This window comes from Amblyomma mixtum, chromosome 3, assembly GCF_055824585.1.
Source record: "Amblyomma mixtum isolate Tamu chromosome 3, ASM5582458v1, whole genome shotgun sequence".
Classification (NCBI taxonomy): domain Eukaryota; kingdom Metazoa; phylum Arthropoda; class Arachnida; order Ixodida; family Ixodidae; genus Amblyomma; species Amblyomma mixtum.
Window position 1 is genome coordinate 417,869,329 of NC_143014.1, and position 288,358 is coordinate 418,157,686.

At 47.2% G+C, this 288,358-nt stretch overlaps 3 protein-coding genes and 1 long non-coding RNA gene across 15 annotated transcripts; 1 reads left to right on the forward strand and 3 right to left on the reverse strand.

Moving 5' to 3' along the window:
* The first annotated feature begins 15,620 nt into the window (after positions 1 to 15,620).
* Positions 15,621 to 26,908, forward strand: LOC149357807 (uncharacterized). 3 transcript variants are annotated; one of them, XR_016291895.1, is made up of 4 exons: positions 15,621 to 16,126; positions 16,629 to 16,700; positions 20,126 to 20,278; positions 23,997 to 26,908. It is a non-coding gene; the product is annotated as an uncharacterized LOC149357807 (long non-coding RNA). The 3 variants fall into 3 exon arrangements; XR_016291896.1 differs by lacking the exon at positions 16,629 to 16,700 and having other exon boundaries at positions 15,628 to 16,126; positions 23,997 to 24,119; positions 26,380 to 26,900; XR_016291894.1 differs by lacking the exon at positions 16,629 to 16,700 and having other exon boundaries at positions 15,880 to 16,126; positions 23,997 to 26,907.
* Positions 26,909 to 52,946: 26,038 nt separating this feature from the next.
* LOC149357808 (uncharacterized) lies at positions 52,947 to 55,605 on the reverse strand. Its single transcript, XM_089584933.1, has one exon. It carries the CDS (start codon positions 55,453 to 55,455, stop codon positions 54,097 to 54,099), a length of 1,359 nt encoding a protein of 452 aa, XP_089441059.1. The 5' UTR covers positions 55,456 to 55,605; the 3' UTR covers positions 52,947 to 54,096.
* Positions 55,606 to 67,803: 12,198 nt separating this feature from the next.
* LOC149357809 (anaphase-promoting complex subunit 10-like) lies at positions 67,804 to 181,702 on the reverse strand. Of its 10 annotated transcripts, none has more exons than XM_089584946.1 (6): positions 181,039 to 181,691; positions 157,262 to 157,406; positions 138,217 to 138,323; positions 137,981 to 138,143; positions 85,076 to 85,372; positions 67,804 to 69,068 (listed from the first exon to the last, which is right to left on the reverse strand). In XM_089584946.1, the coding sequence occupies exons 3-5, from the start codon at positions 138,317 to 138,319 to the stop codon at positions 85,087 to 85,089; spliced, it is 552 nt and encodes a 183-aa protein (XP_089441072.1). In that variant the 5' UTR covers positions 138,320 to 138,323; positions 157,262 to 157,406; positions 181,039 to 181,691; the 3' UTR covers positions 67,804 to 69,068; positions 85,076 to 85,086. The 10 variants fall into 10 exon arrangements, 8 of the variants coding, with proteins under 8 accessions (XP_089441072.1, XP_089441069.1, XP_089441071.1 ...); XR_016291892.1 differs by lacking the exons at positions 67,804 to 69,068; positions 85,076 to 85,372 and adding exons at positions 99,904 to 100,143; positions 173,798 to 174,496 and having other exon boundaries at positions 138,217 to 138,297; XM_089584945.1 differs by lacking the exon at positions 67,804 to 69,068 and having other exon boundaries at positions 84,999 to 85,372.
* On the reverse strand, positions 70,689 to 74,144 carry LOC149357810 (uncharacterized). The gene is made up of 2 exons (XM_089576670.1): positions 74,112 to 74,144; positions 70,689 to 71,579 (listed from the first exon to the last, which is right to left on the reverse strand). Exons 1-2 carry the CDS (start codon positions 74,142 to 74,144, stop codon positions 70,896 to 70,898), a joined length of 717 nt encoding a protein of 238 aa, XP_089432796.1. The 3' UTR covers positions 70,689 to 70,895.
* Positions 181,703 to 288,358: the final 106,656 nt, after the last annotated feature.

A 288,358-nucleotide genomic window follows, 5' to 3' on the forward strand; every position in this document is an offset into this window, starting at 1 on the left:
TGTTTCCTACTTAGGTCACCGAATTCACCGCGAAGGTTTACATCCTACAGAGCAGCATATCGAAGCAATCATGCAAGCTCATTGTCCGCAAAATGTGCAGGAGCGGCGTGCATTTTTGGGCATGATTACTTTTTACGCAAAGTTCATGCCGAATTTATCATCCGTCCTTTCACCCTTGTACGAGCTGCTAGAGAAGAACACTCGATGAATTTGGGGAACCGAGCAAGAGGCAGCATTTATGCAAGCCAAGGCCTTCGTGAGGAAGAGGTACTTGCCATTTAAATCCGGCTGCAGACCGAAAGCTGGAGTGTGACATGTCGCAACATAGGGTTGGCGAAGTGCTATTCCACGCTTATGGCAAGGTGAACAAGCCTATAAATTTGCGTTCGCGAACCTTAACAAAGGCTGAAAGGAATTACTCTCAACTCGAACACGAACCCCTTGCCCTTGTTTTTGGCGTAACAAGTTCCGAGATTTTCTCGTAGGTCGAGAGCTCACAGTTTTTATCGACCACCAGCCTCTCCTGGAATTGCTGAGGGTAGATCGACCGACCTCATCGCTGGCAGTCGCTCGCATACAACGTTGGTCTCTGTTTTTTGCAGGTTTCCGTTACAAGCTCCAGTACTTGACAGGTAAGCAGCTTCTACATGCCGACGCACCGAGTCGACTGCCACTCCCTACGACAGAGTTGCAATCAGACGATCCCTCTGATTACATTCTTGCTCTGGAAGGATTCGAGGACGGAACAGTGTCAGTTGATGAACTGAAGCAATTAACTGCTATTGACCCGCAACTTAAAAGGGTTGCGCTGTTGACAAAGCATGGCTGGCCATCGACCGCAAGAGGTATATAAGATGGAAGTATTATTTCATTTTTCGATAAAAGGCTAGGTCTCTCGTTGGCCCATGGGCTGGTTTATTGGGGTCACCGAGTAATAGTGACGAAAGAAGCACGACGTCGTGTTTGGCACCTACTGCATGAAACACAGCAGGTGTCGTCAGCTATGAAAGCAGTTGCCAGATCATGCTTTTGGTGGCCAGGATTGGACCGCGACATAGAACGACTAGCAGCAACTCGTCAGAATTATATCCAAAACTTGCCCATGCCAGCCGCAGCACCGCCAAAGAGCCCGCCGACTGCTCGAGAACCGTGGTCAAGGATGCATGTCGATTTCGCAGGGCCATTTGTGGGAAGCATGATTCTCGTTGTAGTGGATGCGCACAGCAAGTGGGTTGAGGCAGTTCCTATGAGGCAAGCTACTACTACAGCTACAGTGAATTGCTTGCTCGAGATATTCAGCAGGTTTGGCATTCCAAGGACTGTAGTCTCTGAGAACGGAATTCAATTCCCCAGTGATGAATTCGCTACCTTCATGAAAAAGAATAATATTCGATCGCCAGTGTATCACCAACAGTCGAATGGGTTCGGCTGAAAGAGCAGTCAGAACGATAAAGGGTGGCCTCTAAAAAAAGATGAAGGGGGGGGGGGGGAGTTTAGATAACCAAATTTCCAGATTTCTTTTTAATTACAGAAGGATACCTAACACCTCGGGCAAGTCTCCTTCAAATGCGCTTCTTGGCTATTGCCTCCGGTCTCGTCTGGACACATGCTTCCCTCCCATCGTTAAAGATTGTCTCGGAGCCAGATGAATGGACACCACTTCTACCTGGAGCTGCAGTGTATGCACGTAACTTTGGCGCAGGTGAAAAATGGCTCCCTGGAACAGTCACGTCTACAGGAGGGTCACGAATGGTCACCGTACAGACACCAGCCGGACCGGTCAGGTGTCATGTCGACCAGGTGCGTGTCGGACACAGAACTCCCCCACGTGCGCAAGATCATAACCCAGCGGAAGGCAATGCTTTGCGAGCGAAGACGCCATCGCCGGTCTCGCAAGACAAAGAAGTCGAGCGCGCGGTCCCTCGAGCAGATACCCCACGTCCAGTGGCTACATCACCGGCGGATTCGTCAGCAGCACAGAAGAAAAAGGCTCTCGGCAGCGGCAGGAAGAAACTGCATCGACACAGCCACCGTGCATGCCGCCACCACAGCGACGTTCCACGCACGGAACACGTGGCGTCTGTTTCGCGCTCTCATCGATGCAATACAAACACGCACGGAAACCCAACGCCCATGCCTTGCACAACTTTACACGAAAGACAACAAAGCTAGCGCACACGCTCAGGGATCGATACCTGTGCACCACTAAGGACGCCCGGCCGGCGTCGTACTCGTATGCAGGCGAGAGAGAACACGGAGCTGGACAAGCCGTTCCAGCTCCAGCACATCCGGGCGGCTTTAAGCAAGATGAAGCGGGCCACTGCACCCGGGCGCGACAAGGTTACGGTCAAGCTCTTTGCCAACCTTCCCGACGCAGCCTACGCCGCGCTCCTCAAATACACCAATAGCATTTGGGTCGGAGAGACTCCTCTCTCTCTCGGTTGGAAATCGGCTGTCATGAGCTTCTCTCCGAAGGTTGGAAAACCTGTTTATGTGGAGAACCTTCGCCCCATCTCCCTCGCGTCTTGTGTCGGCAAGGTCATGGAGACCATGGTGCGCGACAGACTCTCTGATTTTCTCGAAACAGAGCACACTTTCGCGGACACAATGTTCGGTTTTCGCCCTCACAAGTCAGCCCAGCATATACTTCTGCAGCTCCACCACGACATCTTAGATCCTGTCGAATGTCCTCACAACGACAAGGTGATCCTGGCCTTTGACTTTAAAGGCACATTCGACTACGTCAAACACGAAGTAATCCTGGACCACCTCAGTAACACCAACTGTGGCCACAAAATATTCCACTCCATAAGACAATTTCTTACAGACAGTCAAGCCTACATACGCATACAAGATGCGGAACATGGGCCATACACTATCGGCTCGAGGTGAACACCCCAAGGCGCGGTCCTGTCTCCCATGCTCTTCAATTTGGCAATGCTTCATCTTCCCTCCAAATTCTCTTCTTTGCCCGGGATGCATCACGGTCTTTATGCGGATTACATTACGATCTGGGCCACGCAAGGTAAACGGGGCCACATGGAATCCTGCCTGCAAGCAGCGGCGACCCTAGTCGACGACTACGCGACCTACTGCGGACTCCAGTGCGCCCCATCTAAGTCAGAATTTGTGCACATACGTCCCTCCCCTCGGGACACAACCCCGATTCGAATCAGTCTCCCCTCGGGACCGATCCGGGAGTCCAAGGAAATCCGCGTCCTTGGCCTCTTCATACACCATCAACGCAGGGTGGACACTACCCTAGCCAAACTTCGCACGTGAGAGACCAGGTGGGCCGCATGGTCCGCCGGGTCTCCAAAAAGCGGGGCGGATTACGAAGCAAGGATGCACTGCGGCTTGCCCATGTTTTCGTAATGAGTAGAATCCTCTACTCAACCCCCTACTTGCACCTGTGCAAACACGATGGTGAGCAACTGGAGGTCATCCACCGGAAAGTCATTAAGCCGGCTCTTGACCTCCCGGTCGCTACGTCCAACCAGCGACTTCTGGCCTTAGGCGTGGTAAACACATTCAGGGAGCTTCGAGAAGCCCACTTAGCCAACCAATACACGCGGCTTGCACAGATCACCTCCGGTCGCCGGCTCTTGGACCGGCTACACATCAAACATGACTACCATATTGAGGAAAGGGAGAGAGTGCCAGAACCCCGGAGACGCGCCCTCCGGGTCCGACCCTTTCCCCGCAACATGTCCAGAGAAGACAATAGCGGTAGTCGCCAGGCGCGCTCGGAAGCTTTGGCGCGATACTATGGTAACCAACAACAAGTGTATTACGTGGACGTTGCCGGCCCACACCACGGGGGTGGTACACGGCCGCTGTCGTACACAGCACAAACACATTTAACGGGCTCACTATCAAAGCCTAGAGCGCAACACACGCGGAGGAGATTGCCATTGCTCTGGCTCTCACTAATCGCAAGTCGAAACACATCATCACCGACTCGCGAGGGACCTGTCGGAACTATGAGTTGGGCTGGGCTCCCACGCTTGCCTGGCGCATTCTGCAATATAGCTGCCGATGCGAAGATCCTGCTCCGCGTAACCTGATTTTGGCCCCCGGTCACCAGGGACTCCAAGGAAACCAGGCCGATCAGGCCGCCCGCGCACTCTCTCCCCAAGCTATCTCCTTGCTCTTGGAAGCCTACTCCCAATCAGACAATCTGGCCCTTATATTCAAACACATCACCGATTACTACAAGCAGGTGCACCGGCGCTACCCGGCCCCTTGTAAGGGGCTTGGTCGCGCTGACGAGCGCCTCCTCATCAAAATTCTCACTAACATTGTACTGTGCCCGGCGGTGCTGAAACACTTCAACACATCCTTTGATGGCGCGTGCCAGTTCTGTGGGGACTGGGAGAGAGGACTGGGAGGCAGCCCTGCTCGGCTGTCAGGTGCTAAAGAGCCAAAAGGCCTTGGTTCACCGGACGCGGGCGGCGTTGCTTGCCAATGGGGCCCCGGAATAGGGGCTCCACCTAGTATTGTAAACGGAAAGGGCCAATAGGGCCTACCGCAATCATCTCTGTGTAAAAATTTAATACCCGATAAATGTTTTTCACCATCACCACCAAAAGAAGCCAGTAGAGCGACTTTTTTATTAAGGGAAGAGAAATATTGGGAACACTCTCCCTCCACTATGGCGAACGCTCTGCGTTCACAATGGCGAACGCTATGCCTTCACTACGGCGAACGCCAAGCGCATGCTACTCCCGCTTTCCCTCGTCCCGTCCTCCCCTTACCCTCGCCCGGTCACCTATATAAGCTGGTTGATCTATGTGAATAAACGCTCTTTCTATCCAAAGCGTCGCTTTGTGTTCCATGGAAGCACGGCACGCGCAATGCGCGTACTAGCTTTGTAACAATGACGCAATCCCCGTCCAACATGTACAGAGGCCAAAACGCATGTCTAGAACACGCTCTGAGCGTGTTTTTGGCTTAACACGCGATAACTAGCGATAAGATTTAGTTAATAATGGTCTGGATGTAAAGATGTGCAGATAAATTCATAAAATTTTATCGTCATTTTTTGCCTTCTTGGTCGCAGCGGCGTTGGGAGCTCCGGAACAGCCAGTTTGGTTGTTCTAGGCATGTGTTTTGCCCTCTGTACGCCGAAAGGAAGGCACGAACGTCGTTCTGGAATCCGGTGTGACTAATGACACCAAATTTGAGCTTCGCGAAGTGGTTACGAATTTGGCGAAAATAGTGCTTTCAAAACTTTTCGATCGTTAATCATCCTCGTACACTTTCGACCTTTCTAGGGCCTGCCGATCCTAAAGATCTGTGCACAACCCAGGTAGCATATGAACAAATAAGAACAGTGGTTGCTAACGATAGTTTCACCGTTGCAGTTGTTGGTCACCTGAAGGCCTCTTCTCGCTTCGGCGCCGTGGCATTTATCTGAAGTGCTTTCGTATATGCGTAGGTGGAAGAATCAACGGCTGGAATGAAATGCTGCTGGTGTCCAATTGGGGCGACCGAAAAAAATTCGCACTCTCCATTTAGAGGCACAGAGACTCTCCCTTCCATGAAGCCAGGTGCCTGAACGCGGACGGGAAGCCATCTTTTTCGTCATCAGAAAGGTATGCGCAGACTCGCCGTTTCCTTGCGGCCTCGAACGGTAGCGCAAAACACACATTCAAGGAAAGATGTCCAACAACGAAACGGCGCAGCGCGAACGATAAAAGGAAGGAAATCAAGAAAAAACAGCGCACCTAGACAAAAAACACTGCCACAATTTTGAGCGCTTTTCTCTCCCTAATCGGCGACGTCAGAGGCGTGAGGGAATATCCAAAGTGCCTTTCTTGGATTGCACCGCACAGCCACGAGAGATATGGGGTGATATATGCCATACGTGGGGCTTCGATATTCTATTCACTTGACACCAGTAACACCTATCCCGTCATTAGCAATTCTCATGTGCCATGAAAACACCTTATCATTAGTTTGTAAACTATTTTAATGAAATCTCATAGCCCTAATAGTCATACAGCGCGGCGAGGACTTGTCTCGCTTAGTTCGCTTCACAGCTTTCCCTGCGGTGTCGTTTCTAGTTGCCTTAACTAGCAAGGGTGGCCGCCGCCGTCGCAGCGCCACGAGCGCCACGGACGGCGTTATTGCTGCGCGCGCGGAAACTCGATGCCCGTTGAGGTTCGAGAACGCGCGCCGCTCTCAGCTAGCGAGGCGAGGCCTAGTGCGGACACTTTCCCTCTACCTCGTCCCGTCCTGCCTTGTATGTTCTCCCCTGCCCTATCATGCGCGAATGATAGATCGCAACCGTGCTTTCGAGTCGGACGACCTCGATTCCTTAGCGTATTTTTTGTTAGCTGGCGTAATATGTTTTCCGCAATAAACGTCTTGTTTGTGTCATCAGGTGTCGTCGCTTCTTTGTTCCCCCTCAGAGCAAGACTCGCCGTAGTCGGCGGGTCTCGGAAGCCTGCGGCCAATCTACAAGCTAATCTAGCGCGTAGGCACTAACGCGTAGGCGTAGGGGAGAAAATAAAAGCTCAGTGTCTTGAGGAACGTTGACCGATTATGATTACTCACAGACACGATGCTTCGGGACGATCTAAGGAAGATGTTTTCAATTTTGTAACACGAGTTATCGCAAAGCAATGAGACATCATCACCCATAGACCGATGGATTCATATAAGGCGAACACAACCAACACCGAGATTGATGCAGCATAAGAAGCTTACCAACCGCTTGTGTCGGATGCCAATTTACAAAGCACGAAGAGGAAGCACGCGAACTCGCTCATGTCAATATCGGGCGGTAACAGCTAAATATAATATGCGCTGCGACATGAACTTCTACGCTCGCCGGCCGGTACGGAACGCGGCTTCGATGTTTGAGTGCGGACTCGTCTGCCGAAGAGACAAGTCGAAAACAATTTGGCGGCGCTGTTTAACAATATTTTATCCCGCACTCCGCAAAATGGCGTGATAAACGAGAGAAACTGAAAAAAGAACTTATTGAAAAAGAAAGATCAGAGCAGGTTCTGGCTGCGGTCTTAATCCAGTAAAGCTCAACTGAACTTTATGCGGCAGCTCCTCGCCAAAACAGAACGCTTATGCGGTGCGGTTTTCAAATATCACAAAAAACTGCCGAGTACCGTGTTTTTTCAGGATTTGACTAATAGTGTACTACATGCCGTAAAGTCAGGCAAACGTTTTCTAGATGTGCAGTGATTTTTGTTTTCATTTGAAGGACTTCTTTGCGCGGTAACTTGTGGCCAGCATGTCCATTTGATTATTTTGCCCTATTTAGATCCGGAAGATTACATGAATTCGTATTTCTGACAACAAAACCGTGCTGTTGTATTCCCTGTACAGATAAAAATTACTGCAGCTTACTACGATCGCTGGCCCAATTTCTGTCAACTTTTTTCGGGAGATTCCTAAATCAATGTCACCCGGAGGAGCAATGAGATCCCCCTGAAACAAGTTCCTGGCTCTGGGAGCGCCAGAGGCAAAGCCGTCCGAAGCAGAGACAATCCGAAAGCACCACAGGACTGGACTCTAAAAAACGTGTGAACAGCAGCAAAGGTTGAAAAACTTAAGCATTGCGTGTGCTGTTAAAATCAACCCGGTAAGTTACCTGTGAAACTTGAAAGAAATTACCAATGAACACTTCAAATACTCCCAGCTTAAACTGCATCGTCTTCTAGTGCAGTTTTTCCTGTTTGCCCGAAAAACTTCCTCTGCATGTTGTCGTAAATATACGGTAAAAAGAACGACTTCATAGCAGGAAAGACGGTGTGTGTTAGAATGGTAATCACACGCATACGCTGAAAATGACGCTGCAGGACTTTTTTATCTGCAGGTGTAAAACTTCGCACATAGCGCCTGGCTGTGACGCTCCTGGCCGCTGTCGTCAGCGCGCAGTGGCCTGCCTACGAGGCGGCCGCGTACAAGAGCACTGCTTGCGAATGCACACCGGCGATCCACAATCCTGTTCCGCTTCGGTGCTTCAGTGCGCATATCTGTGAACAGGAAAAGAAACGGAGTGAAAGGGAATAAAAGAAGACATTTTAAAAGCGAGTATTTCGACAAATGAGGGAATAGTCATGAATCTGAGCCGGCAGAGCTTCCATATATATTTTTTTGAATTTTTGATATCATTATTATTATTTCTATTCAGACTCCAATACGGCACAACTGTTTGAGACCCTCATCAAGATTATAAAAGTACAGATAGCACACTCCTAAATTCCAGTCTATACTCTGCATACTATAGCTTCTCTCCTTAAATCTCGCGTCTTTCTCTTGTTCATAATATATTTCATCACTCAAATTCACGCTTTGAACTTATACACCTTTGAAATCATGATTTTACGTGTATTTATCAGAGTTTGAAGGACGGTATACCATACCGCAGAACCAGAGCTTTTTTACCGTCGTTTCTGCCACCTATACCCTTTACCAGAGGAAAACGGGCACCAGGTTTTTCCTTCTCAACCGCATAAGGGGGCTGTAGAGAACCTCTCAAGACCGAAAGGAGTCAAAACGTGGGGGCAAGTGTTCAGTTTTCTTTACACAGATTCAGAGCTTAGGCGCAGCCGTAAGTGCTTCGCCACGCGGCTCAGAAACAAACCACCGTTGCCAGTTACTTTTAGAAAACACGGTATGTGAACAGAGTGGAATCGTCTTTCCGCACGTACGATAGCCATTCAAGGTAAGGACTTGTTCAAATATGCCTTAACTAATAGGGCACAATAAATCAACCTTTGTAACAATTGTGTTATTGTTTGTCCCATTATTTTCTTTTCTATTCCTTTTCTATTCCTTTTCTGTACCCGGTCAGAATTGAATTTACTATAAATAATTATATTTATCGTGATAAATCAAAAATTAATCACAAAGGCAACTTCCGTTCTGGTGTTCCACGAGACAGATGTCATAGATATTTAAATAGGTATTGCATTAACTTTTTGCATCAGACTTAAATTATAATATGCCTGATAAGTTTTGTTATTACCTTTTATGATGGAAAATGTTGCACCACAACTAATGATGTATGAAGAACACACAGCAGCATCTTTTTCAAGCACTTCCAGAGTATTTCTTTTCTATTGCATATCCAGTAATCATCCACATAAACTGAGAGAAATTTGCACTTAAACCTCTTGGCTTTTACCTGCTATATATTGCATCCGCATCACCAAATTTATTAGCGAAAAACTGTGCCTATTATAGACAGCCAACAACACTTAGGTTGTCTTTTATTGCCAGTATATGAGCTTGAGCCCGCCGTATAAAACGCTCTAATTAGGTGAATGTAGGTTATCGACGGGGCAGTTTGCTCTGATCATTGCCGTGACTTGCTCTGAACTGTTCCACTTTTAAGGCAACATCTCACATATATCTTTTTTTTTCTAGATATTTACAGTCTGCTTAAGGGGCCGTTAACATAGAAATTTTATCTGGTGTTGAAAAGACGTTAGAAAGAAAATGGCATTCTGGATGTTTCATTTTGAATGCATCACGAAACATACAGAAATGCACCTTAACCTTGTCAGCACAAATTAGTGAGAATCTCTTGAAGGACAAAAAAAAATATAATCCGCAACATGCTAACCAATTTATTCACCTGTGCATAGAAAACTCCACTCAGAAGTCATCAGAAATGCCTGTGAGTATGATACCTAAATCATTATAATTGAAATCAAAAGCTAACCAAACATTTCTATAAGAGATCTCTTAGGTGTCATAACCGTCGACCACACCAGTGACCATTGAGACACTTCGGCAAACGCACACGTCTCATATATGACAACACGCTAATCGAAAGGAACTAAAAACATAAGGTACATATGCATCTCAAGACGACATGTGAGTGTTAATACACTGCGCAGACTCTTACAGGCACAAGCGAGATTATAGACTTAAGTCTTGCTCTCTGTTTGTGCTGGTATTAACCGCCGACATTTCTAGTTTCTTGGACACCTAAAACACGCTCTATACGATGAGCGCGCGAGCCGCGCATCATATCATTAGAATCTGGCGAGGTGCTGTGGGCGCCTACTGCACATGTTAACAAAGAGCCAGCAAGGCCGCCGTAGCGACGACGGCGAATCAACTCGTTTACCGCGGCGAAGCGATGCTAGCGAAAGTCGGTGCGACGTCGCTTGTCCACCGCTGAGTCGTCGTGCTCTATAAAAGACGCCAGGTGGGCATTGAAGACAAGTGCGCCCTCCCGCGGGATGTTTGACGGATAGCCAATCTCGCCCAGGCTTCCTCGGGCGACGCCACTCCGTGCCACAACTCGCCCCGGAGCCCGCTGTTCGAATGGTGCAGGCCTTGCCGTGTCAGGTGGTGCTCCAGGCTGCGCGCACGCGGACGTGGTCAAAGCTACTGATTTATAATTGATAATTATAATTTATAATTATAATATTGATTTATAATTTATAATAAGGAACCCCTGATAAAAATTTGGGGTTTGTATAGATTCTTTCTACAAAGGGCAATTACGAAAGATACACTTTCCGAATTGGTTGGGCAACGAAGGATTTCGTGGCGCAATCGGGGTTCTGTGTAACATGCATGGCAGCGGCCCTTGCATCTTCAAGCATCGACACCTGTGTAATGATCGTAAAATGAGCATTGGCACGAGTTGTGATATACTAACCTCGACACACGTCTTGCCTCACAACGTCGCTGGGATGTGACACTATAAACTCCGTGCATAGCGTCTTCACGGTGCAACTAATAGAAATTTGAAGCCATGGTATTTGCCTGTGTGTATCTTTGACACAATATGTACTCAAACACATCTGTTATGTTTGCTTGTACAAATTATGATAGAAGCGTAAGTTTTCTTTTACATATATATTCCACCGTTTGTCTGTAATCTCCGCTCATCAAAATTAAGCACTGAGTAGGTATTGATTGTTGTAGTTGTCTTTATCTTCACGCATATGTTGTATGTGAATACTGTATAAGCATTTGTTAAGGATTGGGTTTCATGCGAGTGCTGTAGGGTGCCGTATTCACGTCAGGGCTTTCTTGGGCTTTTGTTATACCTCCAGAAAGACTGCGCAAAAACGCCTGAAAAAATTTAGAAAGAAATATACCGAGCGTCAGTATAGACCTGTGCCATGATTTTATAGTGGTCTTCAAGCGAATTCTGCGTGTCCTCCTAATGCGTGTTTTATAAAGCAGAACCTGTCTTGTCGTTGTTCACTTGACAAAACGAAAGACAGCTGACAAGCAATAGCATGACGTTGAGAACGTTGTTCTCGTCTTCGTGATCACCACTGGCGCCATTGTTGGACTGCGTGCAATGAAAAGAAATAAGTTTTTTTGTAAGGTCTGTAAACAACAGCCCTGAAGACGTGATCTGAGAATCTTAGGCTTTTTTGGTATTTCTAGCTCTCGGTTCTGGCTATTTTTTCAGTGCCGCCAACGCCAGTAGTGCTCTACGTACGCATGGTATGAAAACAGCTAGATGTTTTTCCTTTTAGCACTGGTCGTACCGCCGCTGTGAGTACTCGTGAGAATTCATCGGATGCCGCCGAACGCGAAAAGGATAGCAATTGCCTTTCGTGTAGCTGCCGCTGTAAGAACAGGTTAAACAGCTTTCTACGATCGCATCACTGTGAAAGGTGTTTTGTGGTGTGTTTTCTGTGAGTCGTCGTCTCTATCTTGTGCGCTGGGGATTGTTCGATATGCGTAACCAACTAGCCGGCCAGTTCTTCCTGAGCACATCCTTGTGACTAAACAGGACCGCTCGATAAGCAACTCGACGTCTGGTCGCGGGGAATGCTGCTGGAGTCGCTCACGCGATGCTTGTGATAAGGAGGTCGCCTGGAAGGGGAAATCACTGCCATCTGCCGCGGCTTCGAACTTATAACTTCCCCAGCCTGCAGTAATGACGCATTTATTGCAGAGCTGCACGCGATGCATGAAAGTGATTGTGCCGGCGCCATCGGCACTGTCCCTTCGTTGCGCGTAATGAATCCCTCGGCGACAAATGTTAGTTGCGGATTCCCGTGTCTAAGCGCATATATTATTCGCGGGTACTGCAAACCGCTGGCCTATCAAATATACGTCAGATCAGAATATTATGATGGAAATCCCCATACAAGTGCACACTGTACTATCAGTGGCAAAAGCAAATAAACCACTCAATTTGATTACAAAATTTTATACCGTGTAACATGGCACGCCAAAAAGTTCATTCTGTCCCTGCATGGTTACTTTACGTGAGATGAATACAACAGAGAAAAACCTTTTGCACAAATTCGCAGTATTTGTTGTTAATTCAACATTAAATTTGTGTATGATATTTCGATATTGTATGCGAAAAAAGAAGTTATAAAAGTGAAACAACTGCGCTGGATCACTAAAATCAAGTAGGTATCAATAAATGATTCGCTACACTTGTTTCCCTCTCTTATTGATCACGACTTTAGACTTGGTGGAATAGCAAACACTCCATACACTGCAAAAAAATTCCGTGAACGTTACGTACAAACTCTCCATTACAGAACGAACGCTTGCTCTGTTGCATCTGAAATGGAGGGTCCATCCGTAACACATTCGTGAAGGTGGCTGGCCGTATTATGCATTTTCTGAAACGTATTACTCGCCGTAACTGTTGGCCCCCGGATTAGGCACCACATGACGTCCCATTTCCGATCTCTGTGGTTTACTCTTGTTCAACAATGTCCACAAACTAGCATGGCGAAAATGAGATTAACCCCATGTGCAAAGGTGAAGATCCGAGGGGGGGTGATAATCAAATGAGACCCAAGTGACGCATAATGTTGTTTCAACGTTGAGGGATTGCTACAAATTGTAAGCAACATTAAATAACAAAGGACTTACTTTGCTATAACTTTAAAAGAAGAACGTTGACTTCATAAAAAAATATTTTCACCATGTTGCTAACCACATAACAGGGTAACAATTAATAAATGCAATTAATAAATAATTTAGAAATGCAGCTTAATGAGGTCAAGAGATAAAAAAAAAATTAGACACAGACAATGGTTAGACAACTTCTCTAAATTGAAACTGAACACCAGCTGAAAATACATTACAAACATGATGAAAGTGCACAAGGTGAAAGCCGAATTTCCGTCTGCCGTTTGATAAGGAAACGAACCACTGAGAAAGCCCAAAGCATGGGCAAACAAATTTGTGAATGCAGTGCAATGTAGCAGTCACATCTTTGCTACACAACCATCAATCAAAAACGCTAACTCCTTCACGGATAACAAAAGCACAGGCGCAACAAAATATTGCTAATTGCAATGTTCAATTTATTAGGTACCTATAGCCGGCCATTCATGCCTGGTCTTCCTGCGGATAAATGAAACGCTGCAAAAAAGCAGTGAGCAGCCATAATTGCTGCAGTGACAAGGAGGATGTGCACCGTTGGTGCTGTTCCCTCATCCTGACTAGGAAATAATAGCTGTTTTTTCTGGAATGTACTCTGGAAGCATGAGTTTCCTATCCACCTTTATTTAGCTTGCACTGACACGACCCATCATGAACTCTGCAGCTTTGACAAACATGCAGGCCAGTCGACAGTCACAGAAGACTGTAGAACCCTGCTAACTTACAAAATCCAGTGCTCAGAAAGAAAAATTATAAAAAAATGAGGAGTTCCTTACACGCACTATGTTTTATATGGTACTAAGAATGCGGCTAAGACATGGCATGAATATTGTTTTTTTCTGCTCGTTACAAACTTTCTCGCCTGTGCTAACATATTACTGCAATGTAAATAATGAAACATGCCAGCATTGCACAACATGCTGTAAGACTTACAAAATACACCCCCTACAAGGCTACCACATGCCTCTTAGATGTGGCAATGTTTATATCTACCAAACTATCTAGACTAAAATGAGACACCAAGCCTCTGACATCTGGAGATGTGTACCTCCCATGCAATTAGAGTGATTGGAGATGCTCCTCATTGATGGCATTTCAGTTGCTAGGTGTGGAAGGACCAGATATGAAGGTGAACAACTAGACACCCACTTTTTAAGCAACGTCACAATGAGCAATGTGCCTTGGCTTTTCTTCCATCCAAAAAGTTTTATGTTCCATGTTTACGTAACTGCTTGCATGTGCTCATTTTGGATTGCTGAGAGGTTCTTTTCTTTGTTAAACTAGCTTTAACTCTGGCCTCAGTCTTCTGCACCTTCTTAATTTTTTGCTAGTGTTCACCTTAAGTCATGTGTAAGCTCACGCAGATCTCTACTTTTCTACGTTTCCAACTGTCACGTCTTCTCTGCCTTTGTCATGTCCATCACTGCATCCGACGCCTTCAAGTATGCTGTGTATAATCACCTTAACTAATCTGCCTATTACACATGTATTTTTGTTAGCCACCCACTCCTCTATCTGGCGCTGATAGGCCCTGAGAGTAAATAAATGAATTGTAGTCTAAGCTAAGTCTCAGCAAGCATGCATTATGTTCAGTTTATTTTACCATGTTTACCAGTAAAGAGTGGACGGAAAAAAGCTGCTAAGTGGAGCTTGACATGCCTCTCGCCCCTACACTGGAAAGCAGCAGGCAAGGCATACATAACCACTAACGACAACAGAACATGCCAAGTGTGAAGTAAATCAGTAATGTTCCTCGCATTTATCACAGGGCATACTCTCTGCTCAGTAATTTATTACCCCCTTAGACATTCTGCAAGGAGTGTATACAATGATGTGTCACCACAATACAATGAGAATCATTAACCCTGTGCAAATACAACAGCAAAGAAATTTATGCCCAATAAATGCACTGCTTACATGCAACCAAGAGGCAAGAATGGGACAACCTGGCACATTTATGGAAAATAAGCTCAAAATAATAAAGAATGACATTTCAGCAGCCGCTCATTCCCCCCACCCCCTCCCTCAAAAAAATATGAAAAATGGTCCTCTTCACACGGCACGTTTGAAAGATGCGGCTGTAATGTTTGCGACAGTTCCACTACGTGTGAAAATCAGATATAAATAACGCCAACGCATGCGGTTGGAAGCGAGGCGCCAGGGCGCGGGCAAACAGTAATCGTCTTCAGGTGTCGACTGGTTCCACCTCCTGAGGGCCGCTGCTCGACGAATACCACTCATGGCCACGTTCACATCCAACAAGCTTGTAATAAACATTAGACAGGTGTTTATCATGACGCAGCAGCAGCTCATCAGTGCTATTGGCCAGTGCTGAATTTTTTAGCTTGATAAACGAAATCATCCACCGAAACGCGTGTCGACCGTTCCTCGCCAGATTCTTGCAGTCCCACGAGGGTGAGCAGCTTTTCCGCCGGCTTCGTCTCCTCTTTAGTGCAGGGCCACTGTCATTGTGACGCACATTCTGCACGGTCGTTTTACTATGCATCGATGCCGCATGGGACAGCAAGCGGTCGTACACTCCAATGCGGCGTACGGGCCGCACACATACACACACCGTAACGACAATACAGCGCGCAGGACGCACGCAGCGAACACGGAAGAACAAAAACCGTTCTAAAGCACCTGTTCACTCAACACCGGGCCGCACACATACACACACCGTAACGACAATACAGCGCGCAGGACGCACGCAGCGAACACGGAAGAACTAAAACCGTTCTAAAGCACCTGTTCACTCAACACCACACATACTCCGCAATTCCGCGCATGGTTCCGACTGCGGGCTTGGCTAGCGCTTCGACTCGTCATGGCCAAGCTGCATGCCCTGCGCTCTTGTGGTAACAACGCTCATGAAACGAAAAGAAAATTTTAATATGTAAAACCATTCAAGTTGTCAGCTAAAAAAGCTACGGTAAAATTAAATACATCTGATATGTTTTCAAGGTGGTGCGCTTTTGCGGACGCGAATACGCGAATGGGGCTATGAATTTCCCGTGCAGCTCTGCTAGACACCATAGCTCTACAAATGGCATCGTGCTCGGAGTTTTGCGCGGCTGACTTGCCCGCATGAATTTTACTTCCTCCGTGCACACATGCTTGGTGAGGTGAACGGTGGTCGGTGCGAACAGTTCGAAGTTTAATCGACTGAAAATTGCTCAAGGAAAGTCAGCGGCATTGCATTGCATCACGAGTGACTGGCGGCAGCCACACGGCATCGTCTCCGGTTTCGTGAACTTGTGAGAAGGTGAGCAATTTGTTCTCAAATTTTGAAAGCGGTTTTTTGTTTGTATTGTAACCCTGTGTCTCGTCGCATGTTATGTTCACGGTAACATCAGCACAACGTGCATGCGCTTTCTGTCTCTATTTGAAGTAACATTGGTCGGTCAGCGTAAACTTTTCGATTCAATTAAGCACAAGCTGTCCATGTTGGTAGTGCGTGTTGAATGTGCTTGTCCTGTCCGCTCTCCCTGTGTTCTGCGTGTTTTTCTGTGCTCCGTTTTTAGATGGATCGATACCAACTAGCCCAACTTTCTGCTTTACTGAACTCTATTTGAGATCATTCTGCGCTCGAGATGGTCTTCTGGTAATTTATTTATTACCAGGTATAGTCTAGAGATTTGGAACCTTTCATCCCACTGCAACAGTGCTGAAAAGCTGTTTTGTGTTCATGCATCTGCTGTCCTTAAACTTTTCGGTAATCATTCGCATGGTTCCTTTGGATCTGGACTACCGGCTACTGTTGCAAGGGACGCCTCGCAGCAGAGCCCCTGGGGACGCCCAGTTGGTCAGCTGTTTGTCCAGGTGCCAAGTTACCAAAGGTACCATTCCAGACATTTTTTTTTTCTGTTCATCAACCTCATATTCCTTGCAAAAATTACAGTATGTAATTGGGCACTAAAAAAATTGGTAACTTATGCACATTTCAGGACAGTTCAGAGAAATGAAATGAAAATTGGTTTTTGAGGAAAGAAAATGGGGCAGTAACTGTCTCACTTCTCTCGGTGGACTCCTGAACCTAAGGGAAGGAATAAACGAGGGAGTCTAGAGAGAAATGCACATGCAGCATCAGTATTCTCTCTGTAGACTTTTCGAGACCTGGATTCATTCCTTCTAGGACAGTGCCAAGCAGTAGGTGAACTGCACACAAATTTATTTTCCTCAGGTGCAAAGTAAAGAGTGAAAATGTTGTAAGACAAATCTCTACCTTGTTTCATTCTCACTGCATTTTCTCAAAGCATAATATGAAATCCTGTATTTCTTATACCCTGGTTTCCTTTACTTTGAGCAGTAGGTGTTGACAATGAACATCAAGGCAACTCCACTCTCATTGCTTATTGCTGCTTTTAGGTTTCCTCCATGATTTTCTGTTTGCTCAGTCCTGGCCTTAACATATTTTCTTCTGCTGCTTAGCTTCGAACTACTGGTTAGGTTACATGGTTCTGCTACTTCTATGTTCACTGTGAGGTTTGAGAGCTTGTTGCTTTGTTCTTTTTTTATAAGCATCTTTGTCTTCTCGAGGCTGATTGGCAGTCCGGAACAGAGACCACATGCATTGTTTATGTTAAGATGATGACATGATAGCCTAACACATCGTATCGTTGCCATTCGAGCCCCCTGTGTACTTGCTTTGTTGCACTGGGAGCAAAAAAGTTTAGTGGAAGTCGCAATGAGGCGCACTTTTGTTTAGACTAGTGGCAAAGGTTTACTGTTGCTTCGCAGTATAGTGCTCCCACCTGTTGCGCACGAGCATTTAGATGGCTGTTAAATACTACTATCAAGGATTTAGCCATTGTAATGTCGCAGGTCTGTTGTGTAGGATTTCAGATCATTGTCTTGCACTGTCCCTGAAGTCTGTTCTCTGTCAGTCACGCCACTATGCTGTTGTATTTCTGTCCAGTGTAAAAAATATTTTCTGTGATTATGCTACACGCACAGGTTCATGGGGAAGTAAATATTTTGTGTCGCTTCAACCGGGTAATGCTTCAGAATGAACACATGCAAAAACCCATGCTGTTAAAAGCCTTGGCTTGTGTAACCCAAGTGTGAGGAGAATACTATTATGGCAGGGATTCTTGCATTGCAACCTTTTAAATTCCTTTTTTGTAAAAAGAATGACGAGAGGTTTCATGAGTTACTGCTCTCTTTCATTGCTTGCTCAGAGAAAGCGTTTATTGTAAGTAAGCAGTAGTGGCTTTTTTCTATTGTTCAAGCAGCAGCGTCAGCATGCCTCATCATTTTTGTCTTGAATGACTGAAGGTGCTTCCAGAGCATTGCCTTCTTTTTTTCTTGTTGTTTATTCAGCATTCAATATTGTGTCTATAGATTGCTCTTTAGCATTATTTTGCGTTCTCCCAAGCAAATTTTAGGCGACCAAATTCAGAAGCACCTTGTATTGGCCTTACATGCTCGCTATTAATGCAGAAGTAATTATATGCCACACTAAACACCAAATCTACATCCTTCAGAGTGGGTCTAGAAGCTTGTCTCCAGACTCTTGCCTTCAAGGAGTTTTTGCAGGTTTCATGTATCTGCTTGGTGTTGGAAGTGACAGCCTTGACTGATAATGATGAGCATTAGACACACATTATGCATTTACAGTTAGGCCGGAACGATATGCGAACATACATGTGCAGTACTTTTCTACTTTGCAGCGAGGTATACATTTAGAAAGGGTTCATATATGTGTATTAGGTAGATCTCTTAACCAGAAACAGGAATCAGGCTAGCTTCATACTCAAGCTGAAATCACACAGGTGAAATATTTTGTCTTGTTCATAGGCGCTGTTTGCATTTCATTCCAGCCTGATTGTGCACTACTGCCATAGCAGGTACCCTATCTAAACGAGACACTGTCTTGTGGCAAATCATGTGCATATGTTTTAGACACGTGTGTGAAGAAATGTGCAGCTACAAACATTGCATACTTGGTTATTCATAATGCTTTTTTTTCTCATGTGCATAGAACAATGATCAGCTACATTGCTTGCTTTGTTGTTCTATTTTTCTGCTAATATTAAACTACATATTAATCTCAAAGACCCGATGTTCGACTGAATGATCCTTCTGTGTCCCACTAGGAAGGCAAAAGCATCACGCCTAGGGCTCATTCACCGCCCTTCACCCCTGTTTTGGTTTCAGTCGGTCAGTTATGCTATTAATGAATGTAATCACTTTATAGGACAAGTATATATGAAAATATATTTTGGGCTAAATGAGGTTAATTATGCTATTAATGAATGTAATCACTTAATAGGACAAGTATATATGAAAATATATTTTGGGCTAAATGAGGTTAACAAGTTATCCACTGTGCACAATGGTATAGTTGGTCTTGTACATCTTTACTTGGGTGTTAATGTTTCTTTTGTGGTTGCTGTCTAAATAACTTTGCCTGCCTATTGTATCCTAAGTCCTTTTATGCCCGTCTTCCTTCCTACTGGGGCCGCCGCGGTGGCTCAGTGGCTATGGTGCTCGGCTGCTGACCCGAAAGACGCGGGTTCGATCCCGGCCGCGGCGGCTGGAATTTCTTTGGAGGAGAAATTCTAGAGGCCCGTGTACTGTGCGATGTCAGTGCACGTTAAAGAACCCCAGGTGGCCGAAATTTCCGGAGCCCTTCACTACGGCGTCTCTCATAGCCTCAGTCGCTTTGGGACGTTAAACCCCATAAACCAAACCAAACCTTCCTACTGGCTCTCTCCCTTTTCAGTCATTCCTTTTTCCTTTAAACTGGCGATTGGTCACAAGCCTACTGTGGGAATGGCAGCTAGCACTAGGCCCCCTTTTTTTTCATTGAACCTGCACTGCTAATATTAACGCTAATAGTACTGTATCAGTATTTATGTGATACTGCATTTTTTGTTATGCATAAATAGTTGGCTAAGCCAATGGTAGCAGTGTTGAATATCACAATATATCATGCATATATCTTGCATGCAATATCAGTATCAGTTTATTCACTTTGGATGAAGGTTATACAAACAGGGTGATAAAAGCATCTGGGCCCTTAGCAAGCTGCTAGTTCGGGCCCATGCAATAAGTGCACAATATAGTGTACCCAGGCGTCAACATAAGAAAAAAAAGTGTACATTTTATATGAATAGAAGATGTTACACAAAACTATATCAGTATATTCACTATTACGCCACCCTCTATTTCTTTCAGCTCGGCCGTTTGGCTGTCGATATTTTGTGCTGCTTTCCTAGCTTAGTCCACTCAAACTAAAACTTTGCGTTCTGTGTTGCAGGTAGAATCTACAATGAATGCCGCACTGTGTCTTGTAAGCAGGAGGCGGTGTTAATGGAGCCATGAACTTTTCTTGCGGATGACTGGCGTTGGCCTTATTATGCACTGAACCTCAAGTGTGAAGAGGAAAATGTCGTGTTGGATTTCTGCACAGGTGAGACATCATGGTGAATCTACCAGTGCGAAAGACTAGACAAGAGACAAGACAGCCGCTGAGTCGCGGCCATAGTTTATTGAAGTGAATAGGGAATACATGAAGAAGCCAAGCAACACCACAAACCACACAATTACAGATAAGCATACATGACAACATGAGTCAATGCCCCTGAACATTCCCCTGATCGAGATAGTCCAATTCATTGCGTGTTAGTGCGATAGACAACACACTTGCACATTAGTCACCGAGTCGTAAGGTGTGCCTAGCCTCAATAATCTACCATTTAATCTTCTCTGAGTTTACTGCCAAAATGTGTGCTGCCAAAAGAAAAGGGTAGCAGCCTTCACATCCCTTGCAATATACAGAAAAGTTAGAACCCCTACCCTCTTGTGCTCCTGTAATCTTACATTGATACACCTTCCAGTTTGACCTATATAGACCCGACCACAAGATACAGGGTCTGATACCATGTTCATTTTACAAGGTACATATACATTTCACTCCACATGTGTACTTTTCTCTAGCCACATTCACAGAATTATTCTTAACAATTTTACATATTTTAAATAACTTATTAGGGGCCAAGAAAATCGCTTTTCCATCATACCTTCTGGCCGCATTTTTCAATTTGTGCGACAATCTATGTATGTACGGTAACACAACCGGTCTTTTGGCATCTCGCTGGCTGGCCCCGGCCTGATTGCGCCGGTCGCCGTGAAAAGCTTTCGGCTTCCTTAACAATTTATTGTATGCTCTTGCAAATAACATGGTTAGGAAATCCTGCGTTCATTAACCTAAAATGTACTCTTGGAAACTAGTCGTCATGCTAAGAAAGCATGACTTCATCAATTCTGAGTCCAGGCTTGACAGTCCAATGCTATCTTTCACTAGCTTGTAATAGCCAACCTGTGTCCAAGTAGCAGCTTAACACTCCTGGGTGAATATCACCAGCACACATGGTGTGTGCAGATCAACTTATCAAGGTAAGGTCCAGAAACCGCAGCTCCTTTTATGGCGACATTTGCTCCAAGGTAAACCTAAGACAAAGGCCTTGCTCCTTAAACAGATTGAGAATATGTTCACATCCCAAATTATCAGAACATTTGTAAAAGACCAGAAAATCATCAACATAGCAAAAGATTTTTTCCCCCAGTCCATGCAAGTCCTTGACAATCATTCTATACACCCTACTTAAAATATCTCTTAGCACAAGGCCCATCTTCGAACCACTACATATACCAGATTTTTGAACACATACCACACTGCAGTACTCTACAGCCATGCTCTTAAAATAAATGCTATTCACTAGCATGCTCTTCAGATGAATTTCAGAAAAGGGTTCTTGCAAAATTTTGTCTGGTTATTTGCAAAAGCATTTGTCTACTTCGCATCTTGAAGATCTGTTTCTTGTACTCAATTCGCAGCGTGGTTGAGTATCTGAAGAATGGCAATCCAGCAGATTGTCTGGTGGTTAGTGTCGATGTAGAACTATTTTATTCCATCCCGTATGAGGACCTTATGAAAAGCTTGTGAATGTGTATATCGGAGCACAATGATGAGCTTGTGTTTAGGAACAGGTGCGTAGTAGTCTTTTTTGTGGACTTACTTCCTTTTATTTGAAGAGCATGTTTCTGGAGTATGGCTGTGCGGCATATGTTCAAAAGTCTAGTATATGTATCGATTGAATGCCTCTGTGCTAAGTAATATTCTCTTAAGCAGGGTGGATGGAGTGATTGCCAAGAACTTGCATGGGCTGGGGGAAAATCTTTCACTGCGTCTGATTTTCTGGTCTTTTACAAAAGGTTGCGATAGTGTGGGACCTGTGCATATTGTCAAGTTGTTTAAGGAGCAAGGCCTTTCTTTAACTTAGCATTTCCTTAGAGGAAATGTCCCATCAATCAAAAAGAGCTGTGGTTTCTGGGCTTCACCTTGATGTTCTGCACATGCCATGTATGCTGCCGATATTCACCCAGGAGTGTCAAGCAGCTACTTGACTATTGGCCGAACTATTCTAAGCTAGTGAAAGATAGCATTGCGTCATCTAGGCTAGGCTCGGTATTGATGAAGTGATGCTTTCACAGCATGACAAGTGGTCTCCATGAGCAGATTTTAAGGCTTACGAAAGCATTATTCCCCAACCATGCTATTGCAGGAGTGTGTGATAAATTGTTAAAGCTGAGCGTATAAGATTGATCAAGTTGGTCAGACATGCTAAAGGTAAGAATGGCATAGCATCATGTAACGAGGACAGCAGGAGAGCACACACGCATTAGTGCCAACCTTGGAGCAGATACAGAATCCAAGAGCATGTGCTTGACATTCAGCGTTGGCAGTCAAGGGTTGGGCTCATTCAATCTTGAATGTTCAAATCAGTGTTTTCTCATTTCCTTGACTGCCAGTGCTGATTGTCAAGCACGTGCTCTTGGATTCTGTATACACTCCAAGGTTGGCACTTGTGCATGTGCTTGTTGTCCTGCTGTCCTTATTACTTGATGCTGCGCCATTCTTCTCTTTATCATGTTAAAGCTAAAACCCTTTCACAGGGATTGGCAGGATACGGCCAGGGCCAGCCATCGAGATACCAAAAGATCAACTGTGTTACTGTACATACGTAGATTGTCGCACAATTTGAAAAATGTGGTCAGAATGTATGACGCAGAAATGGTGCTTTTGGCCCCTAATAAGTTGTCTACAAACTTGCAAAATTGTTAAGAATAATTTTGTGAATTTGGTCCGGGAAAAGCATATGTGCCTTGTAAAATGTATGTGGTGTATCGGATACTGTTATCTTGGGGTTGGGTTTATGTTGGTCAAACTCGAAGGTGTGTGAATGTAAGACTACGGGAGCACAAGAGATATTTGGATATTGGTAGGGGTTCTAACTTATCTGTACATCGCAAGGAATGCGAAGGCTGCTAGCCATTCCTTTTGGCAACACTCATTTTGGCGATACATTCGGAGCAGATTAACCAGAAAATTATCGAGGCTAGACACATCTTATCACTCGGTGACAAATCTGTGAGTGTGCTTTCCATCGTGTTCATATGCAACGAGTTGGACTATCTAGATGAGAGGAAAGTTAAGAGCGATCTTTTACTCATGTTGTGGTATAGCATATCTGTAACTGTGTGGTTTGTGGTGTTGTTTGGCTTTGCTATGTACTCCCTGTTTACTTCAATAAACTTCAATTGCGAGTCAGCGCCTGCTTTGTCTCCTTTCTTGTCATTGTCTCGTGCTGGTAGGTTCACGTACTTGCAGAGTAGATTCACTGAATTGTATACTTGCAGAGGCTTGTGAAGAAAAACCAGAGGAATTTTCTTTCCTTTGTCTGGAATGGAAGTTAAAAATTTTTTTCGCATTGCTAGATGGTTACAGCATGAAATTCCATTCTGGAAGGGTAAACCCACTAAATTGTACATTTTGTGTGCAAGGGTACTGATGCTTGCATGAAACTGAAAACATTCGTCCAGGCTATCTGGCTAGCTTTCTTCTTCCTTGTGCCCAGATTTTTTTAAACAATACTTTGTCAGATTTATTTTGACCAGAATTTCTAACATGTTAATTATACCACATTTTGTGATCATATACAACAAAATTAAAACATGATGATCACTGGTGTATGGTTTAGTCTGGGGTAGAATGATGAGAAGTACCTAGTATATAGTAAAATTTAATATTACTAGTCTAACATAAACAAAATTGCTCTTTGTTTTAGTGGAAAATTTTGCTACCAGAGAGTCGGAGCGGCATGGCATGATGAAGACTTGGACAATGTGCATTCCAAAGTACCTGTATTCATGTCGGCACGAGAGCTTGCGCACAGTGCTTCAAACAGTTGGTGAGTACCTTGGTGCTGTGCTTCTGCTTAAATAGATAGGTAGATATTTTATTTTAAATGTGCCTGAACAGCCAATTGGCCTAAACGAGTGCACACTAAGTCAATACAAACACCATGACGTGAACAGACATAATACAGAAAAATGGTCACAAATACGATGATAATAATAGTAAAGAAAAACAAGCATAATGAATAAACAATGAAAACAGCAAATTAGGCAAATATTTCTGTGTCATAAAAAGTTGAATTGTGTTATTTGCAAACGAGTCATTGGTGAAATGGCATGCATGTCAGGATAAAATCTATCATAGCATTTGGTGGTTTTTCCCTGAGGCACACGAAATCGCAGTGACATCAATAACGGCTCACAGTCAATAGAGCCGAGCACAACTTTATGTAGAAAATCCATGTCATAAAGAGTAGACATACCAAAGTCTGCTAGAAGAAAGTCGTGGTCTTAGAAACGACAGCGCTCAATATATCTATCACAAAGGATGCATACAATCTTCTGTTGAACATTTTCGATTTCATCGCCAGAGGTAACAGAGGCACTATTCTAAGCTACTGATGCAAACTCAAGACGTGGCATCACGAGAGCACAGTAGCCAAATTATGTTTTTAATCTGAATAAGAGTGTGTATCTGAAAATTTGAGCAAAAATTGAGTAGCATTTAGATATTCTTGCACGAAATACCACTGTTAAAATTGGTTATAAATGATATGTCTCACATGTACACTTATCTGCTGAATATAGTAAGCATGGCTTGCGACCTGAGTGCCTCCGATGTATGAAAAAAATGGCCAGGTTACTGCATGACGCATGGAGCAACCCAGTGTAGCACATTCAGGCTTCATGGAGTGGAGAATGAAGGCAGTAATAACTTTAAGAACAGAAAATACAGGACCAGGAAGCTGACAGAACACACTGACACTCGGTGCATGAAGGGCATTATGGAGTTGCCTGTCGTGTCGTGCAAGATGGAGGTCGCACAGACAGATGTTAAACATGAGTCGATGCAGATACCTTCTGTCATTACGTAGTACTCACTGCAGAACTCAACAAAAAAGAAGCAAAGGTAACAGCTGAGCATGGCCAGACTCTTGTGCTTTCCTCCGCAAGCAATCTGGAAGCGCAACTCTTCGAAGTCTTTTATGCTTTCACTTGACATATACATCATCACTGCATGTGTTGAGGAAAAGTACATACCCTTAATGTCAAATGACAGCACTTACAGGACCCAGTAACAGCTTACTGAGGTGTTCTGATGCATCTACAGGGCACCTCATGAGAGATTCTTAGGCTTCAGAGCACTCAATCTACAGGGCGCCTCATGAGAAATTCTTAGGCTTCAGAACACTCAGCTCTTGCAGAAATTGTTTCAAAGTTTGTTGCCACATGGACCGCTTCGTAATAATGACCCTAAAAGCGAGCCTTCCTTTAGTGTCACAAAAAAAGGCCTAGGACATGGGTCTTTTTTGCTCCTTCATTAGAACCAAAATGTTTGCGAGCGAGATCTTTCACAGATATGGAATGATTTCACGAAATGTCAAAGGGAAGACTGAAGCTGTGCGAAGCAATACCAGCAACAGCCCTGCCGCGGTGGCTCAGTGGTTACGGCGCCCGGCTGCTGACCCGAAAGACGTGGGTTCGATCCCGGCCGCGGCGGCCAAGTTTCGATGGAGGAGAAATTCTAGAGGCCCGTGTGCTGTGCGATGTCAGTGCACGTTAAAAAAACCCCAGGTGGTCGAAATTTCCGGAGCCCTTCAACACGGCGTCCCTCATAGCCTGAGTTGCTTTGGGACGTTAAACCCTAATAACCAAACCAAGCGATACCAGTTACAAACACATCACAGCTGTTGAAGAAGCTGAAAGATTCATGCCTTCATCCTTTTTCTACATCAGACACATGACTACACTTTGTCTTTCTGGGCCATCATTTTGAAAAGGTTAACATGGCAGCGGCCTTCGGTTAAATTTCTGCAAGGAGCCCTTTGTGGAAACTTAAGCATCTGTTCCTCGTGAGGCGCACTGCAGAGATATTTGAATACCTTAGTGAGCTGCAACCAGCACCTGTGGCTGCATTTTCACTGACATCAGAGATTAGTACATTTTCGTGCAGATGCTGAGATAATGGAAACTATGACTGAAAGCATAAGGTTTCGGGGAAGTATGCTTCCTGATTGCTTGTGGGCAAGTGCTGGGTAACCACCAATCCAATGGGTACAAGCTTTCTCCTCACCTGGTGCTCGTCTCCTTTAGGGTGAAATGCCTGCCAAATGGTTCGTTGCCCCACCTTGAGATGAAGAAAATACCTTGTGCCATGGTGCTCTTTGTCCTCAGATTCCCTCGCGCCATCAAAAATCAATCATCATCATGCTTGTGGGCAAGTGTCTGGCCTTTTTCAGATGTTACCAATGTTCCTTGCTCACTAAGTTGTGCATTGGGTACTATGTAATGAAAGGCATCTGCATTGAATTGTATTTGGCACCCATCCTTAGCTACTTTATATTTGCACAAAATTGTAGACAACCGTAAAGACTTTCATTCACACAGTGGTGTCCGAGTAAGCGCATTTTGTCTGCTTCTTCCTGGTCCTGTGGTTTCTGCTGTTTACTGTTATGAGAAATAAATTTTAGGCAATGAATCATGTTGGTTTGGTTCTCAGTAAATGGCTTTTACAAGCTTCTACGAAAGCCGATTGCTCAATAGCGGATGGTTCAAATGTATTTGTGAAATTTATAATAGGTGTTGTGTGGCTACTAAATGAGGATTTTTTTATCTTTTCAGATAGATCCGAAAGCAATTTTTAGAAGTACAATGTGTGCAATTTGTCATGAAAATAAAACGTATGTACTTGTACTCAACCAAACACTTGCCACTCTTTCATTCTAAGTTGCATTCTTTGTACGTGTGCAATACATAAAATGCATGAAAGTCTTGTACATAATACTTATTTCCTCGGCCTCTGGACTGCTATATCTGCAGTGAACGTTCTGGGCAGAAGCTATACACAGATGCATGTGCATGTACTACTGAAAGTATTATCGAGAGCAAAAATAACAGACCCCTGCCAGCGCGGGCCGATCTGTGCCAAACTGAATGCAAGCGCCGCTTGACGAAGCACTCCAGATGCTGAGACGAGCGCAGTGGCACGCAATGCGTAGCGCTCCTCGAGATGGGCGCACGCCACTGCGCTGGTTCGGCACTAGGAGCGCTTCGTCAGGCGGTGCTCACATGCAGTTTGGCGCGGATCGGCACGCGCTGGCAGGGGTCTGTTATTTTTGCTCTCGATAGTACATAATTACAATGCAGATTATTTCCGTTCTAGATCAGATGACTTCCAAGTGAACGGAGGAAGTATGCATACACATTACGGGACCTTTAATAAGAACACAACAGAAGCATTCGTTGCAAAGAAACGATTTCATTCTCGTTCATAGCATAGCGTAACTTTCCGTTACCAAGAATGTGACAACCGTCGGACGGAGTCGCTGTATTCATGTTGCGGAAAACCCTCCGGCAACGCATTACCAGCGGGTTTCTCTGTACTGAGGAGCATTTTTTTTTACAGTGTATAAAGCCATGCAAGTATATGCAAGTTCACCAGAAAAAGAACCTGGTGACCTAGTTGACGAAGAATAAATCCTAGTCTGTGTAACAGGATAGCTCAACATCATCACATGATAATAACGTGATAATTGTAGCGGTACGTAACAAAGAAATGAGTCAGTTTGTCAACTGTAATGAAAATTTCCTCGCCCGAAATCTCCCCATTGTTACTCAGTATGTTGGGCAGGATCGGTTATGGAAGCCTTGATTGATGCGAAGGCCCGCCTCAAAACACAGATGGAAAATGATCTTTTATTCGGTGAAGGTCGCATCGCGGGCATCCCGTCTTGCACCGATGCGTAGCCGCCACATAAAACTTTTTGGGGTGGACTATTCAATGCGCCCATACTCGCACCGTTGGATGTAAGCGCTGCTATTTCAGCTTGGCGGCGCTCTTCTTGTTCGCAGAATTACCGACCAGAAATGAGTCGAAAGACAGCAGCTTCCACCGCTACACGCTCGAAAAGATGGCCGCCGGAAGACTCGCCAGCACACCAGTCGAGCACCCGCGCTCCAATCAACCTCCATGCACCCTCTCTTCCGCAGAACCTTAGAGGTGTGCAGGTATTCCCAGCCTCAGCAGCGCACCGATGTACTCGCGGCTATGATTTAGAAGAAGCCCGCAGTGAGCGCTGCCGGTAGACGCAGGAGCAGGACCAGCAGGGGACACATCAAGAAGTGTGGTACGTTTTTCCTCGTGGCCGCCACCATGACCCTTCCCGCAGGAGAACCCGTCCCCGTACAAGGGACAACCCTCGTATATCGCGCACGAAGAAGCGATTGACCAACAACCTCGACTTACCTCACTTGGCTGGGCCCTTGGGACTGCCTGGTGCAGCAGCAGCTGTCCCACTGTAGCCGAATAGTCCGACACGCGAATGGGGTTCGCAATGGGCTGTGCTTTGGGCGCACGAACTCTCGGGCGACTTTCACCCCGCCTTTCGCCCCGCTGCTCTGTTTCCCGTTGACAGCCGCCTTCGAAGCAGTGGCCAGTCGCCTTCCCCGACAGCGAGGATGGTGCAGAAAGCTGGTCCCAGCACGGCGGCACCAACGTCCCTGAAGCAGACCGCCTGAGTCTGGGTTCATTTGAACGCCGGAGACCTGACTAGCCGCCCCACCCAGGTCGCTGGTGTACCGCACTGGCGCCTTATGTATTCCAACGATAAATAGGCCCTGCGCAATAACGGCACGGCATTAATCAGGTCTTCGAAGGAGCGCTCAGGGGGCTGTCGTTATGTGAAGAAGGCTCACGCTGCTAAACGGCGACCAATTAATTGCAGTGTCATTTTCGGTCCGACCTCTTTGGAATGCTTGATGTCGAAACGTACGCTTTGAGCCAGGCAAGACAGATACGAAAAGCTTCCTGGTCATTCATGAAGTCTCCGGCGATACGGTCGGCTCGCTGGCACAAGACCGAGCTAATTCGAGAGGTATGAGGGATAAATTTAAAGTGCAGTGGGCCTGGTAAGGCTGATGATGATGATGATAGGCAGCCTTAAATTGTACAAAGGAATTTCATGGAATGTTCCGCGGAAGGAGGCGAAAGAAAAGAATGCAATTATTCATCGTCTCACGCCGCTGCCGGGCACCACGCATGTCAAAGCCGTTTCCTAAGCAGATGACGTCACCCTGCTGCAACGCGATACAGACAGCCTCGTGTGGTTCTCGCGCGAGTATGCTGAGTACGCCCTCCTCTCTGGCGGTAAGTTGAACTGTAGTAAAAGTCAGGCGCTGTGTTTGGGACGCTCTGTTGACTCGTTACCGGGAGGCCTTGCTCTCACCGCGCAAGTCACCATTCTTGGCGTGACATTCTGGGCTGGCGGCGTTTCTCCGCGCACTTGGCACCGGATTGTGAGCACCGTGCATCACCAAGTGGCCGCGGTATCTGAGTCTTCCTTGCCGCTGGCGGCGAGGGCGTACTTTGTGTAGAATGTCCTGTGCTTTAAACTCTGGTTTGTGGCACTTGTGGCACTCCCTCCCATTCATGTCGTGCGAGAGCTTAATACCTTGCTTTTCAGCTGGTTTTAAGAAGGCGGCACAAAGCTCGTCGCGCGTACACACCTTCGTTTCGCCCACGAGAGCGGGGTGGAGTATGCCGTGTCTAGTTACCATTTGCCGGGTTCTGTGCGTCAAATGGACAGCACAACTTGTGGGCGAGTAAGACTATGTGGGGCGGCTTTTACTGCTATATTGGCTCAGAAGTAAGCGGCGTGTCTTGGTACCGCGCGGTCTGGGGAACAACGCACCAACGGCGCTAACCCCTATTGCGTTCTACGCCGCCTCGGCACGCATGTATACGCAGTTGAGAGAGATGTTTCCAGATGAGCCATGGCGCGACCTGACTGCATCCAGGCTTTGTGAGACCCTTTGTTTCTCCGAGTTACCGCTGGACATTCGCCACTCGTGCGCGCCTCATCCGAAGTGGGTGGACGTTCATTCTAGCAATCTACCGCACGTGGTGAGGGATTTCCGGTGGCGCGTCGAGACAGGCTCCACTCCTGGGGTGTGGTTCGTGACTGGCGCTGCGTAAACTGTGGCCAGGTTGAGTCAAAAACGCATGTGTTTGATGAGTGTGTTGAGGTTAGGACATTCGGCCCTTTGGCTTCACGCGCTTTTTCCATCCCTGGGTTGCGCGAAGGGAAACTACGCGGGGCGTTCGAGTGACTCTTGACGCAATCCATCGGCCTGATCCTTTGGCAGAATAGGAACGCAGCCGAACACTCGCGACAACCCCGTCGGTTCATGTTCCCGATGCTAGCACGTCTGTCGGTGATTTTGTAGGGCTACCTAGATAGTCAACTCTTAACCCTTGGTGAGCAAAGGATCCTCCGCAGGTGGTCGACCCGCCACATCCAACTCAGAAAGGGTACCGTGGCACTTCTGACAGCATACTAACCTATTCCTTTGCAACACATCAAGCGACTTTTCAGCTGCCCACCCGCAGTGTGTGTTGGAAATTTGGGCCTGTATTGCTCATCTTGTTTTGCTTGTGAAGCCGCAGGCCCACGTCTCTCCTTGTACATGTGAGCCCAAAGGACCACTGACTGCAGAGTACTAAACATGCTGTGTGGCCGGAGCTCCCGCAGAAGTTTATTTCATTTCGTTTGCCTTCTTTTCTTTTTGTATCAATGAACTCCATAAAATGCTATCGCATATATTTGGAATTTTTAATTTCTAGACTTTTCCCCATTGTATCACACTCCCTCAGCACGGCCCGTGCCCTTAGTTGCCTCGACTCATATGTGAGCCTTTGTAAGCTAAGTATTTCTTGTTTTTCAATAAATTTTGTTCTGAGCCTCGTGTGCAATACTGTTCCATGCTTTCTTTCTGATGGATGTATAAGGCGAGAGCGTATGCACGCACGCACGCACGCACGCGCGCGCGCGCGCGCGCACACACACACACACACACACACACACACACACACACACACACACACACACACACACACACACACACACGCACGCACGCACACGCACACACACGCACACACACACGTGTTTGTATGCGTGGAGCACTACACGACTGCGGATGTCAGAATCACGTTAACCAGAAATTGCAGCAATACATGTGAATCTACCGCCAACAATTTCATCGGTAGTCGGTCCATCTGGCGCAATTCGAATGTATTCCAAGGTTTGTTTTTTACCACAGCCGAGATTCAACATGATGTGTTGATCCACCCCAGAAATTTCAACATCAATTCAACATGAAAGCAATGCAGAAAGTTTATTGAGAATGCTCATCTCTAGCATGGTGGCCACTTTTCCAATCAGTTTCAACTGAGCCTCAATAATTCACAAACACTAGGCCATCCTGGCACCAACTCGAATTCAACATTGCATGTTGAGTGTGCTCATGAGAACTTCAACCCTCTCATGAAGCAATTTGCAAGGGTGCGCTGTCTCCGAAGACCAGCATGTAAAATTGAATAGCGTGACCTTTTTCAAGCTGAACGAATAAGTAAGTTCGTATTTTTGAGCATAAAACCGTGCTGTTTTATGCCCTTAACAGAGAAAAATTGTTCCTGCCTTCTACGTTCACTGCCCTAGGTTCTGTCAAAGTATGTGGGGAGATTCCTAAATCAATGTCACCCAAAAGAGGCAGTGAGTCCCCATCGAAACATGTCCCAGGCAGTGGTAGCGCGGGATGCGAAACTGTCCGAAGCGGAGACAAAACACTATGGGACTGGCCTCTAGAAAATCCGTGAACATTAGCAAACATTGAAAAACTAAGGCATTGCATCAGCTGTTAAAATCAGCGAGGTAAGTTGCGTGTGAAACTAGAAAGAAAGTACCTATGAAGACTTCAGAATCTCTCAGTTTGAACTCCATCGTCTTCTAGCGGAGTTTATGCTGTTCGCCAGAAAAAAATTCCTGTGCATGTTGCCGTAAATATGCCGTAAAAAGCACGACTTGATACTGAGAACGACGGTGTATGTTAGGTACGAAATCACACCCAGACGCTGACAATGACACTGCAGGACTTCTTTATCGGCAGGCTTCAAAATTCGCACATAGCGCTTGGTTATGACGCTCCTGGTCGCTGTCGTCAGCGCGCAGTGGGCTCGGTGCCTACGAGGCCTCCACGTACAAGCGCACTGCTGACGAATGCACACCGGCGACCAAAAATCCAGTTCCCGCTTCGGTGCTTCATGCAGTGCGCACATCTGTGAACAGGAAAAGGAGCGGAGCGCACAGCGATAGCAGACTGTTAGCCTCGGAAACGCAGAGACATTGGAAAAGCGAGTAATTCGAGAAATGTGGGAGCACTCATGATTTGGGCTCGGCAGAGCTTCCTCAAAATTACCTGTGGAATTTCTGATATCATTATTGTTATTTCGTTTCAAACACGAATACGGCACATATCTTTGGGACCCTAATCAGTATTACCTCATCCAGTCATTAAAATAGGGCGGAAAAATTAAGTATGTTTCATTCAAATCATAACAGAAAAGGCAGCACACTCATAATGATGTCCAGTCTATAATCTGTCCATCTCGCTGCTTTGTGTTTTTCATACCATATTTTATCGTCCAAATTCACGCCTTCAATATGCACCTTCAGAATCATAACTTTGCGTGTATTTATCATAGTCTGATGGACGGCACACCATACTGCAGACGAAATGTTTTTTTTTTTTTGTCATTTCGGCCACGTATACAATCTACCAAAGAAAACGAGCAGCAGGTTTTTGGATTAAGGGAGGCTTTACGGCACCTCTAAAGACCTAAAGTTATCACAACGCGAAGACAAGGATTCACCTTGCTTTACAAAGATTCAGAGCTTAAGCGCTGCGGTAAGGGCTTCGCCACGGGGCTACGAAACAAACCACCGTTGCCCAGTTACATTAAGCAAACACGGTACGTGAAGGAATCGAATCGCCTTTCCGCATGGACTATAGCCTTAACTGTTACTACACAATCAATCAACCTTTGTAATTATTTTATTATTGTTTGGCCGAATATATTCTTTGAATCCGTTTTTTACCTTGTCACCCTTGAAGTTACTATAAATTGATTTATCGTGAGTAATCGGAATTTGATAACAATGACAACTTCTGTTGTGGTACAGCATGAGACAGGTGGCATGGAATTTGAAGGAGGTTTTGCATTAACTTTTTCCATCAGACTCTCATCCCTAAAATTTTCAGTACTTGCGGCATTAATTTTTCTCATTGAAAATTCTCACCGCAACTTATGATGCAGGAAGACAACAGAGCAGTATCTTTTGGAAGCGCTGCGAATTTTTTTCATTTTTCATGCAGCAATGATCCACACAAACTAAAAGAACTTCGCAGTTAAACCTCCTGGCTTATACCTGCTATTTATTGCATACGTATGACCCAATGTATTTGAGAAAACTGTGCAAGTTAGCAACTCACGACTAACACCTGTTGTTTTTATTTTATTACCATTATATGAGCTACAGACGGCGGTTTAGGCACCGTGCTCCCGCGAGGCGCCTCCACCAGCGGAGCTGCGTGCCGCGCCACCAACGGCCAGTTTGGCGTCCCAAGTGAGATGGCTCAGCGCCGTAGCAGGCGATTTTCCGTGACTACATGACAACACTTGTGCGCTGCTTCGTCTGCCTTTGGGTTGAGAAGCTTGTTTTTTTTTTTTCGAGGAAACAACTTGGCTAACGGCATCAAGCTTTTTGAATCCTTTCACGTACCTGACGTGAAAGAAATTTTGTCGAAAGACAGGCGTGAAGTGCTGGCCCGGTACATCGCGCATGTCTGCGCGATGCACCCTCAAGACAAAAGGAAAACACTGATGGTTCCAAGATACTTTTGTGTGGGCTATATAATTTATGTTTGTTCTTTTTGGGGACTGCAAAGCTGCTGAAGGTGGAATATATGCTCAACCACTTTGTAGGCATTAAATACGGGCAGAATCACCTCTTGCGCGCCGAGGGACTGGGAGAACGCGAAGACCTTCCTACTAGAGAAAACAATCAAGAAGGCACAATTGAACTGCTCGAATGGGACAAGCGAGTGGCCCGAAATCCCCAGCTAAGGTGAGAGTGCCGAACGGCGCGACTTTGATACAGAAAAAACGGCATTTCCCCGCAAGATTTGGTGCTTTGAGTTTCTAGGAGGAATTTGTATTCAAACGCTGATATGCATGAAAATATATCTGGTGAATATGTCTAAGTCCCTGAGATGCAGGAGCAGAAATATATGAAAAACATGTCATAGTAGCCGAGCTCTCTATAAGCACCCAGAAGAACCAAGTTCATTCAAAAGAACAAAGGATTCCACGCATAACTGGAACTAAGGTAGGCAGTCGTAAAATTTGACAGTGGTTACAGCTGCATGACGTTTAATGATGACCAGCAGCATGTCGCCCGACACATAGAAAATGTTGCGCCCACCTTAAGCTTTTATCTCAAAGCCGATAATTTGGGGTGCATTTAAGATGGTATAAGCTGCTGGGAAGAAAAAACGCAAGAAGAGAAATTATTTATTTTTCAGCAGCCGCACGGCAAGGGGCGCATATTGTGCTCTGAAGAAGCGATTGGATATAATTCATTACCGAGTGCAGTAAACAATGTCTGTCTTGTCTTTTTGATACACACAGCGTGCTTTCCTCCCGACCTCAAAATTTAGAAGACAGTACTAGACCTGTTATCTTCGCGAGATATTTCACACGGTCAGCTGTGCTACACGGAATCGCAATGAAAGTAAAAGGTCGACGAGTTCCAGAGTGAAAAGGACGTTACCCTGTCCATTTTCGGTCGGTAAGTTGCGCGTGAGACTTGGTCCTAGGCAAATTCCGGTGAATTCCCAGGCAGCATACAAGAGAACAATTTGTTATTCTCCTAACGAAGTTCAATGGCGTCTGAAATAACATCACAAGCGTACCAAAAAATTCTGCTTAGCTCACTGCCGCTCCGGCGAGTGAGCGTCGCCATCTCACTGAACGCGCGCCGCCTTCTCACTATGGACGCGCGTGCCACCGCTAGTGGCGCGCGTGACGCTCTGGAGTTAGATGAGCACGGTGCCTAAAAACAGCTCGAATTTGGCCAATGCCTCGTAGTGGCATATATCGTCATTTTATAACAGTGCCCAACATTTTCTCGATCTTCTTGTTAAATGCTAGCTTGAGATTATAGAGGGGCGCAGTTTGCTCAAATAATTGATGGGCCTTGCTCTGAACTCTTCCATGTTTCAACCAAAATATTGCATATCTTTTTTTTCCCCCGGGTACTTACAGCCTGTTTAAAAGACCATTAACGCAGAAATTTTATGTAGTGCTGAAAAGGCATTACAAAGAAAACGGCATTCCGGATGTTTCATTTTCTTTAGAGCGCATCCCTTTGGCGCCCGTTCCAGCGTTTCGCGGCGTCACCGTTGCCCCCTGTAACCAGTTCCGGAGCCGGGGCAGCGTGCTGCTCTAGCTGCGCGGGCTCTTGGCGCTATCTCCCGCACGCTCAAGCCGAAACGCAGAGCCGCAGCCGTTAGCCATGGCGTGCTGCACACAGTTCCACGTTTCAACCAAAATCTAACATTTATCTCTTTTTTTTTTCTGAATAGTAACACCCTGTTGAAGGGTCCATTCTATGTGGTGTTGAAAAGACGTTGGAAAGAAGGTGGCTGTCTGGATGTTTAATTTTTCTTTTTCCCAAAACACTGCTTAGCAGTTTGAATGTATTATGAAACATATACAAAGGCACTTTAAGCTTGCAACCACAAATTAGTGAGTCTTTTCAAGCACAAAAAAAAACATATATTAGCGGAAACACAGCACAGCAGCCAATTTCTTCAGCTGTGCATCGCAAGCTCCAATCAGAAATGAGTGCGATGCCTGAAATCATTACACTTGAAATGAAAAAATCAACATGCATTTCTGTAAGAGTTCTGAGCGGTGTAGTAACCGTGGACCACGCCAGTGATCATTGAGACACTTTGCGGAACGCACACGTCTCATATATGACTGCGCGCTAAACGAAAGCAACGAAAAAACAAAGTACATATGCACCTAAAGACAGCATGTGAGTGTTAATTCACTGGACAGACGCTCACCAGCACACGGAGAATATAGGCTTAAGTCTCGCTTTCTGTTTGTACCGGTCTTAACCTCCGGCATTGAGTGTTTCTTGAGCAAATACATCGCGCTCTATGCGCTGAGGGCGCGAGCCGCGCTTCGCGTCAGCATTTGGCGAGGAGCCGTGGGAGTCTAGTGCACACACTAACAAAGCGAATGCAAGGCCAACTTAGCGAGGACGGCGACTCAGCTCGCTTACCGCGGCGGTGCGACGCTAACGAACGTCGGTGAAGTGTGGCTTGTCCACCGCTGCGTCGGTGTCCTCTCTGTCAACGACGCCAGGTGGGCATCGAAGAGTGGCCTCCGGCGGGGTGCTTGACGGGGAGCCAATCTCGCCCACGGCTTCATCGGGTGACGCCACTCCGTGCCACAACTGGCCCCGGAGCCCGCTGTTCCTCGAATGGTCCAGGCCTCGTAGCGCCAGGTGCTCAAGGCTGCATGCCCAGGGACATAGTCAAAGCTACTGGTTTTTAAAGGAAAAGGAACCGCTACTGAAACTTTGGGGTTTGTATAGATACCTCCTTAAAAAAATGTGAAACAATGGAAGTTCCACTTTCCAAATTGGGTAGGGGACCAAGCAATATAAGGCGCACTCACGCTTCTGCGTAACGTGAATGGCAGCGGCTCTTGCATGTTCACCCATCGACATCTATGAAATGGCCGTAAAATGAGCGTTGGCCGTGGTGGTGACACACTAATGTCGATACATGTCATGCCTCACATCTTCGATGAGATTTGATACTGAAACTCAGTCCAAAGCGTCTTCTCGGTGCCACTGATGGAAATTTGAAACAATGGTATTTGCCTTTGTGCGTCTTAGCACAATTTGTACTCAAGCACAACTGTAATGCTTGACTGTAGAAATTATTATAGAAGCGTAACAGTTTTCTTTCATTTCTATAATCCACCGCTGATTTCTAGTATCCGCTCTTGAAAATTAGACACTGTGAATACGTATTCATTGTTGTAGCTGCCTTGACCTCAATGCATGTATTGTGTGCGAATCCTGTAAAACCATTTGTTTGGCATTGCGTTTCTTGCGAGCGCTGTAGGGTGGCATAGTCACGTCAGGGTCTTCTCGGGCGGAACTGCGCACAAACGTTTCAAATAAAGATAGAAACAAATACACCTAGCATCACCAAAAACGTATGCCGTGATTTTATTGCGAAAGCAATAATGCGCTCATGAACGGCGTTTCGCGTAGCGGCGGCCGGTAGCCACTTTTGATCTTTAGAATGACCTCTGACGTCATATCAGGGTGAGATATGGGCTACCAAGTGGAGTCGACGCGGAGCGGCGGCCGTTAGCCACGCGTGACAATTAGAATGACCTATGACGTCATGCCACGCCTAGTGACGTCATAGCGTGACACCAAACAAGGGTGAGAGATGGGCTACCAAGTCGAGTCGTCGCGCAGCGGCGGCCGGTAGCCACGCGTGATCTGTAAACGCGGCGCGCTGCCTTCCTTATTTAGACGCGGCGTGCCGCGTCCTTTCGTTAGAGGCGCTGCGCTCGCTTTCGCAACCTACCAGGCTTAACCAAAGCTAAGCCCCCACCAATCTTTTTAGTTGGCTACAAATTAATTGTGCGGGTCATCTTTGCGTGTTTCGTAAAGCAGAGCTAATGTTCGCGTTGTTCAGCAGAGAAAACGACAGCCACCTGAAAAACAACTAGCATGACTTCGAGAACGTTGTTCTCGTCTTCGTAATGACCACTCGCGCCATGATAGGGCTGCGTGCAATACGAAGAAATCAAAAAAGTTTTTGTTTTTTGTACGATCTGTAAAAGACAGCCCTGACGACGTAATCGGCGAAGATTAGGTATTTTTGATATTTCTCAGCGTTCACAGTAATTTGTCATGGAATTCAACGTCAGGAGTGCTCTGCGTACGGATGACACACAAACAGCTAGATGGTTTTTCTTTTCGCGCTGTTTGTAGCGCGGCTGTGAGTGGTCGGTAGAATTCATCGGATTGCGCCGAATCCCAAAAGTCTCGCAACTGTCTTTCGAGTAGCTGCTGCCGTAAGAAGAGGTTCAACAGCTTTCGACGTTCGCGTCACTGCGACTGGCGCTTTGTGGTGCGTTTTCAGTCAGTGTTCGCCTCTTTCTTGCGCGGCGACATTCATTCGGTATGTGTGACCAACTAGACCACCAGTTCGTCCTGAGCACATCACTGCGACTAAACAGGACAGCTCGATAAGCAATTCAACGTCCGGTCGCGGGGAATCCTGTAGGAGTCGCCCACGCCATGCTTGTGAAAAGGCGCCTGGAAGCGGAAATCTCTACTCTTTTACCGCGACCTAGAAAGTACAACCGTCATATCCTGCAGTAAGAACGCATTTAAAATCCAAACCCAAAGCTGCACTCAGTGCATGAAAGCGATTGTGCCAGTGCTATCAGCACTGTCCCGTTATTGCGCTAATGGATCACTCGGCTACAGATCTTACTTGCGGGTTCCCGTATATAAGCACAAATAATATGCGCAGGTGCTTCAAACCACTTGCGTCGCTTGTTTGTCGAATGTAGGGGCGATAAGAATATTATGACGCAACGAATCCGTTACTTCCAAGGAGAAGACGCCTCCCCTGAGTAACACTAAGTCGACCTATATAAAATAAATGCCTCTACCCCCTTACAAGCCCACCGCGTACTAACAGTGGCAAAAGAAAATGAACCACTGAAACTAATTTAAAAATACTTATGCCGTGGATCACGGCACCCCCAAACGTTCATTCTGTCCGTAGATGATAATCATCACAGACCCCGCTTTGTGTGCTTAATGCTTTGAACTGCGGTCTTCAGCTGTCCTGCAGTAGACCCTACGGGTGACCTGCGTGATCACTGTACGTGAGGTGAATGTGAGAGGGACAAAGGTTTTGGACAAATTCGCAATATTTCTGGTAACTTTAACAACTGGGCTGGTCCACATAATCAAGCAGATGTCTATGAATAAATCCCCAGCCTTATTTCTCTCTCATATTGAGCAGGACTATACATTTCGTCATATTGTATACACTTAATATAAAGCTGCGCAGGTGAGTAGCTGCAGACGAGAGGTTAGAAAAGAACATGGTGGACTAGTTGTGAAACTATAAATCCTAGACAGCGTATAACAGGATAGCGCAACATCATCACAACACGATACCGTGATCATTGTAGCGTAACATAAAAAAATCAGTTAGTACCCTACTCTAAAAAAAATGGCGGTGGCTTAGCTCTGCTATGCCAGCATATACGTAGCTTGAACAGTGACATCACGTGGCTCTGCTCTGGCGAGAGCAGCGTCAGCGGCGAGCGCGCGCGGCGAGGCGCGCCAGCTGTGCGCAGTGACGTCACTCGCTCCTCGCACATGCGCAGTATGGTGGACGCAAGGACCAGGCGATGCGGCGAGACCGGTCACTGTAGGTCACGCCGCAAAATGTCCTGGATAGAAACCTCCAAATCAAATCTCAATTTGCTAGGCAGTTCGGTACTCGAAGCCTTCATTGGCGCAAAGGCTCGCCAGGATAACGCAACATAAGTATAGCGCACCAACATCACAACATGATAATAACGTTATAAATGTAGCGTAAGATCATAAAAAATCAGTTATGCCCCAACTATAAACGAAATTTTGGCAGCCGCCGCGGTGGCTCAGTGGCTATGGTGCTCGGCTACTGACCCGAAAGACGTGGGTTCGATCCCGGCCGCGGCGGCTGGAATTTCTTTGGAGGAGAAATTCTAGAGGCCCGTGTACTGTGCGATGTCAGTGCACGTTAAAGAACCCCAGGTGGTCGAAATTTCCGGAGCCCTTCACTACGGCGTCTCTCATAGCCTTAGTCGCTTTGGGACGTTAAACCCCATAAACCAAACCAAACAAAATTTTCTTGCTAACAAATCTCCCATCGTTGCTGAATTTGCTCTGTAGATCGCTTCTCGAAGCCTTGATCGGTGAAAAGGCCCGCCTCAAAGCATTTCGATGGAAAATGACCTTTTATTCGGTAAAAGTGGCGTCGCAGGCATCCCGCTTTTGTAGCGACGCGTCACCGCCACCTGAAACGTTTTGGAATGGAGGGTGCAATGTGTCCAGGCTCGCACCGCTGGATGCAAGCTCCGCCATTTCAGCTTTGGGGTGTTCTTCTTGGTCGCAGAATTACCGACCGGAAGTGAGTGGAAAGAGGGCCGCTCCTACGCTACACTCTCGACAAGATGTCCGCCGGGAGACTGTCGAGCCACCTGCGCTGCAACTCCCCTCTGCCAAATGTCTCTTCCGCAGAACATTCGAGGTGTCCAGGTCTCCCCGCTCACAGTAGCGCCGCTATACAAGTACTCCCGGCTACGATTTAGAAGAAGCTCGCAGAGAGCGCTGCCGGTAGAAACAGGAGCAGCAGCAGAAAGCGGCAACAGCAAGAAGTGTGGTGCGTTTTCCCCCGCGGCCGCCGCCGCCATGAGCCCTCCCCCCGGAGAATTCCTCCATACCAGGGAGAACCCTCTTATATCGAGCAGTAAGAAGCGATCGACCAGCCACCTCCAAATAACCCTTGTGAATACCTGGTGCCGCAGCAGCAAATCCGCAGTCGCCGACTAGTGCGACACGCGGACGGGGTCCGCCTTGGGCTGCTGTCTTTGAGCGCAGGAACTCTCGGGCGGTTTTCGCCCCGCCTTTCACCCCGCTGCTCCGTTCCCCGTTGACAGCAGCCTTCGAAGCCGAGGGCAGTGACCAGTCGGTTTCCTCGCCAAGGTGGCTGAAGCAGCAAGCTAGGCCCAGCACGGCTGCACCAACGTCGCTGAAGTAGGGTGCTTGAGTCTGGTCCGAGTTCAGTGCCGGAGGCCTGACCATGCGAATGACCCAGCTCGCTGGCGTACACCAGTGGCACGCTTTGGAGTCCAACCCTAAGGAGGCCCTGCGCATTAGTGGCATGGCTTTAAACAGGTCATCGACGGAGAGCTCAGGTGGTTGTTGTTATTTAAACAGCGCTCGCAAGACTATAAAGCGACCCGTTCATTTCAGTGTCATTTCAGGTCTGAGCTCTTGCGAACGCGTGGCGGCCAGACGTACGCTGTAAGCCGAGCAAGAGAGATACGAAGCGCTTTCTCTTTATCCATAGTGCCAGCGATTCTGTGGCCGTGCGGACTATTTTGTCGATAATTCAGGTCAAGGCCGACGCCTTTAGTACAAACAGCACCGCAAAACACCACACTTGTGTGTACAGCATAAAAAGGTCCGTTACGATGGCGTCGTATTTAACATACCCTCGTCCTCTGAAGGACAATACAGCCGTCCAGCAGGACACCGCAGTGACCGGGGACCACAAGAAGATCATTCTGTTCGCTTCTGCCGAACATCCGCGGAAGGAGCTGCGTGACGCTTCACCATGCATCACTGGTTCCCTTCCTTACGTTAACAATCAGCCACCCAATCCCATTAACTAGTTTCCTGCACAGGATTACTTTCTGCTAGTTATAAAGTTTCATAAGACGGCAGTTAGCACAGCCTCGTGGTTGTGTTAAGATCTGTTTCGCAAGGAATGGCTTTAGAAGTCCACAAATGGGTCCAGATATGGTGGCATTGCGTCCAGTGATTGCATATTGCGGGGACGTTCAACGTGCGGAGCTTGTTAATAAGAAGGGCCTTTCAATTTGTCTGCAAGCGCACTCACCCTAAACGCTCGGGCTGGTGCCGTGGCGATGCCATGCCCAACGGTTGGTTCCCGTCCTCGACCGCGAAGGCGTAGGGCTGGGAGATGACCATGGCGTGCTCCGATGCCAGTGCGTCGACCAGAATGACCTGAGCAAGAGGGAAGTATGGAACAGAGCATCCCTTTCTAGATATTGAAACGCCAGAGGAGGAAGAAGAAGCTGGTGCATGTTTTTTGTTTCTTTTGCGCGAAGTCGTACCCGAGACATAAAAGCATTGGGTGCATCGGCGCTTTTCTTTGCTACGAGAAATGAGAAAAGCATTAAAGAAAAGAGCAGAATTTCCTATCATCCACCTCCAAGGGGAAGTTAGTCGCAATTGTCACTGAATAGAGAAAGTGGGTTTGTAAACACAACAAGGCTGCCATTGAAGCAACTGGCGAACCTCGGTTGTCATGGTCATATCGGCATTTTTGTGAACTGTCCTCGCGTTGGCAATTTCTGCCGAGAGGTTCTGTCGAGAATGACATGAGCACACAACACAGGATGGGCAGCTAGGAACGATTTCCTTCTCCAAATAAGCTAATAGTGCTGTGTGTGTAGCAAGAGGCTGTACCTGTACCTAGTGGTACGCTCTCGCGTTTCTGGTGTCACCACGATTATGCCCGGCATGAAAGCACCGTTAAGTAGATTAACACAACGAAGCATTTGCTCGTGGAGCAGGCATCACGTGACGTGTCCCTACGTCTTCTTGGGATTCACGTCTATGCTGCCACGTTGGTTAATGCAGCGCGGCGAAAAAACGCGCGCGTGGCTAGACCGCCTATCTCCACCTGCAAAGGTTAAGGTCTGAGACAAATAAGACAAATGAATGGGCCTGAACACAACCGTATCCCCAGACAGCCTTTTTTACCCCGAAGCTCGCGGTCAAATCGTATTTAGCGCATCGATTTCTGCTCTGGCGGACAGCCCAACTTACGGAAAGCTGTCCGGGGCATTATCAAGCGCCAGTAAACGTTGCGATGATCGCAGTATTGAGCTAGTTGCAGAATGCAAAGAACGCCGGTGTAGTGAATGGGGCTCCGAGCGAGAAACCTTTCGAGAATGCCGGCGCATATTGCGAAGCGCGTGAGGTCCACGCAACCTCTAGCGGAATTCGGCGCTTCTGAAATTTAGGGGGCAAGTGGCTTACCGGACCAATTGCAAGAACTGGGCGAGCGCGAAACTTGAGCTCCCGCTTCCCGGACTTTGGAGGGGTGCTGGCTTTCCAGACTTGAGGGCTCGCGGGCATGGCCGCAGCACATGTTCGGTGCTTCAGACTGCATAAGAGTGTCTGCCTGCGCCCGAAAAGGAAACAGAATAAAAGCTTTGCGGCACTGCGTCTGGTGGCACCTTCAAAGGTCGTCACTGTGGACGCGATGACGGCTGCAAGGATATATACTTACGTGAACTCTGGGTGGAAATGCCTTGCTAGCTGAGGTTGCACAGTAGCCCTGAATAGAGACTAAGAGGCGACGATGGGCAGCACCTAGAGAAGACTCGGCTCTGAAATCGAACCGGGTCAGAACGCTTGCACGCGCACGGGGAATGTGCCAGCCTCGCGAGGTCGCGATTTTAAGCCTCTTCATCGTTTCAGTGACATGATGATTGTAGTGATTCGCAGAAATTCTGTTATGTCCAACGTTCGAGCAACACCGCAGGCTTTCGCCATCTGCGAATTTTGTGCAGAAAACAGACACGAAACAAGCAGTAATAATATCTCTGCCTGCACATCTCACTTCCCTACTCGCGGTATTGACTAATGAAATCCGACCCACATACTCCCTAATGCCGGCGTATTATGATTTAAACGGTGCTGCTTGCGCTGCTGGCTGACCTCGGATAAAAATATGACAGAAGCCAACAGCCACAGAAACCAAGGGGCACAGGGGATTTTTTTATTTTTTTTAAAATTAATTTATTTATATTGTGGTGTTGATCAATTTAGAATATGTCATCGCTTCAAGCTAATTGACTAGAAAAGCAGAAGAAAAAACAACCACATGCCGCCGGTGGGATCCGAACCCACGACCTCCGAATTACGCGTCCGATGCTCTACCTCTGAGCTACGGTGACGGCTGTCAAACCTGCTTTCGGGGGTATTTATGTTTACAAGTAACCTAACCTTGAGAGTATTCATCAGCGCCACCCACGTTCATAAGCGGCGGACGTAGAACGTCCTGAGTTACCGCAGGTGTGACGTAGAACGTCATCGAACGGAGAGGGTGGAAGCTGTGTGAGAACCCTCTTATGCTTCCTATGGCATCAAGGCTGCCAGAATCGAGGCCCTCGCTAAGCAATTAAGCAAATAACAAATAACAAAGAAAACAGCATTCAAGAAAGCTAAATAAGATATCAAGTCAGTGACTTGGATGGCAGCGTAAAACTTCTGGAGGAACGATATATAGTGGATACTCAAAGCGTAATATTTTGTGGCGGGAGAGAAAACTTAAGTATTTACTTGTGCGTAAGTGCTCAGGAAGAGTGGTATAGGGCCACTTAGCGCAATACCTGTCGTACAGTATAGCTGCTCCTGATGCTGCAAATTGTGAAGAAAAGACTGGCGTTGGAAGTAATTCATTCTATCTGGACTCAGGTAAATAAGCCCACCTACCCTGCCAGCCATCTCCTCGGGCCTATATCCCTCGCAGAATTGTTGGTGATGGTTAAGGCGATGAGAAAGTTATGTCCTGAGGAATGCGATGCCATTTCTCCAGCTGATGCAGATGAATTTTTTAAAGGCCTAAAATAATCAAACCGGATATATGTGCGTCTTTTGTTGTTTCCCTGCCTTATTCTTATGAATGAGAGGGCTGATTTTTAGACCGAAATCTCTACTGCTTCTTTTCTTCAAGTTAATATCGCTATGCTAACCGACCTTTGGAGGCAGCCGACAGCAAAATAAAAATGACAAAATAGAAAATGAAAACAATGTAAGAGGGTGTTGTGGTTCAGCAGTACCTTGGTCGTCTTCCAACGTGCAGCAAAGCTCCAGGCAAAGGTTCTGGCTGCGAGCGAGCTTCACGCCTCTGAATCGTCGTCATCTTTCACCCACACAGTTCCCCACAGTGAGAGAGCGCGGCTGCTACACTACGATTACCTCCAGGCGAAAAAGGAGGCATCCTGCCGACTTTGGGAGCACACACGGTAGGAGGATCGTAGTAAGGCTCGAGGCGGTCGACGTGCACTGCTTCACGGCCGCGACGGCGCGCATCTTGGGGCGGCGAAAGCGGTTCAGAGGTCTGGCAGACGACACGGTACGGGCCTTGGTACTTCGAAATCAGTTTCGTGGGGAGACCGGGACTCGTTGAAGGAACCCAAAGCCACAGGAGCGAGTCTAGGGTATAAGATGGAAGCGGACTGGTAGGGGCGCGAAGGTGTTTCTGGCGATTCTGATCCTGCATTGTAAGAAAGCGTGTAAGCTGGCGGTATTCTTCATGATAGGTCGCTGCTTGAGAAAGGGTAAGAGACACGGAGACATCGGGACGATACGGAAGCACGGTATCCATGGTACAGGTAGACTCGCCGCCGTAAAGAAGAACGAAGGGAGAGAAGCCAGTTGTGCTCTGTTTGGCAGTGTTGTAAGCATATATCACAAATGGGAGAATGCGGTTCCAATATGAGTGGTCAGAGGCAACATATATGGCGATCATGTCGCTCAATGTGCGATTGAACCGTTCAGTAATGCCATTCGTTTGAGGGTAGTAGGCCGTTGCAGAGCGGTGAACAATGCGGCGTTGGCAAAGGAGGGCTTCGGCTGCTACACTACAGCTATAATAAAATGAAATAATAAATTGAACATACAAAAATCATAAGCCATAAAATAATAACAATATATATATAAATATATAAACTAAAGAAAACGAAAAATAAAAATAAAATTGAATTACACATAGGTGAGAATAAAAACACAAAAATAAAAACAAAATTTAAAAAGTGAGAAAGAATTCAAGGAAGAAATGTGTAAACAATTGAAGCAAGAAGTGCAGAAAGAAATGTGTCAAGAATTGCAGATGGAATTGCACAAAAGCACGTTTCGCTCTGGATTAAGGTTCTGCAGAACTGCAACGAACTTTCGTCAATTTTGTTTGGCATAGCTTGCCATGAGGGCCCTCTTCTGCACTTCCTTGTTTTTCTTTGTGGGCGACTGCCCGTTTTAAGCAAGCTGTTTTTACTGTTGATGCAATCCTAGGCATCATGCGTGCAAGATACAAATCATATGGGCCATTTCCACTATGAACCTGAGACGCTGAATAATCTCCTCCTATTCTTTCTCCTCCTTCAGCATATCTTTCCTGGAAATTCCTTTGCAGAGCTTGATGCTGCCTATCATCATCATCAGCCTTACTTGGTCCACTGCAGTGCAAGTGCCTGACTCACAACTCTCGAGTTAGCCTGTTCTTGTGCCAGCGGGGCGATCGTATCGCCGAAAACTTCCTAATTTCCTAATTTCACCAACCCAGCTATATTTCTACCGCCCCTGCTGCGCTTGCCTTCTCGTGAAATTCCTTACCCCTTGCAACGATCGGTTATCTTGTCTTCGCATTACATGCCATACCACTGTTCATTCCATCTTCTTGATTTCAACTGGGGTGTAATTACCTCTGTTTTTTTTTTTGAAACACTGTACTCTCTTCCTGTCTCTTACTGCTACTTGCCACATTTTCCTTCCAATGGATCGCAGCGTCGACCTCAGTTTAAGTTCAACCCTATTGGTAACCTTCCACGTTTTTGCTTCACAGGTGAGTACCGGTAAGCTACAGCTGTTTCGTACTTATAAGATACCGCCACATGTGTCAGTACCCCGTTTACGGCCATTTGAGGCTATACAGCAGGGATATAGCCACGGGGGCAGGTCTCTACGTCGTCTACAAGTTATTTTTTTCTTCAGCAAGGCTTCCCAGCTGGGCGGCCCGATCACGCCCTGTTTGTGTTTATTCTTATTTTACTCTTCTGCACCAGTCCTTTTCTACGCCATTCTAAAGTCGGGATAAGATCATTTTCTTTTTTTTTACGTCGAAAGCCGTTATTCGAATACGGGCATAACCTAAAATGGTTTTCCAACACAAGTTCGTAGTTTTGTAGATTTAGAAATCCACAAGCCGTGGCAAGCCAAACCAGGAGCCAATACAAGCCGAGGTAGAACAGAAGATACAAAAAGAAGAAAGAAATTGAAGAGGGCAGAATTGAAGAGAGAGAATCGAAGAAATAAGAAAGAGGTCAACATGACGAAAGAAGAAGAGAAGAACACAAAGAAAAAAATGAAGCCAAGAATTAGATGAGAAGGGTCAGTAAGAAGACAAGAAAGAAGGGAAGGAATAAGTAGAGGAAAGAAAACAGGCGACCAAAAAATGAAAATGCAAATGAGCGAAAGAGAAGGTAATGAAGAAGGAGAGAATAACGCTGAAAGAAAGAAATACAAGACCAAACAAGAGAAGAAGTATGAAGCCAAAGCGACATGAAGCACACCAATAAAGAAGAAGAAGAAAAGAAATAACAAAAAGACAGTAAAGAAGCGCAAGGCGAAGAGGACGAAGAAAGCGGGATAATGTAGGGACATCAGCGCGTTTGTATCAGTTATGCACCCAGGCCAATCCGCCGCCGTGGGTATATGCCATTAAGCCTGAGGACATCATCATCATCCCGGCTGTCGCTGAAACTCGTTACTAAGCCGCTGCCTGAACTGGCCAGATTTTTAAATTATTTTTGGCAATCAAATCGCTGCTCATTTTGTGATTTTTATTTTTCGCTCTGCCTAAGTTTTGTGCTCTATTATCAGGCTTTGATTCTTTTCTTGCCTGTCCAAAAGTTGTCGTGGGTATGTACGATGGTCTGAGGGCGCAACAACAACAATAACAATAAAACCATTCGGCAATCAACAGCGTTGGTGAGTGGCGCAGTCACATTTTTGAAGCTTCACGCGTTAAGGGTCCCTAAACACGTTAGGCCGGCAAAAAAAGTGCAAAGCCTTTGAGTAGTGGGAAGAGCGTGTTGGGCATTGATTAGCAGGTTGAACATTCTTATTTTTAGTGCGACAGCTGTATGAACGGCGAAGTGATGGCACCACCGTTCTCGGCGTCGTCTACACCCGTCACACCCCTTCACCCCTGGCGCCTGGTTTCGAAAAGAGTGAAGATTTGCGGCTGCCTTGAGCTATTGGGCGCCGGCCGCACTAGAGTTCTGTTTGCGGGCGCTCGGCGGTCGGGGCCGCAACAGCCCCGATAAGAGAGAAATACGGCACATTTGAGATACGTGACAAGAAAAGAAGGAATAGGATGATGGCGCGTGTGATTCGTTCGTTTTCTTCCCCACCTCCTGATACTTTCGCATGATGTTTCTCGATGGAACTTTGAGAGAGAATTCATATTCAGAGAACTTCGGCTTAAAATATCGATAATGAGGAGCTAAACTGTAATCCTCCCAACCATAATAGGCACGGGGCTCGAAATTCGGTGCCAAGTGCGTCGTTCCTTTGGTCTCCCTCAGAGCTAGGCCCGCCGTGGTCGGCTTGCGCTCGGTAGCGCGCGCGATCACAGCGTGCGGTTGGCGGATTTGAACTGTTAGCGGCGCTTATATGGCAGTGGAAACGTATATATCCCCCTGATTACAGCCACACAGCGCTTAATTTTTTTGTGGCCCCAGCCGAGATTAAAAATGATGTGTTGATTCACCCCAGTAATTTCAACATGAAACCAATGAATATATTTTATTGAGAATGCTCAACTCCAGCACGACGGCCACTTTTCTAATCAGTTTCAATTCGGCCTCAATAATTCAAAAACACTAGGTCATCCTGGCACCAGCACGAATTCAACATTGCATGTTGAGTGTGTTCATGAGAACTTCAACACCCTCAAGAAGCATTTTTGTAAGGGTACGCCGTCACCGAAGACCAGCATGTCAAGTTGATTAGTATAGTGGCAAAATAAAACATACACTCGCCAAAGATGGTTTTTAAAACATGAAGTTTCGGGACCCCTATGGATCCCTTGTTCACAATGAAAGATGGACGGAATGGGCCGCTTCTTATATGCGCACACAGCGCAGTGAGTGGGCGTAGTTATCCGGGAGATTACCCTTCGCCCTGTTAATGACATGATCCGTGGTCTGTACATAAAAAGATTCTAAAAGCAGTCGTGACGGTAAGGGTTTCATGGTATCTAAGATTGTGGCGTTCTCCCAGTCAATGGTGTGGTTCATTCCTTGAGCATGCTCTGCCAGCGGGTTGGATGAGGTGCGACATTTGTTGACGTCGTTCTTGTGTTCTCTTAATCTTTTTCTTGAAATCGCCTGATTCGCCAATGTATGATGCATCGCAGTTTTTGCACAGGATTTTGTACACCACTCCGGGGAAACGTGGGCGCTCCAGACGGTCTTTTACGTGACAGAGCTGTAGTTTCAGCTTGCTGGACGGCACATGCGCAATGCTCACGTCTTATTTTGAAAATATCCGTGCCAGTTGTCCACCGCCCGTAAGGTACGCTCGCGCACTTCTGTTGTCCGATAAGTCGGGGCTTGGCAGAGCATGTTCAAGGAATGAACCACACCGTTGACTGGGAGAACGCCACAAACTTAGATACCATGAAACCCTTATCGTCACGACTGCTTTTAGAATCTTTTATATACAGATCACGGATCATATCATTAACAGGACAGAGGGTAATCGCCCTGATAACTACGCGCACTCACTGCGCTGTCAAGTGCGCATATAAGAAGCGGCCCATTCCGTCCATCTTTCAGCATTAAAAACAAGGGACCCGCAAGGGTCCCGAAACAACGTCTTAAAAACCATCTTTGGCGAGTGTATGTTTTATTAAGCATGAAATGCTTTTAGCCCCCGTTGTCGGCAGTGTGGTGACGTCACGCCGAGACCGAGAGCCATCATCCGGGCACTGAAATCCACTCATCCGGGCACTGAATTCCAATCATCCGGGCTCTGAATAAAAGGGAAGTTTACTCAACAGTGCAAACAAACAAAACATTGGAAACACACTCATGACTGAGGGCAAAACAAATGTATACAAAGTGGGTGGCCACCCAGAAACACCATGACCTTATTTTAACACACCGTACAAATCACAAATTACAGCCTATAGTGCATAGAACGAACACTGGACAAAGAAGAATCAGCCTCCCGTAGCAACGAAGCACGGGGGGGGGGGGGGGGCAAGGATCTTTCTCAGGGTGATTAGCCCTTTCAAAATTATACACCACCATCCTCGAACAAACCAGCATAGTCGGTAAAGAGAGGGGGGGGGGGGGGGGTCGGCCCGGCTAATACCGCAGCGCCGGCATAACCAGCCGACCTTCGTGCACGACAAAGAAGCGTGTGTGCCACCGTCGCAGAAACCGCGCCTCCCCATCCGCTGCAAGCCTTTCAGACAGGTATTGCCAGATAAGGAGACGCAGGCTCTGCAACGCGGGGTACATAGCCGTCGCCGGTTGACGCCGGGCTTCGGCCAGACAGCGGCGACGCCACAAAACAAACATAGCGGACATAAACACTAGTTTGCCAAAATAATCCCGTGGTTGCCGGATGCCTGGCCCGGCACGAACTGAAAACATCCGATACACCTGCCACCACATTATCCGGGCAACACGGCACTCAAAGAAAGTGTGTCGCGCTGTCTCCCGCGCTCCACATTGCGCGCACTGGGCGTTGGGCACAAGGCCCCATGATAAGAGGCGTTCGCGCGTGGGGAGGACTCTCCATCTCCTCCTCCACTCCACTCAAAGTCGCGGACCTGCGGAGGGAGACGACTTGTGCACCACGTGCGCCACTTGCGTACCGCGGTGCGCCGCTGGTCGTCGGCGCCAAGGCGCACGCACGCGATCATCTCGCTCAGCCGAGACGCGGGCGTCTCAGTCAGGTCGACTCCTGGCAAGTCAGTACAAACAGACTGCTTAAAACCAGCAGCCGCTCTATAGAAGCGCAGAGGCCTCTCGGCCTGTGGACCTATATGGCGCTCAGTGGTGAAGAAGCGCCGCACTGTGCTCATCCAATAAAACATGAGCGAACGCCCAAGGTATGCGTCGCTCTCCACCAGCGTAGTTACGAGCTTGGCGCTGAGCGCACGCGCCATGGTGGCTTCACAGGGCAGCCCGAGTCCTCCTCTAGAAGGCGGCAGCTGGCAAAGGCGTCGAGCGACCTGCGCCGTGCCACCGTCCCAGACAAAGGCGCCCACAAGGGACGCGAGCCGACCCGCCGTACGACGCGGCATCACTGCTACGCGGGCCACATAGTGGGCAAAGGCGCACGCGCGGCCCTTGATGACGCTCACCCTGGCCTCCATGGAGAGGCCGAACTGCGCTGCCATCCTTAGCGCGCTCGTCGTGCGCGCAACAACTTCATCCCATGTCCGGGACGACACACCGCTCTGCTCAAAAAGGACTCCTAGCACTCGGACCCCGTCCACGAAAGGAATGGGCACCGGGAGGGGATCGCTGAAGGTCCCAAAACGAAGCGCCCTGCTCTTGCTGGCGTTGAGCTCGGCACCAGACAGCGCCGCGTAAGTAGTAAATACGGCCAGGAAGGCCTCAAAACTCCGGGTGTCTCGGACGAAGATTGAAATATCGTCGGCATAGGCCGAGACGACGATTGTTTCCTGTCCTGTCAATGGAAAGCCGCGGATGCGTTCGTTGGAGGCGACGCTGCGCAGCAGGGGGTCCGAAGACAGGACGAACAGAGCTGGAGAAAGAGGGCATCCCTGGCGCACGCCACGTGTTACGGGGAAAGGAGCGGTGACTGACCCGTTCACCAAGAGTTCGGCCGTGAGGCCCGAGTACAACGATTTGATGCGCTCAATGAAGCTGGCAGGCAGCCCAAAGCACCGCAAAACGGAGTATAAGTAGCGATGCTTTACTCTATCAAAGGCCTTAGCTTGGTCTAAGGAAACAAAAACCCCGCTAGTCCCTTTCGCGTGTGCGTATGCGTACACATCGCGCGTGAGCGTGAGCGACACAAAGACCGAACGGCCAGGAACAGCGCAAGCCTGGAAGGGGCTAACGAGGTTTGGCAAAAGAAGACGCAAGCGAGCGACGAGAATCGAGGCGACCAGTTTGTAGTCAGTATTGAGCAGGGTTATCGGCCGCCACGCCGCCGGGCATGACGACGTTGTTCCCTGCTTTGGTATCAACACGATTCGGCCCGCACCGAAAGACGGTGGCTTAGCTCCTTCCTCGAGGAAGGCGTTCGCCAAATGCGTGAGGAAGTCCCCGAGCACATCAAAGAAGGTGTAGTAAAACCCGGAGACTAGACCATCTGGTCCGGGTGCGGAGGCGCGATTCATGTCGCTTAAGACTGCGTAGACCTGCTCCCGCGTGGCGCGAGCGCAAAGAGCCGATTCCGCGTCGTCGGGCGCGTGGGGAAGGGCGGCGCAAAAGGCGTCTACAGCAGCCTCAAACCCATCCCACTCGCACAGGCCTTGCGACGCAAAGAGATGGGCAAAGTGATCACGGAAGACGTGCTCGATGTCTTGGACCTGCTCGGAAATCGTGCCATCTGGCATAGTTACGCTTCCAATACGGGCCGGTCGGTCGCTCTTGTGGCGACAGCTGTTCGCGTGAAAGAGGTCAGCGCGTGCGACGGCATGCGGAGATTCGCTGCGGTGCAGGAGGCCTGGGACCCCTCTTCCAGGATGCGGTTGTACCGGACGCGAAGAGTGTCCAGGTACTCTCGCATCGCAAAGGTGAGCTCACCCCCTTGCTTCACGATACGCATGCGGCGTAGCACGTCGTTGAGCGCCGCAGTCTTCCGCGCGTGCTTTGCTCTGCAAGCCCGAATGAGAACTTCTCGCCATCGTGTTTTCAGGGCGTCCCAAATCAAGGGACTGAACTCAAAGAGGGCAACAGAGTCCACCAAATCTGCACGGATGTCGCGAATGCTCTGGTCGTCCACCAAGAGTGAGATGTCCATTCTCCAAGTAGAGAACGTCGCAATTCGGCCCGAAGCGCACCTCAAGGATACCGCGACAGGTAAGTGGTCGCTGAGTGCTCGGGCGCCTGGTGGAAATGGCACTACCTCGCAGGATACTAGTTGCGGCACGAGGGCTGGAGGTAGGTACACCCGGTCGATTCGACTGGCGCTACGGCCCCTAGCACGTGTGGCCACGAAAAGGTTCCCGTGCAGTTCGACCCACGCGTCCGTAAGGTGCAGCTGGCGAACCAGTTTGCCTAGCTCCTTGACGTAATAATTGGACGCACCTTGACCGGGGCCCTGAATGTCACGCCACGAGTCTGGGACGCAATTAAAATCCCCCAGCAGGACATATGACACGGATTCAAGCAGGTGGGATGTAAAAGAGCGGAAAAACTCGCCTGTCAGAGATCGCGTGACGGGCGCGTACAGGTTTACAAAGCGAGTCCTCCGCCCGTCGAGGAAAATGTCCACCACCAGTACTCGACCATCGTAACCAAAGGTACAATGCGCACCTGCGCGGAAAGCCGGCGTGAGGAAAACAACGCCCACACCGCAAGACCGTGAGTCCGTCAAGGAAAAGAAAGCATCGACATGAAAGCGTGAACGGAAAGAAATAACGTCTGCAGGGGTGCGAAAATTACACTCCTGCAAAAACAAAACATCAATTTGGTACGAACGCGCAAGGTGAAGCACCTCCCGTTGCTTATCGGGAGAGCGAAAACCCTGCGCGTTAAAGGAGGCGAAACGAAAAACAGCCATCATGAAAATAAAGGAAGCAATGTAACAAAAATAAACAACGAAACAAGTAAACAAAACAAAACGCTGACGGACTCACAGTACAGTTCTGCGGATAGAGTCTGCGAGTGCGTTGATACACCGGCGCTGGGGGGGGGGGGGGGGCGTCGAGGCGCTTGGGAGGCGTCCCGGGTCCCTGCTGGCGTCCTGGCTGGCGGCCCCGCGGCGGCGGGACGACGATGCCAAGCGGTGCTAATGGTTGCGCGGTGGAAAGGTCCGGCCGATGCGCGCGGCTGCGGTAGCAACACACAGTCACACACGCACCAACACACTCCACCGCGCAAACACCGTCCATCGTTCGCCAAACGCGCCGACGGAGCCAGCGCGCCGAAAAGATAACGGCGCCGTAGAGCGTCGAAAGAACGGCGCTCGGGCGGCCGCCGAGCAGGGAGGGGAGGAGGAAAAGGCCCAGCAGGGCCTGAAGTCCGGCGAGGAGGCGCCATGACGGAAACTATTCGTCTCCCTCGACGCCCATGTGGACGCCGTCGCCGTCGTCGTCTGCCGTCCTCGGTTTCTTCTTCGGCGCCTGGGTGGCCGAAGAGCAGGTCGCGCCGCCGTCCGACGACGAGGAGAGCTGGCGCTTGCGGTCGTCGAGCTCGAGAGCCTTGCGCGCCCGCCGCACCAACTTAGCTGCGCACGGGCCCTGCGGCGGCAGGGCGACCGGGATGTGCGGCGGCTTCGGTCGCGACTCGCTTGAGCCGTCGCTGCTCGGGGCGTCCTTCACGGGTGTGTGCAGGGCGTCACTGGGGGAGGGCGAGCCAGGCGACGTGGTGTCCGTGCCCGTGCCCTCGTGCTGCGCCGCCGTGGGCGCGTCAAGCAGCGAAACCTCCAAACTCGGAGGTTCCACAAAAGAGGACTCGCCCTGCGAGTCGTCAGACTCGGACGAGGTCGATTCCGCGACGTCGGAGTTGCCCGTGGACAGCTCCGTCGCGGATTGGCCGGACGAGGTGCCCGCCGTCTCCGTGCCCGCCTGGTCGTCATCGGGCTTGGTCGCGGCGTCGTCCCGCACGTCAGCCCCCTCGAGAGGGCTCGCCGCCGCCTCCTGTGCCGCGCCGCTCGAACCGGCGCCAGCCCCCTCAGGTCTCGCCTTCGGCCCGGGTTGCACACCAGGCTCCTGGGAAGGTCTGGCTGCCGCAGCAGCCGCGGCCGCCGCGTAGGACCGCGGCACGACGCAGTCGGAGGACGGGTGGTCGCCTCCGCACCTCTTGCATACCGGCTTGCAGTTGGCGCCGATGTGTCCGTACGCGCTGCACCGGCCGCAGCGCACCGCCTTACACGTAGCGCCGAAGTGGCCCTCGGCGCCGCACTGGGAACAGACGCGTTTCATGCCTCGGTATTCAATCACGGCTCGAACACCGGCCACCGTCAGGAAGTTCGGTGGAGCCCGGGTCATCTCGAGCTTCACCAGGCGCGTCCCGTTTCCGATGCGGTTCCTGGACTGGAAGGCGACCTCGGTGATGGCGCGCACCTTCCCGTACGGTTGGAACGCCGCGGCGAGGTCCTCGTCGCTGACGCACGGGGGGAGACGGAAAACCGTCACGTGCACCACTAGAACCCCCATCTGCTCCAGTGGCACCTCCTTTCCGGCGATGAGCAGCGAGCCCAACGCCACCATTTTCGCTGCCTGCGCCATGGAAGCCACGGCCGCCAGGAAACGTAAACCACCAAGGTGCTGCAAATATGTCAGCCCTCCGACTCCGAGCACCTCCTCGAGCAGGTCGATGAGGCGATCGGCCGGAACAGGTTCCGGCACAGTAAACAAAAAGCATTGCGCCTTTGTGGGGCGCACTGCAGGGCAGGGTCTCTCCATCGCGACGGGGCCCGGGTCAGCACGGCAGGAGCGCGGCGCCGGGCAGCAGGACGGCAGGCAGGACCTCCGGGACGCTGGATCCGGGGGCCCGCCTGGACAGGAAAAGCTCGATGATCCGCTGGCTCGACGGGCAGCGTAACGGCATCCGGGCACCGTACGAGACTTAACGAGACTTAACGAGTAGAGTCATGCTTACTCTACTCTCGGTTACGGGAGAAGCAGAGATGTTTTTTACTACTATGCTTCTCCCTCGCCAGACCGGATTCTGTCGAACCCTTGACTAAATTGATTAGTGCGTCCTTTTTCTAGCTCCAAGATTAATTCAGTTCGTATTTTTGAGCATAACACCAGTGCTGTTGTATGCCCTTAACAGCGAGAAGTTGCTCCTGCCTTCTACGTTCGCTGTCCGAGGTTCTGTCAAAGTATATGGGCAGATTCCTAAATCAATGTCACTGAAACGAGGCAGTGAGACCCCATCGAAACATGTCCCAGGCAGTGGCAGCGCGGGATGCGAACCTGTCCGAAGCGGAGACAAGCCGAAAGCGCTATGGGATTGGACTCTAGAAAATGCGTGAACAGCAGCAAAGGATGAACAACCAAGGCATTGCGTCAGCTGTTAAAATGAACGAGGTAAGCTGCCAGTGAAATTTGTAAAGAAAGTGGCAATGAAGACTTCAGAATATCTCAGCTTGAATTGCATCGTCTTCTAGTGGAGTTTATGCTGTTTGCCAGAAAAAAAATTGCTCTGCATGTTGTCGTAAATATCCCGTAAAAAGGCACGACTTCACACCGAGAACGACGGTGTGTGTTAGGTAGGAAATCACACCCAGACGTTGAAAATGACACTGCATGAATTCTTTATTTGCTGGCATAAAACATCGCACATAGCGCTTGGTTATGACGCTCCTGGCCGCTGTCGTCAGCGCGCAGTGGCCTGCCTACGAGGCCTCCACGTATAAGCGCACTGCTGACGAAAGCACAGCGGCGTCCCATAATCCAGTTCCCGCTTCGGTGCTTCACGCACTGCGCACATCTGTGAACAGGAAAAGGAGCGGAGCGCACAGCGACAGCAGTCTGTTAGCATCGGATAGGGGCAGACATTGGAAAAGCGCGGAATACGAGAAATGAGGGAGCAGTCTTGATTTGGGCTCGGCAGAACTTCCTTAAAAATATGGGCGTGGAATTTCTGATATCATTATTGTTATATCGTTTCAAACACGAATACGGCACATCTCTTTGGGTCCTTCATCAGTATTACCTCATCCACTCATTAGAAATTGGGCAAACAAAATTAAGCTTGTGTTATTCTAATCATAACCGCCAGCAGACTCCTAACGAAGTCCAATCTATAATCTGCCCATCTCGCTGCTTTCTATTTTTTATAACATATTTTATCGTCCAAAATCACGCCTTCAAAATATACACATTCGGAATCATAATTATGCGTGTATTTATCATAATTTGATGGACGGCGCACCATACCGGAGACCAAACGCTTTTTTTCTGTCATTTCTGCCACGTATACCGTTTACCCCCTTTACCAAAAGAAAACGAGCAACAGAGTTTTGCTTGAAGGAGGCTTTTCCGAGGACCGAAAGGTGTCAACACGTGAGGACAAGGGTTCACCTTGCTTTACACAGATTCATAGCTCAAATTAAACGATGTCATAAGTGCTTCGCCACGGGGCTAAGAAACCAACCACCGTTGCCCACTTACTTTCAGCAAACAGGTTTGTGAACGGAGTGGAATCGCCATTGCGCATCGACTATAGCCATTCAGGATCCGCACTTGTTCACAAACGCCTTAACTATTGCTACAGAATCAACCAATCTTTGTAATTATTTTATTATCTTTTGGCTGAATATGTTACTTATATCTTTTTTTTTACCCGGTCACCCTTCAAGTTAGTCTAAATAAATGGATCTATCGTGAATAAGAAATTAATAAGAAAGGCAACAGCTTTTGTAGTATCGCATGAGACAGACGTCGTGGATACTTAAAGAGGCTTTGCATTAACTTTTTGCACCAAACTGATATCATAAATTTTTCTTCAGTTGCGGCGTTCCTTTTTCTCGTGGAAAACTTTCTCCGCAATTTATGATGTGTGAAGACAACCCCGCAGTATCTTTTCCAAACACTCTCAATTTTTTTAATTGCTCATGCAGTAACGATCCACATAAACTCAGAGAACTTCGCAGTTAAACCTCCTGGTTTAGACCTTCTATATATTGCATACGTATCACCAAATGTAATTGGGAAAACTGTGCCTATTACCAACTCCCGACTTATATATGTTGGGTGGTCTTTCATTGCCAGTATATGAGCTACTGACCGCGGTTTAGGCACCGTGCGCCCACCAGGCGCCTCCACCAGCGGAGCTGCGTTCCGTGCCACCAACGGTCAGTTTGGCGTCCCGAGTGAGATGGCTCAGCTCCGTACCAGACTATTTTCCATGACTATATGACAACCCGTGAGCGATGCTTCCAGTCCCCCTTTGGGTTGAGATTTTTTTTTTCGAGAATTGAACTTGGCTAACGGCAACAAGCTTTTTAATTCCTGTCATGCTCCTGACGTAAAAGAAATTTCGTCGGAAGAGAGGCGTGAAGTGCTGGCCGGGGTATCGCGTATGTCAGTGTGATGCACCGCCAAGAAAAAAGGAAAACACTGATGGTTCCAAGATACTTTTGTGCGGGCTATATATTTTATGTTTGTTTTTTGGGAATTGCAGAGCTTCTGAAGGTAGAATATGTGCTCAACCACTTTGGAGGCATTAAATACAGCCTGAATGACCTCTTGCAAGCCGAAGAATTGGGAGAATGCGAAGACCTTCCTAATAGGAAAAACAATCAAGAAGGCACAACTGAAATGCTCGAATGGGACAAGAAAGCGGCCCGAAATCCCCAGCTAAGGGAGAGTGCCGAACGGCGCGACTTTGATACAGAAAAAACGGCATTTCCCCGCAAGATTTGGTGCTTTGAGTTTCTAGGAGGAATTGGTATTCGAAGGCTGATATGGAAGAAAACATATCTGGTGAATATGTCTCAGTCTCTCAGATGTAGAAGCAGAAATATATAAAAAAACATGTCTTAGTAGCCGAGCTCTCTATAAGCACCCAGAAGAAGAAAGTTGATTGAAAAGAACAAAAGATCCCGCGCATAACTGCAACTAAGGTAGGTAGTCTTAAACTAATGCAGAGATTACTGCGGCATGACGTTACATAATTACCAGTAGATGTCGCGCGTCAACTACAAAATCCTGCGCCCCCCTTAAGCTTTTTTCTCAAAGCCGAAAATTGAAAGGGAATTTGTGAAGTATGCGGTGCTTAGAAAGAAAACGCAAGAAGAGAAATTATTTCGTTTTCAGCAGCCGCACGGCAAGGGCCGCTTATTGTGCTCGGAAGAAGCGCTTGGATATTATTCATTACCGAGTGCAGTATACAATGTTTATCTTGTTTTTTCATTCACATATCGTACTTTCCCCCCAACTTAAGAAATTAAGAAGACAGAGTAAGACCTGTTATCTTCGCGGCATATTTCACAGGGTGAGCTGTCCGATAAGGAATCGCAATGGAAGTAAAAGGTCGACGCGTTCCAGAATTAAAAGGGCTTACGGTGTCCATTTTAGGTCGGTAAGTTGCGCGTGACACTTAAGCAGGGGACACATGTGCGACAACTTCACCAACGCGCCGCACCGATCGTCGCGTGCGAACTGGCATCCCACTGCAAGCAGGGACACACGGAGCGGTGAGCATCGTTGCGCCGCTCTACCCAAGCTCCGCCCACAACCGCTGTCACACTTCGCCGCCGTGCAGCGGTGCGTCAGCGCTGCTTGTGATCGTGTACAAATATCCCAAGAAAATACAAGATTGCCTTGTTATCAGAAAGTCTGCTCGAGCAGCGACATAGCATGCCTGCTTATGTTGCGAGCTTTCTGCCTCGCGCTCTACGTCATCATGACGCTGCCGCTCTCCGCGCTCGCATTCGCTCCCGCTTGCCGTCGTTGCGTTCGCCGCATGCGGCTCGTCGTTGGCATCGAGCAGGTTGGACGCATGCAACGAGCTGCGTTCGGTCGTTGCGACGACGGTCGCAATGACGCGCCGCAGTGAATCGCACGCACTTTTCGCACATGTGTCCCCGCCTTTAGTCCTAGGTAAATTTCGGTAAAAGCTGTTGCAGCATACCACACAGCAAATTGTTTGTCTGTTTACAAAGTTAACTGGTGGCTGAAATAACCTCACAAGCGCACCGCAAAATTTTGCTTAGCACACTGCCGCTGCTGCGAGTAAGCGTCGCCGTTTCACTGAACGCGCGCCGCCTGCTCACTCTGGACGCGCGTGCCAGCGCTGGTGGCGCGCTTGACGCTCCGGAGTTGGAGGCGGACGGTGCCTATAGAACAGCTCGAATTTGGTCAATGCCTCGGAGTGACATATATATCTTCATTTTATTAGAGTGCCCCGTATTTTCTTGATCTTCTTGTCACATGCTTGATTGAGATTATCGAGGGGCGCAGTTTGCTCAAATCATTGACGGTAATTGCTCTGAACACTTCCATGTTTTAACCAAAATATGACATTTAGCTTTTTTTTTCCCTGGGTACTTACAGCCTGTTGAAGGTACCATTAACGCAGAAATTCTATGTAGAGCTCAAAAAGGCATTAGAAAGGAAATGGCATTTCGGATCTTTCATTTTTTTTTTAGAGCGCAGCTATCTGCCGCCCGTTCCAGCGTTTCGCGGCGTCCCCGTTGCCCCCCGTAACCACCTTCGCAGCCAGGGCAGCGCGCCGCTCTAGCTGCGCGGGCTCCTGGCGCCATCTCCCGCACGTCCAAGCCGAAACACATAGCCGTAGCCGTTCGCCACGGCGTGTTCCACAGAGTTCCACGTTTCAACAAAAATCTGATATGTATATCTTTTTTGTGAAAAGTCACACCCTGTTTAAGGGGCCATTAACGTAGAAATTCCATGTGGTGTTTAAATTACGTTAGGAAGAAGATGGCATTCTGGATGTTTCATTTTTTTTTACCATAACGTTGCTTAGTAGTTTGAATGTATCATGAAACATATATAACTGCACTTTAAGCTTGCGACCTCAAATAGATGAGAATCTTTGCAAGCACAAAAAAAAATTAAAGGAACACAACAAAGTAGCCTATTTCTTCAGCAGTGCATCAAAGCTCCACTCAGAAGTCATCACAAACACTTGATGACTGTGATGCCTACAATCATTACACTTGAAATAAAAAAAATCACCACACATTTCTGTAAGAGTTCTCAGAGGTGTCGGAACTGTTGACCACCCCATTGATCATTGATACAGGTAGGGAAACGCACACGTCCCATATATATGACAAGGATCTAAGGAAAAGCATCCAAAAACAAAGTACATATGCATCTCAAGACAAGATGTAAGTGTTAATGCACTGGACAGACATTCACGCGCACAAGAGAGAATATAGACGTAAGTCTCGCTTTCGGTTTGTGCAGGTATTAACCCGCCGACATTGCTAGTTTCTTGAGCTCGTACTACGTCCTTTATGCGCTGAGGGCGCGAGCCGCGCTTCGCATCAGAATCTGGCGAGGCGCCGTGGGTGCCTAGTGCACGCATTAACAAATCGCCAGCAAGGCCGACTTAGCGAGAACGGCGACTCAGCTCGTTTACCGGGGCGAAGCGATGCTAGCGAACGCCGATTGGGTGCGGCTTCTCCACCGCTGCGTCCTCGTGCTCTATAAACGACGCCAGACTGGCATCGAAGACAAGTACGGCCTCCGGCGGGATGTTTGACGGAGAACCAATCTCGCCCAAGGCTTCCTTGGACGACGCCACTCCGTGCCACAACTCGCCCCGGAGCCCGCTGTCGTTCGAGTCGTCCTGGCCTCGCAGTGCCAGGTGCTCCAGGCTGCGTGCACGGGGACATGGTCAAAGCTACTTCTTTGTAAAGGAAAAAGAACCCCTACTGAAAATTCGGTGTTTGTATAGATACCTCCGAAATAGTACAACTACGGAAGTTGAACTTTCCAAATTGGGTAGGGGACCAAGGAATACGTGGTGCAATCTGTCTTCGGCGTAACGAGCATGGCAGCGGCCCTCGGACCTTCAAGCATCGGCACCTAAGAAATGATTGTAAAATCAGCGTTGGCACGAGCGGTGACATACTAACATCGATACACGTCTTTCTCAGTCCATAGCGTCTTGCGCTTCGACTGATGGAAAATTCAAACGATGCTATTTGTATTCGCGTGTCTTTGACACAATTTGTACTCAAACAAATCTTTTTTGTTTGAATGTTAAAATCAATATAGAAGCGTAACAATTTTCTTTTACTTCCATATTCCACCGTTGATCTCTAGTATACGCTCCTGAAAATTACATACTGTGAATACGTATTCATCGTTCCATTTGTCTTTATTTTCAGGCAAGTGTTTTGTGTGATTGGTGTAAAAATATTTGTTTCGGATAGCATCTGCTGCGACTACTGTAGGGCGGCATAGTCACGTGAGGGTCTTCTCGGGCTTTTGCTATGCCTCCAGAGAGAATTGTGCACAAACGCCTCAAATAAAGATATAAAGAAATATATATAGCATCACTATCTACTTATGTAGTGATTTGTTAGTCGTCTAGAACGGAATCGTGCGGGTAATCATAATGTGTGTTTTATAAAGCAGAACTTATGTTCTCATTGTTCCAGAGAGAAAACTACGCACCTGAAAAGCACTAGCAAGACGCTGGGAACGTTGCCCTCGTCTTCGTAATGACCACTGACATCAGTGCACGGCTGCGTGCAACGCGGAGAAATCATTTTTTTTGTTTTTTGTACCGTCTGTAAAGACAGCCCTTGCGAATTGATCTGAGAATATTAGGCATTTGGTATTTCTAGCTCTGTGTTCTATTTTTTCAGTGCCGCCAACGACAGTGGTGCTCTACCTACGCATGACATAAAAACAGCTAGATGGTTTTCTTTTTCGCGCTGTTTGGAGCGCGGCTTTGAGTGCTAGGAAGAATTCATCGGATGGCGCCAAAAAGCAAAAGGCTCGAAACTGTCCTTCGAGTAGTTGCCGATGTAATTAGAGGTTAAACAGCCTTCGACGTTCTCATCACCATGAAAAGCGCGTTGTGGTGTGTTTTCTGTCAGTCTTCGTCGCTTACTTGTGCTGGGGATCGTTAGGCATGTGCAACCAACTAGCCCACCAGTTCGTACTGAGCACATCATGGTCACTAAACACGACAGCTCGATAAGCAACTCAACGTCTGGGCGCGGGGAATGCAGGTGGAGTCGCCCACGCAATGCTTGTGAAAAGAAGACCGCGTGGACACGGAAATCACCCCTGTTTTACCGCGGCTTCTAACTTATAACTGCCGTAACCTGCAGTAATGACGCATTTATTGCTGAGCTGCACATGGTGCATGAAAGCGATTGTGCCAGTGCCATCGGCACTGTCTCTTTATTGCGCGTAATGGATCCCTCGGCGGCAGATGTTAGTTGCGGGTTCCCGTATGTAAGCACATATATGCGCAAGTACTGCAAACTACTGGCAAGGTCGCTTGATGTAAAGCGCGGAGCGAGGTGCAGCCAGCCACGTCGCGCCGCCGACAATGGGCGAGCGCGTCCTGGCGGAGTTTACAGTCGCGACCACTGTTCTCGGTGAGGGCGCCACTGCTCGGGCACACGCCGCCCGGTTTCCCGGGGGTGGACTTTCGAAGCGCAGCTTCCTACGTCGTGTCCGTGCGCGTTTGCCTCGTGTAAAACCGCGTTTGCCTCACGTTCCTCGTGTCTGCAGTGCTTTCTGTGGATTTTCTGGGGTGCGCGTCAGTGAGCACGTTTGCCTCGCGCCTGCAGCGCTGGACTTTTGAGTTTTTCTGTGCGTGTGAATGAGTGTTTGCTTAGTGCCTGCTGTGCACGCTTTGGGCTTTTTGTGCACGTGTGTGTGGAGATCGGTGACGTGTACGGGGCACCATGCCGCGCATTTGCTCTGTGCCACTGCGTGTCACAAACTCCAGAAAACACCCAACTGTGAGATCTCATGAGTTTCCCTCCAACCTACAGCGTCGAGAAGCGTGGTTGAAAATATTGCTCGCCAAGGACTGTCAGGAAAAGGAAGCAAGTGGGTGCCAAGCGATAGGTCTCAGGAGTGTTCCTTGCATTACAGAGAATGACTACAAAAAGGAAGTTCAAGGAAGTTTCGTCGTCTGTGAATGGTTGCTTCCTTTTTTGTATTACCGTGAAATATAAGCATCAAGCTGCTAGTTGAAATACTTTCTGGTGTTCTTGGCTGCAGTTGCGCTGATAAAGTTCCACAACTTCAGCTATATTGTTTTTCTTTTTTCTAAATTGTGGTACCTTTATATATATATATATATATATATATATATATATATATATATATATATATATATATATGTAGTAAGAATCTAGACCAACGTTTGAAACACTTGACACACTTTATTGACGTTTCGACCGTGGAACAGCCTTCGTCAGAATGTCTGATTTGAAAGGGATCGTACAACATATGTAGGTATGAACAACGCACAGGATAATGAACCGAAAAAAATTCGATAAAAAGCGTTAGGCACATGGCTAGAAAACGAAAATGAGTCACAGTGTGAATCACAGGACGATAAATGAATCACAATGCACAACAGCTACTTTGCGAAATTTAGTCTATCTTCTGTGTTAGCTATATATCAAGAACATCATTATGTACTTTGCTTATAATCAGTCCTAAGATGAAAAGTCACCATCTTGAACAGCGAGAATGAAGAAGCAACAAGTTACACGTGATCAACGAAACACACGGAGGCGGTGAAGAGCATGATCAGTAGAAAGAATATATATATATATATATATATATATATATTAAGCAAACGAGGAAAGGGGAATGAGGGGCTCGTTATAAATATGACAGAAGCCAACAGCCACAGAAACCAAGGGGCACAGGGGATTTTTTTTTTAATCAAATATTTTTATTTTGTGCTGTTGATCAATTTAGAATATTACTGAATATGTTATCGCTTAAAGCTAATTGATAGAAAAGCAGAAGAAAAAACAACCACATGCCGCCGGTGGGATCTTGTAAACATAAATACCCGCGAAAGCAGAAGGTTTGACAGCCGTCGCCGTAGCTCAGAGGTAGAGCACCGGAGGCGTAATTCGGAGGTCGTGGGTTTGGATCCCACCGGCGGCATGTGGTTGTTTTTTCTTCTGCTTTTCTATCAATTAGCTTTAAGCGATAACATATTCAGTAATATTCTAAATTGATCAACACCACAAAATAAAAATATTTGATTAAAAAAAAATCCCCTGTGCCCCTTGGTTTCTGTGGCTCTTGGCTTCTGTCATATATATATATATGCCGCCGCGGTGGCTCAGCGGTTACGGTGCTCGGCTGCTGACCCAAAAGACGCGGGTTCGATCCCGGCCGCGGCGGCTAGAATTTCTTTGGAGGAGAAATTCTAGAGCCCCGTGTACTGTGCGATGTCAGTGCACGTTAAAGAACCCCAGGTGGTCGAAATTTCCGGAGCCCTCCACTACGGCGTCTCTCATAGCCTTAGTCGCTTTGGGACGTTAAACCCCATAAACCAAACCAAACCTATATATATATATATATATATATATATATATATATATATATATATATATATATATATATATATATATATATATATATATCCCAGTTGAAAAATACACCAGGACGGCTTGGTGTTTCCTGGTGTTTCCTAGTGTGTTCTGATGTTAACACCAGACTGGGCTGGCGTGTTGTAGTGTGCGCACCAGATCGGTTTGGTGTGTTGTAGTGTGCACACCAGACTGGGGCGGTGTGTTGTAGTATGCACGCCAGACTGGGTTGGCGTGTTGCAGCGTGCACGCCAGACTGGGCTGGTGTGTTGCTATGTGCACGCCAGACTGGGTTGGCGGGTTTGCAGCGGGCACACCACAATGGGTTGGCATGTTCTATCGTGCACACCAGAAAGCGGTGTGTTGTAGCATGCACACCACATTTGATTGGTGTATTTTGGTGTCCACAGTGTGCAGTATTAGTGTGCTGTACTGCATACACCAGACTGCATGGGTTGTGGTGTGCACACTGTTTTGGTCGTCAATTGCACTTAAGAGTGGGTTGGTTAATTTTGGCATACAAAACACTTTGAATAGGCATTAAGGTTTGGACACCAATACACTACATTCCAGCTGACACACACAGGAAGTTAGTGTGCTGTTGTAAACATATACAACTACACTGCAGTACCTCATTTAGTTTACTTCAGTTTGGGGGCATACATAGCAGAGACAAATATTGGTAGAGTGCATCCATCCTAATCTGAACTTCTTGTCTAACGCGCCTGTCGCCCTGATCACAAAGTGCAGTATAGAACTATACCAACCATTTTTCAGGTAAAGCGAAGGGCAGCAGTGTTTCATGCTTAAGCATGCCTAAACTTGCTTCATTGGATGTTAGGTGCTGATGCAAATGCCTCAACAAACCAATTCAAGCAGAACGTATGCAGCAGAAGGTCGCCCTTCTAGATCTAATCACCTGTGTGAAACAATGTTGAGTAGAATGGTAATGAAGGTAACCTCCTAACATGTTTTCATAAACATATGTGAAAATTAGATATCAACACCATAATTCTTTACACTACAAATCCAGCGTGCTTCTAACAAACCTCAGATAATAAACCCAGACAACAAACCAACACACGGACATTTGAACCTTAGGCCAAATATGGCATATGAAAAATGCGATTACAAGCCACATTCAGCTTCAGTAATTACAATAAAGACTACACACTGGACATTTTCTAGAATGCTTCTATATACAATGACCTATAGCATGTGCAACACAGAGATGCAGAGGTGTTTCACAATAATCGATTACAGCACAAGGAAATAAACTTCAAATGACATATGCAGCAAAAGGTGCACACCTTCCATACAACTGAGGCAAATATTGTCACAGAGTGGTGACTGCAGTCCGGAGAGCGGGAAGACAGCGAAAATGGTTTCTAAACGAAACTCCTTTTGTGCTGACTTGCACAAGCAAAAAATAACTCCGCGGAGGCATAGCAAAAGGTCAACTCTGCGGTCGTTGGACAGAATGCCCGCCGCTCTTGGCCATGCTGAATGTAAAGCTGATAGCAAACTTTCGAGAAAAAGCGTGCAGTTACTAGAGGATTCTGCAACAACGTAGAAGCGGCTCCGCCAAGATGCGATCAATCTAGAAACCTGTTCGCGTCTTGCGTCACAGCCAAAGCGATAAAGCGGCGCACCGGCAACACTGAAGAGTAAACAAACACTAAAAAGGTTTGCGGAATTACTCCCCTCTGAAAGAAGCATCGACCCAATGCTTTAAAACATAAGACTACAAACAAATAAAATGGACTGTGCAAGAAAAAAACACTGAGTGTGGGAACAGTGTCCTTGAGCGTGCATAGTAGTGCTTTAGACGGACGACATGGAAAACTTCTGGCCGTACGCAGCGTCGCACAGATTGGCTATCATCATCATCATCAGCCTGACTACACCCACTGCAGGGCAAATGCCTCTCCCATGTCTCTCCAATTAACCACGTCCTTTGCCAGTTGTGGCCACTGTATCCCCGCAAACTTCTTAATCTCGTCTGCCCACCTAACTTTCTGCCGTCCCCTGCTACGTTTGCCCTCTCTTGGAATCGACTCCGTTACCCTAAAGGCGGTTATCATGCCTTCGCATCGCACGCCCTGCCCAAGCCCGCTTCTTCCGCTTGATTTCAACTAGGATGTCATTAACCTGCGTTTGTTCTCTCACCCACTCCGCCCGCTTCCGATCTCTTAACGTTACACCCATCATTTTTCATTCCATAGCTCGCTGCGTTGTCGTTAACTTAAGCTGAACCCTCTTTGTCAGTCTCCATGTTTCTGCCCCTTAGGTGAGTACCGGTAAGATACAGCTGTTGTATACTTTTCTCTTGGGGGATATTGGTAAACTGCCATTCATGATCTGAAAGAGCCTGCCATATGCGCTCCACCCCATTCTTATTCTTCTAGTTATTTCCCTCTCTTGATCCGGATCAGCTGTCCCTATCTGCCCTAAATAGACATACTCTCTTACTACTTCCAGCACCTGGCTATCAATTACGAACTGCTGTTCCCTTGCTAGGCTGTTGAACATTACTTTAGTTTTCTGCATGTTAATTTTTAGCCCCACCGTTCTGCTCTGCCTGTCAAACTGATTGATCATGCTTTCAGTTCTTGTCCTTGCCATGCCATGTTCTGGATTTGATCACCCGGACCATTGGTGCCGTGCCCAGTATGAGTTTAAATTTGGCTTATAGCCAAATTTAAATTGCCTGTAAGCCAATTTAAATTTGTCCCTGGCATCTGTTCCTAAACTTTCATAGAGATTGGGCACCTTCACAATATATGATTGGTTATTCTGTGCCACAAGCACACAAGGTGAAATAACCTTCTGCTCACATATTAGGCATAACCCAACATCAGTCGGAGGGTGTTCGGCAGTAAACATGAAAGGCATAAAGCTTTCTTCGGTAATTAGTTCTTGGCAGAGTAAGAAGATACTGTTTTCCACCAAAAAGATGTTGATCACTCGCAAGAACTTGCCATCGTTTGTTAGAATGTATTTAGAGCACGTTTTCTCGGTCCTGTTATAATTGGTACTATGTACAGTGATCCCTTTAATACGTGCCCTGAGGTATTCACTCATACTGGGCACAGCGCCAATGGTCTGGGTGATCAAATCCAGAACATGACATTCAAGACTGCCAGGCTGCAATGGTGCACCTAATACTCTTGACTGGAGCTTATTGCCTTGCTTCCCTGAGATCAGCCTTTGCTGCTTGTTCAGGAAGGGTGGCAGTAGTACCAGACGCTTCAGGGACTTCTGCACCTCTCGCATGATGAAGCACTCTGCTATTTGATGTGGCACTCCTTTCGCTGCAGAAACCAGCTTCAGAATGTCGCCATTCCCTCGTTCAAATGGGAAGGTAGAGGTTGCCCACAGTGGCCCAGTCATGCGCACAGATTTTGCTAGGTGCACAAGTTGGTCCACATTGAATGTCAGGGTGTGTTCGCCATACAGAACTGGCATCTGCTCAACAAACTGCACAAGAAGCCTTTCGGCACAAAAAATATCTGTCTCTTCAACACTTGCTTGTAAGAGTAAAAATAAACTCTGTGCAAGAAGGCAGAAATGTGTGAAATATCTGCGGGAGTATATTGAAGAGGCAAGGTGCACTGTAATAAAGAAGCCAATATCTCCATTCTGTAGCCTTCCAAATCGAGCGGTCAGTTACTGGCCTGGGCAGTTTGGTGAAAGAAATTGGCGGCCGAATTTTCAACAGGCGGTCATTCAATTCTCTCACACGATTCCCAATGTGCCAGGCGCTTCCTGGTGAACACAGCCAAAGTTCCATAAGCTGCGATCTGACACCTTCCAGTATGCAGTGCATGTAGTCCGGCGGAAAGCCCCACACCAGGTCCAATGTGCTGAGGGCTGCGACGGCTGACAAGCCCTTTAAGCCGTCCACGGTACGGTCTCGCCTGGCTGCAAGTTTCATTGCACTGTACACCGTGTCGTGGCATCTCTCCACCATATCGCGCCCCTCCATGATATACTTCAGAGTGCCTGAAAAAAGAAATGACAGATAATTTGTTATAGTACTATGCATAATAAACAAGGAAATACATGCTAAAGAACAGACAGGAGGGAAGGACATGGACATGTATGTGATGGTTATGAAATGCTCCAATAATTTAAACTACATGCAACAGTACCATATTTACCTTTAGTCAATGCACAAGCCCATTTTACAAAATTAGGCTTTTCATGTTACACTCAGCATATGTACAAGGGCAATAGGTCAACATGTGGAGCTTGCATACCCTTTTTTTCACTGCAGAACCCAACTTCCAAGAGGTAGACCTAGGATATGGGAGATGCTAATGAAAAGCTCCGATTATTATGATCACCACGGAATCTGACCGGCATAGTCAATCTTTCTGACCTTTTATGTGCACAGCTTATGCAGGAAGAGGAACACAAGTTTACAAGAGTGCTTGTGTAAGAGAGAACTTCCAAGTGACAATTTTTTCCATTCTGAATCCATATATGTGCATCACAGGTGACAACTGTGTTTGTAGTCTTCACACCTCTTAAGTCTTGGATCAGCAGGCAATAAAAATATCACAACAGTTTAAACAGACAGCAAAGACATTCTGCTGACATAATTAACAGCACCCAATCTCCTCGTAGCTAGAAAGAAGTGCCCTGTGCATATCTGCAAATATTTCTTACGGTAAACACAAAGGTAAATGTGACTGCTCACCAACGTGCAAAATGTCCTTCCTTTATTATGCCTGCTAAAAAGCAAACTAAGCATATCACAACAGCCTTTTGTTTCAGAATACTTAGGAGTTTAAGAAGACCCGTGATCCCTAAGGTTGGAAACTGCTATACCCTGGCAGTTTTCAGGCTCCGTCTCTGGAATATGTGAACAAAAATTTCTTTAAAAGACTAAGCACCAGAGTTACAGCTGTCACAATCAAGTAACTTTGCCATCCTTTTCTCTGTCATACCATCTTCAAGTCTCTCTCTCTCCCATATGGGTGATAATTCTTCACAAGTGAAACTTCTTTCACTGCTTTTATGGGGAAGCACAGATTGTCACGTCATCATCATGGCCCTGCATCACCAAGTTGTTGTTATTGCATTAGAACACAACGTGGTTCAAACTGATATGGACCAGTATTTTATACCGGTAACAGTTGATACCAACCCCATGGGATACCAGTAAATAGTCAAACTTGAGAAAGGTATATGCTTGGGCTTGTTGGGTCATATTTGAAAGGTAAAAACGTAGCGCAGAGACAAGAACAGAGAAAGACAGACAACACACGGCGCTACAACACACAGTGCCATGCGTTGTCTGTCTTTCTGTGTTCTTGTCTCGCTGCGCTACGTTTTTACCTAGTCAAAGTTGTTGCATGTGAATGCATTTAAGCAACAAAATTATAGTGGTGTACAGTGTGCAGAAAGCAGATGAGGCAAAGCTTGTAATATGACTGAAACAATTCTTAGCATCAACAAGCGTTCCTTTTTGAAGGCACCAAGAACAGCCATAGTATCCGTTGTACTGCTTAGCATTCAGCAGTGAAGTGCGAGCTGGCGAGTCAACACACAAGCACAACACATTCACTGTTGACTGCACAACTTTGCCAGCAAATGACCATGTGAAGTTGCCCATAGTGTGGAATTTCTCGACAAATGTCTTCAAGTAGAGGTGAGTAGGTGGGTGACCTTTGGCAAACCAAATGGCGCCGATGAGGATGTTCTTCCAACGGTAGGGAAGAGGGAGCTCATTAAGCGCTACTTGAATTGGCCAGACTGACCCTTTGCTCGACTTAAATACTGGCGATCCATCGCTGTTAGCGGTAACAGTCAGGTCACTCCAATTCATGTTCCTTTCATGGCGCACCTTCTGTACAGTTGGCCATCTGTGATATCCTTATAAGCTCCCTGATGAGATTCAGCTGTCAGTTTCTGGAGGTTTGCGCCAACTATATCCCCAAACTTCTTTAAGAGACACTGTAGCTGACGCTTGAGGTCGACAGTTATGAAAAAGCTTCCTTTTTTCACCAGCTGTGCCATAGTCGTCGTGGCTGCACAATTCGTGCAGCGCTGGAAATCTAGGCCGCAGCTTGATGTCAGGCACTCACACGTTGGGCAGTATGTATGGACTTCCGCCATCCTTGATTTGTGCAAATCCCATAACTTCCTAAAGCCATATTTTGTCGATGGGAAGACGCTCTGGCCAAGCAACGCATTCAACAGCTCCAACAAGCTGTCCACTTGTGTCCAAGGAAGACCAGCAGCAACAACAAATGTTAATACAAGCAGCATCGCCTGCAGGTGGGTAGTGCTCTGGTTTGGAAGTCTCGACTCAGAGTTCAGTCTTATAAATTCCGACAAGTCTTCGTCGGGGTCCTCTAGCACATGGTTGTCAAGCCCATCGGTGTCTTCATCAAGCCTTGGCAATTGTGCATCAGAAATGCTGTCATCAAGATGCTGGTTTGAAGGCTCATCATCCAAATTGCGATGACCTGTAGAGGCGTTGTCATGCACCTCATCTTCAGTTTGCTACAAAGACATTGGAAAGGCTTCATCAGCAACAGAAGAAAAAACATCAGTGTTCAAGTGAATGACTGCAACCTGTTCATGTACACCCCGAGTTGGTATCATTCTGCATGAACATCATTCCGATTCCCTCCACATTTTAATATTTTCATCACAGGCTGTAAGTATTTTCTTTATAATGATCCATAAGAGACTAGTATACATGGACCATCATGTGACATCGACCTACAATCACTAAATAATTTATAATCGAATTTCGTATCTCACCTGTTTCAGCTTCAACAGTCAAGTAATGGTTACGACATGAAAGGTCAATATAAGTCTCATGAGACACAAATAAAAAGTGCGACATAATCACTGCTTCGTAATTTTAATTCACTGCGATGCTAAAGTCAGCTTGCCGCAAGAGCTGGAATGGCAATGGGTTTGGTGCATGGTTCATGGGAGTTGTGGTGTCCTAAAGCGACCCCGGCTATAGGGATGCCATAGTGGAGAGCTCCAGATAATTTCACCCACCTGGGGTTCTTAATGTGTACTGACATCGCGCGACACATGAGACTCTAGCATTTCACCTCCACTAAAATGTGATCATAGTGGCTGGGGCTGAACCCCCGCTTTTTAGGTCAACAGTCGAGAACCATAAACACTGAGCCACCACAGCAGCAGAATCACAATGAACGAAGCAGCAGCGATTATACTGCAGCTGTCTTCATGCCTCATGTGACCTATACTGAACTGACATCGTAGCCATCGCTCTGCTTTTGGATGAGGGGATGTTTGTAGCGCGACAAAAAGAGACAAGGGACAGAAGACGAACGGGACAAGAGCTTGTCCCGTTCGTCTTCTGTCCCTCGTCTCTTTTTGTCGCGCTACAAACATCCCCTCAAGCAAAATGAACCAACTCGCCCAGCAAAAAGTTTTATTGAACTGCTTTTGGAACAGAAGCCGAATCAGGTGAGATTAAATTTGATCATTAATTATTTGGCAGCTGTAGCCAAATACCTCATGGTCTTCCATGTATAGTAATGTCTAGCGCACCGTTACAAACAAGAAAACATAGGCAACCAAAATTTGGTCTCTATACTGCTTTAAATGTTATATGGGAAAGTGTCAAAAAGTAGGACCAAGAGAGAAAATACGGCAAGTCGCCTTGCAGTTCAGCATTGTCAGGTTCGTTGAGCATAATTTCACAACAGTCAGTCAAGGCAGACAACAACAAGAGACACTAATATTTTTTAAAATAGAGTTGCTCAACAGCGGCATGAGCCCATGCATCGAACAAGCATAAGCACAACTGAGTGGGCAGGAAACATAGGCAAATAAAATAATACATTTTCTCATAATACCGCATTTGCATGGTTCAAAGGCAGCTAACATTAAACTATCAAAAAGAGCACACAAGAAACCAAACATGCATTTTTGGGCTCAGCTGCCAAGCACCTAACCACTTAGCCACCACAGCAAGTCTAAGTGCCCATATCTATGTGGCTTCGCTTGAATGCAAGAATTGCCTCTGAACACCTCAACACCTACACGAAAATTTAATTCATTCTGGTGCAAAGGGCAGTAGGGTAGTACATCAGAGTGTGCGTGTGGGGGGGGGGGGGGGAGGGGGGGGAGGGGGGGGGGCAAACCATTTGAAATGTGTACTGCTGGGAGATTTTTTTTTCTTCTGAATAATGGGGTAGGCAAAGTTCTCCTACGCAGAATTTCAGGCTTGTGGAGGGGGATAGATTGCCCCCCTTCAGCGGGTGAGGTGCGTTTCCAGAGTCAGCGCAGAGGCTCATGGGAAAGTCGTCTGCTACAGCTACTTCAGGTTCCAAATTTCTCCCCCTGCTTGCTTGCTTCACGGCAGTCACTGTTAATTCGCTTCTAACACTAATTTATTTCCACTGCAACACCGCTGATTGTATTGCATCATCGCAAGACCAACTATACGTCGACTCTGTTCTGCTTCGCAGCGTGTTTTCGTATGAAGTACAACCAAAATAATGTAAACGGTCAGATGCTTTCTATGCGTATGCAGTGCGATGTGTTGAGACGTGCAGCGCGCACGGCAGCATGTAGGGATAGTCTGCTAGCCCACTAGCAGCTTTTACACGCTTTGAGGCAGCTACATCTATCATTTACTAAACTGTGCAAGCTCAGCCTTCGTTGCCTTCGTGATGCAGCAAAAAAAAAAACGAGTATATAACGACCAACACATTAAACTAGTTCCATCGACACACAGCCGACTGCCGTGCATACGCTGAACAGCCAGTCCACGCTGGCAATATTATAACCACGAAAAAACACTCATACCTTTCGTAATTGTCATTTTATGCGCTTAGGATGCGTTCATACACAGCACGCGCTGATCTTACGGTGATGCTGTGCAATACGCAATGTCGCAGCACAAATAGATTAGCAAATAAACGATGCACGAATACAGGACAATAGCTATGCAGAAGGCAGTGCGTGGGAGAAATTTGGAACCGGAAGTAGCTGGCAGACGATTTTTCCATTGTTTGTATTCACTTCGCAAACGGACCTCACCAATTCACCCCTGTCTCTTAAATCCGCCCCCATCCCTCAAATCTGCACTCGCCTCGCTTCGGTGCGGGCCCCAGGACACGCTGTAAACAGGCTTACTTGCCTCTGCTCATCGATTTGTTTTTCTCGTAGAAGCCCAAGATACGGCCATGGTACGGCCCAAGGAGTACGGGGAGAAATTTGGGGATAGCGGGCGTCTTTGGAAACGTGCCATGCAACGGCTCACCTCTGAAACTTCATTCGACGGTTCCCTTTCCCGCTGGCTCTACACGGTTTGCCGCGGAACTTTCGCTGACGACGTACCGGGCTCAAAATAAGCAAGGTACCGTTTTTTAGGAGGCATGCTGCGATAAAGTGCACGACCTGCTGGTAAAAGAAAGCGTTCGAACTGAGTACTGCAGCTAACAAAAACTACAATCGCTTGCTTCCACAAATAGTGCTCGTCCATAAAGGCGACAGAGATCAACAGACGCACTCAACGAAGGCGAGGCGCGAAGGAGAGCACCATGGAAAAATAGACTGCGCTATTGGCGCCCGGTCTCGGCCTCCACAGTTACGTAACCACCACGCCGCCGCTTTGCATCACTAAACTCTCAAAACAATGCTTTTTTTCATTAATACAAGCATAAATGACCGTTCTTCGCAGTAGATATCGTAGATCTGTGAGCAGAGAAGTGTTTTGTCATGCTGTTTCGGTTTCGGTTTCAACTGCCGACCGATGACTGTACCGTCAAAGTGGCTTATAGGTCACGCGCGAGGCATGAAAAAACTACAATATAATCTCTGCTTCTACATTCGTTGTCATTCCGATCTTGAAGCAGACTGAGTGAAGTAAAACGACTAACCAACATATCGCAGTTTTTTCATGTCCCCGTGACCTGCAAATTACAAGCGCAGTGCAGACAACTGACACACACAGCCCATGCACAGAACGGGATCAGCTATCAGTATCAGTAAGCGCGATATCTGTACTATGAAGGACCAGCTATAGGCCCCGCTCTTGCCGTGTTGGCTATAAACACAGACTAGCGTCACAGCCATCGCTATAGGCTGTTGAAACCGAAACATCACGAGAAAGAAATTTTATTATAAAATATTTAGCGCTCGTAAGAGAACACCACGCAATAATCCATGTACAACAATGTCTTGCGCATCATTACAAACAAGACAGCACGCACCCATCAGTTAGATGCACACACTCCTTTAACCACTACAGCGGCTTTCCTTTAACTGTAATCAGCGATCTTCATGCCTTTTCCTTCTGCGACCAGTACCATTTGTTTTGACTTCCTTCACCGAGAGCTTCGTTTCCGTTGCTGTTAACTGGATGGGCGAGGGCTCATTTCACATGTGTACTTCTTGGATATTTTTCGTCGAAAAAAATGGGGTTCGGCATGGTCTTCCTCCGTAATTTTTTCTATTGGCCGGGGGGCGGGGGGGGGGGGGGGGGGAGCACCAAATTTTTACTTAAATCCATACCTGAGTTTCTGGGTTTGTCATACGTACGGTATATAATACTTAGCTGTTCGCATGACATGAACGCAAAGCTTTCTTTTTTTACCAAATAAGCTCTTCTCAGTTCAGAAGGGTAGTTAGAAGGTAGTTAGTTAGAAGGTAGTTAGAAGGTAGTAGTTAGAAGGTAGTAGAAGGTAGAAGGGTAGTTCAGTTAGAAGGGTTACACTTCTCAGTGTAACTGCATTTTTTCGACCAAATTTTGAGTTGGGGCATGATGCGTGCAGTTCCTTTTTATGGGATTTCTATAGCTTCGAATAGGACAGCGAGAACTATATGTGATACATTCTGGTTCATTGCAGCCAATGCGGCTATATTTACTCGATGGTGTGAAGCTTCAGTGAATTTTTTGCAGTGCCCTACACAGCGTCCTATAAATATGGGCGACGTGTTCATTCTGCGACCGCTATTCTCAATATTCGCGCTGGACGTGGCGCTTTGGGCTGCCTGGGATTGAGATTCCGTTATCAGCTGGATTATTCATGTGGAAATCATGCCCACCCACCTGGAAACCGTTCGATTCCAACCGGAATCACATGTATATCCAGCTACAAAATGCCATTCACCGGAAATCATGTTCATCTGGAGTAATTTTTTCTGAAAAATTTACACTTCCAGTTCACCCCATCTCGAACCTCTCCCAATGCCGAGGAGAAAATGTCTCTCCAGCAATAAATTCAACCGAATAAGTGCTTTTCAAGCTGGAATGGGCGCCCGAGACGAAAGTCTGCCCTGTCTCCATTTTCATCACGAAACGCCTACCGGCAAAGAAGCAATCGTCGAATAAGCGTCCAATACATAAATAGCTTATTTTGCGGTTTGTTTTCACCTGAAATCGTGAAGCGGACAAACGGGGAGTTGTTGGCTGACAGGCGCGAGTGAAGAGCTTCTGTATTTCTAGAAATTTCCAGATAATGAAGGGAAATGGTAATGATAATGTCTTACCGTACCTGTTAAACTAAGATCACAGAAAGAATTAGACCGAACATATCGTAATATGCTGTTTTGTGCGCGGATAGAAGTCTTACGGAATTCTTTGCGTATCTGACGAGATTACAGCGCCACCCCTAGCAGCCTAAATAATGAGCTATCCAGCAAGCCTAGGCGACGTGGGCGCATCAAGGAGGCTCGCGCGATGAACTCCGTCGTTTGTTTTGGTTATAGTTTTGGTAGCGTTAATCTCCAGTGGGGACAGCCCAGACAAATCAATGGAGTATTACGTCTACGTGAAATTCTTGGAAGACAGTGTAAAGAAAAACGCGAAATCTGGTCATGTAAAAGGGTTCCGCCCGGCCGATGTCCACGATTTTAGGACCGGGGGAACTTACAGCGTATACTGAGGAGGCGACGAAAAAACCAGTGGAGGGATTTACGACGCCAAAACACTCCACATGTCAGGTAAGCAGAACTGTCCTGAAGACCCTGATGACAGTTTTTTAATATGCCTGTGCCGTGAACTATTGCTGCAAAACATGTCGGCAGGCATATGCCGCCTGTCTGCTCACATGGGTTTGCTCGGGGCACACGATTCAAAACAAAGGGCGCCCCTTCGTGTCCTGAGTCAACGCTGTTTTCTCTTTCATGTTGTCGAATCTGCACCGACTAGCCCAACAACACGTTGTGGGCGTTCTTTCTCGAAAGTTTTTCGCCATATTTCACTTTCTTTTACCCCTTTAGCGCTCCAAGTGTACTGCATGTTTGATGTTCGATGTACCGAAATCCCGTGCCCATTAATTTGCCGTGGTTTCGGGAAGACGGGAGAATGGTTAGACCAGTTTTAATTTTAATTCTGTGTGTTTACATACACTGCAAAGCTTTGCAGTATTTGCCTATATGGTGTTGTAGTATTATGAAATACACTGCACAGTAATGTCAGCTATTTATATGCTGCATTCATGCACTCATGTTGTCTTCTCATCTTTTCCGTGCTTTTAAAAATGTTACCTCATCAGCGCCAACAGGCTGTACATTAATTATGTGGACACTTGAGAAAAACACTGCAGCATGAGAGTGTAATTATGTGGACGATGGACACTTGGGGACAACACAAGCATACGAGTGCGAGCACTGAGATGTAGATGCATGAGTGTTGTGTGCCCTGGTCGTTCTGCGAGAAACAAGTGTTTCTTAAAATTTATTTCAACAAATTTATTTCAGAGTCCAACGAAGAAATGAACATGTTCACAGCAGATAAGGCACAGCGTGCAAAGCTGAAGCGGCAGGGGCCACCAGAAAATGTGCGTGTTGGAAATTGCATGTTCCGTTCAGGAATTGTAATGTTGGTAGTATGTATACCTGTGTTTTATGCGATGTCATAGGCGCCACAATATACAGTCTAAGGGAGAGCTTCTGCAATGCAGATTGAGGCAGGTAATGAAAAATTGATTAGAAAAATTTGCATGTTTCTGGCGTGCATCTAATCTTAAACATGGCGGCAGCCATGACTTCGGTGCAACCCAGGTATATGCAATTTCCACTGATGCCACTGCTGGGCCCTTTGCTATCTCCCTGGTCGTTCTGAATATGTTTACTGTTTCTATATTTTTTATGGAAATGTTGGCCAGTGTTCAATTATTGAAACATGTGCAAGTCTTAGAGCAAGCAGCATGTTGCCATGCGGGCGCATGTATTTTCACAGCCATGGTAAACAGAGTGTGCAGTTGTAGGAAAAGCTTATATGAGTGATGTAGTGCATTTTTCTGGTATTTGTTTAGTTCATGCATCTAAACATGGAAATACATATGCAAAGAATTGTATGATATAGCTGTTTGCTCTGATGGACCATTTAAGTTGCTGTTGTAAAGAATGACCAAGTAAGAAGCAGCTTTAGCTCAGAGTCGTGAAGGACTTGACATTCACACAGTCACATCTAAGCACTGCTGAATCTTTTCAAGGAGACCTCCGTACAGGAACTTGCTGCCATTTGTAGACCTGCCGATTCTTAGGCTGAATGCAGTCATATATACAGTCATATGCACTCCTTCTGGCATTGCTATTATTCCTAGCATGTATCAGGAGCATGAACTGTCAAGCACAAAAGTTTGCAGGATCTGCGAAACTGCATTGCTGTGCCATCTGCCACCACAGAGCGTGGTGTTGGGGTTCACATGAGCCTGGATACTATGTTCATATCTCTTATGGCAGATCATGCAGCAATGCAGTTTTGCTTTGCCCCGCCATGTATCGCAGATCCTGCAAACTTTTGCGGCCAACAGTACCGTGTTATGGATGAGCAAACGCCTAATGTACTTGTGGCAAGTGGGTGATACTCCTTGCAGTGTGCAAACAAATGCGAGTATGCTGATTATATACGAAGTGTAATTACTGGTACATGATACACATTTGCTGCATTTATATTGGTTATGCCTATGCTTCAATTCTAGTCAACAAGAAAGGTGAAAGATTTGAGGAAGGCTGCCAAAAGAAGTGCCAATGAGGATGTTGTGGCACACAGAGAAAGCAATGCGCTCAAAGAGGAGCTGGAAGCCCTCAAGAAAGAAAATTCCAAGCTGCGGCAGTTAAACATGAAGCTGCCGGAGCAGCTTCTGAAATGCCTCTGAGCTCCAGGTTAGTTCTTTATGGAAGTATGCCTACTTCTTAATCTAGATACCACTTTCTACAGCCTGTAAGTTGTTACTTTTTTCTCGCAAGGTCCAGTGTCTTAAAAATACGTAGGTGCATTATAAAAGAGACTTCTTTTTGGGAAAGCAATTGTTAAAAATTTTGCATCTTTATTACATTCCTCATTGGTTGTATAAATGCAGTTTTACACTAACTCCATGTTTTTAATGGTCCTAACTTCTGCATCACAATGTAAATGTGAACTTTAGCTACATATGTTCATGTTCTTAGTGGAGCTTAGATAAATTACCTAAAAAGACCAAAAACAAAAAGATGAGAAAGTATGATGAAACAAGAAAAAATGAACTTGCTAAACGGGAAGTCTAACACCGCAAACGTTTTTGTCAACAGCTGCTGAAGTGAGCAATGTGGCTAGCATTGCACTAGTTGAGAACGCATCTGAAGACATCCCTCCAAGGGCGGTAACACCTGTACCAACAATGCCATCCCACCCTGTCACTGGAAGGGTCCACGCTGCTCTCATCTGAAGTACACAATGCGTGCTCATCAGCTGAGGAAGATATGGAAAGTCATCAGCAGCACTCCGGAATCATGTCTACTTCTGTGCCCTGCCGCGGTGGCTCAGTGCTTACGGCGCTCGGCCGCTGACCCGAAAGATGCGGGTTCGATCCCGGCCGCAGCGGCCAAATTTCGATGGAGGCGAAATTCGAGAGGCCCGTGTTCTGTGCGATGTCAGTGCACTTTAAAGAGCCCCAGGTGGTCAAAATTTCCAGAGCCCTTCACTACAGCGTCCCTCATAGTCTGAGTTGCGTTGGGCCCCAGTAAACCAATAAACCATGTCTACTATCTATAATTGTCAGTGACATTGTTGCGGAGTCCTTAACCTACCACCGTGCACATTTTCAGTTCGCAGCAAGTTTATAGCCCGTTTTTCAAGCTGCAAAGATAACCTAATGACGGAAAGAACAGGGAAGGGTATAGAAATGAGGAGCTCGTTACAACATAAATAGGAAGGTAGCCAACAGTCATTGAAACCAAAGAAAGCATACGGGAATGTTGTTCTTAAATCATTATTTATGATGTTAATGGGAAATTTGCAGGCAGCAGCCATGTTGAGAAGGCTTGAAATTTACCTAAGGACAGCGCAGTGCGTGTAACGTTACGAAACAGAGAGTAGTGCGAGTCAGGGGAAAAACACGACTGTGATGTTCTGGTTTAAATCATGAAGAAATGAGCAATACTTATGGTGCGGAGGACAGGTGATGAATGTTCCATGACTACTTATGAAATATATTCCAAAAAAAAGGTTAACATTGCAGACGAGATTAGGAAATCTGGGTTATAGGATGTAGCTGGCCCAATACTAAACTGGGGGTCAGTGGGTAGTGCTTTTAACCTGGTTTGGGCATAGGCAGGATGATGAAGTTGAGCACCAGAAATAACTGCATTTTGTTTATCTTTGTTGCACATTAAACGCAAGCACTAAGTGGTAGCTAGCTGTATTGCCATAAATATGGATAAAATTGATTCCATATTTCATGTCTGCATAACAAAAAAATAATCTAATTATTTATTTGATATGCTTCGAGGCTGACGGTATTAATTTCAGCATAAATTGTGTGAAATGTTGCTCCTACTGCACTAGTCTGAATTGTGTTTTAATCTCTACTAGGTAAATATCAAGCTTGTGTTTTGCCGTCATTGCGTGCATTTATGCCGGCTTTGCGAGGAGAGGAGACGTCTGTGATGTTATCTGCAGGCGGTACAGCAGTACCTGCTGGACCGCCTGCAGCAGAACCATGACCAGTCTAGGGTGTTTGTACGCTGACATACAGTGGAAAGATGAAAGCACCTAAATTTTCTGTCTGATGAAATCTGAAATGCGGGGTAGCATGCACATATATTGATTCACCAGTGTAGAATGTTTAGCAAGTTTATACTTCTGTATACTAACTACAGCAGCACCAATAAGATGTGGCACCAGCATCCACTTGCATCTGTAAATTTTTATTCAAGAAAGGAAAACAAGAAACATTAAAAAAGGTCACCATCTAAATCGAGCAACATTTGTCCTGCTGCGAAAATTCACTGGACGCTCATGAAACGAATTTCATGTCTACATGTAATTGCTTAACTAGTGCTTTTAAAATTCAGTAAGCTATATGCATTTTATGTTGGTGGTTTAATGACAGGCACATGGAACTAGTTTTGGTCAGGCTTGAACAGTCAGATGTTTATTTCTTGCGGCTCATGCAGTTATTTTACAGGTTCAGTTTGGTCCACAAAGGTAGCCCATATAGTATTAATGATCACTAAAATTATTTCATATGAAGTTGAATCATGCTTAGTGGTGCTTTTAAAAAGAGCAGTGGCAGCTAAGACATCAGTGAGATGTCAGGTATCAGTGCAGGCTGAGCAGTAGAAGAGCCTGTATTGTAGCCATGTGCCCCACAATGACAGTAAAAGGGGAGGCATGAGCGTGAAGCATGAGAGGCCAGCTCAGTGTTAGAAGGGTAACTTGTTTTTGAGGGTGGTCTTTCGCATTGCTTAGTCATCATGACATATCTTGAGAAGGGCATCTGGTTGCTATAGAAATTTTGTGACCATTCCACTCTTACAAGGTGCACCATATCATCTCACCGTAAAACAGCGCGCTTACACGGGACGAAGAAAGAAGACGCGCACACACAGCGCTGAACTTACAACTGCATGGTTTATTGCATTGCTCGCAATAAATACCAGAAAGGAATACAAAAAAAAACCAAAAAACAAAAACCAAAAGAAGGCGAGGAAGATATCCTCCTGTCGCATCGTGTTGTCAATGGTTATTCAAGATATTGAATCTTTTTTTTTTGTCAGTGCCATCGATGGAGTGCTAACGCATGACGCGCCTTTCCTATCTATGATGAATGCTTCATATAGTTCACGTTTGGGCTGATGATTATACCGCCTCAAAATCTGGCTTCGTCCAAGGTTAGGTGTGCAATGACAGGCAGGTACGTGTTTTGCCAGCGTGCTGCCGTATCCCGTGCGGATGTTAATGGCGTGCTCTCGTAGACGGTCGTTTATGCAGCGTCCACTTTGGCCCACATAAGAAGCGCCGCATGACAGCGGTATCTCGTAGATTACCTCCGTGTCACAGGTGGTGAACATTTTTTTTTTCAATGTTCTTACTGCACCGCGCTGGTTTAGGGGCATCTTCGTGCACCATTCTGCAAAGCGTAATGAGCTTTCTGGGTGCGGTTAGGATCAAATTCACTCCAGCACGCCCTACTATCTTCTTCAACGAGTGGCTGATCCCGTGCAGATACGGCATAACAGCCATCTTCTCTCTTTCTTTGGGTGGCCTCATCGGGAGGCTAGATAGGCGGAGATCTTTCAGGAGCTTGAAGCCGATCCCTAAAAGGAAGGCATCCGGGAAACCCGCTTCGCGAAGACGTTTCAGCTGAGATTCCATGCTAGCTTGCTGTCGGTGATGGCGCGATCTTTTGAGGGCATTGTTCAAGGCGGCCAAAGCTATTGCTCGTTTGACAAGCTTCGTATGCGCGGAAGAGTAAGGCAGAAGGCATTTCTTAGACCTCTTACTAACTTACTTACTTAGACCTCTTAAAGACATTCAGCCAGTCTATCCACAAATGGAGGCCGCCGCGGTGGCTCAGTGGCTATGGTGCTCGGCTGCTGGCCCGAAAGACGCGGGTTCGATCCCGGCCGCGGCGGTTGAATTTCTTTGGAGGAGAAATTCGAGGCCCGTGTACTGTGCGATGTCAGTGCACGTTTAAGAACCCCAGGTGGTCGAAATTTCCGGAGCCCTTCACTACGGCGTCTCTCATAGCCTCAGTTGCTTTGGGACGTTAAACCCCATAAACCAACCAACCAACTAATGAATGAAAACTTAATGACCGTGAGAGGATTTCGAGCCCGCGGCGGCGCGAGATGATTAGCTTCACTGGCCAGTGCATTAGACTTCTGCATCACCGCCGCAGCCGAACGTCCCGCGTGTTTAACTGCCAATCTCTCGCGCTGTGCTTGGGGTGTCTTCATAAATTTGCATCCGTTGCATCTTAAGGTATGTAATTATGCGGCCTCATAGTTTCTTTTTTTTTTCCTCTGAAAGACTCTAAATTCTCCTGAAACAAATAAATCACCGCTAGGTGCAACACTCTATCAGAAGAAAGCTGCAAGTTATGCCCTTAAAGGAAATAAGGTGTCCGGAAACATTGGAGAGCATTTAACCCGCATTTAGTTTCGGTAGAGTATCGCAAGTTCAATAAATAGCTCATTATGACCTTTCTTACAGCCAGCTATGGCATTATTAAAGTCGGCTATCATTTCAGGCTAAAGAAACAAAACCATTCGGGTAGAGCCAGTCGCTCGTTTTGTACCTTACCTCAGTTCTTGCCTTTCTTAGCTGAAATCCGAAGCTATGGCTGCGAAGAGCGCTCCATACGTTGGCTACTCAATGGAAGCAAATATGACGACGAATGCTTGCATAAGTATTGATTTCCTGTCTCAGATACCCATTCCTGGATTGCAGTTCAGTGTGCTGGCTTATAGTGCCGATGCATATAACTCATGCGCATTCGTGGTCCCTCAGGTGACTGCCGCCGACGAATGCAATCCACAAATAAGCTACTGGTACAGTAACCGCGGTCCTGGTTGAAACCAACAACCACTTTCTCCTTCGTGAAAGCGGTTAAGATACGGCGGTGTCCGACGTTCTTCCTCACGCACTCAGTATGGAGCTCCTTACCAGAGCTGGTACAGTGCTGGTCTCGTATAGCATGCGTGGCCGACGATCCAGTCGGCGTCCCGGTAGAGCGAAACTGATGCTGGCAACAAAATACGGATGAGAGCCAGGTCTTGTAGGCTGCTGGTTTCGTATAGCATGCATGAACCAGGGACGGGTCAGCGTCCCCGTGAGGAGTGAGAGCACAAGCGGCTTAGTTGGCCAGCTAGGGAAGACTGTGCACATGAAATGTCTAAAAAGAATAAACTTCTAAACCTGGCTTGGGAAAAGTAATCGCGCTCTTATTTACCGACCACAGGGCTTTGGACGCGACTGCAGATTAAGTAATGTGGGCATCCTTATGTCCGGGAAGAATGGCCACCACCCTGTCTTCTTCGAGATTTTTCAGCGCCTGCCAGCTGCCGAGACGCTATACCATTTAAGCGCGGTTCAGGTGTGGCGTTTTTGCTCACTTTATTTCTGTTGGTAGATGTGGCCGCGGAAGCATCGTAAAAGATCCGCTGCTTCAACGCCAGCGAGTGTTCGTGCGCTGCTATACGCCGCGGCCTCCCGAGCAACGCTTTGGACTACGAAAGCAGAGCAGCAGTGTTGGCTCAACCGGCGCTTCTCTTTGCCGTCAGGTTCTTAAGTGCAATACAATACGACTGAAGATGAGGTTCTGTGGCGAAGTCTGTTTCACTGTGTCGGTCTGGCCATTACACGCACGCGCGGTACGTTAGTACTGTCTTCAGTACAACCAATATTGTGGTTTGCTCTCCTTTATAATTTTTGTTAAAACTGCGCGGTGCGCTCACGGTATTAGACATATGTGGTCAGACACAGGCTGACGAACAATGCTTGGAGCAAGCAAGCATGTCATATGACACGAAGTATAGCCCTTTGTGTACAACTACTGCTCACGTCTAGCAATTCATTGTTCCCTTTCAGAAATTAGTAACGACGTAACGACTTCTTTAGATTCTTCCGTGCAGTCAGTTATGCTTGACCTTGAGCAAGAGTAGAGACAAGAATAGCCGGGTTGAGAAGATTACGTATGAAAACACGACACGTGTGCAGAAACGAATCGCTTTAAGTTGCTTAAATCAGTACAAAATCCCATCATGATCTATCGTGCAATAATGCTTACACGCTGATCTCTCAGCGGATGCAGCTGAAGGCAATGCATTCCGCACTCGTGAAGTGGAGGCCCGGCAAGACACTGACGATGGCTCGCTGAGCAGGAGAGTACAACTTAATCTGTCGCAGACGGGTGTCGAAGCCATCCATGTGGTTCTCCAAGACTGCAATCTGCACATGGAAGGCGCGGACAGGGTGGCCAGCCAAGTCTTGCATAGCAATCTGCACCCATCCCGTTGGCTCATTCAGGTGAACAGTTTTGACCACCCGCAGGTCGTGGAAAGTGCTTCCCACTTTCACGGCAATCCTGGAAACATAGGTCAGACAAAATGTTGACACTGTATAGCATGCGGGCAATTTCATTCAGCGGGCAACAGCAATCAGCAATGTGGGGCGCAAACTGAAATTCACCGGCGTTAGCTCATTAGGACCGCCTATTTAGCCTAGAAGATGCGTTCGTGGTACGAATGGGGAGCATTCCGCGCAGTTGCGGATGAATGTCGAGAGCAGAGGGGTAGGAAAGGAGTGGCCAGACTGTGGAGATCACGCAGAGGCCACCTGATCCACACTGCACTCTTGGGCATAACAGCGGCGCAGGAGTGCGACAGGGTGAACACAAGAATGACAAAGTAAGAAATGTGTGTGAAATTGCAGGTATTTTTACGGAAATTTTCTGTTGTCATAATTACGCCTTTAACAGAAACGCGTTAACGAAAAAAAAGTAATTTTCTGTTTTTGGAGCCGCAACACCCCCATCTCACCGAACTTTGGTGACGTGAGCACCACCATTGCACAAAAAAGTGATCCGAAAAACCATTGCCACCTTTCCTCAGTCCCGTCACATATTTTGAGCGTCAAAAAGTTTCTAAGCGCAATATTAGCGCGCAGAATGAGAAGCAGTGCACATTCTGCAGTCCTATTTGCTGCGGTCCTGCATTCATCCATTGGCGGCATTGACGTGATGAGCGGAAAGCTAGAATAATACCGGCGTGCTGCGTCCGGGACATTCACCGTTCAGACCGTTCGCACACAAGGTAAGTGGCGCACATTTTGAAGCGAAAAGCTTCACTACGCTAGTCAGCACAGCGCTTCGCGTGAGCCGGCGTATGCAAGGTAGATATACCATGGTAGCGAAGGCTCCATAGACGCCCATTGGTCTAAAACATGGCGGCTCATGGGGGAACCCCAGCGCCACTAATTTGGGGGGCAAACTACGTATGAGTGACGTTGAATGACGTCACGCATACCTACGCTTTTGGCGCGAATTATGAAGTGGTCTTTTTATAGAACCCGCATTTTCGAGCCGGTATCGCTTTAAGGTTGCCTTTCAGTGCGCACCAACCTTTGCCAGTCGAATGTGCTCGAGTTTCTGCTAGTTATGGCCTTGTTAATGTGCAATTGGGAACCCAATGAAAGTGACTGGCAAAGAAGGCAGCACAGAAAGGCAGCAACACTTGCAGACGCTGGGTAAGAATGCATGATTCGTAGTGGAAACCTTGGTGGAAATGCTGGTGCTAGTACTTTTGAGTATATCAAGGTGTGATGCACAAAGCACAGGCTCAAGTGCACAGTTTGCAATACAGTGCACGGTAAGTATGGTTTTCATATTCATGGTTTATTACAGCAACCAAACAAATACAGCGATAAAGCACACCAACAAAAAATGCGCGTCACAGGCAGCTCAAGCAGTAGTTTTTTTAAGCTGGCTATTCATCTCAATGGTCACAGTGCGGTTAGGAAAAAGCCCTTAAGTTCCACGAACGCTGTTAGGTAGGAAATTGAAAAGTATAGAAAACAATGCTACGACAGCTTCCATTGAGGCAAACGTGACATGACATAGTACGCGCATCAACACATAGACCATGCAGCACACAGGGATTACTCTTCACATTTCATTTCTTCAACTGAAAGAATACAGCAGCTATGTTCACACCTGCATGACAGTATTAACAAGTTTTAGCATCAACAAATCTGCTCAACGCTAGAGCATTACATCATACATAGGGCCTGCGCACAACCTCAACAGCTCCTTCTTGTCGCTAACCGAAGTAATTTGAAGCAATTCTAATCAAATCAAAATATACATGAAGTGCAGTTTAAAGTGAAGTGCAGGGATATTCAATACAGCCACTCCTTCCTCGAGTAGGCACAGCATCGAGACGCAGCCATCCTGGCCGCAGATACACAAACAGTTCGAAGTGCTTGGAAGAAACCCTCAGGTCTCGCAGCTGGCACGGCGTCTTCTCCAGGCTGAGGTTGCGGCAGAGCTCCACCCACGTTTTGCACCTGGACATGAAGCAGCATACACGTTATACAACTGCACCCAAATGAATACCATATACTCCAAACGTCAATACGCCAAGATTCCTTTCACCTAAATGCAGTACGTTATAACTATGGCAGAAAATGCTCGCGCCAAGCCTCCGCGCCTCAGAGTGCGGTTAAGCTCGCCTGATACCACGCGGCTAGCTACTTTTCTATGCTCAAAGAGTGACGAGAGCGATGCAGCAAAATGAGTCTAAAACTACATTGACGGTCATGTATACGTAGAACGGCAATAACTACTGCTGGGCGAATTCAGTAAAGGCACAGTCAATGCGGCGCACATACACATGGTTGAGTTTCGATACTGTCAGTTGCGAGGGGATCCTCAAATTGGCTTCACGGTGCTGCAAAACCCATTAATGTCATGCTCAGAGCTGTTAGGCAACGCAGTTGGTTTTAAATTGAACATGCGGCAAGTCAATTTACTAAAACATCCCGATAACATGAAGCCAAGTGCGTATGAAACGGTTACAGCTACGAATGGGCGCGGAAAGCCCGACAAAAGCATATCTAGAGCAGACGAAAACGGCAATAGCTCACCTGCGAAAGTCCAGAGGGAAGCGGTGCAGGCTTGGTAAGACACCCACGGTACAACCCACGCTGTCACAATGTGCCACGGAGCAAGGTTTCTTCACATGCCGCAACCTCATCTTGAAATGCAGAGCTAAGCGCTTGAAACGATGAGCGCGAAGCCTCGGGAAAAGGTTTCGCACTGGCCGTACACCGAAGGAAACGCTGCAGCGGTGCAGCGGGGTGCAGATCTTGCCAAACGGTGACAGAGAAGCGACGGGCAAGGACGACAAAAACTTCTTAAAGGTGCCATTTCGAGACCGGCGAGCTTAATTTGCACGCTTTCCAAGGCGCGCCATAGCAGGCAGCTGGAGATAAGAAATCGCTTCGTAAGCTCCCGCAGCCACTGTGGTCAAGGGGGGCCGGCCATGGGGGCCGGGTACCGAAACAAGGCCTGCAAAATCGCGCTGGAAATGCACAGAGGGCGCAACAAGAGCGTTGCAAAAATTACAAAATTCGGCTTAATATGTTTTGCTGAAATAGTTTATCTATTTTATAAAACGTGGCATTAAAATATTCATTTGTTTTTGTTGTTTTATAGCATTTTTATTTGTGCTTTTGAATTTCATTATATTAGTGTTTCGGCCGCCCAAAGTGGCTGTGCTGCAGTCGCGCTAGACCGTTTTTGGGCCCAGCCTTCGCCACCATTCTACATCCACCTTGGCGTATGTCGGAGTATGAGTGACGTCACTCACGGCGCAGGCTACTGCGCATGTGCGCCTCCGCTTCTCCTCCTCGCCATCGTTTGACCTTTCGCCGCTGTCGTGCGCAGTGCGCATTTGGAAGGAGGGGTATATAAGGTGCGCTTGCCCATCAGAACAGGCGCACGCTGCCGTGCGCTATGCGTCATCGTTTGACGTTCGCCTCAAGCGCGTGTTTATCGCGGAGGCCGGCTATATACCCGCTTGCCAGAGAATAGGCGTGCGCATTCAACGTGCCCAACAATGATGGATAAAGAAGTTTAATAATCCTGCGTAACTTATGGTATATATCATTCATAAGCAATTTTCATAACTACACAAGGCAGACGTATAGCATAACTATAAGCTAACCGAAGAATAACCGTAAGTTAAGCCGTAAACATAACCATAGGCTAAATCATAAGCATAACCGGAAGTTAAACCATAAGCATATCCATAAGTTAACCGTAAGCATATCCATAGGCTAAATCAAAAAGCATAACCATAAGTTAACCCCGCCGTGGTGGCTCAGTGGTCACGGCGCTTGGCTGCTGACCCGAAAGACGCGGATTCGACCCCGGCCGCCGCGGCTGAATTTCGATGGAGGCGAAATTTTAGAGGCCCGTGTTCTGTGCGATGTCAGTGCACGTTAAAGAACCCGAGGTGGTCGAAATTTCCGGAGCCGTCCACTACGGCGTCTCTCACAGCCTGAGTTGCTTTGGGACGCTAAACTCCAATAACCAATAACCAACCGTAACCATAAGCTAAACTATAAGCATTACCGCAGCTTTTCGCTTCGAGATATCCAGGCTTAACCTTAGCTAAGCCCCTGCCAATTTTTTACCGGAATCAATGATACACTTTTTATTGTCTTTTGGAAGTGTTGTTGCAGGCTTGTACCGCTGTTGAAAAAAACGCCGGGGCACTTGGAAAATCTTAAGTGGACGGGCAGCTTTAGTTACCACTACAGATCTCAAGACTAGCAGTCTCCATATCTTGTTTTGAGCGTCCTAATTCACTTGCAAAGAATCAAGAGCACGCTTGCGTATGAGTGGAGAGCGAATTCTATTCTTTCGAAATAGCGTGCCCACCACAGCCGCTTTACCACCGATGCGTCACTGCTGCTTCACTATGTCTCACAAAAGGTGCACAGCGCGCGGAAGAGAGAGGAACACAAGCGAGAAACAGGGAAGAGTGTTATAGTTTGCGGGAAAGTGAAGTGGGCACAAATTTTGCTTTGTCTGCTGATATGCACACCTAAAAACCGAGTAAGCGCGGGAAATTTTAGGCCAGGGAAGTACGCGATTGGTTAGCGGAGGAGCACGACAAAGAGCGCGGGCTTTTCAATTTCGTTTCTCGTCCAAGAAAGGATCACAAGTGTACGTTGTATCTTTTTATTTTTATCGTCGTTTATTCAGGCAGGTCCAAGTAATGCAGTAATTGCGTTTATTTTGTAAGGTATAACATTGTGATTTTAGTTTTCAGCCGAAAGTTTCTACACGGGCGTTCCAAATGCCGAACTTGCACTGCCACAGGGAAGTTTTCCAACAGCACTGATGTCATTCGAGTCGACATTCCAGAATTTTGAGCCCCTTCGACATGCGAGCTCACTCCCGATCCTCCAATGGCAATCGCCATCGCTTCGGCCAGCCCATGGAAGAGGTCAAGGCAGGAGTAACTTTATGAAAGATGGCCAAATTACACAGATTAAAATACAAACAAATTGAAAAAGGGGGGGTGGTGGAATCCTAGGCTAGGAGGCGCAAGCCACCGCCCGATACGAAGGGTTACGCCACTACCATCCATCCATACACCCCGACCACAACCGTGCCGCGTGCGTCTGCTCGGGCTCTGTGGTTGTTGAATACGATATCTGCTGCATGCGTTTTTCTGGTGCTTCTTTAGCAAATAGTTCTTGTACTCGTTAAATGGGGGCCTCGAGATAACTGTACACCATTCAGCATGCACTACGCGAGCGCGAACTTTCCGCACCAATGCGCCGATCACGGCGACTGCGCCCCTTAGTACCTCGCACTATTCTACTTAAAACATCCATTTACAAACATTTTGCTCGCTGGCTTAGATAAAACTCAAGCTGCGCTCTACTTATGTTAAATAATCCCCTGTGACCTAGTAGTGTGACATTTGAGGGGGTTGGCAGGTGCCAGGTTATTCACTACCGGTCAGCCGGATTAACTGCAGTGCTAGGACAGTCCCTTGACACCACTCGATGGAGCGCCTCTTTTTATGGGAAGCATATTATTAGAGCTACACTACAGCCCGTCGAGCGCGGCGGTGGAGCTACCATTGACCTTTAGCGTGACCACGTGACACCACGTGGCAACATGACGTCACAGTAGAGGAGAAATGGGTTGCCGGCTCGCGCGGTCGGCCGCGGCGGTGGAGGCTCCACATCAGAGGCGCGGCGGCTGACCACGTGACAACATGACGTCACAGCAGAGGAGAGATGGGCTGCCGGCTCGCGCGGTCGGCCGCGGCGGTGGAGGCTCCACATCAGAGGCGCTGCAGCTGGCCACGTAACGCTACAGCAGCGGTATAAAGCTGAGCTTGCCTCGCTCTCCGGCCACTTACGAGGCGGCCAGGTGTTGGGATGCCGCCTAGAAGCAGGGCTGATTTGAACGAGAAGCGAAAGCTTCAGCGTGCCACAGAGACCGATGAAGAGCGGGATGAACGTCAACCAAGGAAAGCCATGCATTACCAAAACTAGCCATCAATATGCTTCGCATCTGACTAGGCTTAACCTTAGCTAAGCCTCAGCCATTTTTTGCTCTTATTTATACTTATGCTCTGCTATATGCTTATTTCTAACTGGTTTAAAGTTGCAGCTTTCACATGGTACTACTTTAGTAGACAATTCTTATATGCATTTAACTCCCTCTTATGCCAGGAATCTGCCAGTGATGACGACATCGGGGACATGCCATGTTCTCCTTTCATCATTGCAAAAGGAGCAGCCGCCGCGGTGGCTCAGTCGTTATGGCGCTCGGCTTCTGACCCGAAAGACGCGGGCTCGATCCCGGCCGCGGCGGTTGAATTTCTTTGGAGGAGCAATTCTAGAGGCCCGTGTACTGTGCGATGTCAGTGCACGTTAAAGAACCCCAGGTGGTCGAAATTTCCGGAGCCCTCCACTACGGCGTCTCTCATAGCCTTAGTCGCTTTGGCACGTTAAACCGCATAAATCAATCAATCAGTCATCATTGCAAAATGTGTAATTCCGTGTGGTACCGCACTCGGGCGAGCATTCCTGATTTAAAACTTGTTTTGTGCAGGAGGCAGTTTCCTTACTGCAAAGAGCTTCCCCCTATGCCTTGACACCCTGGCAGTGATGCACGGAACCAACCCATGCCAAGCTTTGAAGCTCATGTTTTTCGTGCACTTTGCTTCCAATGTTGTGCACCGCAAGTAAACAAGCCCCTGCTTGGAGTTACACAGCGGTAAGTACTGACCTCACTTGTTAACTGAGTTGTGATAACCTTCCTTGTTTTGGTTTTGGCTCTTCTCACATATCCAGTGATGATCGAAGTTATAGGTATACATCACTTTATCATAGGACCCTTTTATGAAAATGCTGGCAAAGTGCAAAAGCAATCTTTAAAAAGTAAGAAAATGTTTGCTGAACCCAGACAACTAATCAGCTATGGAATGAAATTTTGCTTTTCTGCTGATTGGTTAATGCAGCTGGTAAAATAGTGCTCTAAAGAAATCTGTAGAAAGGAAAGACAAATAAAACTATTTTTTCTGGAATTGATCTGCAACCACTTCTTTACAGATTACGGCTGTACTACCTGCATTGCATGGTGCCCAGTCACTAATATAAAAGGGTTGGAGAGGGTGGTACTATATTGCTTCTGAGATTGTGTAGCAGTGTATGGCTGTTCTGGTGGAAGTTATACACATTGCATGCTCATAGCGGTCATATATATTTGGCCACGGCATCACAGGACTTGGGGGCGAGGTTTTGCTGAAGAGTGCATATGTGCATGCAATGTAACCCTTTAGTGGCCATGTAAGGATCCATTGTTTATATATAGATTTGAATGTGTCGCCATGCAGATTTGATGGATTTGACGTCATAGATGGTACTTCGCAGAAATTGTCAGCATTCTCTCACTATTAGTAAGTATGAGGACTTGTGTTCATGTAACTGTGCGATGAACGTTGTGATGGTTTGATCGCATTTCCACTACTGCTGCTGGGGCTTCTTTGATCTTGAGCTCTGGCAGCGTATGTGGTTCCGGCTTTATTTGGAGGGTATACTATAGCTACGATTCCGACTATCTGGCTTATATATATATATATATATATATATATATATATATATATATATATATATATATATATATATATATATGAGAGAAGCCAACAGCCACAACAACCAAGGGACACAGGGGATTTTAATTAATTTATTTATTTTGTGGTGTTGATCAATGTAGAATGTCACTGAATATGTTATCGCTTAAAGCTAATTGATTAGAAAAGCAGAATAAAAAACAACCACATGCCGCCGGTGGGAGCTGAACCCACGACCTCCGAATTACGCATTCGGTGCTCCACCTCTGAGCTCCGGCTACGGCTGTCAAATCTTCTGCTTTCGGGGGTATTTATGTAGTGGATGTCCCCTCTGGATCGTGTAGAGGTAAATTGGGTTGAAGATGATTGTTGAAGGATGCTTGACGTCTTGCAGATTCGAATTGCTCACATTGCTTGAGGATACTTCTGGAGAGGTTATGTTTTAATAACAATTAATAACACAATATATATATATATATCTATATATATATATATATATATATATATATATATATATATATATATATATATATATATATATATATATATATATATATATGCTTGTTACAGTAATCGAGGTCCCAAGACCATTTTTTTGTTGTCAATTAAATTTTTACACGCGATGGGCAAATATATCTACACAAAGAAATGAACCTTGGTTTTGCGAGTAACACTGTAGTTTTCTTCGGAAAAAATCGTAATCACAAGAGGTGGAGAATGTGATTTTTCCCATTTCGGAAAGTTTCAAGTTTGGGGCCCTCCTGTATGCACCATATTTTTTGTCACGCATGAGTTTTTTCTAAGTTAATCTTAGCATTTTAACTGTACTCTTGCAAACATTAGATAACATTTTGTTTGTTGCCTTCTTCTTCAGGGGAAAAAATCGTGAACTTTGCTCAAGAAACTGTGCGCTGCAAAAAAGGCGCTTTTTAGCACAACCGTTACGCAAGACGCGTTGAGATATCACCGATGAATCTTTTTCTCAGCATTTCCCAGTTGCTTTTTCTTACTTCTGGCGAATTTTATAATTCTGGACCAGTAGGTTTTTTCTCTACAGTGCGTCAAAATTGACAAAATTTCAAAATAGCCAAAAAAGAAGCAAGTTTTCTGTGGATTTGAAAAAAACTTTTGATTTTCTTTAAATTTCTCTGAATACACCTCAGTACTTCGTATGTATAACATACTAATATGATTTCTAGTATATTGTTTGAGTTCGAAAAATAAATACAAAATACATTTCATGTTTTCAGTCTTTAGTAGTGCGTAATATTTTTTTAGCAAGTTCAAGCCTCAGAACGTCGATATAGTACTGGATCTAAGTGGCTAAATTTCAAACGATGCAGTTTCCCAGTTCATAGGTGTACTTTCCTATAATGAAAGATTTAAAGGCCCTACTTGCTTTGCATATTCTTTTAACACAATGACTTATATGGCTCGAGGCATATTATTGCACGTGCTTTTAGGACCAATTTGTTTCATGGTTTCATGGCTTTTAACATCCTAAAGCAACTCAGGCAATGGGAGATGTGGTGAAGGGCTTTGGAAATTTTGACCACGTGTGGTTCCTTAATGTGCACTGACATCGTACACTACACGGGCGCCTTGCATTTCCCTTCCATCGAAACACGGTCGCCGTGGCCGGGATCGAACCTGAGTCTTTCGGGTCAGCAGCCGAGTGCCGTAACCATTGGGCGACAACGGCGGGGTTAATTTGTGTTTATTTGGATTTTACTTAAGAATTCAATGTGCCCGTCGCTACTCTAAAGAAGCCTTTATTGAGCTACCTCCGCTGTAGAAAGGAGCCGCGCTAGGCAGCTGCTTCGAAGCTACATAATGCCTTGCGAGATCCCAAATTTTATAGCACCAGGCGTCCTTTCAAGAATGTTCCCGATTGCTGACAGTGCTGCCATGTATCCTCACTGTGCTAGATGTGCAGGTCATCATTCCTCAGGCAACGAGGTGTGCTATTCAAAAAGCGAAGCTGGTGTATGAAAAAGGCGTATGGTCAACGGAGGAGAGATTCACAAGATGTAAGCAAAAGCACGGTGACATCAACGTGGTTTTAGAATATTACATTATGGATACACTCCATCGCTCCAGACAAATTCTTAACATTAAATATGTGGTAAAAATGGAGAAGGAAGATAAAAAGGAATCGGTACCTAAACACCTCATGATCCGGTCTATGCGAGAAGCTTACCGCCTTTACAAGTTAGCTCACCCTGCCTGCCATGTTCGCCTTATAAAATTTGATATCCTTGTGCCCTAACTGGCTGAAACGCTAGCTGCAGTGGCATGTGCTGGGTTGTTGCGCTCATGTAGCCCAGGCTGCTGCTCTTCCACGGCTTTGCACATAATCTTCTGTTTCTCAGCAATGCGCTGCACTCTGCCTCTGTTAAGTTGGTCACATTTGTGAGGATAACTGAGATATCCCCCCAGTGAGGAAATTTTTCATCTAGCTGGATTAGCCTCTAGCTAGAAATGTGCCTTTTCTGTGTCGGAACATGCATAAAATATTGTACAGCCTACCATACTTCATGGTAACATTTAGCAGTTCCCTTATGAAAGCGTTAAGTCAAACCATCATAACTTTTTTCCCTGAACAAATTTGTACCTCGGATGAATTGTGCCAATAATACATGATTTCTGGTCCCTATTTTGTGGTGCTTAATCGGTGTAAGAATAGGATAAATGATGAGGATTTAAATATTTGTCCAATGTCTGGTTCTTTTCAATGCTCTATTTGGTGGAAACACAATTGTCTTGTAATTTAAGCCAGTTTTTGAAGCTATGCGCTTAAAAACTAGAATTTCAAATATCAACACACTTAGCGGAAACAACGTTTGCTCAGAAGAATAAAGGCTGTTAACCACCAGTGTTAGAGAAATGGAACATAAAAGCAAAGATAGCTTCATAAATCGCATTGAAGCTGGACTTTCTTCAAGAAGAAATCAGCTGCCTCAAATAAGAGCAAATTTGTTTTGATTGCAGCGTTTGAAGTTTGGGTATGTAGTTTTTTGCTGTCAACAGATCAGGTATACTGTCCATTATCATTGGCCGCCGTGTTTTCCGGCCTCTTCAGTGGTCAGAGGATTTTGACTCAGATAGTGAGGGAATCCATAGAAAAATCAGGGAACTGGAAGAAAGCACCTTGCTTGACACTCTGGCTTAGTGGCGTATCATGCATGGTGTTTGTTCTTATCGTGTCATTCAGCATGACTGGAATCATGGTGTGAGTACACAAGCCTTTGCAACCAAAGTGCTTCACTTTTGCAGCCAATTTTTTTAGCACACTAAGTCAATGAGGCTTTCTTGTTCACGTTAGCACCCATTTTGTGAGTTCTGTCAAAAAACAATGTTCTTTAGCTCCAACATGTTTTGGCATTGCATGCATCTGCTAAGTCTTTTGTCTATGCAACTCACAATGGGGTTATTAAATAGAGCAGTGAAATTTTTGTATGGTTTGCTTTCGCTACTGACTGCGAGAAAAGGCTGTTGCTAAAGGTACGTCGGATGGGCCCGGTGCATCCCCCCCCCCCCGTTCTCTCAGTACATCGGATGGACCAGGAACATTTTTTTTCCAAATACACCGGGCAAATCTGACAGTGTTTTTCAAAGTCCGGCTATTTGATTCTTGCCCGGTGGTCTGCTCGATTTACTCTCATCGTGCTCCTTTGAATTTGACCAGGAGTAGTCATACCTTTGGCACAAGAATGTCTACTCTCTGCCCGGAATGGGTCAACTGGTGTTCGGCACACGTACTCCGAGAGCGCCATGCAATGAACTGCTTGTTCACATGACAAACACCCTGTTCTCCGGTTGCACCGTTCGCTACACATCGTTTGGTTAGAGTGTGTGAACTGAAAAATTAGTTCCGACTATTTCCATGCAACGTGGTGCACATGTGTGCTTTTCTGTCGTGCGCCGAACTCCGCTTCATGAACTTGAAGGCTTGTTTACTTGCGACAATCCGCTGCCCTTAGTCGAAGCTGAGTGTGCGTGCGGGATCGGTGCTCCAAATACACGTGTGGTGTGTGGCACTGGCTGAGAGGGACCCATTGGCTCACGCTAAGCTCGAATCACTCAATATGTGACAACTTCTACCTGAAAGATCAAGCAGCGAGCTAGGTAATTTCCTCGTATTCCCCTCAGAAATGTCAATGTTAGCCCGGAAATGGTCTGCACAGTCTTTGTCAAAAGTTCAGAGCCCAGGGGGTTCACTTCCAAGCTTTATATTGGGACTCCAGGAGCATTCATGGAAGTCCTACCTATTGCAGGAGGCAGTACCAGGAATCTTCTTATGTCCAGGAAATTTGGAGCGCGAGAGATTCATAAAGAACGACACAGTGTGGCTCAAAAGAAAACCCCTTGGACTCCAAACTTTAGACAAAGGCTATACATGCTTCCTGCTATGCGGTTGCTTCTCCACAATAATTTTCTGTATTGTGGTGGAGTATGTCTTTGCATCACCTAGGTCAGCGCTGTATATAAATATAAATATATAAATAAATATATAAATATTTAAATATAAATATATAAATGTAAATATATTATAATATAAATATTTATAAATATATAAATATAAATATAACATAATTTGCTGTATATAAATTCGCCATAGTATTGCTTTTGCCATGGCTGTGAGGCATAATATAAATATTTTAAAGATGATTATTATATCTGGTGGTAAAAAAGAGCTAGCATTGTATTTTTTATGTAGTACGGACAGATGCATCTAGGGATATGCGTGCTGTGCACAGCATAGGCGCTCGATCTAGCAAGCATTCTGCTGTGCTTCACTGCTGGTGATAACTTGCTTAAATTATGAGCAGAACGAGGCGACAGATTACAATACTGGAGCGAAAGCACCAAGATGCTGGTGTACGCCGCGTCGCTTGCTGCTAACATATGTGAACTGGTGCGAGTGATTGTAGTGCTACATGCACACACAACCGGGTGTGAAGATATATATGTGAGATTTTTTGGGAGAGCTGGGCTTGTCTTACTTCATCTGAATGACAGGCGGCGATATAAGAATGGGAAAACTTCCCCTTGCAGCTCCTCGAAAGTCGTGATATGTGGCATGGAACTTGCAAATGCTTCAGAGAGAAGAGTGTTGCAAGTAGCAATGGTGCACTGGATGGCAGCATCCACGACCATGTTGGACGTCACTTTAGCCATGGGCCGGCAGCTACAGACGTCGTACGCTCAGTGAGAATGAACACTCTGTCGGGCGTAGCTTTAGACCCCTCAGCGAAAGAAAAGTGGAAATTAAAAAAGCGGAGAGTTTAGCTAGGCTTGTGTTGGATACATTGCGCTGTGGGAAGGACGAAAGACGAAAAAGATGGAAAACTTTCTTTTTACACTATATGATATATGCACATACCTCCAGAGATGCAGGGAAGACGGAAGTGTGCTAGGTATCCGTCGAATATCTCATAAACAACGGCCGAGGGCAAATCTCTGAATGACATGCAACTTTTCATTTCCAGCAGTTTGTAGCTTTCATGTCAAGGTCCTTGCATGGAGTGAAGGACCCCATATTTAACTAAGTGCCCCGCCGCGGTGGCTCAGTGGTTACTGCACTCGGCTGCTGACCCGAAAAACGCGGGTTCGATCCCGGCCGCAGCGGCTGAATTTCTTGAAGGCGAAATTCTAAAGGTCCGTATGCTGTGTGATGTCAGTGCACGTTAAAGAACCCCAGGTGGTCAAAATATCCGGAGCCCTTCACTACGGCGTCTCTCATAGCCTCAGTCGCTTTGGGACGTTAAACCCCAATAAACCAAACCAAACCATATTTAACTAAGTAATGAGTGATGACAGTTACCAAACAACGCTTTGCCGGTAGCTTCCCAGTCTGTGTGCAGAGGTGTATACGGTAGCAGAACAATCCTTGAAAACACAGTGATTCACCAGTACCACCTTAAGACGTGGCCCAGCATCCGTACTTTCTTAATTTTCTCCTTTCAGTAAGTGTAACCCCTGCAACATTTCAACATTGCCAGCTAATTTTGGCAGTATCGCGTTGCCTCAGGGACGACATTACCGCACCTTGTGTTAGCCTTTGCTAAGGTCCATACTTGCAAAGCCTCACATCATTTCCTTTTGTTTAAATTACCTATTCTGCATTGCAATTTTTTTTCGGTATTTTTCAGAGGGAAGCCCCATTGTAAAACAAAATTATGCTTGACAGTACATTACCGCATGCTGTGCCCTTAGATGGCTGTAGCCTGAAGGGACCCTGCAAACCAATAGCGGCAACCGGAAGTCGCCACTACAATGCCACCGAAGGTCACGGACCACCAATTTTACAAGCAGATAGTACAGCCTAAAATATATAAAAGCAAAGAGGCCTGCCACTGAAAGATGAGTTTAGTTACATGAATGAAAATGCTGATACCTTCAGGTATTCTTCTAAAAGTGCATGCATGAGCAAACATAGATATATGTCTGATTAAAATTTCTTTAAGAAACCAACCAGTGCTAGGGGCATAAGTAGAATGGGTATCAAAGCGACGCAAGTAGTACAGTTACTCAAAGAGAAGTGCAGCAACAAGATCCTAGTAATGAAGGGACCGATATAGTGCTTATTCGGTGAGAAACAGTCGCATAGAGTGAGCTCCGGAGTTATCCAAGAGAGTCAGTTGTTGCTGTTGCAGTGCCCCAAAAGTACTTGCACTTGCGTTACGGAAAAAAAAAACATTAGATGGCGCAGCATGATGCACTTTTCACCCAGGTATCTTTTCCACCGTAGCATACATCCCTTTTCCAGTACTCATGGAATTGCTATCCAAGAAAAGAGGCATCAGATGCACAAAAGCACTCACTTCAGTCATTTCATTTTCTGTGAAATGCTTGATCACATTCTTCACCATCACGTCAAAGATTTTATTCTAATTCGCTTTGCTGCAATAGTGATCTGCCACATCTGGCACACACGTAAATCCTCTTTCATGACGCGGAAGCACCGCAGCAGCAATGGCCTTACGCTGGTCTCTGTTCTTTGTGCAGTTTCTCGGTGCCTTCTTGGGCCCCTGCCGGTATGGCCCTTCATCGGCTCCGGCCTGCGGGAGCCTCGTCGCAGACTTGTCCTTGGATCTGTTTCCCAACAGTCCTGACGCGCTAGCCTTCAACTCGTCGTTACCAAGTTGCGTCCTCTGCTTGAATGAAGTGGTGGCGCTGGGAGACTTCGCTGCAAACAAGGCATCCGGAGGAACATCTACAACGACGGGTGCGGCGCTGACGTCGGCAACAAAACCGAGCATCTCGAGCACCGTTGTCAGTGGGCGTGGAAGCACCGCAGCAGCAATGGCCTCACGCTGGTGACGCCATTGCTCTGCAGCTGTGTAGGTCAGTGAACTTCCTTATGAATGTTTTAAATTTGATGACCGGTGTTTAGTTTTGCTTCCACGCCCAGAAGCAGTGCTGCAACCCTTCAGTGTTCTTCTTTTGTTGATATGTGGGGATATAGAGAGTAACCCTGGTCCAGGGAATGCGTCGCTCCCTGAAATTTCGAAAATCCTGGATGACATACGTCAAAGGTCCATTGGCATGGAAGCAGCCCAGGCTACGATGTGTGACGACTTATCCGAGTTGAAGCGAGACCAACAGGCGGCAACACGCGATATTGCCGATATTAGAAAGCGTCTCGAAGCTGTAGAAAACGTAGCGACTGGCTTATGGTAGAGCATCCGCCTCGCATTCGGGAGGTGCTGGGTTCGATCCCCAGTGCCGCCGGGTACCCACCGGTTTCTTTAATGGGTGCAAGATTTACCCTGGCCTGGTGCTCGGCTCTTCTAGGGTGAAATGCTTGGGAAAAGGGTCTTAGACCAAACAGTTGCCTTGACGGATGAGTGATAAGTTCCCCCGACAAGCAACCATAAGTCCGCCTCGTGCGGCATAAGCCCAATTTGAGCTTCAGTATCAGAGATTACAGCAAGGCTGACTTCCAGGCTATTAATAACAATCTGTCTTTATTTTTAGATGAATTTTTGAGTGCTTATCTCGACCGTAGTGTTCATCGTAACTGGGAGATCTTCAAATCTAGAGTTTCTGACCTCGTAAATGAATACATACCCATCAAAAAGGCATATAGCAACAGTGCTGCCCCCTGGTACAACAGGTATCTTAATAAGCTTTCCAATTAGAAAAAAATAGTTTTCAGGACAGCTCGCTTCACGCACTCTGCAGTCAGGTGGTCCGCGTATAAAGCCGCTGCAGTCGCTTATTCAAAGGCATTAAAGTCAACCAAATGTACCTTCTTTAGTCAGACTCTTCTAGCTATGCTAAGTAATGACCCGAAACAGCTTTGGAACACAGTGAAAAGAAAACAAAATACCACCATACAACTATTTACCCTGGAAGGGGTTCCAGTTCCTGACCAACTGCGCGCATCGCTTCTCAATAGCACTTTTATCAAAGCCTTATCTAGCTCCACCGACACTTCCGTCTTACCTTCGCTCATAAAATATCACTTTTTACCAATGGATCCCATCGTCATCTCCTCAGAAGGAATTCGTGGCATTATTAACTAACTTAAATTGTCATCCTCTTGTGGTATCGATGGCCTCAGTACTAAATTCTTGAAAAGTATCGTAGGATATTCTTCCATTATACTACAGTGTATCTTTTCGCAGTCTTTAAACCATCACACCCTTCCGACCGACTGGCTCACTGGCAAAATAATCCCACTGCACAAATCAGGGGATACGCAAGATCCACATAATTACCGTCCCATCACACTTACTTCCGTCCCATGTAAAGTTCTAGAGCACATCCTATTTAGTCATCTTGTTAATTTCCTAAAATCAAAGCAGTTTTTTACTCCGAAACAGCATGGTTTTCGCAAATTCTTCTCATGTGAAACGCAGTTAATGATTTTCACTAACGACTTGCATGTTTGTTTAGACTCTGGACTCATTACTGATTGCTTATTCTTAGATTTTTCAAAAACCTTCGATAAAGTCAGCTATTCTCTTTTACTTTTTAAGCTGAGCCCACATAACATTGACCCTAATGTACTCAATTTGATTCGTGCCTTTCTTAGTAACTGTACTCAGTTAGTGTTCACCAATAACCACGACTCATCACCAGCGCCAGTACGTTCAGGTGTGCCCCAGGGGTCGGTCCTTGGCCCGTTATCATTTCTAATATACATGAATGACTTACGTTTAAAGATTTCATGTAACATGTGCTTGTTTGCTGACGACTGCGTAATTTACAGAGTTATTAATAACACTGATGATATTGTTCAGCTACACACAGAATTAAATTAAACTTATGACTGGTGCCAATTGTTGAAAATGGAAATAAACATAGCTAAATGCAAATGCACGCGCTTAACCCGTAAGCAGCAAACAAGCCCAGATTATTTTATTAACGACGCTCAGCTGAATCCAGTCTCGTCTTACAAGTATCTTGGCGTTAATGTTTGTTATTACCTTTCTTCGAATGCTCATATCAGGTTCATTACTTCAATGGCTAACCGCATGCTAGGGTACGTCCGCAGAAATTTTTCATCCTCTCCACCTTCACTGAAAATGCTACTATATACTACTCTCATTCGTCTGCCACTAGAGTACGCATGCTCGATTTGGGATCCTGACGCCATCACATTAACAAAAAAACTAGAGGCCGTACAGAATCGAAGCGTCCGTTTCATCGTTGGAAACTACCATCCCACTGACAGTGTAACAGAAATGAAATCTAATCTTAAACTCCCCTTACTCTCCACTTGCCGTAAGCTTTCACGCATTTGCCTCTTCTATAAAATTCACTGCCACAATCCTTGCCTGAAAGCCATCTGTGTAAACGCACCATCTTTCATCTCGCCTCGCATAGACCACAATCAAAAAGTAGCTGTTCCACACTGCCGCACAGTGACCTGTTCTAATTCCTTCCTCCCTAAAACATGTCACGACTGGAATAATCTTTCACCCACTGCCACCTGTGTTAGCGACACTGCGCGTTTTAAAAGCAAATTACTCACACTGTTAGAATCAGACCAATTGTGATATGTTGTCTACCCATATATAGACTATATAAGGTTTTCTTTTTTTAATCCTTGTATTTTTTAGCTTCTGTACTTTTGTTCTCAATGTTTTGTCCTCTGTTTTTAGCATCTTTCAATATTGTTCTATATATAGCGCTCTCTTTGATCTATGTATTGTTTTTTTCCCTGTCCCACCCCCTATGTAGTGCGAAAGCCCTGAGGGTAAAATAAATGAATGAATGAATGAATGAATCAAGAAGCTCAGCTAATCTCAGAAAGTTTTCATTGTTTACAGTGAAGAGCTAGAGCAACACTTTCTGTCGGGCAAAGAACTACACAGAAGGCTGCAAAGTGGACAGAAGCGCTGCACTGCCAACTTTCATTTCAGAAGAAACGAGGACAGCTATTTGTACACCTTCCTAGCTGTCAGGATACAAGACGAAAAAAGCTAGGCAAGGTCCATTTCATATGAAAGCTTGTATCACGGGATACCAATATAACACAAAAACAGTGTGATTAGTAGATTTTTTTTAGGCGGAAAAGGTAGGGGTTGGGCCAGCAAGAATTTGCGCAGCTGTATCTATGACGCATCAAAAAACCAAAGGTTGCGAAGAATGGCCCGGAAAGAAACGCTTAAAAGCACGATGAAAACAAGTGAAAAAATAAGACATGCTCTTTAAGGTGACAAGTGATAGAAGAGATAAAGAGCTCAGAGGGCAGCAAGTAGCAGGCCAAAAAGCGTAAAAGTTAAAAGTGATAAAAGTTGACTGTGAGGTAAAAGAAGAAGTGTAAAACAAGGAGCAAGTGGTGAAGGTAGAAAATAAAAATACTGCTGAAAGCCTAGGATACACATGATAAGACAAGTGTTGTGTAACTAAAACCAGGCATTGCGTGCAGATAGGCTAGTTCTTTTTGTGATATTGTGTAATGCTGCCATCTTGCAATTCACTGTGAGAACTGTAAAATTTTGGAAACAGGATGTTAATCCGAATTTGAAAGAATGCAAGTAATAGCGAAGAACAAAAACACACTGGCTTGTGAAATCGTCGAAGCAGGCAAGATACTGGCAATGAAAGACCAGTGCATAAGCAAACCTTCAGTTTCATTATTTGAAAATGTACCAGCCTATTTGTCACGCAGTATCAGATCTTAGATAAGCGACATTTGTCTCACCATCAACACTGTTCCCACTTCGAGTTATTGATCAATTCGCTCTGGCCCTACCATAAGCTTGCCGTCCCGGTTAGCTCAATTGGTAGAGCGACTGCTCCGGTGTAGCGGTGGTTCCGGGTTCGAACCCCGGACCAGGACGAATTTTTCTTTAACTACGAAGTTTCTGTGAAAGCTGTATAGCTTTCCTTTGTGGCCGTATGGCTGCGCTCGGGTGGACGTCAATGAGTAATTACTCTCTTATTACAATGCTTCATATTGTGACTATAGCTGGATACAACTGAAGAATGCAGCGGCAAATGCCCCTATGGTGTCGAATGATTCTGATGACTTCATGGTTAATTCCTATGCACTTGCTAATCTATCAGACCAGCTGGCAAAGGGAAAGGATTAACCACAAATTAACCAAAATAACCACAACATCGTAACGGTTGGTTGGTGCCAATCGACAGAGACTTCCTTTTAGCGGTATTTTAGCCTACAGTCTTGAGTTGTATACTATGCAAGATAACCCATGCATCCAGCATTGCATATTGTGGTGGCACACCCCTCGTTATGTGCTGCCTCAATAAACTGGCTCCTCAGTCAATTACGTGAGGATTGCTGATGAGATATGCAGCATTGTTATTGCTGCATTTGATATGAAGCTTTTTTGATGGGTGCGCTGTAAGCCGCACATAGTTCTTCCAAAGTGCATCTGTAGGGGGGAGTATATATGTCGAAGAAGCGAGGAGCCCAGGATGTTGTACAGACACGCTCAGCTGTGTTGACTAGTCTCGAGTACAGCTAAGCATGGTAGTGAAAGTACCTTTTCCTTGCAGCCCAGTTCAAACTGAGCATAAGCCAGGACACTGAAAAAGGCTGTTAATACTTGCATTATTGAGGCCTGCATGTGAGCCGCACTAACGTTGTCTGGAGAAAATGCTGCAGCATTGAAAATGTGCGACTTCAAATGCTCAACCAAAAGTTTTGTTAGAAGCTGTTGCTTAATTACGTTTTACACAGAATTACACAGAACATTTTGTGTGCATTCTGCATGAACCTTTCGCTGGGTTATTGCTTGAGGTTGTGGTTAGAAAAGTTTTTGCTCAGTACAGCAGGCACTTTGTACTATTCTGGGACAAAATTAGGGTGAGCGAGTAAAAAAAGGAATGAAAAATATTTGCGCCCGACCCGCGCCCCGTAGAGCACAACGGGCTTACTAATCTGGGACAGTGGAATCTATGTGCAGATGTTAGAGGGTAACGTCACATTCACGTAACAGCTTCCTCTGCAGCACTAGACATCATTTTAGACTCGGGTATCACTAGTGGGGTATTAGTAATGCAAACAAGGGTCTGCTCAGTTCTCTTAATTTCAGCTGCGCTAAAATGTGCATATCCCTTGTCATGCACCTAGATCTTTGTAAAGACAAAGCACGTAAATATGTGCTGCAAACTTATTACCTGTCAAAAAAGATTTTTGCTCACGGCTGTACTTTCGGGTAACACAAAATAGGTATGCTGATGATTCGGCCTGTGTATTCACAGACATTACTACCCTGGTGTCAAATAGTAATTTGAAGGAGCATTGAATGCTACCTGAAGTTGGCCTTTGTCGACAGGTTACTGGGGTCTGATTGCAAAGAAACTGAAATGGTGCTTTTATAAGCTACATAAAATGAAGAAACAAAGTACAGGCGGTGTCATGATTGCCTCATTTTCTGAGCAGACTGCAGTGTATTGACACGTCACATTTCTGGGCGCGGATCACAACACCCTAAGCAGCCCCGCAACTAGCTTCAAAATGTCGTCATGAGAGTCCTTTTCGGCGTATACGTGAGAATTTGAATTGATTGACCGGCAAATTTTTCAATTTAGTTTTCTCAGCAATAAATGCATTTTTTGCTGCCACACAGACATCAGCAAATTTGAAAAGTGCAGACAAAATGGATTTTTCTTAAGAACAACAGGTTGCATGGAGTCGTTTTGCATCCCTTTAAAACCTAGTGATGGAGTTCAGTGAGGAGCTTTCACGCAAGTAACAAAGTACTGTGGTCGTTAAAAACCTTACTAAAGTGAACAATTTGGAAAGGTACATTCTGGCTTGGAGCGTGGTTTTTGTACTGAATACTAAATATTACTGAAGATATTCACTAGTACACACAATGAAACTTAAATGTGGGCTTCAAAGGAATTAATTTTTTAAGGGGGGGGGGCAGGAGGGCCGCAGTCATCATGCAATGTCTATTACTTGTTTGAAGACATTCTCACTGTCCGAGGAGTAGGAACGCTCTGTCCTTGCTTCAGGACCATTGCAGCTGTGAATCCTGTCCGGGCAGGCAACGAACGCAGAGCGCTCAAAGAAGCAACTCTCCCTGTCTGCAAAAGTTGCTAGCATCATCACATCACTGCAAGACTTTGATTTTTTACTGTTCTGAAATGTGACTTTTTAAATCAATATTTATTGCGTACGCTGTGACAAAGCAAACAGCCTGTGGCAAGCCTTATCATGCAGCAGTCACAAGAGTGGATGTGCTATATATAGGGAATTAATGTTTTATGGCTACACTGATAATTCAAACAGCTTGCGGCATGCCTTACGTCCTGTTGCTTGTATCTCCCTGCTTCATGCCGTACAAGTGTCAGGTAAGACACAATTTGCATAAGATGCCTTATTTTGCGTATACTTGCTGTTACACTTTAGTGGCTGGGCCGCCGCGGTGGCTCAGTGGTTATGGTGCTCGGCTGCTGACCCGAAAGACGCGGGTTCGATCCCGGCCGCGGCGGCTAGAATTTCTTTGGAGGAGAAATTCTAGAGGCCCGTGTACTGTGCGATGTCAGTGCACGTTAAAGAACCCCAGGTGGTCGAAATTTCCGGAGCCCTCCACTACGGCGTCTCTCATAGCCTTAGTCGCTTTGGTACGTTAAACCCCATAAAACAAAACCAAACTTTAGTGGCTTATTTTATGAATTGTAGCACTGCTTTCTATATTGTATGTGTTACTATTTTCATTTTAATGTTATTGTTGTCTCAAGATAAGACATACTAACTAGAGTGAAAAAATGTTTTGCAGTTACGCTGTGATAAAGCAAACTGCCCGTGGCATGCCTTATGTCCTGTTGATTGCATCTTGATGCTCAATGCAGCACTAGTCATAAGCAAAGCATATTTTTCCAATACACTCTCCTTTTGCGCATGCTTGGCATTTGTGCTGTGTCTGGTTGTGTTCATTGTTCAGCTATTATTAATTTATGTCGTATTCATCGTATTATATTGCCGCCGCGGTGGCTGAGTGGTTATGGTGCTCGGCTGCTGACCCGCAAGACGCGGGTTCGATCCCGGCCGCGGCGGTTGAATTTCTTTGGAGGGGAAATTCTAGAGGCCCGTGTACTGTGCGATGTCAGTGCACGTTAAAGAACCCCAGGTGGTCGAAATTTCCGGAGCCCTACACTACGGCGTCTTTCATAGCCTTAGTCGTTTTGGGACGTTAAACCACATAAACCAACCAACCAACCATTGTATTGTATTACTATTTTAGAGCGAATCATGCCGTTCTGTATGACAGAAAGGCACAGGCTTCGTTTCTATTTTGCTTGCCATTACTGCATATTTCGCATGCTTTTTACTGTATGGCTGTAGTTACCCGCGGTACTTCAGTGGAGCGGGCGAGGTCACTTTCAACCTCAATCTACTTTCTGTATGGCTGTAGTGCAGGCAGGACAATTTAATTTTCGTTTTTCTTCGGCCACTCACCTACCGTTTATCTCAATTCAGCGATGCTGAAATACATTACTGTATAGTAAAATACCAGCCATGATGGCATTGTTTAACACTGCATATTTTCCAATATTCTTGAATGCTAAATTGTCATCGCTTGTGATTGTTTAAAAGCGGTGAAATATTTTATTCTGTTGAAATGTGGCAGCAGTCCTAATGTTCTGTATCGGCTTTTATGTCGATCAATAAAAGATGATGTGAAAGAAATAGTGTGTGAAATGACAGAATATGGAGTTCCACAGAAAATTTCTGTGAGTCATGAAAAAAAAGCTGTTAAATGACATAAAACATGGTAACAGAAAATGGAACACCACAGAATTTTCCTCTTAGCAGCAAAACGAAAAAACCCGCTGAAATGACAGAGAAAGTAAAAACAAAAACATACGATAACAGAAAATTTCTGTCATCTTAGCTGAAATTATTTTGTTAGTCGAAAACAGAAGATTTGTAAAATGACAGAAAAAGTAAAAAAACCGAAAACTTATCATAACAGAAAATTTCTGGCAGGTCAGCTGCCAGAAAATGTCTTTTTTTTCATAAATATTTGTTACAGCGCCGCACTGACATGAGCAGCTGAGACAACGCAGGCGTAAGTAGACCGGACCAGATTCTGCGGCGTTGGAGAAGAGAACCTTTAGCGACGAGGTGCATTGCGTTGCTCTGTGTCTAGTGTTCATGTTCAGAACCGAGAATAAAGTGCGTAGTGTGGTGCGGATGAAAAAAAAACGAGCAGTTCCACCTTAGTGCGCCCTGTCTGAACAACATCAACGGCTGTACACTGTAAACAAGAATCAACTCAAATGGAAGTTTAAATGTTTGGCGTCACCGTTTAAACTCCATATGCGGAAGCATTTACTCCGTCAATATGAAGTAAAAATGTGCTAAATGACCTATTTTACTCCCTGCATTTAATAATGAGGCATAAAGAAGGATTCTCCTCCTCATAACTCTCATTTTGAAATGAAGTTTCTTAGTCTCAGTTTCTCAGTCCCTAAGTCCCCAATGGAGTAAAAAAACTATTTTGCGTCATCCGCTCCGCCATCTAGTGCCTCGTCTGCTTCTGGTCAGTCGCCTCATAATGATGGTCAGTGATGACCCCTTGGCTACCGTCGTAGCTAGATCTCTGCTAACTTCTGCTCTCTCACGGGTGCTTTGCGCGGTGCAAGATATCGGCTTGTTGACCTTTTCCGCTAAGCTACATAACTGAACTGCTTCTGTGAAGCATGCAGTGCTCTAACTATACCTGGTATTCCTTTGTTAGTGTCGCCACCCCGTTACAGCCCCTGATTAGGCCTAATTCTCACAGCTTTTTTCAGTGTGGTTCTCGTGGTGTGTTGCAGCAGATTATAGTGCGTTGCATGAAGAAGGAATGGTGGAAGAAAACAGTTCCAATGTTGAGCTCTTGATTGAGCTGATGAGACTACATTTTTCTCAGTCATATTGAAAAACCAAGCCTTAAAGAAGTCAATATAAAAGCAAACACTGTCATACCAAACTACCTTCAAGGATGTATTCATTATAAACTTATTGGAAAATTTTAATATTGTTTTTTTAGGAAAGGAATTCACGCAGTAGCTGCAAAACCTACCTCGGTGGATGCCCGAACGCGCCCTAAGGGAACGGATAAAGGAACGAGTGAAAGAAGAAATGAAGAGATGCCGTAGTGGAGGTCTCCGGAATAATTTGGACTGGGGACATTCAACGTGCACTGGCATCGCATAGTACACGGGCGCCTAATTAATGGCAAGCTTAAACAGCACGCAGTTATGTTGAACGCCATCGCCTAACCACTATGACCCTGCAGCATGCGAGTGCAACTGGGAGCCGTAGTGTCGTGTTCGTCGACCAAGCGACGCCAGGCCGCTCCAACAACCCTTGCCTCCTCCGCGCAACCCGCCGCCCGCTTCCAAGAAACAAGCGCGGGCCGGCCATTCCCCACAAAAGCAGGCAGGCGTCTGTCTCCCCCGACGACGTCTGATCCCCACAGCCCCGTCGACTGACGTATTCCCGATTTCCTTGCCGTGACCGTCTGCATTCCCACAGCGGCGAAATTGTTTTCTTCTACACTCGCTCTCTCTCTCTCTCTCTCCCTCTACGGTAATAAACCCCCAGTCTCCACCCAGCAACCGCCAGGAGAGGATCCTCGCACGCGGGGCTCCCACGCCCTGCACCAACGCCGCTATTAACACTGGCGACGAGAAGTGGGATGTAGAGCGTACGCAGTTCGAGGTGTCGCCGATGGCTACTGGAGGACTGCACGGTGTCATCGAGCCTTTTCGTGGATCGTGGATACAGCGCCTCACATTCTACCTCGTGGCAAACGATGTCTCCGACGATGCAAAGAATCACGCGCACCTCCTGACGCTATGCGGACCGACACCTTTGAGACTGCTCGCGTGCTGGTCACACCGAAGACTCCCGGAGAAGTCAGCTATGGATACCTATAGTCACACTTCTCCTGAAGCACGTCGATGGCAGACCATCCGAGCTGTACAGCCGGTACGCTTGACCATCCGAGCTGTACAGCGGTAACGTTTCCAGCGACGTGACCAACTGCCGTAAAGTCGATCAGCAGCTACGTCGCAGCCCTCAAAAGTTTGACAGCCGACTGCAACCCTGGAGTGCTGACGACAACGCCTGCAACATCGACGACGCCGACAGAAAGCAGTCGATCAGCAGCTACGTCGCAGCCTTCAGAAGTTTGACAGCCGACTGCAACCCGGGAGTGCTGACGACAACGCCTGCAATATCGACGACGCCGACGGAAAGCAAGTCGATCAGCAGCTTCGTCGCAGCCCTCAAAAGTTTGACAGCGGACTGCAACTCTGGAGTGCTGACGACAACGTCTGCAACATCGACGCAGCCGACAGAAAGCCACTTGATCAGCAGCTACGTCGCAGCCTCAGAAGTTTGACAGCCGACTGCAACTCTGGAGTGCTGATGACAACGTCTGCAACATCGACGCCACCAGAAGCGTGCTTTGGACCTGGCCCTGCCATCAAAAAGTGCGTCAAGGCAGCAGCGAGGACTCAAGGGAGTGACGAGCTCCGCAGAAGTCCACGAGACTTCTCAACACAGAAACGGAACGGTTCGTAGGCACCTTGGTCACATTAAACCAGGTGCAGCAGCCTACCCGACGGATGATTCGCCATCGGACCATCGGACAAACGGACCAGCAGCAAGCGAACAATACACTGTGCCGGCTCCGTACGTGACCACGCTACCAGCGGAGACTTCGCCTGTGCTCGACCTGTCTACAGCGCCCCCCTCCGAACATGGAGAACCGGCGGCCGGTCTGGACGACAGTGCGACAGAACCTTGCGGAGACCAGCCCAACAGTTCCACGCAACAGCAAGCGCTACAACCCCAGTGTGAACGGCGCCCGCCCGACCGATACGGTGACCACAACTAAGGAGGAAAGGATGTCGTGTTCGTCGACCATGCGACGCCAGGCCGCTCCAACAACCCTTGCCTCTTCCGCGCATACCCGCCGCCCGCTTCCAAGAAACAAGCGCGGGCCGGCCATTCCCCACAAAAGCAGGCAGGCGTCTGTCTCTCCCGACGACATCTGATCCCCACAGCCCCGTCGACTGCCGCATTCCCGATTTCCTTGCCGTGACCGTCTGCATTCCCACAGCGGCGAAATTGTTTTCTTGTACACTCGCTCTCTCTCTCTCTCTCTCTCTCTTCCTCTACGGTAATAAACCCCCAGTCTCCACCCAGCAACCGCCTTGAGAGGTTCCTCGCATGCGGGGCTCCCACGCCCCGAACTAACACCACCATTAACACGTAGTGTGTTGACGATGGACGGTGTCCGAACAAGAGCGTCACCAAGTACGGCAAGCTGCAGAAGCTGCGCCACGAAGCGATCCCGAAGGCACGTCCGTGACGCAATGAGTGTAACAGCGAGGAGGCGGCTTATCAGCAAAACTGGTAAGGCCGACTATTTGTAGCCGATGGGTTTAATCATGTGTGCGACGTGTGTGACAGGCAATTCGGCTTCAGCGCGACATTGTGACAGTCACGTTGAACCGAGCATCGTGGAACCGTAGACCGGGTGGTATATCAACACCTTATGACGGCATGGGCAAGAAGCAACGAGAATAGGCGCGTGCGCCGCGAGCACACGGCAGCACTAACGTCGTCCGCTAATCTTTCGCGAAATGCACGCACAAAACCTGTCGCTGTTGGCTCCCGTCTCTGCTAAGCAACGATCCAGGCAACACGTGGCAAATACAATTTACTTTCAGTACGTGAAGAATATGTGAATATGCTTTTGTTCGTTATGTGAACCGTGAGATAATAGGGAACCTACGTAGGCACAGGTTGAGCAGAGGGTGCTCAAGTCAGACTAAGCGTTTTTTTAAAGAAATACAAAGAGCACTGCAGAAAAGTTAATTTTGTACATGCGATACGCGGTCAGGCGGGCGCAAACTGTGGGACTAATTGTCATGGTTATATGAGTAATTAACTAAATGAAATAATAAAATGTTTATTCCGTGCAGTTAGCATGCATGCTTTTATTGAAAACTTCGAGATAGTAGCATGGAATTACTATTCCATTTAGTAAAATTTTAGTAACGCGCCCCTGTTCTGAGATATGCGTGTCTGGAATTTCAGCCCAATCCAAGTGATTACGCACCACTAGGCATGAAGCTTCTTCCTGGTGTGTGGGCCGCCGCGGTGGCTCAGTGGCTATGGTGCTCGGCTGCTGACCCAAAAGACGCGGGTTCGATCCCGGCCGCGGCGGCTAGAATTTCTTTGGAGGAGAAATTCTAGAGGCCCGTGTACTGTGCGATGTCAGTGCACGTTAAAGAACCCCAGATGGTCGAAATTTCCGGAGCCCTTCACTACGGCGTCTCTCATAGCCTTAGTCGCTTTGGGACGTTAAACCCCACAAAACCAATCTTCCTGGTGTAACGCAGCTGTGGAGCGACAGGCGACGGGGATTACTTGTCCAGCAGTGCGGCATCGCTGCGCTTGACTGCATGTGTAGTCTAAAGCAACACCACGTCTTATCCCCCACTTTAATAGCAATCGCTTATAGGGGCCCAGAAACACATTTTCAGTGCATTGGTTTGCCTGTTGGTTGCATAGAATGAGTTATAGAGATGCTATAAGCATCAACCTTACCACGTATATTCTGCATTTTAATCTTCGAAGTATCTCAGAAAAACAAATTGCTGGCGCGGTCTGTGTCACCACACAGTGACAGTTTTTAGCAGTGGATATGACATCATTGTGCGGGAGCCTGATGATTTTACAAACAGTATATATACTGCGAACTGTGTTAATAAATGAAGATAGGTATTGTCACGTTTTCGGGTTTGATATTAGATCAACACCCACACGTTTGCCTTACGTAAAACGCCTGCAAAGCAAACAAAACAAAAAAGCACCACCAGGGGTTCTGGCTATTGTTTTGCATCGAAGGCCTTTGCGCCTCTCTGTACACATGCATATGTGACCTAGCCCACAGCACTAAAGGCTACTATCTATGTATCTGAGAACCAGGGTATCGAACCGGAATTTTTTCGGGTTCGGTTCGGGTTCAGTTCCGGGTTCGGCACCAGTGCCACATTCCGTTCCGGTACGAACCGGTTCAAACGGGTTCAGACCACAAAATATTCTGAACATAGATGGTTTTTAATCAATGTTGTTGTGCTGTTTACACTTCTGTATGATAAACGTGTATAAATAAAAACTGCAAATATTGCTCAATGCGAAATGTTTTGTTTTACTGTCCGCTATAAAAAGATAAAAATTTGCGGCAAAAGCCGCGAAATAAAATGCACTGAAAATTAGTGCACATCAACTATGTATACGCTGTAGAATATATCTGCTGCGCAAAATATACAGCTTCTGCAAAACCCTTCAGCTTCAGGAGTTTCAGCGTCCTCGTCGCGCGAGTAATAGTTCTCTCCTGAAGCTCGCGTCAGTCGGGAATTGCTCCTGCGCAGGTATAGTGCTCTACTATATAGCGCAGAGTACTTTATTGGACGCCTTCAGGACCGCCGCATGCGCCCACCATGACAGGAAGATGTCCTGTATCGGCAGGCATATACAGAGAAGACATCTTTCCGTCACCCCAAAACCGGCTTGCCAGTCCTCCCCCCCCCCCCCCCCCCCCGGCGCACCTCTAACATGTATCTCAATAGCTTACCAAACATTTTATTTACCTCACCTGTTCTACATTGCCTTCGTAACTCGCGTTATATACCTGTATCTCGACTACCTATAGTTCAGTTTCTTCAAAAACACAGCTAATTGTACTTTTCGCTACTACAGTGCAAGATTAAGATTTTGGCGTATGCTGTGTCGTTGCCATCTCTTGCTGTGATAGAACAAATATGATAAAAAAAGCAGGTTTGGGTTGGTTGGGAGCACTTCGTATTTCTATGGACACAAATTTGCGACACCTTCTTCGCGACGTTGCGTTGACACTGTTGCAAGTGCTGCACTGCCCGAGGAAGACCAAATGCGCTTCAAACAGTGTTTGACTTGCCTGGGGCGCTGTCAAAGGCAGTCTATGCGTGGGCAAAATGTCTTGCTGCTTTGATAGAGTCTGGTGAATCTGTCGTGCACTTTTTCTCCACGAACTTGTTTCAGGATTTTTATTTTTCTTGGCAGCTGTGCTTATTACGTTACCAAATGCTCATCTCTCTTTTCTGTACATAGTTGGGGGTTATTTTTGTGTTCATACATTCCATTTCCTCAATCTTCGCTTTTCCTTAGAATACCTGCACGGCCTCTCCAGAAGGCGGCTGAGAACGGTTCTAATGAGTCATTAATTCCTCTATGCTTATACCTGCAGCCTTACCTAGCCTTTGTTGACACCGGTGTATTAAAGCGAATTCAGCGGATGTAGATTCAATAGGCCACAGATCAAACGTGGACCGTAGGGGTTTGGACGTGCCTTGGATCTAAGGGGATGTTTGTGGCGTGATCAGTGAATTGCTGCATAAGCAAGCAACGAGAAACAATTGAACAACACAATTATGTATCGTGTTGTGATACGCTATGTTCGTTTGGGACATAGCCTACTTCAGCAATCTCTTAGAACAGACATTGAGATCACGCCTTACACTATGAATTTCCACCTGTGATGAAAACCCCCGGAGTTCCGTGTGAAAACTTTCTTGTTAATAGGCGTTTTTAGCGTACAGGAGACGTGCTGGCGGAGACGTTTACCGGTATACCGGACGCCTCCTGCGCACGACCAATGACATGGGTTGGGCCAGGCGGAGTCACAGCACGGTCGCAGTCGGCCGCCGGTAAACCGGTATACGTCTCCGCTAGCGCTTGTTCGGTACACTAAAAACGCCTAATAAGACTGTTTAGCGTGTGGGAAAGCTGAGCCATGGATGAGCACGCACAAACGACGCGTTCACCGAGATCACTTTTCAGAGAAAAGGGCATTTTAGCTCGGAATGTATATGCAGCGCAAGTTGAACCTCCTGAATTATTCCCTTATTTGAAGTATGAGCCTTCTGAATTTTTCATGTGTGCGTGGTGTAAGGGAGTGATGGCGGCGTGAGGGCGTATGCCGAGATCACTGAATTAGACGCGTTCAAGTACGGCATAAGGAGCGTCAGGGAGGTTACTAAAGTTTCATACAGCCAAAATAAAAAGAATCTTCTAAATTAGCCGAGTAGGCTAAGGCATCAGTAAACGAAGCTTCTCTGTTGCGCCGCCACTGGCTCGAATCGTACTGGGAGTATGGCAGTTGTTTTCTTTACTGCGTGGGCCTGTGCGTGTGCACACGCATGCACAATCTAGTGGGAGCACATACGGGCACGTACTGTTAAAAAACTTTACAGACGGTTGCGATTTTCGGTAATGCGAAGTTTGAGCGCAACTTTTCAGACGCCACCTGTGGTGGCGTGTGTGTACATAACACGCCACCTGGCAGGTGGCTTGTTACTCTGCTAGCTACCTACCGGGATCTTCCCGCGGCAGCCACCTTCCAGGTGGAGTTTAATTCGTTCTACTACTTAGACAACTAGTTACGCTGACAACGCTGACTACGACAAGGCACGCAGGAAAAGGCGCATGAGTGCGGCGCTATATATTACATCTTCAAACATCTTCACTTCCACCCCCCTCCCCCATCCGCCTGCAGCCGATGCAGCTGAGGTGCATTTTTGTGAACGCTTCACGTATGCCGCCGCCAAAGTGTTTTACGAAAGAACGCCAACAAGCGTAAGCCTCTCGTCTCGGACACAAACTACCCGGAGTGGGGGTCCACGCTGTAAAGATCGGAGTACACGGGCCTGGAAAGAATTACTATCAGACGTGGATCGTCGTTAAGCAAGGTACGGCGAAGGCTAAGCAGCGGCGGAAGCAGCCAGCACACATATGTCTCCTGGGTGGCTGAGAGTACCTGCTTTCTACTCGGCGACCATTGCCCCAAGCCTGCCGTCATGGACCACACACGGGACCCAGGTGACAGCTGATTCCATTTACCGAGCCCTTCCCGGTCGGAGTACAGAACCATAAAGAAGGGGTTGAAGTTTTAGCAAAAACAGACCGCCTTTCCGAAGTCTCTTCAAGTGTCGCCGCCGCCGCCGCGGGGAGACTGATGTTATCTTCCCCAATTGCTGTGAGCATGCCGGGGGAACAAAGGGCTTCGTTTGCTGTGGCTCTTAGGCGTGCCAAGCACCGCGACGAGCTGGCGGGCATCGTTCGACAAGGGACAAGGAACCACTTTCTGGCCTTTTCGTGACCTCTTTGTTCCGGCCTCGAGCGGCGGGTGTCTTTGATTATCAGCAGATGTCGGTGACCCGCAGAAACCTTCGACTGGCCGGAGGCCATCACCTACCGCAGTCAGCTACCTCGACGACGACCTTCTTTCCCTCAGACTCCACATGTGACGGGGGCGTGGCCCTAAGTGCAGTGGTGTGTTTGTGCGCACAAGTTTGTGTTGTTTGTGATCTGGGCCCCTCCCACCCCGGCGTGGGCGTCCTCAACCTAGGGAATTTAGGGAAGGCGAACAGTATAAATGTCGAGAACGAATGCGGCAGATCAGCTCACTTCGCCTCATTTTGAGCTCTCTTCAACCCTCTTTTGGGAGCCTCACTTCAGTCTCTAACCATGTTGTAAAAAGATGTAAATAAACCCTCTTGTAATCTTCCTCCCATCACTTAACTCTTCGACTTGGCGGCACTCCTGTCCTGGTGGTGGTGGGAACGGGTGTCCAAGCTTGATCACGGTTCCGTCAAGCGAGCAGCAGCAGCGAGCTAGCAACGACCCCGAACCAACCCATCTTCGCCAACAACGGGTGGCAGCGCCAACAACTGGTTGGCAGCGGTGTGATGAACCGGGTGACATGGTGCTGCATCTGCGGGTGAGTGTTTGGTTTTTGCTTTGGATCCTCCAGGCTTCAAATTCTGGGTTAATAATTTGAACTGCTGGTTGATCGGTGTTTGTATGTCTGTAGCACAGGGGTAGTTGCTCAGAATCACCATGAGCGAGCAAAGCCAATATTTGAAAGCAGCGACCGTGGACCTGACGAGGTTGTCGAGGACAGAACTGTTGTTCTTGTGCGATGAGTTAGGAGTGGATGTGGAGGAAAGAGCGGAAGATTCGGATATTGTCCAGGCAATCCAAAATTTGGAAACGGAGGAAGAGGATGATTTTGAAATTGCTTGGGATAATATGCAGAAGTGGGCAAAAGAAGAGCAGCGTAAAACAGCTGAGGAAGTACAGCTACAGGAGCGTAAAAGCGCTGAGGAAGCGGAAAGAGTGAGACTAGAGGCACAGCTACAGGAAAGTAGAAGAGCTCGGGAAGTGCGTATGCAGAAACTAGCAGCGGAGCTAGAAGAGCTTAAACTCGAGGCTGAGAAAAGGCGGCTCGCAAAGCTCAACGGGCTTAATGGGGACGAAGTGGCAAAGAGTGACGCTATCTCCGTCCAGACAGGGCCTTCAATGTTCCAGTCCATCGCCGAGTTAGAGAGACGTGACGCCGTAAGAAAGGATGGCGAGTTGGCGCACAACAGGCATGGATGGTACACGACAGAGCGCGGCCAAAGTAGAGAGGCTACAGAGACCGTCTCCGAGTTAGCTAAGTGTAACTCCGCGAGAGCTCGTTCAGAAAACGAGTGGAGAGGGCACGGATGGCGTCGGACAAAGCCGAGCCAAGAGAGACTTCCCAAGCTAGCTAAACAGACCGTCGCCCAGTCAGGTAGTCGCAAACCTGCGAATAAGGGCCGAGAAACGGAGTCTAACCGGCACCCGCGGTTTAGAATAGAGAGAGCTCCGAAGAGAGGCTGTGCAGTGAGAGTAGAAACCGTGGCCGATTTGGTTAAGCGTGAGGACGCTAGAAAGGGGCCTGTACAGGCGACTAACCGGCACGGGTGTGAAAGGGATAACTTCCCCAAAGGTAGACGTTTCAAAAAGGAAACAAAGGGAAGCCCTTTAGTGATTGAGAATCGTGGCAACTGTGAGTTAAAGCGTCACTGCGGCGTCAGTGAACAAGCCAATGTTGTGGCTACCTCGGCGAAGCTGGCGAATAAAGAGTGTGAAGCTGCTGTTGGGTTAAAACGCAGTATTGAACGCCATGCTGAGAAAAAGGACGAGAGCCCGATTCTAGATGAGCAGTGCGTTTCAGAGGAAACCACTCAGAGCGTGAGTGACCAAGTCAGGGTTGTGGCTACGTCGGTGAAGCTGGCGTATGAAGAGTGTGAAGCTGCTGTTGGGTTAGAACGCAGTATCGAACGCCACGCTGAGACAAAGGACGAGAGCCCGATTATAGATGAGCAGTGCATTTCAGAGGAAAGCACTGAGAGCGATAAGCCAGCTGCGGAGGACTACCTTCAGGGGAGCGAACTGCTCATTTCCGGGGCAGCTGAAGGTCCGTCTGTCAGCTCTGTGGAGATGACCATCTGTTGCGAAGGCAAAGAGGTCAATTTTGTGACTAATGAAGGATGACACGATGCATGTCAAGGGCTGGAGGAAACAGTCTTGGCTCAGGCGGTGCACGCGGAAAGTCCAAAGAAGAAAAGAAAAAGGGCGAGGACAAAAAGGAAACGGATGAAATGTCAGGCCCTAAATTCACGTGTGCGGACAGGTGCTAGTGATAGCACAGATGAAAATGCGGCAGAAGTGAAAGAGAAGCCTTCCCGCATTAGAGCTCGCAAGCTTGCGGCTAAGGTTACTGGTCAGGCGACACGCGTGGATTGTTGTAAACGTGACCGCAGTAACAGAAAGGGAAGACCGCATCTTCCAAGCAGAGCAGGAGGGGGGTTTTTCAAAGGGCATCGGCCTGCGGGAAAGCCCAGACAACCCGTACCTGACAAGAAGGCGGAAAGGGAAAAGGCAAAGCGGCCCGAGAGACCGGGAAGCGCTAGGTTGCGCGACCGTCAGCGCATGCGAGCACAGGGATTGAGAAACAGAGACCCAGCACGCAGGCATGTTCACCGCGCGCAATTGAAAAGAAGGATGCGTCCTTCACTTTCGGCACTGGATTCCGGGAAGCGCGCAGGGCGAAAAGGTAGCCGAGCTTCGTGCTGGGGGCGAGAACAAAGAACAGCTTCTCGCGCTGGTCGCTGTGCGTCGCCAAGAGCCGGTTCTCGACTTTGCAGGTGCTACCAAGGCTTTCTGAGCGTGTCGAGGGGGCGCGGAGACGACAGAGGGAGTCGTAGATGGCTTTTTTCAGTGGCCTTTTGTAGCGAAATGACCGCAGTGTCATCAGTCAAAGCGCGACCCCAGAGGGCGCGTCTGAAGGGCTAATCACTTCGACACGGCGGAGGTGAGTCAGCCTTCACCCCGCGTAGCCATTCGAAGTAGCTGGTTTTTTTTTTTCCTTTTTGGGGGGGTGTGCGAAATCATAAAGGGAAAGGCTACTTTGTTTTGAGCTAAAGATTTAGAGTGATTGGACGTTACTGTGTTTTCTCTTAAAATTGAGAAAGATTAAAGTCTGAATTAGAAATTAGTGGCAGTTTGCCGTGCTACCGAGAAATGAGGGCACTTAAAGAGTGTAGCGAAGATTCCTGAGTAGACCATGTGCTGTTTACAAAGTTGGAACCGTTCAGAGCATTCAAGTTTTGCTTTGTTTGAGGATTGGCACAGGTTTCTTTTGTATCGATATTAGACTCAGGCGTGTCAGACTTGGTTGAGATACCAAGGTCTTGTTGCTACATTAACGGCAGTGTAGCTAATGCCTTGCAAAGGCCAAGAAAGTGCGCATGGCTGTGCATATCTGCGTACTCTTGTTTACTGGCGAGTGGTTAATCAGCCGATTGTGGTATTCGGAGATTAACGGAATGAAGTGAAGGCGCAGAATTTTGTAGAGAACAGCTGTGGCAGCTTTGTGTATAGGTTATGGTGCCTGACACAATGAGTTTAAGAGAAGTTTTGCGTCAGTACTGGAAGGAGTACGGATTCTGATGAGCAGTCGCATTTTTGTGAGTATAACTGGAGCAGTTGATTCTCAGTCTCGAGCGATCAAGGTTCTTTGAGAAGAGCCAGAGGATTAAACTGAGCGTGGGCCAAATTTTAAGCAGACTTTCGATATTCGGGTGGTGTTGGGGATCAGAGCTTGATTGATAAGGAATGGAGTTTCTATTCAAAAGTTGTAGGCTTTGACACACCACCGCTTGTCGTACAACATGGCAGTCTGTCTTTGGCAACCTCAGATGTGACGCGGACGCTCGCTTTGACCCTAAATTCGGGCAAAATTGAGGGGTCAGTATTCTGGAGCAGGATTTTGTTTGGAATTAAAAGGAAGCCTGGTGGGTCTTGAGTGAATTCCTAGCGCTTGCGCGTGGAGCGGTTCTTTGTTGTTTGGAACGTCCCATCTGTGCTTTCCTTTGTTGGTGGTTTGGTGTTTTGGGTTGCCTTGGGAGTTGATGTTGCAAGCCAAGATATCAACGTGGACGCGAGCCCATCTCTTCCTGCCCAGCGGTGGGGAACGCTGGACATTCGAGATTTTCCGGGCCGCGGAGGAGCTGTAAAGATCGGAGTACACGGGCCTGGAAAGAATTACTATCAGACGTGGATCGTCGTTAAGCAAGGTACGGCGAAGGCTAAGCAGCGGCGGAAGCAGCCAGCACACATATGTCTCCTGGGTGGCTGAGAGTACCTGCTTTCTACTCGGCGACCATTGCCCCAAGCCTGCCGTCATGGACCACACACGGGACCCAGGTGACAGCTGATTCCATTTACCGAGCCCTTCCCGGTCGGAGTACAGAACCATAAAGAAGGGGTTGAAGTTTTAGCAAAAACAGACCGCCTTTCCGAAGTCTCTTCAAGTGTCGCCGCCGCCGCCGCGGGGAGACTGATGTTATCTTCCCCAATTGCTGTGAGCATGCCGGGGGAACAAAGGGCTTCGTTTGCTGTGGCTCTTAGGCGTGCCAAGCACCGCGACGAGCTGGCGGGCATCGTTCGACAAGGGACAAGGAACCACTTTCTGGCCTTTTCGTGACCTCTTTGTTCCGGCCTCGAGCGGCGGGTGTCTTTGATTATCAGCAGATGTCGGTGACCCGCAGAAACCTTCGACTGGCCGGAGGCCATCACCTACCGCAGTCAGCTACCTCGACGACGACCTTCTTTCCCTCAGACTCCACATGTGACGGGGGCGTGGCCCTAAGTGCAGTGGTGTGTTTGTGCGCACAAGTTTGTGTTGTTTGTGATCTGGGCCCCTCCCACCCCGGCGTGGGCGTCCTCAACCTAGGGAATTTAGGGAAGGCGAACAGTATAAATGTCGAGAACGAATGCGGCAGATCAGCTCACTTCGCCTCATTTTGAGCTCTCTTCAACCCTCTTTTGGGAGCCTCACTTCAGTCTCTAACCATGTTGTAAAAAGATGTAAATAAACCCTCTTGTAATCTTCCTCCCATCACTTAACTCTTCGACTTGGCGGCACTCCTGTCCTGGTGGTGGTGGGAACGGGTGTCCAAGCTTGATCACGGTTCCGTCAAGCGAGCAGCAGCAGCGAGCTAGCAACGACCCCGAACCAACCCATCTTCGCCAACAACGGGTGGCAGCGCCAACAACGCATAGCTTCCGCCCTCGCCGTTCGATCATGCTCCCACGTTGCACTCGCGCCAAAAGACGTACTACGTCTACCGCTAAGGACGAGGACTGCACTGGTGAGCACTCTCAAGGTTTCGTTACACTACGCATAAGTGTCGCCAAAATTAGAAGATTAGGCAGCCGTCTCCGCAGCTCAGTTGGTAGAGCACCGGACGCGAAATTCGGAGGTCGTGGGTTCGGATCCCACCAGCGGCTGTGCTAATAATTTACGTTTAAAAATAATTTCTATTAAGCTGCCTTAGATGAGCACCATAAACTATTGAAAAAAATACATCCCCCGGGCTGCTTAGTTTCGGTTACTGCTGGCTTCCATCATGTGCGGCAACAAGAGGCAGATAGATATAGGCCACCGGTCAGAGAATTTAAGATACAGCAGTCCGAGAACAGCGTGGCGAACCTGCCCACTAGCGAGTTGCATTTTTAATGCGAAAGCATTGTTTGGCTATGTTCGGGGTTTCGTGTCAGATGAAAGTGGACGCGAAACATGTCCGCAGGCCTTGCAACGTTCCGTAAAGAGTTAGGTGTAAAATAATGACTTTATGAGATAGAGGATGACAAAACCCGCTGCGTGCTGAATTTGGCTGATGCGAAGTAATCGGTTAAGTCTGATGAAGGCTTGAAATAGATTAGAAGGTAATTAATCAACGTAATTAATCAAACAAAAGAGCTATGGTTCATATGGAGTAATTAGAGACAAAAAGTCAAATAGCCGTCAAAAAAGCCATGGACGTCACATCAAAAGGGGCTCGGACGTTGAAATATTATGAAGCAAAAAAAGACTTAAAGAAAGAGTAAACCAGGTTAAAAAATTCAGGGGGCACTTTGACTGTCTAAAGTGCGTAGTGGCGAAAGCGTTTTCCGCACCACTTTGACTGCCTCTGTGGCACTGGTGGCGTCACATATAATTGAGTACTAATTACCAAGTGATAACAACTCACTGATTAATGGTTAATTACTGATTAATGCCTGAATACTAATTAACTGCTAATTAAAGACGCTTAAGCTTCGCCTTTAGGAGTGGAACGGGACAGCGTGTTGTAGCGCTGCCAGGGAGTCCACGGAACGCCAAGACCCGTTCGGAGCGATGCCTTGCCCTTTGAACGCAACGCTTTTTGAGGAAATTGCGCAGTAATTCTCTGTCATCTCGGTGGACACCTGAACCGCACCGTAGAGGAAGGGAGGAAGTGGGAGTGAAAGAAGAAAGACAAAGAGGGCCCGCAGTGAAGAAAATGAAAATTGTCAGAATCAGAATCAGAATTTTTTTATTAGTCAATCATTTGAGCAGTGTACAATGATATGAAGAAGGAGGTCCCCTAGTCGAATGACTGAAAGGGGACCTCCTGTTCATAATAACATTGAGTTAAGTAAATTAAGCGCAGCATTTTAAGAATGAAAGATGGTACCGAATTAAGACACAATACAAACATTTGTAGACAAAGAACGCAAACTAAGGAACACAGACTACAAAGAAAAAGAAAAAAGGAAGATAAAAAAACGAAAGAAACAAAGAAACTAATGGTCAACTGTCTGCTATCAAGAATTGTTTTAAGGTCTGTTTAAAATTAAATACCGAACGCGAGTTTTTAACATTCAGTTTTTAACATTTGAGGAAAGGAGATTACGCAGTAACTGTCTCACATATCTCGGTGGACACCCGTAAAAATTTATGGGGGCACTTTTTTGACCTTAAGTGCGGTCACTGATGTGTGCTTAAGATGTAAGCTTCGCCTCTAAGAGTGGAATGCGACAGCGTCTTGCAACGCTGCCAGGGAGTCCACAGAACGCCTTCGCCCATTCGGTTCTACGCCTCGCTCGTCGGTAAATTGGTTTTTGAGGAAACGAAATGTATCTGTCTCTCATATCTTGGTGGACACCTAAACCTCGCCGGAAGAGAAGGGAGGAGGATGGCAGTGAGCGAAGACACCGTATTCACTAGACGCGCCTTTGTTCACTCCAAACCATCGAGCTGGCATGGCGGAGTGGATAGCATGCTCGTCTCGCACTCCGAAGACCGGGGTTCGATTCCAGAGCTCGACCAGTTTCCTACTCGGTTTTATTTATTTATATGGCCTGACTAGAAAAGTTAATTAGGCTAATTGGGTTGCAATTAACTAAACTCAGTCCCTCTTACTTGGAGCATCACTATACGATCCCTTCAATTGGTTGCATGGTTACTAGCCGAAGTACAATTGGCCCGTTTGAAATTCGCGTACTGTGACGTCACGACCGTTTCGACCATTTGAAAAGCGTGACATATCTGTCGACAACTCCTGCTTACAACGATGAGACATTAAAGGCTTCCGCCTTAAAAGAGTTAATTGATGTGAAAGTAAAAAAAAATGATAAGAGTCCCGAGTGAAGCAAAAGAGGCAAAGAGTGCTAAGTGAAGCAAACACAGGCAAACAGTCGCAAGTGAAGCAAGGAGAGGCGATAGACAAGTCTGGAACAGGCGTCAATGCTTTCGCGCTCCCCCAATGCGGGTAGTCGCAGTGATCTCTTTTTTTATATATATATAAGCGGAACAATTTCAACGCATCGGCAAAACACAAAATCATATCATCGCAGTTACATTTCGTTCGGGTAACATCTGTCTAGGCGTAATCATTGTCGCATGGCAGCGAGCGTATGTATTTTCGCATTACATCTTTGTGCCATCATTATTTATTTTTTTTTTCAAAGTATCTCTACGCTTCTATAAGCCAGCATTTCCTTACTTATTCCCGTCGCGTGCAACAATGTTCGGATTCTTGAAAAAAAAAACAGCAATTCATACTTCCTTTGTTTTGCAATAATAGTATTAATATCAGAGGTTTAACGTCTCAAACCGACGCGGAGTCCATCAGGAACGCTGTAGTCGAGGACTCGAGATTAACGTAGACTAGCTGGGGTTCCTCAAAGTGCGCTCACATTTTGCACTTCGCCGCCGCGTTTTTGAATTTCGCCGCCATCATTATGGGGCCTCGCCACCGGTATCGAACCGACGTTCTTGGTATCAGTAGCCGAGCCCCACAGCCACTAAGCCATCGTGAGGGGTCTTACTCAATGTATGCTGTATGAGGCAAGGAATGCCTCCGAAAGTAAATGTTGCACAACGCGCGCTGTTGCACCTAGGTTTCACATAATTATAGTACACAACACAAAGAAAGGGAAGCCATTCTTACGCGGTGCTTTATGAGTTAGAGCCCAACCAACAATTCGATTAAATGTGTACAGGGGCGATGGAAAGAAATGAGAACAGAGCGGGGCCTAGGTGCTCCGCTGTTCGCATTTCTTTTCACCACACTTTTACTTCGGTTGTAGGAAAAAGACGTCACAGTCGTCTGTGATGCATTCTCGTACGACTCTAATGTCTTTTTATTACCGCCCAGACAGAAGCGCGATCAAAAGAAATTCGAACAGCGAAGTGCGTAGGCGCCGCGTTGTTCGCGTTTCTTTCCACCGGGATAGTATACGTAAGCATGTGGAAAAATAGACACTGTTAAAAGCAAGATTTCACATCAGTGTGACGCAGAATGCTTTCGAATTACTGAAAGCACATTGCAGAAGCGCCAGTTAGCTTTCTTCCTAGACCCGAGACTTCCTTCAGTCAGTTTTGTTCTCGCGTAGACTGGATGCCATTTTAGCACTGCCTAGTGCAGACAGCTCTCGGTGGGTAAATTTACGCGCTGGCACATCTCATTTTGTCTGAAAATAAAAAAGTATGCCATGCTTAAAAAAAAGTGCGGCCGTACCGAGTGCCAAAACTGTTCGGAACGGTTCCTTTGAATCGTTTCGGTTCGGTTCCGGCAAAAGTACGGGTTCGGTTCCGGTTTTGGGTTCAGGTTCGGTTCCGGTTTGATACCCTGAGAGAATGGCTTGGTGGAATCGATGTGATCGAGCCATTGCATTTTACAAGCGTTCGTTTCGGTCCCAGGGAAGGACACAAAGAAAAAAAAATTACCGACGATTACGTTACTTCCTAATGCGAAATTTGAGCGCAGCAACTAAGCTGTTTCACCTTTTCGATAGATTGAGGCAAAGAAATCGAGCAACACATGTATGCGCTATCACAGAATTTTTTTTTTAGCAGACGGAGGACTTCCATCGGTCGTCTCGCTCATGGCTCAGAAAGAACTGGCAGATAATTTCGCAGTGGCGAACGGCAGCGGCAATTTCGGCTCGGGCGGTGCACACATACAGATCCGCCGCCACCGATCTGGCTCTCTGATTGCCACCGCACAGGGCGAACGGCAGCGGCAATTTCGGCTCGGGCGGTGCACATATACAGATCCGCCGCCACCGATCTGGCTCTCTGATTGCCACCGCACAGGGGTTGCATTGGAGGAGGAGCGAAGAAAGGAATTAAGTTCGAGCCGGCGCTTTGACAACCGGAGACTCGCAGGAAGAGGGGGGAGGGGGGCGGCGTGTACACCCAGCGGCAAACGATGGGGGCAGAAGCGCGCGCAGCAAGCGGACAACACGATAAAGGGAGGAGGGAAGAGATAGCAGCGACTGACTGATGCCGCTGACGCCGATAGTGAGTCAACCCCAGCTGCGGATGAAAGGGGGACGGAGCTGGTTACGAGGCCGACGCCGACTACAACGCCGACGACGACGCGAAACCCAGGAACGGACGCCAAAGAGCTGCGCTCTAAAAATCCGTTCGTCTCACATTTACCAGTGCGCATCATAGGTGGAGGATTACCGGGAGGCGGCTCCAGATGGCGCAACGTTCCCGTCAACAGCGCGTAGTGGCAAAACATGGTACGCGGCGGTGGCGGTAGCGGTACGAGCTGTGAACTCGCGCAGGTCGTCACTCCGTCGCAGCATCTCGCGCTCGAGTTCGGATAAGTCACGGAAGGCTGTTGATCAATGTTCTCTTCTCCGCCGTCGACCTGACGGTGAAGCATCGCTGGGCCAGCTGGGCGTCCGCAGGGTTGTTGTAACTATGGAAACGACGCTACTAGCCTTGGCAAGGAGTGAGAGGGAACAGGCAACTATGGTGTGCAAACTTCCGCGAAGGGCTCAGATAGGCTGTTTGGATTGGTCCCCTCCCAATGTCGTCATTGGGAAAGTGGACTGGGAATGGGAAACAACGCTAAAATCTAGTTGAGGCAACATTTTGTTTTCTTGTATTTTGAAATTTGTTTATCGAACAACTCCTGTTCCTATGGGCCGATTCCTGACATTCTTCTTGAGTCAGCAGATACGTGAACAAAGGATCACCTCAAGTACAGTGGGCATTCCTTCAAGCAGTGTTTCAGAATCCTTTTAATCGCCCAGCGCCTCCTCTAATTTTACAATGCCTGCCGAGTACGGTCGATCCGGCTGTCAAAGACCCTCTCCTATCCTCCTTTCCTGCTCTCCCCATCGGCTAGCCTTCGCGCCTGCTCTACTCCTGTGGGGGAGTGTGCCATCTGAGTGGCGCCTGACGACAGAAAGCCGACGAAGAGAATTTCGTAGCGATAGCTACGTTACGCCAGGTTTTCACCTCTTCGCCGTCGCCGCCGATTGAGCTGAGGCCTTACTGTGACGTCACACCACGGCCCTCGATTTTCCAGCAACTCGGCTCTTCGCAGTTGCCGCGCGGCCACCGCTCCTGCCATTGGGCGTTCGCTGCGCCCTCAGTCAAGTTTTATTCGTTGGTTGACCACAATGTCTCTCCTTTCTTAGTCTAGTGGAAAACCACTAAGTTTAGTAACATGTCTAACTACAAGCGAAGCCTAAGCGCAGCCGGGGGTCTGTAGCTGTCACCACTCGACAAGGCTTAACCAGAGCTAAACGACAGCCATTTTTTTTAAACGTTCTGTTTTTCTTCTTGGGGCGGCGCTCTGCATCTCTCATGACTCATGATCATCAGGCTGCCTACCAGGTATGGACGCGTCATAGAGCGCGGCGTTCGTGGCACTGCTCACTGTGGCGCTGTTCATCATGGAGCCACTGCAGGCGCATGGTTTTAAAAAGAGCCACAGAGAGTGTGGTACATCGGCGTTGGCATTGCGACGAAAGGCTGTGGTGGCTTGTTCGAATCCTTTTGGTCTTTTAACGACAACGCTGTAACATACCGAAAGAGGCACTGAAACTGCTTTGGGGAAATATGAAATCAGATGGTATATGTAGTTAGTAAGAAGTTATGCTATGTTGGTTTGCGGTTCAGTCATGTTCAGTAAAATGGGAGAATGAAATACAGAAGGCATGGTAAATCTTACCGAGAAGGCATTTTTTGAATCGGCCAGGTAGCAATAGGTTTCAAGTCGTAGCTTTACTTTCGCCAGGATAAGCTGTCAGCGTTACGACAACTAGATTAAACTTTTTCTCCGTCCGTAGCATCCTGAAGCTATGATTGTTTTAAAAAGCGAAAAGTGAACTTAAATCGCAAATGCACGGCGCAGTAGCTGATGCCAAAGCATTTCGGACGTTCTGCCTGGAATTTCAGGAAATTTTGAGTGGCTTGAAAAAAAAACTTTTTTCAGCTTTCTTTCATGAAAAATTGGAAATTTTGCTAAACACGGCAAAAACATAGAGTAATAATGCTCCGAAGTTCAGGCTAGTATGCACATATAAATGTCATGTTTGTGAAACGAACTTTGTTTTTTCCACCGAGAAACAGAACATGAAAGCTGACCTATAAGCCAGTTGCTTTCGGACTCGGCGTCACTGTCGCTGGATGCAGCACTACACGCAGCAGCATGGGCTGAAGTTATGTCCACAGGTACGTTCGACTGTACAAGCACAAGCTTTCGAGCAAATTCTCCTGAAAGCCTGTAGCGAAGCCTTGTAGGCAAGTTCACGAAACGTGACCAGTTTCGTTCGCAGCTGGCGGATGATGGTGGCCATCCGACTCCGACTCCGAAGGGGGGGGGGGGGGGGGGCTGGGGCCCTCTCGTTACCACTAGCCGGTAGGTGGCTCAAGTAGCACATGTTCTGTAAAGCTGAGCCTGTCGGAATAGCTGAGAACCGACAAGCGACTGCTGCTTATTCCGTGGATGAATGACGTCGCTTCTGCTTTGCTGACTGAAAGCTATGCCAACGCTACCACTGGGAGTGAACTCTTTGTTCAATGTCCGTACAGACAGCGGTACTTAGCAGAAATAAGCGATCGGTGTTTCTTTTTTCTTGTGTCGCTTTCGGCGCTCATTTCCTTCTGGGTATTGCATATTCAGGAATTCGTGAAAAACAGTGAACAATGGACAGATATCTCGCCAGGAAGGACAAACCTCCCGAAGAGAGCGACGAAAGGACACCCAGTTCACCCTGCGCGGGACCTTCAACGAGCTCGTCTCAACATACCGAGGTTTGCCTTAGCTGCCCAGGCTCGACATCTGCCACTGTAACCACTGCTAACACACGCATGCAAACTGCTCGTGAGGATGCAGCCGCTTATTGGTAAAGCACAACAGGGCGACGTTAACAACCAACCTGGAAAAAGGCGTGCGAATGGCTGTTTATGACGCGTCAGTGGAGAAGGTATTCTGTGGGACCTGTCGCGCTGCTTTTGCTGTGAGCATATTTCGGCTAAATACTTCCAAGGATAAGGACTCTCAATTGATGTTTCTGACGATTAGTTTTCGCAGCTGCAAGAAAACTCTTAAAAGATTTAAGAGCCATGAGGGCTCGAATCTGCATAATGCAGCCATGAGCGGACCCGCAGCTATCAAAGCGAGGGTGAACGTAGCATCTGCTTGTGTAATTGGGAAGCAAAAGGAAATGAAACACGCAAGGAAAGCACTGATAGCGACATCATCTTGATTGCAGTACTTTGCGTGCCATGGACTGGCAGTGCATGGTTAAGCTGGTGCAGAAAGTAATCTAAGAGAGCCTCTAGAACTTCACGCCAATGATATTCCAGAACCGCAATGCTCTGGGGTGTCAGAAGCTGCTGCGAAGGGAAAGGTTGAGGCTTTTTCGAGGTCTGGAAATGTGGCACATGCTATTCGTCACGCCTGAGAGGGGCGGGAGGCGGCAAGGAGCGAGACGAAGTCAATATGCCTGTCATTCTCAGTGCTATCCTTGCGAGACTTGAGAAACTTGAACATCTTCCAGAAAAAGTTGACAGTATTGACAAGTCGATCAATATAATGTCTGAGAAATATGATGAAGTGTTAAAAACAAAGGCCAGACAAGAGGCAGAGATTAAGGAACTTCAAAAGCGAGTTGTTGTCCTTGAAAGTTGTAGCAACATTGAGGAAGTGAATCATCTGAAGGTCACTGTGAACGATTTGGAGCGGAGGAGTAGACGACAAAATTTGGTATTCCATGGCATTTCGGAGTAAGATGGTGAGAATTTGCTTGAAAAAGTAAATGATGTGGCCCACTCAATTGAGCTTCCTGAGCTGTGTGAGGGCGATGTGGATGCTGCACACAGGCTTCCCGCGAAACAAGGCAAAGTTCCAGGTGTGCTAGTTCGTTTCACTTCCCAGAAGCTCAGAGATCAATGGTTTTTGAAAGGCAAATTACACAGAACGTCTGACTCTGAGGTCTCTATCATAGAAAACCTGACTCGGTTGAACAGAACGCTTCTCGATTCTGCGAAGAAATGGGCTGATGCGAATGCCTACAAGTATACCTGGCACCGGAAGAACAAAGTGCTTGTACGAAAGGCGAACGGGGAACTGGCACACGTGATTCGATGCGATGACGATTTGAGGAAGCTGTTGGAGTGAGTCACTGCTCTTGATTGTAATCAGTTCCTTCTATATGACGGATACTTACCTCTCTCCGAATGATATTAATAATGAGGTTCAGGGTCAGTCTAACCATTTTTCAGTGCTATGTTTGAATATTCAGTCTGTTCGCGATAAACATGACATGTTACGTGCATTCCTTGAACAGTTTAAATTCATGTTCTCTGTGGTAATGCTTACTGAGACATGGGTCAAAGACAAAGTTGATTGTCCTGAGCTGCTCAACTACCAGTCTTACTTCCTAAACAGAACAAGCAGAAGAGGTGGAGGCGTTTCTTCGTTTGTGCTTGATAGTGTTCAGTGTGAAAGGGTTCATGAGATTACTTCGGTTGCACCTGATTATGAGGTGCTCTGAGTTTGTAGCAATAAGTCCCTCTTCACTGTTGTGTATCGCCCCCCAAATGGTTGTGTTGAGAACTTTTTTCAATATATGGAGCATGTTTTTCAATTTTCCACTGAATATAATTACACTGCATATATAGGTGGTGATTTCAATGTCGATATGCATGAAAATACACCCAGAAAGTCACGACTATTATTACTAATGGAATCATATTGTCTTGTAAACGTTGTGGCATTACCTACACGCATAACACCCACTACGGCAACACTTCTTGATTTGCTGATTACAAATAACGCAACTTATGGGCTCTCAACCGGGGTTATTAATTATGCTATTAGTGACCACCTGCCTGTTTACATCGTATGTAATAGTGTGCCTGTATTAAAATCAAACTGTAAACAAACAAATGTAAAAATGCAACAGTTCACCTCAACGACGTTAGAAACATTTCGACGCAAAATAATGAACGTCAACTGGGAACCAGTTTTTGCTGCATTGACTGCTGACATAGCGTTTAGTTGTTTTCTGAAGATATTCGCTTGTATATATCGTAACAGTTTTCCGTAAAAAGATGTAAAGAAACCAAAACGAGCTCGTAAAGCCTGAATTACCTCGAATATTCTTCGAATGATTGCCAGGAAAAATTCCCTCTATCAGAAATTCTTACAAAGTCGCAGTCCAGAATCGTGGGCGACGTTCAAGAGGTACCGAGACAACCTGAACTTAACTTTAAGAAAAGCGAGGAATGCTTATCACCTTAACATGTTCGCTGGTTTGACAGATCAAAAAAAAGTTTGGAATAGGTTGAATCGAGTCTTGAACCCTAACTCTACAAATGCAATTGACCGTATTACAATGGAAGGCATTAGTTATAGCGGACTCGCACTCGCAAATAATTTTAATAGCTATTTCAGTGGACTTGTTGATAGTGAACACAACAATATGGCATTGGATTACATTACTAATTATACAAGTAACAGTATTTTTATAACATTGTTTGAAGCAGCGCAAGGCCAAAAGTCAAAGAGAGCAGAGAAAGACACGGACAACACAGCGCTGATCCTTCTCTGCTCTCTTCTTTGGCTTTCGGCCTTGCGCTGCTTCAATCAAACAATGAATAACCAACTCACCCATCAGCTCGTGGTTTTATAACATGTTGTGACGAAAATGAGGTGCTTTATATATATAAAGGCATGAACAATACAAACAGTGAAGATGCTTTTGGACTGAAAATGAAACCTGTTATGTACGTCTTGGACATTATCTGCCCAATTTTAACTTATATTTATAACTTGTCTTTGACTACCGGCATTTTCCCTTCGGACATGAAAATAGCAAAAGTAGTTATTCTTTATAAAGGTGGTTCGAAAAACGATCTTGGTAATTATAGACCAGTGTCAATATTGCCTATTTTTTTCTAAGGGCTTGGAAAAAGCAATACATTTACGACTTCCCGATTTTCTTGAAAAATACAACGTGATAACTCCAAGACAGTTTGGATTTAGACCTAAGTCCTCTACTGAAATGGCTCTCCTGAAGCACAAAGAAATAATCCTAAATAACATTGAATGCAAACAAATAACCCTTGGAATATACATAGACTTCTCCAAAGCCTTCGATAGGATTCGTCACGAAACTCTTCTGAAACTTTCTGCATACGGTGTCAGGAACAAGGCACTATCTCTTATCACCAGCTATTTAACTGACCGATATCAGTACGTTTCTATAGATAATCATCGCTCTACTTATAATAAAATGAAGCATGGGGTACCTCAAGGAAGTATCCTTGGTCCCTTATTATTTAATGTATATATTAATGATTTAGTACAGATTGACTCCGAAACAGAATACGTAATTTACGCTGACGACACTAATTTATTTCTGTCCGGCACCAGCGCGAATGATATAGTAGAAAAGGCTAACTGCGTGTTGAGTAAACTTAACTCATGGTCTGAAAAAAATTCCCTACTAATAAACACACGTAAAACAAAGGCGATATTTTTTAGAGCTAAAAATGTCAAATGGGCTGTACATACAGATTTAGTATTGGGTGGTAATACGATAGAAATAACTAATGTTGTAAAAACAATTGGCGTTCGCTTCAATGAATTTATGTTATAGGACTACCACATCGAGCAAATGGAGAGTAAGCTAGCTCGCGTTGTCGGCATACTCAGAAGGTTAAAGTGCATGATACCTACTAGGACAAAACTTGTTATTTATCATGCCCGCTTTGACTCTCATGTTAAATATTGTCATTTGGTTTGGGGTACAACGACGCAAACTAATATTCAGAAGGTTTTAACATTACAAAAAAATGCAGTCAGAGTTATTGCGGGTGCTACATACTTAGCACATACGAGTGCTCTATTTGCAAAATACCGCATTATGGATGCAAGGGTTATTCATCAGTACCGAGTAATTCAGCAGTACAAATCTCAGGTACATAGTGACGCCACATTTTTTGCTCACCTTGCGAATCTACGGGAAAATACCGCAGTTCACAGCACACGACACTACGAATATTGGTATGTACCTTGTCCACGCACAAATTACGGTTTTCAAACTCTCAGGTATGTGTTACCGTCTTTCTTCAATAGAAACACTTTCACTAATCTATCCATTCTTTCCGTTTCATATAACGCTGTCAGAAATATGTTCTTACAAAAGATCGAATGATATCCAACTCTATAATAAACAAAGTATCCATGTGCTGTCATTAAACTATCATTTGCGTGGATGTAACAGTACAGAGACTATTATGGTGATCTGTTATGAAGATATTGTACATATGTGTTATTTCATGCATTCTCTTGTTATTGTTTTACTACTGTCTGTCATCGCTGTGCCAAGCCGCTACGGGAGATGGGAGCTTTGTCAAGCCGCGTGCGCGGCTTTTTTTCCTTTCTCCTCAGCCATTGTACATGACTGAAATAAATACACTGAACTGAACTGAATTGAACTGAACTGAAATGTTTCCTCAAGCAGATTTCGACAAGCGAGAGGTGTGCCCCAAGGTGTGGTCCTGTCCCCTCTACTTTTAAACATCTTACTAAGGAGTATTCCCTGCAGTTATAAGGTTTCAACCTATGTATATGCATCTACATCACGTTTTTTGCCTCCGAGCGTGACATATACTCTCTGTACTAGTCTTTACAGTCTTACCTCAATGTCCTAGACCAATGTTTAGGGAACATTAACCTGTCCCTTAATGTCACTAAATGTGCTTTATTGGTTATTCCGCTCCCTTATCTAGTTAATATCTCCTTTGTTTAGCGGCGCCATGTAATTCGTCAAGTGCAAAGTATAAAACACATCGGAGTAATTTATCATCGTTCACTTTCCTAGTGGGCGCATATAGATCACATTGCGAAAGGAGTCCGAGCAGTCGGTATGCTGCTCAGGCTGAGCAACGTTCGTTCCGGCATGAGAAGGCACTCGCTTCTGGTGGGTTATAGAATGTATTTCCGCCCAGTACTGGAGTTCGGCTGTGTCTTATTCTCTGTGCCGCCTGCGTATAAACTTCGCCGCCTTCTCATCTTGGAGCGGGAGTGGTTGCGCCTCTGTCCAGGTCTTCCAAAATTTGTCGCTAATTCCGTTTTGTACCTGGAAGCACGTATATTCCATCCTTGCATTCAAGATTTTGGGTCTGAACAGTCCAAACCTTTGTAAAAATGTGCGATTTGTCGCTTCATGCCCCAAATTTGATATTCCTTCGTAAGCCTAGGCCATTTTTCAACGACAGTTGGTCTCGTTTCGATACTCCACGGTTTTGTGCAATCTCTCCTTAAGGACTTAAATGTATGCACTTCGGACATACTTCGGACATACTTCCAATTCTACGTCTATTCAGATTGTCTTTGATGATATGTTTCCAAAACATGCAAAATTGATTCCTTTCCATTTGCTCAGTGGTTTATGACAGGATTACTTGATGCGCTTTAACTCTCATGTACTCATTGTGGCAGACGCCTCACAGTAGGAACAAAAGGCGGGTTGTTGGCATTTTTTCTCTCTTCCTTGACCGATCGTCCTCAGTCCACCTTCTTGATTACATGCGCATTTATTTGGCCGAATTTTTAGCAGTACTTTTGGCCTTGCGCAAATTAAACAGCTCTCAGTCTTCTTTCATAATTACGACGCATTCATTATCCCTGTGTTCATCTATCACCGCGTCTACAGAATCTCAGGCACTCCGCTTACTCAAAACGCTTGGTAACACCCCACGTGTGTTCATCACGGTTAGTTTGGGAGCCTGGACACAGAAGAATTTATTTAAATGAGGTTGCTGATGTCCTTTCGCAGGCATCTCTTCAAGGCCCAGTCGAATATCTCCTTCCACCCTGCGCAAATATTAGTGCGGCCACGATTCACAGGTACCTTCTCTTGAAAAAATTTGCAGCATCAGCAGTGACCTCCTCTCCCAACTTTCAACATCTTCTCTACCCGTGGCGCTGTAAAAGATGACGATCGCGCAACCTTGAGGTCGCGTCTACGTTGACTCCTCGTGCCTCAATTAAACTTCTACCTTCATATATCTGGTCTGCGGTCTCCCCGTTGTGTCCGCTATGCGCTGAACCCGAAATGATAGATCACTTCTTGTTGACCTTCCGCCGCTTCTCCTCTTTACCGAGGCGCCTGCTAGAGCACCCGTTACGACAGCTCGGTCTAAGTCTGTCTGCCAGGGTTGTTCTGTCTTCGTGCTTCCTTTTCTTGGCACAGTAACTGGAATGGGCTCTCCGCCAGTGAAGTTATTCTGACAGACATAAATCGGCTGCCATCCTATACTGTTTCTCACGTTAAAAATTTTCTGTAACCAAAGCTTTCTAAACACGGCACGCTTAGCTCCGTTCCCTCTTTCAGTCACTTATCTCATAATATTTGATTTGTTTTTCTAAATCACAAAATCTGAATTCGTTTTTAGTTATTTACTGATTGTTATTATTATTATTATTACTATTCTTTTTTTATTATTGCCTATGTAATTCTTATTTAATTTTATTTCATTTTTTTACATTTCCAGCACCTGTCAGTTGCCGCCTGTGTCGTGGCCAATCCCCCGCCATAAGTACGCCCCATTGTCTTCTTGAGGACAACAACAACAGCAAAGGAGAGACTCCAAGACAATATGACGAGGGATCTCTACCTCACGTATTTCCTTGGTTTGGGGACATGTACCTTTAGCGGCTCTACGAGGTGGTGGACAAGGTACATTCCCCGCCAAATGACAGGTATCCATAAGATATGTGGCAGCACATGGCAGAGATTCAGCAGTTTTCGCAGGAAATGGTGAAAGCACGCACGTGTTGAAATACTACGGGCAAGATCCTGAGCCTGAATGGCTCAACCTTCACCGTAGTATGCTCACAGATAATGCTTGTCAGCGCAATGCACCCTTGAAGACATTTCAGGACGTTGTTGAGATGCTTTCTGGCGATAACTGTGAGTGGCTGCGAGATCTTTTGACCGAGGTGGCTAAGCTTGTCAAAATTGCTTTGACTATCACGTCATGCACATCTGAGATCGTTTCCATGCCTCTGTCGCGTCACAACATATCTCAGGTGAATAATCGGACAGTCTCGATTAAATCACATAGCACTTCTCCATAGACAGAAAGAGCTTGCCCACAAAACAAATTCCAGTGACACCACATACGACCTTATTGAGAGGTCTACTGTGCGAAGAAACACATTCTGGATTGTGCGGTAGCCTATGTATAATGTGAAGAACAGTGAAAATCATCTTAGTAAAATACACCAGCTTTCTTCAAGCTGCCACTGCGAATGAGCTCAAATTGTCCCTCCCATAAAATCGTCCCTCAATTCCCTGTGTTGCTGCTTTGCCATTACAACTTCTGCTCTTTGATTCCTGTTTGGGTCTTCGTTTATATGTTGAAAGATGCATGAACAGTTCATATTCCTTCTTTAAACTGTAAATTTTTAGCTTGTTTTGAGAATATTTGTATGGTCGATTGTTTCTTAGACACGAAAAGTTTAAAATATGTTTATATTTAAATTGTAATGCTGTCCAATGTTGTGTCCTTGCAAGGTGCTTTCCTCTATCCAGAATAAAACCGTGTTTTTAGAAGACTGGATTTGTCCCCAGTCGGGCGAGACCAAGGCTTGCGAAACCGTTCTTTAGAAGGCGGGGTCTCTAGTATATAGCTTCTAGAGGAGGGCTCCAGAGTAATGCGCGCGCGTAATTTCTACAGCCTGGCTTCTTCAACATGGACTCACATGAATAGCACACGGCCACTCTGCATTTCCACTCCGACTCGAGCGAAATGCGGCCGCGGGATTCCATAGCGCGATCTTGATATACGCTACCGAATGTCAAAGTGTGTGAGCCGCTGCGGCGGGCAAAAAAAAGAGGGGCAGCAGTGATTAGGGCACGGTTCATGTTTAAATCTTACACCACCTTCAGCGCTAAACATTTTTTTTGTTTCCCACACACAGTAACATTCATCCTCTCTTGTACAGTGGTAGGCATGCAGGTTCGCCTATCTAAACATCACGGTAAAAAACTCATTTTCACGCTAGTGGAGAACCATGGGAGCACGTTGACGCAGCTCTGTTCCTGCACGTAGCGGCCGCGCATCTTCACGCGCGGTGAATGCGGGTGCAATACCCTCAGCAGTCTCCTGGTAAAATCTATGCCGGAAGAAATTGAATGATGTGGCAGCATTAAAATAACAGGAACTTGGAACGTGTGACCGCGTGCACCCTGGATATGGTTCCAGATGCATCGATATGACATGCAACGCAGAAGCGAAGTAATACGAGAAGAAAACGCCATTTCGACGAGTCCATTTAATGCACTAAACCATTGTAAGTGAAGCCGCGCATCGTGATAATGAGTCAAAGCAGCATCGCGTTTGGACTCGAAGTCGACGAGAAAGATAGCCGCACGAGCACACCCGGACGAGAACCGTTTGGGCACCAAATAGACGTCTGCCAACTTGTTCTTGACATCAAAAAGCCGGAAACCCACGTACCCTACGAAACATTTTCTGCGTTCTCTGCAACAGCGCGAACTAGTTATGTCAATGAGAGTGACAATAGCCAAGTACCTTTTGGGTGTGTAGCTCTCGTCGCGATAGTAGTCGACGTAGATATAGATCGCCTGTATTGCCGTTTTGCGTTCAAACTGAATATTGACTTCGTGTGGTAGGACCCCGTCTGATTGCCAGTATGTATCACGGCTGTTGTCGCGCAGCTGATCGACGCCGAATCCTGCGAAAAAGTGCGTTGACAAAACACATCAGAATCCCCTTTCGTGACGGTCGGGAGGCGCCTCATAGCTCACCAGGCTTGCAGGACGACAGCGACCACACAGCCACGGCTCCCACTTCGCGGACATTGGCCGGCATCTCCAAACTCGAGAGGTCTAGAGCAGAGGAAGCGTTCATGGTACTAATAAGACGAGAGTGGAGGAAGGAAATGATTAACCAGGAGGAAGTTCCTACTATCCCCAGCGCCCTCCTTAAACGCCGGCACTATAGTCAGGATCACACGTATGAGTAGATTTACTTTACTTACGGTTCGTAAGCCCTTGCTTTCAGGGCGGCTACCGTTACAGTGAACAGAAGCAAACGGGTTGCGCTCGCCCACAGTGCGAAAATACATGACACACAACTCAAACCAGGCCACAACGATAGCGCGCAAAAAGGGCAACGCGGCCTATTCACGGCCACACAATATTCAGCCTGGTAAGCGATGGGACAAGAAGATGATGAGTGTGGATGAATAGTGTTCGCTCCTGCGGCTGTTCCCGGCACAGGACACTTTATTTTGGAACGGTACTTCTTAATCCTTGCGCAACACATGCCCTTCAACGCTAGCATTTTTTTCAACCGTTACCACAAACACCACTGAACGCACAATTTATTTAGAACATAAAAACGCCGCAAATTCAGCGAATAAATCCCAATTTTACAGGAAACAGTAGTTGGTAACAATGGGCCATGGTCGATAGAGTCGTGCATTACTCTGGTGGCCAATCACAATAGTAAACGAAAACAGTTCTTTTTATGTTTGCCTATATCAAACAAACAAGAGGCATCAATATTCTAGAGCTGATAATTTCATCTGGTGGTGCGCCTTTTGTTCAGCTTTAAAGAACCTTCAACAGTCCACTACCTTTACTCATGACGAATTTCCGTGTGGCGGTCAGTAGAGATCTTAATTTGTATCCAAATGCGGCCACATCGTGAGAACCGCTATTCACGTCGGAGTGCTTTATCCTGATATTTCGCCAAAGAGACTCAAAGCACAACAGAAAGCATGAATACACCTTCACGCTCTGAGGGGTGATGACTCATAATTGCGTGGTAATGAAAATGCAGCACTAACTGCCTATGCGTCAGAAGTTCATGCAGAAGTTCAGAGTGCGCGTGTGCAAATGACCACCATCGTGCCACACCCACAAAACGTTTTTTTTTGCCGCTAGCTAGCCTTTCAGCCTGACACCGCAGCGAACTTCGGAAAGCACATTTTGGTGAAATTGTCATACTTGTTGAACATCAAGCCGTCAAAAAATTTTGTTCGGGTGTTAACAATAGTCTGAGAGCTAGAGTAATAATGTTTCTAGAAAGGACTCTTTAAATATTCCTGTTTCAAGCGCGAAGTAATTTGGCCAGAGCGCTAATTCAATAAGTTTGCACTGCTAGGGTTCAGACTGTTCTCAAATGAATTAAGCTGTCATTCGGTATAAACGTGGTGGCGCAAACATTATGCGTTTTAAAAAAGTTACAACTCCGTAGATTCATTTCACTACCACCATCATCAGCTTAACTACGTGCGCTGAAGGGACTCTCCCATAGCCTTCCATTAACCACCTGGTAGGCCAACTACGGCCATCTTACCGCGCGGACTTCCTAATCTCAACACCCAACCTCGCACTCCACAGCCCCTCGCCACGCCTGCCCTCTCTTGGATTCCATTCCGTCATTGAAGGACCATCGGTTACCTTGCCTTCGCAACGCATGGCCTGACTTGCCCATTTCTTCTTTTTTCGATATCGACTAGGATATCACTAACTAGCGTTAGTTCCCTAACCCAGTTTGTACTTTTCCTTTTTAACCTTACAACTATTGTTGCGCTCCTCAACGCGACGTGCGTGAGTGGAACCTGCACGAGTTCCCCTTCGAATGCGCCGGCGGCGGTCAAGGGTAGACGCAAGCAACTGGGCCAGCCGCACATTCCGGCGAACGTCGCTGCGACTCGGGTTTACTCGAGAGCGGATGTTGCGGTGCGCGCCTTCCAGTTCGTCTGGGCCGGCAGCGCTTCCCGCGAACCTTGGAGCGTCAACTCATTGGTTTGGTTTATATGGGGTTTAACGTCCCAAAGCGGCTCAGTCTACGAGGGACGCCGTAGTGAAGGTTTCCGGAACTTTCGACCAACTGGGGATCTAACGTTCGCTGCCATCGCACAGTAAATGGGCCTCTAGAGTTTCGCCTTCATCGAAATTCGACCGCCAAAGCCGGGATCGAACGCCCGTCGTTCGGGTTAGCAGACGAGCGCAATAACCACTGAGCCATCGCGACAGCTCTCCTCAACTCAATTTGGTCTTTCCATTAGCTTCCAAGTTGTGAGAACAGGTATAACTGCTGCGTACTTTGTTATACAAAACTTTACTGTATGCAAGTGTAAAAAATAGGATGGTGATAGTGATACAGGATTCTACCCTTTTCAACGTGGAGACTCCGAATGAACTATGAAGTTTCCATGGGCTCGTCTAAACTCCACGCATACATGCAAAAAGTTCTGCTCGCCTCTCCACTCAGCTGCAAAGCGTAGTGCACCGCCGAGCCGGAATGAAAGGCGAACGTCGCAGCGCGTAGCTTTCGGCACGAGTTTTCGCCATCCAGCCTCCGAGCATAGCCTCGTTGTCGCCCGCTGTATTAGCGCGTCGGCTGCGAGCCGCTCGTCGCCGTCTTAACTAGTTCGTCGGTTCCGCGCACGACGCGTTTTCGAGTGCACAAGGACCCTTGCGCTGTCGATGGGGCCGAGAAACCTTTCTGCTGGTTGCACAAAGCGTGGGTTAATTTACTTTTGCAGGGAAATAACTAAAAAGCGGGAGAATTTTCGCTAGTCTAGTGGGGCTTCCACCTAGCTCTTTAGCGGTCCCCAGTCTGCCCCTCTCAAGGCGTGGAAACATAGCGGCGCTTGGCGAAGCGAGAGTCATCCGTTCCACAACCGATACGCCTTCGGTCGCTGCGTGTAACGCTAACAAAGAAAGAGCGATGTGTAAGGCTCTCTATGCATGTCACTTTGTTCGCAAGGGCAACTACGGCCGTCGTGGAAACGTAATCACTGATGAAGCGGAATATTCAAATATGGGCGCTCTTCAAACAGACGTCCAGAACTGACTGCCACTCCTGTCGTGAAATTTGATTTGCCTGGGTGGCTCCGTGCATGACTCTGCCCGTAAACGAAACAGGAACTGCCAGGCCTGAATATAGCAGTAATCGTACTCATGATCTCTGGAATGGGAACTGAGCGCCCATCTCACTGGTTGACCGCTGCGTACAATTCGGTGTAGAAAAGAAAATCCTATAGGATACGAAGCCGGTATGTTGTTTGGGTACAGTCCGCTCGAATTTTGATGATAATCTTTGCTGTGTAGATCATAACATGGTAATTTTGCTGTCATCTCCTTTTCCGATGGGCTGATGTAAGCTTCGAAGCAGAAGTGCAACGGCTCAAATGGCGTTCTTTGCCACAAATTAAGCACTCACAGACCGCGACATAATACAAGCTTTAAAATACACGCAAAGAACATCGAGCAGAAAAACACAGGACAGACGCGCGACGCTCTTTCTGCTCGCTGTCTTTGTGTGTGTTTTAGCACTAGTAATATGTCGCAGTCTGTGAATCAAAAGCATCAACTAGCCGGACTTTATTTTTAAATAAACCACTTCGCAACCACGAATAGATGATTCTTTTTCGTTTTTTTTTGCGCATAAGTTGATCTTATTTGCAGTAACTCGCTGCTGCACATTGCGACCTTTTCGAAACAGAGATCTCATTCCGCGTTTCCCTTTCCTTTTTTTGTTTTTTTGTTACTGGTGCACTAGCGACGGGAAAATTGTCTGTTTGCCACTGTCAGTATTTGCTAAGTTCTGCGATGTTGACAAAAGATGTAAGCTCGTTAACTTTTAGCAATGAAAGGAAATTACCTACTTCCTTAACGTTGACTCTTTCAACCCCACATGTCAACACAACTGAACAGCACTTCCCACGGTGGCTCAGTGGCTTTGTCGTTCGGCTGTTGATCCCAAGGTCACGGGCTCTATCCGTGCCGCGCCGATTGTATTTTGATGGACGCAAAATACAAACACGCCCGTGTACTGTGCGATGTCAGTGCTGTCATGACTCAACTTGCGGCCCGCGTGACTAGCCGGGCGCCAGTCACGCCGGCCAGTGACGACTAGATTTAGGTGTAATCGCATTCTGAGAATCTATTTTCAGTGTTTTTGTTCAATTTTAAGATTTTGCTTCAGTATCCCTTTAAAGAGAGCGCGGCCGAGAGCGACGGACATTCTGCTCGACGACCACCGAACACGCCAGTTGCTACGCAGGGTGCCGGGAGTGAAAGTCCTGGGAGTAGTATTCCTCGCCAGCGGAGAAGTAGCCCGCGAAACATGGACTAACCTCCGCACGAATGCTGAGAAACGCCTCTCGGTGGCGTCAACTTTCCGGCTTTCAATAGCAGAGCGCAGCTATATAGAGAAGTCCACAGTCCTAGCCGCATGTTTTTTTGTCGCCCGCGTCGCAAATCCGCCGCGTACGTTTGCTCGCAGGCTGTGGCTCTTTCGTTTGGGCGGGGAAAACCGAACTTAAGTCACGGTTCTTTATGCGCCTTCCATCCTACATGGGTGGGTTCAGTATACCTTGCATCCGCACCATGTGTAATGTGCTCGCCTTGCGAGGAGTACGAGATCTTGTACGCAATCCTGACTATCCAGGGAGAACACTCCTCGCATACTTTCTGGGTACAGCGCGTAACGTGTTTTTTACACAACACATGGTTGGGCCTGCAGCCGAGCAGCCGCCGGAATTTTTCGTTAACGTGCGTCGCACACTGCCGTCGTTGACTGCCAGCGTGCCCGATCTGGATGTTGATGAAACCCCGCCCTCCAGGATGTGTGAAGCACTAACGGTCGCTGAGCTGACCCGCGAACAACTCCAGAAAACGAGACGGGCACGCTGGCGCCAACTGACCTCAGCTGCGCTTCCTGCAGATGTCAGGGACTTTGGCTGGCTGCTAGGCTGGCGGGTCCTGCCCACAAGAGGCCGCCTTGCGGCGTGGGGCGTGGCGGCCTCCGGCCGATGCCCGCAGTGCGGTGTCCTTGAAACTTCGCAGCACGCAATGTTTGAGTGTGTAGCTGCGCGCACCTTTTGGATATTAGTGTCACGCATGTTTTTCATCCGCCTGGAAGCGCGCACTAGTTCACCCGAAGTGTTTAAAAATATGCTCTTGTGTGTCGGCATGTTCGTTTTGTTTCGTTTGTTTTATGGGGTTTAACGTCCCAAAGCGACTGAGGCTATTAGAGACGCCGTAGTGAAGGGCTCCGGAAATTTAGACCACCTGGGGTTCTTTAACGTGCACGGACATCGCACAGTACACGGGCCTCTAGAATTTTTCCTCCAAAGAAATTCTAGCCGCCGCGGCCGGGATCGAACCCGCGTCTTTTGGGTCAGCAGCCGAGCACCATAACCACTGAGCCACCGCGGCGGCGCATGTTCGTTTTGTGGCGGCAGCGTGGACTGGCTTCCTTAAATGGGCGTCCCCAAAGAACAATGTTTCCAATGTTGCAGCGCCTCCGCACGCGCCTCTTTGAACAAGCATGCGTGGACGCTCTGTCAATGAGCGAGGCTGAGATTTGCGCAAATGGTCGACATACTTCATCGTCCTGCGCGGTGGTCGAGTGTCGGCTTTCTTACTGCCTTACTGACGTGCGCAGTGCAGCGGCACTGCGCATGTGCTTGAAAGATCAGAACTTTGAGTTCAGCAGTTTTGCTTGGTATTTTTGTATTTTTTGTTGACATTAGAAAAAATAAATTTCTCTTTCCACGCCACCACCAAGTCATTCTGTTCATTGTAGGCGCAAGTCAGCCCAAACAAAAAGTTTCGTTTGGAAGCTATTCTCTCTGTTTCCCTCTCGCCGGACTGCAGTCAGCACTGCTTGAAAATATTGCACTTCATCATGCTGATAATATGTTACAGTTGTACTCAGCGAGGCTCTGGCTCCTACACTAGAGTCAGCAGGCAGTTTTTTGCATGTAAAGCTTAAGCCGCGAATGATTCAGTGTTAGTGTCAACGCTTCGACTATAAGCGGCGTTGACGGCAATGAAACGACGCAGTCGGAAATGAACATCCGAATCGTTGGAAAAATACGAAATATTTTGCACTTTTCTCGTAACGACAAATTTTTCTGTTGTTTTGTAGTATTTTGTGTTAACTTTTCTGCAGTAACTACACAAAGCTGTTGTGTAGAAAGTTTTTGGTCCAAAACATTTCAAAAACCTTTCTGTTGGGTTTGCGGACTGGTGACACTCAGAATCTGAGCAAGAAATACCGCAAACCGGTTAAAAGCCCTGTCACCGTGCCGTAAGAAACCACTGGTGTGGTTTTTACAGACTGGACATCGGTCCAGACCGCGCAAAAGCCGTTCTCATAATTTTTCTTTTCCCTCCTTGCACTGCGTCCTAAACAATAACATCACTGGCCATTAGTACCTGGAGGATAGCGTTCTGAACGCGCATGCTAGACGCTCGGCAAAAAATTACAGGATTGCACTTAAGTCTGCTTAAAAGCGGAAATGCGAAAGCCATTCCCTTTCCTCTCTTTCACCCTTTATTTTTCTCTTTATTTATATCTTTACTTTCCTTTCTAGTTTTTGTTATTTTTATTTTTATATTTCATTTTTGTTTATTATCACCATTTATTCATATTTATTTTTTTTATTTTGGGGGTCTTCAATTTTATTACTTATATCTTGCTTATCAACTGCTGCTTACTCAACTTTCACAATCGATTTATCACACAACTTGCGATTGACAGTTCGGGCGGAAAACTTCCGTCCACAGGCTCCTGTCTGCAACTTCCGTCCACGTCAATCATGAGCCAAGAAACGCTTACGCCTTAATACACGTGTTGCTGTCCACCGCGAACCACGTGGAAAGGTGCCGGTTCATAAAACGCGCAAACTGCGGTTGTATTTCAATTTCTAAAACTTGCTCTTCCGTCGCGGGCGGACAGGCGACATTGCGGTCAAGCTGCCATCGCATTTACGAATGGGGTACCGGGTTAATAACACAAGCACACGGCGAGGGTGGAAGCTGTCTGAGAACTCTCTTAAGCTTCTTATGACGTCAAGGCAGCCAGAACCGAGGCCCTCGCTAAGAAATAAAGCAAACAAGCGAGGGGAATGAGGGGCTCGTTATAAATATGAGAGAAGCCAACAGCCACAGAAACTAAGGGACACAGGGGATCTTTTTAATTATTTATTTTATTTTGTGGTGTTCTTCAATTTAGAATATTACTGAATATGTTATCGCTTAAAGCTTATTGAATAAAAAAGCAGGAGAAAAAACAACCACATGCCGCCGGTGGGGACCGAACCCACGACCTCCGAAATACGCGTCCGGTGCTCTACCTCTGAGCTACGGCAACGACCGTCAAATCTTCTGCTTTCGGGGTTGGGTGAGGTCGTGGGTTCGGTTCCTACCGGCGGCATGTGGTTGTTTTTCCTTCTGCTTTTCTAATCAATTAGCTTTAAGCGATAACATATTCAGTAAAATTCGTAATTGATCAACACCACAAAATAAAATAAATAATTTGAAAAATCACCTGTGTCCCCTCGGTTTCTGTAGCTCTTGGCTTCTCTCAAATATATATATATATATATATATATATATATATATATATATATATATATATATAAGTGACCTTGTTTGTTAGCAATTAAAATGGCGGGTCTGCAGGGTCAATTCGGCCTCTCCAGCTGGCCGGCAGTTGTAGTCTGTCGGCGACCTCTACACTGTCGTCGTCGCCCTGGACTGCACGCCGGAGTCCGAACTGACGGGAACAGTTTCCCATTGTTCTGACGAGATCAAACTAGATCTATAGCGGAGGTGGATCCTCCGAACAGTCCCAGATTATGTGGTCCAAAGTGGCAGGCTCGCCGCATAACTGACATAACGCGCTTTTCCTTACCTCAATAACTATCGTTTCATGGTCGCTATAACTGTCCAGATGGGAATAGTTTATTACCACGATGAAGAATAGCTGCTATTATTAGTTTCACGCGCTCGCAGCTTGCAGGACCGTACGATGCACGGCCTGGACTTTGCAAAGTGGAAGCGGGCTCCAGGGCGAGTTGCGGCGCGGATAGCCGTCGCCCAAGAGCGCCTGCGGAGAGATAGGCTTCCCGCCAAACAACCCACCGAGGGCCGTGCACGCTGGTCTCCGATGTCCACCTGCTGCGGTTCACAGACAGCGAGTATAAGGAACGCCAGCTAGGGCAGCCTGGAGCGCACCGACAACCGTTAGTACCGCTTCGGCGCAGCATACGGGGTGGGTCACAGACTTCGTTGCGCCGGCCGCGGCACGGCACTGCGTTGACGAGTCCAGTATTCTTCGACGCCATGACCGACGGTTTATCGAAATAATTCTTAGCGATTCAAAGGTGGCCCTTTGCCATTTTACGAGGGGACACATCTGTGCCACAGCCAATAAAACTTCAAAAACGTTACCGAAAGACAGGAGCGAAGAGGACCTAGTCTGGGCCCCGGTCAATGAGGGCAATCCAGGTAAAGAAGCCGCTCACCGCTGCGCTCGAGGTTTTGTCAGCCGAGTAGGTGAGGAGGCTTCTGACACGGGAGCGCACCGAAGTGAGGCCCTGGGCTCGTATCAGGCCATAACGCAATGCTACAGATAGCTATGAGTGCGCTGGCCTCCTCCGCACGATTCGCTCAGCAGAGAACAGGCTACCACGTGGCGATGGCTGGAGGCGCGGTCGCAGCCGGACCCGTGGACATACTACAACATATTCCCCGATCTGGTAAACCCGTTATGTCAGTTATGCGGCGAGCCTGCCACTTAATCTGGGACCACATCATCTGGGACTGTTCGGAGGATCCGCCTCCGCTATAGATCTAGTTAGATCTCCTGGGAACAATGGGAAGCTGTTCCCGTCAGTTCGGACTCCAGTGTGCAGTCCAGGGCGGCGACGACAGTGTAGAGGTCGCCGACAGACTACAAGTGCCGGCCAGCTGGAGAGGCCGAATTGACCCAGCAGACCCGCCATTTTATTTGCTAACAAATAAAGTTGTTGCTATATGTATATATATCAAGCCAAGCTGTCGCTACTACAGCTATCTCTCATTTTGCAGTAAACGAGTGCCAAGGCGTTTTATGAGTCGGGTGGCAAGTTGGTTTACTGGAGCGGCGTTCGTTTTGAAAGGGTAACATAGCGCGAGGTGGTACTGTGGACGGGGGACAGCGCTTGTATCTTCGTCCTTCGTCGACCCTCCCCGTTTGAGCTGCGTGGTTCCTTCAAAATGAGGTTTAATAAGTGATGCGCTGTTCTTGCTGTGTACGTTGTTGAGGGCTCGACCCCATGCGGCTTATGTGTCGAGAACGATGCATGCTTGATCGCGTCGAAAGAGACAGGCTTGTAATGCCAACAAAATGTACCTCTTTGTTCATCTGTTTTGCGGTTTCACTTTGTTATTTCGGCATCAATCTGTAAATCGCGCCCACAAATCACGGAGTTTTTTCACAGTTGCTGCCTTCCGATGCCGCATGCGCGATGAAACAGCGCACTGGTACACGTTGGTTCAGCACCGCTCACACGTAACACCACATTTGTTCCGCGGACTTTGTGAGTGCGAAGCTTATATGCTCACAGAAATGGACTGCAGGCATAATAAGAACCAACATAAATGTGTGCAGTAGCACGCTCGGTTTCGCAAGCTGAAAGTATGCACTGCCTCATGAGTGGGTTTTGTCCCAGTGCACCGAGCACAGATGCCCTATACATTACCATGCTTATCAGTCGACTAGCAGTCTTTTATGCGAAGCATATTAACGTAGGTTTCGGGCCTTCGCGGGACGCCCGGCGGTGGCCACCATTGACCTTGAAGTGAGATCACATGATGTGACGTCACGAGATGACGTCACACCGGCTGCAGATGGGGCCTCATATCGCGCCGTCGGACGTCGCCCGGCGGAGGCCTCCACGCTTCGGTTCGCGCCGTCGCGCGCGACGCGGCGGCGGCGCCACCATCGCTGCATCACGTGATATGTGACGTCACACCAGCGATGAATCGGCGCGCGCCCGCTGTCGCGTCAGTCTCAGTGCCCGCAACCGCGCCAGCGTCTTTGCGCCGGTCGTGTATGCGGTCAAGATGCCTCCAAACGCTAAGGACGTTAATAATAAGAATGCAAAACGAAGGCTGCTTCGCATCCACTGGGTTTAACATTGATAAGCCTCCAACTTTTTATTGGGATGGCGTTGCGCACACTAAAAACGTACACGGAAAGAGCAGAAGATGACAGATAGAGCGCAAACTATCAACTGAATTTATTGCTTCCACAACAGCATATATATGCAGTATTCACAGGCGCAATAAAGCAGGGGGTGAGGGAAGAAGAAAGAAAAAAGAAGGGGAGGACGTGTCAAGCATGCATAGGTCAGAAAAAGCAACGAAAAAAATTTCTTTCCCCCTCAGATAAGGTGACAGAGGTATCGCTAACACAATTGTCGCCTTTTTCTTTGATGTGGAGTGCTTCTAAAAGTTCGCAGGCTATTTTGTTTTTACTCTTGCCCAGAATCTTCATGTCTTTGAACATTGGCTCACTACCAGAGCATGAAATGCAATGGGCGGGCAAGTTCGCCCCTTTTCTTTTTCGTATAGGAAGAGCATGCTCCCCTGATCGTTCATTGACGCAGGTACTGTGCATTGTCTGGGAACCGCACTGTCTGGGACCCGCACTGTTTGGGACGTGCACTGTCTGGGACCCGCCTACTGCTAGAGATAAAGATAAGTTGGAGAGGGTGCAGAACATTGCCTCTCGTTTCGTGTCTGGCACTCGCGGGGCTCGTTACAGTGCATCGCGTAGGAAGGATGCACTCAACTGGGAATTGCTTGACACGCGCCCAAAGAAGTTGCGTCTGAAGCTATTTCATGCTGTTTATTATTCAACTGTTCGGGTTGAACGCGAAAGGTTTGTGCAGGAGCCTTTTTATAGATCCAACCGTATTAACCATGTTTTTAAAGTCCGCGAATTCGCGGCAAAAACTGAATTGTTTAAAATGTCTTTTTTTTCCGAAAACCATTAGAGACTGGAACAGACTACCGAGCGATGTTGTGAGTGTGACATCAAATGATGAGTTTTTTCGTTCTTTAATGATGTGATGCGATTGTGATGTGTTCTTTTGAAGTGAGATGTACATGGCGAACGCTTTATGCTTGTAACTCTGCCTGCGAGCGGAGGTGTCATGTGTGCTTCTTTTTTGTACATTGCCCCCCCCCCCCCCCCCACACACACACTGTAATGCCACGGCGCTGTGGGTTCCTTGCTAAATAAATAAATAAATACAGCTTTGCCGACACACACGCGTCCACACTTGAGCTGGATTTGATAGACCACGCCCGTGGTACATCACATTTCACATACATTCAGCATGTTTCATTTACATAAATGCGCTTCGTGGGGCTCGTTCCTCGGTGATCCTGGGGCATAAACCAGCAAGCTTTTTTTGGGGCCGAAAAAACCACCGAAACACCATGCCTGTTTGCCACTTTTTTTAAATTGTGGGCTATTTTGTGCAAGTATGGAACCACTGACGGCTTTGTACTCCGAAAGCGTTCTAGGTCACAGCTACGCTTGCCTTTCTTTATCTTCTGGAGAAGTTTCTCGGCTACCGCTGTGATGAGCGAGCAGAGGAAACCGGTTGAAAGCAGCCTAGTGATCTGATTATGAAAGCTGGTATGCATTTCATGCTCGAATGATTTGGTTGAGGCTGAATCTAGGCACGAGTTTGCAAGTGCTCTTTTCACAATCTTTGACTGTGCCGAATCAAATGGAAGTAGTGCTTTCTGTGCTCGAGGAGCATGTTTCTAACAGACATGATGCAAGCCACCCCAAGAAAGCTACGCGCCAACTCGCCCAGCGAGTTCTACATAGCATGCTTTACCGGCCTGAAACGTACTTTTTTTTCTTTTCGGCTACGTGAACTTCACCGAACGTACATAAATCGTTTTAGTAAGGTCGCAATATAAAAAAAAGCAAATACAGGGCGTTCCAGCTAATTTTAGCCAGGGTTTATAAATATGCCTAGGCACCCTAAGATGACGCGAACACAAGCATTTGGCTGGCTGAAGTAACTCTTCTTTTATTCTGCTTAATTGCATATATAGTTGAGTTTAATTCACCAACTTCGCAAGCGACCAAGTTGGGCAAAAAATTCCAATTGAGAAGTTCTAGACCAATCCCCAAAGTACCGATTCAACGGTTTCAACGGTGTATGCCCACGAAATACAAAAAAATACCACATGACATTTCGGCTGGGGCACCGCGATTGCAAAGCTACAAACGTCCTGCTTACAAACGACCAGAACATTTAGCCGGGTGTGCTCCCGCTTAAAAGAAGGCAGGGCAGCGACGCGGACACTGGTTCTGCCATTTACGCCAGCGACATGCTTCCCTCGCTGGGGTTCATTATAAGGATAAGCAGATGCTTATCGCTTAGGCTGGCGCAAATCGCACAGCCACGTCTCCGTCACTGCCCTGTCGTGTTTTAAGCGGCAGCGCCCCCAGTTGAACGATCAGTTTGTTTGTAGGCGAAACGTTTGAGAGTCGCGCAATCGCGGCGTGCAAGCAGGCTTGTCGGGTGGTATTTTTTTGTACTTCGGGGGATCTGCAGTGAGCGGCAAAACCTAATACCTAATAAATGGAAAGCTAGAAAGTTTTCAATCGTATGTTTTTCGGACCATCCCTGGACTTTCTGCATAAATTTATTTTGCCACACTTCGTTGCATGCGAAGCTGGTTAATTAACCTCGACTAATTATGCAATTAACCAGAATAAAAAAATAGCGCAACTTGCGCCATACAATAGCGAGTAACAAACATGCATTTAGTCCCACCGTCTTAGGGAGCTCGGCATATTTACAAACTCTGGCTAAGGTTAGCTGGGACACACTAGTCAGCCACCAGGGCAGAGTGCCACCACTTGCCCATTCAGCACTGCCTGTTACCACTTCGTGCTGATGACATTCAGTAGTAATGATCAGCTTTGTAGCAGGATGTCGACAGTCTTGTAGTCAGCGAGAAGTCGTGGGGGTGGGGGGGGGGGTACTTTCTGCGACATCACATGATGCGTATTTGCTGTTGTATGCCAACAGAAAAGATGACCACGTTTTGCGAGCATATAAATGCAGTTGGTCAGAACCCACTTTAGAACTCCTCACGACAATTCTGCACATAATTGGATTGATCTCTGAACACAAGAGAATGTGAAACAACGCACCGCGATACAGAGCAGGGTAGAGAGCACCTGACTATGCCAGTAGGCCAACACCTTTTATATTCAAGTACGCTTACAAATTCAGAACGCCTGTGATTTCTGCTCGGGTACAGTCTTGAAGAAAACATGCAAGCGCAGCGCAAGATTTGGGGGCGGCCATTATTTGCCATGCCTTGAAGTGACACCTGCTCGACCACATCGGTGGCCGCTTACTCATCAGCTCCTGTTTACTGACAGTCTCCAAAATGTTGAGCATGATTCGTCGAATGCGGATGAGTCGAGTAGCCCAAAGCATTTCTCGTGGAGGCAAGTAAAGATTCGAGTGGTGCCGTGTGCGGTAAGGTGCTAGAGCTAGAGATCTTGGTGCTTATAACGTGATAGTATAGGAGCCTTGCTGGAGCTAAAACTTAGCGCGCGCCGTCCCAGGTAGCACCGAAACATTGCGATAATGTTACATTTTTGTTACGTTCAAATGTTATTTCAATGTCCTTAATGTCCTTTCTTTCTAATGTTTTTGTAATGTTACATATAAATGTTCGAATAACCTTCCCCAAACGTTCATGAAACTTGTAAACAACATAAATGGAACTTTCTCGAAAATGGTGAAGCAGCCCTGCACAAGCATGCAGGCCTGCCAGTGGTGACGGCACACAACTTACAACACTTAGCAAGAACCAACAACAAGAGCTACACCACTACACTACTCCACTAGTACAGCACAGCAACTCGTATTCACTCACCTCCAAACGGATATCATGCCGCCGAGCTTATGTACTCGCTACTGCGGGATGTCCCATGAGTGACAGTGGGGAATGGGTAATAACTAAAGTTTTGTGACAAAATAATGGGGCTCTTCACGTAATCTATGGCGAGTACTATCTAAAAGATGTGGTTACAAGGTACTGTTAGTTGAAAAACATCTGTACTCTAAGAACAGTGAGAAAATGTCTGGAAATCCGTGCTTGAAATATATTTGCAATGTTGTTTTATAGTTGCCACTCTAACATTATAATAAAATTTAGAAGATTATATTAAAACAACTTTTGTTTAGAATGTGAAAGTAACGTTTCCTATGTAACTTATAACGTTATATGTTAATTTTTAATGTTAATGTAAAGTTACTATGCAATGTGCAACATTACTCCGACTTACATAACATTTTTATAACACTATTCTAATGTTCGGTGCTACCTGGGGTCGTCACCGCTCCCAGCTTTCGTCCTCTCGCGTCTCACCCTCTCCACTTTTGTGGAAGAGGAAAGAGACGCTGGGCTAAGAATGACTCAGGTCATATGAAAATGGCTAAGGCGGAAAGAGCAAAAATAAGTAAAGAAGCGCTCTGTACCAGAATAGAATCAGCGAAAAGAAGTAGAAATTGGTACACAACCTAGAGAGGAATAGAAGAGTGCATTGCTATCGCATTTGCTCCGCAACGCTACAGTTGACCTCGCCCTAATTTTTCTGCCACTGGAATACATTGTTTCCCCAGAAGGCAGAACGTGGCGCTGCTGGACCTTACGGCAAAGCTTAGACAGGCTAAGCACGGCTCTGCAAGCTCCTATACCTCCTCTTGGCCATGTATACTACAGATTCTAGCTCCATTTCTTCCGTCAGGTGTGTTCATAGCTGGTGGTGGACGCAACAACGGTCAACATTAATCTCCATTGCAACAGACGACCGAAACTCGTGGGCGCAATGGTTGTTCCCATGACATGTGCTTCGTGCGCGGATTGGCCCGAAGCCGGGTTCACTGTAGGGAAAGGGTGGGGGGGGGGGGGGGTGCGGGGAGTGATTCGGTGTTCGACTTCTCGGGGCGCAGGCGCGCGCCGCGCTTTTCTTGGGCTTTCGCACACCCTTTCCTTGCTGTTGTAGCAGTTTAAAATCGGTCGCGCTGCCGGCCAACTAACCAAACCGCTGGACCAATGTAGGGATAGCAGAGAACACACTTTGAATGTTTATACCGACACATCCTTGCCGCTGCTTTCAGTCGAAAAGAGGTATTTCTTCTTGAAATGTACTACATGTTTGTAGAGGGCGAGGAGAGGAGGCGACGGGACGCGCCGGCGCCGCCGTGGGTCGGACACGCGAGATGCCTCGCGCATCCGCGCCGCTCGTCGATAACTTGAGATGCCTCACACCTGCGCGGCGCGGCATCATCAAAACGTATAGTCGCTCTGCTCCCTCTCTCGCTCGTTGCCTCCGCGCTCTCCTTTCGAATTCGTTTCTGTTTTGTGGAGAATATAATCAGTCTACTCGGAATCTGCACGCTGTCAGCAAGTTTATTTTATCCCGCAGCGAAGACGAGGCGCTACATAGCCAAGTTAGAATATTCCGTACAGTGCACATATAATGGTGCATCGTGAAGAGGTGTGAAGTAATTCTGAAATGGTGCAGCTGACATTTCCAGAGCATCATTTCGCACCCACTGAATTCCAGCAAATTAATGAACGATCATACCGTCCATACACTGAGCGTACGCAATTTAATGCCTGCTCTATGCTTTTTGAAATCCCAGATAATTGCAAAAAATGTTTTGTATTTACGAAAACAAACTACAACAAATCAATATCATGCAAGATCTTCACTTTACATAATAATAATTGGCGAAATCAATCAAATTCAGCTAATATACAGCTGCATAATGAATTCGCACAATGTATCGACACGTCTTCGGTCGAAAGACGATGACTGTTTCATGAACAGCAGGGATTAAATGATAGTTAATCGCTGCAACTAGCGGAGGCGCGCGAGAAAACGTTCGCAGGTAGCAGGGCTCGCTGCATCCTTGAGGGTCTCATTGTGCTATTCGCAATTTAGAAGGTCGGGAGAACAGAACCAAACACCACCGTACCTGTCTGTCGCTGCACCGACATCTGGGGCGCGATTACGAGTTGCTCAAAATCGTCTCAATCGGAAAGTGTCTCAAAAAGTGTCTCATTTGCCCCGTTCCTATTGGTCGGTCGTGACCAGCGGCCATATTGGTTTTTTGCGTCACCGGCCGACGTCAGAAGTGCGCCAGAAGTGGTGACGTTGCTTGCCTAATTATGCGAGCCGATTGAGACGATTTTTTGAGACTGGAACGAGTGATCTCAAACCGCTCGAGACAGAAAATGGCGGTTGTTTACATGGCCGGTGGCCGCGCGAGCAGCGGTGTAAGAGGGTGCATGAAGACGGTTTTGACGTGCCGGACGAGTTGTTTCGACGTTTTGACATAGGAAGGAGCATAACGGCTGTGCGACGAACTCGCCGTTGAACTTGGAGGTGTGCGGGTGAGTGCGCGGTCAGTGGAGCGGCAAGTGCCTGTGCGCGCCTTCGCCGCCGGTGGGTTTCAAGACACCTTCGGAAATGAAGTAAACGTCGGCGTAGCCCAACCGACTGTGAGCAAGTGTTTGCGGTGAGTTGCGGAGACCACTGTCAAAGTTAAGTCGCAGAAGGTGCGCGCTTTCCGGCGAGACCCCCAAGACAAGGCGGCGGCGAAGGAGGACTTGCTTCGCATAAACTTTCGCCACCGCAGTATCCCCGGCGGCGTCATCCGAGCATCATCCGAACGGAACGGCAACAACACCAACACGAATGACAAGTGCTTAACCCGAAGCGGGCGGCATGAGTTGGTTACGAGGCGTCGTGAGTGATTGTTGGAGCAGTGACCGGGCGCGTGCCGGCTCTTAATTCCCGCAGTGAGATTGCAAGCTCCCAGCAGCTGCACCGGTCTGCTCCCGTGTGTCGGCAGTTGCTGCAGTGTGATTATTCATAGTCGCCGGGTATTTTCGGAACAAAAATAAATAGAATCACGCATCGCCCTTGGAGCACATTTGCCATCGATAGCAGCCTAGGTGAGTTCACACTGGCGAGTCGCGGAGGTCGCGCGACAGGCTTAAATCGATTTGTTACGCTCCCTCCCCGCTTTACATGTGCTTCGCAAACCGTGAATAATTGACCGAAATCGGTCGCCTAGAATACTAGCGCGACGTTTGCAACTCGCCAGTGTGAACTTGCCTTGAAGCTGCCTTCGCCGGTCTTCGAGCCAAGCGCTACTTGCAAATTGATTTCGGCAGGCTCGTAGCGATCACTGCCTTTAAACAGATTTTTCCGCGCACTTAAGACGTCTGCGCAGTACTTTGATTCTGCGTAATGTGTAAAAAAAGAGGACAGCCGTCGAATCAGCTGATTTTTTTTCTGGCTGCCATGTTTACGATGGCTGAATATGTGCGTGGAGGGATAAGGCTGAATCGGTTGAATCAGGCGGCAGCTCACGCCGCCTAGCCGCCGCTACCGACGCTTTTCCAGCGTCAGCGCACCCTCGCGGCAGCAAAAGTGACTGAAGAGCAAACTTAATTGCAAAATTGAGGACGCTTCTTCTTTTGCTTCATGTCGTTGAGTTTGAAACATAGTTTGTTAGCGAAATAAAACATTCTTCAAATTATTAACGGCGTGTTTACAGCAAAACTTTAGTATACGGTCCCTTATTGCGCAACTAAATGCTTCCTGGGTGGAACCCTACTATTAGACACCACAACCTCGCTGCTAATTGGTTGATTCCGCGGTCAACAACTCGCGGTGTCGTCATTTTGACGTCAGAGTCTCAAAATTGAGACGAAAACTCGTAATCGCGCCCCAGTATAACAAGAAGGAACACGACGCCAAAGTGACCGGCATCGCATAGCAGGTGATAGCGCCCGAGATAACACGCCTGGCGTCGCTCACTAAACAAGGACGCGCTGCAATTGTAACGGTCGCGCAATACGAAAATTCAAAAGGGATAGAGGGGGAGAGACCTTTCCGCCTATCATAACCCTCTTGTTCTGTATTCATCCACCTAGTGTGAGGGGGTTCTTCGAATTAGCCGGAACAGTAGTGGCTCGCGTTTTCGTCCCCCTGGGCTGCATGCACATGTATTCATCGATTCCACATAGCAGACGGACGCACAGCAATAGGTAAAGTGCAGGTTTTGAAAATTAAAAGCGCAGACAATTATGGGCTTAGCCAAGTCGTTAGATATTTACTGCAGTGAACCTGGGCGTGCAACTAACAACGACTGGTTGCTAGTGCTACACGCACAGCCTGCGACGACTTGCACACACAGCACCCAACCAGCACAAACATTCAATCCAAAATTTTTTCTTCCATCAACGGCTATATGCAGGAATTTTCAGTAGCTCTGGGCTCGCAGTGCTTCGAGAATTGGGCCCTGGACAGAGTTTGTGTGTTGCAGCTCATACTGAGACGGATAGTACAGGCTGTTTTAGATTCGGGCCTATGATAATGTGAGTTGGAGACACAACCGTGACAGTGAGCACAGTGGGCCGTGAGCCGCACTCGGAAGTCACAGATATTCCTAGGAATGCTACCAAAAAGATAGCCCGGGTTTTTTCTAGTACCGGCGAATAAACGCCGCAGTTGATTTCCGCCACTGGTGCCCGAAAAAAAAAAACATATCTAAGCCCTCATTTGTGACATCGATCGCTTAAAATATTGACTGCCTACGTCAGCCTACGAACGAACACCTAGTGGACAGAGAACGCGACGACGACTTTATCCTGTTACCGGAAGGACCAGCACGTGCTCTCGCGATCAAAAGATTACGGGACACGAGTTCTTCGAAAAAAAAAAATCGTAGCTTCTCCTCCCAGCCCAGCCGCGTGGTATTGTTATGCGCATTTAAGGCGACTAGAGTACGTGAGTGCTCTGAAAAATCATTTCTTTCCGCACACACGCGTCCCGTAAACTTTTGATCGCATAAATACGTTGGTCACTCTCAACTTATTTGTAAAGATAACGCCGCATGCACGTATACGGAGGAAGCCTTACTGTTTTCTTAGACGTCACGGCGCTCTTCTCGACGTGTCCAGCCGATTCCACGATCGAGGATGCTTTGAAGAGAGTCTGGCAGGTCGCACTTCCCTCGACGCTCCTTAGGTGAGCGCACTGGTGCGGTTCTGCCAGAGCGATACACCTGCAAAGGAAGAAGGAGAAAAAACTCCGGTACAAACACATCGCTCGGCTGTCTTCTCCCCCCGCGTCACGGGATTGCAGCCTGGTGAGAACTGGCCTCTAACGTGAAGAGTATCCCCTTCCATGGAGGGAACAAAAGCGAGACTCCGCATGGACGCCACACGGCCACACATGGCACGTACGCTGCGAATACGAGATGGCTCCGGCGCTAGACGACCTGAGCGGAAGAGGCTGGCGCCGACGATGGCGACAGGAAATGGAGCAAGACAGCGTAGAAGCGCCGACTCCGACAACAATTGCTGACCATCCTGTAAGGACCTTTCATGTACTGAGTTCTGTAATACAGTGCTTTTTTTGTTTTCCTCTATAAAGTGTGCATTCGCGGTTTCAGAACCAGTCTATAGTTGAGGTACCCCACCACACCCTTCCTGCCCTAGTCACGGTGCCGCTTCGGTGCCGTTCCTTTGACGCGACCCGACACCGTGCATCCTGTGCTCGGTGGAGAGACGAGACCCGACGTCTGGCCCCGGCAAGCGTGGAAAAATACTCCCCTTAATTGGGCTGCGTCAGAGATACACGACACTGACACAATACAAGACCATATGTCACGTGCGGCCAGCAATCGGATTCTGCCGCATCACTCAGCGAGTACGCAGAGGTTCCTAGCCCATCCACCATTTGCCAGCACCAACGGAGACAACACTATATACCTTTCTATCGATAATTGTTTTTCGACCAGAGGTGCAAAATGCCCCCATTTTTATTTTCCTTCCTTACCGTCACTTTTGAATACATGGCCCTCGTTCACCTTCGCCCTAATTTTGAGAAATTATCCGCACACTCTCTCTTCGCAAAATTGGCTGGCCATCCCTCGCCCTCACACACATATCGTCAACCCTTCTTCACCCTCACCCTCACTTATATTTTGTTCGTTTTTTCCAAGTAGTTTTTTTCTAGTCCGCAACTTCTTGCAATATTACTGAGTAATAAAATATAAGAGAAGCTCTCAAAGGCAGAGTTGGACGAGATGCTAGATGCTTTTATTGTTGTGTGTTTGGCGTGTGAGCTGTTCGAGCTAATACCCGAGACAAAATCGAGATAGTCACGAGTTGAGCCCCACGATATCACTCTGGCTTCACTTCTGGCACGCACTGCCTGCATACATGCGCCCTGCACTTGCAACATTTCATTGTTATCTATATGCACTGCTAAAATGAGTCAGTGCGTTGTTGTGTCGGTGTACGGAAAGTAATACGCTAAGAACATTCCGCAAGCAATGCAGTAGCATGCACCACAAGACTTACTATAACTGCTAAGCAAAGAATCTACTACGAAGGAGGAAAGATTTTAGGTCGCTTAATCACCATTACCCGATAGCACTGCGATAGCATTGTCTTCTAACTGAATTTCACTGCTTCTAAGCTCCCGACATTTTGTGCGGATTGCTGCATGCTCGTCGGATGGCGCTTCCACCAGCACGGATGGAGGATGATGAAGACCACCTTATCAAACTACACCGAGAGAGACTGGTAGTTTAAGACGCGTGAACGCGGGTGGGTGACGGATTGCTTGGAAAAAGCAGCACTAAGGTGAAGGACAAAGAAAAGAGGTCCATAGGACCGGCGCTGAGTACCAACTGAAAGCTTTATTAGAAACAACACGCAATATATACTCCATCGACAACCAAGAGCGCATGGCAGCACCAAAAGCTACAATGATACATCAATCACCTGGGTCAAGATACTTTAGTTCACAGTCATGAACTGTTACAGAGGGGATGCTCACGCACGAGTCATGCACTGTTTTTTTTTTGGATATGAAAGGCTTCACTGATTTTCCGTGTTAGTTTATCTTTGTGCTTGTACACGATCCTAGTTTCATTAAGAATGGGGGTACATATCATTGTAGCTTTTGGCGTTGCCATGCGCTCTTGGTTGTCGATGGAGTATATATTGCGTGTTGTTTCTATTAAAGCTTTCAGTTGATAGTCAGCGCCGGTCCTGTTGTACTCTTTTCTTTGTCCTTCCTCTTAGCGCTGTTTTTTCCAAGCAACATGTACCAACTAGCTCAACTCTCCGTTTTGTTGTAGATGACAGAGACCACGACATTGCGAGCAAACCTCCATAGCCTGGCAGTTCGAACAATCAGTACGTTAAGATTTCTGCCAAATGTTTGGTCGTCTGAAGGAAGCGTATGTACCGACTGAAATTAAACCGTAGTGGCACTCCCTTTTACTGACGTTCTCAGCCTTACCTCCCGTCTAGTGCTCTGTTGCTCCTTCTTTTGAGATGTCTTTCGTGGCGTTTCCTAAAAGCTTTGTAAATGGTTGATGTAAATAGAATTCATTTTTAGTGTAATAAATACCATGTAAACAAAGAGCTGCGGTGATGGCGTAATAGTCTCAAGTTTAGTTTGCTTTATTAGGGTTTAACGTCCCAAAGCAACTGAGGCTATGAGAGACGCCGTAGTGAAGGGCTCCGAAAATTTCGACCACCTGGGGTTCTTTTACGTGCACTGACATCGCACAATACACGGGCCTCTAGAATTTCGCCTTCATCAAAATTCAGCCGCCGCGGCCGGGATCGAACCCGCGTCTTTCGGGGCAGCAGCCGATCGCCGTAACCACTTAGCCACCGCGGCGGGTTAATAGTCTTGTAGCGCCCGGCGACTCTATAAAGCGCAGGCGCTGCGATCGGCGTTCCCGCGACAGAAGAAAATAAAGAACGACAGCGCGTGCTCGGAGCGCACGCCCGGCACGCGCAGTCCGGAACTAGAAGCCTGCCACGCTGGTCGTCTCTTGCTGGTGCTCCGCTGCGACCCCGCTAATACCTCAACAGTGGTGACCTGGCGAACCGTGCCTTCTATCTCAGCGGCGTTCCAGCATGGTGTACTGGCAGCACCCAAGTTTTGACCCGCCGCTCCCGGCGTTCCGGCCTGCAGGCGTCGGCGGGTGGTTCGCCCAACTGGAGGCTGCGATGTACCTGAACGGCATCACCATCCAGCCGTTCAAACACGAAGTCCTTTGTGACATCCTCCCGGCCGACCTCCTGCGTCGGCTCACCTACTCTGCTTTCGGCGGCCGGCCATACGATGAGCTGCGTGGGGCCGTCTTGGCGTACTTCGGCGCCTACTACGTTCCGCCGCCGCTCTACGACGCAGCGGACCCGTTTTCGCCGCCGCCAGCCTCTGGCCCTGCACCGGCCTCGCTCGCGCCCACGCAGCCTTCATCAGAACCCGCCCCGCCTCAGCAGCCCCTCGCCGCATCGCCGCCACTCCCGTCCAGCGTCTCCAGCCCGGCTGTCTCTTTCGACGCCACACCAGGTGGGATCCGCACGAGCTCCGCCTCGCGTCCTGCTCCCACTACTATCCGACCCGCGTCTCTGGCCCTGCCTCCTTGCGCTTCAGTGGCGTTGTCGCCAGAGCCTCCTGCAGCCAAGGACGACTCTGCGGCAGCAGCCGTGCCGAGGCTTCCGGCATCCCCATCTACCTCGTCACTACCGCCAACAGCTCTGCAGACCTCTGCTGCGAGGTTGAAGCCGCCACCGCAGCATATGCCACATACCAGCCCCACTACCCTGGCGACCACACCGCCTGCCCAAGAGGCCCCACCCCAAACCCTCAGTACGGTCAAGCGCTTCTCGGATTCTGACCCTAGCAGCTCGACACCGCCGCAGCAAGCGTCTGCTTTGGTGCCTGACTTGAGCCACCTTCGGCACCGAATGGTCGAGCTACCCACACCGAGTAGTGCGGCAGTTGTCCATCCAAAAGCTGTGTCTTTTGCTGCCAGCCAGCCATCTGATGTCGCAGTCTCAGCTGCACGGCCTGTCACTGCAACAACCTTTTTGCAGCCACCTACAGCCGACCATGCTCACACGCGCATCATCCCTGGCCAACCGCTCCAGACTGTCGATCCCGCTTCACCCAAGCACCTGCCAATGAGCCCCGCAACTTCCTCCGTCATCTCCACAGCTGTCACCGTTGTCTCGTCGGGCACACCTGTGCCAACCCTAGTGGCCGGTCCGCATTGCTCGCGCCCTACATCAGGGGCACCTGAGCCATGTAAGCCAGCCATTTCCACCTATTTGGACGACTTGAAGCCGGCGCTACAGCAGCGACACGACACCACGCTAAAGACCACATCTGTCCACGGAGCCGTTTCGACCGCTCCCTTGCTTGTGACGGCGTACTCTGTGTGCCAGCTTCCCGCCGACATCAGCTGCAACGGTCCAGCACCAATGACACTTGTGCCAGCGGGCAGCACTACAGTCGGTGACGGCCCCACCATGGCCTCCATTGCCCTAATATGCTTTGTCAGCTCGGCACTCTGCCTCATTCGCCCGTTGCGCAGCAGCCAGGCTCGTCCACCTGAGCTCGTGCACTCCACCCGACAGCTCTTCCCGGCCCCCGACATGAACTTACCGGACCTTGTAGCGACCCCGTGGGGACACTGTTACTCCAGCTGCCTGCTTGCCTGCCGTGGCTACTCCATCTCTGCCCCGTCGGCGCGTATATTTCGACGTTCCGTTTAGGTGGGGGGCCCTGTAGCGCCCGGCGACGCTATAAAGCGCAGGCGCTGCGATCGGCGTTCCCGCGACAGAAGAAAATAAAGAACGACAGCGCGTGCTCGGAGCGCACGCCCGGCACGCGCAGTCCGGAACTAGAAGCCTGCCACGCTGGTCGTCTCTGTCTGGCGCTCCGCTGCGACCCCGCAAAAACCCTCAACAGTCTCAAGTATGCTGTACTAAATTAGGTGTAGTGGGAACCGGATTCGCTGTGAGGCTGTTTTCCCAGACGCGAATAGATGGCGCTGCAGTACTCTTCACGTCGGTCGTGTCCCGTGCTCTCCGCCGCCGTTATGTCATACTCGGAAGCCGCATTTCATAAGTTCTTTGTTATGCTTGTTTTATATATGCTTCAAGAGTATATGCGGTATTTATATAATGTGCACAAACATGCCCAGCACGCGGGGCTTCTGCATTTCGCCCAATTTCGATGAAAGCAAAATGCAAGAGGCGCGTGTACACTGCGCGATGTCGGCGCACGTCAAAGAACCCAAGATAGTCGAGAGTCTTATCTCCCTTATACATACTGAGTCGCTATAAGATGTGTAACCCCCCAAAAAGCCAAATAGTTTACATTCATCATGACTCTCCGCACCGGTGTCGGTGAAGTGTGCACCAACAGTGAAAGAGATGGTGCATTTCCTTTCCCGGCAATTCTTATCATTAGCAGTAGCAGCATTTTTAGTACCGCCTGCAGGCTACCAATAACGCATTTTCACTTGCATATATGAACTCACACTAAGACCTCGTAAAGACCGGGAAAAAAGTTAAAAGACCAACAGTTGCACTTATTAAAGGCAAAAGTAAGCATAAAAATGCAGAGAAGGGAATAAAATCTGACGACGGCCTCGCACTGAGTGAATGGTGTTTCCGAGCTGGTGCTAAGCTTTAGATGATGAATTTTTCATTCGCATGGCGATTTTTCTGACTAAGCATTCGCACGCTAGGTGGCAAATGTGCTGCGCAGCGTACTTCGCTCCACCTCACTCATCCTTAAAACATAGCGACTGGCTAGTAGGTTCTGCATACTGCACAGTTGTTAGTCAGCGCTTGTGTTTGCGTTCTTCTCATGTCATCCTTGTTACTGCTGCACTGCAATTTTCCAGTATTCACTCACCCTTGCTTGCCTTCCTTGGATATTTGCAAGATATGCATATATACTGTTCTAGTGAAAAAAGCAAGATTTTATAAACACTAAATAAACAGATATGCTAGACTTTGTAGCACATTCAGTAGACGCAGCATTGCAGTATGATGCAAGACACAGTAATGTAGTTCTATAGTTTTAATATTAAAGAATTACGACACGGTATTTAAAACCAGGACTCGCAGTCACGCTTCCTCTGCATTTCGAGTTAAGCCCCGTCCTCATGCTACTCTTGCTGCTCTATTGTGTTTGTGGGGGGCACACAAATGAAACCTGTAGGTTTGCTCACACTTTTGCTTTGCTCACGCTTTGCTTCGCCCATATTACAGTAAACTTGATCTGAATCAGGCTCCTCCGCCAGTATGTTCCACAAATTACCTCATCACACACACACACACACACACACACACACACACACACACACACACACACACACACACACACACACACACACACACACACACACACACACACACACACACACACACACACACACACACACACACACACACATACACACACACACAGAGAAGCGCGGACCTGGAGCGCAGCTCGGTGAGTATGAGTTGGGGGAGCAAGAGGAGAAGCACCATTTTTAATCGTCGATATCTACGGTTTTAACGAAGTTAGCGTAAATTTTTTTCCTAATTTATTTATTTCGTGCTGTTGTTCGGTTTAGAATATTAGTGAATATGTTATCGCTTAAAGCTAATTGATTAGAAAAGCAGCACAAAAAACAACCACATGCCGCCGGTGGGATCCGAACCTATGACCTCCGAATTACGCGTCCGGTGCTCTACCTCTGAGCTCGGCAACGGCCGTCAAATCTTCTGCTTTTCTAATCAATTAGCTTTAAGCGATAATATATTCAGTAATATTCTTAATTGATCAACACCACAAAATAAAATAAATAATTTGAAAAATCACCTGTGTCCCCTTGGTTTCTGTAGCTCTTGGCTACTCTCATATATATATATATATATATATATATATATATATATATATATATATATATTATACAGGGTGTCCCAGCTAACTTGGACCAAGGTTTGTAAAAAAACTAAGAGTTCTTCAGAATTAAAATCACGTGGATGTTGTTAACGTTTATCTAAAGTTTGAGTACCATTTTTTCGCTCCTCCTATTTGAATAATTAGTCGAGATAAAGAAATTAACTTTTTAAATATAGCTTGAAGCTTTCCGGCATCAATAGGAAAGTTGTGGAGCTCCACAAATATCGTCCAACCCAGGCATTTCCAAAGATATAGACTTAGCGTGCTCGTTTTTATTCGGGCAAAACGAAAGCCCGCGGAGTTTAAAAAATACCACGTGACAGCGCGCTCCGTGCGCCCGGATGCGCCGCGATTACAGCGCTCTCATCCGTGCTTTGTAAGAAACATCACCCGCTTCGGGCCTTTCGTGCTGCTTGGTTCCAAGATAAGCGCCAGTGGGTACGGGCGGGAGCTGAAAGCGCGGCTCACGTTTCTGCTGCAATAACTGCACACTCAGGTTAGCAGAATGCATGCGGAGGAACGATGACAATCTCATGAGTTTGAATTTGGGAACAAGATCTCAACAAGCAAAGACGCATATAACAAGCCTGATAACGTCGTGTGAATTACGCCGCAAAACAGCACCCGCGCTTTCTTTCAACTCCCGTCCGTACCCACTGCCGCTTATCTTGGAACGAAGCACATCGCGAAGCCCTGTCTTGGGCAGCACGAAAGGCCCGAAGCGGGTGATATTTCTTACAAAGCACGGATGAGAGCGCTGTAATCGCGGCGCATCCGGGCGCACGGAGCACGCTGTAACGTGGTATTTTTTAAACTGCGCGGGCTTTCGTTTTTCCCAAATAAAAACGGTGACGCTAAGTCTATCTCGTTGGAAGTGCCTGGGTTGGACGATATTTGTGGAGCTCCACAACTTTCCTATTGACGCCTGAACGTTTCAAGCTATATTTAAAAACTTAATTTATTTATCCCCACTAATTATTCAAATAGGAGGAGCGAAAAAATGGTACTGTAACTTTAGATAAACCTTAACAACATCCACGCGATTTCAGTCCTGAAAAACGCTTAGTTATTTTATAAATCTTGGTCCAAGTTAGCTGGGACACCCTGTATATATATACATGGTCTGTTCTGAAAGTAGTAGGACTCATTTTTTTAAACTACACATATTCAAGAGAATAGTACAAACGATTACAATTTTTCAAGGTAGCACACTTCCGCACCTACATGCTGCTGCCAATGAGTTTCACAGTTTTCGTACGCCTCCAGGAACGCCTGGACCGGAATGCTGTTTAGCTCCCTCGTCACGGCCTGTTGAACCACCTGTACCGATCCGTGATGTTTCCCCTCGAGCGTCGATTTTATTCTCGGGAATAGAAAAAAGTCTGGCGGGGCCAAGTCGAGGCTGTAGGGGGGCTGAGGCAGCGTTGCCGCCTTGTGCTGGGCAAAAAATCGGGGTCCTCATTCACATCATGAAGAAGATCCTACCGGTTGGCCTTTTCCTCCTCTGACAACACTCCTGGCACCAACTTCGCGCACGCTTTCCTCATGGATAAGTTTTCTATCACGATCTCAAAAACTTGGGTTTGAGGAATGCTCAAGTCATCAGCCATCATTCTAATACTCATTCTACGATCACTGTTAAGTAAACGTTTCACTCGCTACACAATTTCGTTGGTCTTGCTGATCGAAGGGCGTCTGGAGCGGTCGTCTTCCTCCACTCTTTCCTTACCTTCTCGGAACAGCTTGTGCCACTCAAAAAACACCTGATCTACCCATGGAAGCCTCACCGTAGGCCTCCTTGGTCATGTTGTGAGTCTCTTTGACCGTTTTACCAAGATTTACTCAAAATTTAATCGCGTATCGCTGATCCAGTAAACGCTCGACGATTCTGCGTGACGAGACGTTTCGCCAGGGGTTCACAGTACAAGCGACCTCCTCCCTTCAACGGCCGTGAGCCATTTGCCGATTTTCCCCAGTATTCCCAATATCCCCCTTCAACGATCCTGCACGCGCAGGCCACCTCTCGTCCGCCCGTTCGACCAGGAAAAAACCAGTCCTACTACTTTCAGAACAGATCCTGTATATAGAAATGACTATTTTCCAGCAAATAAAATGGCGGGTCTACAGGGTCAATTCAGCCTCTCCAGCTGGCCGGCAGTTGTATTCTGTCGGCGACCTCTAGCACTGTCGTCGTCGCCCTAAACTGCACGCCGGAGTCCGAACTGACAGTAAAAGCTTCCCATTGTTCAGGAGAACGAGATCTAACTAGATCTATAGCGGAGGCGGATCCTCCGAGCAGTCCCAGATTATGTGGTCCAAAGTGGCAGGCTCGCCACATAACTGACATAACGCGCTTTTCCTTACCTCAATAACTATCGTTTCATAGTCGCTATAACTGTGCAGATGGGAATAGTTTATTGCCGCCATGAAGAATAGCTGCTATTATTAGTTTCACGCGCTCGCAGCTTGCAGGACCGTACGATGCACGGCCTGGACTTTGCGAAGTGGAAGCGGGCTACAGGGCGAGTTGCGGCGCGGATAGCCGTTGCCCAAGAGCGCCTGAGGAGAGATAGGCTTCCCGCCAAACAACCCACCGAGGGCCGTGCACGCTGATCTCCGATGTCCACCTGCTGCAGTTCACAGACAGAGAGTATAAGGAACGCCAGCTAGGGCAGCCTGGAACGCACCGACAACCGTTAGTACCACTTCGGCGCAGCATACGAGGTGGGTCACAGATTTCGTTGCGCCGACCGCGGCACGGCGCTGGTTTGACGAGTCCAGTATCCTTCGACGCCATGACCGACGGTTCATTGAAACAATTCCTAGTGATTCAAAGGTGGCCCTTTGTCATTTTGCGAGGCGACACATCTGTGCCACAGCCAATAAAACTCCAAAAACGTTACCGAAAGACAGGAGCGAAGAGGACCTAGTCTGGGCCCCGGCCCATGAGGGCGATCCAGGTAAAGAAGCCGCTCACCGCTGCGCTCGAGGTTTTGTCAGCCGAGTAGGTGAGGAGGCTTCTGACACGGGAGCGCATCGAAGTGAGGCCCTGGGCTCGTATCAGGCCATAACGCAATGCTAAAGATAGCTATGAGTGCGCTGGCCTCCTCCGCACGATTCGCTCAGCAGAGAACAGGCTACCACGTGGCGATGGCTGGAGGCGCGGTCGCAGCCGGACCCGTGGACATGCTACAACATATTACCCGATCTGGTAAACCCGTTATGTCAGTTATGCGGCGAGCCTGCCACTTTGGACCACATAGTAGTCTGGAACTGTTCGGAGGATCCGCCTCCGCTATAGATCTATTTACATCTCCTCGGAACAATGTGAAGCTGTTCCCGTCAGTTCGGACTCCGGCGTGCAGTCCAGGGCGACGACGACAGTGTAGAGGTCGCCGACAGACTACAACTGCCGGCCAGCTGGAGAGGCTGAATTGACCCTGCAGACCCTTCAGTTTATTTGCTAACAAATAAAGTTGTTGTTATATGTATATATATCAAGCCAAGCTGTCGCTACTACAGCTATCTCTCATTTTGCAGTAAACGAGTGCCAAGGCGTTTTATGAGTCGGGTGGCAAGTTGGTTTACTGGAGTGGCGTTCGTTTTGAAGGGGTAACATAGCGCGAGGTGGGACAGTGGACGGGGGACGGCGCTTGTATCTTCATCCTTCGTCGACCCTCCCCGTTTGAGCTTTGTGGTTCCTTCAAAATGAGGTTTAATAAGTGATGCGCTGTTTTTGCTGTGTACGTTGTTGAGGGCTCGACCCCATGTGGTTTACGTGTCGAGAACGCTGCATGCTTAATCGCGTCGAAAGAGACAGGATTGCAATGCCAACAAAATGTACAGTGGTGAGCAGCCTTGTCTAGAGCGCTTGAGCAGTGCGCACTTGGTAACGAAAACCGAAGTTAGAGTGCAGCCCCTCATTACAGGGCAAAGTTTTCGTGCCTGCTTTGTTTACGAGGCTATCTGGCGCTACTTCCGTGCAAGCGTTGCAGCTGGACCCTAGAGGCTGCCCCAAAATCTGGATTTGTTTGCAACGAAGTGCACCGCCCGTGCGCTCTAGACAAGGCTGCTCACCACTGTACCTCTTTGTTCAGCTGTTTTGTCGTTTCACTTTGTTATTTCGGCGTGAATCTGTAAATCGCGCCCACAAATCACGGAGTTCTTGCACAGTTGCTGCCTTCCGATGCCGCATGCGCGATGAAACAGCGCACTGGTACACGTTGGTTCAGCACCGCTCACATGTAACATCACATTTGTTCCGCAGATTTTGTGAGTGCGAAGCTTATATGCTCACAGAAATGGACTGCAGGCATAATAAGAACCAACAAAAATGTGTGCAGTAGCGCGCCTGGTTTCGCAAGCTGAAAGTATGCAGTGCCTCACGAGTGGGTTTTGTCCCAGTCCACGGAGCACACATGCCCTATACATTACCAAGCTTATCAGTCGACTAGCAGTCTTTATTGGGATGGCGTTGCGCACACTAAAAACGTACATAGGAAGGAGCAGAAGATGACAGATAGAGCGCAAACTATCAACTGAATTCATTGCTTCCATAACAGCATATATATGCAGTATTCACACGCGCAATAAAGAAAGGGGCGAGGGAAGAAGAAAGGAAAAAGAAAGGGATGACGAGTCAAGCATGCATAGGTCAGAAAAAGCAACGAAAAAAATTCTTTTCCCTAGCAGATTAGGTGACAGAGGTATCGCTAACACAATTGTCGCCTTTTCCTTTGATGTGTAATGCTTCTAAAAGTTCACGGGCTATTTTGTTTTTACTCTTGCCCAGAATCTTCATGTCTTTGAACATCGGCTCACTACCAGAACATGAAATGCAATGGGCGGGCAAGTTCGCCCCTTTTCTTTTTCGTATAGAAAGAGCATGCTCCCCTGCTCGTTCATTGACGCAGGTCCAGCTTTGCCGACACACACGCGTCCACACTTGAGCTGGATTTGATAGACCACGCCCGTTGTACATCACATTTCACATACTGTTCAGCATGTTTCATCGTACATACATGCGCTTCGTGGGCCTCGTTCCTCGGTGATCCTGGGGCATAACCCAGCAAGCTTTTTTGGGGGCCGAAAAAACCACCGAAACACAATGCCTGTTTGCCACTTTTTTTAAATTGTGGGCTATGTTGTGCAAGTATCGAACCACTGACGGCTTTGTACTCCGAAAGCGTTCAAGGTCACAGCTACGCTTGCCTTTCTTTATCTTCTGGAGAAGGTTCTTGGGTACCGCTGTGATGAGCGAGCAAGGGAAACCGGTTGAAAGAAGCCTGGTGATCTGATTATGAAAGCTGGAATGCATTTCATGCTCGCATGATTTGGTTAAGGCTGATTCTAGGCACGAGTTTGCAAGTGCTCTTTTCGCAATCTTTGAATGTGCCGAATCAAATGGAAGTAGTGCTTTCTGTGCTCGAGGAGCATATTTCTTATAGACATGATGGAAGCCACCCCAAGAAAGCTACGCGCCAACTCGCCCAGCGAGTTCTTCTACATACCATGCTTTACCGGCCCGAAACATACTTTTTTTTTCTTTTCGGCTACGTGAACTTCACCGAACGTAAATAAATCGTTTTAGTAAGGTCGCAATATAAAAAAGAAAAGCAAATACAGGGCGTTCCAGCTAAGTTTAGCCAGGGTTTATAAATATGCCTAGGCACCCTAAGATGACGCTAACACATACATCTGGCTGGCTGAAATTACTGCTTTTTTATTCTGCTTAAATGCATATATAGTCGAGTTTAATTCACCAACTTCGCAAGCGACCAAGTTGGGCAAAAAATTCCAATTGAGAAGTTCTAGACCAATCCCCAAAGTACCTATTCAACGGTTTCAAACTTTCCATCCATTGCGTATTAGTTTTTTTTTTCACTTTCTGTGTATGCCCACGAAATACAAAAAAATACCACATGACATTTCGGCAGGGGCGCCGCGATTGCAAAGCTACAAACGTCCTGCCTACAAACCAACAGAATATTTAGCCGGGTGTGCTCCCGCTTAAAAGAAGGCAGGGCGTAGAAAGAGAAGTTTATTTTTTTCTGTGTTAACATAGAAAATACAAAATAAAACTGATGAACTTAATGCTCTGATAAATCAAGCATATGCGCAGTGACGCAGCACTGAGCACGTCAGTAATGCAGTAAGAAAGCCGATACTCGACCGCCGCGCAGGACGATAAAGTATGTCGACCATTTGCGCAAGAACTCAGCCTCGCTCATTGACAGAGCGTCCACGCATGCTTGTTCAAAGAGGCGCGTGCGGAGGCGCTGCAACATTGGGAACATTATTCTTTGCGGAGGCCCATTTAAGGATGCCACTCCGCGCTGCCGCCACAAAACGAACATGCCGACACACAAGAGCATATTTGTAAACACTTCGGGAGAACTAGTGCGCGCTTCCAGGCGGGTTAAAAACATGCGTGACACTAATGTCCAAAAGGTGCGCGCAACTACACACTCAAACATTGCGTGCTGCAAAGTTTCAAGGAGACCACACTGCGGGCATCGGGCGGAGGGCGCCACGCCCCACGCCGCAAGGCGGTCACTTGTGGGCAGGACCCGCCAGCCTCGCAGCCAGCCGAAGTCCCTGACATCTGGAGGAAGAGCAGCTGAGGTCAGTTGGCGCCAGCGTGCCCGTCTCGTTTTCTGGAGTTGTTCGCGGGTCAGTGCAGCGACCGTTAGTGCTTCACACAGCCTGGAGGGCGGCGTTTCATCAACATCCAGATCGGGCACGCTGGCAGTCAACGACGCCAGTGTGCGACGCACGTTAACGAAAAATTCCGGCGGCTGCTCGGCTGTAGGGCCAACCACGTGTTGTGTAAAAAACACGTTACGTGCTGTACCCAGAAAGTATGTGAGCAGTGTTCTCCCGGGATTGTCTGGGTTGCGTACAAGATCTCGTACTCCTCGCAAGGCGAGCACATTGCACATGGTGCGGATGCAAGGTATACCAAACCCACCCATGTACGATGGAAGGCGCATAAACAGTCGTGACACAAGTTCGGTTTTGCCCGCCCAAACGAAAGAGCCACAGGCCGAGGTTAGCTTGCGAGCAAACGTGCGCGGTGGGTTTGCGACGCGGGCGACAAAAAAACATGCGGCTAGGATTGTGGACTTAACTACATAGCTGCGCTCTGCCATTGAAAGGCGGAAAGTTGACGCCACCGAGAGGCGTTTCTCAGCATTCGTGCGGAGGTTAGTCCAGGTTTCGCTTGCTACTTCCCCGCTGGCGAGGAATACTACTCCCAGGACTCTCACTCCCTGTACCCACTCCACCTCGCCCGCAAGGTTCGGTGTGAAGGTGCCAAACCTTAGTGCCTTGCTTTTTCCCTTGTTCAACAGGGCCCCCGATATCTCGCTGTACTCGAGAAACAGCCGCGAAAAAGCGGCGTAGCTATCCTCGTCCTTGAGGAAAAGCGACACGTCGTCGGCGTAGGCCGAAACCTTGATTTGGCCCTGGCCAGGCAGAGGGAAGCCGCGTATGGATGGGCTGTCGTTAATGCGCCGGATGAGTGGATCCAGGCATAACACGAAGAATGTTGGGGAGAGAGGGCATCCTTGCCTTATGCACCGGGTGACTGAGAAGGGAGCGCTCTGGTGGCCGTTTACCGAGAGACGAGCATTCAGGTCTGCGTAAAGTAAGCGCAGCCTGCTGACAATTTGCGGAGGGAATCCGAAGGCTTCAAGGACTCCGAACAGATACGAGTGTTCCACCCGATCGAATGCTTTCGCCTGGTCAAGCGAAACAAAGCACCCGCTGAAGCCCGTCCTGCTGGCAAATGTGAACAGGTCTCTAGTGAGTGCCAATGCATCAAACACAGAGCGGTTAGGCACGCTGCTGGTTTGAGCCCGGTGGATTAGGTGAGGCAGGATCGTCCGCATTCTTGTGTTGAGTAAAGATGCGACTATTTTGTAGTCTGCGTTTAAGAGGCTTAATTTCCGCCATGCTTGCGGGTCGGAGGGGTCACCGTCCGCTTTCGGAATGAGTATGATGCGGCATTCGCGGAAAGAGTTTGGACGTAACCGATCCGTGAGGAAGCCGTTGACCATCTTCAGGAGCGCTCCTTGGATCTCGTAAAAAAACTTTGAATAAAAACTTGTTGGAATGCCGTCTGGACCGGGGGCAGAGGCTGCATTCATACTCTGCAGGATGGCGTGCAGCTCTTGGCTTGTGGCTGGTGCGCAAAGGTTTTCATGCAGCTCTTCAGCTACTCGTGGCAAGTTTCCAAAAAAAGCTTTGTAGAAGCCCGTCATAACCATCTTGAAGATTTAGCCAACTGTCCGTAGAGAACAGGTTCGAGAAGTGACTTGCAAAGATCGTGCAGATATCGGACGCGGTTTTGCTTTGGGTGCCGTCTGGGAGTGTCACGAAAGGCACAGTAGCGGGAGCGAATTCCTCTGCCGTGCCTGCGCGTACGTGTCGTAGCACAGCCGGGTCTGATATAGGCCGCCCGAGCTGGTGTGCGCGACTAGCTGCCCGTGATGACTGGCAGAGCAACACGTGGTAACGTGCTTTAAGTAGGCTCAGGTAATCGCTCATGGCAAAGGTTAGGGTGCTCCCCTTTGCACTATACGGATGCGCTTGAGGGTGTCATTCAGTGCATGAGTTACCCGGCGTCTGCGGTCTTGACCGGCCGCCACCAGAGTTGCCTGCCAACGAGCCTTGAGTGTGTCCCATGAATCAGTCGCAACGAAGCTCTTGCACGATGCGGCCAACGCCGTACGCAGTGACGCCATGCTTTCCGGGTCCGCCAGTAGGCTCGTGTCCATGCGCCACGTAACAGTACGTGGGGTGTCCTCACCAAAGTCGAGCCTGACTGACAAGGGGTGGTGATCGGAAATCACCGGCGTGCCTGCAGGGAACGCGATAACTTCGCAGCTAACGACAAAAGAAGCGAGCTCTGGTGGAAAATAGAATTTGTCTATCCGACTCGCTGACTGTGCTCTCTCCCACGTCGCTCCAAAGGCATCCCCATGAAGCTGCACCCACGCGTCAGACAAGCGGAACTGAGTCACGAGATCGCGGAGCGCGGGGGAACCGCAATAACGGCGACCGTGACCCTGTCCGCGGACGTCACGGTCGATGTTAAGTTAAAAAATCAGAACTACTAGTCTGCCGTGCTGGCGCGTATACAACCAACGCACGTACCGCCGCTGGTTTAGTGTGAAGTCGACCGCAAGAGTGCGGCCGTCCAGCCCGAAAGTGCAATGAGCACCCGTGCGCAGGCAGGGGTTTACAAAAACGACACCAACACCGCACATATGAAAATCAGTCAACGAAAAATAAGCAAAAACAGAAAACCGGGTGGTGAAATTCAGCACATCAAGTGAAGTACGGAAGTTGCATTCCTGTAAAAACACGATGTCGACGCCCCTAGCCCTGGCAAAGTGCATCACCTCTCTCTGTCTGTCTACGGATTGAAATCCCCGAACATTCAGGGAGAGGAGATGCACAACCGCCATGACTGCCAAGAGCACCGACGGCATAGCATACAACCTAAAGAGCGCTGCCATGGGCGGCGCTTGGCGCGCGCGGCACTTTTTTGCTAGAACGTTCGTTAACAGTCCCCTCGGATTCCGATGATTGGGGGTGGGCACGCTTGTAGTCGGGTCTTGAGAAGTCCATATTTTCGGGGTCGTCAGCGCTTGTGGCCGTGCTCACCGGTTGCTGCGTGGTCTTGGCGACGCTCGCAGCTGAAGCTGATGCCGACGCCAGGGTCGCCGATGGGAGGGTGTGGCTGGCTGGTGACGGGAAGCGCGCGTCGTCCGCACCTCGAGGAGTCGTCGGCCCTGACACCTGCTCGCACGTCAAGTCGCCTGTCAGGCGAAGCGGCGTGACTTTGTCTGGTACGTCCACCAGGTCGCCCGACGCCACGCTCGACTCGTCGCCGCTGCTCACGGTGTCGTAGGTGTCTGTGGCGGGAAGCGGCGGCAAGGGCTCGGCGAAAATTGCAGCGAACGGCTCCACCTCGTTTGAAGGCGTCCCCTCGCGCTGCTCCTCCACGGGCACCTCCGTCGCGGGGGCGGGCTCGGGCTCGCTCGGGCGGCTGGTCTTTGGGCCTGCGTCGGCGACAGGCGTCCGGACGGTTGGTGGGCTCCGCGTTTCTGCGGCCATGTTGTCCTTACTCGGTTCCTTCCTCGAGGCGGCGGCCGCCGCATAGGACCGTGGCCGCAGGCAGTCCGCTGTGGCGTGGCTTCCACCGCAGCGCCTGCAGGCCGCTCCGCATCCGGCCGTGTCGTGGCCGAACACCTCGCAGCGAGCGCACCGCGGCGTTCGACACGCCGCGCCGATGTGGCCGTCCTGCCCGCAGCGGGAACAGACCTTCCGGACGCCTCGGTAGTCAAACATGACGCGGTGGCCCTGGACGGTCAAGAGGATGGTCAACAATGCTTCTAAAAGTTCACGGGCTATTTTGTTTTTACTCTTGCCCAGAATCTTCATGTCTTTGAACATTGGCTCACTACCAGAACATGAAATGCAATGGGCGGGCAAGTTCGCCCCTTTTCTTTTTCGTATAGAAAGAGCATGCTCCCCTGCTCGTTCATTGACGCAGGTCCAGCTTTGCCGACACACACGCGTCCACACTTGAGCTGAATTTGATAGACCACGCCCGTTGTACATCACATTTCACATACTGTTCAGCATGTTTTATAGTACATACATGCGCTTCGTGGGCCTCGTTCCTCGGTGATCCTGGGGCATAACCCAGCAAGTGTTTTGGGGGCCGAAAAAACCACCGAAACACTATGCCTGTTTGCCACTTTTTTTAAATTGTGGGCTATGTTGTGCAAGTATCGAACCACTGACGGCTTTGTACTCCGAAAGCGTTCAAGGCCACAGCTGCGCTTGCCTTTCTTTATCTTCTGGAGAAGGTTCTTGGGTACCGCTGTGATGAGCGAGCAGGGGAAACCGGTTGAAAGAAGCCTGGTGATCTGATTATGAAAGCTGGAATGCATTTCATGCTCGCATGATTTGGTTAAGGCTGATTCTAGGCACGAGTTTGCAAGTGCTCTTTTCGCAATCTTTGAATGTGCCGAATCAAATGGAAGTAGTGCTTTCTGTGCTCGAGGAGCATATTTCTTATAGACATGATGGAAGCCACCCCAAGAAAGCTACGCGCCAACTCGCCCAGCGAGTTCTTCTACATACCACGCTTTACCGGCCCGAAACATACTTTTTTTTTCTTTTCGGCTACGTGAACTTCACCGAACGTACATAAATCGTTTTAGTAAGGTCGCAATATAAAAAAGAAAAGCAAATACAGGGCGTTCCAGCTAGGTTTAGCCATGGTTTATAAATATGCCTAAGCACCCTAAGATGACGCTAACACATACATCTGGCTGGCTAAATTACTGCTTTTTTATTCTGCTTAAATGCATATATAGTCGAGTTTAATTCACCAACTTCGCAAGCGACCAAGTTGGGCAAAAAATTCCAATTGAGAAGTTCTAGACCAATCCCCAAAGTACCGATTCAACGGTTTCAAACTTTCCATCCATTGCGTATTAGTTTTTTTTTTACTTTCTGTGTATGCCCACGAAATACAAAAAAAAAATACCACATGACATTTCGGCAGGGGCGCCGCGATTGCAAAGCTACAAACGTCCTGCTTACAAACCAACATAATATTTAGCCGGGTGTGCTCCCGCTTAAAAGAAGGCATGGCAGCGACGCAGGCACTGGCTCTGCCATTTACGCCAGCGACATGCTTCCCTCGCTGGGGTTCATTATAAGGATAAGCAGATGCTTATCGCTTAGGCTGGCGCAAATCGCACAGCCACGTCTCCGTCACTGCCCTGTCGTGCTTTAAGCGGCAGCGCACCCAGTTGAACAATCAGTTCGTTTGTAGGGGAAACGTTTGAGAGTCGCGCAATCGCGGCGTGCAAGCAGGCATGTTGGGTGGTATTTTTTTGTACTTCGGGGGATCTGCAGTGAGCGGCAAAACCTAATACGTAATAAATGGAAAGCTAGAAAGTTTTCAATCGGACGTTTTTCGGATCATCCTAGGACTTTCTGGACAAATTTATTTTGCCAAACTTCGTTGCATGCGAAGCTGGTCAATTAACCTCGACTAATTATGCAATTAACCAGAATAAAAAAATAGCGCCACTTGCGCCATACAATAGCGAGTAACAAACATGCATTTAGTCCCACCGTCTTAGGGAGCTCGGCATATTTACAAACACTGGCTAAGGTTAGCTGGGACACACTAGTCAGCCACCAGGGCAGAGTGCCACCACTTGCCCATTCAGCACTGCCTGTTATCACTTCGTGCTTATGACATTCAGTAGTAATGATCAGCTTTGGAGCAGGATGTCGACAGTCTTGTAGTCAGCGAGAAGCCAGAAGCCGGGAGGTGGGGGGGGGGGGGGTTACTTTCTGCGACATCACATGATGCGTATTTTCTGTTGTATGCCAAGAGAAAGATGACCACGTTTTGCGAGCATATAAATGCAGTTGGTCAGAGCCAACTTTAGAACACTTCACGAAAATTCTGCACATAATTGGATTGATCTCTGAACACAAGAGAATGTCAAACAACGCACCGCGATACAGAGCAGTGCAGAGAGCACCTGACTATGCCAGTAGGCCAACACCTTTATATTCAAGTACGCTTACAAATTCAGAACGCCTGTGATTTCTGCTCGGGTACAGTCTTGAAGAAAACATGCAAACGCAGCGCAAGATTTGGGGGCGGCCATTATTTGCCATGCCTTGAAGTGACATCTGCTCGACCACATCGGTGGCCGTTTACTCATCAGCTCCTGGTTACTGACAGTCTCCAAAATGTTGAGCATGATTCGTCGAATGCGGATGAGTCGAGTAGCCCAAAGCATTTCTCGTGGAGGCAAGTAAAGATTCGAGTGGTGCCGTGTGCGGTAATGCACTGGAGCTAGAGATCTTGGTGCTTATAACGTGATAGTATAGGAGCATTGCTGGAGCGAAAAATTAGCGCCCGCCGTCGTCACAGCTCCCAACTTTCCTCCTCTCGCCTCTCACCCTCTCCACTTTAGACGCTGGGCTAAGAATGGCTCAGGTTATATGAAAGTGGCTAAGGCGGAAAGAGAAAAAATCAGTAAAGAAGCGCTCTGTACCAGAATAGAATCAGCGAATAGAAGTAGAAATTGGTACACAATCAAGAGAGGAATAAAAGAGTGCATTGCTATCGCAGTTGCTCCGCAACGTTACAGTTGACCTCGCCCTAATTTTTGTTCAACTGGAATACGTTGTTTCCCCAGAAGGCGGGACGTGGCGCTGCTGGACATTACGGCAAAGCTTAGACAGGCTAAGCACGGCTCTGCAAGCTCCTATAGCTCCTGTTGGCCACGTATACTACAGATTCTAGCTCCATTTCTTCCGTCAGGTACGTTCATAGCTGGTGGTGGACGCAACAACGGTCAACATTAATCTCCATTGCAACAGACGACCGAAACTCGTGGGCGCAAGGGTTGTTCCCATGACATGTGCTTCGTGCGCGGATTGGCCCGAAGCCGGGTTCACTGTAGGGAAGGGGGGGGGGGGGGGGTGCGGGGAGTGATTCGGTGTACGACTTCTCGGGGCGCAGGCGCGCGCCGCGCTTTTCTTGGGCTTTCGCACACCCTTTCCTTGCTGTTGTAGCAGTTTAAAATCGGTCGCGCTGCCGGCCAACTAACCAAACCGCTGGACCAATGTAGGGATAGCAGAGAACACACTTTGAATGTTTATACCGACACATCCTTGCCGCTGCTTTCAGTCGAAAAGAGGTATTTCTTCTTGAAATGTACTACATGTTTGTAGAGGGCGAGTAGAGGAGGCGACGGGACGCGCCGGCGCCGCCGTGGGTCGGACACGCGAGATGCCTCGCGCATCCGCGCCGCTCGTCGATAACTTGAGATGCCTCACACTTGCGCGGCGCGGCATCATCAAAACGTATAGTCACTCTGCTCCCTCTCTCGCTCGTTGCCTCCGCGCTCTCCTTTCGAATTCGTTTCTGTTTTGTGGAGAATAAAATCAGTCTGCTCGGAATCTGCACGCTGTCAGCAAGTTTAGTTTTATTAAGGCGGAAGCCTTTAATGTCTCATCGTTGTAAGCAGCAGTTGTCGACAGAAAATGTCACGCTTTTCAATTGGTGGAAACGGTCGTGACGTCACAGTGCGGGAATTTCAAACGGGGCCAATTGTACTTTGGCTAGTAACCATGCAACCAATTGAAGGGATCGTACAGTGATGCTCCAAGTAAGTGAGACTGAGCTTAGTTAATTGCTTAATTACCCAATTAGCTTAATTAGCTTTACTAGTCAGGCCATATAAATAAATAAAACCGATTAAGAAATTGGTCGAGCTCAGGAATCGAACCCCGGTCTTCGGCGTGAGAGACGAGCATGCTATCCACTCCGCCATGCCAGCTCGATGGTTTGGAATGAACAAAGGCGCATCTAGTGAATACGGTGTCTTCACTCACTCTCATCCTCCTCCATTCCCTTCCGGCGAGGTTTAGGTGTCCACCGACAAATGAGAGACAGATACATTTTCTTTCCTCAAAAACCAATTTACCGACGAGCGAGGCGTAGAACCGAATGGGCGATGGCGTTCTATGGACTCCTTGGCAGCGTTGCAAGACGCTGTGGCCACACTTTAGGTCAAAAAAGTGCCCCCCTGAATTTTGTGAGACAGTTACTGCGTAATTTCATTTCCTTAAATACAATTTTCATTTTCTTCATTACGGCTCCTCTTTATCTATCTTCTTTCACTCCCACTTCCTCCCTTCCTCTACGGTGCGGTTCAGGTGTCCACCGATATGACAGAGAATTACTGCGCCGTTTCCTTTCCTCAAAAACCGTTGCGTTCAAAGGGCAAGGCATCGCGCCGAACGGGTGGTAGCGTTCCGTGGACTCCCTGGCAGCGCTACAACACGCTGTCGCGTTCCACTCCTAAAGGCGAAGCTTAAGCGTCATTAATTAGCAGTTAATTAGTATTCAGGTATTAATTAGTAATTAACCATTAATTAGTGATTTGTCATCACTTAGTAATTAGTACTCAATTATATGTGACGCCATCAGTGCCACGGAAACAGCGAAGGTGGTGCGGAAAACGCTTCCGCCTCTACCCACTTCAGGCAGTCAAAGTGCCCCCTGAATTTTTTTTATCTCGCAGCGAGGACGAGGCGCTACATATCCATGTTAGAATATTCCGTACAGTGCACATATAATGGTGCATCGTGAAGAGGTGTGAAGTAATTCTGAAATGGTGCAGCTGACATTTCCAGAGCATAGTTTCGTGCCCACTGAATTACAGCAAATTAATGAACGATCATACCGTCCATACACTGAGCGTACGCAATTTAATATGCCTGCTGTATGCTCTTTGAAATCCAAGATAATTGCAAAAATTGTTTTGCATTTACGAAAACAAATTACAACAAATAAATATCATGCTAGATCTTCACTTTACATAATAATACTTGGCGAAATCAATAAAATTCAGCTAATATACAGCTGCATAATCAATTCGCACAATGTATCGACACGTCTTCGGCCGAAAGACGATGACTGTTTCATCAACAGCAGTGATTAAATGATTGTTAATCGCTGCAACTAGCGGAGGCGCGCGATAAAACGTTCGCAGGTTGCAGGGCTCGCTGCATCCTTGAGGGTCTCATTTGTGCTATTCGCAATTTAGAAGGTCGGGAGAACAGAAACAAATACCACCGTATCTGTGTCGCTGCACCGACATCAGTATAACAAGAAGGAACACGACGCCAAAGTGACCGGCATCGCATATCAGGTGATAGCGCCCGAGATAACACGCCTGGCGTCGCACACTAAACAAGGGCGCGCTGCAATTGTAACGGCCGCGCAATACGAAAATTCAAAAGGGATAGAGGGGGAGAGACCTTTCCGCCTATCATAACCCTCTTGTTCTGTATGCATCCACCTAGTGTGAGGGGGTTCTTCGAATTAGCCGGAACAGTAGTGGCTCGAGTTTTCGTCCCCCTGGGCTGCATGCACATGTATTCATCGATTCCACACAGCAGACGGACGCACATCAATAGGTAAAGTGCAGGCTTTGAAAATTAGAAGCGCAGACAATTATGGGCTTAGCCAAGTCGTTAGATATTTACTGCAGTGAACCTGGGCGTGCAACTAACGACGACTGGTGGCTAGTGATACACGCACAGCCTGCTACGACTTGCACACAGCCGCACCCAACCAGCACAAACATTCAATCCATAATTTTTCTTCTATCAACGGCTGTATGCAAGAATTTTTATCAGCTCTGGGCTCGCAGTGCTTCGAGAATTGGGCCCTTGCCAGAGTTTGTGTGTTGCAGCTCATACTGAGAGGAATAGTACAGGCTGTTTTAGTTTCGGGCCTATGAGGATGTGAGTTGGGGATCACAGCCGGGCAGTGAGCACAGTGGGCCGTGAGCTGCACTCGGAAGCCACAGATATTCCTAGGAATGATACCAAAAAGATAGCCCGGGTTTTTTCTAGTACCGGCAAATAAACGCCGCAGTTGAATTCCGCCACTGGTTCCCGAAAAAAAAACATATCTAAGCCCTCATTTGTGACATCGATCGCTTAAAATATTGACTGCCTACGTCAGCCTACGAACGAACACCTAGTGGACAGAGAACGCGACGACGACTTTATCCTGTTACCGGAAGGACCAGCACGTGCTATCGCGATCAAAAGATTACGGGACACTAGTTCTTCGAAAAAAAAAAATCGTAGCTTCGCCTCCCAACCCAGCCGCGTGGTATTGTTATGGGCATTTCAAGCGACTAGAGTACGTGAGTGCTCTGAAAAATCATTTCTTTCCGCACACACGCGTCCCGTAAACTTTTGATCGCATAAACACGCTGGTAACTCTCAACTTTTTTGAAAAGATAACGCCGCATGGACGTATACGGAGGAAGCCTTACTGTTTCTGTTCTCCACGCACTTCTCGACGTGCCCAGCCGATTCCACCGTCGAGGATGCTTTGATGAGAGTCTGGCAGGTCGCACTTCCCTCGACGCTCCTCAGGTGAGGGCACTGGTGCGGTTCTGCCAGAGCGATACACCTGCAAAGGAAGAGGGAGAAAAAAGTCAGGTACAAACACATCGCTCGGCTGTCTTCTCCCCCCGCGTCACGGGATTGCAGCCTGGTGAGAACAGGCCTCTAACGTGAAGAGTATCCCCTTCCATGGTGGAAACAAAAGCGAGACTCCGCATGGATGCCACACGGCCACACATGGCACGTCCGCTGCGAATACGAGATGGCTCCGGCGCTAGACGACCTGAGCGGAAGAGGCTGGCGCCGACGATGGCGACAGGAAATGGAGCAAGACAGCGTAGAAGCGCCGAATCCTACAACAATTGCTGACCATCCTGTAAGGACCTTTCATGTACTGAGTTCTGTAATACAGTGCTTTTTTGTTTTCCTCTATAAAGTGTGCATTCGCGGTTTCAGAACCAGTCTATAGTTGAGGTACCCCACCACACCCTTCCTGCCCTAGTCACGGTGCCGCTTCGGTGCCGTTCCTTTGACGCGAACCGACACCGTGCATCCTGTGCTCGGTGGAGAGACGAGACCCGACGTCTGGCCCCGGCAAGCGTGGAAAAATACTCCCCTTATTGGGCTGCGTCAGAGATACACGACACTGACACAATACAAGACCATGTGTCACGTGCGGCCAGCAATCGGATTCTGCCGCATCACTCAGCGAGTACGCAGAGGCTCCTAGCCCATCCACCATTTGCCAGCCCCAACGGAGACAACACTATACCTTTCTAGCGATAATTGATTTTCGACCAGAGGTGCGAAATGCCCCCATTTTTATTTTCCTTCTTTAACGTCACTTTTGGATACATGGCCCTCGTTCACCTTCGCCCTAATTTTGAGAAATTATCCGGCCATCCACCACTCTCGCTTCGCAAAATTGGCTGGCCATCCCTCGCCCTCACACACATATCGCCAACCTTTCTTCACCCTCAACCTCACTTATAGTTTCGTTCGTTTTTTCCAAGTAGTTTTTTTCTAGTCCGCATATTCTGGCAATATTACTGAGTAATAAAATTGTCGTGTCCGGTCGCTGTGTTGAATGCAGCGAAAGACGCACACGGTACTTTTAGACTTCGTTTATTTAAAGCTGAAGAGGGTGCGACCAGCGTCGACCGAGGCAGCAGCCGAACTGACCGCCCGAAGAAAGGAGGGAGCTGAGAAGCGTCCACGGGAGGGAGTGGCTTCCCAGAACAGGAGGAGGGTGCGGGGGCGCACCGTGGGGGGGCATCTGGTGACAGCGTGCGACGAGGGGCAAGTGTCGTTAGGAGGAGGATTGAGTGGTCGTTAGGAGGAGGATTGAGTGGTCGTTAGGAGGAGGATGCGAACTGTCGTTAGGAGGGGAATGCGAGTGGTCGTTAGGAGGGGGCGCACACACACAAAAGCAATAAGGGGACACAACACTTCCTTCCCCCTTAGAAAGTTGCCTGGTATCGTGCAGGGGGTCGGCGCTCACGCGTGGAGGCGCGCTGGCTTTGTGCGCTCGGGGGAGAAACACTTGTAGGCTGGCTGTTGTTCGCTGTGTCTCCTAGGTCTGTCCTGGGCGAAGTCTCTTCTTCCGGGAAGAGGTGCCAGGCTATGTGGGAAAATGGTGCACGTGTTCTCTCCGCTGGCGGACAGCTCTCAGACGGCGTCGTAAATCTACGCAGCTGGTTGAGATGTCGGCGTGCTACTGTGCCATGTATGTTGACGAGCCAAGAGCGCAGGCCTATGCGTCTGACAATTGTAGCTTCCTCCCAGCGTGGCTTTTTCAGAAACTGTCGGGCGAGGACGCGCTGCCCCTCATTAAGCGTGCCGCAGCGCGGAATTGCTTTTTCTTCCCGGAACGTCTCTGCCTTTGGCTCGGGGAGGATGGCTGTGAGCTGGGTTCGCATTTCACGCTCGAACATCATTTTCGAGGGAGTCTCGCCTGTTGTGCTCTGAACCGTCGTGTGCTGCTTGAAGAGAAAGCGCGCAAGGCGGCGCTGCAGCGAGCCTGTCTGATCTCTTTCAAGGGCGCGTTTTAGCTCGGCTACGTAGCGCTCGGCTTGTCCGTTTGTCGCTGGGTGGTAGGGGGCCGATGTAACTGATGAGATCCCGTTGTCGCGATAAAACTTGAGGATCTCCGCAGACACAAACGGTGTTCCGTTGTCCGACACTACCTTGCGCGGCAGGCCGAACGTTGCAAATAGTGATCGGAGGTTGTCAATGACTGCTGCCGAAGTCGTCTGTCCCATTTGCCTTATCTCAAGCCACTTTGTGTAGGCGTCTACGACCACAAGGAAAGTGCAGCCCTCAATTGGTCCTGCAAAATCAATGTGCAGTGTGTGCCATGGTGTGTCTGGCTTTTCCCATTCTGGGACAGGAGCTTTCGGCGGGGCGCTCCGGCTGTTCTGGCAAGGCTTGCATTCTCGCACCACTGTTTCGATGTCGTTGTCAATGCCAGGCCACCACATGTAGCTTCTGGCACACTTTTTCATTGCAACGATGCCCCGATGTCCGGCGTGGATGAGAGACATAGCTTGTGCGCGTAGTTCTCTCGGCATCACAACTCGGGATCCAAATATGATGCAGCCGCGATGGGTGCTCAACTCTGTAGCTCGCCTGCGGTAAGCGTCGAAGTTGTCCCCTTTGAGTTTATGCATGTTGCCTTGTTGAACAGCTGTGTAAACTAGCCGGAGAGCTGCGCACTTCTGCGTAGATGCTGCAACTGTGCCTGCTGTAAGCGGAGGTTCTGGCAGTGCTTCGAACATCAGAACGTCTCCTGGTGGAAATGGTTCGTCAACAGTTGCGTCTAGTGGCAGACGGCTTAGCGCATCGGCGTTTTGATGTTTACCGCATATCATCACGCCTAGTGGAGAAAACCAGTTTCTCCCTAGAAGGCTTGATCCTGTGCCCTTCACAACAAGCAGAGGTAGCGTATGGGTCTGGCCGTTGTAGTTAACCTGCACGTTGGCAGAGCCCAATAGTGGCAGATTCTGTCCTGACCACGTTCGCAGGTGCGTGTCGTCTTGTTGCAGGGCGGGTGCGTCAGATGGCCATGAAGTTCGGAACGTGTCCTCACTGATCAGAGTACAGGCTGCGCCGCAGTCCACCTCGAACTTAATCAGCTGGTGATGTACGCTTACTTCTGTACAAATCTTCGGTCGCGTGCCGAGATTCATGGTGTTCAGGTCGTACAACACAGATGGTGTTGTTGATGTTGTTCCATGGAGATCAGATAGCGGCGTATTCTCTGAGGCGTTGACGCTGTGATTAGGCTGGGAAGGTGACTTTATCTTGGCAAGTCTCCGTTTCGTAATGCATGCTCTTTCGATATGCCCTCGCTTGTGGCAAAAATTACACGTGACTGACTGGAATCGACATCCCTGGGGGTTGTGTTGGTCGTCACACCGCCAGCAGCGTTGTGCCTTTTTGACCGATTTTACAACAACAGAAGGCTTGCGCACCTGGTTGCTTGTCTGGTGTACCGGCTCGGTGTTCCGGCGAATCCCTCTCTGCTGGTGACCGGCGCTCTCCGCTCGAACGGCGATGTCGTAAGCTTTGCTGAATGTGAGGTCCTTCTCAGCGAACAGGCGCTGCTGCAGTGACTCGTCACTCAGTCCGCACACAAATCTGTCGCGTAACATCACGTCCAAGGGAAGCATGGTGGTGTTAGCAGAAGAAGCTGCGTCTCCCTCCTGCCCGGTAGCTGTTGTCGACAGCGTTCCAAAATTGCAGTCGGCAGCGAGCGTCTTGAGCGCGGCTACGTAGGCGCTCACAGTTTCTCCTCCCAGTTGATCTCGTCGTTGGAAGCGAGCCCGGCTGTAGACCTCGGATGGCCTTGGGTCGTAGTGCTTTTGCAGCGCTTTTACGATGTCGTCGTAAGACACTGCCGCTGGTGTGCTTGGCTGAATAAGGGCGCAGACAGTATCGTAGGTCTGCTCCCCGCACAGCGTCAGCAGGTTGGCCCTCTTCAAGGCTGGGTCTGTGATGTTGTTAGCTTCAAAGTAGAACTGAAGGCGTCCAACCCACGATGACCACGATGAGCCGTTGAATTCTGGTATCTGATTGGGAAACCCTCGCGTAGCCATGGCTTGTCAATAGCGTTGCGTAGCGCGGGTCGAATCCACTTTCTCGTCGCCACTGTCGTGTCCGGTCGCTGTGTTGAATGCAGCGAAAGACGCACACGGTACTTTTAGACTTCGTTTATTTAAAGCTGAAGAGGGTGCGACCAGCGTCGACCGAGGCAGCAGCCGAACTGACGGCCCGAAGAAAGGAGGGAGCTGAGAAGCGTCCACGGGAGGGAGTGGCTTCCCAGAACAGGAGGAGGGTGCGGGGGCGCACCGTGGGGGGGCATCTGGTGACAGCGTGCGACGAGGGGCAAGTGTCGTTAGGAGGAGGATTGAGTGGTCGTTAGGAGGAGGATTGAGTGGTCGTTAGGAGGAGGATGCGAACTGTCGTTAGGAGGGGAATGCGAGTGGTCGTTAGGAGGGGGCGCACACACACAAAAGCAATAAGGGGACACAACAAAAATATAAGAGAAGCTCTCAAAGGCAGAGTTGGACGAGAGGCTAGATGCTTTAATTGTTGTGTGTTTGGGCGTGTGAGCTGTTCGAGCTAATACGCGAGACAAAATCGAGATAGTCACGAGTTGAGCCCCACGGTATCACTCTGGCTTCACTTCTGGCACGCACTGCCTGCATACATGCGCCCTGCACTTGTAACATTTCATTGTTATCTGTATGCACTGCTAAAATGAGTCAGTGCGTTGTTGTGTTGGTGTACGGAAAGTAATATGCTAAGAACATTCCGCAAGCAATGCAGTAGCATGTACCACAAGACTTACAATAACTGCTAAGCAAAGAATCTACTACGAAGGAGCAAAGTTTTTAGGTCGCTTAATCACCATTAACCGATAGCACTGCGATAGCATTGTCTTCTAACTGAATTTCACTGCTTCTAAGCTCCCGACATTTTGTGCGGATTGCTGCATGCTCGTCGTATGGCGCTTCCACCAGCACGGATGGAAGATGATGAAGACCACCTTATCAAACTACACCGAGAGAGACTGGCAGTTTAAGACGCGTGAACGCGGGTGGGTGACGGATTGCTTGGAAAAACCAGTGCTAAGGTGAAGGACAAAGAAAAGAGGACAACAGGACCGGCGCTGACTACCAACTGAAAGCTTTATTAGAAACAACACGCAATATATACTCCATCGACAACCAAGAGCGCATGGCAACACCAAAAGCTACAATGATCAATCAATCACCTGGGTCAAGATACTTTAGTTCACAGTCATGAACTGTTACAGAGGGGATGCTCACGCACGAGTCATGCACTGTTTTTTTGGATATGAAAGGCTTCACTGATTTTCCGTGTTAGTTTATCTTTGTGCTTGTACAAGATCCTAGTTTCATTAAGAATGGGGGTACATATCATTGTAGCATTTGGCGTTGCCATGCGCTCTTGGTTGTCGATGGAGTCTATATTGCTTGTTGTTTCTATTAAAGCTTTCAGTTGATAGTCAGCGCCGGTCCTGTTGTACTCTTTGCTTTGTCCTTCCTCTTAGCGCTGTTTTTTCCAAGGAACATGTACCAACTAGCTCAACTCTCCGTTTTGTTGTAGATGACAGAGACGACGACATTGCGACCAGACCTCCATAGCCTTGCAGTTCGAACAATCAGTACGTTAAGATTTCTGCCAAATGTTTGGTCGTCTGAGGGAAGCGTATGTACCGACTGAAATTAAACCGTAGTGGCACTCCCTTTTACTGACGTTCTCAGCCTTACCTCCCGTCCAGTGCTCTGTTGCTCCTTCTTTTGAGATGTCTTTCGTGGCGTTTCCTAAAAGCTTTGTAAATGGTTGATGTAAATAGAATTCATTTTTAGTGTAATAAATACGATGGAAAAGAAAGCTGCGGTGATGGCGTAATAGTGTCAAGTATCCTGTACTAACCGGATTCGCTGTGAGGCTGTTTTCCCAGACGCGCATAGATGGCGCTGCAGTACCCTTCACGTCGGTCGTCTCCCGTGCTCTCCGGCCGCCGTTCTGCCATACTCGGAAGCCGCATTTCATAAGTTCTTTGTTATGCTTGTTTTATGTATTGATTCAAGAGTATATGCGGTATTTATATAATGTGCACAAACATGCACAGTACAAGTGGCTTCTGCATTTTCCCCATTTCGATGAAAGCAAAATGCAAGAGGCACGTGTAGACTGCGCGATGTCGGCGCACGTCAAAGAACCCAAGATAGTCGAGAGTCTTATCTCCCTTATACATACTGAGTCGCTATAAGATGTGTAACCCCCCAAAAAGCCAAATAGTTTCCATTCATCATGACTCTCCGCACCGGTGTCGGTGAAGTGTGCACCAACAGTGAAAGAGATGGTGCATTTCCTTTCCCGGCAATTCTTATCATTAGCAGTAGCAGCATTTTTAGTACCGCCTGCAGGCTACCAATAACGCATTTTCACTTGCATATATGAACTCACACTAAGACCTCGTAAAGACCTGGAAAAAAGTTAAAGACCAACAGTTGCACTTATTAAAGGCAAAAGTACGCATAAAAATGCAGAGAAGGGAATAAAATCTGACGACGGCCTCTGACTGAGTGAATGGTGTTTCCGAGCTGGTGCTAAGCTTTAGATGCTGAATTTTTCATTCGCAAGGCGATTTTTCTGACTAAGCAGTCGCACTGTAGGCGGCAAATGTGCTGCGCAGCGTACTTCGCTCCACCTCACTCATCCTTAAAACATAGCGACTGGCTAGTAGGTTCTGCATACTGGACAGTTGTTAGTCAGCGCTTGTGTTTGCGTTCTTCTCATCTCGTCCTTGTTACTGCTGCACTGCAATTTTCCAGTATTCACTCATCCATGTTTGCCTTCCTTGGGTATTTGTAAGATAGGCATATATACTGTTCCAGTAAAAAGAGCAAGATTTTATTAACACTAAATAAACAGATATGCTAGATTTTGTAGCCCATTCAGTCGCCGCAGCATTGCAGTATGATGCAAGACACAGTAATGTAGTTCTATAGTTTTACTATTAAAGAATTACGACACGGTATTTAAAACCAGGACTCGCAGTCACGCTTCTCCTGCATTTCGAGTTAAGCCCCGTCCTCATGCTACTCTTGCTGCTCTATTGCTTTTGTGAGGGGCACAGAAATGAAGCATGTAGGTTTGCTCACACCTTTGCTTTGCTCACGCTTTGTTTCGTCCATAGTACGGTAAACTTGATCTCAATCAGGCTCCTCCGCCAGTATGTTCCACAAATTACCTCATCGGGATTAATACCGCAGATAAAAAAAAATGGCAGAGTGAGCTTCATTGTTGTGCGAAGCTTGGGTGTCAGCATTATCACAATTTCCAGATTTGTGCTTAGAGCATTGGTCAGTCCGCTTTGGCATATTTTTAATGTAGAATGGGACGGCTGGCTCTACGCATTCGTCCGATTCGCTAGGTGGCGAAGTTGTGCTGCAGTCACCTACATCGTGCAAACAATTCCTGTGCTTTGTGGCATTTCACTCTCTTCACATCTCTTCACTGACGGTCATTCACCATTCGGTTTCCTTTGGTAAGTTGGTACAGAATGGTAGGCACGGCGTTCGATGAAAGCGATGGTTTTCCACGTTGAAGGCGGATTAGCGTGACATCGAAAACGCGTATATAGTCTCTCAAAATGTGCTTATCTTCAAAATGAAGCTCGCAAACAGCGTCAGTCATTTCCAAAGTCTTGTCAGCACGATGGAGGATCCGCTCCCAAAATCCGGCGCTTGGTTTCGTCGTCGGGAACTCCAAAGAAAGTCTTGCCGAGACACATTGCGTGTGGACCACGAAGAGTGCACGCAACACAGCCGCAATGCCCAACTGTCAGCACGCTACGCAGTGCAAGCACGACGGAATAGGCAAGCCGGCATGCAACCCCAACGCCACGACAGCAGGGCCCAGTCGCCAAGGATGGATGGATGGAAGATAAGAGCGTCCCCTTTGAAATTGGATGGTGGCAGCCGCCACCATGGTCGGCTTTTTTCCCTCTATTTTTTTTTTAGATTTGTTGTAAATTGTTATTAAACTTCGGCATTTTCTTTTAATACGGATTCAGACCAACACTTCTAACCTTATATCACCTCTCTGCTTTTGAGCCACCAATCTTCCAATCGCTTTTTGCTAACTTCTACCGCAGATTTATTTACATGACCATTGTAATCTCTAAACCCTAGAGCCTCTTTCTGCGTAAGCATTTAAATACCCCAGCTGCCAACTTGTTATCGTCAAATTTCCTCAGCCGTTCGTGATACGATATGTTAACATGAGCTTCCCATTCTTTGAAGGATGCCCAGCCCATATCCCTTTGTACTGCATCTCTTCGTGCTTTTGCCGCGGGCAGATAGTGCTAATCTTCCAACAGCTCTCTGATTTACTTCTAATCTCGACTGAACTTCTGCTCGTAAGGACACAACCGCATTACCGAAAGTAAGCCCCGTAACCATTATTCCTTTCAAACACCTCTAGGTGCTTCATATTTGTTGTACCCCTGTAATGCGTTTCCGTGTATAAATGTCCTTTGTGTACCCTTCCGTGTGATATTTTTATTCGGACACTATCGGTAATTCATGACCATACATGGTAAGCACCTGATCAGTTGTATCGTTGAAAGTCATCACATCTGATTTAATTGCGCTAAAACTGAAATCTAGAACATCTCCTACGTATCCACAACAATTAACCAGAGATTGCAAATCTCCCTGACTATCTCTAGCAGCACAATACCGTCAGCATACATTAAAAACGGGAGCCGATGCTCGACGAAATGTCCGCCTAATCTGTAGGACAGATTATAATCTAGATTACTTCCCTGCAGCCTACTTTCCATATTTATCAAATAAAGCACGAACAGCAGCGATGATAAAGGACAACCTTGCCATAATAATTTGTGTACGTCCACAGTTGTACTTTTTGTCCCTTCCCTTGTAATTTCAATTTTATTATCGCCGTAGATTTACTGTAGAAAATTTGTTACCTCATGACCGACACCTACCTCCATCTTTTCATATGTTTCACATGAGTTCCGTGCTCACGTTGTATGCACCGCTTATGTCCAGAAAGGCTAATTACAGAGGTCTGCTTTCCGGCTTAGCTATTTCTATGCATTGGTTAAGCACGAACAGGCTGTCATCTAAGAGCCTACCCCTTCTGAACCCGTTCTAACGTTCTCCGAGAATCCTATTACTTTGCACCCATGACTGCATTTCTAATTTCACCGGCTGTATTGCCGGCCTGCATATAAAAGATGTTATCGTAATCCGTAGAAAGGATTTTATGTTTATATTAGCTCCTTTCTCTTTATAAATCAAATTCATTTTACTCTGTCTCCAGCTGTGCAGAATTTGCTTATTTGTTATGACTGTCTCCAATGCTTTTATAAGCACTTCCTTGCTTCTTGGGCAGCTTGATTGGAATTTCATCTATCACTGCGGATATGGATTTAGAAGTATTTGCTTCCGCCCTTTTCTAGTTAGCACTGCTCATTTCTAAGCTGCTTTCTATTGTGCTGTCCTGTGTTGCTCCCTCCCTTGGGGAGATCACCCTATTGCCGTTGCTAAATGACGCCGTTATAACTGACGTAATAAAGTTCACCGTATCGTCTCCCTCTAAATATTTTCCCCCAGGAATTTGAATCTGTCCCTGCTTGCTTTGATTCGTTCTACCCAGCCAGCTTATATGGTTACAAAATTTTTTTGGCCCACCTTTAGTTTCATAGCGAGCTTGAGCCAACCAGCGATCAAAGGCTTTGCTTTAGCCTGGAGAAGGACCGGCAATAGCTGCTTCTTTTGTCGAGAATATTTTCATTTTTGGCCTATTTCCCCTTGAGATAACTGCAACTTTTTTTTTCTCTGTGGTAAATTGAAGCCACCCGTCATTGTTTGATGCCCTTATTAGTTTTCGCTTTCCACTAGCTTCATGGCTTCCTCTTTCCTGTGCAGCGGTTTACCCGTTTTACTTGTTTCATTTTTGCACTGATGAGAAGTTCTATTTTTTTTAATTACAATCCCACTTTTCTATTAAGCGCTTCTTTAGTGCTTCCTTTATGCCGGGTACTATGAGCGCTATTTGTTCGTCGTTTAATTCTGCGCTCTATTCTTGACTTCTCTGCATCTCTCTTTTGATCGGCACGACTAGGTTGTGCCGCTCACAGAAGCATTAACTTCTCGTTACATTCTGTGTATCCATCCAGATCCTCGATGTGGCCATTCATGTCACCCATCAGAATAATATCAACATCGTCTCCAAACTCCTTTATATCATCACTGAGACACTAAACAAGATCCTTGTTTTCTTGCCTGCATTTGTGCCGCGTCCGTAAATAATCTACCCTAGCCACGTCCTTTTACCGGCAATAGTTCCTGATGCCAGAGTTGTTATTTGCAAGTTGATTTTATTCTTTGGCAATTTGTTCTTTGTTGTATCAGCCTACTATTCCTCCTACCTACTTCTCCGTGGTGTTCTGTGAAGGCCCAGGTGAAGCCAAAGCGGCGCCGCCTCTCGGCCGCTTCAGATTTCCGGAATTTCAGCTTCCCGCGCGCAGCCTGCCGGCGCCTTCCCTCGCCCCAGTGCAACTAATCTAGTACACTATAGTCTGAAGCACCGGTCAGCGGAACTGAACCTTTTGCGCCGCTGCGGCTTCGAATCCAGCTGCCCCGCCTGTGAAGTTTTTCATTGTTATCGTGTCTTTCGAAGGTGCGATGCCGGCTTCCTGCAGCAGTGAGGCGCTTATGCTGTCGCTTAAAATAAAACATTACTCAGGCCACTTGAAAATCCCACTGGTGGCCTAAAATACAATTTTTGGCTTTAATTATGGTAATCAAAAACCTCCCGAGTCTCGAGTGAAGGATTCCTGTGGTTGCCATTTTATTGCCCTTCCACTCCGACTAAAAGCGGTTGTCTGTCTGTCTAAAATCTGCTTCTGGCACGTGGGCCACCTAGGTCATGTGACGTCGTGACATCATGGAAACCTTCCCACCATGACAGTTCAGTTAATGACTAGTCGCGAGAGCTTCCTCAGGAGCAAGAACTTGGCTCTCACAAGCCACACCGATGGCAGCACCTGCCATCGCAGGGCACTGGCGAGTCGCTTAACTGCTGCACCACTGCGCCAGGCGTGGAATCAGGACTCCCAGAGATCAGTGAATATAGAGAATGGCCAATTCTACCGCAGTAGAAGTCTGCCCAGTAAGTCTGCGCAGTAGAAGTCTGTAATATCACGCAAATTAACATCATATGTTATATCAACCAAGGTAAGCAAGTTCAGTTCAAGCAACATCATACAAATTGAAGATAAACCATGCAAAACCAGGGCTAATGGTGCTAGCACACAATAATGTGTGGTCATCCGCAAGCTAAACCACTGATGATTTTTTTTCCTCCCACGTCTACGGATTGCTCAAATGCTGAGTATCAATTCCGGACCATGCCTGCAAGCAATTTCATTTATAAAATCAGGCGGGCGATTACGTAGTTGGCCGTCTCGCCAGGGATAGAAATATACCACGAGATTTTCCTGTTACGGGGAAAGCAGTGCAGCTTTTTGTTTTTGACCACCTCGTACAATGAAAGGCCGACCGAGCGATTATTCGGACCATGGTGGTTAAGCTGCTGCTCTGTTTCCATGATAAGACTACAGTGTTTGTCTTTACCCACCATATTTGGCGGCTCTACTACTTTGCTAAGCCGCAGTTCCAGCGAAATTAGAAAATAGAAATAAGATTCGTCTGTACTGAATCACTCACAGTGAGTGTAAAAAAAATCCACACCAATACATTGTTCCCTACTTTGATTTGTCGGTGGAATTTCGTAGAAGCACTTTTTTGCGCTTTAGCCAGTTCTTTGCAACCTCACTGAGCTGAAATTAGACTTCGTTTAGTGAAACAAGACTTCGATGATTGGAATTCAGCAACCTGACCAGGTATAATTTCTACATGTTTTTTTACTCTGCGCTCTGAACATCTGACAGGTTCACGGCTGATAACGAAAATGTTCTCCCGATGGACCGGAGGCCGCACGCACGGCCCGGCCAGTGCCTCCTTGTTAGAGCACTATACTATATCCCTGTTGGGCGGTGCCGGCAGTTGCCGGCGTGTCACTTGATGTCGCTACCCCCTTGGCTTTCGTTACTAGAGCAGTGGTACTTTTCTTTTGTCACTATATCGTACCGTAATGAATGAATAACCGACACCGTAAAGAGAAAACGTTTTTAAACAAGTGACCACAATATTGAGGAAATGTACTGATTTCAGGTGATTTTTGGCGGCAATTTTCGTTCCTCCTTTTCTGACCCCTGTGGCAGCACTTGGCCCTGCGGCGCACATATGAACAGAGATCTTTGATACTACCAGTTGCGAAACTTCCCATAGGGTCCACGTATCAAAAAACGGCAGTTTGACGTGGCCGATATTCGGGTGAATACAGATATCCGCGCTGCTCGCGGTGAATTTAATAGATTTTAAGTGTGCGGCTGCAAACTTCGAGATTATTGATAAACGCACCAGCGCCTCCCAACAAATTAAATGAAACAGACGCAATAAAAAAAAATGCACGTATTTAACTGTTCCACATACAAATTCAGAAATAAAAAAGCAAGAAAGAAAAGCTTTTCATAGTACAATGGACACGTACGGCAGTAGCTTTCGTTTACCACTTCCAGATGGCGTCACCATCCCTAAGCACACAGAAAATGGCCTCGGAAACTTGCTACATTTTTAAGCTGAGTTTTGCATCTGGTATAATTATAAGACCTCATTTGAAAACTTTTTTTTGTACACTTGCTATAAAGGCATAATTTGGGTTCGCTGTATATTACAGGAAATCATGTAAGGTATTTTCATACAGGAACCAGTGAAGGCTCCTTCTCTTATTTGTTGTCGGTCAGCCACTTGAAGAAATCCTCCTCTCCTGTCACCGTTAGTCGCACTTCGAGTAGAATCCGTGTGCTTGAGGCCATTGGCCCTGAAGAAGTCCACTGCAGGTAGCGAACATCCACCCCTGCAGCCGGTGTGGAGCACCTCGGCCAGGTGGTGGGTCCTACGTCTTCTTCAGAGCCCCATCGGCACGTGGCCGACGGGTAAGGGCCGCCCCAGCCCTTATCCTTCTAAAAGATACCTCCTTCAATCGCATTAAGTTATGAGGGAGGGAGAGAGGGAGTGAGGGAAGGATGGTGGGAGGGAGGGAGGTAGTTATTGCCTCTCGCTGATCAGTTCTGTCAGTGTATTGAACTGCGCAAATTCCAGGAGAAACCGGATGGTAGTATGTTTAGGAGAGGCCGTCATGGTGCTCATTACATTCCTGTTTTTTTTTGTTTCCAACTCGGCCCATTGTTGCCTCGTGAGTTATTAGAACTGGTCCTAATATAGTATCCTCGGCTGAGGCACCGACTCTACAAGATGCCTTGCCTTCTCCATTTGGGCTTCTCCTCCCCTAGACGAAATGCATTTGATGAAGTTCAAGGAATTCACCTCTGCTTTTTTCATTCTATGTAGCCGTTCAGTTCCTTTGCCAGATGGAAGGCTGTCTCGGCGAAGGACTCTCAACTCGTGTATCTCTCGTAATGCATGATTTCTAAACTTCAGATTCACTGTTTAGTTGCGAATTGCTGTCATTCATTCTTGTTTGCAACATGAATGTAGCTCCGCTTTTGTGGTGACAGTTCCAGACGTACATCTTGGACGCACTCATCTATTGTATTTAAGGCTTGCTGCAGATAAAAATTCTGTGTCTCAGAGCTGTCTATGAGTAGTCCAAAAAGTGACATCGTCAGCTTAAATAGTGAACTGCATATAAGGTATTTCAGCTAATTTCCAAGTCAATGGTACGATCGCGATGTCAAATAGCAAAGGTACCAAAACTGAACTCTGTGGCACGCCTTTGTATAGGGTGCAATTGCCGATTTGTTGCCCGTTTATCCGGAAAGAAAACACGCGGTCCTCTCGCTGTTTATGCTTATGCTTAAGTAGAACATGTTGTCGGGCTAGTTGGTGAATTACTTCTGACACGGTAATTCTCCTGTCCTGCACCCTGTCTTGTGTGTGTGTTCTTTTAGCGCACCTTTACCATGTCAGAACTTAAGAAGATTGTGTACCGCTTTTCTGACATGTAGAGAAATGCCCATACGTTCCATGTTCTCAAAGATCTTGGTATTTAACACGTTTTCGCATCCCTTCGCCAAAGCGGTAGCCTCATAAAGAACATCGTCATGCCCAGGCGCAGTTTTGCCACTAGCTTCTTCAATAGCAGCGAATAACTCTAATTTGTAAATGGTGGTGTTATCCCCGTTTTATCAACCACGTGCTTTGTCGGTGGACGGCCGGATACTGTGCATGATTGGGAAGAAAAAGATGGAAGCCCGATCTGCAAACTACTCTGGCATTAGCTGGAAGGCGAGTCTAATACTTTCAGGATGATCTTTGATCTTTCGCTCCTTTTCCATGCCACAGCAGCGATGGCATCGTGGTCAGCGCACCGCTTGCAGGAGGTGCGGGCTTCGATCCCCAGTGCCGCCGGGTACCCACCGGTGATAGAATGGGTGCAAGCTTTCCCCTGGTTTGGTGGTCGGCTTAGTTACGGTAAAATGCTTTGGAAATGGGTCTTTGACCCCACTTTGAGTAGAAGAAAATACCTTGTGCGATGACGCTCTGGGCGTAGAAGTCAGATGCCCTTGTGCCATAAAAAGCCATCATCATCATCATCCTCTTATATGCCGCCGAAAGTCCTTCAGGGTCATGCACCACGCTACATTTGACTAAAAACCAGAGAAGATACCCGCCGCGTTGGCTCAGTGGTTAAGGCGCTCGTCTACCGAGCCGGAGTACCCGGCTTCGATCCCGACCGCGGCGCCCGGGTTTCGATGGAGGCGAAACGCAAGACACGCCCATGTGCTGTGCAATGTCAGTGTATGTTTAAGATTCCCAAGTTCTCGGAATTATTTTGGAGACTTCCACTACGGCCCCTCTTTCTCTATTTCTTCTTTCACTCTCGCCTTCCGCCCTTCGCTTACGGTGCGGTTCGGGGGTCCACCGAGATATGTGAGAGTTACTGCGTAATTTCCTTTTCTCAAAATCAATTTTCATTTTTTCGTTTTCCTGTTGGTTGTTCCTGAGCACAAACGACTGCACCTATCTTTCCACTTCCTATATCTTCCAGCCTATATCTTCCCCTGATTTCGCCGTGCCCAAAGTTGTAGAAGGTGAAGGTCGGGAGTTGGCTGATCTGCGTTCCCTCGTTGTATAGGTGTGACCGTTGAGAACCGTTTGAAGGGTGGACACAAGAATATCCGGACTAACTGCATGAGTTCTAGTATCCTGCCATACAGCATCTGAATTTGTTACAGAAACTTTTCTTCGAATTTTCTTCATTTGTCAAAAAATTGTAACCTATGCTAATGGCACTTACGATGTATCATGCATACGGGGAGAGAAAGCGCCGAACGCTCCACCGAAAGTCGCGTGGTGCGATGAAGGGAAGTTCGATGCCTCTCCTAGCCCCGCCTGCCCCATCGGCTGAGGAGCCGCATCTAATAACCGACGAAATACCAATAAAGTATTGTCATCGCCTTGACTACATTTGAAGCCGAAAATATTTGATGAATTCGTTATGGCATACTATTCTGGACTCAGACAGCCTGTAATATCTTCACTTTCAGATGAGATATTGAAAATACAGTTTTGAAAATGGCAAGAGCATGTCAATTTCAATGGGAACTATCGCGGTTTCAAATGGCCATATTTTATCACCTTTCGGGTCGCGCGATCACACTGTTCCAGAGGACGCCCTCATTGCGTTTGGAATCGAAGCCCTTGGAGATGGCTACTGAACACCGCATGCTGGCCACACGTGCTAGTCTTAGCGTCCGGTCGAAAAACAGGTTTTGCTGTTTGCACTGCTAGACTTGAGCTAAGGTCTTGGGTGCTGGCGGACCCGAGGCGCCACGCACGTGCGGAAATTTATGTATCTGAACTCTGGTTGGTGGAAGTGGAGAGTGAATAGTTGTCATTTTGCCTTGTTTTTGTAAAGCTTGATTTCTTCGGGAGGGAGCGAGAAGACCAGTGATTGGTTAGATGTGAGAAACTAGCGTGAAACGGACGGGATGCGCGCGTCCGAGAGAGAGCTAGGGCAGTTGCGTGGCGGTCACCGAGCGAGACAGTCCGATCCGGTCGTGACTCAGGGGCTGATCGAGATCCGGCTTGTTGCGGATTGCGGCCTCTTTGAGAGCGGAAGGCATATACCTCGCTTGGCGGCGGGTTCTGGCTGGTTCCGAAATGTTTAACTTCTAGTTTGTGTGTTAGAATCTTGAATAGTCGGAAGCTGATGGGGATCCCGCTTGGTGCGGCGTCCGGCCAGCTTCAGAGCTTGTAGGTTTTACAGGGCGCACCTGCCGAACCACTTTGTAACATAAATGCAAATAAATGGGTACAGTTGAAGGAAATGTGGTCCGTCACAACCTGTCGCTGGGCCAGCAAACAAACGGGAACATCATCAATGAATCACCACTTTTACCAACATTACCAAACTTCATAAGATTCAGAAGAAAGCAGTCCGTGCTATGACTAAATCTCCGCATGGCTGTCATACAGAACCCCTTTTAAAGACCTCAATTTACTCTCAATACGTGACATTCATAAAATGACCCTTCTTAAGCGCTATAAAATGGCCATAAAGTACAATAACAATTTCTTTAACACTGTTTCCCGTCTCACAAAAAGAAGAAAAGTGCGTGACACTCGCACGTCGCAAGAGTGGGAAGTTCCACGCACTCGCACTAACTACGGAAAGCAAATGCTTAATTTTCTGCTTCACAGTTATTTAAATAGCATTGTGTAAGCTGATTTCTCTTTGTGAATTTGTATTTACTTCTTTTTTTGTTTCAATTTTATTTTCATGCTTGCATGCGAGCAGTGTGTGTAAATTCCTGCACTGTATATGATTTCCTGCTCTGTCATCCTATGTCGAGTGTATGGGGCCGTGGGCCTTGTCAAGCCGTTTGTGTTGCTTTTAGTCTACGGCCCCCTAGTATCGATGTAAACGATGCTGAAATAAAGAAAATTTGAATTTGAATAACAACATTGTTGCATCATCTAACCTCACCACTTATTACGACGAATTTCTTAGAACAAGTGGTGCTTCCAATAACTCTGATACGACCTTTGTAGTCCCAGGACACAAAGCTCCCATTCAATAGACCGAATGGCGAGGAGTACTGCTTAGCCAGCGGCGGCGCCTCCGTGGCGCAAACATGCACACAACGAGAGACGCTCCATCCGCGCGACACAGCCATCCAATCATCCCCTTTCTTCTTAAGCAGACATGACCAAGTTTATATCGCAACGTTACAATTATTGCCGCGTGTCGGCACTCGTTTCCTCATCAGCGCATACTTCTTCACTAAATGTAGCGCTGCCCGCTCGCTGGTTTATCCCCGACTGCGTAGGCCGTCATTCACCAAGTGTTCCGACTGTTTTATTACTTTTGTTCCCGCTTCATCGCCGCTTCCTGTGTTTTTTCTTTCCTTTCTAAGTCTATAGCTGTGGCTGTTCGTGCGGGCTCCCTTTGTTTATTTTATTTACAACACGGATGCGGTGACGGAGAAGGCGTGCGGCTACCCGCCTGTCCTGTTCGCTTCGGGTACCTCCTGGCTGCAGAAACTACGTCTTACACGGGAACCTTAGCCCTAAGAACTAGCGCTCTGAAAGGGGAACCCGTAACGGGCTGAACGTTAGCCCGGAGTAGGGTACGGGCCTCCACCCTTGCCCTCAGACCTTGCATCTTGTCCTCCCTCACCTCATCATGTCTCCCCTCCCTCACTCTCGTCCTCAAGAATTTTCATGCAACGATCTTCCGTCTCCCCACCAAGTGAAATCATTATGAGGTGAGGGTGAGGACGTCCTCAAGGAGGCTCGCCCTCGTGAGGACGCCCACCTCTGGCCAACGTACTGTCAACCTGCTGCAGGAATCATTATCGTGGCTGTCTAAATGAACAAGATAATCATCCACGTCCCTTAAGATTTTAAGAACCGGATAATTTTTCAGGTTTGTGCTGAGTGCTCCGTCATGGTTGGCTAGGCACAAGTCGCTCAAGATGGGGCGGTACTTGACCCGATACAGATACCTTGTTTCTAAATGAAAAGCGAGCCTTTCCACTCAGTGTGGGGGATGTGAGAGGAATAGATAATAACGCCAAACAACAGCTGCGTTGCTGCCGTCATTTTGGAAGGCAATGCTGCAATACTGATCAATGCACTCACTATCATATTGGAGCAATTCATAATGAGGGATTTATAACACAAGTCTTGAACGTTGACGAAAACAGCCAGAAAGGCTGTACTGTTTTTTCTTGTTTTTTTGCAAAAAGAGAATGGCGTCCTTTGAATTTTTAACAGAAAACGAATCGTCTATTACTAGCATACTCAGTTTGTATTGCAGAAACGTTGAAATGAAGTTTTGCCAAGTCTCTTTTTCCGAGACGATGACACGGAAACGATACCATTCCGACAGCAGTATCTTGCACATTCGGTGTCCGCGGCCAGCCGAGGGAAGAAGCCCACCGAACAGGCCCCGAATTTCAGGTCGTACAATCCTGTGGCGGATGCAGGTGCCCAAAGACCTTGTTTTGCACGTTGCTCTTGCAATAAGGGAAACAATGAGGCAAATGTCCACAAAAAAGAGTTGGAAGGAGCCCTCCTTACAAGAAACAAACTTATTCAGGGTTCGTCGCGCGGCTAGTTTGTTTTTGTCAGACACCACGGAATCACTGCGCTTGGAGACGAGGACACAAAGAGGACACGCACACAAGTGCGCCGAAGTGTGCTTTATTTTGGATGTGTTTTGATCCATGCCTTATATTTGACAGAAGGACATTGACATACAGGCGCGTCTACAACACAGATATGAAGAGGACGATCTGTAGCAGCCACTTGTGATCAGATATTCACGGAGTGCACAACCCCAACAAAAAGAAGTAAACCAGCACGAAAACAATGGCAAGAAAATTTGGCCCAGACAGGGTGAACAAATGCCAACGACTAACACAGCAAACACGATAACAAGGCTAAAAACTCGGCATAAAAACACGTGAAAAGATGGAATAGATGAGGAAAAAAATAAGATGGAAAAAATTCATGCAGCAGTAAAAAGATATAAAAGGAATGTGGGCTAACAATCAGCACAGCTAAAATCTAAATGAGGCGATAAAAAGCAGCTTGTGTTGCGTTCGGTTTACTGGCACATAAGCATTGCAGGCTATCATGCGCCAAGCTCGAGCAGGTAAAGGTAAATATGGTAAAGAGATCGTATATGAGGCAGCAATTAACAGAAGTGCAAGATGACGGGCTAGTTGGTAATCCATGATGAATTAAAACAGCGCAAGGAACGGGACGAAAACACGAAGGAAGAAGACACAGACACGGGCACTGTGTCTGTGTTCATTGCGCTGTTTTAATTCATCATGGATTACCAACTAGCCCGGCATCTTGCACTTCTGAACTTCATCTCTTGTTCTTCGGGCTCCGTGAATTGTTTCACCTGTGAACAGCGCCCGTGTCTGTGTCTTCTTCCTTCGTGTTTTCGTCCCGTTCCTTGCGCTGTTTTAATTCGTCAGCAATTAACAGGCCGAAAATTTAGAGCGCGCGCGTCGAGACCGGCCGTGATGGGGGTTACACGACCCAAAGCGACTCAGGCTATGAGGAACGCCGTAGGGAAGAGCTCCGGAAATTTCTACCACCTGGGGTTCTATCATGTGCACTGACATCGCACAGTACATATGCATGTAGAATTTCTGCTCCATTGAAATTTGATAGACGCAGCCGTAATCGAACTTGCGTTTTTCGGGTCAGCAGCCGAGCGCCATAACCACTGAGCCACTTTAGGCGAAAAAGTGATGAGACGAAAGCTCAAAGGGGTATGGAAGGGGTTGAAGGTGGCTTAGAATGAAATATATTGATATTGACCCAGGCAGCAGTGTGATCTCTTGCCGCCTGTAGGGTGAGAAGTTACGAGGGTGGTCGGCCAAATTGCTAGATTTTTTAACTCTCACGTTCAAATTATGCTCCGGAACACTGAGGCTCATCCCTCTGCATTGCGGCAGAGGGACGAGGGGAGAGTAAAATGATAAGAGGAAATAGGGAAATGCGGTCCGTAGGAAGCACGACAAGCAATGATAAAGGCACTGAAAGTCGAAGGCTGCCGCAGCTGTAGGCTGCACAGCTTGAGGGCTGCCGAGTGCTGCTACCTGAGTAGAACACATCGACAGTCCTCCATCACTAACACAAGGCAGTCAGGCAGCCCAGATGTTCCACTGTGAAGAAAGGCTGCTTGTCATTGCAGCTGATTATGGGGATGACAACGTAGTACACTCCGACTTCATCTTGTGCGTTGTGCCAGCTATTGGAGGGCTGCAAGGAGTGAATTGAACAAATCTAGCACCTGCAGTACATTTTGTGCAGCTGGCGTGTGAAAGCTGGAACGCAGCACACGCATGGTGTCCACGAACGTCTTCAACTTTGCAATTACTTGCTCGTCTGCGAGTTTGGTCGGTTCCTGACCTACTGCCCGACCAGAAGTACGCTCAACAAATTTCGTGCGCGGTGACTGTTCCATCATTGAGAGTGTGCATTGCTTCGGGAGCGATGACGAAGCCACATGCCGGTCCACGGTCTTACTGGAATTCGGCCTTCTGCTTGATTAGCAATAGCCTCGGTGCTTTGGGTGCGCAATACATTCTTGGTCACTGCTGTTGTGTGTAGCTCAGGCAGTGATGGCCAAGACCAGTCTGCCACAACCGTCCCTGCCTCGCCAGTCATATGGCTCCTGTTCCTTAGAGTGGTATGTGGAGGGGAGCACAAGTTACAGAAATCCCTGGACGATCTTTTGCAATGGTCATTAAACCCTTAGAAGGCCTGCAACGAGGGTGAGGACGTCGCGGCACCTAAGCGGTGGCTTCTCTGTGTGTGGAATTGTCTCTTGTCATTTAAGTATCACCTGTTCCCTTTTCAGGCAAGAACAATCTTTTGAGGGACGTCATGAGGGCCGCGGCAATTGACACGCTTTAGGACTCGTGCCACGCATGCGTTTTCGCTGTGTGGCTGAGTACACCGTGGGCACACGATGGAGAAATTGCACGCATTACTCACGTGTCCTATCTTCATGCATTTTCGGCACTGGAGAGGCTTCGGGAAGAAAGGCCTAACCACGTGCCAAAAGTGGCCAACATTCACGAACGTTAGGATGCAGTCCTCTTGGAAGGTCAACGTGATGTACCACCTTGTCCTCCCAAGGCCTTGAGCTCGCAGCATTTCTATACCGTCGGTAGCTGGTTGATCAAAATGGGTAGGTCAGAGCCGCGGATGGCCACGTCGGCTTCGTAGATGACGCCTGCCGTAGTGCCGCTGCCCAGAAGGACATGGGAACGAACGCAGATGCCACTGAGGGTTTTGATATTGCTCAAACTTTCAAGCGTGCTCTGGTCAATGACATTAATTGCGACGGCATTCCTAAAACGATTCTCCCTCACATCTTTAATTGCTTCCGGCACGCGAACCTCTAGGAACACAGACGTGGCTTGCCTGTTGATGTGGTTGGGGGGGGGGGGAATCCGACTGTGCGGCCTGCTCGTGCCCTCCCCCCTCCCCCCCCCCCCTGCCCTCGCGATCAGTTTCGGATCGGTCTCGCTTCGGCTGCTACTCGGTTCTGGTGCAACGCCAGCGGTGGGGATGGGTATGGCCGGGACCCATCCTCTGGGGATGCCAACTCCATGGGAGTGGCAGCGACTCCCACGCTGCCACCCTATTTTTTCTGGGACGCGGCAACTTCCTCACAATTGAGGAAATAAGCTTGAAATATTCTTTCTCTCCTGAGCTTTTAGCACGCAACACATATGCACCATTGATGAAATACCTTGATTCTTACGGCAGTGCAACGTTGCGAAATTGATCGGAGCGCGAAAACGTTGCCTCTGCCACGACGCCGTTGATAATTTTCTTCTGCTCAAATATCAACATTTTACAAAACTAAATTCAGTGTTTGCCTACTATGTGTGCAATTTATATAAAATAATTGAATAAATTAAAATTGCGAAATATTTAAGCATTTTGATCTCTCGTGGAATCACGCAGTTTGAGTAACGTATAGACAGAAAACGAGGGATGTTCATTCGCGGGGAAGCCCTATTCAATGCTGTCTTAACCTAAATAACGAGGACAAAGTTTATTGTTGTGGGGTTGTAATGCGGAGAAGAGATAACCGAGGGCAGAAGAAAGGAAGACAAATGAGGCAAGGAAATCTGCTGGTGTAGCGTGCCACCGCTCACACAGGACAGGGCTAAACGGGGGTTAGTGGAGGTGACTTTGTCGAGCAGTGGATGCGATCAGGGCTGATAATGATGGTGAGAAATGGCAGCCTTTCAAGTTTATATGTTTTAAACGCCAAGAGAAAGGAAAGCGAACTAGGGCCGGCGGCAGCAGCCCTTCCAGATACAATGAACTACATGGTACTTGTCGTCAACGCCCCGCCCTCTTCGTGACCGCTGCTGTCCGACTTGTCATGTTATCCATTTCCTCTTTATCGCACTGGTTGGTGCAAGGACCACTGCCATCCGCGTCTTGCTCCGAAAACGACAAAGAGGCAGTCAATCTCGAAGCCGTGCTGTAAAAAAATGTACAGTGAAACCCACTAGTAATGGGTTGCCAGAGGGTTTTTCGTAACATAAGGTGCGAACTAAATATCCGAAACGGAGATTTCGTATGACGATTATCGTATTCATGGTGATAAAAAGTTACGTCATGCTATGCACGGAAACGAATTTCTTTTTTGGCAACGGACGCTTCTGTTGTGTTCTTAAGGTTCCGTAATGCGTACGCATACGTCCTCATACCTACACATACGGAGTCATTCGAGCTAAAAGCGGAAATAATCTGTATTGTTTTTATGTACTATCGGGGACAAAAGCCTGAAGTACGCAAGTTCTCAGAAAAATGTTTATTGTTCCTCCACCTCGCTACCCAGTCTCCTGACATTGTTACCAGAAGAAGGAGCATTTAGGCTTTTAATACCTTTATACAGTATAGAGTAGAGCTACATTAAATGTTTTTCCAAGAACTCGCGTCCTGCAAACTTTTGTCCCCGATAGTACGTCCTGTAGCACATGCATGCTTAAGTATTTTCGTATAGCTGCTGCGCACAATGTTCACAGGAGGCCAGGTGCCGAAGAAATGAGTACTATGCACAAGACCTTCCTTTACGCATGTTAGGTATTGCATAAATAAAAAGCATGTAGCTTAGAATTAAAAAGTGGTGTTTGGATGGGCACAGATACATACGTCTTATTTTCATGACAAACAGCACACACTCTACCTCTGCACATTGCTGTCGGAATCATCTGAAAAGCATAAAAAATAATCCTCATTTAGTAAGCACCCAATACCAATGATAAACTTCACAAATACGTTTGAACCACCCGCTTTTGAACAACTGGCTTTCGTAAAAGCTTGCAGAAGCGTTTTACTGAGAACCACTACGCCTTATTGCCCAAAATTCATTTTTCATAACAGGAATGAGTAAAAACTGCAGGACCACCCTATTGAAAAAACTCTGCGTGAGTTTGCACGAGAACAGTGATTTTTGTACGATCACGTTCATTTTGCACACGAATGCGCAGAAATTGTGCGTTACCTGTACGCATTCTCTGCGTCCTGTGTGTACATATGCGCGTACTGTGATCTGATAGACGTCCACGCACACTCTTTGCGTGTAAAAAATCGTGGACTCTCGTGGACAACTCTCTGTACGTGGACATCTGCGTGCTGAGAGGGGGCTTGCCAAAGCTGTGCGTGCTTATGTGCATACTGAGCAAGCTCAGTGAGGCTGCGTGTGGCCATGTGTGCGTTTGCTTGCTTAGTAGCAACTTGTCGAGACTGTAAAGGCCCATTTAGGGTGAAAGCAAACAGAGTTCGCGCATTCAGTTAATGATTACTTCTCAATAATGAGCAATAAGCTCACGTTTTGCTGTTTTATAATTTTCGTCTTGGCCTAAGTACCCATTAATCATTTTCAACTTCAGCAAACAAATAACCAAAAAATTATCTTTTAGTGCAAAATGGTTCCCTTCGATACTGCAGGGACCTGTACATGATAACATGCACACTGAGCAAGAACTTGTCAACATTGCAAGTTCATTGTAAAATAATGTAAAAAACAAGCTGCTAATGACTCTTACAGCATCCTTCAGTTCTTCCTTTAACCAATTCTGAAAGTTACAGATATCTTATAGATGCATGATGAAGGCCATCCAGAGCACTTATGTTGTTGCCCGTCATGCAGACAGCCATATTTCGAAATCAGAAGCAACACAACCATTTGTTGCTTGCACTCGAAAGGAGTCAATCAATGGAATACCTCTGAAAGGGCAACAGTGTTTGTTAGGTGCAACATACAAGCTTGGGGATATAATCAGGTTCAATCAAACATGACGTGCAGAAAGCGAATTGTGAGCTGTAACAGGAATGTTACGAGGCAATTTCCAAAACCATTTCCAAAGCAATTTTCAGTCATTAGCATAAATTTACATACACGTAAAAAGGCCATGTAAGCCTACATGAAAAGACAGTTTTGAATTCACAGTTGGTGTCAAAAGTTCAGAAATTAGTGCCCTCTCTCAATTTCAGTGACAAATCACAGATCGATTAATTAATTCCCAGTATGGCTCCAGCACAAATCCAATGAATCTCAAAAGTGCGAAGTATATATACCACACATGTTGCTGATTAGCACCAGCATTGCATGATGCATGACTAAGTATCACACTCTTCATTCTTCTTCAATCTGTTTTGAAATTTGCACTACCACAAAGACCATCTGGATGGACTATGATTCGATCATATTGCTGAGAGTCACATTCGGAGACCAAGAGCAACACAACAGTGTGCTGCACATGAGTGGATATAATGCACTGGGACAACTGTGTACAGTAAGGAACGCTTGTAAGGCGTCAGGTATTTGCTTGGGGAATGTAATCAAGTTCAGTCATGTTTCATGTGTAGAAAGGAAGATAAAAGTTGTAGCAGAACTATGAAATCCAACATCCAATACTGAACTTCCCCAGGTGATCTACACACACATAAAAAGCACGAAAGGATAAGCTCAGCGGTACTGTTAAGTTTGATGCCCTTTGAGGTTTGACTTGCGCGTCTGTATACAACCATCAGATACCATCTTGAAGTTACCAGAATGCCCAAAACAACTTTGTTGAACTGTTCTACTCGAAACTGAAATACTTTTCCTTAAAACATTTTCTTTTTGCAACATGCTGTGTAGCTAATTATAAAATAAAGAAAAGAAGCTGATAAAATTTTCTCATCTCAAACGTACTGATAAGTACACAAATCTGAGTGCTTTCAAGAGAGGTGACGCACCCGGAGTAAAGTTTCGCTCTTGCTTCCTTCTGATAGCAAAAGCGAATAGGTTCTTTTTCTCTTCTTTCTTCTGCACCAGGGGTGCCCCGTTGGAGACGGCTTGTTATTACTTGAAGGCTGAAGGTCTATAGGAGGTGATACTTGCAAACAACAGAGAACTTGCAGGGGATATAACTTGAAGCTTTATATACAATAGTTTACATATATATACAAGTTGAGCAGTGAGCACAACAACAACATGGAACTGGCTAACATTTAGGGGAGGCCCCTACTCGGCATAGCCGAAGATGCGTTACATCTATCTCCGTAGCCCAGAACCTCTTTTCCGGGCTCCGGGACCCAGTTTTAAAGACACATGGGCCGACCCACATTCATCAGCATCGAATCGTGTCAAACTCTTAACACGATTGGTTATTAGCCGTGTGGCCCGCCCTCCAACTTCCTTAAGGCACATAACTCTCTCCCAAATGTACATACTGTAAAAAGGGCATCTTTTTCACTTAAAACATAGTACATTCCAAGAATTCACACACATACGGATTGGCCCCCCGGGTTACGTGCCCCGCCCCACACTTCCACCGTAGTAAACAAACTCTCTCCCCTATGGAAAGAAAAAGCAAAACACATAAGAACAACATGTCAAAACACTGCCACGGGTCCGTTTGTCTCCCCAGTCCCCGTGACCTTGACGCTTCCCGGCACTAGGGCAATTGTCGGCCCCAACACAGCTGCGACTGTTGCAAACATCGCCCGGGAGCGCAGATCCACTTTCCGATAAGAATCGGGTCACAATGGACTGCCGAAGCCACCAGTTGTCCTCCGGGGTCTGGGCGGCGACATAAGTCGAGATGGCCGCCACTGTCCCCAATTAAGCAGGTGGCAGTGCTCGCTCTGTGCGGCGGCGTCTTCTGCGCGCGCCCGCTTCTTGAGCCCGCGTTGTCGAGCCTCGGGGCTATCCCGGACGCCATCCAGCTGCACCGCCGCCCACAGCTCCCATTCATCCGGACGCACTGGACCCCGCTTCGTTCGGCAGTGTTCTCTTCTCAAAAGAAAAGCGGTCGAACCCCCGAACGAAGCGTCCGAAACTTAATTGGGCCGCAAGCGGTGTTTGTGAAACCGCGGTGAGCTGTCGGCGTAAGATGAAACGGCGGCTCGACCTTTTTACGCTCTTGGTTCTTTGTGCACTGGTACAAAGCGGCCCCGGCGAAAAACACGCGTCCTTCCCCAAAAGGGGACAATGGGAGGCTTGGGTGAGCCCGCTTTGCTGCCGGCTGCTGCCCGCTATGCGCTCTCCTCGCAGCACCCCCCCCGCCGGGGGCTCTCCGGGTTCTGCAGCGGCGACACCAAAGGCGACAGAAAGATGGGCGCTCCTAATGAGACCGCGCACATCCCCATATCTCCCTGGGGCCCGCTCAACGACGAAGCCCCCCTTCCTTAGCCGCGAAGAAAGGAGGGGGGAAGGGGGGAATAAACTCACATGGCGCATGCTAGCCCTCTACACGCCCCCCTCAAAATTCATCTAAGGGTTGCAGCACGCTTAGATGAATAAAACACACAAACAAAAGGGCTAGTGGCTTAACTACAACGCCAGCAGTCCCGCAACTTGGTTACAGCTTCCGCGTTACGCGCTACCCCTGCGGCTGCGGTCGGTCGTTTCCCTCCCGCGTGGCCAACAAACGACGCCGCGTACACACATGGCGCGTGACAAATAGAGACGGCACTCTGCACTTGCTGTCCATGCCAGCGAGGAATTGCCGTTCAAGCCGTGCTTACCAACGCGCGTACAAACAATGAAAGCTACGGCTTCACGGACTGCATGCAGTGTCCTTCGCAGCCCGCGGCACAGTGTTCTCATGTCTGAACTGTGCCGCTGGCAGAGTTCGCACTTTTCACCACACGTTCACATCACTGCTGCGGATGACACCAGGGGTTCCTCCCCGTCCTCCGCCACGACACGTACGCCGCCGTCCGAATGCCAGCAACAGTTATGTAGCCGAGATAATGCGTCAGCATTGCTGTGCGAGCTCCCTTTGCGGTGCTGCACCACTACATTGTACCTTTGCAGCGCTAGCGCCCAACGTGTTAGCTTAGCCCCGTGTGGAGTGCTGAGCGTTAGAAATGCAAGGGGGTTGTGATCCGATACGACTGTGACCGGTGCGCCGAAAAGCCAGATGTCGAACTTATTTAGGCCCCAGATTACTGCAAAGGCCTCCCTCTCAATAGTGGACCATCGGGTTTGCGTCGGAGAGAACTTGTGGCTCGCGAAGGCGATCGGGACCTCCGCACCGTCCTCATCCCGCTGAGAAAGGCAGACCCCGGCGGCGAACGCGGAGGCGTCTGTGTAAAGCCAAAATGGCTTGTCCGGGTCCGGCGTCCCAAGAGCAGTGGCCTCACAAAGCGCAGCCTTGAGGCGTTGGAACGCGCTGTCGGCCTCGCTAGACCACGGAATTTTGTTCGCGACCCTTTTTCCTGTCAGTTCTGTCAACGGCCTCGCCACCTCAGCGTAGTTGCGCACATACTCTCGATAGTAGCCGCACAAACCCAGGACGCTGCGGAGCTCTTTCTTTGACGTCGGCGCTTTCAGCCCCTGGATTGCGGCTAACTTCTCTGGGTCGGGCGCGTGCCTCCCCGAACCGACGATGTGTCCCAGGTATCTTATCGACTCTCGCGCTAACTGACACTTTTCTACCTTTACCTTCAGGTTCACGCGCCTCAGAGTCTCGAAAACCCTGTGTAGGTGCTGCAGGTGTTCCTCCAGGGTCTCACTGAACACCGAAATATCGTCCAGATACGCACACGCGTACTCCGCATGTGGCCGCAGGAGGTCGTCCATCGCCCTTTGGAAGGTTTGAGCGGCGTTCTTTAGCCCGAAGGGCATCACCTTCCAAGCGAACTGCCCCCGGTGGCACACGAATGCTGTAAGGGGTTGAGCGGAGGGGGCCATCGGCACCTGCCAGTACCCCCTTCGGAGGTCTAGGAGTGTGATAAACCTCGCCCTACCTACTCTCATTATTAGTTCTCCCGGTGGTTTCATAGGATAGGCGTCTGCGACCGTTCCAGCATTCAGCGTGCGGAAGTCTACGCATAACCTTATGCTGCCATCCCGTTTTGATACGCAGACGACGGGATGGGCGTGCGGGCTCTCGCAGGGGACAATTAAGCCGAGATTCAGCAGCTCATCTACCCGCTTGCTCACCTCCCCTCTCAAGCTGGTTGGCACCCGGTATGCATGCGACGCTCTAGGCGCAAAACCTTCTGCCAGGATTATGTCGTGCTCTTTTACTTTAGCCACCCCGGGTTTCTCGTCGAACAGGTCTCGGTACCTCTTAAACATGTCCCGAATCGCAGTTCGGTCCCTCTCCTGCATGTGGGCGGTCATTTCCGCGGAGAGTACCTCTGTTCCTGGCTGGGAACTCTTTGGGCTAGGTGCACATTCAACTTCCCCGAACGCGTCGTCCTCCTCAAACATGACGCTGAGCGCCATTACCCTACTCTGATATGCGCGGAGTTTCCCGGCATGAACGAGCCTTTTACCCCCTTCAGGCATCTCTACAAAGTAGGAATGGTCACGGTACTTGCCGGTGACCGTACCTGGCCCCTTCCACCTTGGGAGCATTTTCCCTCCGCGCTGATCGTCAAACACGAGCACCGCTTCCCCCACCTCGAAGCTTTTGATGGAAGCACGCTGATTATATTGGCGGGCATACACGTTCTGCTGCCTTTCACTGATCAGCTCCGCCGCTTCCGCCGCTTGCTGTAAGTGCGCTTGCAGCTGCCTCAAGTACTCTGTGGGGGACGTAGCTAATGTTGGTGGCAAGTTCGTTTCGCCTGTCCAAGAGCGCTTCAAAATAGATAATGGGCCCGTCGGTTGCCGCCCGTAGAGCAACTGGAAAGGGGCCACCCCGGTCGTGTCATTGGGCACCTCTCTGTAGGCCCACAGAAGGAAAGGAACGTACCTATCCCAATTCCTGCCCTCCTTCTGTATAACATGATACAGCATGTTCTTAAAAGTCCTGTTGAAGCGCTCCACTGCCCCGTTACTTTCCGGATGGCCCGGGGTTGAGAATCTCGGCGAACAGCCCAATTTTGCCAGAAACTCTTTAGTGAGTTCCGCGGTGAAATTCGTGCCGCAGTCCGACGCGACTACTTCCGGCCCACCGGTCCTGCTGAACACCGTCAGGAGGGCGTCGCAGGCTGCCCTGGCACTGAGGGAGCGTAGACAAACCACCTCAGGCCAGCGAGTGCACAGATCGATGACGCACAGCGCGTACCTGTGACCTCTCCCTGACGGAGGCTCCAGCGGCCCGATTACATCAATATTCACCTGCTCGAAGGGATAGCGGGGCCTTACTAACGGTTGAATGGGCACGTTGTCCGCCCTGCGTAGGTCTGATCGCGTCTGACAGCTGTGACAACTATCGCAGTGTAGTCTTACGTCTTCCCGCAGCCCCGGCCAGAAAAAGGTATACTTAATTCTAGCCATTGTTTTCCGAAACCCCAAGTGGCCTCCCCAGCTCGACTCGTGCGCAGTCTGAAGGACCTCTGCACGCCGGGACTTGGGCAGTAACAGCTGCATTACCGGCTGCCCCACTATCCTATCCGTGTGGTAGAGAAGCCCATCGACTACCGTCATACCTCCCTTGCCTGTCTGCGCATCTTTCCATGCCCTCTGTAGAGTCTCATCTTGCCTTTGCTCCTCCCTGAACACCTCCGCCATGTTTTTCGCATTCCCTGGCGTTACTGTGGGCTCAGCAATTCCACTCTCCGCAGAGCCTACTCCTTCATCGTGTAGGGAAGTCTGGGCGACTAGCGTACCCCTTGTCTCTCCCGCGGCTTGCTCAGTATCACCTGACTGTATGAAGTCCGCGGTTCCCCTTTCATCTGAAGCTATAATCCCTTGGGATTTTCCTTCCACCTCGAGGGACTCCCACGCCTCCTGCGACAGAAGGCAATCTGTTTGCGTGACCAACTTTTCAGTGAGGGCGCATAGCACCGGTACGGCTTCCATTACGTCAGCGAAGACTCCTGTGTCCTTGTGCATAGTCATTGGCAATACCGCCAGCTTGGCTTCCACCTTTTCACCGAATGCGGATATTAAATTTATTTTCCCGTGAGGCTTCGTCAGCCCAGGTGGTACGACACTCTCCCTCACAACCGTAATTTCCGCGCCTGTGTCAAGGATAGCGTTTATTTCCTTACCCTTGCAACGGAGTGCCACGGCCGTCAGCTCACCACGCCCGCTTCCTACACACCCCATAGCTACCCGAGCGGACAGGCTATTTGCGTTCTCACTGCGTGCCTTCGGGATGGTCTGGCTTGAGCTATGCGGACAGTTCGATCTCCAATGTCCTGTTGAGCCGCACCTGAAGCAGCTGATGGAGCGCGCCTTAGCGCTCGGCACCTGAGAATTTAGCGTCAACGGTTTACCCCTTTCCTTGACTGGCGCGATACCTCGTGCGCTGGGACCCTCGAAATTCTTCTGCTCGGACTTTTTGCCGGCGCTATTCTTACCCTCCGCCTCCTCAAACGTTTGAAGGAGCGCGGCCATCTCGGGCGCCTTCACCCACTCCTTCCCTTCTTGAAGGATAATGTACTTTAGAGCTTCCTCCGACAGGTGGCTCTTTACCTGATCCGCCACCAGTAACGCGGTTAGTCCCTCTAGGGTTTTGACTCCTCTCGACTCAAGATACAAGTGGAGGTAACTCTGGATGCGCGTTACAAACGTCCGCCACCCTTCGTTCACTCTCCTGTGCGAGCCTCGGAAGCGGCTGAGGTATTCTCCAGCGGAAAGCCTCAGCTCTTCCAGCACCGCCCTTTTGAGCGCGTCATAATCTCTATGCTGAGATGGCGTCAGCCTAGTTGAGAGAAACTGCACCTTTTCCGCTATTAGCGGGAAGATGATCTGCCCCCATCGGTCTCTTGGGACGTCGTACGCCTGGAGCGTGTTCTCCGCGGACTCGAACCACACCGGAACCTCGGCGTCCGCCGGAAATTTTGGGAGGGCTCCTGCGAGTAGCTTCGAGAAGCGCCTCAACTCCCCGTGCGCGTCCCATGCCTCTGGCGAGCCCGAGCTCTCTCCTCCGCCTCTACGCAGCATAGACTGCAGTTTTGCAAGCTCAATTTGTCGCTCTACGAGCAGTATCTGTTTATCTAACATCTCGTCCCTCGACGCAACCGGCTCCACCGGAACATCACTCGTCCCGGCCCCCTTGCTCTTTCGCTCTTGCTTCCTTCTGATAGCAAAAGCGAATAGGTTCTTTTTCTCTTCTTTCTTCTGCACCAGGGGTGCCCCGTCGGAGACGGCTTGTTATTACTTGAAGGCTGAAGGTCTATAGGAGATGATACTTGCAAACAACAGAGAACTTGCAGGGGATATAACTTGAAGCTTTATATACAATAGTTTACATATATATGCAAGTTGAGCAGTGAGCACAACAACAACATGGAACTGGCTAACATTTAGGGGAGGCCCCTACTCGGCGTAGCCGAAGATGCGTTACATCTATCTCCGTAGCCCAGAACCTCTCTTCCGGGCTCTGGGACCCAGTTTTAAACACATATGGGCCCGGCCCACATTCATCAGCATCCAATCGTGTCAAACCCTTAACACGATTGGTTTTTAGCCGCGTGGTCCGCCCTCCAACTTCCTTAAGGCACATAACTCTCTCTCAAATGTACATATTGTAAAAAGGGCATCATTTTCCCTTAAAACACCGTACATTCCGAGAATTCACACACATACGGATTGGCCCCCTCACCGTACTCCTCGTCACTCATTTCCTGGAGTTTTTGTCTGTCGGGGTTTAAGTGACCGAAGCGTGTTTCCATGCACGCTGGAAGCCTTATTCGGACAGCGGCGTTCGCACCAATGCGAAGAACGAAGAGGACTCACCCCTTTGAAGCGGAGCACTGCTGTCCCTCCTAGCTCGTCGCTGTCCCTCCTGAAGTCGGCCGCCTGCGATCAGCTGTCCCTTGCCGCCCGGTGGTCTCGACTGTCGCCGCTCCACTGGTACCGACGTCAGTTGACTTCCGATGACCAGGCCTGGCTTCCTCGACGGCTGCCGCTTCTCTCCGCCTGCACCTTGTCCTCCCGAACCGCCGATGTTCGACTTGTTGATGCCTGGACGTCTCCCCTTCTTTGTCTTCCCCTTTTCCTGTGCTTCCTTCTGTAGCAACAGGATCCTGTCGACTGCGCCAGTAAAGTTTCGCTCTTGCTTCCTTCTGATAGCAAAAGCGAATAGGTTCTTTTTCTCTTCTTTCTTCTGCACCAGGGGTGCCCCGTCGGAGACGGCTTGTTATTACTTGAAGGCTGAAGGTCTATGGAGATGATACTTGCAAACAACAGAGAACTTGCAGGGGATATAACTTGAAGCTTTATATACAATAGTTTACATATATATACAAGTTGAGCAGTGAGCACAACAACAACATGGAACTGGCTAACATTTAGGGGAGGCCCCTACTCGGCATAGCCGAAGATGCGTTACATCTATCTCCGTAGCCCAGAACCTCTTTTCCGGGCTCCGGGACCCAGTTTTAAAGACACATGGGCCCGACCCACATTCATCAGCATCGAATCGTGTCAAACTCTTAACACGATTGGTTATTAGCCGTGTGGCCCGCCCTCCAACTTCCTTAAGGCACATAACTCTCTCCCAAATGTACATACTGTAAAAAGGGCATCTTTTTCACTTAAAACATAGTACATTCCAAGAATTCACACACATACGGATTGGCCCCCCGGGTTACGTGCCCCGCCCCACACTTCCACCGTAGTAAACAAACTCTCTCCCCTATGGAAAGAAAAAGCAAAACACATAAGAACAACATGTCAAAACACTGCCACGGGTCCGTTTGTCTCCCCAGTCCCCGTGACCTTGACGCTTCCCGGCACTAGGGCAATTGTCGGCCCCAACCCAGCTGCGACTGTTGCAAACATCGCCCGGGAGCGCAGATCCACTTTCCGATAAGAATCGGGTCACAATGGACTGCCGAAGCCACCAGTTGTCCTCCGGGGTCTGGGCGGCGACATAAGTCGAGATGGCCGCCACTGTCCCCAATTAAGCAGGTGGCAGTGCTCGCTCTGTGCGGCGGCGTCTTCTGCGCGCGCCCGCTTCTTGAGCCCGCGTTGTCGAGCCTCGGGGCTATCCCGGACGCCAGCCAGCTGCACCGCCGCCCACAGCTCCCATTCATCCGGACGCACTGGACCCCGCTTCGTTCGGCAGTGTTCTCTTCTCAAAAGAAAAGCGGTCGAACCTCCGAACGAAGCGTCCGAAACTTAATTGGGCCGCAAGCGGTGTTTGTGAAACCGCGGTGAGCTGTCGGCGTAAGATGAAACGGCGGCTCGACCTTTTTACGCTCTTGGTTCTTTGTGCACTGGTACAAAGCGGCCCCGGCGAAAAACACGCGTCCTTCCCCAAAAGGGGACAATGGGAGGCTTGGGTGAGCCCCCTTTGCTGCCGGCTGCTGCCCGCTATGCGCTCTCCTCGCAGCACCCCCCCCCGCCGGGGGCTCTCCGGGTTCTGCAGCGGCGACACCAAAGGCGACAGAAAGATGGGCGCTCCTAATGAGACCGCGCGCATCCCCATATCTCCCTGGGGCCCGCTCAACGACGAAGCCCCCCTTCCTTAGCCGCGAAGAAAGGAAGGGGGAAGGGGGGAATAAACTCACATGGCGCATGCTAGCCCTCTACACCCGGTATTCAGTGTCCAGAAGCATACATAATGCTGCAGAATCCTATAGCAAGAAAATTTCTTCTAGTTCACAGATGGCTATGTCTGGTCACAAAGTCAATACCAAGTAAGGCGCATATCCTAACCTGCAATTGCATGAAGCTGCACGTGCTTCATAGGCTGTAACTCCGCCAATAACTGCTACATATTCCCCACCTCTAGCACGAGTGCGGAATCAATATACAGCATGGAAACTGCAGTTTTGTTGCTTTAGCTTCTTTACTATGCTGTTTAGGCAAGAGACGAGTTGAAATATTTGCATGGGCAGTTCTCGATTGAAGTAACGTAAAAAACATCCGCACTCCTTTCTGCTGAAGCGACTGGTGGACCACTTTTGCATGTCGCATCTCGTATGACTTGCTAAGGGTCCAGACTGACACACGCACTTCGTCAAACCTTCACACAAAACACTCTTCGCTTTTGCTATAAGCTCCGGCCACAGGCAGTAAGTGTCCCGTCACCGTTCACATCGCAAAAGAAGGCAGCGCTCGCAGGCGGTCAGTTTGAGCTGACAGCGACAGGCGTTGCAGGCACACCGCCGACTAAGTTTCCAAGGAAGCCACACTGTAGAAGGGCGCCGTCTTGTAATCGAAACACACCACAGAAACAATGGCCACTGTCGCTGCTTATGAGCCAGGCATTTTTGCAACGAAGTTAGCAGTGCAATAGGCCGAAAGGTTCGACTCATCAAACGACGGCACCGCACTGCTGACCTCATTATCGTTGTCGACCAGACATCCATAACACATATGCCCCGACGGATCGCTTAATTGGGAGCTGCTACTACTCTTGGATGAGAGCGCGCCCACCGGCAGCACACACCGGTAATCCTTCTTCTTTTGCGATTCCAGCACAGTAACAGCGGCGCGCAAGACCGCCCAGCAGCAGCACGAGAAAACAAGCGAAGCTCACGGCGGTGATCTCAGAAACCATGCAGCATGTCGGATAGGCTTTGGATTTGACGCGCTATACCATGCCCCCTCACGCACGCACGCACGCACGCTCGCACGCATGTACCGACACGCATATTCATGCGTCCACGTCACAAATTTCTCAAGTTTTTAATGCTAATATGTGCACAAGAACTTAATTATTTTTGTAACGAAAGTTTCATTTGGTTTTAGTCCTTTGCTATCGCACTGCCCAAAAGCATAGAGCCCGAAAGAGACGACCTGGAGAGTCTATGCCTGGAGGAAAGCCTGGAGGCGATGCCTTTCTAAACGGGCCGAAGGAAGCTGGAACTGGCCGAAGCGCTAGCCAACGAACGCAGCGTCTGGGGAGGGACAGCATGGCGGTCAGGGTTACTACGTTTGTCGTGGTCCTCCTTTGTGGTGTCGAGGGCATGAACCATCGCTGGCATGAGCATTTGTCACTCTTCCGATATGTGATGTGCCGACAGCAGTGAAATTCGCTGGTGCTATGTACGAAAACGTGGTAAGGTGCTGAGTAAACCTGTGTTTATAGCGTGCGTCAGCGGGCTCGACGGATAGCGCGTCGTCCTTTGCGCGCCTTCACTGGAAACGCTATGCTGACGGCGGGGCTCATTTCCTCCATGGCGGAGCAGCTGGTGGGAGACCACTACCCGGGTGACATCTCGCATCTTGGGGGTAAGTTAATTTTCTTCGAACCTGTTCATTATTTCAAAGCCTTTGCGCACAACTGGCCACGTCAACACAGCTAGTACAGAGACGCGAAAACGCAGTGCCTATCGCGGCAGCACGCAGCGCTGAAAGGTTGTTTGCTGGCGGCACACGGGCATGAATGCGCGTGTAGTGTCAGTGGTCACACGGTCATGGTCAGTATGCCATGCAAATATGCACAGCTGATCCGATCGCGGGGTGCACGATATCGGCGCCGTACTGCCGCCGTACTGCCATTCATCTCTCGCCGAGAATGGAATATGTGCCCGCCAATAGATCTTCGGCCCGGGCTTTACATTCTCGCCGCATGTTACGCTGTAATTGAAGTAACAGCGCTCGAGCGGTTTAACTACGTAGACTGCGATTCAGCTGTATGCGCTAGGATTGAGCTTCCTCCTCTTTCACTTGTATTTCACTTGTACTTTTATAAATTGTATATTTAAGGCACGAAGCTCCGTATGATCCAGCTGCGTTCGTACTTATAGCCGAGCCAGTGTAGTCGAGCCTTGAATAGCAGAACGGTGAGATAAAAACAAATTGCTCTGAAGTTTTTCGCCTCTATTTTGGCATTCGCTTTTTCATACTTTGGCTCGGAGCTGAAATGGTACAAACTGCAAAATGCACACAGGTGCCCTAGCTCCATTTGCCCTAAATCCCGAAGTTGCAGTGAAATTTAAGGGTAATTGAGCCTTTAATATGTACGAAGAATAAACTTGATTGTTTCATGATTATAACCAATGGCGCAAATAAATCTGACTTCGACTTAAATATGCTGAGGTACCTCTCCAATACCTTATTTGATGTTAAAGTAAAAAGTGTGGTTTTTCTGCAATTGGCACTATTAATTCATCATACCTGTGAGAATGTGAAATCAGTGCTAATCATGCCAGATTTCAAATTGAGGGACGCATGCAGAATTTGAAGCAAACCAGCCTTCTACTGAAAATATCGTTCTGCTGTGGTCTGTTCTTTTGAATGGTGGCATGTATTGTAGAAACGATGCTGGATATCGATATGCAAGTGATGTCTCGTCTGAGGCTAGCTTGTGAATGACTGCCGTGGTTATGAATTTCTTGTTGCCTGGCCCACTTCGAAATGTAGTTGAACAGTCATGTTCCATTCTGCGACCGGCTCCTTTTTTGCCTTGCATTTTGCCTTACATGCTTGATTCTAGTCCATTTTTTGCACTGTGCTGCTGTTAAATGTGTCTTTTTACCTTGCAGCAAGCTCCACATAGCTTTACCAGCGATGCCTCTTCCAAGCTCTCCAGTATAGCTGTGCCAGCCTTTCACTTGGTGCTAGGATGCCCAGCAAGCAGGCAGGCTTTTGAGGTAAGCACTGAAGACATCTTCCGACACAAGTAGCTTTTATTTTCGTAGTCCACTGCTACTTGTGTGACCCCTCGTTATGTTGATTTTGGCAAGTTAGGTTGCCTATTAAGGGCTCTCTTTTGTTTTTCACCTGCTGCTGTGGCCTACTGCATTGGTGTTCGGCTACTGAGCCCAAAGACGCGGGATTGAATTGTGGTGGCTTCGTTTCGACAAGGCGAAATGCATATTTGCTCGTGTGTTATGCAATGTCAGTGCATGTTAAAGAATCTTTGGTGGTCGAAATTTATGCACAGCCCTCCTCTATGAATGGAGCTATTGTTCAACTTTGAGGCATTAAAGGGACACTGATGGCAAGCTGAAGTTGACATGTGATGATGAAGTTCCGCATCTTAACCACAAAGACGACACTTTTTCTGAAAGTGGAGCTTTATAAGCCAGAGAAAGCAAAACATACAATTGTCATCAGCACCGGCTGATTTCGGAAGTAAATTGCGATGCGCTGACACCGTTTTTTTTTGGCACAGATTCCAGAGGCTAGGCTGAACTGCCATTCACCTCAGAACGGTTATCATGGAGTCCTTTGTGTAGACTTCATGAGTTCAAATCGAGTGGCGGGAAAATTTTTAAATGTAATTTTTCCGCCAATCATTGTGTTGATGGCCTTTGCGCTGCTGTTAAAAACCGGGATAGCAGTATGGTATCCCATAAAACTAGGTTCAGGACTTGCAGGAAGTGGTTTATCACATTCCGCTAGCTTGTGCAAGAAACTACTTCAGGGATATGTGCAGGTGTCTTTAATGTGTTCCTGAGTGAGCACTAACTCATTAGGGGGAAGGCAGCTTCTAATCTGGCACTAAAGTGCCAATGTCGTGAGTGTAAATCATAAGATGACCCATGAGTGTGCACGCCTGATTTCTGTGACACTTCAGTGGTGTATAGAAGTGGTAAACAAATCTGTAAGGTATTTGATGCATATCTCCAAGGCAACGGCTGTATGAGTAGCGAAGCCATTAGTCAATCTTCAACGGAAAGAATTTTCTCTTTTAGATGACGTGCTTGTATATCAGTGACAGTTATTTGTTGTCCTGCCTTTCGCTGGTGTGGGTCATGTGTGGCGCATCTTCATGCGAGCCTTCTTTTCCTTCACAAAAAATTCACTTGATAGTCCAACCTGTTTTCTTCTCTTTTCCTGTGTTGCATCTTTTGGCTGGTTTTAAATCTGTAACTGAGCTCAGACCGTGATAATTACAGCCGGAAAACAGGGCTACTGAATGTGAGCTTGGCATACATGCGTACTGTATGTGTGACAGTGCAGTTTACAATATTCAGAAATGCTTGATAGCCTTACAAGAATCTACAATTTTGTTGGAATTCCTATTTGTTCTCTGTTCAAGTGTCGAGAGTTTTTCCGCTTCATCGTGTGATTAGAGCCACTTTGGTACTTAAGCTGAAATCTTTTCTTTAGCCTGCATGTTTCTCACTTTTGGGACAGAAACATGGAGGCTAATTAAGAGTTCAGCTTAAAAGAGTATAGACACCTAATCTTGGTGGCATATTTTCTTCTCTATAAAGATGCGGAAGACACTACTATGCATGGATCACCATCTGGTATTCGCGTGAGACCGCTAAATAATTTATAATCAACTTTTTCTGCCATCCTGTTTCGGTGAACAATTTGACTATGGCTATGACATCAAAGAGAGGTTATAGGTCACGTGAGGCGTGGAAAAACTGCACTTATAATCGCTGCTTCATCATTTTAATTCGCTACAGCGCTGACGCCAGCATTCCTTAAGAGCCAGAAGTACCAATTGTATTGCAGTTTTTCATGCCTCACGTGACCAATAACCTCGCTTTGACGTCACAGCCATCATTCAGCTGTCGAAACCGAAACAAATACAGCAGGAGAAAGAAATTTGATTATAAATTATTTAGCGGTCATAGGAGAATGCCATGTGGTAATCCGTGTATAATATTTTATGCCTTATTAGAAAGAAAAAAACACGTGCCAAACGATAAGGACAGCAAAGTGAGCTATGGAAAGAAAAATGATAAGTCTAACATTAAGAGACCAAAAGGGGGCGGAGTGGGTGAGGGAACAAACGCGGGTTAATGACATGCTACTTGAAATTAAGAGGAAGATATGGGCCTGGGCGGGGCTTGTAATGGGAAGACAACATAACCGCTGGTTCTTAAGGGTAATGTAGTGGATTCCAAAAGAATGCAAGCATAGCAAGGGGGCGGCAGAAAGTTAGATGGGCGGATGAGATTAAGAAGTTTGCAGGGATGTGGTGGCCACACCTAGCAAAGGACAGGGTTAATGTGGAGACATGGGTGAGTCCTTTGCCCTGCAGTGGGCCTAGTCAGGCTGATGATGATGGTATGTGTCGCGCCTGCTGCTTCGTGCTATCAGCTGGCCCATGCTTGGCCGACCAGACTAGCCAAATTTGTGATGTGGGTTTTCTATTGCACCTGCATTTGTGTACACAGAGGACTTGAATGGTAGCAGGTGATCCTGTGCATGTGTTCACGCCACAGCACACATGACCCACACTGAAAGCTTCTCTGCCTTTAGTAAGACAGCTGCATCAGTCTGGGGCATAACGTATCCCAGTGCTAGAGTATGAGTAAATTGCTCTGGAATTTTAATCTGGTATCAGGTAGCATAGCGCAAAAGAAGGCTAGCGCGGCTGCCTAATATTCTCTTGGGCAGCAGTGTTGGATTTTCAGTGCCTGTTAGTGTAATCCGTGAAAGTTCACTGTAACCCATTCGTTTCGATGTAAATTAGGAAGTCCTTAGAGCCCTGTACTTTTTAATGATAATAACAAGGTAATGCAGCAATTCAACTGTACCTGTTCTCTTTCAACACAGTAAAGTGCTGCTGGGTCGAGTTCACAGTTTTACTTTGTAGGTGTGCTACGGCTGTCATCATCATCATCATCATCATCAGCAGCAGCAGCAGCAGCAGCAGCAGCAGCAGCCTGACTACACCCACTGCAGGGCAAGCCTCTCCCATGTCTCTCCAATTAACCATGTCCTTTGCCACTTGCGGCCACTGTATCCCCACAAACTTCTTAATCTCATCCACCCACCATTTTTTCCTGTGTCTGTGTCTTTTTCGCCATTCTGAAATTCAATCATACAAATGGATTGATGCACGTAGTGTCAGGTGCGTAATGTGATACCACCAGCTCAACCCAAGCTGTGCTCAGATTTGCCTCATTGCTGCAGGAGCAATAAGGCAGGCTTGAGGCTGAGTGGTGCAAAAACATGATTTTTCAAGAATGTCTTTGTGGAAATTGCAATTAATCATGTGAATTTGCTTTCATTTTAGGAGCTGCAGACAAGCAGTGCGCCTTTCCATGCTGATCATGCTGGCCAGGTACGCTTATGGTTACATTACTAGGTTGTTTTCATAATGGCAGTTGTGGATTTCTGTGTGGTTTTAAAACATAAATTGTATAAGTATTTGGCCTGCCACAAAAGTATAGTGGTGCATTCAAGGCCAGTGTTACAAAGGGATGTTTTGATTGCTGCAAGAACTTGAAGGGCGCAGCTCTGTTGCCTTCATGCATATATTTTGTAAATGAAAGGTTTTTGTGACTTGTAGCCGGCCTTCAAGGTGCTGGTGTTTTGGCATCTGTTTTAACCTCTGTATGCAAAAGCCATGCCAAAAATACCTATCAGGAAGTGCGTCCATTGGAAGAAAAGTGACATAGGATTGCGATCATTCCGTACATACACCAGTTATCTCATTCTTTGAATAATGCTGGAGCCAGGTGCAAGGTTGTGAGGGCCTTTTGGCCCCTAATAAGCTTGAGCACCTTTGCCCACTCATTGACTAATGGAATACAGGCATTAGTAAGTGAAAAAAGCACAATGTCAAGCACAGCTTAACAAATGTAAACTGTGCTCGGTTGTGTTTTTTCTCATTTCTTTGCTACATGATTGAAGATAAAGGTGCTATCAAAATAAATGAAGCTAAATGGAAGGCAGTATTTGTGAAAATTTTTGATTTCATAGCCTAATTTAGATTGTCCAAATTATATAGTGCGCCAATAAACTTCGCACATTACGGTTTGAAGGCAGGTGTACTTTGTCCAGGCCGGCTGTTGCATCAACCCAATATTATGGGAGTAGAACTTGCATACCTAGCTGCCTCATCTCCACAATCTTGTGGGTCATTGTAACTTGTCCATCTAGACAGGGCAATGTTTCCAATGCTGCCTTTGTTTTTCGGCACCATGTCTAGCAGATGCAAGGAACTGCCAAGCTCCCGACCGCTCAGCTAAAAACAGTGCCATGCGCAATGCAAGCATCAACCTTCCTACATGATTACAATTGCAATTACGATTGCAATGAGGTTTCTGGCAGTAAATTCAGTTGTGAGTCATTGCTCATGCTGTGTACTTCCTTTGCCCCTCATCTCTGGGTCCTACTCCTTCTTGATAGTCTTCCTGGTCTGAGCTTCTGTGATAGCCTGTTGACATACACGAGAGATGGCATCTGTGAATTTAGAGTGTTATTGGCTCTGACTGAAAAACATGCACTTTCCAGGACTACTACCTGCAGATGTGCCATATCTGTTTTCATAGCCACTGTTGTGCTGTTGCTTTGCTATCCACTTCCCTATTTTGTAATGGAAGATTTCTAGGCTGTAGCAGGCCAGACACATATAACTGTAATGCATAGAGTGCTGTATACATTAGTTAAAATTCATCGTCATCAGCCTGACTACACCCACTGCAGGGCAAAGGCCTCTCCCATGTCTCTCCAATTAACCCTGTCCTCTGCCAATTGTGGCCACCTTATCCCCGCAAACTTCTTAATCTCATCCGCCCACCTAATTTTCTGCCGCCCCCTGCTACATTTACCTTCTCATGGAATCCACTCTGTTACCCTCAAGGACCAGCGGTTGTCTTGCCTTCGCCTTACATTCCCTGCCCGAGCCCATTTCTTCCTCTTGATTTCAAATAGGATTTCATTATCCCGCGTTTTTTCCCTCACCCACTCCGCCCTCTTCCGGTCTCTTAACGTTACACCTATCATTTTGCTTTCCATAGCTCGCTGCGTTGTCCTTGAATTAAGCTGAACCCTCATTGTTAGCCTCCACATTTCTGCCCCATAGGTGAATACCAGTAAGATACAGCTGTGTTAGACTTTTCTCTTGGGGGATATTGGCAAACTGGCTTTCACGATCTGAGAGAACCTGCCATATGCGCTCCACCCCGTTCTTATTTTTCTAGTTATTTCCCTCTCATGATCCGGATCAGCGGTCACTACCTGCCCTAAGTATACATATCCTCTTACTACTTCTAGCACCTCGCTACCAATTGTGAACTGCTGTTCCCTTGATAGACTGTTGAGCATTACTTTGGTTTTCTGCCTGTTCACAATTCTGCTCTGCCTGTCTAACTCATTCATCACGCTTTGCAGTTCATATCCTGAGTGGCTTAGCCAGGCAATGTCATCAGCGAATCGCAAATTACTTGGGGAGAAGAGTTACTGGAAAATACCTGCTCCCATTTCAGGCCCCGGAACACCACGTGTAAACAGGCGGTGAATAGCATTGGTGAAATCGTGTCTCCCTGCCTGACACCTTGCCTTATTGGAATTTTATTGCTGACCTTATGGAGAACTATGGTAGCTGTGCAGTCGTTATAAATATCTTCCAATATTTTCACATAACACTCTTCTACACCCTGATTCCACAATGCCTGCATGACAGCTGTGGTTCCACCGAGTCAATTGCTGTCTGGTAGTCAATGAAGGCTATATATTGGGGTTGGTTGTATTCTGCCCATTTCTCTATCACCTGATTGATTGCATGAATGTGGTCTCTTGTTGAGTATCCTTTATGAAAGCCTGCCTGACCATTTGATTGATTGAATTCGAAGGTTGTCCTGAGTCTATTAGTGATTACCTTAGTAAATACCTTGTAGACAATGGATAGTAAGCTGATCGGTGTGTAAATCTTCAAGTCCTTGACATCTTCTTTCTTATGAATTAAAATAATGTTCGCATTCTTTCAAGCTCCTGATACGCTCGTGGTCACGAGGCAAGCGTATGCAGGGTGGCTAGTTTCTCTAGCATAATCTCTCCTCCATCCTTCAACAAATCTGCTGTTACCTGATCCTCACCATCTGCTCTACCCCTTTGCATTGCTCCTGAGGCTTTCTTTACTTCCTCCCTCGTTACTGGCGGGATGTCCCATTGCTGTGCTCTACTGCCTCTCTCTGTAACGTTCTGATTGCATTCACTACTGTAGAGATTTGTGTAGAACTCTTCGGCTACTTTAACTATCTTGTCCATATTGCTTATGACATTGCCCTCTTTGTCTTTTAGCGCATACATCTGGTTTTTACCAGTGATTAGTTTTCTATTCACTGATTTTAGGCTACCTCCATGCTTTAGAGCATGCTAGGTTTTCTCCATGTTAAACTTTCTTATGTTGGCTACCTTGCACTTATAAATAACTTCGATAGCTCTCCTAGTCCTATTCTATCTCTGAAGTTAGACGTCCTCATGGTTTGGCGTTTCTTCATCAGATCTTTCGTCTCCTGAGATAGCTTGCAGGTGTCCTCTCGAATGCTCTGACCACCTACTTCTCCAGCACGCTGCAGTGAATTTAAATATGTATTTAAAGATAACAGTTAAGGTGGGAGATTGAGCTTTGAGATTTGCACTTCAACTCGGGAGTTATGCCGCTGCTACACAGAATACTTGATCGCCGTAGAGATATTTCATCATCTCGCACCAAACTGCTGTGGCGCCACTGTCACAGTTGATAATTTTGCTGGGAAGCTGTTGTAGCACTCACGCAGTTTTGAAAAGGTGGTATTCATTGTTTTTGTGCTATTGGCAACAGTGATAATACGCTTGCTGCAGTGTTTTGTGGCCAGCCTTCTTTTTTTTTCAGTGAAATAAGTTGTACATTTCATGTTGAGTATTTTTTCAGCGATTAAATTGCTTTGATTTTATTCCTTAGTGTAAGTTGCGAGTGCTCCATGTCTGAGTGCAAATTTCTACCACTGAAAAGCCTTCAAAATCTTGATAGATGTCCACACTGTTCTAGGGATTCTGTGGCTATTGGAAATGCCCATTTAGCTGCATTCAAGTGCCACTGAGCCGATAGCCATTTGAAAGCCTTCAAAATGCTTGTGTGACACGGTTATTAGAGTTTGTGCAGGTTTGATGGTGAGCAGCCTGTGTGCTTGAGTCGGGTTTTCCAATGTCTGTATTTCAGACCTGAAACTTTTCGAAATCATCATTAGTTCATTAATGGAAGAACTACTTGTGCCCTTTTCTGGAATTTCCAGAAAACAGATGAACTGAAGTTTTTTGCATATACTGCTACCTTTTTGCAGGTGCTGCAGAGTGAGAACCTGTATCAAGACGCCAACCTGCTGGATTTGGAGAAACTGAAGAAATTGTTTAGCCACTGTGTGGCACCTATCATGAGGGATGTGGCATTAATAAAGCCAGTTAAGGTGGCCTTATCTATGTCCTTTTGCAAGCATGCTACACACATGAGAGCCATCCCACGAAGCACCATTTCTGCAAAGCTTGTTATCTCACAACATGCATGCTGAATGAGGCAGTGACAGACAGATGAGGAGGCCTTAAGGTAGGGCATTGGCGCAACGTGTTGAGCAGTGATATAGGAGCCTTGCAGCCATGCAAGGTATTATCGCTATCATGATGGTAACTCCATTTGACACTGTCTAGTGCTCTGTGAGCCAGACTCGGCTCTTGAACATTCTGGGACTCGCCCTTGGCTCTCACACATTCTGGAAGCCTCACCCGGCTTGCGCATATTACGCGAGGATGTCTCCTGCTGTACGAGCCTTACGCGGCTTGCGCACTTTATGTGAGAGATGTCTCGCGTTTGAGAGCTTGCTCGGCTTGCGCAAATTATGTGAAATATGTCTCGCGTTGTGCAACCTCGCTCAATCGTCGCATTTTGCGTGGCAATAAACACGCAAAGATAGGTACGCAGAATTGACGCTCAATATTTTCAATAGGGCAGGAAGAAGCAGACAAAATGCCCTTACCCAGATGAAACTGTGCATGAAGGTCCTTACTGTTGTCTGTCATTTCGTGCAAATAGACATTAGCTCAGGAAGGGTGCCAAATACAATTTTACGCAGAAGCCTTTCTGTATACATAGTACTCAATGCACAACTCAGCGAGAAAGGAACGATGGTAACATCTGAAGAAAGCGGAACACTTGCCTACAACCAATTTGGAAGGGCACTTCCCCCAAAATTTGCGCTTTCACTCACAGTTCCCATTATTTCAGAGTGTGCAATAAAAAGTACTGATCTTTGACGTCAAGTGAAAATCTAGTCGCAGCTACAGGTCAAAGCTCACTAATGTATTCCAATAACTCTGCAGTGTGCCTCGCAAGGAACGGATTCTAAAGTTTTTCGCATGGGCTCTTTGCAGAAATTTAACTGACGGCCGTTGCCATGTGGGCCTTTTTGAAACGATGACCCAGAAAGACAAAGTGTCATTATGTGTATGGGGTGAAAAAAGGACGAAGACATGGGTCTCTCTCCTTCTTCATAAGCTGTGAAACGTTTGTTACCGGTGCTGTTTCTCACAGCTGCAGTCTCTTTTTTAGCATTTTGTGAAATCATTCTATATCTTCGAAAAATCTCCCTCAAAAACATTTTGGCACTAATTGAGAAGGAAAAAGGCCGTTTCCTTGATCTTCTTCAACAACAAAGACACTAAAGGAAGGCTCGCTTTTTCGGGTCATCATTGTGAAGAGGTCCCTGCAGCAACAAACTTTGAGGTAGTTTTTGCAAAGAGCGCTCTGTGTTCTGAAGCTTAAGAATTAGTTCCTCGTGAGATCCCCTGTATATGTATCAAATACCTCAGTGAGCTGTTACTAGGGGCCCTGTGAGTGCACTGCCACTTGACAGGAAGTGTATGTTCTTTTCCTTGACACATACAGCGATGATGTTTATGTCGGCAAAAGCATAAAAGATTTCGAAGAAGTGCACTTGCTGATTGCTTACGTAGGGAAGCGCAAGAGTGTAGCCGTGGTCAACTGTTACCTTCACTTCTTGCTCATGAAGTTCTGAAATCAGTACTACATGACGATAGAAGGCGTCTGCGTAGACTCGTATTTAACACCCACGCTGAGTGACCTTCTGCACAGAATATCATCAGGGCTACTGTGTACTGTCAGCTTCCTGGTCCTGTGGTTTGTGTTGTGTTTTCTGTTCTTAAAGTGATTACTACATTATTCTCATCTTCATGAAGCCTGTAAGTGCTACGCTGGACTGCTCCACGCGTCGCGCAGTAACCTGGGAATTCAGCTCTCAAGCCATGCTTCTGTATATTCAACAGATAAATGTACATGTGAGACACATATCATTAATTACCAATTCTCAGAGTGGTATCTCGTAAAGAATATCTAAATTCTTCTCAATTTTTGCTCACATTTACAGAAATACACGCTCTTATTAGATGAGAAACGTAACTTGGTCACATAACCAGCAGCCGAAGCTCAGCCTTAAGGTACTCACCAATTGTCTGAACTGCTGTGGGCCAGTTCACGTGTGATCCTGAATAGAGGCACCTTTGAGTGCAAACTGTTCATGTCTTCATCATGCCATGCCACTTCAGCACTTGTGCCAAATATAATTCCGCTAAAGAAAGAGTAGTTTTTTGTTAGAATGGTCTTGTGTAATTTTTTTATCTACTAGTTACTCCGCATCTTACTGCCCCAGATTAAACAATACCACTCATCAATCACCCTTTGAATTCGTTCATAAAATTTGGTGTAGTTAACATGTTTTTACAAATTTTTATCGAACTAAAGCTACCTTGTGTTTGGCGCATCATAGCCTCAGTTGCTTTTGCGCCATTAAAATCAATATAACTAACTAACTAACTAACTAAAGCTGACATTGTTACTTATCAGTTCCAAAAATATCGGCGCAAAGATGAAGGAACCTATTCAGGAAAGCAGTATGAATGTTTTCAGTTGCATGCAAGCGTAAGCACCCTTGCACACAAAATCTAAAATTTATTTGGTTTCATCGTTCCAGAAGGAATTTTATGCTCCAGACATTATCTAACAATGCAAAAAATTTCAACTTTCCATTATGCATAAAGGGAAGTAAATTCATTTGGTCGTTCTTCACAAGCCTCTAGAAGTACACATGAACAATGAACGATTTATATTTAGTTTCCATAGGCTTGGCTCTATATGATGTATTCTAGAAAAAATCAAGGAACTGAAATTATATTTATGTTCACTGTGCTACTGAGGAGGCACAGAATATAACAGCAAAATGCTTTTCTCCGTGCATAAAATAACTATTAGAGATACTACTCTGCCTGACTGAAAGAACTATTGTGCAAATTTGGTTATTAACTTACAGAAGCCATAAAACGTGTGAAACACGGAAAGCCCTAGTTGCTTCTTGTTCTCGTCTTTGTTTTTTTGCTACTTACTTCAAGTGACAACCCAACGCTGAAAGAGCACTAAAAGAAGATCATTAACATAGTACGAGTGCAGAAATTGATAACCTTTATTATCTCCCTACTGCTGAACATTTTGACGTTATAGCTAACACAGCATATCTGTTTACCATACCAGAGCATTAAAAAAGCTCAGTGTTGTTCTGCGATATAAACATTCGCAAAGGTTTCATGAGGTCCTCATGCGGGATAGAATAAAATAGTTCTACATCGCCACTAAACACTAGACATTCCCCTGGATTGTCATTCTGAAGGTACTCAACAAGACACTGAGAATTCGATACAAGGAAAACATCTTCAAGGGGCAAAGTAGACAGATGCTTTTGCCAATAACCTGAGGCAAAATTTTCCATGAGTCGTTCAAACGACGCGCGTCGTGCGGGCATTGGAGGACCAGGACCACAGGAGCGCAGGCGCCAGAGACAGTCAAAGCGGTCGCGGCCGGGCTCACGAGCGATTCCCCACCGAACCTCTTCCTCTTTGCCGGCGATCGGCTCCCCGCTGGTTGAAGATGACGTTAAGTGGAAAATCACAAATAACACACAGACAATATCGCCAGACTTGCCGGTGACCGAGCAAAATAAAACCATGAGCCAACCAGGCTAAACATGTTTTCACAAGTCTACTCAGTTTAAACACGTCAAAACCCAGCCATTTGTTTAATGGCTCACGTTACCTACATGTACCTTTGTCACAGAGCTCTTGACCAAATATTTAGGGGAATCCCCCAAGGTGAAGTATATTTGTAATAAGGGAGTAATTACTCATGGACGTCCACCCGAGCGCAGCCATACGGCCACAAAGGAAAGCTATACAGCTTTCACAGAAACTTCGTAGTTAAAGAAAAATTCGTCCTGGTCCGGGGTTAGCTCAATTGGTAGAGCGACTGCTCCGGTGTAGCGGTGGTCCCTGGTTCGAACCCCGGACCAGGACGAATTTTTCTTTAACTACGAAGTTTCTGTGAAAGCTGTATAGCTTTCCTTTGTGGCCGTATGGCTGCGCTCGGGTGGACGTCCATGAGTAATTACTCCTTTATCACAGAGCTCTTGAAACTGAAACCGAAACGCTATGACAGAACAATTCGACTTTAACTTAGCGGTAATAGGCAAATACCACAAGACTCTTCATTGTTTTGTAATGTCTTTTACACCATTTTAAAGAATAAAACACGCCATTGAAATTAGGTGCCCACACTCCTTCAATTCTCTATATCATTCGTCATTAACATATATCAATCTCCTCTACTGTGAAACGATCTGTTTAACAAAGGAAATCACCTAGCCGCACCAGTTTCCTATTCTAATAATGTGTTATGAATACACCTGCACCAAATGCCGCAACGAATTTGCCTGCTCAACCAAAACTTTGTATTCGTGAACACATACAGCTGTCATTTTATAATGAACATGCTAGGCAGGGATAGATTTTTCATTGGCAATAATTTCACACTACCAACATGTGACTATCAAGTGCCGTGAAATGCCACAGCATCTTAAAATAAAAATGCCTCTGATGACAGCGTGCACAAAAATGTTGGTCTTCATTTTGTGCCTGTGCAAGCCACATCCTCTAATCAGGGCTGTCCTCTATGAAATCACCTTGCGCCATGGTGAGCAGGCACAGGAAGAGGTCGACATGCGTGTACATATGATTTTCGTCATAAGAAGGCCCCATAAAACGGACACGAGAAGGTGGGCAGGACGAAGCTCTACTTGAGACGGAGAGAATGTACCAACTAGCCAGCAACAAATTCTGAGTGTGCACATGCGCTCGACTAAACCATGAGCAACAACTGAGATTTTGCATGCCCAGTGCCTTCCAATCTCAGTGCTCACCAGAACATGCGTCCATAACAATCGCGGCTTTATTCTCCGAATTCTTCGACCCAACAAAAGGAAATACTTCCTAAGCAATCAATATGTTTTCCGCTACATGCTGGAATGTGTTGCCCAGCCCTGTGCATAACAACTCACAAACAGCAATGTTTACCTTTGCTCACAGCACAACTACTAGCATAGCTAGCAACGTTGACTACTCCGACATTGTGAGGGCTGCCCCAAAGCTGGGTCATTCCATACCAAGAGTCCCAGAAATTGCGCTTCACCATCTCCGAATTGTTTAAAAAAACTTAAGCAAAGGTATTTTTGCCGTAATAAATTTATTCCCGGTGTGAGCTCAGTTTGAACATTACGAAAAGGAGTGAAACAAGGCACCATTTGATGATCCATAAAAAATTACTAATTTTTAGAAAGCACTCAACATATTCTTTAATGACACCTGCAGAGGTTCTGGCTTTCAGACGCAACTTACGGCATGAGAGCTCAAAGTTAAAAATTTTTTCTTGCTTAAACAAACATCTCCTCAATTAAACCTCAGAAATGAAAAGCAACAAACCGTTTTAGCAAACCCGCCATCATTTGTATTTTTAGTTGGACCATCTCACGGTGAAATAAACAGGTGTTGATGGTTCAAAGACGCATTTTTCTTCAACTTCAGTGTTTTATTGGTCAAATATTGAGGGCAACCCCACAAGATGCAGAAGACTTGTAACAAGGGAGTATAATTACTCATTGGCATCCACCCAACGGCAGCAAGCTTTTCTTTGTAGCCGTCGGCTGCGCTTGGGTGGATGCCAACAAGTAATTACTCCCTTATTCAGTATTTTATCTCACTTTGACGTATTCAGCTTGTTTAGCTGCACCCTTTTTTATAGTTAATAGACAACTCGGGAAGCAAGATGAGCATTTCCTAATTTCTGAGAGGAACTTGTTATAGAAATGACATAATAGTATAATCTATTATTCGTTTAAATTGTAAAAACCACATACCGTTCTAAAATACATAATCTGACTCATATCAAAAGCCACAATCTACAAATCTCACTAGAAAATTTGTGGAGTGCTTTCTAAAAATTTGGATTTTTGATCGATTTTTCAGCGGAGCCAGGTTTCATGCCTTTTAAAACTGTTCAATCTGAGCTCACTTCATGAATAAATTTATTTTGGCAGAAATATTTTAGGCTTAGATTACGGATGTTGCGATGAGTTTGCACAAATTTTTTCCAACAAATTGGAGATGGTCGAGCCCAACGTTTCGGACAAATGGAGTGGAATGACCCAACTCCAAGGACCGCTCGACCCAAACGCACGTGCTGACAAAGCATCGGGTGTGCAACAATTGACAAGAACATCTAAGTCAATGACGCATTTGTAATACACCTGTTAAGCGCGCAAGTTATTTGCACTTACAGAGGGTGCCCTTTGGCACTTCGAAGGATTCTTTAGGCTATGCAGTGCTGAATGGTGTTGTAACCAGACGCCGGTCAGGGAACGGGACGCTTTATTACGAGGTGCTCACTAGCAGCCTCGAACCAACGGCTACCTTGCATGGCATCCGCACGGGGTTAAATACATTTCGCGAGACGCCGGCGCATGCGCAGCAAGGCATGGCGAACACGACAAGCCACGAGCAGACGCCGCGATACGCTAAAACACTTCCTCCCATTTACAGTTCTAAAAACATGCATAAGTCAAACGATCAGGTAGACGCTGCTCTCTCGTGCTCTTTCGTAGTGGCACCGGTTGCTCGCCGCTTGCTCGCTGTGCTGGTCGGGTAGAATGGGATGACTCAGCCGGTTGTTTTGTACCGGGGAAATGAGGCACCGCGTCCGATGCATGCGGAAGTTCCACGTCGGGGTTAACGTTTGATCGTGCACGTGATCGGATGCCGGATCGTCGCAGATGGTCGGCGTGCACAAACCGCACTCTGTTTCTCACGCACACCAAGTACGTTGACGGTGACTTCACTCGGGTAAGTTCTCCAGGCCACCATTTCACCACATTATCACGCACAGAGCAAACCCACTTACGATCACCAAGAGCAAACGCTCGCTGCGCACTGCTGCTTTTATTAGCAGATGTTTTAATTTTGTCAGCCTTCGCACTCAATGCCTCCGCCGTGTTTGGCCTCAGTAACGATCGGCAAGTCCGCAGTTTCCTTCGCAGAAATAATTTAGCGGGCGTTCTTCCCGGGAAAGTATAAGGTGTAGTTCGGTAAGAGGAGACTAAGTTATCAATTCTGTGCTGCAGCGACCTAAAAGTGCATCTTTCTTCGTCTTCCAGCAGCTGCTTAAGCAATGCTTTCTTCACTGTTTGCACCGCACGCTCTAACACTCCATTCCATTGAGGATGGTAGAGTGGTGTGAGCGTTTGCTTAACGCTCGCGCGTTAAGAAAATTGTGGAATTCAGCTGCTCGAGACTACAGACCGTTATCGGCTACTACTTCCACAGGCAGTCCATGTGACGCAAACCACGAACGAGCACAGTCTACCGTTTTAGCGGAAGGGGGTCACTGTCATTACCTTCACCTCCAACCATTTGGAATAAGCATGAATCGCGACAAGGAACAATTTCCCTTTTTTTTCTGCGGAATCCAATCGTACTCGTTTCCATGGGTTTTCACACAGTTACCAGGGTGTCAAAGGTACAGGCTGTGCGGTGAAGAGAACTGACTAGCATATTTGACAGTTCCGCACAATTCTCTCGAGAGCGTCATCAATGCCAGGACACCATACTATGGATCTTGCTACCGATTTCATTCTAGAAATGCCCAGATGCTGCTCATGCAACAAACCCAGCACCAGATTCTGCAACGACTCGGGAACGACCACTCTGTCCATACGGCTACGACAGCCACTCGCGATGTGCCCGGGCTCGTTACAGCGGAAACAGAATGCCGATTTCCTCTCCTCGAAGGCTTTTGCACGACCCTTCACTTTTTTTTCTTTGTCTGCATCATTTCTATCGACGGAGCCTTTTTCGCGGTCCCCTAATTTGCCCCTTTCTCTACCCTTCACGGGACCGCTCCATTCTCGTTCCGCAATGGACGCCCCCCGAACTCCCTCAAGGGCTTTGTTGCTGCCCGCAAGCTTTCCTTTCCTGTTTCGCGCCTGACCTGGAACTCTTCTGCGAGCTCGGCGGCACGCTCTAAGCTTTTGTTTTGGGGCCTGTCTTGTACCCAGAGCCGCGTTTCCTAACTTAGGCAGTTGTAAAATTGTTCTAGAGAAATTTGTTCTACACCTTTGTCACGGTCATCATAAACATCCGCGGTTTCTCAGCCATGCGATCATATTTGCCTAGTAAGATAGTAGACAAAATTTGGGAATGACTGAGAGGGCCGCTTCCCCATGGTTCTGAACCGTCGAAGGAAGGCGTCGGCCTACAGGCGGTACTTTTTGAGCAAGGTTGCCCTCACTTTATTGTAATGATCCGCTTCTGTCTTTGTTAGCCGAGCAAGCACGTCGGCAGCCTCACATGGCAGAACCGTCAAGAGGTGTTGAGCCCAGGTTGTGCGAAGAAACTTACGGTTTTCGCACGCGCGTTCAAAGTTCACAATGAACAGCCCGATACCTTCGCCCATTTTGAAAGGTGGCAGAAGGTCTTTCATTCTGGGCGGCTTCGATGACTGACTGCTCACAACAGAGGCCGTCCCCGCTTTTGCTGCTTCTGCCCGAGCTTCTGCGAACTTCAACTCCAGTCACTTCCTTTCTAGCTCCACTTCACTTTTCCTGTTTTGTTCCTCCAATTCGTCTTTTCTTATTCGTTCCTGGAATTCCAATTCTTGTTTTGTTTTTCGTTGCTCTAATTACTCATTTCTTTTTTATTTCCTCCCATTGCTCCACTATCTCCTCTTCCTCAAAGCCGTGGTCCTCTATTGCACTGACAACCGGCTGTTTCTTCATTATTTTTCGACAGCAAATCCCGAATTCTGCACATAAGGGCAACCTACTGTTTCTTCATTGTTTTCCCACAATCAATCCCTAATTCTCCACATAAGGAGATCAGTTCAATCTTACGCAGCTTTCGCCAGTCCATGACTGCCCTAAGTCCCTGCTAGTAATGCGATCTCTAGTCTCCCAACGATGTTGCTGCAAGGCAAGGTTCAAATCCGAACAGGCTACTACAACCAACGTACACTAGCAGGAAGCGCAGCACAAGTGCTAAGACTGGCAATATTCAAGGAGAGAAGGCGATGCACTCACCAAAACCAGACCCAGGACACCATGCAAACGATCTCACCGCTGCCAACCAGTTGTTGCGACTCGGGTAGCATGGCTGGACCATTGATGGGACGAGGACGATCGGAGACTGGGTGACCAGGAAAAAAATGAAAACTTCATACAGCTATTTACATTATGTACACGTACAGCAACTTAGAGTGCTTCTCAGTCGAAGAGTCTCGATGACAGAAAGCTGCTTGATGTGAGGGACGCCTTGGCCGTCCTCTGCGCTGGGTTTTATAGGGGTTTTCTTGCCTAAAATCCCTAAATGGAGACCATGTGTGCCGAGGAAGGCGTGTCCAAGTTCACTGTGGCAGGTGATCACGCACTCTCCTCAGGTAACACTTCCTCTTCACGTGTTGAGCTTGAGAGGAGGGTGCCGTCTTCGGGGTGCAGACAGGAATCTCCCCGAATGATATTCCCATGGTGTGCAGCTGGCCCCACGTGTTTCCTATCAATGCAGGGGCAAGCTACGCGGAAGGGGACGCGGTGTCAGCTTCCCCTTTGGAGATAAATTCCGATGTAAAAACATGATGGCGGGACCTCGCAGCGCTTCCTGGTACTGCTTGGTAGCCCGTGGGAGAGTCCGCGGCAGTTGCGCAGGGCTCTGTCTTCCAGTGTCCTGTCGAAGTAGCCTGCAGGTCTATTGAGGAAACCCTTTTTACTGAGGCAAAGGGCATCCGGTCAGCAGCTGTCGCGGGGTTGTCACCTTTGTTGACAGTTCTTGGTTGTGGCTTGCTCCGGCCCGTGTGGCCAGAAGTACGATCACAATGCCCATTCGCCGCTGCTGATTGTGTAAAAAGCTTTTGCGCCGCTATTTCGGACCATACAAGATTCTTCGTCAGTTAGGTGAACTGGACTATGTAGTCCTCCCTGACGAAATGACTGCATCCCAGCGACGCCGCGTACGACCAGAAGTTGTGTATGTCGCCCATCTACAGCTCTAATATGCGCGCTAAAGGACGCTTTGTTTCCGCACTCGGTGTTTATTTTGGCATAATCCGTTTTATTTGTTTCTGGTCGCCTTATGTTTTAAAGCATTGGGTTGATGCTTCTTTGAGAGGAGAGTAATGATGAGAATCTTTGTATTGTTTGTATGTTGATCCTTTAAAGCTGCTGGCCTGCCACTTTATCACTTTGTGATGCAAGAAGCGACCAGATTTATCTCAATTGATCGCATCCAGGTGGAGACGCTTCTACGTTGTTCCAAAGTGCTCTACTAACTTTGCGCGCTTTGTTTCCAAATTTCGCTATCAGCTTTAAATTGAGCACGGCCGAGAGCGGTGGGCATTCTGTTCGACCACCACCGAGCACGCCAGTTGCTAAGCGGCGGCCGAGTAATTCAGTTATTTGTAGGCGCAAGTCAGTCAAATAAATAATTTCATTTCGAAGCCATCCTCGCTGTTTCGCTGTTCACCGGACTGCAGTCACCACTAATTGAAAATATTAAGGAGCATTGAAGTGTTCTTAATCCAACTTCGTTAAAGTAACCCTCCTAAACTTTCTGAAGACAATCCAAAACGCTTCTGGAACAAAATAAGTCCTTAAAACACCAATAAATTATCGTTATTGTACCCACCGGCGAACCTGCTCTGACTACTTCTCTGCTACTGAACTAAATGATACTTTCGTTAAGCCGCTTCCTTCTTCATCCAATGTTATCCAACGTCCCGATCTCTAACTGTGCGATCATTTCGCGATAGATCCCACCATGTTCGATTTGCAAGGCATCACAGTGGTTATCAATTTGAAACTAAAGTTTTCTAGCGGAATTGATGGTATAAATCGCAACTTTATATGTCATGCAAAGAGAATCGTTTTGTAATCATGAAATGCATATTCTCCCCATCGTATCATCATTATGTGCTACAGAAGACTGGATGACTGCAGTGAACATACCAGTACACCAAGGCGAAGATAAACAGAATCTATCTGACTATTGACCCATACCTTTGAGATCAATAGCATGCCAAATAATGGGGCGTATATTTACACATTTTGTTAATTTTCTGGAGGATAATTTCTTCTCCTTGCGAAAGTTTTTCTGTTGTGACATTCAACTACTTTCCTTCACTTACGACTGGCACTTCTATTTAGACTTCACTTTTTCTTTTGACTGCACATTTCTTTGCTGAAGCATTCGATAAAGTTAACAACTCACTGCTATTACATAACCTAAAAGCAAGTGCGCTGAACATTGACCCTGCAGTTCTTAACTGGATCCGTGGATTTCCTTCTTGTCGTGCTGCATTTTTCCGCATTAATGAAATCTATTTCTCTACCATACCGCTTGGTTGTAGGGTTCCTCAAGGATTAGTAATTGGCTCCCTTACCTTTTTTGACATTTTATATTGCTGTCCAATGGCGTTCCCCTTATAATGTGCTATATATCCAGGGAGTAAAATAAATAAATCAGAATATCTTGCCAAGGAGCATGCCCAGAGGAGAGGGGAGGGAGAATGAAAAAAAAGAGAGGGTTCTAACTGGGCCCCTTCCCCCCCTCTCTCTCACAGATTGAAAACTCGTTGCCTATGCATGAGCGCACCGACTGCTCACAAGGTGCCGACTTTCTCGGCAGATTAGCTGTGAAAGATGGTGTACTTTAGAGAAACTCAATACGATTCACTGTTTAAACTATCTCCTGTGCGACCCTGCCTTGGTAGAATTTCAAATTTCATGAATTCCATGCTACAGCTGCAGCTTTCTCTCCGAAACGGCGCACCGTCGCATTACGCTTAGTACAGCCGAACGGGAGAGTGGCACCCAGCATGCCCGCGCTAAGAGCGGTTTCTTCATTCTGAAAACGGCGCTGGCCATCTAGGCACCGTTCAGCAGCGAATTGTAAACCTCTGAACCTCGGACCACCGGGTTGTGAGTCAGACATGCTACCGGTACGCCATGCAGACACGTTTGTATGGCTTGGTTAAAGCAGAGCCTTATACATATGCCGTGTGGTCTTTCTCATAATGATCGCGATTGTGAAAGAGGAAGCAGCGTCCCTGCATGCGTGGGTAAGAGGAGCGCTGTCGCGTCATACCATTGAAGGCGGAGCGTAAGTGTCCCCAGTTTTTTTACCGCCTTTTACCTCTACCTCTGACTGCTGGCTTCGCGGCTGCATTATTGCTCCATTATTGGTTTGAGCGGCGCGCTGTTAAAAATTTTTAAAATGGGCTTTTTGAGTTACTAGAGCGATTTGTTCGGCACAGCATTGTCTATGGTGGTGTGGAACAGGATAAAGATAAGACGTGTCAACAAGCAGGCCGGTTAACTTACATTCAGTAGACACCTTTTTAAGTATTAGCATTAGAGTACTTGCTCATTGAGAGGCTTCTAACGAACGATAAGCGCTATCAATATCATCTTTCAAATGTTATGGTGCTAGAGAGCAAAATATTTTGGGGCTCCCCAAAGTTGAAACCGCCTTCTGCCTGTGACTGACGGAAAAACATTTTATTCATCGGAAAGAGCTTGGTGCTAACAGGTCGCGTTAAGTGGTCGAGAGTACATAGCCCTAGACGACTTTGTCAGCCCACTTCATCGCCAGCGCCAGCGTTCTCGGGTCAGAGATAGCCAGCACGGTCTCCCACCGCTCGCGAGAAGAAGCGGTAACTAGATCGTAACACAGTAATCGTAGCGCGGGGAGAACGCAGTACAAAGACGGGACAGGAGAAGAACTAACTTTCAACAAAGCGGATTTATTGCAGACCAGCATATATACACGACTAAAACACGGCCTGCTCACGCATTGATCGCCTGCCCGTGCTATCTCACACGCTTCCTTGATTTCTCTAGTCAAGTCGTTATGGTGCCGATACAAAACGAAGGTCTTATCAAAAAGGGGATGACAAGGTGGAACTGCGCCATACTTTTTGCAATGGGCTGCCAGATGGCCGTCTGTGGGTATATTTCCGACTTTATTACTGTGCTCTACGAGGCGCACATTCAAACAACTGCCCGTTTGCCCTATGTAGTGCCTACCGCATGAAAGTGGAATTTTTTATACCACTCCTTCTCTAAAAGGAATGTGGGAATTTCTGTTTAATTCCCACTGAGGTTTCCGCGTTCCTGAAAATTTTTAAAATCCTAAGCTCATCTAGCCGCTGAAAAAGAATCTTGTCAGAATGAGTTAAAAACAGATGGCTTGAAATCAGCGCAATATACGATCCTCTGCAAACATCCTTCTTTTGCAGGGAAAAGTTATTGTCCAAGGCAACATACGTTGACGTGAAGTACAAAGATAAAAGAACTAAAAACTCGCTTTACTCATGCCACAGGCGTTATGGAAATCGACGGCACCACACTCATCAATCGGCCTCTTTCATTTTCCTGTGCTGCCACCTCGCGTACAAGGCTCGAAGCTCACTGGAAGGGTACTGCGCGCCAAACCGCGCCAGACTGAGTGCCGTTGCGGAGCACTTTTTGTTGGAATCTGTCGACGATGGCGTGTCCTGGGCAGCACCTGGTATCTGGAGAATTTCTGGGCTGACTGATGGCGGGGTGCGAAGTCCGAGGCAGGCTGCTGTGCCCACTGAAGAGCAAATTCTTCAGTATCTCCGATCATCCGGCATGCGATACAGCTAAGCGAGGGCCGTCGCTTCAAAGATGAAGGCTACATTCGGAACGTAATGTTGAATGAAATATCCACAATCATTTCGCATTTATTGGTGCTAGTGCTGTTTAGCTTTATAAAATCGTGCCGCAGCTTAGTTACATGGAGGCTGATCTGCATACTGCCGAGATATTGAATGTGCAAACTCGTATGTGCTTGCTTGTGTGCGATTCCAGTTTGCAGTGTTTTAGTGTAGGAACAGATGAAATGCCCACATTTTTGCCTCGTGTGTTCTCTATGTTTTCTTCCGTTCCATCATCCGCCCGTCCGTAGTGATCCGTATGGATATACGCACTGCAAAACTTTTGGAGATAACTTAAATATACCCGATTCACTTTTTGCCATTTTTGGTGACGAACTGGAAGCGTGTGAAGCTACCGCCGCAGTGCACCTTTGCGTGTTTCTTGAAAATGTTTCCTGCGATGAGCGCACGCCATGGTATTATGCGTGGACTTGAACGTCTGACACATGGGCTGTGTGGAACGCTTCAGTGGAGGGCTCGGTATTAATATATGCGACTTGGACTTATTTCACGTGCATTGACATACACAGCACACTAGTGCTTTTGTATTTCGCCTCCACTGAAACGCGTCTTTCGTGGTGTGCATCGAAACCGCGATCTTGAGATCAGCGACCGGAAGTCTGGGTGCAGCGGTGACATCCGAGGCCTTCCTGCCCATGAATAAAAGATTTCGTGATACTGAAGACTGCACACGCATTTAACCGCTGTACCTCGTCCGTCTTGACGTGCTAGACGGTGCCCAAGGCCGGCCACGATCGTCGAGCCGGCGAACTACTTTTATCCACGCTTCGCGTCGAAGGCGGTCCCGGGAAGCGTTCGGAAAGCGAAAAAATCCGACTTTGCTTCCCATTACATATTGGGCATTGCAGCCGTATGCAACACATGTCGTAGGCATCGCGAAATGCGTCGTGCTGAACGCCCGACGGCTGCAGCAAAGCACCCGCCGCGTAGGAAGCCGGTTTGTTTACACTTCCAGTATGTTTCGCGACACCGCCGCCAGGGGATGGGCGCATGCGCAGTCGCGTCGTGAAAAAGGCGGATTGCAGCCTCGACGCAGGACAGCAGACCACCATGCGGTAATGAATAAAATAAATCTTTGATATCAACACACAAAGCTGTAATATATTTCTGGTGAGAGAGAGAGAGAGAGAGGGAGACTCTTTAATGAAATAGACAGAATTTAGCCGGCGTTTCAATATCGCTGGCGTGCTACTCTGCGTAGGGAGGGGAATTTGGGAGATAAAGACAGAAGGAGAGCAGCGTGGAAGAGGTAAAAGAAAAAAACGAAGATAAAATGCGGCCATGAAATGGGTACTAAGGATGCAATGCCGAGTATTGATGTAACCTATGAAATGATGGAGTGCATAGTCCGACAAATGGGCTGACGAAGTTCACTGCATGAAGAATGCATGAAGGTAACGTGCAAGTGAATTTAGAGCTTATCGAGATGTCCAATGTCTTTTAAATATGTAAAAAGAAAGTTCATTGCAAGTCTCCATTGCCTGAAGCAGGCTAAGGGACCTAAAACTTTGTCCATTGTTAGGGGCACTGGGCAGAGCTTCTGCATGCAATGTTCATAGTACGCACGCTCGTTAGCATACGCAGGGCACTCAAGCAGGATATGTTCCACAGTTTCTATCGAGGGACAGTTGTCACAATGCGGACTGTTCATTTGTCCAAAACGGTATCGCAAGCCGTTTGTATATGCAGCATTCAGACGAAGTCGGTGATAAAGTGTTTCCAGTAGTCGAGGAATTCTGGGTGAGAGTCTTTAGCTAAGATGTGGGTAGATTGAGTGAAGAAATTGGTACTGATGTGTCGGCAAACTCCAAAGCCGATACGTTTCTTCGTAAGCAAAACTTCCACTCATTTGGGACGCATCAGATTTCGTGAAAAAAGTTCGAATGTATCTCTGATGTTGATGGCCTTTACGGGCCGCTTCATCTGCTTTTTCATTAGCCAGAATGCCACAGTGAGCAGGTACCCACTGAAATGTTATGCAGTGGCCTGCGGCAATAGCTAAATGATGTATATACCCGATGTCCAGGGAAACTGGCTGGTGATTCGTTTTCTTCAGCAGGTTGGCCAGGATCTGCAGAGATGCCTTTGAATCGGTGAAGATAACCCAACGGCCGGCGGTTCGGCGCAGGATGTAAGAAACAGCTTCCTTAATGCCGTGAAGCTCAGCTGTCGTAGAGGATGTCCTCCGCTGCAGCCGGTAAGAAAGGGCATGGCCTGTTGAGGGCACATAAAGGCCACAAGAAGAAGTTTCTTTAGTAGTTGAACCATCGGTGAAGATATGGGTGTGCAGCGTATATTCTTCGATTAAGAAGGCGAGAGTAGCTTGCAGAAGCGCTGCCTGTGGCATGCGGTTCTTTGCATTCACACCTGGAACAGACTTCTTCACCTTTAGAGGAGAGAGTGTCCATGGAGGAAAGGCCAGAGGTAGTAGTTTCTGTGGCTGATTAATAGTAGGAAGGGGCAGGAGCTGCACTGCCTGGTGAGTAGATCTGAAATAGTCAATAAATGCAGAAGAGTCTTTAGTCAAGAAAGGGTAAACCGCGCTAAGCAATTTTAGACGCACTTCTGCGATGAACCTGACTCAGAAACAATGAAGCGAAAAGGGCATTATACTTTTGTGTCTTAGCAGAAAAGAACATATCCAGAACATCAATGTCACTGGCGTCTACTTGCTTCAGAACTTTAATCATGCTTTGATGCTCACACAACTTTTTTGCTCGCGACTTGACCTTATTCGGTGAAACCCGTGGAGTTGCCTTAAGACTGCGTGGAAGATAAAGTCGGGAGCGAAGAAGTTGTGTGAGCAGCTCAACCAGATCAACGTTCTGAAGCAAGTAGACAGCAGTGACATTAACGTTCTGGACATGTTTTTTCTGCTAAGACACAGGAAGTCGAATGCCCTTTTCGCGTCATCATTTCTCAGTCAGGTACGTGGCAGAAGTGCGCCGCGAAGTTTTTGCAAGGGACCTGAAATTGATTATTGTGGTTCACCCGTTCTTGATTAAAAATTCTTGTGCGGTTATTGACTATTTCAGATCTACTGACTACAAAGATATCACAGCTTTGTCTGTAGATATCAAAGACTGGTTTTATTCATTGCCGCATGGTGGTCTGCTGTCCTGCATCGAGGCTGAAATTGATCACTGTGGTGCCGTCGATATTCAGAACACCGGTGGCATGAGTACGGCGAGTTTTTAGTCTTTGTATCGTTGTATTTGACATCAACGTATGTTGCCTTGGACAATAACATTTACCTGTAAAAGAAGGATGTTTGCATAGCTTCGTGTATTGCACAGATTTTAAGCGATCTGTTTTTAGCTCATTGTGACAAGGCTCGTTTTGAGTGGCTAGATGGGCTTAGAATTTCGAAACTTTTAGGTACGCTGATAATTTTTTCATTGTTTAGGTGGACCTGTTTTCACTCACCGTAAAGTACAGCATATTTTAGACTGTTTTAATGAATGCTTCAGGTCCCTAGAGTTCACTCATGAGTTGCCCGAGCAGTACGGCGTTAGGTTTTTAGATCTGTGGCTGCGTTTCAACCATGATCATGCCTGCTGGATGTGTGAGCCTAGAGCCAACAAGCCTCCTTTACCGTTCAGCTCTGCACACTCAAAGTTGGTAAAGAGAAGCATTGTTCTTTCCTTTTTGTCGAGCGCTCTCTGCAAGTTATGCGAACATGCTGTGGAAGAAAATGTACAAAGTAGGTAGAACGTTTGGAGGCGGCGAGTTATTCCAAACATATCATTGTTTCAGTCGCCGAAGGCCTGCATCGCAGAAGGGAAGTTGTGTCACAAACGAGCGACGAACAGACAGCGGAAGAGACAAGGGCAATGGAAGAAAAAAAAGAAAAGGGAGCCGTGATTTCCTGCCAGCATAAGGTCTCTCACTGTTTAAGGAAGGTAGGGCAACGTTCTGGCGTAAAAGTAGTATTCACGGCACCTAAAAAGCTGGTTGGTTGATTGGTTTATGGGGTCTAACGTCCCAAAGCGACCGAGGCTATGAGAGACGCCTTAGTGGAGGGCTACAAAAATTTCGACCACCTGGGGATCTTTAACGTGCACTGATATCGCACAGTACACGGGCCTCTAGGATTTCTCCTCCAAAGAAATTCAACCGCCGCGGTCAGGATCGAACCCGCGTCTTTCGGGTGAGCAGCCGAGCACCATAACCACTGAACCACCGCGGCAGCGCACCCAAAAAGCTGTTGAGTGTGTGCGAAAAGAGCTTCTTTACCGCAACGTGCAAACCTCAGTGCAGAATTAAGCGCAGAAATGCGCACGTTCCTTGCAGGAAAGGATTGGTATACAAAATTCCACTTTCATGTGGTAGGCTCTACATAGGGGAAACGGGCAGGTGTTTTGATGTGCGCCTCCTAGAGGAAAATCAGTCATGTTAGAAATATCACCACGGACGGCCATCTGGCGGCCAATTGCAAAAATGTGACGCAGAACTACATTGCCAAGCCTTGTTCGATAAGGCCATCGTTTTGTAGCGGCACCGTACCGACTTGACTAGAAAAATCAAGGAAGTGCGTGAGATAGCACGGGTAGGAGATGGAAGCGTCAGCAGGGAGTATGTGGCATTATCAAGTTAAGAACTCGATTTTATGACATGACGGCATGTGGCATTTTGTTGTGTTGTCTTTTCATCTTTCTATTGGTTGTATCAGCTGTGTATAACGCTCCCGGTCTGCAAAAAAAAAACCGCTTTGTTGAAAGTTAGTGCTTGTCCTGCCTCTTTTTTGTCCTGCATTCTTCCAGCGCTGTGGTTACTGTGTTGCAATGAATTACCAACCTGTACATGCTTACTCCGTTCTGGCAACTAGATCACCCGCAGGTGGCTCTATTTCACAATCCCATAGGCTAAGACCGTCGTTGGATCGTTGGCCGCAGTGTTTACAGTTCGGTTTGTATAGAGGAGTGTGCGCGAGGATTGATGGAGTGCGTATCGATATCCTCTGTAGATGCTGCCGCGTAACCTCGTGTTCTTTAGCCAGGCTTTTGTGCGGAGGGGGGAAAGTTCCCCTTTCTAGTTTAAAATTATTGGTGAGAACATGATATGCGATCAGAGGGTTCTTTTTGAAATTCAGGGAGCCAGACTCATCCACTGCCCCGTTGACGAAATCTAAGGCTTTATTGTCTGCCGCCTCGTTTCCCGGATTCCCTGAATGGGTTAGGACCGATATCAGTTCGGAGTAATTTGGTGAGAATTTATAGTTTATAGTTTATGGGGGTTTAAAGTCCGAATGCGACATAGGCTATGGGGGACTCCGTAGTGAAGAACTCCGGAAATTTCGACCACCTGGAGTTATTTAACGTGCGCTGACATCGCACAGTACACGGGCTTCTAGGATTTCGCCTCGATCGAAATTCGACCGCCGCGGCCGGGTCGTACCCGCGTCTTTCGGGTCAGCAGCCGAGCGCCATAACCACTGGGCCACCGCGTTGGACTTCGTGAGGATTTGGTGGCGTTACGGATATATTAGGGAGGTGTTTGTAATTCGCCCTTTTCGGAAGTTATTGCTAGCCATTTTGGAGCCGCTGAGAATGATGCTGTCTTGGGTATGCACTAGGGCGAGGGCTATGGCTGCCGCTTCTGCCATTTCAGAGGATATCGTTTTGATTGATGCCGAGACGATGTGGTTACCATTCTCGTTCACAGCCACAATTGCATAGGCATTCGTATTTTATATTTTGCCGCCTCTACACAAATTGTTCTAACGCACTGTCTGTATTTATTATGTAAGGCTTTGGCTCGTGCTTGTCTTCTACCCTCATGGTGTAAGGGGTGCATGTTTTTGGGAAGTGCTTTGATTAGTGGGGCTGCCCTATAGTCGCGGGGCAAGTCTATTCTAGCGTCTTGATCCATAGGTTGAAAGTTAATTGGAAGCCTGGTTAGTGTTCTCCAGCCAGTTCTAGAATGGGCTAATGTCGACATTTGAGCCATTAAATTGGCTTCTTTCAGTTCATTGTAGTTGTTGCGTATTTCTAGCTTCGTAAGCCTTCCTGCTGAGGCATTCAGCGGGAGTCGTAAGGCGGCTTTGTAGGCTTGCCGTATCGTGTTATCCCATTAATTATTTTCTGCTTTCGCGAATTTGAGATAAGGGGTGGCATAGAGTATCCTGCTTAGCGCAAAGGCCTGCACTAGTCGGCATAACAATCTTTCCCTCACCCCTGTCTTCGATTAGCTATGCGACGGATTAATCGTGCAGTCGCTTCTACCATGCTTTCTAGCTTGGTGAGTGCGTCATTATTCTTTCCATTAGTCTGTAAATACAGCCCCAGTATTCTCATGGTTTGTACCTCTTTGACGGATCGTGCATTGGCATAGACGTTTATTTGCGGGAGGGGGGGGGAGGGGTTGAAGCTGTAGTTCTCCTGCCTCTTCAATGGTCTTATTACAAATAATTGAGATTTTTGCTCTGAAGAAGTGAGGCCGGATTCCCATGCGCATGCCTCAATGATGTCCACTGCTTCTTACAGTGTCTCTTGTATGCAACCTTGGCATCCTTTGGTTACCCAAAGAGTCATGCCATCTGCATAGGACGTGATGTAGGCCGCGTATTTGTGCCAATTTGGCGGCAATTTTGATGAGGGAGAGGTTAAAAAGGAAGGCGGACAAGATGGAGCCTTATGGTTGCTATTGTGATTAGGGCAGACTCTACTGTTCCGACCATTACCGCTGATGTTCTGTTAGTGAGGAAGGATCGGGTGTTGTTGTACGTCCTTTCTCCGGGGTTGATTTCTGACAGGGTTGTTAAAATGGCTTTGTTGGTGACGTTGTCGAAAGCTTTAATAAGGTCTAAGCCTAATATTGCTTTTGTTGCTGTTTCCTCGTCAGCTTCGATCATGTCCTTGTTAAGCTGCAAGAGTATGTCCTGGTCACACAGTTGGGCCCTGAGTCCTAACATTGTTTCTGGTAGGAGGCTCATGTCAACCGCATAGTTATGGAACCTGTTGAGGATGGCATGCTTCATTAGTTTGCCTAGGCATGGTGTTAATGAAAAGGGGTGCAGATTCTCAGTGCTGAGTTTCTTGCCCGCTTTAGGAATAAAAGTGATTTTCCCATGTTTCCACTCTCGTGGTATGTTGCCTGCATGCCAGTATATGTTCATAAGGTCCCTAACCACCGCGATCGACATTGCGTCTAATTTCCTGAGAATCATATTTGTTACTTTATCTGGTCCTGCCGCAGGCGTCTGCTGTTTTTCAATTTGTGTACTAGACCTCTGCGTCTGTGACGTCTGCGTCTAAACTTGAATTAGGAGTCGTCCGGTAGCCTGGTTGTATAGCACCCTCATCCGTGTTTAAATAGCATTCTACTAGCTCTTTGATTAGGCCTATAATTGTACCCTCATATTTATGTATGGGCCTATACAGCTGACTGTGTTGTACGGGACTTGTTTTTTCTGGTTCAAGAAGGTGCTTCGAAGATTCCATGTCTTCTTTCTTTCGAGCTGTACGTTAATGCTTTCACATATTTGGGTCCGTTGTTGTGTTTAGAGTGTAAGTGTATTCTCTTCGATTTACCACTCGATTTCCGTGATCATTTTGCGGAGTCGCTTGTTGTGTTTTTCATTCTTCCAGCGTTGTTGGAGGCCTTTTTGTGGTTCCTATAGGTGTAAAAGCTTTGGGTCAGCAATCTGCTCTGCTTTCTCAACTGGCACCACTGCGCTAGTGGAGCTGACATCCTCATTCAGGGAGGTAACCGCTAACCTGGTCGCTAAGGTTAATGATCTCAGGAGCTGTCTTGTTGCAAAGTTCCCTGAACTTGTCCCAATCCGTGGTTCGTATTTCTTTAGATTTGTTTGTGAGTATTATCGTGGGGATCGTGATGCTAAGGATGAGGTGCTCACTACCAAGATTTTGCCCGGTGTTGACTCAATTTGCGTCCTTGAGGTTATTAGAGAGGGATAAGTCTGGAGATGTGTCTACACTCACACTGTTACCCATGCGTGCCCTAATGATTGTATGGTTTGCCAGAGCAGGCTCCCTTCCGGAGTTGCTTTGTTATAACCTAATGCTGGGTCTTTAGAGTTAAGTGTCCCACAATTATTAGTTCACCTCTGGCAGCCACCTTTATTTATTTTATCAACAACTGTGGGAGTCGACTGCTTTTGTTTCTGGTCGGGTCGTATACATTAAGGGTAGAATTTTATGTCTCTTTTTTGCATTAGTACTGTCTCAAGTACGGCGTAATCTTCCGATTAGTTTGTAAAATGCTGAATCGCGGTGATGTTTCTATGCCCGAGCGAGGCTGTGAAGGAGCGGGCTGCGTTACTAGTGTCACAATGGGGTGGAAGATATGCTTTATAGCCTGGCAGTGTAGGCCTGGCGGTAGCTGCTTGCAATGCATTGAACTCTGGGTTTGTAGCAGGTGGTGTTTGTTGGACATGCAGCTGGAATTAAGCCCACTTTCGGCGGAAGCCTTTGCAGTTCCATTGCCAAATTTCAAATTTTTGGCGTGGAGTAATGTTGGGTAGCAGATGGTTGTGGCGTCGTGACGGAGTAGGCGGACCTCGATAGTTAGTCTATCCATTATTTGCTGCATGCAGGTGGCTATTTGGGATACTTGTCCCTCTAGTTTTGTACAGCGAACGGCCATCTCTGCTAATTTGGCGGTAATGAAGCCTTGCAAAGTTTCTTCTTCTATTGATATAGCGGCAGTTCTCTCTGACAGAGCATTGATGTCTTCTCTGAGTTTTGTAGGTGCTTTGAATGGCTGCGGGGTGTCAACACCCGACGCCTGGGCCTTTCTTTTTGGATTCCTCGCCTTCCTTTGTAGGAAGCGGTGTCTTAGTTGCTATTAGGGCGCCTGCTTCCCTCGCGTCATTGGTCGAAGCCTCGGACGCGGTGGGTGGCGTTCTAGCCGCAGTGTCTGTCTTTGCCTGAGGTGCTTGTAGGAGGCATTTAATTTAAGCCAACTTTTTTTTAATGGTGAAAATTTCTCAGTCTCGGGATTGCAATATGATTTTAAATTCCTTCTCTCGAACATCAATACATTGGGAGGCCTCTGCCGGCCAGCTCACCTTTTTGTTGGTGTTGCTGTCACTGCGTCCGCGGCTCGAGCTTCTCTTCTCCTTCCCTGCAGGGCTCCCCAGTGGCAGGAAGGAGTTGGAGTTGTTCCGGCTCTGGCAGTCTCCTCTTCCGGTAGCACCCTGTTTCCTCTTCCTGGGCCTTGACTGGTGTCCGTTTGGTGGGGGGTGGTTGTCCTCTTGCTTGGGTATCTGGTTGCCAGAGGGCGTTCCTTGTTTGTTCTTGTTAATCAGCCGGAATTTGCAGTTGCGGCTTCCTTGTTGTGGCTCCCGTTCCAGACGATGCAGACGGGTTGGCAGGTTGGCCGTTCTCCCTCAGGCGGGGGTGAGTGACTTTCTCCGCAGCGGTGTCAAGGGTGTGTTTTTGGTTTGTAGCAGACATCGGCCCGGTTACTACTGCCTGCAGTTGAAAGAAACTTCGTGTTGCTCCCTGGAGGGGTGGACGCGGATAGCTTCTTTCAGAAAAACATGATCTGAATCGTTCTGTATTGTCCGATCCTTCGATCATCCAGAACCCGAACCCTTGGCGGACCACTTCGGGCGAGTCTCCCGCGTAGGCGTTGTAAACGACACCTTTTTACGGAGTATTCGGGCGCTGCCACGTCTGAAGTCATGTTGTAAGTATGACTTTGCAGAATGAATTTTACGATCTTCGCGTATGCAGTCGCCCATTGATGTTCGGTCGTGCATTTGAGGGGGGGGGGGGGGGGGGCGGGGGTGTTGTTGGCCAAATTGACTCGGATTATGTCTTCATTTAACACCGTCTCATATTGTAGCCTGGCCACTTCGCAGGCACAGAAGAGTAGTAGTTCAGGCGCAAAATCCTTGAGATTCAAACTTTGCGGTCGGTAGACGATTTTGTAACCGTCGGTCGTTAAGCGTGGGAGAAGGGCGATCTTGCGGAGGACGAGTAGATTTTTCCCGTTCTTTCGAGCTGGAAAAGTCGAGTAAGACTTGCCTTGGGCATGCCACTGCGCAGGCTAGCGGTCGGTCGATGGGGTCTTCATGCCTCGTAGTCGGTCGTGGTACCGAAGAACGGTTTCTCATTTTCAATCCGCGAACTCTGACGGTGATATTTTCTTGCCTTCCACGGTGTAGTCCATCACTGCGGCTCCCTGGGCGCTCAGTTCCCGGTTGAGAGGTGGCAAGCTAAGCCTAGCTCGATGGCTAGGCCGGCAGTTGGCCGGCAATTGATCTAGGTGTCCTTAGGTTGGCATATTCAGGTTTCATCAGGCACAGAGCCTTGGCCCGGATGTCTTCCAAAACATTCGAGCCCGCGGGCTGGCTCTTTAAGCCGAAAAGTGACTTCGAGGCGGGAGCCCATGCGACACACGTTGTTGTTGTCCTCTAAATAATGGCGCGTACCCACTGCGGGGGATTGGCCAAGACACAGGCGGCAACTGATAGGTGCTCAGAATGTTAAACAACTACATAAATGATGAGAAAAAAGAAAAAAAGAAAAAGTAATAATCATAATAATCATAATAAGGAAATAAATGAAAGAAATTCAGATGTATAATTGAAATAAGCTACACAAATACTGTGCGATCGGTGACTGAAATAGAGAACGGGGCTAAATATTCCATGTTTCGGAAAGCTTTTGTTGCAGAGAAATATTCATCATGAGAAAGAGCAGAGCTTAAGACGGCAGCCGTTTAGTGTCTGTAAGGAAGTTTTCAATGGCGGAGAGCACATTCCAGTTACTGTGCCCTAGGGAGCAAGCCCCAAGAGACAGAACAACCCCAGCTGACAGACTTAGACCTAGCTGTCGTAACTGATACTCCATCAGACGGCTTCGTAAAGGGGAGAAACGGCGGCAGGTCAACAAGAAATGACCTCTCGTTTCGGGTTCTTCGCACAACGGCACAATGGGGAGACCGGCAGACCAGATCTATAAAGGCAGAAGTTTAAGTGAGGCACGCGACAACGTAGACAGGTGAAGGAAACCTAAAGCTTGCGTGATCGCCATTCTTTACTGCACCACGGGTAAAGGAGATGCCGGAATTCGGGAGCGGAGGTCAGAGCTGATGCTGCGAATTTTTTGTGCTGAGAGGTGAGTACCTTGTTCTGGAACTAAAGGGCTTGTGCATGGGTTTTAATATTTCAAAGAAGCTTGAATTCGTCTTTGTCTGGTCCTCTGCGAATATTCTAACGTTTCAAATATCGAAGCGAATAATGCGGTATTTGATTTGAGCTTGAATCAAATAGCGGTATTAGAAAACCTGCAATTTTTCGGAGCATTTTGAAGTTGGTGAAATACGGAATATAAACTGCCAGATGAATGAATCGATGGTTTCATGTACGGTTTCATACTTCTGCACGATCGCGCTGCACTGGGTGTCGGACAGCGTTGTGCACATGTGCACGGCGTGGCGACCGCGTCTACATATTCCCTCCTTGACCAGCGCATATGATGGGACAGAGCGCAGATGCGAAAGGGAATACAACACGGCAGGAACTGTGCCGCATGGAAAGCCATGAAGAAAATGACAAACAAGGCAGGAATTTAGAACTATGTACCAACGTGTCCGAGGCGAGCGCTCTGTCAGCATTGGCCTTCGAAGTTGCGGTGTTACTGAAAACCAACTTTGAAGCAGGCACTACCCCATTGTTTGCAAGCTTTGACAATTGAATCTAGATTAGTACTCGCCTCAGACGAAACCACTTGGCTTTGCGCAGTGGCGTGTCTGGCATTGCAAGTGGGCGTGCTTGCACCTTCTCGCGCTTCGGTTCGGAGGAGCACAACGCTGCGAGGATTGTCTGTGCAAAGACCCATTCCAGAAATCGCGGATACTGCGTTCTCTGATTGGTATACGGCGGCGTAGTGCGTGCCACTTCTAGCGCACCTGCGGTGCCATGGCTGATAACTAGAGACCAGATTTTAGGCAAATGGCTATTTTTTTAAACGCTTCGTATGAGCACCATTTTATTATGAAAACGAATTAGGTGTTGACAATATGTTTAATACTCTTTTTATAGTGCCCATAAATGCCTATTTTGGGTGTGAGTGCCTATATATGACTATTTCCGAAGTCGGTGCCTAAAAATACCCTATTTTACAGAAAAGGGGCCTGAAATACGCTGTGGTTTTGCTTTCAGATTCTGTTTGCTTTCGAATCCATTTCGGTTTTGAGTAGAACACACACATGGCAACATTAGATGATCTCGTCAGTTGGCTGTGGTGAACACTACACCTACGCCGGCTGTGTACACAATACCAACCACGTCAGCCGAAAATATCGAAGCAAACGTTTTCCTATTTTCTGCCATTTAATCGTGGCAGCTTGTTGATGATTTGGCTGTTAAAGTGGTAGTTGGCCAGATGGAACCACATTTCGGAAAGTATACGGAGTAAGTTATAGGTTCCTCCAAATAATTCCCAGTTGGTTCCAATTCAAACCAACTGTAAAATGTTCCATGAAACAGTTTAACTGATCAAAATTTCCACCTGGCTAACCCGTCTTATTTTCTTTCTTTGTGCCCCAGATGGTGCTTGCCTGCTACTGTTTCCATAGCTTTAACTGTGATTTCTGGATATATGATGTTTATTTTACTATGGATCCTCTTGGATGTACGTAGGCCCGTGCAGAACTATGATTCTTTTCGGCATATTCCGCATCAAGCAGTACTGTTTGTAACATTTTCTAGCATCTCGTATTTATGGTTTCCAGACCCTTCTAATGGCAAGCACCATTTGATAATCGCGTGGCTCCAGACACAAGAAGCCACAAACTATAAAACACTGTTTACACAAATGACAACTTATTTATTAATGTTGAAGCATCGTGTATGCCTGCAATAAATAAGTTCAATTCGTTTGTGAGCGAAGACTGAACTCATTTGTCAGACGCTTTGAATTGACAATGTTTCTATCAATTTCTAAATACATGGCCTCCTGTTAAGGTGCGTATTGTTTCTACTTTTGTACTCGACAAGCGAATTGTTTGTTTCGAGGTATACCAAAGTGTTTTAAAAGGGTTGGTAACCGTCCCTTTTGCTCCGCTGAAGCATATGTACTGTACGAAAAGTTGCGCGACAGCGTTAAAAAAACAGGTTCTAATGTTCGCACCTTGCTTAAGGTCCCAAATCATTCCTGCAGTGTTTTTGTTTTATTTTACGGCAGATATTGCGCGCTGAAGTTCGGAACTGTGTGCACTTTTGATAAAGTTTATAGGGCCTATTTTTCTTCGTTAGGTGCCTAAAATGCAGTTTTAGCCGCTTATTTATGGCGCCTAAAACATGCTGTTTAGTGCCTAAAAATCCGGCCTCTACTGATAACTTAAGACTTTCGCGTAAGAGATGACTTGGGTGATAGCCTTTAGTACGAACGTGCGATCACGCGTGTGGTCACATGACAGTAAGCCACGCGTTGTAGGTGGAGAAACTACAGCGTCAGATGCGATTTGTCCGAAAAAATTGTTAGCAACTTTTAAATTTACAATCATTAGTATGTGAAGGATCGCATGATAAGAACTTGAGACTATGATGCTTAATGCATTTGGCTTGCTGCTGTTTGAGAGACTATGATGCTTAGTGCATTTTCGCTTGGTGCTGTTGGAACATTGCCTAATGCCAGTTTGAAAGCATTTATTTTATCTATTTTTTATTTCTTTTGCTTTAGTGAATCCTCCAAAGCACGTCTTTCGGTACAGGCTATTGTGCTTTAATAAACTGTCTCCTTTTTTTGCGACTATATTTTGAGTCGCAGGCTATCCGCTTTAATTCGAAAATATTCGCTTCGCTTCGAACTAAAAATTCACTATTCGCTCGTGCCTAGTCCTTTGCTTGAAGGCTGCATGTTTGATTTTGTTGCTTGTGTAAAGTGGCACTTTTTCGTCGTGTGCTGTTGTGGCGTACAGCTGCAAAACAGTTTGACTGCAATGCACCTTGTTGGGACTGGGTGTCCGAGCCAGGAAACGGTCGAGGCGACGGTGAGTCAAATGACTTTTATGTACAATATGTACAAGGGCTTTTACATGATACAAGGGTCAAGAGCACCACGGGCTAGCACAAAGAAGAAGGGCGGCACCGGCGGCGAGCGTAGCTCCGGCGTGAAGGCTCTTCTGCTGCCCGTCTGCTGCGCGGGCTCAGCGCGGCTCCGTTTTTATAGCCGCCCGTGACCGTTGGGGCAGCCAGCAGTTCAAATCCACCAATCAGGTCACGGCACTGGCCACCGTTCAAATTAGACCAATGGTCAAGAGGGGACGGCCGACGAAGCGTCGGAGGAGTTCGCACCGACGGTGAGGAGGGAAGGAGGAAGGGTTCGCGTCGGCGCCGACGAGGCGGGATGATTCACGCTGCACGCCGCGACATGTCCGAGAGAGTCTCGGCCTGCTTTGAGCGTCGGCGGGCGCGCAGCGCTGGCTTCCAGAGAGGCCAGCCAGCGAAATGGGGGCTCCGGCACTACAACCTAAAGCACGATGCCAACGAAAGCACAAATAGAACTGTCCAGGTATTTAAAGAAAAATATTGTGTAGAGACAGGTCCGCTCTCTATTGGACCAATCTCGTCATGTTGTTGGTCACCACCATTGCCATAGAATACGCCAGTTTTAATTGAATATTGAATGGCAGCCTTGTTCTGAACAGAAAGAGAGAGAATAAACTTTATTTAAAACAAAAGTTGCAAACTTTTCTAAAGGGCTATTAGGTCCAAGAGCCCTCTGCCCTTCTTCTCCAGCCTTGCTCAGGAGGTTGTGGTGGGTCAGTGAATAGGTGTGGGCATACCCAGATGTAATGATTTCGGGATAACTTTAGAAAACTTGCAATTAAGGTTGAAGTGCAAATGCGTGCGAAATGCAGCGAGGCTGGCCGAGATGCTTACAAAACGGCGAATTCCGGTGATGGCCGGTTGTACAAACTGATGGCGCAGATTTATGTAGTCTAGGGTTTGACGGCATACCGTCTGGTCATGAATCATGGTGATGAGGATTGCTGGTCACTGGCCAAAGTCAATAAAGATGGAAAGACGTTTCGGGAGCGCTACGGCTCCCTTGTTCACTATGAAGCAATGGGCGCACGGATCCGTCCTTTTGTAGCACTCAGTAGCGTTTTTAATCATTTAGCATGGATAGGATGTAGAGTACCGTCATTCCTGTTTATCGAGAGCACAGAAATCGATTGCACAGAAAAACCAAAAGAAAAACGAGCTGCTGTCCCATACGTAGCGGGAATCAGCGAAGCGCTTGCACGTATTTTCCCCAAGCATGGTGTCAACATCGCGCACGTCCCCTCTGGCAAGGTACGAACAGAACTGGTGAATGTGAAGGACAGGCTCCCTCGTGAAAGGTTTCCAGGCGTAGTGTATGAAATTGACGGCGCCGATTGCTCATCAATATGTATTGGTGAGACAAAGGACTTCAGGAGACGCCTGAGAGAGCACCAGAACGACGTCCGAAACCAGAAAGTAACATCTAACCCCATCGCCGAGCATGTGCAAGAATCCGGCCACGAGATTAACTGGGATCAAGTAAAGATATTGACAACAGAAAAGAACACATCAGCACGGCAGAATCTTGAGTCGCTTATCATACAGACATCGTCTAACAAACTAAACAGGAATGACGGGACTGTACATCCTATCTATGCTAAATCATTAAAAACGCAACTGAGTGCTACAAAAGGACGGATCCGTGCGCCGATTGCTTCATAGTGAACAAGGGAGCCGTAGCGCTCCCGAAACGTCTTTCCATCTTTATTGACTTTGGCCAGTGACCAGCAATCCTCATCACTATGATTCCTGACCAGACGGTATGCCGTCAAACCCTCGACTACATCAATCTGCGCCACCAGTTTGGACAACCGGCCATCACCGGAATTCGTCGTTTTGTCAGCATATCGGCCAGCATCGCTGCATTTCGCACTCATTTGCACTTCAATACCCAGATGTAGTGACATTTTAGGGGATCTGGCTCTGGTACAGTATGGAGGGAAGAGCGTGGAGTGGTACAGGTGGAAAAACTGAAGGGATAGGAATGAGTTGGTGTGAAGCTTTCTTTAATGTGTGCTTTATCCCGCACGACCTTATGCAACTTGCAGATAATGGTGAGTTGCGATACCTGGAGATTCTGGTGGCGGAGCCGATGCCGAGTGTTTGGCTTTTTAAGGCCCTTCAGTAGAGACAACACACCACTTTAGCCCCCGCTTCCTGTAGACGGCCCCTCCAGCTTGAACCGGCCGGAGGAAATCGGCAGTTGCGTTTTCCTGTCCTCCCCTCCACCTTTCACTTTCCTATCCTCTTACTGACAACTTTCCTCCCTTGTCATCCCTTCTGTTTTTTCCGCTTTGCATATGCGGCTAGGGTTAACCTTATGTGGCGAGCTACACTGAGTTACAACACATTGGTTATAGTTGGGGTGTACAGCTGCGGTGGGTAGAGTTAGCTTTCAAGTTTCCGACCAGTCCCCTAGTTGGACACCATTGCGGCTGACTGGCACCGTGGCTGAACAAAACATATATTAAATCACTGCTCCTCCCACACAAAATAATCATGCTCCGATGATGGTGCGGGCCCATCACTGCTCAGAGCTTCAGAAAAATTAAAACATTTCCAAAGTACCATGTCCTTCATTTGGAAGAGGCAGAAATAACTGCACGAGCTATATCCCCATTCTTAACATCGCAATGTATAATTGCTGCTGCCTTGGGTCCAAGTTCCAGACTGTGGAAGATGCCCAGTGGTGACCTATTATTAGAATTCGGACACTCTGCAATACTCCATATTCTAACCTATAGTCCATTCGGAACATCTCCGTCTCCGTCACCGCACACAGATTCCTAAACACCGCATATGGTGTAACTTCTGAAACAGCCTTCATTCCCCTGATTGAGGAAGAGATGCTTGGGGGTTGCAGTTTCCAGAATGTCATAAATGTGCATCGCATTAAAATAAAAATGACAAAGAGATACCTAGAAAGCATCTAGTACTAACTTCCGGCTCGAGCACACTTTTGGAGTCCTAGAAGCAGAGTTATCACCATCATCATCGCCAGCCTGACAACGCTAAGTGCAGGGCAGAGGTCCTGCCGATGTCGCTGCAATTAACACTGTACTTTACCCGCTGCGGCCACCGTAGTATCCCCGCAGACGTTTTAATCTCATCCGTACACCTAACTTTCTGCTGCCCCCTGCTATGCTTGCCTTTTCTTAGTGTTCACTCCGCTATCCAGCGGTTATCTTGCCTTCGCATTACATGCACGCTTTATTGGGCGAGTTGGAAGTAGTTCATCTTGAAGCGTAGTGCTAGACAAACAAAGGACAAACGAAAGCGAAGACAAGACGGACGCTGTTTCGTCTTCAGTGCCCGTTTGTCTGTTTAGCACTGGACTTCAAGATCCATTACATGCAGTGCCCAAGCCCATTTCTTCCTCTCGATTTCGACTAGGATGTTATTACGCCGCGTTTGTTCCCTCAACTACTCTGCCCCTTTTCTCTCTCTTAACGTTACACACATTATTTTCTTGCCATAGCTCGCTGTGTTGTAGTTGAACTAGACTGAACCCCTTTTGTTAGCCTTCATATTTCTGCCGCATAGCTGAGTACAGGTAAGATACAGCTGTTTTATTCTTTTCGCTTGAGAGACATTGGCGAACTGCCATTCATAATCTGAGAGTACATGAAAATAACGTCCGACAGTATTTCCCAAATTCATGAAGCTGTCTCAACTGCCAAAGGTATGCTCAGGGGTCACAAAGTTGCCGTGGCTGCAAAATTTTGTGGAAGAGTGGTCCACATTTATTGAGGAAAGCCCATGACGCTTGGTGAAGAAAGCCGCGGTGAGCTGAACGACGCGTCAGCTCTGCGAGGCAGCCATGGACGTTCAGTGAGGCCTCTCACTTCATCGTCCTCTACACGCTGGCACGTCAGGTGGCGCTACAGAGCCCCCCCTCCTAGACCTTTGGTCAATAAAAAACAAAGCTCAAGAGATGAAACAAATTTGGAGGGGGGGGGGTGAATTAGAGTGATGGGGACACTATGTACTAACTATTTACACGTAAGTACAGTAAGTCCGCGTTCAGGTGGTAGTCCGATGGCTAATCAGGAAAAATCAAAATCTAAGTTCAGGAGGTCGCGCTTGAGTGAAATGTAGAGGGCCAGTACGTACCGCTGCGCTGGGAAGCGGCAAAGCAGAAGTCGTTGTGGGAGCAGGCCCATAGTCGGCCACACATATGTCGGATGATGAAAGGCAGAGCGGGGTTGGCAGTAGCTGATGTGGATTGTGTTCTTTCAGGGTACTTGGCATGCACAGACCCTAACGTTTGTGACAGAGTCTTCCGGACAAAAGCTGGTGAGGCTCGTGCAGGTCTAGCAGGTCTGCATGCACTCTGTGTTGGTCGTAGCGACGCCGCCATGGCTGAAGGGTTGGAAGCGCTAGATCAGCGGAGGCCCTTGAGGAACAGAAACGTGCACGATATGCGCGTGGCAGCGAATTATTGGTGCCCTTTGTATGTGGTGGTCGTAAAAAGTGAGGGCTATGGTCCGGCATCATATGCAAAAGCCGTGGCGAGACAGGTGGCAGGCGTAGGCCGTGATGTCCCGTGGTGTCGGATGCAGATGATAGAACACCTCATTCGGGTGTTTGGCGTTGCTGTGGAGACAGTTGCATGGCGGAACTAGCGTTTGGATCTGCCAAGGAGGGCGCAGTGCGAACCCTTTCTGGTGGAAAGGAGTCCATATCGCAGTTACGTTTGAAGGGAGGAGACGCTGGGATACAGGAGTCCTTAGACGTCTCATCGATGGATGGGAGAACCTCAGGGATTGAGGCACAAAGGTGTGGTGAGGGGTCAGGAGCTTGGTGCGAATCCGGCGACACCAGCTCCTGAGACGCACATGGCAATGGGTCGTCGGTGGTAGTACGAACAGATTGCGTCGGGATGCAGAAGGACTGTTCACGAGACAGCAATGGCTCCCCTTGCACCACCGCGGCACGCTCAAAATGCGGCTGTCGGACGAGCGCGAAACTGTAGTGCCGGATGACGGCCACCTGAAGGTCATCGTATAGGGTGGGCCCAAGAGGTGGCAAAGTGAGCTGCTGGAACAGGCCATACGGAAGACGCTGCTTGGCGTAGTAGAAGCGGATGGCGTGGCTTGAGACGCCATGAATGTAAAAATGGGACTGAAGCATCGCGAACCAGAGGGGTGGGTCATTGATGTAAAAAGGGGCTAAGCCGTGCAGCTCATGGAAATCAGTCTGAGTGCAAGGCGTTAGAACGGACTCGCCTTGGCCGAATGGGGCCGAGTGTGACGTGGCCATGACGCCGCAGGTAGCGAAGGAATGGCTATGTATGAACCTGGCGTGGTTGCTTGCCTCGAATGTGCGGAAGTCCGCGGTCACCAGTTGTGGAAGAGTGGTCCACATTTATTGAGGAAAGCCCATGACGCTTGGTGAAGAAAGCGGCGGTGAGCTGAACGACGCGTCAGCTCCGCGAGGCAGCCATGGACGTTCACTGAGGCCTCTCACTGCATTGTCCTCTACACGCTGGCAAGTGAGGTAGCGCTACAACTTCCCTCAAAAGAGCATGTTTCCGAAAACTGTGAAGGAGCAGCACTTCGATGCTTAAACTCTAAAGGTGATCACCGCACCTATTCAATGTCACGTCCTTCTTGAAAAAACGAGAAAGAAATAATAACCGTGAAGAGAAAACAAAATATCTCTTTTAAGGAAGCGCGACGACTCTTCCATGCAAATAATACTTTCAACTTCCGTGCAGAAACAAACTTCGCTGATGTAGTGCGCAGGGACGCTGCTCCACACAGCACAGCGGTAACTGCTATGACGATTTGCAGTGAGTCTTTTGCAGGACTGGAGCGTATATTGCTGGGCTAGTTGGTTCATAATGTTGTCAGGCTGGAGCCAGCGGAACACAGACGCAGGACAAGAACAAAGGAGGAACACATACCACACCGCTGGACTTGCAACTGATTTATTGCCAACAAAACCGCCACATTTAAATGTTTCTCTGCACAAGCAGACACTCTGGACGATGGGATAAACTGCATTAAGGTAAAATAAAGTTATATTCTTTACCGGTGATAAAAAGCGAGGGATCGCTGACACACGTGCTTGCTTTTTCTGCTGAAAAACGCTTCCAGAATTTCACGCTCACGTCTTCTTCTCCCCCAACCGATAATGCTCGCGCGGTGAAGCAAAGGAGAACATCCTTTGCATACGTTAACATGCAAGCCTTAATTGCTTCCAGTGCCTGAGTTGAGCGTTGTTCGATGCTGCCTCAGACGTTCATTTATGCACCCCCCTGTTTGCCCGATGTAGGTTTTCCCACAGGACAATGGGATGCAGTACACCACCCCCACCTCACACGAAGTGAACCTCGTCTGGTGCTTGGTTTTACAGGTCCCCTTTTTCTGCTGACCACCAGAAATATGGGCGCACAAACGAGACAGTTTCCGGGGTGCAGAAAACACCATAGTGACACCGAATTTTCGTGCCACTTTTTTCAGACCATGGGATCTCTTGTGGCAGTAAGGAAGCACTTCAATCTTCTTCCTGTTCTCTTGCAATGGAGTTGCTGACTTTGCCGACAGTTTCTTCATCTTATTCCCCAGTGATTCACCCACCGCAAGCAAAACCGACGGGGGAAACCCAGAACCCGACAACCGCGCATCCTGCTCGGCCAGAGTTTGCTGCATGACATGTGGGCAACTTTTCTTGAGAGCGTTCGAAAAACACAAATTCGCGGTGCTGCGTTTCACCAGCTTTGAATGAGCCGATTCATATGGCAAAAGCGACTTTTTAGTCCTGGGCGCATATTTTCAACAGACGTGCATGTCGGGTAAAAAAGTCAATTCTAAATCAAGGAACCTAATTTTCTTGCCAGAAGGAATCTCTTTGGTAAAACCAAGTTCTTAGGGCCTGCGCTAAAAGCATTTAAAAGCTGGTCTGCCCAAAGAGTGAGCTGGTCAGTTTGATTTAATTTCAAAATAACTAGAAAACAGTCCACATATCTGAAATCCCTAATAACAAGTATGTCTTGAATGGAATCCTGTAGAATCGAGTCAATTTTCGCTAAAAAAATGTCACAGAGAACTGGCGCTGCACACGAGCCAACGCAGATACCTCGGTTTTCCACCATGTACTTGCTATCATATCGAACAATTGTCGAATTTAAATACACCTTAAACAGCTCAAGGAAAGATTCCAGAGAGATGCCACACTTATTCTGGACTCAAATTGTCCCGGTTCTTTCAATTAATTCGCGTACAGCGCAAAAGAGTTCATCATGCGGAACAGAGTAAAACAAGTCCACAATGTCCAAAGAGAAGGCTGCATTGGCACCGGGCTCATTGAGCTCTTCACCCGGAAGGGATCCGTCCTTCTTTTTTTCTGCTCCCGGAAACTGTCTGGTTTGTGCGCCCATATTTCTGGTGGTCCGCAGAAAAAGGGGAACTGTAAAACGAAGCACCAGACGAGGTTCACTTCGTGTGAAGTCGGTGTTCCGCTGGTGCCACCCTGACAACATTATGAACCAACTAGCCCAGCAATTTACGCTCCTGAACTATTATTCTTCTACTCTGTGCCCTTTTCATCGTGTCCAAGCATCTTCGGATCGTTTATCTTCTTGCGTCAGCGACCTTGCTCTGACTACATGTAAGGCAAGAATTTTATCGCTTTGTCTAAAAAGCGGATTTCCGCCATGGGAAGTGTGCCAGCTTTTCGGCCCTCTACCACCTTCTTCAGGCCACTGGAAGCGTGTCTGCAGAATACTCAAGTCGGAGCTATGTCGGCAGGTCAGACACCTGCGGGATTGGCTGCGGCATGCCTGCTTTCACATCGGGAGTCCCAAGCGGCTTCTAGCAGGCTTCGTGAACATCTTCGCCTAGCGTCTCTCCTTACGGAGACCTACTGGAACGACCTGAGGCGACATTTGCTCAAGAAAAAGAGACAGACTGAAACAAGGACCGCTGTGGCGTACCTAGAAGGAGCCTGCCTTCCATCTGAGTTCGACAACTTACTGATGCTTGGTCCTAAGTACGCCCTGAAGCCGCAAGTTCGAAAGCATGAACTTGTGGCTGCTGTGAACAGTATTGCTGGAAATGCGCCACCGGAGGAGAAGAGTCACTGCGTCTCGGAAGGAGTCGGTTGTCTTGTACGGACTTGGCCTAGCCGACATAAAAGAAGCAAGGATCTTCGCCCATTGGTCAATCAATTCCAGCAGGAGGGCCTCAGCCTTCTGCAAGCAGATAAGGAAGGTGGGTTCGTGGTGTTGCCTTCTTCCCTTTTTAAGACAAACGCCACCGAGGCTATCGAGAACTTCAGGAATTCAGACTTAAAACCACGAAAGACTAAGGCACTGGCATTGGGGCTGTTAAATCGGCTGAATTTTCGTCGCCTGGAAGAACCAGTTCGAAAAAGTGATCAAGACGTCCTGCGGGTGTTCCTCAACCCTAAAACTCATAATCCTGGTTAACCGTTTAGGGCCATCGTTACAGAAGAAGGCTCTTGGCAAAAAGTGGTCTCCATCTACCTCAGGGTTTCCTTCGAGGGTCTGGTGCCGACGGATCCATTTCGGGTGAGCAGCTCAATGAGCCTGGTGGAGTGCCTCTGTTCCGGTTTTCCCGGTGCCAATGCAGCCTTCTCTTTGGACATTGCGGACTTGTTTTACTCTGTTCCGCATGATTAACTCTTTTGTGCTTTACGCGAATTAATTGAAAGAACCGGGACAATTTCCTTCCAGAATAAGTGTGACATCTCTCTGGAACCTTTCCTTGAGCTGTTGAAGGTGTATTTAAATTCGACAATGGTTCAAAAGGACAGCAAGTACGTGGTGCAAAACGGAGGTATCTGTACTGGCTCGTGTGTAGAGCCAGTTCTCTGTGACATTTTTTTTGCGAAAATTAACTCGATTCTACAGGATTCCATTCAAGACACACGTGTGATTAGGGTTTTCAGATATGTGGACGATTTTCTAGTCGTTTTGAAATTAAATGAAACTGACCAGCTCACTCTTGTGACAGACCAGCTTTTAAATGTTTTTAGCGCATGCTCTAAGAACTTGGTTTTTACCAAAGAGATTCCTTCTCACAAGACCATTAGGTTCCTTGATTTAGAATTGACTTTTTTACCCGACGGGCACGTGTGTTGGAAATATGCGCCCAGGACTAAAAAGTCGCCTTTGCCATATGAATCGGCTCATTCAAAGCTGGTGAAACGCAGCATCGCGAATTTGTGTTTTTCGAACGCTCTAAAGAAAAGTTGCCGACATGTCATGCAGGAAAGTCTCGCCTAGCAGGTTGCGTGGTTGTCGGACTGTGGGTTTCCCCCGTCGGTTTTTCTTGCGGTGGGTGAATCACTGGGGAATAAGATGAAGAAACTGTCGGCAAAGTCTGCAACTCCATCGCAAGAGAAGAGGAAGAAGATTAACGTGCTTCCTTACTGCCACAAGACATCGCATGGTCTGAATAAAGTGGCACGAAAATTCGGTGTCCCTATGGTGTTTTCGGCTCCCCGGAAACTGTCTGGTGTGTGCGCCCATATTTCTGGTGGTCCGCAGAAAAAGGGGACCTGTAAAACCAAGCACCAGACGAGGTTCACTTCGTGAGAAGTGGGGGTGGTGTACTGCATCCTATTGTCCTGTGGGAAAACCTACATCGGGAAAACCGGGGGGTGCGTAAATGAACGTATGAGGCAGGACCGAACAGCGTTCAGTTGAGGCGCTGGAGGCAATTTAGGCTTGCATGTTAAGGTATGCAAATGATGTTCTCCTTTGCTTCACCGCACGAGCATTATCGGTCGGGGAGAACAAGACGCGTGCGTGAAATTCTGGAAGCGTTTTTAATCAGAAAAAAAAACAAGCAGATGTGTGTCAGCGATCGCTCGGTTTTTATCACGGATAAAGAATATAACTTTCTTTTATATTAATGCATTCGATCGCATCGTCCAGAGTGTGCGCGTGCGCAGGGAAACATTTAAATGTGGCGGTTTTCTTGGAAATAAATCAGTTCCAAGTCCAGCGGTGTGGTGTGTGTTCCTCCTTTTTTCTTGGCCTGCGTCTTTGTTCCGCTGGTTCCACCCTGACAACATTTTCCGGGACCATTCATGCCCTAGGCAGGGACAGCGAAGGCTGTCGTGCCATCCCCATACAGGCAGCGCTGGTCCATGGGTAGGCACCCAGTATGGTAAGACCTGAAAACAACATGCTGATGGCTTCTCTGCGATCCTATAGCACCTCTAGTGAGATATGATGCGTGTACTTCCGATTCCGCCTGCTTTGTAGCAACGGAAGAGCTCTCTTGAACGAAAATTAATACAGAGCCCTGATAACGGGTCCAGAAAAAATTAACCCATTAGGGACCAAGAAAAATCTAACGCAGGAATTTTCTTCATTTTCAGCATCTAATGCTATTTTATGAAGGAAAACAGAGTAGTGAAATTTCTTCACGCTTGCTTTATTCGTTCCGACGTGACACAAGTGTGCTTTTTATAGTACGCTGGGTCCTCCCCATAGCGCATGTGGCTACGTGGCTCCACTCCTGCTCGATGGTGTGAATTCTACTAATGTGTTCGTGATTTTTACTCAGGGTGATGTAACACTTCTCAAAAGCCCTAATGAATCTCTTCTGGCTATACTGGCACCGCAGCTATTCTAATTTACGCGGGAAGCTCTCTCTTTTTCAAAGAAGCATCAGACACGATTGAGCCAGAGTGTCTGCGAACCGCTAGTTGCTGCATGTCAAGGCGTAGGTTATGACGAGTAACAATCTTACCAAAGGGAAAACAGTCAGCAGGCTCGTCTCAAGCAATATGGTAGACTGTTGAAGCGTTCACAATTGCAGAGTTGAGCTTTAGTGTCAGCAGCCGGCCCCATTTTTTCTCCCTGATGCCAATGCAGTAGCAGCTAACAGTTTGATCTGAAAGGTTGACACATGCCATACGGTTTTTGCAAAAGGAAAGGAGTTTTATCTTACGGAAGTCCTGTTTTTCGTGTGCTCTAGGCAACCTTTACAAAGCATGTAGGCTTAATATTGTTATAGTTGCAGGCCCTAGTGACTACACTGTTGTCCTTAGACTTCAATAAAAGCACGTAGCGGGCACTATTGTAGCAAGAAGACTTTTTCCCATGGCTGCTATTATTCAGTTGGTTGTGCCAAACTGGCACTTGCTACGCCCGTTTTGGCGAACGGTTCCTGTAGCAAGAAATTCCTCCTGGCGGAACGTTACAAGAATGTCTTGACTGGTAATACAAAATGCAAAAACGATGAAATGGTCACTAAGCGTTGAAATCACGTCAGGAAACGACAGTACAGCACGCGCTTTCAAAAGTGTCTTTCAAAGACTTTCAAGGAACTCAAAAACATTCTATAGCAGGTGTGAAATGCAGTGTATAACAGAAATGCAATCCAGTCTGCTCTACAGAACATCCAGTTCTTATAGCCAAAGCTTTATTATAACTAATTAAAATCACACCATCTTAATACCCAGAATAGCTAGAGACAAGTACAGCAGCCCCCGAAGCCTCGCTGAGCAGACAAAGTGTTTTTTTTTTCTCGAGAAACTGCACGGAACCATGAGATCTATGATTGGTTTAGGTTGGTTTATGGGGTTTAACGTCCCAAAGCGACTAAGGCTATGCCTTAGAATAGATAGGCCCGTTGTGCACACAGGAAGACCCAGCGTACTATAGAAAATACAGCAGCATATAATACATCATAGCGCAAAAAAACATTAAAGGTACAAAACATTAAAAGCATTCATTGTTTATTTTCGTCTTTCGTGCTGCACTATACTTCTAAACTAGCATAATATTGGCATGTACGCGGCCACAAGAAAATTATAAGGCAGCGACTACCGGTGCAGTTCGCAGGAAACAAACATTGTAAAGTTTCATCACGGAAAGGTGACATACTGAGGAGAGAAAACGCGCCTTCTCAGTTAAGGGGCGTCGGCTGGTACCATGGTGACAAAAACCTGACCTACTTGAGAAGAATTCAATCTTTGGTGATGGAATCTCAAGAAATTTAACTGTACTTTTAAACCTACGCTGGGTCCTAATGGGTTAAATCACTTCCACTCCCACACAAACACATAAAAACATGATTTTTCTTCTAGCGTGGAACTATAGAGGATTACTTAAGAATTAAAATGACATAACACATATTCTAGGGTCAATGTTGCCTGTAGCTTTATGTCTTCAGGAAACCAGCCTTGGTCCACAGCGTCGACATGCTGAAACAATATAAAACGACTCACTCGAGAGCAGGCAAATGGACTCTCCGAAGTCATCACAATTCTCACTCAAAGGTCTGTCCCTGCTCAAGACGTCAAAGCTAAAACAAAACTTGAGGCAGTTTCCGTCAGCATTGGCAGCTATAAAACAATGATATGCTCTGTGTACCTTCCTCCACAGCACGCATTAACTGTCTGTAATCTAGAAAACCTAATCGATGAACTGCCAGAGTCATATATGGCAGTTGCAGATTTGAAATCGCACTCCCCTTTCTGTGGAAGCGAACGCTGTGCCTCTGAAGGCGAAATAATTGAAAATTTTATCCTCACAAATGTATGTCGTTCAAATACGGCCAAAGGCCACATATTCTTGCCCAAGCTCAGAAAAAAATGAGCTTTCTCGATCTAGCTTTCACATCGCCATCTCTCTTTATTGATTTTAAATGGGATATTTTAACTGTCCACCTGGGAAGTGATCACCTATCTGCAGTCATAAAGCTATCATTGTCCACTCCTATCCCCTGAAGGCCACAGCGCTGGAGAGGGCACCTCGCCGATTGGTCAATCTTTAGAACAAATGCCATTTTCAGCCTGCAGTAGCATCTGCTACATAAACATGTTGCACGGCCACTCTCGACACTCGCGCTTGCTCTCTCTTACGGCCTGGGCATGAGGGGGCAGTTGCTACCGATCGCCGCAACTATCCGGGGGCGCTGCGAGCCAACCCTCTCAGCCTGAGGGGAGCCGCTGAAATGAACCCTCGAGATAGCCTTGGCGCTCGCTGGTTCGGATACTTTGCGCAAGTTGCTGAACGGCTGCTCCGAGAATTGAGCAAGGACTTGGCAATCACATCTTATGCTGCCACGCCTATCGGCACGCAAAGCAGTGAACTAGTAGGTGGATCTCAAAACATTAAAGTTGACATGCAGTGATGGCGCATAGTATTAACAGGTAGGGCTGGATCATTTGTGACTGACAGGAATAAAATTGAGGCAAGATAGTTCAGTGCAAAACAGGGTTAAGATGCATTTATTTCCTGTTTAAGGCTGGCGCAGTCTCTGTCAGTACATGGAATATGTGAAGAAAATAATAACACTTGCCGCTTGAAAACATACAAATTTACCTGTGTCATCTGTTAGCACTGCGCGAAAGCACTCCAGATCAGAAAGATCCGAGATTGTTTCACATACTTAAGAGATGTGAAAGCAATAACAAGCACTGCTTGTAATGACCTGTATAACATTGTTGTGCGACTCACAGTTCCGAAGGATGTCAGTTACAGCCAGAAATGCTTTTGCGTTGGCTTGTGTATGAACTCAGAAGGCTTGTCGTTTTGGTCTGTCTTTTTTTAGTGTAGCTGACAAGGAGAAGAAACTTCTGCGCTAAGCACTTGATGCGACTTTTGTCAGCACTTTCTGGACAGCATAAGACGGGTGAATCTTCTAGATTTAGCTGAACGATTACTTGCAAGGCTTCGAGAATCTTCGATCATGGCAGATCTTTGACCGCCTTTTGGGAAAACGTCGAAATCATTTCCAGGATTGCTAGAATCTTTGGCTTTGGGTACTGCAGTTCTCTATTCTTTTCAGTACTCAGAAAGAAGTATGTACAGAGCACTTCTAGTGTTGTTCGTCGTCATATCTAATATGACTGATAAGCCTGGCAATATAGCCACCTACATTCACCAAGCCTGAGTAAGCAACAAATGCAGGCAGGGTTGGAAGATGTGCTAGCAGAGCTCTCAGTTCTTGAACCACTTCCAAAGGAATAAAGACGGCCGCTTCTCCAGCGTCTTCGCCTTGTACAGTGACTTATTTCGATAGCAGGGCTTTTTTTTTACAATGTGGTCCAAAGCTGCTCTAATCGGCTCATTGCCTCCAGCGCGTCGTTAGCTCCGCACATAAAATGCAGTTTTTCAAACAATGCCTTGATAGGATCACTGTTGAATTTCCTAGCCAAAACGCAGCTGACGCCGCTTCTCAGTAGGAATTAGGCTGCCTCCTCTGTAGATGTTGTTCTAAAAAGTAGGGCGCTGCATGTTTCCTCTGTGAAGTTCACAAAACCAATGGCAATGAAACTATCTTGAATCTGCGTCACCTTGATGAAAAACTCATTTTGCAGCCAAAGTATACGCCATCATCTTACCTGAAGATGGCCATTTCGCAGTCCCTTCCTTTGTATGTTCTATAATGAAAGTTGAAGCATTTCTTCGCCACTTTCATGTAGTTGATCGTAGATGTTGCGTCTTTCAAAGCAAAAAGAACTGAGCTGACTCGCGAGTTCTGCTGGAGTTGTTCCAGCGTGGCATGACTAGGGGCAAATCACCTTCACGGCTCGTAGCATGTTTTTTTTAAACGTTTGACGGATACACGTTTGCTTGTCAGATTTGTGGCCAACTTTATAGTAATTTCCTTTTGGTGCTCATACAGTTTCTGCACAAATGTACCACTGGTGACACCAGTGTTATCTGTGAGCTCAAGTTCCAGAAATTGGCTGCGGATATTCTCGAAAACGTGGCAAGGATCGAAGCTTAAAAAATCACTCGCTCGTCATCCTGAGGATGTCGCACTACAGATCAAAAAGAACCACTTCTCATGAGCTTAAATGTCTTTCCATTCGCTGAATAGTAGTGGGTAAAAATACGGATGACTACAAAACCGCATTCCTCAGATGCAGGGATGACGTCCTTCGATCACGTATACAAGTCTCTCCCGCTGAGCTGCTTTGTGAAGTAGCAAGAACATAAGGTCTTGTACAAGCTGTCCATTCCATGGAGCCCGAAACATAGGACTCGGTTAGAAATGTTTCGTTCTTCGTATGGGGCGCACCATTTTCTGACTTGTCTTTGATCCCAAATATTACGTCGGGCTTTCGATTATGTGTGCAGTTTGGCTTTATTGCCGCTCCATCTGTTTTTAGTGAAGCCTTGTTCTCTCTGGCTGAGAAGGGAAGACTCGTGAATCAGCTTTTATTTCATGGTGCTACTCATTCCAGAGGAAGTAAAGCTAGGACCGACGTAGCGCTGTAGTGTACGCTTTTGAGGCAGTGTGAGTAGAGTAGTAAAGACATGATCATAACCTTTTGTCGAAAATAACCGCCTTATGCTGCACTCTCTTATTACTTCTTCGGAATAAGACTGGTATTTCTTCTGGTGTCCATCAACTTGGTGAAGCAGGAAGATAGCCTTTTCCACTTCCTTCTCGGCATCGGAAGCAATATTTTTCAGGTATGAGTAGCGCTTGTCTTCAGACGATATCATCATTCTGTCTGCTTCTAGTTTCTGCTGTGCTTTTTGAGCTATTAGAGCGATAGTACGCAACCTGTGAACGAAGTTTAGCTATCATTCAAAGGTATCGACTTGAGCATCATTGTTTGTTGTTGGTGGATACAGTAGCTTGCTGCTTGGTTTCATCTTCCGGGAACTCTAATACCACATTCTCGCTGTCTTCTGGCTCTGCCTTTCACTTTGCGCGCTTCCTAGAAGGAGCAGTGTCTCCGACTTTTAGTGTCCTGCGTGCTTTCTTCGCATCCGGCGCTAGGTAAGAAAGGTATCCTTCAAGTGTGACTGGTACCGCACCGGGAACAAGTTTTCTTATTTTACTATCACTGACGTAGTCCATCGCCAAGAAGTGCTTGTTGCATACTGTAGTCGAAAGATATTGACAAGTTTTCGCCGAGAAATGTTTCTTTGCGATTTCGTGCTCACTTCCTGGTCAACTGGAAATTGGTGAAAAGACACACCTGAAGTATTTCCAGTCCGCGACTTACAATACGGCACACAACAGTACACCATGGCCACGGTATTGATATGCGCAGCTTCACATCACAAATTTATGAGACAAGTATACAAACATGAAAAGTCGATGCAAAAACTTAATGAGGAACGTGACATTGCTACCACGGCGCGCGAAGCATAACGCAGGCGTATAGATGACCTGACGTGGCAAACTTTTAGTTCACGCTTTTAAGCACAACGAGACAACGGTACACCACTGAGCCCCGCCGCGGTGGCTCAGTGGTTACGGCGCTCGGCTGCTGAACCGAAAGACGCAGGTTCGATCCCGGTCGCGGCGGCTGAATTTCGATAAACGCGAAATTCTAGAGGCCCGTGTGCTGTGCGATGTCAGTGCACGTTAAAGAACCTCAGGTGGTCGAAATTTCCGGAGCCCTTCACTACGGCGTCCCTCATAGCCTTAGTTTCTTTGGGACGTTAAACCTCAGTAAACCAATAAGCCAACTTCACAAGTTTCTGATACGAATGTCCATGAAAAGTCCGATGCAGAAAACTTGCTGGGCAACATTACCTTCTCAGCAAGGAGCGCGAAGCAAGAGGCACATGGCAGACGTTTCGTTCACGATCAAAACAGAGAAACAATACCCACACTCAAAAAAATGGGCCCGTGCTCGCTGACTTGCTGCTAAAGAACCGGCTCCAGCGCCGCCGCAGGAAAGGTTGGCATGCAGCACCCTCTTGCGAAGATCAGCTGAGGTGCAGCGCAGAAAAAATTACTGTGTTCCTTTGGTGTCTCCTCAGGCCGTACGGAGAGAGCAAGAGTGAGCGCACGTCAAGACCAGCCGTGCATGTTGGTGAGTTGCAACACCACGGGTTCCCGGGCATCCGCAGGGGCATCCCCGAAGAGGTATTATGGTGAGCAGTGCGCCACTATGGACCCGAGCATCCACGTTTAGCCATGCGTGGCTGAGCCGTGTCTGGGGAAAAGGTGATCCTGGTGGTTGAGCCGATGGCGAGCATTTGGACCTTTAAGACCTCTCGACGACGGCAACACATCACTTTATCCCCAGCTTCCCGTAGACGCCAACTCCGGCCTGACCTGGCCGAGCGAAATCGAGAGTTTGTAATGATTTGGCCTTCATCTTTCACTTTCCTATCGTCTTTCTCACAACTTTCCTGTCTCCTCTTTTCCTTTTTGCAGCGGCTAGGGTGAACCTTGTGTGGCGAACTACCCTACATTTCATCATATTGGGTTATAGTTTGTGTATACAGCTGGCATAGGCAGGGCTTGTTGCAAGTTTCTGCCCCGTACCCTCGTTGGGCTCTATGGTGGGTGGCTGGCATCGTAGAGAAAAAGTATACATATTCTATGGCTCCTTCTCTTTCATGAAACGATCGCGTATCAAGAGAGAGCGGACTATGTTAGAAATGCTACTTGGGCTAGTTGGTGCTGATTTATTGCTACGAGGCAGCGCGCACAGACGACGGACAAGAAAAGAGGCACAGCAAGGCGCTAGCTATCAATTGAATTTCATTCAGAAAAAACATCTTTAAATATTGCTGTTCTGAACGGCAAGTGGTTGCACATTACGTCATGGTCAGTCAGCAATCCTGTCAATAAACGGGAATTCTTTATCATGCAGAGTTAAGGTGGTACTTCTAACGCATGAGTCTCCTGCTTCCCTTATGTAAAGCACTTCTGCGAGCTCTCGGGTCAATTGATCATAGTGCCTGAACAGCACCACCGCCGTGTCAAGGAGGGGCGAACATCCTTGGCGTAAAATTGCAATGCTCTGCTAAGTTTCCGACAGGCCAACCTGAGAGGGAACGAAAATGCTCCCGTAATCGCTTATTGAGACACCGGCCTGTATGGCCTATGTATGTTTTTCCACACGTCAGCGGAATGCTGTATACTACGCCAATGGCACATGTTACATATCGAAACTGGTACCGGACGCTACAGCCTGTATTGACTTGTGACTCAGCCCTTCTATGTGCCCATGCGCAGATCTGGCCAAGCTTCCTTAGTTTATTGACAGGATTGCTAACTGACAATTTCCACGTGATGTGCAACCGCTTGACGTGCAGAACAGCGATATTTAACAGGTTTTTTTTTTGGATATAATTGATTTCGTAGTTAGCGCCTTGCTCTGTCTCTTTTCTTGTCCGTCGTCTCTGCGCGCTGCCTCTTAGCAATGAAGAGGGTGGACCGACGCAATGAAACAGTTCCTCCAAAAAACGAAAGGAGTCGTCCCCAAATACCGTGTCGTCCACAGCGAAGATCCAGGAAAACCACCAAGAAAAATATCTTCATTCATAGTTGTGAACGTCTGAAAGAAGCCTTGGACCCCTTTACAAGGTTACCAAGCTAACAAGCAGTGACATGCTCCTTGATATCCGTGATAAAGTTCTAATACCTAAACTTTCGAACATTCGGCTATTCGGGGACATTTGTGTCACCGCTACCCCCCAAAGGTCGCTAAACACAGGGCGCGATGTGATCTCGGAAATTGATTTTCTCGATCTAGCCGAGGAGGAAGTGCTAGACAGTCTCGTCGATCAAAATGCCGTCGAAGTAGGAAGAATCAAACTAAGAAAAGATTTCATAAAAAACCCTACGAAGCACCTGGTACTGACCTTGACTTGTTGCACACTCCCTGACTGTATTGAAATGGGGTACAAAAAGACTGCAGTACGCCCGTACATTCAGAATCCCGGACGTTGGTTCTACTATACCAAAGATTTCGCTATGGCTGCCGAGCTGCCATGGCCGCAAAACTTGCGTGAAATATTTCCAAAGGAGCATGACTATGAAAACTGCGATGCAGCATTCCGCTGCGCTGACTGCGAAGGGGAGCGCAATGACTACTCCAGGTCTTGCCCGTTATGGACTACAGGAAAAGAAATATCAACATTGAAAACAAAATTTCATTTAAAGAGACAAGAATACGTATGAATGAGAAGCAATTTTTCTCTTACTCTACACACAAACTTTGCCGATGTGGTACAACAGGGCGATCGATCACACCGGCCTCTTTCACCTCACCAGACCACAAGCAGTGAAGCTGTGGCGAAGCCATCCTTGCGCCGGGTGGAAGTAGCTAACTCTACTCCACCGCCTCCAAAGCAGGTCGTGCTGCCTCTCAGGGCAGAGGGGCCTGAAGACCTCTGTTCATGAGGCGAGGTCTGACGCAAAGACCCACGCGCAGTCTGCACGATTGTCCAGCGTCCCTGGAGAGGTAAAGGACACGAGCCAGGGTAGCTCTGTGCCTCGGTGTCACAGGTGCGGCAGACCTTCCTGGATCGAAATAAAGAGACAAGCCCCGAATCACGAGGCCAATTCAAGCCATTTCCCACCCTACATACATAAAGATTGGATTCATAATACCTAGAAAGTGCAGGTAACTTTTAAATAAGTTAAGTGACATAAACGACACCTTGACTTCATTCTCCCCTGTTGCTTTGTGCCTTCAGCAAACTAAACAAGATCCCCAGCATGCAAATGTAATAAAAATATAAGGTATTCTGTCAAGGCCGAGAGCATGCAAGCAGGCTATCAGGAAAGGTAGCCATCATCATGCAAGGTGGTATAGCAGCCCATGAAGATAAACAACTAAATTAGAGGGTGTAGCCCCCTCTCTGCTTGTATATGAAACTATTACAGCGTGCTCCGTATACCTCGAGTCACACCTGAAAGTAACCTACAAAGAGTTAGAAAACATTTTAGCACATCTACCAGACGCGCGTTTGCTAGTTGGCAATTTTAACGCACATTCCACGTTCTTGAGAAGTGAAGAAAAAGAACAGACGCGATAAGTAAAATTATAGAGGATTTTATTCTGAGCAGTAATATTTCCTGAACTCTGGTAAAACTACATACTGCTGCCTAACCTCAGTAAAAAGGAGCTGTTTAGATTTGTATTTTAGCTTGTCCGTTTTTAGCGATTTTCAATGGGATGTCATCGAAAACTCATATGGCAGCGATGACCTCCCTGTACTAATCAGTTTAACATCTGCAACGGAAGACATCTGAACAAAACCTGGATGTTGGAAGCTTCATTTAGCCCACTGGGAACTTTTTAAAGCAAAAGCTACTTTCGAAAACAATAGTTTTAGGAGATCTCAGCATCAGTCAGATAAAGAAGAAGTTCACGAATTGTATTGTACTTGGCGCACACTTAGCTAATCCTGAGTATTCAGGAGTGGTGTGACAAAACTACGAAGTGTGGTGCACACAACTCTGCAAGGAAGCAAAAAAAAAACGACATAAAGCTTGGGGTACATTTCCCACGTACCCGACACAGGAGAACCTCGCAAATTTTAAAAACGAAAAAACTAAAGCTTGGTATGCACGTCCGAATGCCGAGAAAACTTCCTGGCAGAGTTATAATTCGTCTATAAACAGTGAGATCACATAAAAAATGTGGGAGCAGGTTCGAAAATGAAATGTCAGCTTTAACATATTTCCATGTCAAGGTGGCCATGTTTGTTGATGCTAGTGTGGATAAGGTGCGGTCGTGGTTGACGCTTTCAAAGGCTTTGTGTATGTCAAGCACCTCTGGTGGTATGTTTGCGTTTCTGGTTGTCTAGTGTGGTTCCTTTAGAGCTGGACTTGCATGCGTGTGTCGAAAGGTAAGTTGGGAAGCCGAATTGAATGTGTGAAAAAAGCTGATGGTTTCAGGTGTGGTTGCAGCCTGCGTAATACTACATTCTCCAACAGTTTACTCATGCAGCATTGAGGAATATAGGATGCAGATTGTCTAATGATATCTTCTTACCAGGTTTTAGCTACCAAGGGGAAGTTGGTGCGTTTCTGAAGTAACTGAGTAACAAAACTGTTTTCCTTATTCATTTTTTCTTGAAATAAAGATATTTGGTAATATCATATATTTGTAAAGAGCACTGAATTTTGCTCTGAAATTCAGAACATCAGTGAGGCATTAAGCAAAGCAGGCTTCATGACGTGCTTAGAGTGCGACTGTGCGCATAATGCAATGAAATCAGCCTTTTGAGTGAACGCATGTTGGAAACAGTGCCAACAAGTTTTATTGAGGACAGAAATAATCGATAACACTCAGTGCTGCACAAAAGTGTTCACGTGTTTAGTAAGCATAGTGAAAACTGTTATTGGCGCAAAATTGATTGGGAAGAACGCCTGAAGGCAGAACTATTTGCCAAATAAATAGTGAAATATTGGGCAGCTGTGGTCGTTTCATGCCAGTGTTTCTGGTCTCTGTGTCTTTGATGTGGTCTATTAGATCCAGCTTCTTATGTCTGGTCTGCCTTCTGTGCTCTGTCACATGCTGCAAGAGTCTGGCTCTATATGCTCTCGGGTATCTGGTTTGATGCTTTGCTTTACAGCGTCTTGATAAGTGTTCAGTCTTGTAGTGACCGTAGAGTGGAGTTCTGGAGAGCCATCAGCCACAAAGGCTGGTGCTCATTTATCTGCACGCCCAGTGTTCTTGACTTAAACTGGATTTTCTCGTTTTTGTTTTTGCAAGTACTGTACATAACTGTTATTCCCTTTTGACAGGATAAATTTTTAGAGAACAAGATCACGATTTTGAAGAAAGACTATGAGAAGCTGAAAGAATTGACCCCGCTGCAGCATCTTGTGGGCAATGTAAGTGATTCCGAATTTTTTAAAAGTATTGGTTCACATGTACCCCAAAATGTGCGTGTGCATGCACCTATCTATATATACATGTTTTTGAACACATGGGGCTGATTGGCACAAGTTTACAGTGGTACAACTATTCCTGCCATCCACTGTGAAGTCTGTATAGTATACACTGGGTCATTTCTCAGTTCCTGCGAAAATTGGAATTTTAGTGCTTTAAGTTATTCAGTGTGCTATAGAGATGCTTATCTTTTTTTTTACGGGAATGGATTCGTCACTTGGCAGTGATTTTTCAGCAGTTGTTGCAAGGCAGCAAATTTCATTGACACCTTCCCTTGATGATTGTTGTCTGTGCAGTTTGCCGTCATTTTTATATATATATAGTAAGTGAGCATAAAACAACTCAGTTATTTTAAGGGTATTTCATCTAGAAAGAAGCACCGATTGAAGGGAATGCTGATAACAGTAGGGGCACCGTCTACTCTTTTTCCTTCAAGCTCTGTTCAAGGTCAGCGTTGCTGTAGGAACTGCAGATGTAATAGCGGTAAATAAGTACCGTACAATGTGATGCAACAAATCTGCTTTAGCAGTATTGGTTGTATATTTCACATTTCCATTGATCACTTTCCTTTTGAGTCTACGAAATTGGTTTCACTATGCGCTTCTGGAGAGTGGATGGTAAGTGGATGGCAGGCGGAATCTCATAGATGGGTGATGCATTTCTATCAGTCGGTGGGGTTGCTCTGGAGGTGTACCCATTGAAGGGTGCTCTGGAGGAGGCACCTTCTGGGTCTCGAGGGGGCCCGGAAGGTGCCCTGTCCTCTGCGATTCGCTGGGGCGCTGAGGGTGGATTCACGCGGGCAATATAGTCATGAACTTTATCAGCTAAGGAGGACTTTGCTGCTAATGGAGTAAAACTTTTCGAGCTTATTTCTGTCTAAACACCAGTGATTGAAGAAATAGGACTGACAAAAGCAACACGAGGAAGTGCTTGACGCTGTCTGAACTGTGCGACAGTGGTCCAGAGGCAATGTCATTTTGTTTCTGTTCAGCCATGTGAACACTGTCTATGTACCCCACTCCTGATATGCAGTTCACTCTCACTTATTCAAACCTTAAGGGTCTAGAGATTTTTTTAATTATCAGAAGCGCACTATAATTTGATTCAAGAATAAATGTGATTTGCTTTATGAATATTTGTGCATACAGATAGTAACTTGGGGCCTTTCCTTTGTGAAGACATAGTTATAAGCATTAGCAGAACATAAAATACGGGCTTCCCAAAAGAGGAAAAGCATGCTATATAGGACTAAAGTGGACAGGAAAAAAAGCGTTGGATTTATCCGAAAGTCAAATTATCAAGCGGACTCGTACAGCCAGAAGTCGTCTGGAATCGAAGTAAGTTTAAATGGTGAAAAAATGCGCAATGTTCATCTGTTTCTGACCTAAACCTGCGCGGCAACAATGCAGTTTCGCACTACTTAAAGTCCTTCACTGCGTGCACAATGTCAGGAGTGTCTCATATGAGAACATCTCCAAAATAGTAAGACCCTCCGGCCTCTTTTCGCTGTGTAACATGATAGCGGTGTTGCCGACCTAAAGTGGTTGTTTACATGTGAGGAGGTCGCACCACACAAACTGCGACAATTACTAATGCACCCGCAGTTTCGGAGCTCAGGACAAACCACGCGGATGGGAGTGATGGTAATATATATATATATATATATATATATATATATATATATATATATATATATAGTACAAAATGATAAACGGACTTGGTTGCTAGAGGTAAAATGCGAAATTGAGAAACGCTGCATTTAGGTAAACATTTAATGCGAGTCGACGTTTCGGACAGAGCCTGTCCTTTTTCAAGACTCTTGAAAAATCCGGAACGTCGACTAGCAATAAATGTTTACCTAAATGAAGCGTTTCTCAATTTCGCATATATATATATATATATATATATATATATATATATAGAGAGAGAGAGAGAGAGAGAGGGGGAGAGATGCTATATGTATATATATATATATATGCGCCAGAATTGCGAGACGTGCTCTTAAAAAAGTGGCCACGCGTCAAACAGCGTCCACAATAGCGCGCAGCTTGACTTCGGTGAGCGATGCGTGGGTGATAGCCGCTACCGCTTCAGACTGAAAGTGAAGCTCAGAAAATGAAACTGCACGGCAACAGCGTACTCCAATCAAGCTTGCCTGCTGTCGTGCGCATGCCAGAACTTGGCCGGCAACATTCAAGGTTTGGGAGATGTTTGAATGACCGCTTGCGGTGTCGAGGTGCGCCTGGCGGATTTTCAGCTGACGCTGTGACGCAAGCCTGACATTGACGCATCTGACTTTAGCTGCTGCTCACTCGGGCACCTGGCGCGTTAAAACAAAAAGGATTGAATTAACTAAAATCACATTATGAACTAAGCGGCTTTAAAATGCATGAAAATATAGCTGGCCAGCCTAAATATTGAAATTTGTTTTAATTAAACGAAAGTGCAAATTATCTCTGTTTTAAATATTGAGAGTGCACTGTACTGACCTTTTTTATTGTAAGATTGATGAGGCTGGCTGAAGAGTTCATGACATATTTTTATTTCTGGTATTGCCATGTGCACTAGTGAACGACCAGCTTTGTCTCTGAAGCCTGTCAATGAACTGGTCTCATGAGAAATGTTGCTTGGAGTCAAGATGCAACCAGACCAACTTGTAGAGGTATTCGAAATGCGACACTCTTTCAGCAGCTGTCCTTAGCTTGTTTTAAGCATTCTTGTCTTTTGCGCAAAATCTTATTGTAGGAAGTTTGGAGGATGTCTGGAGCAAAAGTTCTTTACAAGGTTTAACGTAGTGTAGCGAAGTCGAACCCCGTTGTAACAGACTTGCTTAGTCTACAAAAAACATATGTCAGATGTATCTGGAGTATGCTTAATGCAAAAAGGAAGGGCATACAAATAAAATACCTTTTTTCGACGCACTTTAAGGGGCTTTATTTCTTTATTGCAAAAGGACTGCCTCAGTCTTTGAACGAAGTGAGAGCAACTTTTCATAGCATTGGCAGCGTGTGTGTAGAATCCCCGGATTGACTTGTTGCACTCTATGTGTTTTTGCGAGATTTCTTTAAAAAAAAGGAATCATTTGTAATAAAATTTCATCAATGACGATTGAAAACTGGCATTTTTTGTTACATCTTGGGAGATGACAAGTGTTCATTTCCCCTGACCTCCATCTACCAGCTATGCGTGTCTAATATACAGGTGAAAGAGGCGACAGTGGGAGCGATAGGAAACGCTCCATCTTCCTACTATGGAAGGTGGTGGCCCCACGCACTTTGGTGGCGGAATTAAATACACTGAAAGTGTTGACTATTGGGGTTGGATGATTAACAGGGAAGGGAGCATCAATGTGAAGTATTGCATGGTAGCGAGTTGGAACCCAGCACAAATGTCTGCTGTAAAATATGATCACAAAGTGAACAACGAAGGGGAAGCCTCAGGGTGCTTGCCGACGTTTCGACAAGAGGACTCGTCTTCGCCCAGATTAAGACAAGTCCTCCTGTCGAAACGTTGGCGAGCACCCTGAGGCTTTCCCCCTACCTTGCTCACAAGAACCATATGCCCAACTTCTCTTCATCATGTTGTGAAATATGTTCTGCACCAAATGTCACCACAAAATTAGTTTGTGGTACGCAGTGTTCTATTGTAACCATGTGCATTTAAACTGAAGCTTTTTGGATTTAAAGAGTGTGTGAACCAAACAAACTTACTCATAATGTCCATTATATCCGGATGTCTATTTTCTCCACATCCGTTGGAATGAGCACTGACTGTATTGCTATCCATGCTCGCAATCAAAGATCCCCCAAAAATGTGGTAGTGGTTTGCGGCTGGGCCACCTTTCTTCTATCTGTGCAGACGTCGGTACGACCGGTCCCATCTGGAAAGGTGAACGAGCCAGGGACTACACCAGGTCTGGCAGGGCAGCTGAAGGAATGCTGTGTTGAAGCTGTGTCTGCTTTCAGGCGATGTCAGGAACATGTGAGCAACAAGTATGGCGCTTCCAAATACTTCAGCCCACTGTATGCCAGCCCTATGCTGACTTCAACTGATGGGGACAGTTCCACATGGAGCTCTTCACACGAAGATCAGGAAAAAGGATTTGTGCGCGCTTCTAAACAGTGTGCAAGGCTCTCACCAAGGGCAGTTCTCTGGACACCTGGCCACTCCCCTGCCCTCGCCACTCCTGGTCTGAATCCAGAGAAGAAAACTCAGAAGGCTTGCTATCAGCCGCTGTCAAAGCTTTTTTGTGTTCAAGGAGCCACGAAAACTGAAGATGTGAAGCTGAAAACAAAGGAGACTGTGGACTGTGCTGCACAGCTCGATTCACTGGTGCAAAACTGCAAAGCGACAGAGAGAGCCATCGATGCTGTCGATTGCCGAGCGCAGAGTGTTTTGTCGATTCAAGAGTGCACAGCGCATGTTGCAGACAATGAATTTCAGGCTGTGCCATCCATGCTAGGTGCTGGAACACAAGTTGAACAGGTTTCAAGTATTATGATGCTAGACTCTGGTGTGCAGACTGCGTCACCCTGCTCTCATTGCCCGTCCGTGTCATCAGAGTGCTCTATTTACAGCAAAAAAGTTGCCGACTGTGAAATTAAGGACGCCCAATTCACAATCGACAGTGCATCAAAGCTTAATTCCTCCCCTGACTCACAAGAAATTGGCACATTGGAGTCAACACAGAAGTTTCCCTCATCTTTCTTCAAGAGTGCCACATCCACTTTTAAGAGTGGAATTACTGCTCTGAAAATTCAAACCTGGTTCCACCATTACAAAAAGGTATTAAGCTTTCTTACTTTTTCATTTAACTCTGAAAGGCGTCGCTGTAGCACTTTCAAGAATGCTTGGCTCCTCTTAATTCTAGTACTCAAAAGCTACGGGATGCTTTGAAACAATATGGCATGCATTGCTGGATAGGTGAAAACAAACTTGGTTTTTGTCTTTTTTTGGATTTTTGTTCACTTCAAACTAATGCGGCTGTTGAAAAGACAGAATAATGCAGTGCTACTAAAATAAATGATACAGGTGTGTTTATCAGCATGTCAGGGCACTTTTTATGGGTGTAAAGCTGTATGCTAGAAGTTCGTTTTGCTTTTTCTCCCATGTTTTTACTGGCTACGATGCATGGCTAACGTTTAAATATGAAGGAGTACTGTCATGAAGTTTTTGTCTTGTTTAGTGCGTCCAGTTATGAATGAGGCATGGGTCAACCAATAACTATGCTATGCAACTCAACGGCTCTAGTATGTCATCCTTCCAACATGCAAATAAGCCGCCAGGAATAGGGCCAGCCTTTCTTTGTGTTCTTTACTGAGCGCCACAAAACCTAATCATCAACGAACCCTATTTCTTCACCCAGAACGGCAGATCAGTACCAGATCGGAATTTAAGTCCACCTCTTTTCTGTTATAATTGTATTCTGCAGGACAAGCTGCGTGATACTCTTCGCAAGCACATGTCTGTGATGGACCAGAATGTAGCCAGACATGACCCTTGGCAGCATGGTTTGCACTTGAGAGTCAGTTCTGCCATGTTGCCTTCAGCGGTTTAGATTAAGCTGCGGTTAAGCCAATACAACGAACACAAAACAAAACTGGTGCACTCTTTCACAATAAATGCCGTGGAAAACTTGTGCATCAGAAATACTACCACGTATTTGACATCACCAGTGTCACTCAGAGTGTGTGCGTTAACCAGTGTTTTCTTTTCAGTCAGTCAGTTTTTATTTCACGTGAACAAAATGCACAGGGCACACATGAAAAATTAGCTGCGGTTCAACTACTGCTGAACCTGGTCAGAGAGCGAAAACCATGGTGTATCGGGCAGCTATAAGCGGCTTGGCGTCTGTATCGTTGAGTGCGTTACAGACAATGTATAGGCAGTGCACCTACTCTGCCACTGTAACAGGTGGCACTTAATGGATCATCGCGAGAGTTTGTTCACCCAATGAACTCTGTGGCCTGTTGCAGCAGTGCCACATGTCTGCCCCAACGTTGTCAGCGCTAACACATGCAACCCATTTCTTTCTCTCTCTCATCACCCCACGTACCTGTAAGCGCGATTAAGGCGTCCACTGCCCAAGGGAGTAAGATACGCGCACTTTCTTTCCCTAAAGTAATCGAAGTGTAAGACGTTGTCAACGGTAACGCTAATGAGGACAATGCACGTCGACAGCCTATGGTTTCAGTGCCGCGTTTCTATCACAACGCTGTCAATACCAACGCATGCAGCGCACATCCGTCACTACCACCACGTAGCTTAAAGCACGGCTGAGGCGTCGACTGTTCCAAGAGGGCAGTTATGCGCCTTTTCTTTCCTTTACAAGCCCCCGCTCCATTCGTTTCGCAGCTTAAAGCGTGACTAAGTTGTCCGCTGTCCCAGGGAACCAGTTGTGCGCCTTTCCTTTGCTTTCGGAGCTCAATCTCATTTGACGGTGAAAAATAGGCACCCGGTGATCAAAGCACGAGGTCCCGCTGTGAAGCTTCGCTTCAAAAACTCTGATGAGCTTGACTGGCTTCTGGGCCGAGTGGAAAACAGGTAGAAATGCAGATGCTCAAAAATTAGAGCGAAACCAAAGAACTAACAGGCAGCGGAAAAAAATAACTGAGTTTAAAATAGCCTTATGGTAATTGAGAATAATGGTGCAAAATAGCTTGTCACATGAGCTCAAAATATTTGGGCAAACAAAATTCTGCACTGTATGTATAGCAGTGCAAGTTTAAAGCTGTAGAACACGCACGTAGTTTCCGCAAGGCCTATGTTGACCAACAAAGCCATGGCACAGAATAGATCACTCCATACAACAAGGCACTGAGAATATGACAAACAAAGAATAGTTAGCCTTTGAGAGAATTATGTGAATCTGGTTTGTAAAGGAGACAAATAAAAAATGTACCGAATATCTCTATGTGCGTTTGCTGCCTTTCATGTGCAGCTAATGTCTACAAATAAATAGGTGCCATATAATATATTTAGTACTCGTTTAAATAACATTGCTGTGAGATGTACTTTTAGGCTGCTGCCTGCATGATATTCGCATGAAACATGCCTAAAGTTCTGGATACTTCGGATACTGTTCTGGATACTTCGTGATGTACGCAATGTACAGAGAGAAAGCGATGCAGACAGGTGTCTTTACCTCTAAAACGTTGTAGATATTATTTTATCACTTAAATACTCACGATGGGGTTCCGTTATTTAGCGCTGCTGTTTAGCATGCCCTGGATGTCGTTTGCTTTGGAACCTATGGAAGGGCTGACTGCATTCATGGTTTGCTATGCACGGCTTGTTTCTCCGGCAACTTCATCCTTCGTCTCCTTTTTCTGGCACCTTCATGTGCACACTACATTTTTCGCTCACCTTCACCCCTTCTCTCCACTCAGCTGCAGCTGGCGCAACGCTCCTCTGAACTTACCCAAGCTTACCCATGCTACTCCAAGCTTCACCAGGAAACATTACGACTTTCCCGCTAGTGACCCATCGAGTGCTAGCGCTCTAAGTGTTGTTTTCTTAAGGTTACTCTGAAAAGCCAGGCTGATGCCCGTCAGGTGCTACCCTTCAAGGCGTTTGCAAAGCATTTTATTGACTGGGGTAGGCCAGGCCTTATTAGCCTTGGTAATAAACAAAATTCTTCATCTGAAATTTCAATCTGAGTATATTGTCAAGACCTACAAGGCATTTCTGGGGGACAGCAGGGTATGTCATACCGGGAGGCGAAATTAGATTTCCTTGGGTAGAATAACCATGGCTAACGTATGGGCAGGGATAATAGGAGATCATCGAGAGAGGCCTTCGTCCTCCAGTAGATATAACACTGTTGGTGATTGTAAAATTGGCTTGGTACTTTTTGGGGATCTTTCGGTTTGAGAATGGACTGTGCCTTATTTTCAGTTTTAGTGCTTTAGCATTTCAGCTTCTACTCAGCTGTTTAGCTGATGTCTGTGTGGTTCCTGTGTGTTCCCACCGGGTGGTGGGCCACTTAGGTCATGTGACCAAGTGACATCATCACAGACTGTCCACTGAATTGGCAGCAAATTGCCTACAGTAGCAGGTGGCAGCTCAATGATTGATAATTGCTCTGGAAGAGTAATCTAGGTCTCAAAGTCCCTCCCGGTGGCAGCACCTTCCATTGCAAGGCAGTGACGCATCGCTTAACCACTGCACTTCAGCGCCAGGGGTGTATGTGGACTGTATGAGGACCAAGCTGTATTAGGACTGCCAGCGGTTGTATGAATGTAAAGTAGAGAATGACCAATGCTGCATATGTGGGTGCTAACCTTTTAATGCTATCGCGTCATACCATAAAGGTGGAGCTTAAGCCTGATTTCAGTGGTCTTATCTAAAGTCTGCTTGGCCTTGAAAACAGTGTCGAGCCGAAACCGAAGTGCTAGCGTAACTAATTCGCATTTGGAATTACCAAGGCAAATCGTCCACCATTTTTGTTTCGATATTGATTCCTGCATCTCCATTAACACGGGCTGGAATCCGGGTGACAAATGCGGATGTTCCTTTTAATTCCAGACAAAGAAATCTGTCTCAGTCCAGGCAGACACGTTAAGTATACGAGAATCGGGAGACCCTCGTCATCATTTCAGCAGCATAAAAATAAGGTATGTTTGGCACCTTCCACACAGTGGTAATTTTCTGGAAAAGACAAAAAAAAAATGCAGCATGCATCGTTTCTTGGCGTATGGTTAAAACTTCAAGGTTTAATTGCATCATATTAATGGTGGTCACTAAGAGGGCTAGCCTAACCTTAGTGAGTCTTAATAGAGATGGTGATATACTGGCTCAAATACTTTTACCAAGGGGTCTTAGCATCAATAATTGATTGGTTACTTGGTCACTGCGTTATCTTACTGAGTAGTTAGCTCCTTTTGGGGTTGAAAGATCCACCCAGTTAGCAACATGTGAATATGCCAGGAAGTTCTGGGGTTGCTCTTTTCACTGCTCACTGGAGAGAAAGCGTGCACTTTTGGTTATGTCTAGTAGCACTGCTTTTGCTGGTAGTAGCCTATTTTAATATTTCAGAATTCTGTTGCCGATTAATGTGGTGCAGACAAGAACAAAGGAGCAGCTTGGAACCTTTGGAATAAACGTCTAGTTTCGTGGTGCGACAGATGCCATCGGCAATAAATGTAGTAATGTTTATGGTGGGTCCAGAGTTGCAGAATTTCGTTTTTGACCTATGAAAATGGCTGCAAGCCCCAAAACTGCTGAATAACATCCATTTCTTATAAATTCAATGGTAATGCCTGTAATTGGATTCTGGAGGAAAGTGGCCATTTGCAAAACCTATTCATTAATGCAAGAAAGGAAATGGCGGAGGCGACCATCATCTCGATGAAATGCCTATCATGGGTTCAGTTTCACTGCTCAGAGAGGGAGAGATCTATTCTCCACGTTGTCCACTGTTGTCTTCGCTGTAATCCCCCTTTCGGCTTGTATTATTATTCAAGAGCCTTCAGCATTAGAGTTATCAACAAGGCGTGGTAGTGGATGACTATCATTGCTATCATTGATAAGTTGTAAAATGCAGTGCTCTACCGCTGCTATTCTGAAGCAGGCAAAAATGCTCATTGACCACATTCTCTGGCAGTGTCAGAAGTTTCAGTGCACAAGGGCATGCTGTGTTAAAACACACCGATCCAAAGGATGCTATGTAAAGAAAAATTGCATTACCATAGAGATAGATTGAAATGTACTTAAACGATTGTTTAACAGTGCTGCTACAGTGTGTATAAAGGTACTTCGTGCACAAAACATTAGACACAAGGCTCAGGTAGGCTTATGAGCACCACTTGCCCAGTTTTCAGCAAGCAGCCGCCGCACATTCATTGCACTGCCGCAGCTCTTACCTCCTCTTTATACACACCCCTTGGAACTCTGGAGGCGCACATTGATTAGAATCCCGAGACAGGCTATGAGGGTTCTTAATCAGGGCTGTTTGTCTATGTGTGGTTTTAATGTGCGATGGGTTGGGTGAGGGAGCCGGTCCTAGAAAAAAATTCTAATTAATGAAGAGTAAGCTATGAAATTTCATGGAACATACTTTTGTGTGCCATAATTCCGAACAGAAGATTTAATTTCATGTAGAACTAGTGCTTGCAAAATTATGTAATATGTTATGCAAGGTTTTGTAAAGAAATTGTACGAACTTTTGCTGCAAGGAACTTGCTGAAAGGAACTTGCCATTAGTTTGTCTGACATCAAAGAGTGCATTAAGCGTACAATTAAGACAATTTCATATATTCTGTCAAGTAGTAATGTACTGAATATTCAATTCGATTCCAATGTTTAGTTTTCGAAATCTCGAAATATTCGTCTCGAGTGAATGACCTGTCTGCAGATTTTGCTATATGTTGTTTCGGTTCAGGAAACACTCTTAAGACAAAAGCGAATAAAGGGGGTGAGAGGTTAGTCTTTTTGGGGAGTAACTTCGGGATTCCTTTTCGGGACCAACTTCAAAGGGTCTAGCTGTTGTTCCTCTAGAAAAGAGGTTCAACACTCAGTTTGGGCGCCAGTACTTATTACTTATAACAACAAGAGGTTTATGGGGTTTAACGTCCCAAAGCGACTCAGGCTATGAGAGACACTGTAGTGAAGGGCTCCGGAAATTTCGACCACCTGGAGTTCTTTAACGTGCACTGACATCGCACAGTACATGGGCCTCTAGAATTTCTCCAAAGAAATTCTAGCCGCCGCGGCCCGGATCGAACCCGCGTCTTTTGGGTCAGCAGCCGAGCACCATAACCACTGAGCCACTGCGGCGGCGGCATATAACAACAAAAAAGCAAACAGAAATAAGCACACATTAAAATACCAGCATTCGAACCCACAACCTTTGGATTGAGAACCGAGCTCGCATATGACCAGACCACCAGAGCAGACGGTGTGGCGCAGAAAATAAAAGCCTTATACACAAAGCACCCACACTGCTTGGGTTTTAAGCTCATACGTTTATGAAACAGATTTCTGTTTAGAGCAAAGTATGGCGATTTTCTGCCGTATGATTCGCAACAAGCTACAGTAAGCCTTAAAGCATTACCACAGGAGTGTAAATTTCACTTTTTATCCGAAGAATGAAATGTTGAACCATGCATGCCTTACGGGTGGTCTTTAGTAACCAGAAATTATTGTCTTCGTTTCGTTTTTTTGCAGATAAGGTGGTCGTATTTGTAACGACTGGTAACTGCACATAGAAGCCTGTTTAAAACGAATATAAAAGCTCGTGGTTCACTTCATTTTTTGTTACTAAAGGGCAGCGGTTACGAGGAATGGAATATTTGCCTGTCACCATTTCACTAAGGGTCACCGGTACTTACAAAGCCTTACACAAACTCGCGAACAAACGGCAACGAAATGAAACTACTTATATTCGCTTAACGCTAAGCCTTTCCACTCACATACAGCATGTAGTATTTCTTTATGCACTTGTTATGTATTTTTATGCGCTTGATGAGCTGCCGGTCACTTCGGTTCCACCAAGCCTTTTTCTCACACAAAACAATCTATCCGCTTCGGCACGGACAGCGGCAGGGCTGTCAGTGATCTTATGTCTCATTGACAATTGGGCACTCGGCAGCGAGAGCGAGCGAAATCCGCTGCTGTTAAAATGATGCCTCGTTCACACTTCCTTGTGACTACGACGCCGCTCGTGGCGTACATAGATCTGGTTAGAAAAAAATATAAATTGATGATGTAGGTTTACCATAAGCGTATTCACGCTTACGTACGCTGAACGCTGGTATTTTCCAGGACATAACACAATTTCTCACATTCCCCTTTTTAGTGCAGCATGTGAAAAGAGAGACAGAACAAAAACTTCAGCAAAGCTTCAGCCTAGTGGCACCGTCCGGTTGTTAGGACAGGAACCATTTTTGACAAGAAACCGACCAACCTCTTAAGCCTAGAAGCGGCAGAATTGTCACTCTAGATTTAAACGAAAGTAAATTTACGAAATGAGACAAAGCCAAAGACCGGTACCCAATTTATCCCCAGTGCATACACTGAACAGGGTACTAACAACGAGAAATGAGTCTTAATGGAGGGATCTTGCTTTGAAGGGTGCTGCCATGTTTGCTTGAGGAGTAACGGTGAATCAGACAGCAAATTCTGCCATTCGTGCTTCTGTTCTTTTCAGGCCAAGGACTAAGCATTTGGTCCGTGAGGTTTGCACGTGGTCGCAGTTGCTCCTTTCGCGCTGCTATTCGGGACTAATGACTGTTATTGCTCCTACAGGGCCAATTTTCTCTGAGAGTCCACTTCCTATGGCACTGCCTCCACTACTTTGAGATGCCTGGCACTCCGGCCGCTCTACTATTGTTCACTCAGGGCCACTTTGTTTTCCTGGCTTCCCGCGAGGTGGCGCTAGCTTACGACACTATGCTTCACCGGTACCTCCCCAGAAAGGCAGTGTTCCAGACCCTATTGCGACGCTCACAGCATTTAATTCTCAGAAAATTATAGGCCTGCAAGGTTTGCATAGCTTCGCAGTGTGAAAATAGTCAAGTTCTGACGATGAGTTGAGAAAGTACGTGAAGTAAAGCAAATATTAGCACAGTCTGATTTACTAAAACAGGAATACAGGCAAAACATCGACAGCTAACAGTACACGTAGCACAAAACGTGTTTTTATCACAGCTCCAGTAACAATGATATCGTAAATTAGTTCAGCATCAAAAAGACGAAAGCTTCACTCCAAAGCAACATCAAATGTGGTTCCATGCGCATAATGCTGCGGAAGTTATCAAGCGCAAAAAGAACATTATACATTTTATGGCAGCAATTAGTACGACACTGTTTATTCATATTGCCGCGAATCTTTGTAGCGTTCGTTTGTAGTATTTGTTTGTTCATGCTTCAAGGCTGCCGACGCGCCGCTTTATCGCTTCGTTTGTGACGCAAGACGCGCCTAGATTTATCTCGATTGATCGCATCGGGACGGAGCCGATTCTAGTTTGCGCCAGAAGGTTCTAGTAACTTCCTAAGCTTTATCTCGAAAGTTCGCTACCAGCTTTAAAAAGAGCACGGCCGACAGCGGCGGTCGTTCTGTTCGACGACCGCCGAGCACGCTTGTTGCTACGCCGCCGCCGAGTGATTCAGTTCTTTGCGGGCGCAAGTCAGCCCGAATAAAGAGTTTCGTTTCGATGACATTCTCGCTGTGTTCCTGTTCGCCGGACTGCAGTCACCACTACGTGACAATATTATCAGCAGTCCTGGCTATAGCTAAAAATGA

Coding starts and splice junctions, on each gene's coding strand:
- LOC149357809 (XM_089584941.1), bottom strand. CDS start 174,484: ATGTTTGACTACCGAGGCGTCCGGAAGGTCTGTTCCCGCTGCGGGCAG.
- LOC149357810 (XM_089576670.1), bottom strand. CDS start 74,144: ATGGGGGCGGATTTAAGAGACAGGGGTGAATTG. Junction 71,580..74,111: donor TAAGAGACAGGGGTGAATTG/GTGAGGTCCGTT, acceptor ATGTCTTTGTAG/CAAACTGAAGATGAGGTGCA.
- LOC149357808 (XM_089584933.1), bottom strand. CDS start 55,455: ATGGAGAGACCCTGCCCTGCAGTGCGCCCCACAAAGGCGCAATGCTTT.